This window comes from Sylvia atricapilla, chromosome 20 (genome assembly GCF_009819655.1).
Source record: "Sylvia atricapilla isolate bSylAtr1 chromosome 20, bSylAtr1.pri, whole genome shotgun sequence".
NCBI lineage: Eukaryota > Metazoa > Chordata > Aves > Passeriformes > Sylviidae > Sylvia > Sylvia atricapilla.
In genome coordinates this window covers 7,948,996-8,228,663 of record NC_089159.1, presented here as the reverse complement: position 1 = coordinate 8,228,663, position 279,668 = coordinate 7,948,996, and the positions used below count along the sequence as shown (strand labels likewise).

The following is a 279,668-nucleotide window of genomic DNA, read 5'->3' as shown; positions in this document are numbered from 1 at the left end:
TATTTGGGTAAGGCCAGGTGGGTTTGAAGGGTAAGAAACATGGATGGGTAAGAAACATTGCAGTTCTTTTTGAGCAGAGAGTTCCAAGTTGCAGCTGACGATGTCATTGCTGGATTTTGGTTGGTTTTTTTTTAGTGTTTGTGTGTTCTGCATCATCAGTGAGTCACAAGCCCCGGGAGGATGTATATCAGTGCAAGTATCACAAAGCAGTTTTAACTTCATCATCAGTTGTTTTTCACTCGGAATCCAGAGGCAAATGGAGTTTCTAAGAAACTGTAATCCAGATAATCTTCACATAATGTGATCTGAATTATAAAAATTCCTATTATTACAATGTCTTAGGGAAGTCACAGCTAATTCTACAAGATGCAAGATCAGCTTCATGTTTTATGGCAAACAGCAATTAAAACTATCTAAAAAGAGATTCAAAAGCATTTAGACAGCCTTTCCCCAAAATTTTTGGTAATCTTATATATATATATATTTTAGTTGTTTCAAGCAGCACAGAAGAGTATCTGGGAGTAATACCTACTCTGTTTCGTGTTGAAATGTTAAAGTTACCAGATGTCCTTGATTCATCTTGGCAGTCCCCATGTGCTTTTCATCATTTGTCTCGTGGCAGAAGACACTAATTAAAATGAAATAGAGTCGAACTCCACGCTCAGGACACTTTTTGTCAACTTTTTGGCACCGCAGTCAAGCCGGGATTGTTTCACCCTGATATTAAACAGAGAGCTGCTTGGCTCCAGGCCGTGCTGGCATTTGTTTTCTGAGAGGGAAAGGTGGGGAAACCATTTGGAATATCCACTCCCATGAAGCTGGAACACGGAGCATACGGTGCCTGTGGGCGGTGGGGCTGAGGCAGGTCAGGGGCTGGCTCTGCTCTCTGTGGGGTGACTGATTCCCCCAGAGAGGAGCCACCCTGCTCCTCTGGGTGCTGCCCAGAAAAGGAAGCTCTGAGCACCCACTGATCCCTCAGAGAGTGTGCTCGAGATGTTTGGAGCGTTCAGGAGCTCTGGGAGCTATATTTAGAGTGCCTGGCTGCACTCTGGATATCGTTGGGTGGATGGTTCCTGTGGGATGAGGGGAGGTGGATGGAATAAACTCAAAATTCCCAACGTTCTGAGCCTGAGACCATTGGAAATCATATGGAGAATAAGGCTTGCACCGGGTGGGAGAAGGAAATGCAGGTGCTTGTGTCGCTTTCATCTTAATCATGCTGCTTTTTGTTTTAAAAAAACAACATTTTATGGTTTTGTTTTGGAAGAAACCTGTTTTATTTTAGCCTTGAAATGATGCCTTTCTCTTTCTCATTTGCTGTTGAGAAATAAGCAGGGTTTGAACAGGCCTCGGGGAGGTGACCTGAATTGTATGGAGGGCAAAGAGAAGTGCTTTTTAATTCTTTGCAACCTTTGGAAGTGACTCCTGTGGGCGGACAAGCAGAAGACAGGTAGGGTCATGAAGAATGCTTTGACAATACTTAACATACCTGTGACACATGATCTGATAGCAGACAAATGAGTTTAATGGCAAAAATCCAATGGCAAATGCCTCCTCAAAGTAGGGCTTCTTTCTTTAAAAAGTAGGGCTTTTGCAGTAAACCTGAATTAATTTTAGCAGCTACGTCCAATTTTAATAATTCCAGTTGCTTAAGAGCAAAGACAGCAAGAATTTGTAAGGAATACAGCAAGAAGAATCTTGTTGACAGAGTCAACATCCATCAGACTGCAGTTCATTTTCTTGGGTTCACTCTGGTCAAGTGCAGCTTTAAAAAGCTAAGTAACTTTGTCACCACGGTTTTACTGGCTCCTTGACCATAATAAGGTTTTTTTGGGGTGTCTTCCTAAACACCAAAGTCATTCTCTCTTTTTCTTTCTCTTACTATTTTTTTTTTAAAGTTTTTGAGGTCAAGTCAGCTTTTCCAGATTAATAGTCAAAGATTATTCTGAAATATCCCCATCCATTGCAAAACACAGGATTTCAGGCCTGAATCCCACTTCCAGCTGTCATGGAAATTTCCAGTCCCATCCCAAAGGAAAATTCCATTTTCAGCCTTCCATTCAGACCCCTGTTTAGGAAAGGCTGTGCTTTGAATTAGTGTCCCCCTCCACTGCCTTTGATGCAGCTCATTCTAACTTCTTTCAACAGTCTCAAACCCTGTGATTTAGCCACAGAAACTTGTGTTCATTTCACAAACTAATGAATGAATGGCTTTTAAAGACATAGATTTATGTGATGGAACACATTTACTATCCAAAGTGTAGTAAGCAGTAAGTTTATCTAGTAAAAAAAAAAAGTGTTACAATCTTTTATTGACACTCTGCACTTCATAGACATTATTTTCTTGCTAAGGAGACAATTTGTTCTTTAGCCCAAAACATTTTAATATAGTAACATATATGATACAAAAAGAATTACTAAGTGACTGTAGTTGTAACTGTGTTGCTAAAATTGCAGGAGTTCACACTAAATAAATTAAAGACTATTAGAGGGATATGTGTCAGAAATTTAAATCTCCAAAATAATGGAAACTGAGCAAGTATTCAAATAGCATATTCGTGGCCTTTGAGAAAAACATCCAGACCCAATGAGAACCATTCCTTGAGGTCTGTAGAGTTTCTTTTTTACTTTCCCATATATGTAATAAAATATTTTAAACATTCCCACTCCTCATTGTTTGAAACAGAAAGGTGACTTTTTTTTTAATATCCCAATGCTTCTTTGACTCGCTTTAAATCAATGGCAAGTAATTCTTGTAATAAAACGAGCAGTATTAGCTATAATTCTTGAAGGACGACTTAGTAAAATACGGACTTGTTCTATGCATTCTTTTGGCACATAATCTAACATTTTTACTGCTTGTGTAATGATGGAACTATTGGTTTTAATGCCATTTATTAGTTCAACAGATCGAGTTCAAACCGTGCAGAGCTTAGGCTCTCCAATAGATAGATAGTGGAATATTGTAGGAATATTTCTTCCTTGTGGGAAGCGAGACAGGAGCTGACAGTTTAACAGTGGGTGCATTTGTGGGTGAAATTCAGTACTGGGAAAGGGGCCAGTTCCCGGTGATTTCATTCTTCAGGAGAGAACATTAATGCAGGCATCTTGCTGCAGCCAAGGGAAGGCAGCTCCCCTGACCCCAATCATCCCAAATGAGCGCATGGCCGGCAGCCACGAGACACCGAGTGCCCGGCCCGGGGAGCAGCAGAGGGAAGCCCGGAGCAGGGAGCAGCTGGCTCCGGTTCCTGGAGCCCAGGGGCTGCGGAGGAGGAGGAGGGTTTGGCCAGGCTGCTCCCGGCCACTGCCAGCGCCACGTTCCCCTGCAGCCAGGCTCCCTGCGGAGCTCTTAGCGCGGCCCTGCTGCTCTGGGAACACGGGCTGACCTCCCGCTTCCCAGCCTTTGAAAAGAACTGTTATTTCCCCTCTGTAAGAATTGTGTTACTGCCATGTCAGCGCTCTGTTTGTTCCATTTCTCTCAAGGATGAGAAAGGATCAAACCGCACTTCTAAACTTACCACAGGTATTTCATAGAGAATTAACATTGTTAGAAGAGTACAGCACAGCACATCTGAATGTGCCTTTCCAAAGAATTATTACTCTGAGCATGGTAAAGACAGTCTCTTTGGAGAAGCTGGAGCACAATGACTTGCCCTTCCAACTTTCCTCTCTTTTGTGCAGGACGAGGGTGGGGTTCAAAAGGCAGGCAGTGAGCATTTCACCTTCGTTGTTAATCCATGGAATACCTGAGAATAAATCTGATCCTAAATTTAATCTGCCTGTGAAATAACTAAAGGAACAGTAAATTAAATTGGACAGGAATATGGTTGTTTTATTTGAAATGTACTTTTCTCAGCTCTGTATTCAGCACTCAGGTTAGTGGCCAAATCTCCTTTCCACACAAATCAATCACTTTGTGTCTGACTTCAATAGGAGATTGATTTCCTACCTTGAACCTTGGTACACCTTTCTACCTCCAGTTAAGCTATTTCTTCTCCATGTTTTCTTAAATTTACTCTACTTAGAGGCTCGCTGGTTCCTATGTATTTCATAATGGAAAAGGTGCAGAACACATCAAACCAGGAACAAATAAATTGTTGTTTCCCCTGTCCAAACTCCAGAGTTTCAAAGCAGGACTCAGGGCTTGAGAATTCTCCTGTGACCGCAGTGTTTGCCTGTTGCCAAGGCCTGTGGTGGGATCTGGATTCTTCTTGTGGTGACAAAATAAGTTCCTCCACCACAAGTAAATGCCGTCCCCACAAAATGGAATAATTTCAAACTCAGCATGACAGTTAAAGCCCTTGGCTTTCAGTAAACTGGGACTTAAGCAGCAAATCAAACAACTCATTTTCTTTTTGATGCAGAGCCATGAGGTTGGCTACTTAGAATCTCACTTTTTTGTGCAGTAATAAAATTCTCTTCTGCCCCTCGCTGTTGGGCACTGATGCTGTGACATGCATGAGAATTCCAGGCACATATGGGAAAAGATCAACTTGCCATGGAAGATTTACTGGTGAGGCAACGGTCAATTTTTTTACTTCTCTGCAATTCTGAGCCTGGAACAGCTTCCTTGTCTCCAGCAGATGAGAACGAAATCTGGCTCATTTAATCTAATTTTGTCTCCGCCAACAGATCCTTCTCTCAGTTCTGGTCTGCAGAGCTGATTTTTATAATAGCTTCAATAGGGAAAAAAGAGAAGAAAAATCTTAAAATCTCAGCATAGAGAGCCTCCAATGTTTCCTCTGGACATTTTGTAACTCCCACTGTTAACCAGTAACTGTGCATCTTTTTTATTTGAATAATGATGCCCATAACACTGGAAGCTCTAACATTTACTCAGCCAAGACCATTTATCTTGTTATAACAGGATCAGCATCTCAGCTGGGGCTTCTGGATGCTACTCTACTACAAACAAAATTAAAACCACCAGTCAGCTGAAATTAATAGTATATGGGAACCACACTGTTACTCTGCTCACACACGGAAGGACGTGTGGAGGGTGTTAAATCCCGGCACAATGCACTGAGAGAAATGGATTTTTCCATAATTACCAAACCCCTTAGATAGCAGCTATCACCAGGAACCAGGAGAGCTCCTGAAAATACCGCTCCAGCATTCCTAATGGATGGTTTTCCTCGTGGCTACGTAGGCAAGAGCTCGGTGCCAGCTGCCCCCCTCCTCCTGCACTGCAATACGTAGGAAGCCTTTATTCCCAAACGGGAGCGTTTGCTTGCTGACATCACATGCGGTAGGATCCTTTTGTTTGCCTGTGTCTCCTGCATTGAAATGTTTGTCTGAGTCACAGATCCCGCTGCCTCCCTTCCCCTATGTCATGCTGCTTGCTTCAGAGCTTCTCCCTGACTCACAGGTTTTTAAATTTTGACACAGCCCGGTTTGCTGCATGGCAACTCGATACTTTTCCCTTTAATATTTTATTATGTAATTTTTATCTAAATCTTATAATGATGCAAAAACCATTGCCCTTTTTTTTTTTTTTTCAGCCTTTTTGAATAGAGAGATTTTATGACTCAGATTCAGCACTGAATTTCGTTTCAAGGCAGAGCCAGTTTAGTGTATACTAAATTAAAAATTTAGGATAGTGACTCCCACAACTTGAATTCTCCATTTAGCTGCTGGCTGAGTTTCCTCAGCTTTAACGTTACTGAGTGCTCTGCCAAAAGGGGTCATCTCTGTGCATGTGTACAAACACTTCTCATAATTGAAGTAATTACTATTTTGCAGTGCAGCACCTTTCTCCTCCTCTAATAATCTCCTTGATTTGTTTTCTCTTAATAAAAAGAGGACACAGCAGCTGCTGTGCTTTCAATGTACATTCATTTTCTGGGTTTAGGCTCTGGAGCTGCTGATATTGCTGGTGCCTAAGTCTGGGTTTCCTCTTTATTACAGCCACGAACAAAAGAGATCCTGATTACAGCAAGAAATGAAATGAAGGACGTGGACGTCAGGGCTGAGCAGCAGTTTGGTTCACGCCTGAGCCACGGTAAAATATTCTCACTTACTGAGACAGGAACATGAAATTATGGTGCTGGATTAAATCCTTTGTCCTTCAGATCCAGCCTTTCCTCCCTGTTGTTGCCACCACAGGATAAATGAGGAGTTCAGAGCAGAGCTTTGGGTGTCCTTGACCAAGGACTTTGCGGCAGGTGAGGGCTAAAGCCCCACTCTGGTGTAGCACTGAAAGCTGCATTTCTCTTCCAGCATCCACTGCCTGTGTCCTGCTCTGAGCCTGTGCTGAGCACAGTGCTGCATCCAACCTCCTTAAAATTCAGGTACACACAAAGCCAGATGACTGATCCACATGCCTGTCATTAAATGTGCCGTGCTAGAGGCTCTCATTTCATTGTCTTTTCACCCAGTGTGAAAAGATGGAGTTGTAACCCGCACACCTCCCTCCTCCTGAAAAAAACCCAAACAAAAAAAAAAGCCCCAACCCCAAAGCTGAAGCTGCTTGTTATAGAAAACATATATTTTTTATTATAAAAGTATAATTATTCCATACACAAAGGAATTTTGTGCCACAAAAATTTGCACGTTGCAGGTATGAAATAAAGTCCTGAGCAAGAACTGAAGTTGAGAGTGTCTCAGGCTGCCTTTGGCTGCAGGTTCACTCTGCCACTGCTCTCCTGCAGGTCTTTAACACTCCCCTTTGGAATCACTGTTGCTTCTCCTCCTCTGTCCGTGGCCGTTTCCGAGGGTTCAGCTCAGGCCCTTCTGTGCTGTGAGTGACAGCTGGAGGCTGCACATCTCGGAAGCCATGGGACTGCAAGATGGAAGGAAAATCATGTGCTAAGGCTTGTAGGGATAGACTGCATGAGTAACCAGTTCCCAGAAGATCAGAATGAGGGATCATGCTGCCATTTAGTTGGGATGAGCTGCCACAGAATGTTTATAGACCAGGTTAAGCTCAGCACTGCAAACTTTATAACACATGTGCCAACTAATGTCTGCTCATTTTGGTTTTTTTTAAAGATATTTTATTTTCACCAACCAGGCTATCACTTTCATTTTACTGTTTATCGCCCCTATGGCTATGAAAAACTGCTTCTCTGTAAATTAACTTATGTTGCCTATTTAAATAAATCAAAAGATAAATCCATCAGCTCCCACAGAAGCAAGGAGATGACTGGATTAATTGCCTCAGTCATTTTCAGAAACAAAACTGTGAATTTTCTACAACCTAGGATATTTTTGTTCCATGTACCTACTTAATGAACTGAAAACATCAATGAGACATTGTAAGAGAACAGCAGAGCTGAATCTGTCTCTAGACTGCAAAGACTGTTCCAGCATAGTAATTTATGGGACACAATGGGATGAAAACCTTTGACTGCCAAAAACTAAATGTAGAAGTGAAAACTACATGCTGCTGCTCAGGAGAGTGCTTGAAGTGATCTATCTGGCCTAGTACCACTCACATTTTCTGTTGCTGTAGCTCACAATTTAATTTTTAACCAATTTAAAATACGAAAGATCTCGAAGTCAGTTAGTTAAACATGTCATGGATGCAGATGGAGATGATAAGATGTTGTGTGAAGCCTGCAACTCTCTGAATTCCCATCTCCAGACAAATGCTGTGGCAGAGAGCACTGCTGACAGCTCAGTGAAGACTCTCAGTGCAGACTTAGCGAGGAAAAGGCATTAATCAGAACCCAGAATTGCTTTGCTGATCCAAAATGCTCAGGTAGAGACAATGTGGGGACAAGAGCGTTTCAGGAACACTGACATTTTGGGTCGGTGCAGTGTGAGGAAAGCAGGCAGAATTACCATCAGACGTGACTCTTCCCAAATGCCAGAGTGTCCCACACCAAGATCAATCCCAAACCCCAGCAAAACGTCTTGTTTAAATCTCCCATCCCTGTATTTCTATTTCTGAATGCCTCACCTCACCCAACCCGGGCTTTTTAAAGGAACAAACAGCAAGAGGTGCTACAAGGGCAGGATCTGTGCAGCCCCTCTGCTATTTATAAGCAACTCAAGTGTTATTCTAAAGAGCATAATGGGGAATCTTCAAGTTTAATGTTTCACTGCATCTAATCTCTGCCATTTCCCTGAGGCACAAAGGTGGAGCTGTAGCCAAGTATCCACTTAATCCAGAATGCTGACTCCCAGTGAAAGCATTCCAAGGGTTATAAAGGGCCAGAACATAAAGCAGGCTGCCCAGGATGGATGTCTTGCACTTGGTTACAGGCAGGCACCTTGAAAATACAAGAATTTTATGAATATTTGTGAGGTTTGGTAGTGGGTTTCAGATGGTGAGGATGTGGCTGCTTGGAACCAAGGACAAAGCTCAGTCTTCTGTCATTTTGAATTGTTCCTTAATGTCCTCTGGATTTACACCCTCTGCAGCAAGACTGGCAAGGGTAGATGTGTTTATTGCCTGAGCAGTGCTCCCATTGCTGGCCTGGCAGACCCTCCACAGCACAGGGAAACACAATTCCTACCCGGAATTTAGATCCTGAGTCTCTGTCTTTCACTATGAAATAATCAGGTCACATTCCTGGGAAATTCAGGTGAATCAGCCGAGCTACTTTACTCCCTTGTGCATAAATCAATTTCCATTTCTGTACTCTGCATTTAAGAATGAATCCTTACCAGTCTTTGGAAGAAAGGATTTCATGGGAGAGGAGTTCCACAGCCCCCTCAGAGTGGTGACTGACTCCAGTGTGCTGGAAAGGACAGGGATAAAAAAATCCCAGAGCTCACTCATGAATTTACACATTTCATCAGCTCATGGGTACTGAGCAGCCACTTTGCCAATGGCACCAATGCACCTCATCTGCACATTTCTGACTCCTAATGAATTCATTAACTTTTTAAAATATCTTTTTTTGTATGCTGGTTATACACAACTCTGACTTGGAAACACTGGACATGTATTGACATTTTTCAATTTAACTATGGAATGACAACAGCAGACTGTTCTCAGACCTGAATTTCATGAAAGAAATGGGGATAATACATGTTTTACTAAAAGAAATCATCTGCTGAAGCAATTCATCAGGATTAAGGGAAAAAACACAGAGATAATCTTAAATTTTAACTTATCTTAGATTCACTCTCAACTCTATTTCAAGATAGTGTGCACTCACACAGAAGAGAGCATAACTGTTTTATGGTGCTTATAAAACTGAAAGAAAAAGGCAATTAAACTGTCTGAGATAAAATCCATCTGTTTGTCAGCTGGAGAAAAAAAGGACTCACATCACATGATCCAGACAACCTTGGGATGTAGTCCCATTTACAGTCTTTGTAAAAGTATATATTTGCAGTATTTCTTCTGTCCAGGTAAATACAATCAGGAGTGGGGGGAAAAAAAATCTGATTTCTGTTTGAAAGTTTGAGGATCTCATCTGATGGCAGCATTAAAATCTGCAGAAAATACTATGGCAACGTGTTTCCATGAGGACACGTAGCAAATAGTTATGGAATTGTACCTATGGATGTGACATTTGAGGATGTAAGGGTTGAGTGGCGCTGTCTTTTTAAACCTAAATACAGCTTAGGCAGCATCTCTTCTCATTAATATGTATCTAAGCACTCCACAATAGGAAATAATCACAGGATTTAAGTAAGGATGAATAAGGACTCCAGCCATAAGCTGGAAGCTCCTTCTATGATAGGGACAGAAGAGAAAAATCTCTGTATATTGGCTGGGTGCAGGGTCAGTGTAGGATAAACCAACGTGGGTTATACCACACATAAAGCAGAGATGGGGAAATACCTATGGGAAAAAAGCACTGGTGAGGCCCCTGGAATACCAGGTTTAATTATGGTCATCCTCATCCTAAAAAGATGAACTCAGCTGGAACAGATGCAAACCTGAGAAATCACACCCTGCCTGAGCAGGGAGAAAATGGTTCAGGTCTCCCAAAATGAAGGCTCAGATCATTCTTGGTAACTGCACTTGGGCCAAAAGTTAACATCAGGGGCAGATAAAATGAGCAGCACCATCAGCAGAGCAGATGGGGACAGGCTGCCTGAAAGTTTGATCTGGAAATCAAAAGTATTTTAACTTTGAGTGGACAAAACGCTGCGTCATTTTTCTAAAAGGAAAAAGAGCAATTTATCCCCAAATCTAGAGATATCCCAGTATTATTGCTTCCCTTCAGAAGGCAGCTGAAAGAAACACTAAGAAAGCAAAGAGCATTCTCAGATTTGTCTGAAAATCCCTTTCCAGTGTGCCCCCACCTGTGAATCCCCATCCCCAAAGGAATACTCACTGTGATGTGATAGGCTATGGTGGACTCCTTCTGACTCGGTGATTTGTACAACGTGGCCAGCCTGGGGAAACAAACCCCAGGTAATTATGGTTAATTAACACAGTAATAACAATTCCTAACAGCCCAGTGACCAACCCCGAGTTTCCCTACAGCACCAGTGGAATTCTTAGGGATGTATTTTCATATAGGTCATTCAAACTGTGGATTCCCATCCTTACATGACCTGTCAGCTCAAACACAATCTAGACCTACTAAAAAGAGTGAATGATTAATTAGCCTTGTTTCATCACAGTGTTTGATGACATTTTTGGAACAATATTCATCATGAATTAATTCCAAATGTCACTTTCTTAAAATGCAAACAAAAAAGGTTTTGAGCACAACTCTTCCCTACTCCATTAATCACTTGTTCTTTGACCTCTCAAAGCTGGGAGAGACCTTCAAGAATTTCAGGACTTCTAGGGAGGCTTTTTCCAGAGATTTCACAAGCCTGTCAATATAACCCAGAGGCTGGAGATGTTCTATTTCTAAGCCTGCCCTTGCCACTGACACACAGCACAACCTTGAGAAAATAGTTTCCCTTTAATTTCTCCTCTGACACTTCCCTGATTTGCTTCATTTAGACTCTAAGCAATACACCTGGATTTGTGTTCTACAGTAGATGCTTGCATAACACAGAGAAAAAAAAAATGCAAAGCAGCTCATAAAGAAAGGGGTTTTCAACCCTTGTCAGGGCTGCACCATGCCCACCTCCCCAAAACTCACACTTACATAAGCCAATCTAAAAAGTGTTCTGCTCTCTCCAGCAAGACACCCTGCCAAAAAATCCTGTTAATTATTTTCGGGGGGTTTTTTCCTCCCTGAGGTGCCATTCTATTAGAGAGCACGTAATTACAGCCTGAGGAACGCTGCCACTTCATGTTAGCTACACAGGGAATTCCTCTGAACACTCCAATGCTGGGTTATACTTCACAAAATTGCCCAAATCTGGAGCTGCAGAAGCCAGGCTTTCACAAGAGCTCAGCTGGAGCCTCTGACTCAACAGTCTTTCCTCCCAGCAAAGAGAACCCTCAGAATTAAGCTCTGACATTTTCAGTAGTAGAGAGAAAGGAGGAGACAGGTATCAGAGTTGGACAGAGCATATTTTAAAAATATTTTTTTAAAAGTCAAATGGATCCTCAAACGATCTTTGTGCCTCAAAAACCTGATACAAAACCAACAAAAACCACAATGGATCATCAGCTATAGGCAGCCTGTGCGAAAATAAGACAGCACTGAGCTATTTCTGCTTTTACAGTTGTATCCAGAATGGCTCTTTCTGCAGGCCCCACTCCACATCAGCTGCAGATTTACATCAGCAGATAAGCCAGGTTTGTCTCTCCTTGACTTGTTTTCTGCAGCTTCTATCTGTAGCCTTCCTAGCTCTGTTGCAGAAGAAAAAAAAAAGTTCTTTTCATATATAAAATTAACTTTTGTTCACTCTGCAATCATTATGTTGATGCAACTTGTCCTAAAAAGACTGTTAACTAATCAGTGATGTTAATTTAATTCCAAATTAAACAGCCTGCTGTAATCATCCTGCATTGCCTTCAAATATAGGATTTAAAAACAAAACTCCCCAAGAAAGTGTCACTGCATTTTTCTTTCAAATTCAACAAGCACAACAACATTCCAGCAGCATTTTTGCTCACTGTTTGCACAAGATTAGGGAATTGCAGCACGGCTCCTTAATCTCAAACTGCTACATGGTGATATTATACATACAGGACAAATTTAACTGACCAGGAAAGAGAAGTGACCTTGCAATATAGAAAGGGGAAAAAAGAACCAGGAAACAGAGATTTCATTGCAACAAACAGAATTGTACACTGGTTTTAGAAGGTTCAACCCCTGAAGCTCAGGGTCAGCAGCCTGTCCTGAGGGTCACTGGCCAGGTGACTTTAAAGCCTTCTTTGGCATCTCTGCCTTTAGATTGACTGGGGATGAAAACATTGAAGCAAAAAAAATTCTTCTCAAAGACATTATAGTGGCTACAACTAACCATGGAAGAGTGGGAGGTTCTCTATAATGAAACTGTTGAAATTGCACCTCTTCAGACATAAAAATCACCTTGTTAACCCACCAGCTCAGTACTTGCACTGAGTCTCTGGCAAAAATTCACATTAAAATGAGAAGAAGAGTTTTGTTCAAAAAAAAAACCCAACCCTATCTTGCAAAATGCAGCTAGTAAAAGAAATTTTCTACTCAGGCACCACATCCTAAATCCCTGTGTGTGAACAGCTGCCATTAGGGTGTTACACTTTTATAAACCATGGCATCTTGTCAGGAAGAACCCACCACGGTGGGGAGGAGGAGCTGACAGCTCAGCCCACACTGTCCCAGCCTGGAGGAGACAATTCCTGAGCCTGGGATGTGGCAGAGCAAGGCCAGGAGCCAAATTCAACCCCCTGTTTGGCCCCCCATGGGCAGTTTGAAAGATCCTCCAGTGCCACAGTTGTATTTATATGGATTTTCCTCCCGTTTTCCCTCACCTCTGACTGTTGTCCCAGTGGAAGATTAAACGGACGGTGGCAGCGTGTCCCCAGCTTTCTCCTGAGGAACAGAAAGTGACAGATCATTATCTCTTACCACCGCCATCAGCAAGCTGAAATGAAATTAATCTTCAAAAAAAAACCCCATGATTTAAACAAAATATGCTTTTCTTGCAGAGATGCATCACACCTTTTTCATACTTGCAAGGATTTCACAACAAATACACCGAGATAAGGAATAACCTCTGAAGCCTGTGTATTTCATGGAAATCTTGATACTTCCATATTTGTAGAAAAAAAATTATGGATGCCTAATAAAGGACAAGTGTTAGCCAAGTCTTGGAAATAGAGGGAGTTTGAAGAGATTTGTCTAATTACTACTGAAGAAGTCTGGTGAGGAGGTCTAAATCCTACTTCAGAACTGCGATATTCTGTCTCTCAGGCATAATTATGAGCAAACATCAGTCCCTTTGGGATACCAGCTTTGGGAGAAAGTCAATGATTATTAAAGTATTAAGGGCCCCTGAAGCAGTTTTCTGCTTCTGACAGCAAAATGCAAAATAACACAACCAAAAGCAAGGAGCAGGGAGGTGCGGTGGCAAGAGAAAAGGAAGTTTGGGGTTTTATCCTGCTCCAGGGCCTCAGTCCCACTGTTTCAGCTCACACCTGACCACAAGTCAATGCACAGACATCTTTATTGGGTGCTTTTTCCTCTGTTTATCCCTGTCAGCAGGCCAAAGATGGATTGCATTTTAAACCAGTCAAGTCTCCCCTGTCCACCTGCCCTTTCCTGTCCACCCCTCCCTGGTCTCCCTCACATCCCCAGCCCCTCGTGCCCCCCGTGCTCTGGTATTTATTAGAGCACAGAGAAGGGAAAAAAGAAAATGATCCCACTGTAATGAAGACCTAGACCCTCTAGGCATCTTGCCAGACCTTGCTCCACTATATCTGAGTTGGGATTAAAGATTTTGGCTCTCAGAAATGGCTCAGAGGCAGAGATCAAAACACTTTTTACAATGGCTACAAATTCCACACCAGCACATTTCCAGCTGCATTGAATATGAGTGAAAAATGCTACTGTGAAATGAGATATTTCTGAGTTGAACTGTCTGTAGATTAATATTTGACCTCCTTTCTAAATATATTTAGTAGAAATGTCTAGGAACACCCAGCTTAGCTATCACTAGTGGGAAAGAAAGCTGTCTCTTTCATAAAGCTCCGGACTTAATACCTTGCAGCATCTGTGCTTTTTTCTTCCCTTTTTTTTTTTCTTTCCTCATAATTAAGATCTTCCCTTCTGCTCAGGAGCTGAATAAGAGTTTAGAGATTAATGCTTTCATGAAAAAGCTGTTTCTCAGGCTTATCAATCAATGGGGGGAAAAACCCAGTTCACTGATTTTACTTGGGGGTTTGCTGCTAACCCCTCTCTCAACAGCTCCTTTGGCTACAGCAAACCATGGAGGAATGGGAGGTTCTTTAGCCTTTATGATGAGACTTTTGAAGCACCATCTCTTCAGAGCATCAAAGCCACTTGGTTAAGTATTTTCCCCACTGGTACCAAGTTGCATTTTTGGAAGAGTTCACACTGCTCAGTTTAACAATGCTGCAGTCACACACACTGGGGAGAGTCACAGTCAGCTCCACAGGAGGTCATGTCAAATTAATTGTTTGTGAAAGAAAATATGCACAAGGCAAGGCAGGATATCTGGGAATTATAACCTCCCCTGAATGTCTTCACATTCTTTACTGTCCCCATGACTCAATAAACACAACAGCTCCCAAACAATGCTGGCCAGTGAAAAAAGACAGACTCTATTAGCTTTAATTGAGTTTGTAGCCAGAGAGGCTGCCAAAAATAATCCATCAGAGAGCAAGAGGCAAAACTGACAAAAAGGGTCAGATCCTGGGAGCTGGGTCTGCCTGCACAGCTCCAAATTCCACGTTCTTCACAATCCTGCAGGAGACGGGCTGTGTTTGCTCATTTTACCCCAAATCTCTGCCAAATGGTTTGGTGCCTGTACAGACTCTGGGAATGTCTTTGCCTTTGTACTGTCCCCTTCTCTCTCCTCTCCAGAGCAAGGGAATCATCACTTAGCTCACAGAAACTGAAGAATTTGTGCCCTCTAAGTGAATCATAAAATAATGCAAAGCTACAGCCTGAAATAAGATTTAAATGCTGAACTTTTCCTTAATTTGTAGAAATCTCCACTTCAGAACAGTTTTATTTTCCCCTGTGACTGCAGCAGAAAGGCATGGATGAGGTATCTGCTCATTACAGGGCAAAATTGAGCAGCCTGGAAAAAAAAAAAATCTTTAACCTGGCTCAGGGCAGGCTGTGCCTGAGGATCCCACACAGAACTTCCCTCTACATCATAAATGCAGAGAATTCCAATGATACAGCAAATATGAAATGCCTTTGCAAATAATTAATGGGACACGTTCAAGGGTAATGGGAAAATAAAGAATTTTAACTGTTTGGGAGAGGCAGTGAATGGGTCTCAGGGAATTTAGGAAATTGCAGTTTAGTTTGGGGTATGCAACCATTAAACTGGGTTCTTTTTTGAGTGATTTAACCTTCTCCTCACCACATCCCTGCTAGAGGTCTACTGCTCCCAGGTACATTTTTGGGATGATTTTTCTTTGTACATAAAGCCAAGGGAAAGGAACTCATATATTAATTTTCAGCTCAAAGCCAAACACTTACCTAAAGCAGGTACCAACGTGGACTGGCTTTGTCCAATCCTTGTTGTCATTTGGTTTGTCAGAACTACCTAAAAGAGGAAACAGAAGCAAAGAAATAAGAAAATCTCCTGGAAATCAGGTTACTGGTGGGAGGGAAGAGAGGGAATTTTCAAAAAAAGCTTTTACTGATGAAACAGTTACTCAGGCAAAACTCTTGGCAACTGTGATGGGGAAAAACTGTCAAGGTGCCTCATCTTTTCAAAACTAATTAAGAGAACCCTGCAAAATGTATTTTCAGTTTGAATGGGAGATTTCTTTCACTCAAGACTTTAAAGAAATCTCAATTTCTCCCTCCCCAAGAGAGGCAAGCTCCACACAACTTATTTATCCCACAGCATTTGTCCTAAATGCTGTTTAAATCTGTGTTTAGCTGCAGGTGACTTGCACTGGCCCTCCATGAGGAGCCAGCCCTCCCTGGAGTCAATGAACTTGGTGGTGGTGCTCACAATGGGCATTAGCCTGGTGATTAACTGAGTTTCTGTGCCTTGTAGTCTAAAAACGCCCAAGTGGGTACAACACAAAGCAGAATGGAAGTGAACAGACAGAGTGGGGGAGTGTTTTCGCAGCCCCAATCACTTGTGGGAGGCTCACAGACAGTCTAGGTTAGATCCCTGGTAGAAGTGGGGGTGGGTGAGACAGCGAAGAGCCAGGAATATTAATGACAAAGTTCATTAAAAATTAAAAATTGTACCCATCTAAGACCCTAGAGAGTTCCATTGTTTGACATGCCCAGAGGATTCTTGCTGAAGCAGTTCAGAGAAGTGTGTGAGAGCAAACTGTTCCAACTGAGCACACCCTGAAACATTCACACAGCTGAGAGTCCAGCACAGATATTGCACATTTTAGAGAAGTAACTCATCACAAGTGCATGGTAACAGCCCCAAATAGCCTCCTCACCTCCCTGCTGGAGAAGGGCTGGGCATCCTCACTCCCAGGCCAGCTTTAGGATCTGACTTCCTACCATATTAGAGCATCCAGAGCTGCCTGACAAGCAATCCCTGGCATGCAGGCTGGATTTAGCCTGCTCACAGCCTATGGAACTAACTCAGACACCACTAACAACAGGGCCAATCCAAGCAAAACCATTCCTGAAGCTCTGATTCCTTTAGCAAGAGTTTATGTAGCAACTTTGTACTAACTTGCTCCCTGGTTCAGGAGAAATGATTTGTATATTTTATCCTTGACCAAAGGAAAACGCTGTCCAATGACAGCAGCTGCTGCTCAAGGTCACAGGTACCAAGTTATGGGGGAAAGCACTCAGGAAACCTGAGGCTGTGCAGACCCTGGAACATCATCTCCCTGGTGCCCAGAGCAGCAGGAAGGAGCTCCACAGCTCGTGTCAGGACACTTTGGGAATGCTGGGCTCTTCCCACAGCTCCCACAGGAAGCACAAGAGTTGTTTTATTTTTAGCAGCTCGGAACAAAAAGCCAACCGCACCAAGAGAGTTGTGGGTGACAAGGTCACAAGTCACCTGGACACTGTTAGAGCCACGAGCACCATTTTGAGGGCTGGGGAAGCTCCAATTCCTGAACAATGCCTCTCTGAGCTGCCAGAGACTTCCAAAACAACTTCTGGAACAGCTGCAGCTTCCCAGTGCCATCTGCTGGCTGCGGGTCTGCTGCCTCCAGACCGCCAGTGACGTAGGAACAATGCCCAGGAAGGAGGCTCTGGGTTTCCATGGATGCCAGAAGAGGAGGCCAATCCAGCAGATAAAGTGGTTTTCCTCCCTAGGAAGGCGAAAACCATCGTTTATTTTTAAACAGAGAGTGGAAAGTTGTGTTGGAACTGCTGAACGCTCCGAGGTATTTTTGTAGGTACAGGCACCACAGGAGCGTTCCTTGTCCAACCAAATCACTGGAGATGATGGCAAACAACACCAGAAATGCCATGCTACCAATTTAATTAAGATCCATAGGATGCTGTTGATGTAAATTTTAGGAATTTCCCACCTTTTTAAGCGTTTTGCCTTTGTGATCCCTCTGTATTTACCAACTAGCAAGAGTGAATGCAGAGCGCATCACGGCAGTTTTATTCTGCTATTTAGAGATAATAGCGAATCACATCTCCTTAATCCTTAGTAAAAAAAACAACAAAAAACTAGCATTATTTTTTGGGATTTCAGCCTGGCCTGGACTCACAGCTGATCTGTGGTCGTTGGCAATGATGATGAGCTGCTGTGCCAGCCCGTTGAGCAGCCTCGTGCGCAGGGACAGGTCCTCGAAGTCGTGGCGGAAGGGAAAGGCAATCCCATCAATCACCACCAGCCGGACCTAAAGGCAGGAGAAAAGATAAAAAACTGCCATTACCAGCCTATAAAAACATGACAAAAAGCAGCAGGAGCTGGTTTTAAGTGCACTGGAATGTTTTATTTCGTCCTCAGGTGAACACGACTGGCAAAGCTGGGCTGAAAGCCTTGCAGAGCAGCAGCTGGAGAAAATAATCATTAAACAGCAGAACTGAACTTCAGTCAACTCTCCACAAACAGCAATTAATTCACCTTCTCCCTCAACAATTAAATCCAAATCAAAATCAGAATTCAGGCTCTCTGGAGCCACGGTAGAGATAACTCAGCTGTTATCAGTGATGTGACTTGGAAACATTGAGTTTAACAGATGCCTAAACATATTCCAGGCACACTGCACTGGGGCTGAGGATCTATCTTGCCTCAAGATGTTTGCTTTGCTGAATTATTCCTTTCGTAGCAATCATTAGCTGAAGTCAGAGCACGCTGCAGCTGCTGGCTCATCACCCTCAAGACACTGTATAAACATTAGTCTGGGAGTTTGATTTATTCTAACTTCATTTGTTGTGGCTGTTTTGATGACCCAAGTCTGAAATTCAGGAGGGAGATGGATGGTCTTACAGTGCCTGCATGTTTAGATGTTACTCAAATCTTTGGTGTCTACAAGTTCTTGCATTACTGCACAAGATAACAAAGTGGAAACAACAGAAAAAAAACTGATTTTTTTTGCATTACTGATTTAACTCCTTACTGGGAAGTGTCTTTCTGATTGGAACATAGAAATCTGCACAGACCTCACTGTGAAATGGTCCTGGGCCTCCAACTGAAAAAAAACACCCCAACCCTCATTTGCAAAAGAAGATTAAATAATTTGGATTAAAAGAAGACATTAATCATATTCTCATTTTCCCTCCATCCTACAAATTCTTTTCCACAAGTCTGGTACATCCTCCTCGTGTATCATTTCTTTAAGAACAATCAGTTTCACAGCATAAACATGACTCATGCTAAGAGTATACATGGTTATATAACTTGGCTATCACAAACATGTCCAGGTAGGATGCAATTTAGTTAAATTTCTCCCAGATAGCAGACAGGAAAACTTAAAGTATTTAAAGTGTAAAGGGAGCGTAGCAACACCTGCCTTGTCCCTGTCAGCTTGGGTCTAGCAGACCTTAAAGAATTAGGTTTTTTACAACAAGAATATTTTCTAACAGTCTTTCTCATATTATTAACAAGATCTCAAACTAATTCATGTTTCCAAATCTGGATCTCTAATTCTACATCTTTCTTATTTCTAAACCTCGACAACTTTTTCTCTCTCCTAAAAAACCCTACAATCTGGAGGCTTCCTGTGGTCCCAGACTCGGCTCCAGAGGGATCAGACTAATTTTAATGAGAGCTGGACTGCAATGAGCAATCTGTCAAGTCACTTCTAGCCTGTCCAAGGAAATCAGCAGAAGGTCTTGTGGTTCTCCTGCAACCTTCAGCACTTCAGGCTGCAGGCCAAGCCCAGATAATCAGCACAGATGGTTCCAGGGAGCTGCAGCCCAGTGGAACTGTGCTAATGAAGCCATGTACTTTCCACAAGAGCAGACACAACAGGGCACCGTTAGTACCTGGCAGGGAAAGGGGAATACCAGACTACACCCAGCAAAAGTGAGGCTCCCATCTGTGTTTTCAAGAACAAAACAGCTCCCATAAACGAAAAAAATTCTGGAATATATGCAAAAGACACTCTAATCCAACACTGATTTGTGCTCTGATAGAACGAGGCACAGTCATATTTCCCAGATCCTGACAGGGAGTGATCTGCAGTGCAGAACCCAGAAATCTGGAGGGGAGGTGGTGAAAATCTGCCTTACAATAGCATTTCTCTAAGACATTAGGTACTAAGAAACTTTCTGGCTGCAGTCCACCCAAGAGTCAAGCTGCAGGCTCTGGTTGCTTGTAGCAACAGAAGATGCACTGAAAAGAAGAAGAGTCACTTGGATGGTGCAGGGTATTTCTGGTCCTCAGTGATTTTTTAGGGCAAAAAAAAAGGGGCCCAAGCCTTTCTGATGCCACCCTCATGGTCACCACACACCCCCTGGCTCCGAGGCTCTTGTGTGGAGCAGTTCTGTCCTGACTCACACTCAGTGCTCACAGAAATGGAACATGTGGCAGCACAGCCCCAGTGTCCTCAGCTCAGAGTGGAAATTCAGGAGGACGGCAAAAGCAAATTACTCTTGAGAGTAATTGGGATGGGAAGGAAAAGGCAAACAAGCAGAAGGCTTTACATTTGTACTCTGCTATCAGCCAATATTTTACTGCCAAGCTGACGAGGTACCAAGGTGTTTACTCCTGTTACTACAGCAGACAAAAATCTTCAGCGTGAGGATGAGTGACACCTCCTGACAAGCCTGCAACAACCCTTACCTTGGAATGCTCTGCCAGGAATTCTGGCAGGAGGTAGACCTGGGCCAGCAGCTCTGTGTAGTCACGACAACGGAAGTAATAGATGTGAGAGAGGATATTTTCCAGAGAGAAAGTCTCCAAAGCTTTCCTGAGATCTGAGAACAAAACAAACAGATGAGTAAATGAGTCAGAAGTCTGTACGAGCATATTGTTACTTTCATCATCCCACCAAACCCTGCCCTCCACTCATAGCAACAGCAAAGCCCCCAGAAACAGAACAGGCAAGGTAAGGAGTGTGGAAACATATTTTCCATCTGGTTTGAAAGTCAGGAAGGTGGTGAGCAGATGCTATCCCAGCATTTGCACACAGACATACCAGAGCCTCCAAGGGAGGCCTCCAACAATGAAAAATTTATTTCTGAAGCAAGAACTTCTCCAGTAAATCATTTTCAAGCCAGAACACCACCAGAGGACATCAGGGACTATTAATCATCCTGTGTTTAAAATACAGGCAGTAACTCATTTAATACACTGTCTTTTTAGCTCAGTTCAAACAGAAGTTTGGTGCATAAATTCTCCATGAGTAACACAAAAGTTGTGTCCTTATCCCCAAGAGACTGATGACTTAGAGAATAAAACTCTTAGCAAAAGCAGCCTGCCTCTATTGACTTTATGGAGGAGCTGAATTCCAGCTATGGAATTTATTCCATGGGCCTTCAGCAGCAACATTGCCCCATAAAATTCTGCTGTTCCTTTTTTTTTCCCCTCACCTGTTCCTGTGTTTTGAAACAAAACACTCAGGTTTGCTCAACAGGTGCAAATATGACCAATAAGGTGCTGCAAATATGACCATTAAGGTGCTAAAAATTTGGAAGGAAGGAAAGGAAAGAGGAAAGGAGGAAGGACAAACACTCAAACCCCACATGCCACCCAAAACGCCCAAGATCAATGTTCACAAAATCACCATGTAGAAAAATAATTATTTTCGAAGTAGCCCAGCTCAGTCTGCTCCAGACACAGATGTAGTTCAGGGTTGCTACACACAGGTGGAAATAAAAAGCTGCCAGCAAACACTCCAAAAGTAACACTGCAGCCTACGAGACACTTGTTTCACTCCATCCTTGCCTCCTCCAGAAAGAAATGACTTAGCAACGTACCCTCTTCTTGCTGAGCCTCGGCAATGAGGTGGCAGTGCTGCACACAGGCAGCTGCAATGTCCACCACTCTGTCCACCATAAAGCTCCCCTCGGTGTCAATGAACACAGCTTCTCCAGCAACGCCCCCGAAGCACTCCGGGATCTGGACATCCACTGCCAGCTGCATGCTGCCACGGGAAACAGAAATACAGGTTAGTATCTACACCCCAGAGCTGGCCCAGCTCACTGCTGGAGTGATCTTCCTGCTGAGGAATACATGGGACAATAATACAACCATTACTATGTTTCTAATGTTGGAGAGGAACCAGGGATTGCAGTCAAGACAAGGTGAAAAAGCTGAGTTAAAGAAAAAGTGATTCTTGGTTGCACACAAGTCCGAGGACAATGAAATACCACAGCTGTGTTTTGCCAACGCCGGGGGCTCCGCAGATCTCGGTGATTTTTGTCAGCTGCACTCCACCTCCCAGGATGTTGTCCAGTGCTGAACAGAAGGTGATGATGAAGCCCTGGGTTTGCTCTTCTTCCAGAAGCTCCAGGGCTGTGCATTTCCTGGTGGCACCTGATCCCCCAGCCGTCCTTGCTGCATCCCCGTGACATTCCTGCCTCACCACCTGCAGTGCCTCCAGCGCCTCCTCCCTGGAGATTCCAATTTCTAGAGAAGCCAAAACCACAAAACATCACCTTTATTTGTTTATAAGCGGCGACTGATTCCGCAGCACGATGCAAAATAATCTATATTCATCTCTCACTACAACACGCACACAGCCCTGGCACTAATGATGTGATTTTATTGTCATAGGTAATTAAACTATCAATAATCAAAATCCCAGACTGGTTTGGGTTGGAAGGGCAGTAAAGACCACCCAGTTCCACTCCTGCCATGGGCAGGAACACCTTCCACTGTCCCAGGTTGCCCAAAGCTTCATCCAACCCGGCCTTGGACACTTCCAGGGATCCAGGAGCAGCCACAGCTTCTCCACACCCTCACAGGGAGGAATCACCACCAACTCCTTGAAAAAGGCCATTTTCTAACGTCAAACAGGCTTATTTTGTTTAAACCACACAGTAAAAAGAAGAAGGAAGCTGGGGGAAGAGGAGGCATGAGCCTAACAGAATCCTTTCGATTTCCTGCATCTCATTTACATCCATCGGTGTCAGCTGATCTTCTACCAGAATCGTCTTTTTAAAAAATTATTGACTGCGCCCATTTCCCGGAGGCCTCACCGGGGAGGCCGGCAGGGGGAAGGCCCGGGAGATCCCGGGGAGGCCCCGCGGGGCCGAACGCCGCCGGTACCTTTGCTCAGGCCGCAGGGGCCGGTGTCCAGCAGCTCCTGCGCCGTCTGGAAGCCGGCGGCGGCGAGGCGTGCGCGCAGGGCGGGGGCCAGCGGCAGCGTGCCCACCTCCCGCTGCATGGCGGCACCGCCGCCGGGATGTAGCGGCACCGGGCAGGGCCCGGATCGCTCCGGGATCGCTCGGGATCGCTCCGGTCACTCTGCGGTCACTCTGCGGTCACTCTCCGGACACATCCAGCGAGCGGCGATCGCTGCCGGCCCCGCCCACAGACCACGCCCCTCACATCATGGTCCCGCCCCTCCCGCCCTGGCGCGAAGCGGCGCGGCGCATGCGCGGAGCGGTTCCCGCGTGTCGGGGCCGTTCGGCGGCGGGTGAGCGGAGGGGCCGCGGGTGTCCGTGGGCTCTGGGAAAGGGCTGGAGCGGGAATTCCCCAGCCGGGAATGCCGCTGGATGTGTGCCCGCGGAGGGACCGCTGCTCCTGGCAGGTTCTGGCACCTCCCGCCTGTCCCCTCGCCCGTTCTCGCTGTGCTGCCGCACCTGCCGGGCCGAAGGGCGCTGTTAGGGAAGACAGCAGGTTTTCCACTTCCATAGCTGGATGTTTCTGCTGGAAGCAGACATAACTTTAGGCTACTGCAGGTTCTGAAGGCAAAAATAAGTTCTTTACACTCAGGTGCGTCACAGCTTGATGACATTTCCTACCTTTTCCCGGTTCTGTTCAGGAAAGAAGATGGCTCATCCCATCCCTCCCCCATTTCCATGCCCAGTCAAGCTTGGAAGTATAAAAGGAGACTCTCTGGAAGCTGACCTGCATGAGTTTGTCAGGGAAGGGAACTATGTGAAAGTGAAGAAGCTTCTGAAAAAAGGTAAAAGCTAAGTTTAGACAAGTGCTGGCAGAAAAGATTTAGTTTTCCCTGTATTGCTTTATTTCTGGTAAAAAATAGTAGACTGCTTGTAGAATCCAGCGTTCTTAGTGAAATATATGAACAAATTTTTTTTATAGGTGCCATTTTCTATTAAGTGGAAATAGTTCTTGGATCAAAAAATATATTAAAATAAGTTAATTGTAAGGAGAACTCATATTTTAGTAGTAAAGTACTCATAAGGACATGATAGAGGCATTATAAAACAAAAATTCTGCATGTCAGCTGTAGGAATATTCTCTTTAAATAAAGGTTTCGTTAGGATTGCCAAATGCTTAAGGTATGGTTTAGAGCTTAAGCAATTTGACAATCAGATTTGTGGCCACATAAGAACAGGGGATTTTGTTCATGGAACCAAATACTCGGTGCAGTTTTGTTTCAGTTTTAGGATCATGGATCTCAGTGGGTTGTGCTGATGAAGAGCTGCGGGTTCCCAGCGCCGGGCTGGGCGGGGGCGGCGCTTAGCGGCGGGCGCGCATCTGATTGGCCAGCCGGTGCGGAATATGCTAATCAGGGGGCGTGTCCCGCACGCCGCCACGCGCGGCCGTTCCGCGGGGCGCGGGCGCTCTCGGGGCGCGCTCCCGCGGCCGCGGGGGCTCGGCGGGGCCGCGCCGGCCCGTCCCGGGGTGTCCTGGGCGGGGGTGTGGGGATCGCCGTGTGCTGTGTGCCGGTGTCGGTGTGTGGGCCCCGCGCTGGCGGCGGTGTCGGGTTAAGACTATACTTTCAGGGATCATTTCTGTAGTTGGTCACTAGAGGAGAGTGATCGCTCCTGACCGGCGTCACAAACCACGAGGAGGAGCGGGGTGTTCTCTCCTGAGCGCGAAGCGGGCGGGCGGTGCTGCTTGTGCAGGGGCCGCTCGCCATTGATGACCGTTCCCGGCCTCTTTGGTGGGGCCCGGGAGGGGGAGAACACGGGCTGAGTGGTTTGTGGCCTCTTTTTTTTATAAAGTTTAAAGAAAGAGAAAGTAATACCCGAGATAGACAATCCCTGCGCAGGGATTTACTCTTCCCTGCTCCCGTTCACGCAGCCGGCCTGTCGCTGCAGTCACACGCAGTGGGCGATGGAGCAGCCGCACGGCTTTAGGCTTTATGAGGTTGTTCAGACCGATGATAGTCTCCACCCATCCGTTAGTGCAGGGCAAGGGGACTTGTGGGTGCAGCGTTGTCTCTGATGAACGGTGATGATCAGAGAGCAAAATGGGACTAAGGGGAGCCTGTTCCGGATTTCCCTTTCATCACTTGTGGAAGTCCCTGTCGGTCAGGCTACAAATTCTGCTGGGGTTTAGAGAGAAACTGCTGCGTGTTGGGCTCTTTGTACCGTGCATTCGGCTGTGGTGTGGGTCCGTGGTGCTCTGGCTGAGCCCGGAGATGGAAAGGCCCGAATTCATTAAGCAGTGCCCTGTGCGGTTGTTCTTTCTGGTCCATGACCGCCACCCTGGAAGCGTCAGGAGAGGCCGGGAGCCAGCGCCCGTCCCGGCGGCAACCGTGCCGTGCTGCCAGTGTTGGTACCGGGGCTCTGCTCTGTTCGCCAGAGCAGCGAGAACACAGGCGATGCCCGTCCCTTGTGTCGTGTCGCGACAGCTGCGACAGCCCGACTTGCGGCGGCAGCGTCACTTCTCTTGGCGGGGGGGGAGAGCGGGGGCGGGGCCGCGCGGCCGCCAGGCTTCAGGAACGCGTCTGATTGGCCAGCCAGTGCGGAATATGCTAATCAGGGGGCGTGTCCCGCACGCCGCCACGCGCGGCCGTTCCGCGGGGCGCGGGCGCTCTCGGGGCGCGCTCCCGCGGCCGCGGGGGCTCGGCGGGGCCGCGCCGGCCCGTCCCGGAGTGTCCTGGGCGGCGGTGTGGGGATCGCCGTGTGCTGTGTGCCGGTGTCGGTGTGTGGGGGCCGCGCTGGCGGCGGTGTCGGGTTAAGACTATACTTTCAGGGATCATTTCTGTAGTTGGTCACTAGAGGAGAGTGATCGCTCCTGACCGGCGTCACAAACCACGAGGAGGAGCGGCGTGTTCTCTCCTGAGCGCGAAGCGGGCGGGCGGTGCTGCTTGTGCAGGGGCCGCTCGCCATTGATGACCGTTCCCGGCCTCTTTGGTGGGGCCCGGGAGGGAGAGAACACGGGCTGAGTGGTTTGTGGCCTCTTTTTTTATCAAGTTTAAAAAACAGTATAATTTGGCGAGGGTTTAATTCCTGCGAGCCCAGATTAAACTGCCTCCTGAATCCTGACCCTATATTCCCTAAACACATGTTTCATAAATCTCTCCTCCAGGGATGGGGTCTCAGCCGCTGCCCTGGCTGACTGTGCATGTGCTTGATAACCTTTCTAGTGAATAAATTTTCCCCAGTATCAAATTGATACCTCCCCTAGTGCAACCTGTGGCTGTTTCGTCTCATCCTGTCACTTGTTCCGTGGAGGAGACAGACCCTCCCCGCCTGTGTCGTCCTTTAGGTAGTTGCAGGGAGGGTGAAAGTCTCCCCTGAGGCTCCTTTTCTCCAGGCTGAGGCCCCCCAGCTCCCTCAGCTCAGAGAGATCTCGCTTCCCATCCGATCCGTGACCCCTGTCGAAGTCTGTTCCCTTCCCTGGACACAGTCCAGCTCCTCAAAGTCCTTCTGTTTGTGCTGGGGCCAAAACTGGACACAGGATTCGAGCTGTGGCCTCACCAGTGCCAAGCACAGGGGACGGTCACTGCCCTGGTCCTGCTGATCGCACTATTGCCGATACCAGCCACGTTCCGCTGGCCTTCTGGGCCACCTGCGCACGCTGCCCGCTCTTGTGCACCCACTATCGAGCGGATCCCCAGCTCCTTTTCCTCCGTGCAGCTTTCGAGCGACTCTTCCCAAAGCCTGTAGCGTTGCGGGGGAATCTTGTGACCTAGTGCCCATGAGCGAGGGACAAGGGAGAACCCGCTGGCGATTCCGCCTCCCGGGACATGGCCCGGGCCCAGCGCCGGGCGCGGCGGCGGCGTTCCCGGTCGGGAAGGCGGGGCTGGGGCGGAGCCTCGCATGCGCGTCTGATTGGCCAGCCAGTGCGGAATATGCTAATCAGGGGGCGTGTCCCGCACGCCGCCACGCGCGGCCGTTCCGCGGGGCGCGGGCGCTCTCGGGGCGCGCTCCCGCGGCCGCGGGGGCTCGGCGGGGCCGCGCCGGCCCGTCCCGGGGTGTCCTGGGCGGGGGTGTGGGGATCGCCGTGCGCTGTGTGCCGGTGTCGGTGTGTGGGGCCCGCGCTGGCGGCGGTGTCGGGTTAAGACTATACTTTCAGGGATCATTTCTGTAGTTGGTCACTAGAGGAGAGTGATCGCTCCTGACCGGCGTCACAAACCACGAGGAGGAGCGGGGTGTTCTCTCCTGAGCGCGAAGCGGGCGGGCGGTGCTGCTTGTGCAGGGGCCGCTCGCCATTGATGACCGTTCCCGGCCTCTTTGGTGGGGCCCGGGAGGGAGAGAACACGGGCTGAGTGGTTTGTGGCCTCTTTTTTAATCAAAGTTAAAAAACAGACTTGGTATTAATTTCACAGCAGATACTTCAAAGCCTGCTACCTGGCTTGTTCCTGCTGTGGAGGGCTCGGACTGGTTGGCACAGCGGAGCCCACGCCGTGCTGCGGGAGCTGCTGCACCGAGCCCCTCCGGATCATAACAGACCCTTCCATTATTTAAATCGGTAATGGGCAGCTACAGCCAGAACAGTTTGTATTGTGACCTTGGGGGTTTCGCTCATGTTTTGTGTCAAGGAAAGCTCAGAGGGACTGGACAGGTGAGCGGGACTGAGCCGTACCTGAGGGAAGGTCATTCACGACCACTGACCCACTGACCACCTATTCCTAACAACCTCCGGCCCAAGCGGAGGGAAAAACAGCACAAGGGACTAATCAGGGAAACGAGAGTACGAGTAAATAGGGGGTTGAGTACTAATTAATAAAGCGATGCAATTTGTAAGCAATGAATGCTGACGCATTCCCAAAAATGTATAAATCAAGTCTTTATAACTGGAGAGCCGGCTTTTTGTGTGAACCGCCCAAACCCGGACAAACCAACAAACTAGAATGAAAGCAACAAAAATCCCTCGCCTCGGGGCGTGGATGCGCTTTGCAAACTGTGGGACGAGCTCGGGACGATGCTGCGAAGAGCGGGGTGGGGGAGAGGACGAGCGTGTTATGGCCAGCGAACCGCCCGGGGCCGGGTGTCCATAGAGCGGCCAGGGGCCCGGTGTCCGTGGAGCGGCCAGGGAACTCGTGTCCGTGGAGCGGCCCGGTGTCCATAGAGCGGCCAGGGGAACCGGTATCCATAGAGCTGCCGGGGGCCGGGTGTCCATAGAGCGGCCAGGAAACCCGTATCCGTGGAGCGGCCCGGTTTCTGTGGAGCCACCGAGGGCCCGGTGTCCGTGTCGGGCCGTGAGGGGACGGGGGCGGAGCCGCTCGCTGCCACCGCAGCGCGGGCTCGGTGCCTGGGGCGGGGCCGCAGCGCTTGGGTTTTATTGGCCAGCCAGTGCGGAATATGCTAATCAGGGGGCGTGTCCCACACGCCGCCACGCGCGGCCGTTCCGCGGGGCGCGGGCGCTCTCGGGGCGCGCTCCCGCGGCCGCGGGGGCTCGGCGGGGCCGCGCCGGCCCGTCCCGGAGTGTCCTGGGCGGCGGTGTGGGGATCGCCGTGCGCTGTGTGCCGGTGTCGGTGTGTGGGGGCCGCGCTGGCGGCGGTGTCGGGTTAAGACTATACTTTCAGGGATCATTTCTGTAGTTGGTCACTAGAGGAGAGTGATCGCTCCTGACCGGCGTCACAAACCACGAGGAGGAGCGGGGTGTTCTCTCCTGAGCGCGAAGCGGGCGGGCGGTGCTGCTTGTGCAGGGGCCGCTCGCCATTGATGACCGTTCCCGGCCTCTTTGGTGGGGCTCGGGAGGGAGAGAACACGGGCTGAGTGGTTTGTGGCCTCTTTTTTATGAAGTTTAAAAAAACAGACAAATATCCAGTACTATGCCCATCATTTAACCAGTGCACTTGTATTCTCTACCTTACTGGTAACCAGTTCCTGATCGGATTTAATTAATTGGAGTAAAATCAAAGCAACCAAATACTGGAAATCACGAAGGGTTCTGACTGGAACAGGCCCCACACACATCATCGAGTTCATCTCTCAAGCAGATGTCCCATGCAGGGTTCAAACCCGTGACCTTGGTGTTATCAGCACTGTGCCCTGACCAGTTACTACAGAATAATTTACTATTTTGTTAATTCTGTCTTCTTTCCTCGTGTGTGCTCATCCATCTCTACTTGTATATCCATCATTTGTACTTATACCGATGATGGATACATATATTTCCACATATATATATATTTCCACATATATATATATGTATTTCCTCATATATATGTATTTCCTCATATATATATTTCCACATATATATAAATATTTCCACATATATATACTTATACATCCATCTCTCTAATTTAGACGTGTAAGTACACATAGATATAAGTACATATGGATATAAGTACATATAAGTCCTTACTAATTCCTTACACAACCTTTCCAAGTAGCATTTGTTATTTACACTTACCTTTATTTAAAATCCTCGGGGACTAGCAGTGCTTTCAATCTTATAGAAAGTCACTAAAATAATAATTTGCTCTTTTTTTTTTTCCCCTTCCCCTCAATTTCTGCTGCTGAATTTTTAGCTCAGAGGTGACGAAGCACCAGGATTTATTAAAATTTTGGGTTTCCTCGCAGGAATTTTTGTGGATGCTGTGAATTCCATGGGCCAAACCTGTCTCTTCATTGCTGCACTGCTGGGGCTGGGTAAAATAGTGGATGTGCTGCTGGAATATGGCTCAGATGCCAATCAGTTAAGTATCAAACTTTTTTTTATTTTTTTTTCTTTTTTTAATGACAATTAATCTTCAAATGGGTTTAGTCACAACATTCCCTGGGCATAAATGCTGAAGTGCTTAAGATACAAAATGGTATTTTAGCCAAAGCTCCTCAGAGGTAAATAGAGAAATAATTTCCCTTTTTTTTCATGGTTTATCCCGTTATTTGAGAACAAAACATTTCAGCAATGCTGCTTTTTGCCCTGCTGAACATTTATTATTTTTATTTTTATTTTTATTTTTTTGCTGTTCCCCAGTCGCTGCTACGATGGGAGCACCCCAGTGCATGCAGCTGCTTTTTCAGGAAACCAGTGGGTCCTCAGCAAGTTACTGGATGAAGGAGGAGATCTCAGAGCCCACGACAAAGAGGGGAAAACTCCCCAGGTCTGGGCTTTGTCAGCCAGCAAGGAAAGCAGTGCTCAGGTATTTGTGTGATTCTCTAATGTAATATTGATTTAAAACTCCTCTTCCCAGTTATCACAACACTCCTCTCAAAAAAAAAAAAAAAAAAAAAAAAAAAAAAAAAAAAAAAAGAAACCTGAAGTTATAATTCTCTGGTGGGTGAAGTTTCAAATTTTGTCCTGTTTCAAATTTCAAACCTGTTTGAAGTCAGCTTTTCTTCCATTTTCATCTTTTTCTTCCCGTTCATGCATTTCTCAAAAAATGGCCATTTCGGTATAACAAGTAACCAGTTATTTTTTGCCCTGATTTATAAATTTGAGATGGTTTTTCTTCTTCTGAAGCCCTTAAATTATTGTTTTTTTTCCCTCCTCCTGCTGCTGCCCAGATGCTGGAATTTATCCAGCAGTGCACACTGCACATGCAAGCTGCCATTTGGAATCTTCCCTCTGACCTGCTCAGGAAAGTTTCCTCCTCAAAGGCCTTGATCTGCAGCCCCTCGAGGTTTGGTGGCCTTGTCCAAGGGTAACAAGAAATTTTTACTTCCATTTTTTGTTATTTTAAAATTAGTAAAATTTTTAAAAATAATTATTTTAATTATCTTTAAAAGCCTATTTTAAAATCAGCAGGTTCTGGGATCTTTTTGACTGTAGCAGATTGAAGTCCACTATGATTAATTTTATTTCTCTTGGGACAGTTCTCAATAGAAACTGGATCGTTGTAATTATCTGTATTTTATTAATTCAACTGCTTATTCATTTTATTTTAAAATTAATAAAGAGCTTAATAAACGTAATTGTTTAAGAAGCTTTATTAATTAAACTCTTGAAATCAGCGTTAAAAGCACTGGATTTTAGTAGCATTAAAGTGGTAGCATGAAGTAGTTTGGTTTTTTGACTTTCTAAGGTCTCTGCAGATCTTTTTGGGGAGTGTTCCCAACTGTTTCAGGAGGTTTTGTGTCAGATACATGTTGGGAAAAATCACAGATTTGTGAACCAAAAGGCATTGCAGGATATACACTTTGTGTATATGTATATTTATTTGCTATCTTGTTTTAAATAAATATTATCCAAGTTAATGAGCTGCACAATAATTTGAAATTTTAACATCCACATTATGTGTGTGAGGCCAGTCAAATGCAGGATGCTGGCAAAAATTCTGATTTTTTTTTTCTCTCTCTCTGTATCCAAGCCTTGGAGTAAATAATTTACTCTTATTGCTTTTGTTTTTGGTGTTTAGAAATGCTGAGAATCCTCTGGGTAAATTACTGAAAGGACAACCCAGTGTGGCCAAGAACATTTACAGCTTTGGTTTTGGGAAGGTAAGATGCTGTGGGTAAGGATTTTCTAATATTTATTGTCTTAAAAATAGATATTAGAACCTTTTTCTCCTGTTCCTCACAGTAATTATCCCACCCGTGCTATTTTTAACTTTCAGTGCATTCTTATTTCTGCTGAAAAGATGGAGAAAAACCCACAAAGAGCACAAATATCCAGGCCTTTGATGGCTGACAGGCCCTTTGGTTTGGAACAGCAGAAGTCCCTGTTAAATGTCACCTGTGGCACTTCCCAAGGACTGGTTCTGGCCAGTTAAATTCTGATTTTTCACTGATTTTTCAGGCCTCCTGGTGCTGTTTGAGCTGATGCTGCCCTGGCAGTGATCACACTCAGGTTGCCCATGAGCTTGCTGGAATTTGGGAACTGTGGGATTTTTCCTTTTTGCTGATGATTCCCTGTCTCAGTTCTGTCTCACAGGCAGTGGCCACCTGGGCTACCTGGCCTCCCTCCCCATTATTGGGGACAAAGATGTGGTTCAGGCTGATGATGAACCAGCATTTTCTTACCACGTGGGGCCCTACATGATCATGACCAAGTAAGTGCAATTAAAAGAGATTTTTAGCCCCCTTTTTTCTTACAATCACACAGCAAATTGCTGTTACCAGGGCTTTGTTTGGGTGATTTTTCCATGTCTGTTCTGTATTTATTCCTTCCTTCCTGCTTGGCACCTTGTTTTCTGCCTGTTCATTGATTAATATCTGAGTCAGACTGATATCTGAGAGGCCAACAACAACCCACAAGCAATATTTACCCAATTATGGCTAATCACTGGTGGCAGTGTTCCAGTATTGATCCCTTTGTGGTGGGAAATACGTTTTAGGGTTGCACAGATCGTGTTTGTACAGCTTTTAATCCTTGTAAATCTTAGCCCAGGGTATCCTCTGCCTGTGGTGAAATGGGAGTTGCAAGGGCAGGGCTGAGCATTTATTTGAGATGTCTGGTGTCATGTCATTGTTGTAATTATTGTTAATAATTCCATATTGGCCAGTAGCCAGATATTTTTCCAACAGCCTTTATTTATGATTTTTTAAAATGGTTTTTCTTCTTCTGAAGCCCTGAATTACTGTTATTGTCTAATTATTGTGTGTTAAGCAAGTGATTGTGTCTCAGAGGCAGCCAGAGAACTGACAAACTGGTGACTTAATTTTCCCAAAACTCAGATTTCTGTCACTGATGGCCTTTGGTGAAGGGAATTCCTTGTGGAAGGGGTAGGATTTTTGGCAGTGAGCCTTTCCTGCTCCATCAGCCTGCATCAGGATGAGTTTATTCTCACTTTAAAAGAGCAGAACCCTCAAATTTAAACCCCTGACAGCATGAAGGCAGCACCAGAACACCACAAAACTCTTGCTAAATAACCAAATAACTCAGAAAAAAGAAAAAAAAAAAAAAAAGGAGAAAAAGACACTGCTGGAAGCATCTGCCCCAAATTGCTCTTGTTGTTGTAGCTTGGTGTGGGGAGGCAGCAGAGTGACAGTGAAGGAGCTGAGCTTCCAACCCCAGCAGAGCAGCTGGAAGCTGCGCCTGGCTGATCTCCTCCTGGCAGAGCAGGAGCACAGCAGGTGGGACAGGGGCTGGAATTCGGGGTCTGCAGGGATGGGAGGAATGGGATTTACCCTGGGAGGAATGGAAAACTTACCTTGGGAGGAATGGGATTTATCTTGTGAGGAATAGGATTTACCCCGGGAGGAATGGGATTTACCCCGGGAGGAATGGGATTTACCCCAAGAGCAATGGGATTTACCTGGGGAGGAATGGGATTTGCCTGAAGAGGAATGGGATTTACCCTGGGAGCAATGGGAATTTTTACCCTAGGAGGAAGGGGATTTATCTTGGAAGGAATGGGATTTACCTTGGGAAAAATGGGATTTATCTTGGGAAAAATGGGATTTATCTTGAGAGGAATGGAAAACTTACCTTGGGAGGAATGGAATTTACCCCAAGAGCAGTGGGATTTACCTCAGGAGGAATGTGATTTACCTTGGGAAGAGTGGAAAACTTACCTTGAGAGGAATGGGATTTACCCTCAGCAGTGTTAGGCTGGGCTTCACTTCTTCCCCAAATAAGAAATACAGTTTTCTTCCCACTTCCGCTGAACTTTTAAAATCAAGTGTTTCAACAAAAAATACATTTATACCCTGAAATATATCCCAGTGAAAACCCAACATTCCTGTCATATTGATAAAAACACTGAGCAGGCCAGGAGTTTTCCTTCTTTCCATCTCAGATTTGCCTTGCAAATTTGCCTTTTTTTTTTTTTTTTTCCCCTCTGCTTTTGCAGCAAACTCCGGCACCCTCACTTACTGCAGTTGATGTCTGTCTGTCTGTCCAGTGACCTGGAGAAAACTCGTTTGGTCTATGAGAGAGTTCACTTTGGCTCTCTCTACAGCATCCTCCACGAAAGGGTAACTGCAAGGCTTGAATTTTAAATAATAATGAATCAGGAGTTCAGTGACTACCTCTAACATCCTTCCTCAAGAGGACAAAATCCTCAGTCTGTTTCTTTTTCTTATTTTTTAACTCAATTTATCCGTGATTTATTGTTGTCATTTGATATTTTTGTCTTCTCTTTAAGGTGCTGTTATTTGATTTGGCATTGAGAACAAAATAAGTTAATTTCCTCATTTTTCCTCCAATGAATTCCACATTTGCTGCCTTCCGCAGCCGATAATAACCATAATAAATAAAAACAACTTTCTGTCACATCAAGTTTCAAAGACCTGCCACGCAAATTTGATGCTTTTGGGATGGTTTATTTAATTTTTTTGTTTTGTTTTGCCTTTTTCCCCAGCGTGCAGAGTTCCCAGTGCTGCAGACAGAGACCATCCTGCACGTTTTGCTGCAGGTCATCGACGCCCTGCGCTTCCTGCACTCCCGGGGCTTTATCCACAGATCCCTCTCCTCCCACTCCATCCAAATCGTGTCCTCTGGGGAGGCCAAGCTCTGCAACCTGGAGTACATGATAGAGAGGTGAGAGACCCCCTCAGGTCTGCTCTGAAATGAGGGGGTTGAACACACAACACCTCGTTAGGCTGCTGGCAATTAAGTGCCACCAGTGAGCTGAGTATTTTTCTCATCTCAATAAATTGTTACTGAAATTATCCCCCAGGTACACTGTGGAATAATTTATTACTTTTTTTGACAGGCTTCCTGTGTTTTATCCAGAGCTAAAGGGTTGTTTGTAAAGCTCCTGTTGGGAAAAGTTCAGCTTTCTTTTTAGTTCTTTTTATTGTAAAGCAGTTAAAGGAGGTGTTGCTTTCCTCAGAAGATCTTTGCCAAAAGACATTTTACTGCACGTTTCCATTTGCTGGCATGCCCTGAACCTTTTATACATTAAAATAAAAGCTGTAGCACACTCAGATGTTTCATTCCTAAATACAAACCTTGTGTAGTTGAACGTGTTATATGTCCTAATGTAGAATTTTTTCCCCTTTTTGCAGCAAGGACAGTGGAGAGCACAGTGACCTGACCCGAATTCCTGTCCCAGTGCAGCTGTTCCGCTGGTGTTCCCCTGAAATAATCCTGGAGAAACCTGCCACAGTCAAATCAGATGTCTACAGCTTCTGTGCAGTGCTGCAGGAGGCCCTGACAGGTGAGTGCACAGATTTGGGCTGGGATGGTTGAATTTAAAAAACAAACCGGGCAAAAAACCACAAAAAAACCCAAAAAAACCCCACCCAAATATTGAAGACAATAACAAAGATTATTGAGAACTCCTGTAAAATGTGATCAGAAAGCTTAAAATTGTGTGGCTAAAGGATGAAATTAATGGTGGATGTTGGAGACATACAGTGGTTTTCTGCTGATTATTTTTCTTCTTCCTACCAACACAGCGAAACATTCAGCTAAATCTTTTCACTCTTGTGCAGCTTTCATGTTTTTGATCTCTGTGATAACTTAGAGATTAAGTTATTGTTACTCTATTATTATAATGTATTGCTGCTGTTATTACAGATGATGTGTGTTCTGTATTCACTTTGACTGTTCTGGCAGTGAAATGGGATAAACAATTACTCCAAAAATTAATCTCAATGAGGAATCCAGAGCAGGGTTGTTTGCAGTGTCACTCTCCTCTAAATATTTCTGTCATCTCCCTTAAAAGCATCCACTGTTGGAATAAGACAGGGAGGAGATGCCAGTGCTTGGTTTAGTTGTAAATTAGGGAATAGACAGGGAATAATGTGCTATTTTAATTTTTAAAAAATTTTTTCCATGAATATACAGCTGGTGATATAAATTCTGTGCTTGTGTCTTGCAGAGAGCCCTCCCTGGAAAGGAGTGGAAGACTCAGCTGTTCAGCAGCTCATCCTCTCAGGGCAGCAGCTGGAGGCAGATGTCAGACTCCCCCTGCTCTATTACGATGTTGTCAGGTCAGGGCTGGAGCCCAAGCAGAGGAACCGCTCCATGAAACTTCAGGATATTCAATATGTCCTGAAAAACGACTTAAAGGTGATTTCCAGCATGTGCTGTGTCCATTCAGCTCCAGGTTGTTCTGCTGGAATCTGGAGGAAGTGATCCAACACTCAGTGTTGTGCTCATGGAGCTGAGCCCCCTCAGGAGAGCAGGCAGAGACACAATTATATATATAAAATACAATTACATTTTATTCCTTTTGTTTTGTTTTACAGGACTTGGTTAAGTCTGAAGGTGGCCATGCTGGTGGGATACTCAAAGCACAGAGATCTGCTGTTCTGGCAGATGTGAACATCTGCTGGGCATCATCTTTTAGCTTCCAGAAGAGAACAGCAGTGGAATTCCAGGAAAAAGAGATCAGCAAGGCTGGTGAGTTTCTTGGAGCAGGATGTCACTGTGTCCTTTTTGTGTTACTCGGTCCACAACAGGCTGACATAAACCACTAAAATGTAAATCAGTAAATCAGTAAAATGGGAGCACTCACAGATTTTTCTCATGTAGGGTGAAAATACGAAGCAGTTGGCTTTGGATTTTAGCTACCATATTTAGCTATTATTATTAAAATTACATTTAAAAATTATATTTAAAATATTATTATTAAATGATAGCACTTAGCTATAATTGTTAATGTGGACTCAGGACTCTGAACCTGTTTTGTTCAGGAATAGTTTTCAGCAGAGGTGTCAAACGCTGCTCAGGGAGTTTCTTAATTCCCAAAATTAACCCCTCAACGTGCAACAGCGGCGTGGCTTGGGATTTCTGGAGGAATGATTTAATATTTCAAACTGAATTTTTTATTTCAGGTGGCTTTGCTGCCCCCAAGGACTGTGTTCCCCCCAAGGAGAGCAGTTCTGTGGTGGGGCAGGAGGCAGTGGGCAGTGCAGAGCCTGCACAGGACAGAAGTCTGGATGTCTCCTCTGACCTGCAGACAGCAGCTTCTCACTCCAGTGAGAGTGATGTGGATGGGAGCCTGTGCAGCTTCGAGAGGAATGAAATCCTGGCCAGTTATCCAGAGGATCCCCAAGACTTCCTGGAAGGAGGATCAGGGTTAGGCCAAGCTCTAAAGGAGGCAGAGAGGCAGCAGAAGGAAGATCAGAGCCAGTGGGAGGATGAGGAGGAAGAGGAATCCTCGAGGTCCACCACGGGGTTCACTGGAGAGGAGGAGGAGGAGGAAGAGGAAGAAGAGGAGGAGGAAGAAGAGCAGAGGGTGAGAGAAGGCCCTGCCCTGTGTCAGGTGAGGGGAGATGGTGGCAGGAGGCTGAGCAGCCCTTCCCAGAGCGAGCTGCTCATCAGCAAATGTGCCCTGAACCTCAAGATCATGCAGAGCATGCTGCAGCAGGCAGGAGATTCCCTGAGCAGGACCCAGGAGAAGCTGGACAGGGTGAAGGCCATGGGGGAGCAGAAGCTGCTCCAGGAAATCAGGATGAATCTCCATCCTAAGGAAAGTTCTCGAGGGAGACACTGGAGTGGGTCTGATGCTGCTTCCCAGAATACCAACAAGGCTTTTCCTGGAGCTGATATTTTTTTACACAAGGCTGTAGGTCCACCATCCAGGGACTACATTCCACCAACAATAAGGTGTCAGGCACCAGGCAGAGGCAACTCCCAGGCTGTTCCCAGGATGGCCAAGGAAAGAGAGACAATTCAGAATGACAGGTGGAAGAGCAAAATCAGATCCAACCATCGTGATGCAGGCCTGGATGATGAAGTGAGCCTAAACCAGGAGGTAAAGTGTTGAGCAGGGACCTGGTTCTCATTTCTGTGTTCCTTAGCAGGCAAAGAGGTGCAGGGATGGGTGGTGTCCAGGAGGAAGGATGAATCTGTCCTTTTAAATGCATCCATGTGCATTTTGGACAGGAATGAAAACAGCTCAGCACTGCAGTTGTGTTGTTTCCTCTTTTTTCTCCAGCCCTCCCTGCACAATACTGCTCCAGTGGCTCAGGGTTAAAATCCCAATCCTGCACTAAAATGGAGATGGAGCTGTCAGGGAAAAGGCCAGTGGAGAAATATTTTGGTTTGTGTTGAGGCCTAAGCTGTTACTGGGAAGGGTTTGTGGATCACTGTCATTATTAAACACATGGACCAAAGAGAAAGAGAAATTCAAGTACATATCTCCTGTGGGGATAATCTCGAGTCATTCAGGTCCGCTCATCCCCCTGGAAGCTGCATGTTTTGATTGCCTGCCTGCACCTGAAACCTGCTATAAATCCAGGGCAGAGTTTTGGCCAGGCTGAGGCCTGGAGTTGCCATCCCTTCTTCTTTAGGGCAGCTAAAATAAAACTTGAGGGGATAAAATTTGTCAGAGCTGTAATTAGCAGAATGCCCAGTGTGTGCTGAATCATGGCTCCTTGGACTCATTTCAGCATCTCCTCCCACACGTGTCTGCGAGGTGCCAAAAAAAGTTCAACTCGCAGTGTCAGAGAGGAGCTGATTCACATCCTGCAGCGAGAGGGGAAGAGGAGAAGTGGTGAGTTTTGATCTTATTCACAGAAGAGTTAATTCTGACAGATTCATGGGGAGGAGAGGATGTCAGAAGGAGGCAGGTCAGGATCAAGGCTGGCATTAAATGTTTCTCAGTAAGGCAGAAGCCATCTGTACAGAGAGGAGCCTGCTGTGAGTCACTGTCAGCTGCAGAGCTGCTGTGACAGGGCACTTGGTGTGAAGGAGTGGGGTCAAAAAAGATCCAACGTGCCTCTGGGATGGAGGTCAGTGCTCCAAAACTGTGCCAGTGCCTAAGGAGAGCAATCTGGGAAGGTAATACTAAAGGTTGTTCTCCTCTCTGGGTACAGCCTCCTTCAATTCCCAGTAGAAATAGTTTTAATGTCATCTCTTTGTGGTTTTTAAGCATGAGTGGAGAGCACACGTTGAAATTACCTGGCAAAACTTGTGCAGATTCACGTTGGAAAGAAGGGGACAAGGCAAAACTGAGTGTTTGCTCAAATCAGGAAAACTGTTGCACTTTCAAAATTAATCCATGAACCATTTGGATCAGAAAGAACCTGTTGGTAAAGGTTAAAACAGAAATATTCCAGGTGCTGACAAGGTCAGGGAGTGAACTCTGGTGGGAAAGTCTTCATTGTCCAGGTCTAAAATCGTGATCCCTTCAATAAAACAACGCCCACACCATCCGTGGTGTGTTTTTGGAGCTGCAGAGTGGAATGTACAGCTTGTCTGGTTAATCTAGAATAGACCTAAATAATTGTCTGTGCTTTCCAAAGCTCCTGGCAGCTCAATCTTCTGGTTCTGCTGGGTTGTTAAAAGGCTGAGAGCAGACGTGCTCTAATTAATGTTAAAACAACTTGGAGCCTTTTCCTGGCTGGGGAATACTTGACACGACGTGCTGGTGCCTCCAGAGGAGTTTGTGCATTTCATAATCGTTCATTGCAGGTGCCATTCAAAACCGAGGGCTGAGTTCTGCAGCAAAAAAAGCAGCGAGAAGAGGAGGGTGATGCAGTCAGGGTGGAGGAGTGAGTAAACCAGTGTTAAACCAGTGTAAACCAGTGTTAAACCAGTGTTAACTCAGTGTTAAATCAGCATTAATACCAGAAATCTTGCTGCAGTGCAGTGCATTGAACTCAGCACATGAGGAAAGGTCTCTGTGCCTAAATTACTAAAGTTCTGGGAGGTTGTTCTTGGGTGGAATCCAAGTGAGTGGGATCCCGTGTCTTGCACATTCTGGGCATAAAACAATCCCTGGCACGTTGAGGTGGTTTGGTTTATGGAGCTGGAGGGATTTCCAGCCTGGTTTTGGACAGTCTGTGCATTCAGGAAGGGCAGGGATGGCAGTGCCCAGTGGATGGCAGCACGGGCACGGATAATAGAGAACCAAACCAACAAAACCTGTTCCTGCAGAGGCTTGTCCATGTCAATTCGTGCAGGTTTGAAGCTTTATTTAAAATGGAAGGAAGCGTTCAGCTCTTGCCATGACAAAGGCTGTCCTAACCTTAGCATTCCCAAGTCTTGCAGGCACAATGAAACACAGGGGATGCTTGGAAGCTCCAGATTCCGTGGTGTAAAGTGGTAATCCTGTTCTTTTGGTGTAGCTGAAGTGAAGCAAATGGCCAGAAGAGCAGCCTCAGGACGGCTGGGGCTCAGCTGTCCATACCCTGGCAGTGAATGCACGTCTGAGAGTGAAGCAGAAAGTGCCAAGGAAACCCCCCGGCAGGTGCCTGCTGGAGCCCCAAAGAGGCAGGAGCAGCAGAGGTGTGGGTGGCAGCCAGGGGAGGATGCTGAGCCCTGGGACATGGGCACTGAGGACAGAACTGAGTCTGGGGACAGTGATCTGGAGCCTGCACTCAGGAGTCCCACAGGTGAGAAATGAAATGCTCTGCTCTCTTTTTTGTCTCCTCTCATTTTCCAGGCAGATCTCAGCTTCTGTGATTTTTTTTTTTTTTACAAGAATTGTGCGTTTTATCTTCCAGAGTTTTGCCCTCACAGCAGCTCCTCGATGGGCATTAATAGAGATAAGATGAGTATTAGGTGTTAATAGGTGGAGGGAATGAGCTTGGAGCCCTTCATCATCACTGATTATCGTTATCAGCAGGAGAAACCCAAAGCTTTTAGACCCTTGAGTGTGCTTTCACACTTTTATTTCTTCCAGTCTCACCACACAGCTGCTTTTTTTCTGGAGCAGCTCAGTGGGTAAAGCTTTTGAAAAAAGTTCTGGACAATGGAACAGGGCAAGGTTCCCCTACTTAGATTAATTAATGAGGTGAGCATTTAAATGTCATTATTTCCCTGTATTCCTGACAATTAGTGTCAGTGTCTGTTCTCATTGATATTCCAGCAGTTCCTCAGATCACTCACTTCGCATCCTATTTTATTTTTGTTGTTATATTTTTTCTTAATAATTTTGTTCCATTCTGACATCCTAGGGAGGAGCTGCCAGTCCCCAGCCCCAGATGAGGAAGCAGAGTCTGGAATGGCCATTCCTAAGAGTTCAGTCCTTCCTCAGCAAGCTGAGAGTCTCTCTAGAGTATGTACAGAAATCCAGGGGATTTAGAGGCAGCTGCTTTTCCCTGGAAAAGTTTAGCCTGGTGTTGCACCCTGAGCTGATCTGAGTAACAATTCCCCTCCTCCTTCCCCCGTGTTTTTGGGTTTTTTTTTGTTGTTATTTTGTTTTATAAACCACCAAAGTAATGCAAGGATTAGGATGTGGATTGAAAGCCAGTGAAGGAATTAAATGGAATTTCGGAATTTCAGTGGGTTTTATTGGCTGAAATCTGTATTTTTTTTTATTAATGGAGAGTGGGATCATCTCAGGTGGTGATGTCTTTCACAGGGACGTTCAAGGGAATTACATTGTTCCCTTAATTCACCTCCTGATGAGAATGAAGAATTCTTCACTCATGATTATTTCCTTCCTCCTGCTCTTAAGGGAAGGTCAGAACCAGAGGTAAAAATAACATTTTTTGGGCACAAGTTACACAACATGTGGTTTAATTGTGCTCCCATTTGATTTGAAGAGAGCTGTGGAAAAAGGGAGATTTCCTTTTTTTCATTATTATTCATTTCCTTTGAAATAATACCTGCAAATAAAGACTTAGCCAAGAGTAAGCAAATTAATCTTAATTAATCTCTGGAAGATTCAAAACTTTCCTGTTTTACTCTTAAATCCAATCTGGGCTGTTTGCTGCTGGGCTCCTGGAAAGTTTCTCTCTGCACTCTCATTATTGGGAGCATCATCCTGGGAGGGTTGTCCTGCCCTTTGCAGCCACTCTGTCAAACATTGAATTAATAATTCCTTTTTCTCCCCCCCCTCTTCTCAGACCTCAAACGCTGAGGGCAAAGCAGAAGATGTTTGTGCAGGGTTTTTACAGAAATTACCTCCTGATGCAGCATCAGGAATTCAGGCTCCAGGTAAATGTCCTTTTCCTTGAAGTACTTCTGAGCCAGGGACACGGAGTTGTTGCATTGATATTTTTGCCAGCAGCAGCTCTCCTGTCACAAGGCTGGACCTTCATCCTCCAGCCCCAATTGATCTCTTGTTCCTCATTATTTCTGGGAGAGTTCAGGACATTTAGGATTTTGGTTTGGGCACTGCAGTGCCTGAAAGAATTTCAGATGCAGTGTTTATGTACTTTACTGCTATTTCAGTTAAAAAGCCAAAACAAAAACTTGTTTGGAACCTTTTTATGTTTTTTTTTTTTTTTTTTTTTTTACCCTGGGGCTGAGCTTAATCTTTTTTTATGCAACTTGCTGTGGTGCTGGAAACTGAGTTAGAGTTGTATTTACACATTAATATTCTCATTGCTGGGAGGATCTTGGGCTTAAAAACCAGTGAGAGCTGACAGAGAGCGTGTGCAGAATAATGGAAGAATCATTGTTTCCTTACTCTGTTGTCTCTTTTAGCTCCAATTTGTAAATGTTGTGATATTCCCCAGTGCTTCAGTGCCTGTCTGGCAGCTGTGCCATGTTTATGAAAATGCATCTTTAAAACACATTTGTCTCTGGATAACAACAAAGGTCACAAGAACTCAGACAAAAGGAAAAAAAAAATTTAAAAAAAAAATGTAATAAAGTCACAATTTCCTGTTCAATGAGTTGGGTTGTTTTCTTTTGTACTTGCAAAAGCCAATAACAGGGAACATTTGTTATTTGTATTCAGGAGGAAAAATACAATTCTGCAGCACAACACCACAGAGCTGTGGCAGTAACAGGCTGGGAGTGAATCAGCTGAGCCAAATGCCTGGAGCCAGGTAGAGAAACTCATTTTCGCTCTTCCTTCAGGCATAAATTAGCTTTTAAAGTGTGCTCTCTTCATTAATTCTGCTTATATATCTAATATTCAAATAAGATGCCAGTGGTGGTTTTTAATGATTATCTACATAACTCAGCTCCTTGCTAGGAAAAGACAAAAAGGGTTTTTCACAGGTCTCAAGGGGGTTTTGTCTTTTGCAGAGTTTGGTGGGGTTTGGTTTTGGGGGTTTTTTTTTGGGTTTTTTTTTTGCCTTAATGAGGGTGATAAAATAGGGACAAAAAAAAAAAAAAAAAAAAAAAAAAGCCTTGTATATATCACAATTCCTTTTCCACTGATAAACCACAGCCTGAAACAGAGCAAAGATAATTCAAATTAAGGCTTCAGTCATCTGCTTTAATTTTGTTGTGCTTTGGTTGTGGAGCTGAAGTGCCATGAAGATCCTGCCTTTTCCCATCCCAGGGGATCACCCAGGGCAGGGATGTTCACTGGCTCTTGCCTGGGGGGATAACATCAGATCTGACAGTCTCTGAAATCCTGGAGATTTGGCTTTCTCCTCTAAAAAACCAGGAGAGTTTTGTCCTGTAAATTTTATATGATTTTATATTCTATAATATTTTATATTTTACCAATATTATATTTGCTCAGAGGACTGTGGCTACCAGGGCTGGGTTCCCTCCTCCCCACACAGGAGTTGAGTTCCCTGGGCCAAAGGCAGGAAAATCACTTGGCTTTAGGATAAAAAAAAAAAAAAAAGAAAGGTTTTGGTTGCTCCCTTGGCTTAGGACCTTTTGGCAGCAGGACAAGAGGGGATGTTGCTCTCTGAGCATCTGCCTAAATCCTCTTTGACCTTGAGTGGGTTTGTCACAACCTGGGACAGATCAAAGGGTGATGAAACACTGGAGTGGTGTGTATTCCTAGATTTGGGGTTATTTTATTTAATTTCAGCTTTGTTCTGAAGCTGCAAATGGCAATTAGAAGTTTTAACGACTCCTTAATCTGCTAAAAAATGACATTTTTCTCCTGCCACGTGCTGAGGTTTTAGGCAAAAAGTGTTAATGAGCTGCAGTCTACCTGAGAGAGAAAGTGATGCTTAAACTTCCTGAGAGAAAGGAAACCAAATCCTTGTTTCCATCATTTTGTGAGGGTGAATGTGACCTTTCCTCCCTCGTTTCAGTGTGGAGGCAGCACGAGAAGCGACACTGTGGGAGCCACAGGAAGAAAGCCCAGAAAAAGATGTGTAAGAGCCACATTTTATAGCAAAACTTCAACAAATTGGTCATTAACTACAAAATTATGTGTTGGTGCAAGTCAAGGGGGTGAGACAGACCAATAGAAAACTGCCCAGAGTAGTGAAGATTGATTTTCCTGTGAAAAGTTGGGAGATTGGTGTAAAAGAGTTGTCCTGAGTTGGAAATATTTTCATATTCAGAAGTAATTAACTTGGTGTTAATCTGGGTGTGCTCCTTCCCATGGAAGTGAGAGGATTCCTCGTTCCTTTCTCTCCATATGGCACAAGGGGAAAATGGGATCACTTTAAAGAGCAAATGGTTCGTGTGGAGCCAAATAAATTTTATTACAGAAATAGTCCTGAGATTTTCAGGGAGGGGAAAAAAAAATTTAGCAGGATATGTTTGTGACTCAACTAATGAAGTTAATTTATTTTTACAGCTAATGGAGATTTGCATAAAATTACTAATTTACAGGAGGTGTCTGGTCTTTTCATGGCCTTTGAGGACAGTGTAATCCAGGGTGCATCTCCCCAAAATTTGATCAATTTGGATCTTTTTTTTTCACTTAAGGGTATGTCAGTGCCTGTGCAGATCTTCAGCAGTCTCAGTTTATCAGAGCTGTTCTCTTAAGTGCTCCTAGGACGTTAATTTAGTCTTAATTAACGGCTCATTAATTTTTTTGTTAACCCTCGAGGTTTTCCTTTGGCTTTGGGGAATTTTTTCCTACCTTTTGGTTCCCTGCCCTTTGTGGAAGCAGCTTCCTGAGCTGCTTTTACAGGAGGATTATTTAAGAAGTCCTGGAAAGGAAGGAGAAACAAATAATTAACCTTTTTCTGCCTCTGAGGATGGTGATTTTTGGGCCTCCCAAGATTCCTGTGGGAAGTTTCAAAGGGAACATCTCCCTCCTTGCCACTGAACTAGATAACACTTCAGGAGATTAAAATTTCAAGACGCTGAAAATAGCAGGATCTGGTGATTCACAGGTGCAGGAAGAGTGGCTATTCTAACTGTCAGAACATCTCTCAATAATTCAGATCAGTGGCAGATATTCAGGATTTGTCCAGCATTCCCTGTGAGCAGAACTTCCAGAGGGGTGTGGAGTGTCAAACCCCTCGGCTGAGCCACGCTCCCACCAGTGTCAGCACCCCCCTGAGCTCAGGTAATGCAGGGAGAGGGGGAAAATAAAATAAAATAAAATATTCACAAGGAGTTATTTCTCCTCTCTGTGCCAGCCAGACCTTTCTGCCAGGCTGGGTTTTTTTTTTTTTTTTTATTTTGGTGTAAAAAAAAAGGTGAATCATGGAAGCTCCATGGACACGGTGCAGAAATGTCAGGCAGTGAGTAACCACAAGAAATGCTGTTGTTTGAACCCTCATTGTCCAAAATCATGGAATTAAAGGGGAATTTACAGGGACACACAGCTGCCTGAAAGGTCTCTGGAAGATATTGGCAGCTTCCATAAATCAGAAATTGAGTCCTTTAAATTTGAGTTGATACATGTGGGTTTTAGCGTTTTGAAAGCAATTGAATAAGCACTCTATGGTTTGAGTGTTGATGAGTTAAATAATGTGACAAATAAATGTTTGTTGAACTGGAGTGCTTAGGAGCAATGAATTAACAGTTGCTTTGTGCTTCATTAATTTGGTGTAACAGAGTGGCTGGAATTTCTCAGCTGGCAAAGTTTTGTCTGAGGTGGAACTTCTGGGTTATCAGTTTGCTCTTTTATGGGTTTCCTGAGGAGTTTCTTGTGCATGTGCCTGTTCCTTAAAACTTTTTTTTTTTTTCCCTGCTTCTATTGAAATGTGATAAAGATACAAAAATTCCAAAAATAATTCTCCAGCTTTGCTGTCTTTTTTTTTCTTCTTTTCCCTGTATTTTTTTTTTTTTTAATTCTAGAGGAAAAAATTCCATTAGCCTTTGAGAAATACAAACACTGCCGTGAATTTTCTTCAGATCCTTCCTTTTGTGGCTCTCAAGACACCTCCTCCACAGTGTTCAAGACTTTCACCACAGCCTGTGAGGAGGAGAGGAGCATGGAAATTCCAGTGGCAGCTCCAAGAATTTGCCCATTTGGACTGAAAGAACCTGTAAGTCAGAAAATAGCTTACACCAGGAGTTCCTTTAAATAATTCTTTTCGTGTTCCTTAAGGATATTTGGGACAATTTTTTTTTTCTAAAAATAAATGCAAGCAAGGAAATTCTCACAGGTCTTTGTGAGTATTTTGGAATCGTGGCTCTGTTGAAAAAGTGAGGAAAGTCCTGATGGGTTTCAAGGCAGATTATACAAAGATTTGGGTTCCTCTTGCTTGGGAACCTTGGCCATTCCCTGCCCTCCATCCCTTCTCTGGCTGAATTTCCATTTCCCAGCCTTTGGAATCTTGGAATTCCAAAGTGATAAAAACCTGTGAAAAGCTGGGGTTGAATCAGCTTTTTTCGATCAGGGCTTTGTGTTTTTCTTCACAATAAAATGTGCCCAATCTCATCAGCTTTGTCCTGCACAGCTCCTGAACCCACAGCGTTATCTCCAAATGGTCTTTGCACACTTTTTTTGTATAAAATAGTTGCCTTTTTCACCTTTCTCATGGTTCCCACTGCTGGGGTTGTCATTTAAAGATGAAATCAGAGTTTGCTGAGGCAGGGGTCATTGTGTGACTGTGTCGTGCTGCTCCTGGGCCAGAGCACTTGGAATTCATTAAATTCATTAAATTCATTAAATTCATTTACAGGGGAGAGTTGCCCTGAGTGCCTCTGCTGATGCTGTGTCTTCTTGTCCAAAATCTTATTCTAGGATTAAGTGCATATTTCCATTTTGAGGGCAATGGGGATTTGCCTCTGGTTACAAATTCTTAATTTTGGGGGGCTCTTTTGATGAACAGATGTGCCTGGCTTTATTAATAATGGAAGATTCCAAGCAGAGAGTGGGAATTGGAGAAATCTTGGAACTGTCCAGTCAGAAAATTCCCATCCAATTTTCCATTCAGAGTGTTGAAATAAAGATTATGTGGCTGATGGTATCTCACAGCTAAAATATGAATGCACTGCAGCCTAAGCAAATTTTTCACACATCAATCTCACTCTATTTTCATATTCTGAACTGATGGGAAAAGCTCAGTTTAAAATTTAATGGTCAGCTCAGGCTTTAATTGAAGGTTCTGCCTCATTTTGGATTTAGGATGTTGAAGGGGAGCAGTTTTTCAATTTGCCTTCTTGTGTTTTATTCTGTTTGATCTCACACAGGTTGGGTTGCCACCAGTTGCTTCATCCCTGAGAAGCACCAGGCAGGCACCTGGTAAGTCTTTCATCCCAGCCAAAATAAACTGTTCAATAAACAGAGAAACTGATTTTAAAGGAAATTTAGCAGTCTCTTAATTATTTTTTTCCTTTTTCCCCCTCCTTCTTTTTTGGCTCTCAGATGTCTCATTTTAGAGGGATAAATAGCTTTGCACTCAACCATGTGCTGCTGGTGCTAATTAGGTTATGGATTTTGTGTTTGCACCTGCAGACTGAGAACTCTGACCTCTAAATCAGCCTCTGTTTGAAGTGTAAATATTGCTGCCCTCAAATTCCTGATACAGCTTTGGGAGCTGAATGTGCAAGCCTGGCTCCAAATGATTTTCCATTATGGAATTATTTAGGGAAGTTTTGATAAAACGTGAATGAGCCGGGCTCGTGCAGGGTGTTAAATGAAATATGTAAGCAAGATGCTATCAGAGTGTAAGCCTATGTCACAGTTATTAAGGATTAATCACTGCTAATTAACTGGAATTTTTTTTTCCCTGTCTCAGCACTCTCAGAGGAATCTCTGCCCTCCATTGATGAGCTGCCTCCACCAGCCCAAGAGCTGCTGGATGGAATTGGTAAGAGGCACTTCACCCCAAACTTTGGGAAGTTTTCCAGCTGTGCTCAGTCAGGATTCCTCCCAAACCAGTCGCTGCCAAAATACACCAGAGCTTCCAAAAGAGTTGCAGTCCCTGATTAGGAAGCTGGGCATCAACAGCTTGAATAACTGTCAGAAGGTTCTGCATTTCACTGAGTGGTTCCTTGCTGCTGCTGGCAGCACACTGAAGTGCAGGTGGAGTTGAGCACAGAGAGGAATTTGGTGTACACTGAATTTTTCAAAGGTGTCCTGGAGCAATTCGTGTTCCCCATTAGAGGAGGCAGCTGCAAACCCCCCAGGTGTCTGTGCAGAGCTCAGTGATCTACATTTCTTTTTGTGTTCACACAATCTCCTGTCAGAAGGTGTAAAAGCTCTGCGTGGTTTTCACTGGGAGGGTGTTGGAGAAGAGTTTGCTTTGCTTACCCATCATTAAGCTCTTCCAAAATTACCACCAGACATCGGGATAATTAAAATGTCCCTCCTGACCTTACTTCCTCATTCACCAAAACAAGAACCTGTGGAGGCTGGCATCATTAATGATGGTCAGGGGCAGTTTGTAAGGTTAATATATAAAATAATTACAAATCAGCTTTTCCTCTAGGGTTGGATGGATGAAGTTATGTGGTACTTTAGTGTATGGTCACCCTAGATCAACATGGAAATAATGCTGTTTTTAACAGAACACTGAAAGCAGCAAAGATTCCCTCACTCCAGGATGGGAAGGGATGGGACTGCCAGACTCCAGAGTGCAAGTGAATGGTTGGTTGCTACCAGTCCCAATGTAGAGATTAAAAATAGCAAATTCCATTTGCCTTGCTGCACAATGCCTCTGAGACCTCGTCACTGTGTGTTCAGCTGTGACAATTAACTGCAGTTTTCACCAGTGTTTGCTGCCTTCCCCTCTGTGTTCCCTCCAGAGTCCACGTGGGAGGTTTGCAGGTCTAACCACGAGAATTAATTTCCTGCTTTTATCGTGCCACTGTGGCTTGTGCTGTGTTCAAACACAGGTGACAACACCCACAGGGGGAGAGGTGGTGGATTTGATGTCAAATCCATTGAAGTTTCCATTCTGGGTGGGTGATTCAGTTCAGAAAGTGGCCAGTGCACCCTACCTGTTAATGTTCCTAAATTCTCCAGCATGAAATAATTCCTCTGATTTCACAGAGTAAGAAAATAGCTTCCACTGGGGTAATGAATATTGTATTTCCTGCTCTGTTACAAAGACAGCAGCGTGGTGAATCTTTGTGCTGCTGCAAATGCAAATGGTGCTAAGTGGGAATCATTTTTAGATGTACAACAAGTCGTGTCAGAAGAGCAGAAAACCTAAATGTTTATGGGCTGTGCTTTTTCTTTCCTCCTGTGAGTCACAAAGTGAGCAGCAGTAAAAAAAAAAAAAAAAAAAAAAAAAAAAAAAAAGGCAGACAAAAAAAGACAAAAACAAAAAAAGGCAGAAGATGAGTTAAGTCTGTAAAAAGCTAAATAGCACAGTCACTTGAGAATGATGCTGGCACATGTTTGGTTATCCTACAGCTTTGTTAAATCTTTTCCTGAGGGATGGAAGTTGGAGCTGTGTGTTTTCAGGGGGAGAGGACTGCAGCAGGCTCTTGCTGGCTGCTCACTCACTGTGGTTGTCTTGGATTTGCATAAAGCACAGCTATTTCAGACTCCCATTTTCTTGTGGCAGCCTCGTGCTTCCTGCTTATCACAGCCCAGCAGAAGGGGCTGGAATATTCCCCGTTAGCCTAAACCTAAGTGTAAGCCCATCACCATGAATTTATTTCCCAGATCAGAAAATTCACCGTGGGATTCTCTTCCCACCCCCAGAGCTCCTGCAGCTGTAGGGTCTCTCACTCTGCCAACCCTTCCCCTGGTTTTTGTGGGGAACAGAACTTGCTGATGAGTCTTTGAGGAGAAATCCCTGGGTTTTGATCAAGAGGCAAACCAAGCTGACATCCTCAGCTTTCCCTCGGGTTTCTCTCCCATGGCTGGGGTTGGAAGGGGGAAGGTTAAAGGTTCATTTCCACGTGTGTTTTGCATTTCAGTGGGAAACAAAACGTTGAGTCCCGTGAAACTGGAGTTGTGTTGGAGTGAAATATTTGTCTGGGCCTTGCTGCTGGCCACCTCTGACTGCAGATAATGGGATTTTGTTTGTCTGGTAGAAAATCAGGCCACAGGAAAGAGTGATTTGAGAAGTGGGCAACTAGAAATTTCCCAAGTGCAGCAAAGAAAACAACATTTTAATGTGTTCATTATCTTCCTTTGATACTAAAATCTTGCTGTTTGTGTGAATAGCTGCTGATGAAGTTCAAATGGAAAACAGAGAGTCAGAAAAAGAACCTGAGAGAAATGAGGAGGCAAATCAGAGTTTATGGACTAAGGAGTCATTTAATCTAGCAGAGGAGACAGAAAGGTATGAAAAAGGACGGGAAGGCATGTTAAACAAAAATGTAGAATTTTAACAAGATTCCATGCTTACAGAAAGAACTTCTAATACCCTTATGACTTGTGTTAATTGAAAATGTGCAGCATGAACCTTGTCACCATCCCTTTGAAACCTTTTGTTGAACAGGGCTCACTCCAGTCTCGATGATATTTTGGAAAGAATGCTCCATGCAGGAGATGAGGAGATCCAAGAAGCACCTCGGGGACACGCTCTTGGGTGAGCTGATAATTTGTATTTGTGTTCAAGGGGTTATTTTGTGTGGTGTGCACAGACCTGTGCAGGACTTTTCAGCAGCTGGGCTGTGACTCCTTAGGGAGTGGAGTGTCAGGGAACTTGCCTGGAGACATCAGTGTGAGCACTCCTACAAAATTGAGAGGGAAAAGAATGTTTTGTTAATACAATTTCCTGTAGGTGGAAAGCAAATACTTCAACAGGCTTGGGAGGCAGTGCTTGGTCTTCACAGAAATCAGAGGTAATTTGACAGAATGGAGGAATTTTTTGACACAGAGAAAATGCGCATTAAGAGGAGAGAGTCATGAAAGGTTTTTATAAAAAGAAGAGTTTGTTGAAATGGTTGTGCTTTCGTGGCAGCGTGTTAGGAAATTTGAAGAGCATGGCAGAAGTCATTTAAACATCATTTCAAGGAAAAGATTCATATCCCAAATAACAATTTTTCCTCTTAGAACTAAAGATCAGAGCCCAGTAACTCTGAACAACTCCACAGTGAGTGCTCATAAGTCACCCCTAACTTCTGTCCCACTGAGGAACTTGAGACATTCCAGTGCTTGGCTTCAGAATTTTCTGTTTCACCCTGTTAAAGAAACAAAAATAAAAAAAGGAGGATGATAGACAAAACTCTATCATTCAAGGGCTGCCAGCCTGCAGGATCCAGAAGATGCTGGAAGGAAGAATGGAGTAGAGGAGAGCAGAGCCTGGGCTGGAGACAGAGCAGCAGGAAGCTTTGCAGGGACTTCAGCAGGTGCTCTTTGTCTGTAGAGCTGCTGGCTGCACCCAAAATTCACAATGTCCTCAAATCTCTGGTTACTTTTGGAAATATTGCTGGTAATTTTGAAATGTGGAAGCCTGGGGGTGACACCACTGTGCTTTTAATTGCACAGCATCGAGGAGCTGTGCCCCTGTTTTTTCTGTCAGAGCTCCACAGCTGAGCTGGGGTTGGGCTTCAGGGGTTGACATCAGGGTTGGTTTGTGGTCTCCACGAGGGTCCTGGGTGGTGCAGCAGGAGCAGCAGAGCTGGGGCTGGCCTCTGGCTTTATTCCTGGCTGAATGAATGAAGCAGAGGAAGCTGCAGCACTTGATTCATTTGCTGTCTCCAAGGTGTTGTGTGGCTTTCATAGCCTGAGCTGGATTTCCCTGTTTTTCAGAGGAGCACCCCAAGGATCAGAAATCTCACCCCCAGCAGCAGCTGGCTCCAGCTCCACCCTTCAGGTGAGACTCTCTGGGAGTTAAACTGGAATTGTGGTGGAAATTTATGTGTGGCATGAGCTACATTTCCTGTTTTCCATGAAAAAGAGGCACTAGGAAATCCCACACCCTTCATCTTGTGGTTTAGATAAGAAAAAAAACAACTGCATAACCATTTTTTCCTAATTTTTTTTTTTTTTTTTCTTTTGGTCCCCTGCAGGATAATTGTTTTGGATGAGAGCTCCCTCCATGATTAAAACACAGAGTGAATAAGTTCTACACATCAGCTGCTTGCTGCTGCCTGCACAGTGTTTAGTCTGTGAATTACAGCCCTTTCTGGCCACACAAACACCTGTACAGCTCAGACTTCTTGAACAGCAACAGCAAGTACAGAAAAAAAATCTGATGCTCTGTGTTCTGCTGTGGTTTGTGCTGGTTTGATGCCACTGTTGCATGCACAGGCAGTGTCAATGGTGCAGAAGTGAAGTGGTTTTTTTTTACTGTCACATCCTTATGAAACTGCTTTTTATTCTGCACGTGCACGTTTTTCACGAGCTAAAGAATTTGTTGCTCTGTTGCATTATGCAGTTTTCACATTAAAGACAAAATGATTGTAGTTCTGTGGGCTGCTGGTGCTGCTCAGGCACTGAAATGTTTCCATGCTGGAGTGTTACAGCCCATGTAGTGTCTGTTTTTTTCCTTGCTCATTAAATTTAACAAGGTAATTTCTTGTTTTCTCTTTACTTAGTGCTTTTGTGATCTAGTGTTGAACTGATTTGACTGATTAAAGGGATTAATTGCTGTGCAAAAAGCTAATGAGGAAAAGGCAGTGTTCTCCAGAGATTGCAAGTGCAGCAATATGTTCCCTGCCAGCCTCAGACAAGAACGTGAAAAAAATATGAGGTGGTTATGAAGATACCTGATGTTTAATTCAACCACATTTTTGGTAGGCCTCATCCAAAAAAAAAAAAAAAAAACCAAAAAATCCCTGGATATAATTTGAGTTTGGACTCGAATTTTGATAGGCACAGTAATTTCCTATTTGACACTTTTTTGTGATCAATGCTGTTCAAGGTGCAGAGTGAAGGTTCCCTGGCAGACACAGAGGTCTGGGTGTGTCAAGTTTGGTATCTTTATCCCTGTTTTTGCAAGGAAATGCTCCAGTTTTGTACCTGTTAGTTCAGTTTAACAACATCAATAAAAGTTCCCAAGGTTATCATGGTGCCATGTGGTTCTTTTTCTGGCTTTGGAGGTTCATTTTTTGGGGGTTATTTCGTTGGGTTTTTCACTTGTTTTTAGCTCTGCTAACCATCATCAGACCACCATCCAACCAGGTCCTGATAGAGCTGCTCCAGAAAGGATTGCTGCAGAGGTGAGGGAGTTTTCTAAAGAAAAACCAAGAGAAAACAAACAAAAAAATAATCTTCCCTGTGTTTGTGCTGTTGTGGCAGGGACAGAGCCACAGGAGTGCCTCAGCCAGGGGCTGTGTCACCTCATCCCGAGTGCAAAAGTTAAATTAATGCAAATTTGGTGTGAGCCTGTCCTCGGTGGCTCGTGATTCACAACTGAGGCTCATTCCCCCTCACTTTGGGGCAGCGTTTTTGTTGTGTTTCAGTCCTGTCCAGTGAAATAAAAAGTACCTGAAGGCCGTGGGACCTGCAGCAGTGTGGTGGAGAGCAGCACACGAGCGTTTCACCACGCACAGAATTAATCCATCACTTCTGGGCTGCAACGTGAGAAATCTCAGCTTCCTGCACTTCTTTAGGAATAGAATTCCTGTTCTATTTTATCTGTGGGACCAAATGGTGAGCAGACTGTGAACCGTTTCCCTATCTTCTTTTTTATATATTTTTTTAATCTTCATGTGGAGAATTTTTATTCCTGTTGGTGGAGGGCCTTTCAAGTAGCCCCACAGCCTGTCTGATCTCCTTATCAGGGCCAGAACACAACAGAGATTTCAGTTTCTCTGCTGTTTGTGCTTTCCCAGCTTTAAGTTCAGCGTGGACGTGAAATCATCCCGATAACACAAAGCAGGGGCACAAAAGCTGTAATTAACAGGAACAATTAAACGAGGACCAGTGCAAGACAGCAGAGGAGATCAGAGGGGCCCATCTAATGCTGCTTTTCAGTTTCCCAGAGAATGAAAGCCCAATTAATTAAATTAAAAGAGTGATACTGAGCTGTTCTAATTCCTCTCTGAGCTGTGGGAGCTGAGCTGCTGTGCACAGCAGGAGAGAGGGATGCTGAGGCACAGGGATGAGGATGAGGATGAGGATGAAGATGGGGATGGGTGTCCTGTCCCCCCACCCCATTTCATGGAACAGTTTAGGTTGGATTTAGGATTTAGGATTTAGTCCCACCCTTCTGCCAGCTTCCACTGGACCAGGTTGCTCCAACGTGTTTCATTCCTTTGTACTGGGCTGGTTTGGGGATTATTCTGTTTTGTTTTTAGTTTGAAGCAGAGACTCTCAGACCATGAAAAAAACAAAACCAAAAAAAACCCCAAACCCTCAATCTCCCAGATCTCATCATCCTCCACTGCAGTGCAAATTGCTGGGGTGCCTGGCTGTGGATCACCTCATTTTGAAAGCAATTCAAAAGTTCAGGATCAAAAAATCTGTAACAAGGCAACTCTGAAGGCAAGGCAGACTTTTTTAAAGATAGAGGAATTGGGTGAGACCCAGTTTCAGCGACTTGCTGTCTTCAATATCCCCTTTAGAAGCCTTTCCTGGGCTCCTGAATGACAGAATCTGCCTCCAAAAACAGACGTGTGATTGCAGCTGGGGTAGATAAACACTGAGATGGGAGATTTAAGATGAGGTGTGAAGCTGCCGAGCCTCGTGGAGGTTTTTTTTTTTATCTTTTTATTTCATCCTTACAGGCTTTGGCATCTTTTGTTTGCTGCTGGTGGGGAGTGGTGCCTCTGCCGTGCCTTGGGGCCTGTTATTACTCATGTTTTCACCCTTGCTGGGAAATCTGGGGATTCAGACCTTTCCTTATTGCATTAACTCTAAAAAAAAATAAAAAATTAACTTTGTGTCTGTTTATTTTTTTATTTTCTGGCTTTCTGTAGAGATGTTTGTGGCACTTGCCATCAGGGCTGTGCCAGCTCTGGTGGCAGGAGGGGATGTGTTTCCTGTCAAACCCTCCATCAGCCAATAAAACAGACGAACTGCTCGGTGTTTATTGGTGTTTATTAACACAGTTGGCTCTTAAACATTCCTGCTGGGTTTGTGCCAGGTTTCCAGCATCTCCCTGGAGTTCACAGCAGGACCAGGCGTTGCAGGCAGGGCTGGGTCTGTGTGGGGCTGGTCACAGACCGTGTTCCACCTGACTCTGGGGTGTTGTGCACTGAGGAGAAATGGCTGTTCATTTTTTATTTTGTGTTCTTGAAAGGCCCCAAGGTGAGGGGCTGGGAGGGAGGGGGTTCCTTAGGAGAGTGAAATAGTGAAAATCTGGTTTGTGCCAGGGTGGGATGAGTCCTCCCCTGCAAGAAGACACTGTCATGGCTTTTTTTTGGGGGGTTTGTTTTTGGGGGCAGAACTCTCCAGCCTTTGAGAGGCCCCATCAGCTCCACCTCGAGCCCCTCTGTGCTGCTGTGGGTGGCACAGGCAGGTCCTGGAGCTGTCACACGGGGTGGGATGGTGTCACCTTGTTCCTCAGCCCCTCCACAGCGACCTGAGGACTGGGGGCAGCTGGAGAGGTTTTCCCCATGCCCCGGGGGTGGTAACCACAGCACAGCATCCCCAGCAGGCAGCTCTGGAACTGGGCAGGGGAGGAAGGAAGGGACAAGTTATTTGTGGCAGCAGAAATCCGGCATCAGCCTCGAGACTCGGCGGGTTGGACGCTGGTTATATTTGGGGAAAAAAATCTCTGTCTATTCCCAGCCCAACTCTTGGCGGTTTATGGACAATAAAAGTTTCATTCTGTTTGCTTTGTGCCTTCAACGAGCAGCTTGTGATCCAACATTAAGTTGCCTGACCCCATAAAACCATGGAAGTGGAAAATGAGCTCTTGTTCGGGCTCGCAGGCTGCTCCCTCCCTTTCCATTTCATTCCCCAAATCCTTGCTGCTTACACAGCAGCCCTGGGCAGATCCAGCCTGTCACCACAGGCTCCTCCAGGACTTTGGGGCCTGTCAGGCTGTTCCCCAGCAGCCCCAGTGACGCTGTGGCTGGTTTGTTGGGAGCTCTCTCACCTGTTTGTTCATGAAGACGTAGATGATGGGGTTGTAAACCGTGGCCGTCTTGGAGAAGTAGGAGGGCAGGGATGCCAGGGCTGGCTGGATGACAATGTCCTTGGTGGTGGCCACCACCAGCGCAAAGGTGGTGTAGGGCAGCCAGCAGGTGAGGAAGGCCACCACCATGGCCACCACCATGCGTGTCACCTCCCTCTCCGCCTGCTGCGTGGTGTCCGACTCCTGCTGCTGCGCCGCCGCCTGCGGGGTTTGGGACACAGGGAGACTCCTGTCAGCAGCCTGGAACAGCCCCGCAGCCCCTGGGGAGCCCTGGTGGCAGTGCCAGCTGCTTTGGCTGTCCCCAAAACCCGCCCTGAGGAGGAGGAAGATGCTTCACCGCGATGGAGATGGGAGGGACAGAGCAGGGTCACCCGAGCCGGGCGCACTCACCGCCCGCAGGGTCAGCAGCAGGTTGGTGTAGGAGAAGAGGATGAGGCTCAGGGGCATCACGAAGCAGGTGACAAACAAGGCCAGGATGTAGCTGCTGTTGTTGCTGCCGCCCGTGTACCAGTTGGGCCCGCAGGAGGTTCTCAGCCCTGCGATAAAGGCTGGGGATGAGCCTCAGCTGGTTGGATCAGGGCTCGGGGATGGGCTCCAAAACAGCCCTGCCACCCCAGCACCTCCCACAGATCCATCCCCAGGGGCCTGGAGATCAGCCACGGACGGGTTTGGGATGGCCAGATGCCCTCTGTCATTTGTTGTGGGGTTTGTGCCAGGCCCCTACAAGAGCAGGTGTGTGCTGGGAGCTGCTCCAGCACCCAGAGCAGCTCCTGGCTCCACCAAGAACAGCTACAGAGCGTCCTGTGACGGGAAACTTCCAAACAACAGCCTCCAGGAGGGGATTATTGGCTGAGCAAGCAGGAGATATTAACAGGAGAGATTTACCCTTTAAACTCCAGCACAGAGCCTCTCCACCTAGCCCAGGCTTGACAACAAGATGCAAGTAGACAACACCAGTGGGGTGTGATGCACATCTCCCCTACCTTCAGGCACGTAGCTGCTCCAGCCCAGGAGTGGTGGGGTTGTCCAGAGCAGGGACCAGCCCCAGGTGAAGGCACAGCCACTGACAGCGTGCTGGTGCTGGAACCTGAAGTCTCCCAGGGGTCTGCAGACCACCAGGTACCTCTCCAGGGCCAGGATGGCCAGGGACCAGAGCCCCACGATGCCTGTGGGGACAGCGAGGGGCTGTGTCTCAGGGACAGGTCCTGCTGTCTCTGCTGGGACGTGGGAGATGATGATTAAGTCCAAGTAAATGAACAAGCAGTCAGATGTGGTTGTTTTACTCGCAGCCTGGGATATTTGGCTGTTAAAAACTGATTTTGGCACCGCTTCTCCCGCAGCAGGGACAACTGTGATATTTGGCCCTTAGGAGATGGAGCTGGCAATGGGTGGGCTGTGACTCCTCGTGGTTACAGCAGTGTCCTCAAGGAGAGGTTCTGTGCCATTTCCTGGAGCACAGGCAGCCCCAGGTGTGCTGGCACAGCACCCACACCATGCATCCCAAACAGGGATCCCCCACGCCCCCAAGGGACATTTCCCACTCTGTCAAGGCCAACACTGGACATGTGGTGACCAACCACGTCCCCAACCTTCCCCTGCTCCAACAAAGACCTGAAAGACACGAATTCCACAACGTGACAGCATCAACTTCAGCTGGTGAAACACCTCCAAAGCCCCTCTGCTAAACCCAAAAGCAGCATCTGCACTCACTCCCTTACCTGTCAGGGACACCATGAAGCCCTCCAGCTGGCAGAGGCGCTCCCCAAACACGAAGAAGCCGCTGATGTTGTTGGAGAGGCTGACGGAGCTGCCGCAGAGCGTCACCAGCAGGTTGGCCACGGCCAGGTTCACCAGGATGTAATTCAGGGGCGAGCGCAGCTTCTTGTGCCTGATGGACACCACGATGACCAGGCCGTTGAGCACCGAGGCTGAGGCCACCACGAGCCCCATGAGCACGGCCACCGCCAGGTACATGGCCCTGGGGGCCTGGTGGGGCCACTGGGGGCCATCAAAAGGCCCCGGGGTGCTGCTGTTTGGGGGCTCCTGGGTGCTGTCCATGCAGCAGCAGCAGCACCTGGGCCAGGTGAGCTGCCCCAAAAGCACAGCCTCTTTATAGGGCAGGAGGGGCTGACGTGCCCCCGGAGCAGCTTGGCGTTCAAATACCTTTAAGCTTTATTTTAATCTGAAAGGGTTTGTCCTCCCGCTTTTTTGTAATCAGCTCTTTATTCCCAAGGGGATAAAGAGTGACTTAGAACAAAAAATCTGATGGCTGAACAGAGCATCATTTAATTGAGTAAATATTTTTTTTTCCCTTGTGGTTTCCAGGTGGATTTTCCTCGGCACCTGGGGATAGACATCATTCCCTGAGCCCTGGGTTTGCTGGGCTTCAAGGCTACTAAATACAGATTAAACAGAAATAAATATAAATATACATGTAGTATATATACTTAATTGTGCCATATATATGCGTTTTCTCTCTCCATATATATCCCCATATATATATATTTTTATAAATACTTATAAGTACATATATAGTATTTATGCTGCATTGGGCCAAGCAGCCCCCAATGCTCTGGTTTAAAACCATTTCTCCCCAAATCCTTACAATCTCCCCCCTAAAATTCAAAAGCTGCACCACCAGCATCAACCTTTTTTTTTTTTTTTTTTTTTTTTTTTTTTTTTAAATTTTTATTTTTTTAACCTTTTTTATTTTCGGTTCTCATTATAAATATTAACAAATCTGACCAAAAGTACACAGAGAAGGTAATACTGAAATACAAAAAAAAGTCTCTCAGGATGCAGGTTAAGGACGGTTTCTGCAGCCTTCACATGGTAGCAAAACATTGGTATCAAACATTTCACGAGGCCTGGCATGACAACCACCAACTCTGCATGCAGCTGGGACGAGGGACGGAGTGTCCACTTAGAAAAGACCAGGGTACAGAGTGAAGGAACCCACACACACATGTCCTGCTCCACCCTCAGGCATCAACCAGTTTCATGGGCTGGAGAAAAAAAGGATGGATTGGAAGGGACTTTGCCAGAAAAGGGAGGCACAGCCATCCTGGTGCTCCTGGAGCTTCCCTGGAAGCCCAGACCCCAGCCAGGCTTTAAGGTGCTGGAGCAGAAAGGAGATTAGTGAGAACATCCCACTTGACAGGCTGCCAGCATTCAAATAAACCCCATGCATATCTGCAGGATGCATTACAAATATTGAGTTATTAAAAAAAAAAACCCTATGAATGTCGGGTTTGGTTTTTTTCTTTTATCTCCCCCCTCCCCAAATATCAAACAAGGTGTAACACAATCATCACTTGGAAAAGTAAACTGAGGTTTCTAGAGATTCCATTGCTTCCCAAGGGAAAAAAAAAAAAAGAACAAAAGAAGTTGGCAAAACACAGGGCTTGGAAGCTGAGGATAACTGAGACCCGTGGGGAAAGAGCAGCGCTTCCTAAGAAATCATTGTTTAAAGGCTTCAAAACATTTTGGGAATGGTGCAGCATTTCCTAGAAAGTTGTAGCTCATCCCACTGGTGGGATGGGGATGAAGAGACCCGCCAAGGTGGATCACAGAAGGTGATAGCTGGGATTATTATAATATTAATGTATCATTATTGTGCCATACACAGAAATTTATTTGGTTTGGACGCTGTTTGAGGCAGAAAATGAATCAACCTCACGGCCACGCTGAACTACAAACACAATTCCAGCTCAGCTCCGAGGCTCAGCATCTCCGTGATTTAATGGATGAATTGGAAAGGAATGAAAAAAAGGAAAAAAAAAAAAAAAGATAGAAGAATTCAGCCTGGAAGCTGGCTTTGCTGGACAAGCAGCCGTGCTGCTGCCTGGCATGGATTCATTAGGAGAGCGGCCTGGAAGCAGGAACAGCCAAGGGGAGCTTTTCTTTTTGCCTCCCAAACGTGAAGCTGCCTGAATCCCAGGAGGAAACCTGTGCTCTGCACAGCTCCTTCACGTGAGTTACTGGAGAGGACGAGCACAACACTCCCGCAGGAAAGCGAACACACTCTTCCCACGTTTACACAATCATTCCAACGGAGGAGCTTTAAATGCAAAAAAGACTGTTTAGGCCCAAACCACAGAAGACTGACAAACCACCAGAGATATGGCACAAGCTGCCTCGAGGAGACAGTCCTGTTTTTTTTTTGTGTGTGTGTGTGTTGTTTGTTTTTAGGGACGCCTTTTGCCGATGCCGGACACACGGACGCGGACGGACGCATTCATTTGTGGCCACTGACTTTGCAAAGGCAGCGAGCAGGTAACGGAGTAGAGGCAGGATTTGGGGAGAGGAGCCAGGCTGCAGTGCATGCAGGGGTGCACACCTGCGTGGGCGTGAGCGTGGGTGTGCACGTTGCACGCTCGAGAGCCGTGAGCGCGAAGGAGGCGTTTCGGAAAAAGCCTTGCCGAGAGACAACCGCCTTGTCGCCTTCTCCCCATGGGAAGGGCTTCCCCCGCAGCCAGGCCTTGCTCTGGGGTGTCCTGCCTGTCCTGGCTGATCCCCAGCCCGCATCCAGAGCTGGGAGGAGCCCCGGGGCTGTGGAGCTGTGGCCCCGCGGGGTTCAGTCGCTGAGGACGGCGCCCGGCAGCTCGTTGGTCAGCGTGTGCCAGCGCTCGATTTTCTTGTCCTTGTTTTTCAGGCAGTCGAACCAGTGCTTCAGCCGCTCCCCTTTGGCATTAATTCCTAACACGACTCCGCCTTGGGAGGGAGACAAGAGAGAGGGAGAGGTGTGGGGGGAGCCTGAGCTCTGCTGAGAGATGCCCAGGGACACCGGAGGATGCTGGAGGGAGCCGGGTGATTCAGCATCCAACCTGATGTGAAATCCAGCCCAAATTTCCCACCCCTTCACGGCTGTGACATGTCCCAGGCAGTGTCCCAGTCCCAGGCAGTGCCCCTGTCCCAGGCAGTGCCCCTGTCCCTTGTGCCAAGGGCTCACTGCAATCACAGAGGCTGTCGGAGGGCACTGGGCACTCGGCAGTGATAAATCACAATGACCAGCAACAAAACCACAACAAGGCCAGACTTCCAACAGAGATAAATGAAACCTCCCCGATAAACCTGGGTTTTTTTTTTTTCACTCAGAAGAAAACAGAAGGGGAGAGGCAGATGCATTTTCTCCCTGCTTGGATGCTCCTTGAGAGGCTCAGGTGCAGGAGAAGGATAAAAGCAGAACTGAAACCCAGCGAGAATGAATGTGGGCATGGAGAACAAACTGGGAGGCTGGGAGAGTGCAGGAGGAATAAGAAGCACAGACAGTGAAGATAAATAAAAAAGAGGCCAAGGAGATCTTCTGCAGTGTGCTACTCACCTATGAAATCGTTGGATTTCCCGATATCATAGTCCCACACGGTGACTTCTAAGGTCTTCTTTGCCAGGTCACCGTGCTTTATCTCATAGAAAAACTCCTGTGGAGGAGCAGAGGCAGAGTCAGGATGAAACAGGGGCTGGGGCTGCCCATCCTCCTCCTCAGGCTTTGCTGCCCACGGGGAGCCCAACCCCAACCCCTCACACCGTGACTAAGGTGGGGTTTTTTTACCTTTTAAGTCTGAGGTTGAGAAAAGCCCCTGGGTGAGAGCCAAACCCACCCCAAACCCACCTCATTGAACTCGGGGTTCAACGTTTTCTTCTTCACCGCTGTCTTGTGCTTGGATTTCTTGTCCTCATCTGGTTTCAAGTAACTGCAAGGAGACCAAAGCAGCCCAGTGGGTCCCAGTGGGGAGGGCACTGTGGGGTGGGGACATCTGTGGCTGCAGGACCAGCTCCTGAGCAGAGCCAGGCTGAGGTGGGTGGCTGAGCGCCCTGAACCTCCAGAACCTCCTCCCCTACCCAAATGCTGGGTCTGGCTGGGAGGAGGCAGCATTTCCCCACCTTAGAGCCAAGGCCAGCTGCTGGCTGCAATCGGAAAACACCGATTATCCCGTCTGCAGTCCCTAGGGGACACTGGCACTGCACACACGCTTTCCAAACCCAGCACTGCCAGCCCAGCACCAGCCCAGACTCGGGATTGTGTGACTGCTCAGTTCCAGGGGGCAGGAACCATCTGCAGTGTGGAAAAGGGAGAGGAGCGAGCAGCTTTGAGCTGTTCCCTGCAGTCGTTCTGCAGCACAGCACCAGAGCTGGACAGCAAACAAGCCTAAAGTGTCATCAGGCAGAGAGGGGACCTGAAATGTGGGCCAGGCCGAAGTCAATCCATCGTGGTTTTGTGCTGCTGCTCCTTTAAACATCAGTTCTGCTTCCTTGCTACACGCTCCAGATCTTGCTCATAATTAAAAAATTAGGGCTTGTACCGAGAAGCATCACTTTTCTATCTGCTCTGATCCCAGCCCTGTGGATGGCCCAGGGGACACCCCAAACTGGCTGGGTGCAATGGGAATTGAGTTGCTCAGGGACTGAGCCTCCCATGGGCACCTAAAAAAGCAAGAGGGGATTTTTATACAGATCCCTAAAAAACAAATAAGAAGGTAAAAATGTGCCGCTGATAAATTACTGGATCTCCCCCATGCGATCAGCTCTGCCTTAACAAACACCACCCCTAAAAACGCCCAAACCTGACTCAGCACAGTGGGGACGAGGAGGGAGGACAGGCACTGGGTTCCTCCCTCCCCATGGCCACCTCTCTTTTCCAGACACTCAATTTGAAAAATGCCACCCCCCCCCCCCCCCAAAAAAAAAGAAACAAAAACACCCAAAACCCCCCAGGAGCTGTGCTCAGCTCCCCACACAGCCGCAGCCCCTGCGCCCACCTCACCTGCCAACTCTGCCCATCGACTGCCGGCCAATAACGCCCCAGGCAGAGCCAAGCTGCTGCCTGACGGCCTCATTTGCATCTCCTAATGAGAGCAATTAATTCCCCGCTGCGGGGAGAGGCGCGGGAGGGGACAGCAGGTGACACTCACATTTTGACGTAGGGGTCGGAGTAGCCATTGGCGTCCATGGCAGCCAGGTGGGCACAGCGCAGGATGCCCACCTGCAGCCCCTGCTTCTGCGAGACGTACTTGAGGGAGATGAGGATCCTGCCACGCTCCTCCAGCGACTTGTCCTCTGTTTTATCTATCTGGGGAGGGAATACACCCAGTCCTGGCGGCTGCACCGGGACACAGCCGCCACCAGACACCTCCCCGGCCAAAGGGATGCTCCTCCCCACCTCTCTGATGGTGTTTGAGGGGTCCAACAGCTCCGTGCTCCCACCCGCCACGGGGAGAAGCTGCTGTATTTCTAGTCCAAGGCAGGATGAAGCTCTGAACCCCCTTCACTCACCGGCAGCTGCTTCTCCAGGCAGATGTTGAAGTTTTTGGTCTGGTTGGGCTTCAGTTTCTTCAGCGGGATGCGCGTCTCTCCGATGAACTCGTTGTGGCGGAACTTGTCCTCGTCACACACCGAGATCCTGCAAGGGCCAGGGGCTGAGGTCACCCTCCCCCAGGCCATGGACAGGGCACCTCCTCTGCAGGCAGCTGGAGAACAGCTGGAACGCAGCTGGAATGCCTCCAGCTGCTGGCACAGCCCGGCCAGGGCAGCTCACGGGGTGATTCCTGTGTCTAAACGCCCATCCTGGACCAGGCATTGCTGAAAACGCTGGAGCCTCAACCGTCCTAATGACCCTCCCATTAAAACATCGGAGTCATCAGTGACTAAAGGAAAATTATTCCGAGTTGCTGGAGGTGCGTTTTGCCCAGCCATGGAGCGCTTCCTCATCCCTGCCTTGGGCTGTGTGCCCGGGAGAAGCCAGCTTCCCACACAGCCCTTTCCCCTTTTCCCTTTTCCCTTTTCCCTTTTCCCTTTTCCCTTTTCCCTTTTCCCTTTTCCCCTTTCCCTTTCCCTTTCCCTTTCCCTTTCCCTTTCCCTTTTCCCTTTTCCCTTTTCCCTTTCCCTTTCCCTTTCCCTTTCCCTTTCCCTTTCCCTTTCCCTTTCCCTTTCCCTTTCCCTTTCCCTTTCCCTTTCCCTTTTCCCTTTTCCCTTTCCCTTTCCCTTTCCCTTTCCCTTTCCCTTTCCCTTTCCCTTCCCTTCCCAAGGAGCTGGGGCACTGCCGGGAGCCCCCAGGGTCACCCTGGACACAGAACGGGGCTGTCACCTCCTGTCCCACCAAGCAGCCAAAGGCAGGAGCGATTTCCCCAGGCAGACCGTGGCAAACATCACACCTTGGGCAGGTGGAAGCTCTCCCAGCCCTGCTGGGATCCTGGGATGCATCCCGGTGACGAGGGCAGTGACGTGCTGCTGAGCCAGGGCTGTTTTCCGTGGAAAAGCTCTAAATGCCTTTCCCTGAGCTGGCAGCTAATGAGTCATTCCTCTGCTGCTTCCCAGCTCTCTCCGGGAGTCGGGAGAGACGGCAGAGGAGCAAAGTTATGGTTTGCAGGGAGCCTCTGAGTGCAGCTCCCGAAATCCCGGAGAGCCACAAGGGTGCCTTGAGGGACCAGCTGTTCCCCAGCTGTGCTGGTGACGGGGAAAGCCACTCCAAAGGGAGCATCCTGCACCTCCACTGGAGTGGAGCCATGCAGGGACTGGCTGGGCCTCCTTTCCATCCTTTGTCCTTTTTTTTTTTTTTTTTTTTTTTTCAATGTTCTTAGAGTGTTTTCTCATCTTTTGGGTACCTCATTGTTTTATTTTTCACCCACCTCCTTTGGTGTCCATCTCCCCACTGGTGGCACTTCTGCCACCAGGCACCACAGGGGAAGGGGGAAAAGTATAATTAAAGGTAAATAACACCCTGTAATCCCTCCTGAGAGTAACTGATTGCACACCACACCTCTGGCCTGCTCAGCATCTGGATGGTTTTACCCATCGATGGGTTATCCATAGATGATTTATCTACACATGGTTTATCTGTGGATGCTTTAGTGCCTTATCCAAGGATGGTTTGACCATCCTCCTGCTCACAAAGAGGTTTCAATGAAGCCGTGGGGATGTCCCAGTGCCACAGCACAAGGACCATCAGGGCTGGGGAGCAGCAGGGAAAAGGGGTTTGGGGGAAAAAAAAAATAAAATAAATGACACGAGCTGGAAAAGAGGGAATGCTGCTCTCCAGAAAACTGTGGCTGGATGCAGCGTTACTATAGATACCCACGGAAAAAACCCACCCCACCACAACGGTGAAATCCTCAAAGAGAATCTCAAATGCAGGCACAAAATCCCCCAATTCCTCTCCTCTTTCTTGTAAGGAACAAAACCAACAAAGGAGCAGCAGCTCCAGAGCCAACATTGCACTTGCCAGGCCTGTGGGACCCTGTCCCTCTGGGGGGACAGGAGGGGACAGGACCCCGGGGACAGGAGGGGACACGGCCTCACACCCAGGATCTGTGTGTAAACCCAGCAACTGTGGAGTGGTGCCAGCTCCTGGGCACTCAGAGAGACAGGGTTTGGGATGGTTTACCTCTTAAAAATGGGATAATTCTCCTGGACAACACCCCAGAAGCACAGCAAGATCCCAAACACAACGTCCTGCTTGCTGAGAGGACTCAGGAGCCTCAGGATGGGTAAAAACCCAGCAAGGAAACGTGGAAAACGCCAGCGGTGGTGACAGGGAGAGCATCTCCAGTGTCACACTGGGAGAGACCCCACTGAGCCATGCTTCAGTGCCCTCAGGGACATGGGAATTCCCTTGGGGAGTTGTTTTTGGCACATCTGCAGGGTGTGGGACCTGCCACTGCCCTGAGCAGGAGACACCTGCAGGTCTCTCCCAGTCCTGTTTTCCTGTGGCCCCTCTGGCCACCTCCCCACATGTTGTGCCCCTCTGTGTGTGATGCCCAGAGGGGATTTTGTGTCAGCTTTCCCAGTCCCAATTCCTCTTCCCAGTTGCAATTCATCCCCCCTGGGATGGGATTCCCAGCCCAGCAGTGAAGGCAGTGAGCTCTGAGTGGGATGAGCAGGAAGCTCCAGCCCCGTCCCTCCCTTTGGAAAAAGGCATAATGCAATCACACCAGCCTGGATTTCATTACCAGAAATCGACACGGTGGAATTTTTATGCCTTGGGTTAGAAAATCAGCCCCAAACAGCACGAGGTGCCTCTGGCAGCCTCGTTCACCTTCCATCCCCAGCCTGTAACTGGAGCTTCAACCCTTTCTCGTCTCCCCTTATTAATCCCAATCCCTCCAGCCCCGTGTTTCATTTGATACCCTCACTGTGGGGTCCTGATCTTTACGTTAAGGGCTGTGAAAACCACCTTGGAAGGAAACTAAGCAGCAAATGAACAATCACTGCTCATTAAACTTCTCCTCCCTCCTACTCAGCCCGGGCTCCTGGGTTACAGTCCTGACTCACTGCACAGCTCCAGCAGCTGACTCACGGCTCCTGCTCCCTCACACGAGTTCCTCGGCCTCTTTTCCAGTGTGGAAAAGGGGGAATGGGGGGTCAGCAAGGAGCTTTTCCCACCAAAACACACAGGGCAGAGCCTGAGAGGCATCTCCTGTGTCTGAGGTCCCTTTTTGGCAACATGGGAGGCTCTCCATGAGGAGCAGGTGATGCTGGCTCTGTTTAAGGACCGCCAACACCAGGCGAGGGGACAAAATAACACCGTGGGCAAGTTATTTTTAATAAATAAAAATTATTAAATTCCAGCTCCTCAAAAAACAACAGGAGGATTCCATCAGGGGCTCCATCACAAAATGCCTCCAAATCTGGGCACAGCAACCACAGCAGAGGCGAGTTGTAATAACAAGTGCACCCGCCTCATTCACCCAGAGTGCAGCAATTTTGGGACCCCAAACCTTGAAGTGGCTGCACTCCGCCTATTAGTCCTGATCAAATACTATTTTCTGAATAATACATTTAATGAGTCATGATGTTTGTCAAACACATGATTAAACAAAGAATTCCTGGCATTCGTGGGCTAGCTGAGCACTCCATGAATAATGCATCACCTCGTCCAACATATCTGGATATGAATAATTGTATCCAATATCTGGCCAGCTCGGGTATTTATTATGAATGCAATTTATTTATTGCATATTACATGGATTACTTTAATGGAGGTGATTTTATTCTGCCTGTTGCAGTTTGCTCTGCAGCATTTCTCTGCCTCCCCCTGACATTGCACCCTGTGCTCAGAGTCCAGGTGGGAATGGGGGCTCCAGGGTGGGATTTTCCCCTGGTGCTGGCAGGGAATCTGTCCCCAATCCCATCCATCTGTGCTCTCCAGTGTGTTTTTGCACGGCTCTGAACCTGCCTTTTCCCAGGCTGGTGGGTGGTTTCATCCCTGCTAAGCCTTGGGCTACACTCAGGGATATTTAATTCAATGAATGGATGAGACCTTTCGAGATCCTCCCACCTGCTGCTCTCCACGAAATCCCAAATATCTGCTGCTTTTTGAGGGGGCTGGTTCATTAACAAAATCCTGCCTGCCAGTGCAATTAGCTGGGCTGCCTTCACCTCTCCTTCACCCCGGGGAGGTGAGCCCTGATGGCTGCTGGGCTCTGCGACACCAAAGTCACCCCACCAATTCGTACAAGGCCGTGCAGGGATGAGGGAGAACCCGTCTGGGATTGATTTGGGGGCTTGGGCAGGAGGGGATCCAACACCCAGCTCTCCAGGATGCTCTCACTGCTCTGACAAATGCCATTTATCCCCTCCAAAGAAGGCTGCAGGCCCTGGCAGAGCGCCCCACGCCAGCACCACCCCTCCAATCCACGCCGGACACGTCCCACCAGGTGGGCAGGGAAAATTCCTGGGTGCTTTTCCAGCTTCCCTGATGCATCTCCAGGCTGCAGGGAGGCTCAGGCTGGAGGCAGCTTTGATCTCTGCCTTTATTTTCACATTAAAGAGACTCTGGAATTGCGTTCCCTGCCCAGCTCAGCACGGGGGGATGCTCCCAGGGAATGGTCACTGCCAGACCCAGGGGAACATCACTGATGCTCTTTCAAGCTGCCTGCCATGAGCCTCTCCTGGTTGGCACAGGGAAAAGCAGCGTCCTCCTGGCTTTGAAGCTGGTTTTTCCTGGTGGGAAAGGAGGCAGTTGGAGGAGAGGATGGATGGGTGAAGCAGAGCACCCAAGGCAGGACAGGGCATGGAGGTTTTTCCTGCGGGAAGTGGCACTGGGAGAGTGAGGGGCCAGCTCACAGCAAACAGCTCCAGCCACACCAAAACACCGACAGATGGTCAGTTTAGGTGGGATATTGGGAAGAAATCCTTCCCTGTGAAGGTGGGGAGACCCCTCAGGGGGTGCCCAGAGAAGCTGTGGCTGCCCCTGGATCCCTGGAAGTGTCCAAGGCCAGGCTGAACGAGGCTTGGAGCAACCTGGGACAGTGGGAGGTGTCCCTGCCCAAATGAGATGATCTTTAAAGTCCATCCAGCCACATTCTCCTGCAGACTGAGGTGTCCCAGGTGGGCCACAGGGGTCCCTGCACAGTTCTGAGCTGTGGGGAGGGCACGAGGAGCTCCACAGCAGCCAGGCTGGCAGGAATGGGATGCGGCAGCACAGGAGTTCTGTGGGGAGAAAGGCAAATCCAGCCCCGCAGATTTTTTGGTGAATCCCCCATCCCACAGCTCCCTGCTGCCTGCAGGATAAACAGCCCTTCCCGAGGGAGCAGCAGCTCCCAGAGCCCTGAGAGAGTGAGAGGTTGAGCTCTCCTGCTCCCTGTCACCTTCCAGGGAACAACTCAGCCAGCCAACACCTCCTCACAAACCCATTTCCACGCTCCAGGAGGCTGCAAACTTCAAAGCCTGCAGTGGAAAAAATACCCACCAAGAACAACAACAAACTGGAGGCTTCCCAGCCCCACCAGCCTGCAGCACTTCCAGCATGACTAATGTTTGAAATAATAAACCCACGGTGCTGGATTTCCCACAACAGGTGGGACAACCTCCGAGCAGGACCTTTCCCAAGGCAGCTTTGTGCTCTTGGCGTGAGGAAAATCACCAGTTCCCAGGGCACCTGCAAATGAGGAGGGTGGGATTCCAGCCACGGAGCTGGCAAAGCCCTGAGCCCTTGGAGAAGGATGCAAAAATCCTTCCTTTGACAGTGGATCTCACAGCAAATCCTGCAGCACGGCCCTGGATCAGTGTGGTGATGCAGCAGCCCAGGCTGCCCAACATTCCTGCCCTCACCCAGGTGGGACAGAGGCCAAAACATGAAAAAATCTTCGCATTCACAGGTGTCTACTCCCTGCAGAGCATCATTCCAAACTCTGCCCCTGCCCACGTCCATCCTCACAAAACCTCTCCCAGCCCCTGGGAGATGCTGAATGCACAGGTTGAACCAACAAAATCCAAACATAAAAGAAAGACTCACACCCTTTGTTTAGCTGGACAACAATTCGCAGATGCCTCCTGCTTTCTCACAAAAAGCTCAGCCTTGGAAGGGGCCCAGAACTATCCTGAAGAGATTTTTTCTCAGCAAGACACGACCTCAAAGCCTCAGTGTGTGCCCGTGAGAGCTGGGCACGAAGAGGTTAAAGCCAAACCACACCACCTCTGCAGGCAGGAGCCAGCCAGAGAGTCCTGAAGTGAATGATGCAGCAGGAACAGGCTCCTCACTGGTTACCCCTGCCTGTGAACCAGGTGTCAGTGGCTCTGCAGGTGATGGATGCACAGCACAAACACTCTGCTGGGGGATAACTCTGCCCTGCTCTGCTGTGAGCAGCTCCTGTGGGGCTGAGCAAGGGGGGTCCCCGTGTCAAATGCTCCCTGGGGTGGGGAGGGACAGCTGGCACGGTGCTGAGGGAGGGGAAGGGCCCCGTGTCCCCCTGGAGCAGGGCCCTACCGCAGCGTCTTGCGGATCATGTCCTCGTCGGTGATGCCGTAGTAGGTGAGGGTCTCGTTCCAGGTGGGGTTCAGGGTGTTGCGCAGAGTTTTGGTTCTCAGCTTGTTTGCCTGTGAAAGAAAAGCAGCTGGGGCTCAGTGGGCTCAGCCCCAGGAGGTGTTTGGGCAGGGGAGGGAGCCCAGCTTGGAGATGAAGGGGTAATGAATGGGTGCTGTCACTCTTCTGCCCCAGAGCCATGGCCCAAATCCACCCCAAATCCAGCAAAACCCTCAGGGGCAGGGACACAGCAGCTCACTCATTTCCAAAGCAACCCCACGTCCTGCATCCTGGAAAGATCCAGTAAAATGGGAACCTTGGCAGAGCACGGACCAGGATTTCATTTATGCAGTAGAAGAGAGCAAGGGAGGGAAAAAAAAAAATCCTTTTTGGATTCAACAGAAAATGCTGATTTGCTGTTCTGGCTGTTTGTTTGCACTCCTGCTCCCAGCACAGCTCTTGATCCTGCCTGACTCCAAACAACTTCCTTGACAGGCGTTTTGTCAGCACCAGCAGCTCCTTCCAGCAGCTCTGCTGAGCGGGAGGATGGGGACAGCAGGGCTTGTGTCCCCTGCATGGATGGGACACCCTGGCACACAGCCACTCCCCAGCTCAGGGGACTTCTTCTTAATCCCTGAGCCCCACTCATTCCTGAGGAGAGCAGGAAAAAGAGGCTGAGGCTGCAGATTGGGCTTCTCCACCAGGCACAGCCTGGCACAGACTGGCAGAGCAGCAATTTTCCTTCTAATTAGGTGTCAGACAACTCAATCCCTGCCTCAGCTGCTGCTGGGCATAAGAAACTCTCAGCACATCAATACCTCCAAGTTGTGGATCTTTATGGGAAGCTGCTGCACTCCCCACCTTGGGTTCACGAGCCCTGAGGGACAAGGACAGCAAGGAAAGGGCCCCAATGGCACCCAGAGCCTGCTCAGGTCTGCAGGCACCAGCTCCTGATCCCTGGGGCTCCAAGGATTGGGAAGGAAAGTGGGTTTAGCCAAGGGAATGACATGATGAACATCACCCAGCTGCTAAAAGTGCCCAGGGAAGGGACACGAGTGAGATCAGAGGAGCTGAACTCCGGGAGTGCCTTTTCCTCCCATCTGGAATGACTCAGGAGTCAGCAACCAGCTCTGCATGGGGAATGAATCCAGCCCTGCTTCCCACACCCACAGGTGTCTGAGAGCCCAAACCTGGGACAGAAACGTCCCCCGAGGGACCCAGGGACTGTCCTGCTGCTGGGACAACCGTGCAGGAACATGCAGGACAAACGCAGAATTCCCCCAGATGTCCCAGGGCAGATCCGGGCGGTGCAGTTTGGAACAAAGCACGGCGATGGGGCAGAGGGGGCAAGGAGAGGGTCCCCCCACGGCAGCTCCTGTGTCCCCTCCCCTCCTGCCTCTCCAGGCTGCACCAGCTCCGGCAGAAATGCTAATCAATGGATTTGCAAGACATGGAAATGACTGATAATATCGCCGGTGAAAGCGCTCCCGGCTCCGTTCGCAGCGGAAACTCGGAATGTGGTTAAAAACTCCCTCTGCCTCCCTGAACATCAGGAATTAATCCAGCTGAACTGTAACAAGTAAATACACCTCCTCCCCCCCTCCAAAAAAGGTCTTTCCTTTCGTGTGGAATAAGAGGGCAATTAATATTCCTAACACACACATCGAGCATTTAAATTCCACATCCCCGTCACTTACACGGAGCTCTCACCACACATCAATATCTTTAATTACTCTTCTCTCCAGCAAGCCCTGAACCTAAGGAGATGGAAATATTTCCCTTATGATTTATACTCTGCTTTATTATGATCTGAGGGGTTTTAAATGCAAAAGAATAAGGGGCAAAAAAAAAAAAAGGAAAAAAGAAATTAAAAGGGTCTGATTTGTTTATAGCAGAGATTTTTTTTCACTCGGTGCTTCCCAGCCTGGGCTCCCAAGGTAAGGAATCAGGGCTGGCACCTGGCTGCCAGCCAGTGGTTTCCCAGAAAGGCATTTTCCATCTCTATAAGGAGGAATTCAACCCTAATTCTTACCTCCTGCTCTCTCTGAGCACCTTTTCCTCTGGAGATTCAAGGTGCGGGTGCAGCAGCCCACAGCCCCTGGGTGAGGAGCTCCTCCCAGGCCTCATTCCCAAGGAAAAGCTGCAGCCCCAGGAGAGTAAGAAAAAGGTTTTCTCACCTTACTGGCTCCGGGGAGCAAGTGCAACTTGACGTAAGGATCAGCCAAACCATTGTGGTCCATCGGCTTCAGGCCCTGGAGTAGGGAAGAGCAAAAAGCAGGAATCAGGATAACAGCGGGACGCCGGGCAGGCACTGAGCCCATCCTGGTTTTCTCCTGTTTCCCGGGGATATCTCTGGTCCATGGAGCAGCCGTGGTTTCCCCAGGTCCTGGGGGAGGAGGGGATTCTGCAGGATCCAAGCTCAGCATTCCAGGATTCCAGGAGGGGCTGTGGGAAGCTCCTCACCTGCACGTGGCACCATCCGCTCCTCCCACCCCGGCAGCCGACTCTGCCACCCTCAGCACGATTAATTTGGGGGTGAAGAGAATCAGCACAGTGATTTCCCAGGTCTGAAATTACAGGGTTCTGTCATTTAATAATTGCTTCTGAGCAAACACACACCTCTGCTGTTGTGGTGCCACTTCCAAGCGCTCCCAGAGGGTGTGATAGCACCTACCTACTCCTGGTTATCAAGGAAGAACAGCTCCAGGACAGTGGGAGGCTGGTGCCAGCCAAATGCTGGGGTGTTCACAGAGAAACGTTGGGGTTGCAGGAGCACCAGTCCAAGGAAACCCTCGCTGGGGCCATTCCTGATGGGTTTTCTACCCATCTTCAAGGATGGTGTGGATCAGGTTTGGGATGCTGATGCCCTGCAGCTGATCCTGCCTTGGGCAGAGGGAGGCCACAAGCTCTATTCCTCTTCTAAATCCCCTGAAAATGATCCAGGGGTGATGCACAAACCCAGCTCAAAGCCACACCTGCCCTGACTGCATGGAAAAGAACTCCACAGGGAAGAGAAGCAAGTGAGGAGCGTGAAAAATGGAGCCTAATTTTCACCAGTCCTAAGTAGAAATGAGAACAGCTCCATCGTGGAAAGCCTTTGGATTATTTCCAGCCTGGCTGTGGGATCCCTGCAGGAATTATTGCTGGGCTGGCTGAAGGCAATCCTGTGCCTGGATCAGAGCTGGGCTTCTCTGCAGAGGTACCCATCCAATCCTGGCTCCAGCCCGGGCACGGAGACAAGGCTGGGGGGTGCTGAAGAGTCCTCACACCCTTTTTTTGTGAGGAGCAGAGTGCCTGGGTAACGAGTGTTTGCAGCTGCCAGGGATCCAGCCAGGGAAGCATTTGTAGGGAGTGCTGGTGGAATGGCTGCGTGCAGAAGGGATGTAATCACCCAGGGTTTGGGCAAATCAGCCAGGGAAATGCTGGGGGAATCGCTGCCGTGCTTCACAGGGAGGGAATAACTCACCCAGCCTGACCCAAAGCACCACAGGAGCCTCTCTGAGCGGCACAGTTTTGTCCAGGATGCTCCTGACCTTGGGAGTGTCTCTGATTTGGAGCAAGGGCTCTGCTACAGAGACAACCGTGCTGCCCTGGGGCAAGGGAGGCCAAATGGTGCCCAGCAAAGAGGATTTTGCTTCTACAGCGGAGCCAAAAGGATAAAAATATCAGCAGTGAACGGAGGTAAACCAGCTCAGCTTTAAGTGCAGCCTCTGGGGTGATGTCTCTGGTCCAGGAGATGATGAGGATGGGGCAGACAGGGCAGGAAGGCGCTGGGCTGTCCCCAGGCTCTGGAGGGAATTGCCTGCACAATCCACTTGTGCTGTCCCCAACCTCCCTGGTCAGAGGTGCCCAACCTGCCCGGGCTGCACAGCAAATGAAATCAGAACCAAGCAGGCAGATTCCCAGGAAAATGGATGGAGAATGACAGGCAGCTCTGTAATTCACCCATCAATTCAGCTCAATTAAATTACCTTCTGAGGAGGCTATTAAAGGCTTTTTTAATAGATGTGCTATGGAAGATGGAGTGACAGGAGCCTGGAAAATGGCTCCTAATGTCACGTCTACCTCCCTGCCATGTCACTCGATACGTGTTTGGCACAAACAGCTGAATTTAACAGGGCCCTGCTTTGCAAGGCTGCTCCTCTGGGAGGTGATCCCTCCCACGGGGAGAACCCACACTGCTTCCCCTGAGTGGAGGGACCACCAACCTGGGGCTTCTCCAGGAGGGATGAGAGGGACAAGGCACAGAGTCTCCCCTCAGATCCAACCGGGGCATCTCCCTGGCCCCAGCTACTCCTGATTTATGGAGCTGAGATTAAGTTTCATCTTTTTCTCCTCCTCTTTTACCCAACCTCAACATCTCTGCTGCAATCCTACGGAGATCTCCAGCTCCCTGCATCCCAGGCTCTGCCAGCTGCTCCCCGTGCCAGTGACATTTAGCTAATCAATAGGATTTAATTACAACTTGGGCTAATCGGGCTGCCGATTAATGCCACGCCAGAGGCGTCCAGAAATCACAGGAGATGGATTCATTCCATCCTTCTTCACCCCACAACCAGCTGCCTGCCCAAAAAACCCAGCCTGGATGGTTCCCAGGCTGAGGCATCCCATTCTGAAAAGGGGGCAAACTGCGTTTCCACCCTGACAGCCCAGAGGAGCCAGACAGCTGGAGGAATTTCCCTGCAGTGATAAATATTTATGAGTCAATCCATAAGTAATGCTCAGTGCAGACCTCGGCTGGAAGGGAGGCAGCAGCCAAATGCTCAGTGGGGTGGAAACTCCTGGGTGTTTTCTGGCCAGAGGTGCAGGGAGAGCAGCACAAGGATGCTCCAACCCGGCATGGCCTTGCCTGGGGTCAGGAGCTCCTTCACCATTGCCCTACAGCCCCCTGAGGCTTCTCCCAGGCACCTTTCTCCCAAAATCAGGAGACCAGTGGAGCTACAGGATAGCACAGCCTGCTGTGTCTGTGCTGCTGCATGCCCCTATAAACCTCCTAGAGCAGGCTGGGCTCTGTAGGACTGAGCACAAAGTGAGACCCTCACAGGCAGGGCACAAAACCAGGCGCCTGCACATTGATCAAACCCTTTTCCATCCTATTTTCTAGGAGGGGGTGATGCCCAGCACATCCCAGCTCTGTCCCACACAGTTCAGCAGAGATCCACACAATCTGGTGCAGGGCAGCAGGGAAGAGGGAGAGCCCTCCTGCAGCCCTGGCTGTTCCTGCAGTCCAGGAATGAGCTTCCACAATGCCCTGATTTATTCTCCTATTGATCTGAGCTGAGCTACAACGCGTCTGAGTTCAGCCGTGCCTGAAGTGTGACAGGCGGGGCTGCTGCCAGCACCGAGAGCCATCAGTGAGAGGTGGCTGCTGCCAGCCTGGCTGCTCCTGCCTTTTCCTGCCTCTTCCTGGCTGTTCCTCCTCCTTTCTGTCTGCTTTTGCCTGTTCCTGCCTCTTCCTGCCTGCTACCACCTGTCTGGTGACACTCAGGATCTCAAAAATCCTGCTGTGAGCTTACACCCTTCCAGAAAAGCCTCAGAAACACCTCCTCGGATATTCCCAGGCACAGCACGAGGGTGAATTCCCACGTGGAGTGACTGTCCCAGCCTCCAGCAGCTGAGGGCTGCGGAGAAGGGAATTGTTGGGTTGGATTGAACCTGCTGCTGGCGCCTGCTCCCCAGGAACTGATAACGGGGCTCAGGAGGAACAGCAGCAGATAGAAAAGTGCTGGAGATTTAAAAAAAAAAAAATTAAAATATAGAGAGAATAAAGGGAGAGAGGGAGGTTGTTTGGGGTTACCAGAGAGAAAGGAAAACGTGTCTCACGTGGCTGAAATAGCCCAGGTTTGGCTGGCTGCTGGCAGCAACCCAGGCTCCAGGAGCTGCAGGACTTTGGGCACATCCTGAGGGCGTTTTCCCCGGAGGGTGACACAGGTGCCCAGGACCCGGTGCAAGGGTAAATAACATCCCAGCACTGCCGGGGCTTTTCCCCCACCTCCTCCTCCGCAGCTCTGCTGGTCACAGCCCCGGAGCCAGCGCCGCCGGCAGCGGGGGCCTGGCCCGCCCTTACCTTTCTGTAGTCAAGTTTTGGCAGCTTTCCGCAGGCGAGAGATGAAATGAGAGCGAGCAGATGGCAATGTAAATAAAAGAGAAAAATGGGAGAATGAGAGCAGAATGGAAATGAACAGGAACTGGAGAGTTTGAATGTCAGCGTGGCCGGCGGGGCTGTGCCCTTCCCCGCGGGCCGGGGCGATGCTGCGGGACCCCCACACCCCACGGGTGGGCACAGCAGGACCCAGGCCTCTCCTTTGCCAGCCCTGCCTGTGCTCTCGCTGGTTTGACATCCATCAGCGGCTGCCCAGAGCTCTCCTTCCTCCTCTCGTCTTCCACCCACTCCAAAGCCAATTAGAAATCTCCTCCTTGGCACGGCTCCCGCCTGCGCCGAGGGAAGCCTGACCCGGAGGCTGCCGGTGGAGCCACGGGAGGGGAGCCTCAGTCTGCCTCAGCCCTGCCCTGCCTGGAGCTGGGGGTGCTGCCCTCGCCCTGGAGCAGCTCCAGCAGCGCTGGGCCACATCCCATCCCCGAAATCCGGATCCCAGACAGAACGCTGCAGTGGGGGCTGCGAACAGGCCACGGAGGGCAGAGGAGCAGCCTGTGAGGGCAAACAGCGAGGTCTGACCCTCTGGGGCTCATTCACAGCCCCTCCTCCTGCCTTCTGTAAAAACCCTCCATCCGTTCCCAAAATCTGCAGGGATTGAGGTTTTTCCCTTTAACCCACCCGGAGCCCTCACCGGGTGATGCACAGAAGAACCCAGCAGCACCTTCCACAGCCCCCGAGGCAGGATCAGGACCTCAGCTCCCTCTTTCTGCTCCCAAATGTGCAAAAAAAAAAAAAAAAAAAAAAAAAAAAAAAAAAAAAAAAAAAAAAAAAAGCCCCTAATTGCCTCAATCGCGCGGGCGGCAAAGGCGCTGAGGCGCAGCACTTCGGGAGCCGTGATTAGCGGCATTTAAAAGAGCCATTTATAACCCGACAGCCGGTCACAGTAAATAACAACATCGGGACGGGCTGCTCTGAAAGGCATCAATCCGGCTCGTCACGGGGGATGAGCAGCCGGCTCCCGACTGCTGGGAAGGCCCTGAGAGGCTGGGCTGGAGGGGAAGGAGAGGGCCGAGGTGTTGGGATGGGAGCCGGAGTCTGGAGGAGCCCGGGGATGTTGGGCACCGGAGCCCGGGGATGGTGGGCAGTGGAGCCCAGGGATGTCGGGCACTGGAGCCCGGGGATGTTGGGCAGTGCAGAGTCCGGGGATGTCGGGCACTGGAGCCCGGGGATGTCGGGCACTGGAGCCCGGGGATGTCGGGCACTGGAGCCCGGGGATGTCGGGCAGAGGAGCCCGGGGATGTCGGGCACTGGAGCCCGGGGATGTCGGGCACTGGAGCCCAGGGATGTTGGGCAGTGGAGCTCAGGGATATTGGGCAGTGGAGCCCAGGGATGTTGGGCAGTGGAGCCCGGGGATGTCGGGCACAGGAGCCCGGGGATGTCGGGCACTGGAGCCCAGGGATGTTGGGCAGAGGAGCCCGGAGATGTTGGGCAGTGGAGCCCGGGGATGTCGGGCACTGGAGCCCGGGGATGCTCAGCACAGCCGTGGGTCGGCTTTCCCCAAGTCCTCGCCGTCCCCACAGCCGTACCTTGGCTTTGTTGATGGTGCAGTGGAGAGCGTTGTTCTCCTGGTCGTAGAGCAGGCTGAAATCCAGCGTCCCCAGCGTGGCTGCAAGGGAGGAGAGACGTGATTAACCCGCGGCGCCCGGCAAACGCGGGCTGCTCCCCCTCGGAGCACAAAAGGAGTGCGCGGAGGTGCTAAAGAACAGGCTGCAGACATTATAAAACACAACGCATCCTGCCGGGAGCCCTGTTATGAAACGTGGCTTCGTGCTGGGAGGCTGGTGGCCGCTCCCAGGTCGGCTGGCACAGCCCTGGGAGAGGAGTGAGAGGGATCAGGGGATGCAGCTCGCCCAGCACCGCAGCCACAGCCTTTTGCTTCCCTGAGCTTTCACCTGGGTTATCCCCATCGCTCGCTGCAGCCAGCAGCTCGCTGTCCCCCAGGAGGTGAAGGGTGTCCCCCGGGAAGGTTTGGGAATGGCTGGGACGCAGCTGAGAGCTGCTGTTGGCACATCCTCCCCTCGGGCGCCGCTGGCGTTCCCAGAACGCCTATTTGTATAGTGACACCTTCAAACAAATGAGCCACCAGTGGGATCCCTTCCCAGCTCCAATCTGGCTGCAAACTGTAAATTAAACCCAGGGAGGATGGAAAGACATTTCTGGTTAAAATGAAAAACACCGACAGAGCTTTTAATCAGCGCAGTGCTCCTTTCTGGCATCCTCAGGATGCAGGAACGACAGCCTCTCCTGGGATGGGACACAGGGATGGGGCAGGGGAGCAGAACAAAACCACAAGGGCCTCAGCAGCAAAAGTCCTTTTGATTTGAGAAATGCTTTCCCTTTGGATGATCTGAACGCGTCTCACTAACCCAAAGCAGAGGAAAAAGCCTTGAAAAGACAGGCTTCCCAAAAACACGGCTTAACCTTCTCCAAAACCCCCAGGCTTGATTTGCACACCAAAGCCTGGACATGGAGCAGCTTCTCTCCTGGCTCAGCTTTACCTGGAACTTCCAGGGTGGCTCTGGACCCAGCAAACCCCACTTTTCCATGCCCACCTTCCCAAAAGAGTTTTGCCTGGGTGCTGCCCTGCCACCAAAAAACATCCCATCTCTGTTTCCAAGGTAACTGCACCTTCCTGCCGCGTTCAGAATGTGAAAAAAAAAAAAAAGAAAAATCCAAAATAAAAACCAGAACGGTTTTGCTTAATATCAAAGCAGGGTTTGCTGCCTGGAGGGGAGTTGGACAAACTTTATGGCAGGAAATAAGGTGCTTTTTTTCCCATTCCATCACTGATAGCAGCAAGGCACCCACGGAGTTTAAGGATATTCAGGGGACCGAAACCTTCCTGCTGCAATTTCACAGTGATCTCCCAGCCCAAAGGCAAAGGAGCTACAGGTTTTCCTGCTGGCAAAAAACCAAAAAAACCCAACAAAAAAAAAACCCCAAGCAACAACCCATCATTTCTCCCAAGCAAATATATTGAGTTCAAAGCAGAGTAAACACCCAGGGAGAGTTCTGCCAGAATAATGTACCCCCCTCGTTGTGCAGCAATTTCATGGCACATTAGCTCCTGGTCTGGGTAAGTCACAGATCAGTGGGGTTTTACCTGCGGGGGAAGATGAGGGGTGAGGCCAAACTTGCTGTACCTTGTGCCTCATTTCTGGGTAGGACTCAAATTTCCAGGGCAATTCCCAGCTAAACCCCCTGCTCATCCTGCAGGGAGGAAGCACCAGCAGGGCTCTGGGTGCTCTCAGCGACGGGCAGCTCGAGGATGGCAGCGTGAAGCTCCACAAACCAAGTCAGCAAAACTTCCCAAATCTGCATTTTTATTTTTTTTTTAAATTTTTTTTTTTCACTCAAGAGCGGAAGATGAAACCTCCGGTTTGGTTTGGGAGCCTCATCATTTCCCACCTGCCCTTTAATCAGCGCTTCCTGCCAGCCCCACGGCTCGGCCCTCGCGAGTTCAAGCTGTTATTTTATTTTTTATCACAGGAGGGGGCCCCTTCGGTTCAGCCGGCTGGGTTTGGGCAATTTATAAAACAAATTAAAAAGCTTGGCAGGCCGACTGAGTTGGGCCAGAAAACACTGACAAAGCCCCAGCGTCTCCCCAGGGGAGAGGGCAGCGGGGAGCCCCGCTCCAGCAAGATAGAAAAAAACCCAAAAAAACCCCTAAAATCACCTTCACACAGCAGCAGGAGCTTGTTCTGCAGGTGGGGACTCGGGTCCTGCTCCCAGCTCTGGCAGTCCATGAGCAAACATCCAGCAGTTGCTGTTCCTGCTGGAGCTGCCAAGGCACGGACAGGGGTGCAGGGCTCCAGCCCTGGCTCTGCTCCAGCCCTGGAGGGGTTTTCCTCTAAGCAGAGAGGGGTTTTTTGGGTTTTTTTTTGTGGATGGTGAGGCTCAATTCCCAAGGAAGGGACTGCCCTTGCAGAACCATCAGCACAAGTTGTGCTAAGTGCTTTAAAATCTGACTGTTTGATAAACGGGGTGAGGAAAAGTTGGGGTTTTGGCAGCCAAAGTGCTGCTGTGGAGCTGCAGGTGAGCACTGCCACCAGAGCCAGGAGCCAGCAGCTGCCCAGGACTCTTGGGACACTTTAAGGACATGGTCACAGTCCCCCAGCCTCTGGGACATCCTGGGAATGCACAGCCAGGGATACATCCAGCACAGACAAGGCTGGAGCTCCAGCTCAGGGCTGAGGAGGTGGCAGGAGAACCTCCAGCCACACCAGGGCTGGGAGCCAGCCCCACACCCCACAACAGCCCCCTGTGACCCCCGGGAGCCCCATCCCAGCCCTGTGCTCCTGCAGTGGTCAGCACAACGAGCCAGGGGCTGGGCAAGGCTCCAGCAGCACCCCAGCACTGCCTCAGTGCTCCCACCCCTGCAAAGCCCAGCAGCACATCCAGCCCTGGCTGTGGGAATCCTGCATCCCCAGCTGGCAGCAACGGACCCAAAACCTCTGCAGAGCAGCCCAATCCACCTGCTTTAATTGCCTCCCCCCTCCCACTCGAGGTGCAGCTCGATTGTGATCTTAATTAGGGGAGCAAGTACCTAAAAAAGAAAAGGGCGGCAATTAGACTCGGAGCGATGTTAGCAGGATTATTTAACTCGACTGGGCTATTCTGAACACTGCCCTCTAATCACAGAGGCTGCAAATAAAAAATATAAATAAATGCCTTTGTCAGGCTTTACAAAGGCAGCTTGGCTCTGCCCAGACAGCAGGCAGGATGTATCATTATTATTACAATTATTCTGCTCCAATGATAAAACAACCATTAGGAAAACCGAACTCATTAGCAGGTTCTGACCCTCCTGCCTCCCCACGAGCTGGGACAGATTGATGGGAAGGCACCAACCAGGGCCTGGCTTTTAACACAGCTTCTAAAAGCAAAAAAATATAAATCCCACCTGCATGGGAAGGTGGCCTCTTCTCCCACTGACCTTTGGGCGTTTTGATTAATTCAGTGGGGCAGGAGAATTATGAGAGGGCAGCAGATGTGTCCGTGGGCTCGGCCAGCCCCGCGGGCAGCACCCGCTGGAGCCAGCAGGAATTTATTGTTCATTGCTGACATTTCCTGGCTGTGCCCAGGGCCAGGCGAGGCTGAAGGAGCTTCTATTTATACCTGTGGGATGAGAGGCAAAACGTGGTGATGGATCTGTGCTCTGCTGCCTGCCCCAGCCCCTGTCCTGGCAGGTTGCCTGGGCTGTGCTGGGGGGCAGAGCCGCCCTCTCCGCAGCCTGGGATGCTCCAAGGAAAAGAGTTTCTCATCCCAAGGCGTGGAAAAGCCACTGACACTCAAGAGAAAAAAGCTTCAGCAAAGGCTGGAAGTGGTGATGGAGCACACACTCCTCACTTTTCCCAAGGCAGGTGTGACCGCCATCAGAAAGCCCAGCAAAGCTCTACGCGGGGAGAAGTTGAGGTGTGCACACAAAAACCCCGCTGTAGAACTAATTAAAAAGAAGTCCAAAAGCCTTAAGTCCCTCTGCTTATCAGCATTGCTGCTCCCAAGATAATCTGCTCACGGATTTTGTGCCAGGGAGATCAGAGTGGAGCAGTAAAAAGACTGCTGGGGATTGTCTGGATTAGCTCTCCCTTACAGAAAGCACAGGTTCAGTAACCTTCAGGCTGGGTATTTTTTTTTAATGCACTATTAAAGATAGGTCCCTATTCTTCCATTGCTTTAATTTTTCCCTTGCAATGGAGATCATTTTAAAGGTCCTGAAAGGCAGCAGGTAATTCTGTGCACTTACAGCCCCATGTAAAATGTTGGTAAATGACTCCTCAGGAGGAACAGAAATTATCTCCTGCCATTTCCAAGCCGGGCTGCTGAAGAACACTTTGGTGGGTGGCTCTATGTGTGTGCTCCTGTCTCCCTGGCATCCTGACCACGTCCAGTGGCACCCAGTGGACTTGAGGAGTGGCAAACCCTCAGGGTTACCCCTGGAAAAGAGCACCATCAATTCCTGCAGCTGGGGCTGAGCTCACCCAGCACTCCCAGTCTGGACGCACTCAGGATGCTGCTGTGCATTCAGGGGCAGACCCCAAAGGTGCTGAGCCGAGGAGCTGCAGGCCCCTGAGGGCAGCAGAGCCCCTGATGGCAGCACTGACCTCTGGCATGAAGCTCCAGCCACGGCATCACCACAGGAAAGGTGGAGGAGGCAGCTGGAAATGGGATATGTCTGAAAGTTGGCATTCCCATCAGCTATTCCATGAAAGCAGATCCTCTGGGAGGATTTGGGTCACATCCCAGGGGCAGCACAGCAGGTTGGGGCAAGACCATTGCCATCAGCATCACAGGGCTCGGCTCTGTTGCTGCCAGCAGGGCAGGACATTCCCAACCCTACAAAAATCCCCAGCAGGGAGCAGATCCAGCACACGGGCAGGAGACCTTCTCTCCTCAGCAGATCCACGGATCTGCTGAGCTCAGTAGCATCAGGAGCAAGGGACAAACACAACTTTTCTCTCATGAAACTCTTCCCTGCTTGGCTCTGGGTTTTTCACTTAAAAACTGCAGCAATTCTTATTTCTTCATTTTGGAGACACGGAGCCAGCCCTTGGTAAGCTCTGGAGCAGGGAGCTGCTCCTTCATGAGGTTGGTTGATGGATGCTCATCAGCTCTTCTGTCTTCTCCAGGAGGAGTGTTCAGAGGAACACTTATCTGCTCAGAACAGTTCAGAGATGCAATTATGTTTTACAGCACTAAATGGTCCCTGATGTCAGCAGCAATTAGACTTTCAGCAATTTCAATTTAGAGATGGCCTTCAAATCTCTCCCGCTCTCCTCCTTTAATGAAATACGGTATTGCAATTAACAACCCCCCCCAAAAAAAAAACTGCCTTCAGTGTTAAATACAAAGAGGGGAGGCCTGGGAACCCCTTGAGCTTGGACTTGATGGAACAAGGGGTGTGTGTTTTGTGTCTCCTCCTGCAGCCGGGAGAGGTGAAGGGCTGGGCAGGCTGGGGAAGGAGGGAATCTCAGAATCCAGCAGCTGGGTGCCTCCTTCATTAGCAGAGGAGCCAGAGGCCAGGGCCCATATGCTGCTGCCGTGGATGTTGGAGGAGGGATGCCCAGGCAGACCGTGCTCATCCTTGTGTGTTTTCCTCTCCTGGTGCCCCGTGCTCACCTCCAGCACTTCAGGGTGGCCCTGGCCCTGGGCAATCCCTGCGAAGAGGAAGATCCTGCACCTGGGTCACTGCTGGGATAGTCAGCAGGATAGTGTGAGAGCTCACCCACATCAGCACGTCCCAAATATCCATCTATCCCACGGGATAATCCAGAGTCACCCCATGGGAAACCCCAAAGCTCCCCTGGGTGTGACACCTGGGTGTGACACTGCACACTTCAGCACAGACAGCTCAAGGCTGTGCTCTGCTTGGCAAAGCCCTGCTCTGCTGAAATCAGCCGTGGCTTGTTTAGTTTCCTGAGCAAGAAAAATACTTCTTTTGGCCTTATCTGGATTGAAAAGACGATTCAAAGCTTATAAATAGCAGTTGCAGCATATGCTAAGGAGCTGCGTTTCAGAAGTAAATACCCTGCTCGTTCCTCGCCGTCTCCTCTGCCTCCCCCTGTCTGGCCAAAAGCACTGCCAGGTGACTTGCAAACCCTGCACCCCTTCAGACCTTCCTTCTTCTGCTTCTTTACGTCTTCAAGCAGCCAGTAATTAATATCCCCATGATGGCTTTGCCTGCCTAATTATCTTCTTTGCTCAAAATAAGAGTCTTCCTAAATAACTTGTGTGGCGCTGCAGGCGTCACGAGCTGCCACGCACCAGGACTGGCCTCTCAGCTGCACTTTGGAGAAGTGGTTTTTGTGCTGCTGCAGCTCCAGAGCTCAGGAGGCTGCTCTTCCATCGATAAAACTGGGCATGAGGTGGAATTGGATGGGTTTGGGTGTGTAGGAACAGTCCCAGAATGCTGGCAGGAGCAGGATGGGGCAGCATTTCCAGGGATACTGGATCCCTCTGGAGCCCGGGGTTCTCAGGCTCTCTCCTTACCTGAGAGCCAAACACACATTTGGAGGAGGGAAGGAATCCCAGAGTGAGCAGAGCCTCTTTCCAAAGCCAAACTGCAGCTCGGGGAACGGGGCATTTCTCCAAGGGCTGGAAACTTGATTGCCTGGTAAAGGAGGATGGCTGCTCCTCCAGTGCTATCCCTGCCAGTGCTCCCTCACAGGGACTGTCTGCACCTCTCCTCGTGCAGAGGTCCCAGCGACCTTTAAAAATGCTTCAGGTACCAATTCCTGCTGGTGCTGTGGAGGGGAAGGTGCAGGCAGTGGAGGGGCAGCAGCACTGGGGTGAAATTGGTGGAGATGGGAGGCGAGAGCCAGCTCCTCACAGGTGGCACATTGCCATCTAGCTGGCATTTGCTTATTTTCCTTGCAAACCAAGTTTCCCTGGCATTGTGCTGCTCAGCTGGGTGGGAAGCATCCCCGGTGGCTGGGGACCTGCTGCTGTCACAGGGCACCAGGCAGGGGAGCCAAAGGTGAGGTGACAGCCATGTGTCTCGAGGTGGCAGGAGCCAATTCCCCCTCCCCAGCCTCCTGCCTGCTCCTCTCAGCTCCCAGCAGATGCTGGTCCAACAGCACCAAGCCATCCTTCTGCAGCAAATACACATTTCCCACTTCTCCTGCCTCATTCCTTCCACCTCCTCAGCACTCCTGTCGGGGACAAACCCGCTGCAGGAGGAGTCCTGCTCTGTCCAGCACAGGGCAGGGATGAGTCCCTCTGCCAGGGTCTCTCACCACAACGCTGCACATCCTCCCAGCAGCACTGCTGGCAGGTCTGAGGGGAAGAGCTGGCTCCATGCAATTCCCAGTGATCCCAGAGCCAGCCCAGATGTCTCCACACATTTTCTGCTGTGTTGGTTCCCCGGTCCTGCCTGCTCCCTGCATTCAACAGGCTGCTGGAGGGGTGTCCAGAACCACAAACCCGAGCCTCCCATGGCCCCACCTGTCCTCCCACCTCAACCAGGTCCCTGCCCATCTCTGGAAGGATTCCACCTGCTTCCCACAGCCTGGGAGTTCTCAGTTTTCCAAAGCACCAACTCCATGCACGCACTCACATCCCCCCTGCCACGTCCCTGCCCCCTGAAGATGCCAAACCTGGGTGAGGCCTCGCTGATGGATGGGAGCAGACTCTGCAGTGCCCACTGGCTCCACAGGCTTTGGTGGTGGGGTCTGGAGCACGACTCAGCAAAGGATTGAGGATCAGGATGCAGCCAGCCAGCCCAGGTGAGCTGCAGCAGGACCCACCATGCCCACCCCCCACAGCCCTGCTGGGCTTCTGGGATTCGGGCTGGGATGGCAGCTCAGATCCTGCTGGAAAAACCCCAGAGCCTCCAGGCTGGAGCAGTAACTCCGGGCAGGAAGGAGCTTGGGGAAACCCAGACAATTGCTGCATTTCTCCAGGCAGGGGCAGCTCTCCTCCTCCTCCCACCCAGCCCGGCCAGCAGCATCGCCTTGGAACCGGAGGAGGGAAACCCACAGGCAGGTGGGACAAACAGGAGGGAGCTGTTCAATCCTCCTCCTCCTCCCGATGGATCCTGCCACGGCAAAATCCCTCCCTGGGGTTGGGCTGGGAGCATCTCTGAGGAGCGAGGCAAACCCTCGATTTGTGGGTGCTGCACCCACAGCAGCATCCCCCGAACCCCGTGTGCCACCGCAGGGGACTGCCACCAGCGAAACCCCGGCGCTGTCCTGACGTGCAGGCACAGACAGGTTCTCCAGGGGGAATTTAGTGCAGGTGACTAATGCAGCAGCCCTGAATCACCCTCCAGAGGTGTGGGGGAGCTCGGAGACACTCCCCAGCGCTGCTGATGGCTCCAGGCAGGCTGCGCGGATCCCTGCTCCCGGGCTGGGGAACGGGGACAGGCAGCTCCTGCTGGATTTACAACTTGGCTGCTAAACATGGGGGAGTGACAGTCTCACATCCTGCACATTCATGCCAGCCAGTGTCCTCAGGGTGTCTGGGCCACCCCGTGCTGTCCCCAGAGATGTGACACGGCCGCTGCCGCCTCCCTGCTCCGCTCCTGGCACCGCTGTGCCTTCGCCAGCAGAAACCACACCGCACCTCTGGCAAAACAGCCTCAGCAGTTTTGTCTGACACCTGTTACGCTGCAAGAAACACTTCCTAACACCAGCCTGGGTGAGAGAAACACCCGCCGGCCCCGGCAGGGAGCCAAGCTGCTTCCAGCATCCAGCATCCAGCATCCAGCATCCAGCATTGCCGAGGGATAAACGCAGAATGCAGCGCCCTGGGCAATTTCCATGCGAGTCACCCAGAGAAAACGCAGCGCTCTGGGTGCTTTGGCTCCCACACACCGCCCTGGCCCTGCAGCCCGGGTTCTACCGCCACGGTGAGCGAAGGCGATGGGATGATTAGAGCAGCAAATGACCCAAAGCCGGTTAAAGTCCCCGTTGACTGCGCGGCTGGGACAAACACGGCTTAGCAGAGATGTTCTCCCCGGCAGTGGCAGAGCTGTCGCCTCTCCACCGGGAGCGTGACCCTGACACCGGCATGGGGAGGGAAGGTTGTGCCAGCTTGGGGCTGGCACCCAGCACCAGCCTCTGCCAGGGCTGTGCCCAGAGGGGGACACAGGGACAGCCGTGCCACCCTGCAGCCGCAGAGCCCTTCTTGGGGCGGGGGTGTGCTCCTTTGGGGTCACACCCTGGGCTGTGGGATAAACTGCAGCGATGGCGAGGGCAGGGCTGTGACATTCCGCAAAAGGGAAAGAAAGGCACCGCCTGCCCGGCGCTGGGCCGTAAACAGCTCAGCCTCCCCTTCCCCCAGGACCAGCACGCAGCACCGCCTCGGCAGCTTCACCCGCTCCCTTCTTCTCCTCCTCGCCATCTCCCGGCTCCAAACTTTGCGCTCAGCCCCCGGCAGGATCCGGCCCCCGGAGGCTGAATGGAGCCCTTGGGGTTTGTCTAACTCCGAGGGAAAAGCGGGTTATCCCGGCGGCCGGGGCCGGCAGAGCCGGGCAGCAGCTGGGGAAGGACGTTTTGGGTGGGGAGGGGTTAACCCTTGCTGCAAACACCTGCATCCAGCACAAACCGGAGCCTTCTGCTCCGAAGGCCCCCCCTGGTCTCCCGCAGGGCTCTGCCTGCAGCCGGAGGGTGAGGAATGGGAGGGGATGACACGCCAGAGTTCTGCCGAGGGAGAGGAGAGGGCAGAGCTCTCCCGGGAGGATGTCATTCCCGACAGATCCCCCTCGGTGCGGAGCCGGGCGATGCCGGAGCGTTATCGCCAGCTCATCGGCAGGGTGCCTGGAGCAGCCTGCACCACCGAGCCGGATTAAAAGGCTCCGAGCCCGGCTGGAGGCACGGGAGCCGAGGCAGAGAAGTGCACCAACCACGACAGCAACTGGTGGCTCTTGGGAGACTTGCCTACTTTGGGTTCAGCAGCCAGCCTGGCTGCGGCACGGACACTCCCAGGGCCGCCCTCCGCCCCAGCAGCGCCGGGAGACCCTCCCCGGCCGCACCTGGGGGCTCCTCACCGCTCCACCACCAGCAGCACTGCGAGGGTGCCCCGAGATGGGCAACCAGCCCTTAACACCCCACCCTCGCCCTGGGCACCCAGCAAACTCCCACGGAAACTTAAAAAAAAAAAAAACTCACTGCAATCGTCGGACTCGTAGCCTTCGGGGTCCACCACCTCCTCGGGCGCTTGGCTCTTGGTCGGCTGCTCGGCGGCCGTCGTTCCGTGGGCTCCGAAGAGCTGGTCCACATCCTCCTCATCCTCTCGGGGTGTCTCGGAGGGGCTCACCGAGGGCTGGCTGAGCGCGGGGCGCAGCGCGCTGCTGCGGCCGACGGCGGCGGGCAGCCCGCGGGGGAAGCGGGGGAAATAGTCGGAGATCTGCTTGATGGGTTTGATGGGCCCGGGGCAGACGTCAATGGCCATGTGCTCCTGGATACTTATGGTCATTTTCTCTCCTTTGCGGAGTGTCATGCATGCGGCTTGTCGTTGCCGAGCTCGGCCGGAGAAGCCCGGGCAGCGCGGGCGAGGGAAGTTTCTGCCGTGGGGAGATGAGGACGGAGGTGAGGAGGGGAGGCTCCGGCCGGTCCCTTACGTGCTTGTGGCGCCCTGAGGCTCGGTGGCCGCACGCATGCTGCTGCCGCCAGCCCCGGCGCTCGCACAGCCCCTGCTCCTGCCGAGCGCTGCCGGGGAATAAATGAGCGAGACGGAGAGACGGAGAAGAGGCAGGGGGTGGGCTCTCGGGTGATGTCACCAGCTAGCAACAAAGCGGTGCCCAGCGGCGGAGGAATGAGGGCTGGGGCCGGCCTGCTGCCCCGGCCGCACGGCCACCAGCCTGGGCAGCGCGGCCCCGCAGCGCCGGGGACAGCGACTGGGGTGTCGCCGTGTGCGGAGGTGGCCTCGGAGCCGTGTCCTTGTCAAAGCACGGCTGGGCCCTGCCGGACCCCTCCGGCGGGGCTGGGGTCAGCGGGCAGGGGCAGCAGCCGTCCTGGTGGGTGGCATCCCGGCGCGATGTGCAGAGGGACCGTGACAGTCCCCGTGGACAGTGACAGTCCCCCAGGGACCGTGACAGCCCCCATGGGCAGTGACAGACCCCCAGGGACAGTGACAGCCCCCCAGGGACCGTGACAGCCCCCATGGGCAGTGACAGACCCCCAGGGACAGTGACAGCCCCTATGGGCAGTGACAGACCCCCAGGGACCGTGACAGCCCCCATGGGCAGTGACAGACCCCCAGGGACAGTGACAGCCCCCCAAGGACCGTGAGAGCCCTCCCGGCTCACCGCAGGCTGTGCCACATCCTGAGCCCAGGTCATGGGTGGCACCGCTGCCCGCGGCTCGCAGGGACAGGGACAGGGACAGGGACAGGGACAGGGACAGGGACAGGGACAGGGACAGGGACAGGGACAGCCCCGACCCAAATCCCTGCTGCCCCAGCCCAAAGCAATGCCCCTGTCAGAGCTCAGCACCAGCTGGATGAGCTTCTGGAAGTGGGAACACACCAGAGAGTGAAGCAACACTTGTCCCCACTGGCGTGTGGCTGTGGTGTGGGGCTGGTACAGCATCGCTGAGGAGTGAGGGACAGGGTTCAGTGCCACTGTGGCCATGCTCAGCACCCCTCCTGCTCCTCCCTGGGCACAGCACCACGACAGCGGCAGGATCCTGCCACAGCCTCCCTGGAAAATGCTGAGCTGTGCTTTGCTCAGGGGGTTTTGTCTCAACCTGCTGTTTTTACTCATTTCCCCCCGTGTTCAAAAATCAATAAATGTGTGGCTTCAGAGCTGCTGGAAGTGGACTTTTCAGCACAGAGTACCAGAAGAGAAACCCCGTGAGAAAATGATGCAAAATCCTGCCCAAGTTGCTCACCCTGCCCAGGAAAATGTGTCTGAAATATTTCAGAGGAGCAGCTCCTCCAGTGCAGCCTCTGCTGACTGAGCTCTGGGGGGGTCTGGAGTGAGGCTGGGACATTTGGCACGCTCTGGTCACCCACCACCAAGTCCAGCTGCCCCCACCAGGTGACCTGACACATCCCTTAGCCGTGCACACAGAGCTGCAGCCTCCTGCAGCCTGGCACGCAGGTGACTGCTAAAAGCAAAGCTCTGTTCTTCAGAGGATTTCCCCTAAATCCCAAGAAAATGACACCCAACCTTTGTGTCTACAGCGGAGTTCAGTTCTCATTCAGATTTTGGTAAATGTTAATGCACGTCTTTGAGTCATAACAGACTGACACCAGGCAAACGAACCTAATTTGCTGCTCACAGGGAAGTGAATGTTTCTCTCCTGAAGCATCCAAACTTGTCACTGCTCTGCACCTAGACATGAAGCACAGCTAAGGATGATCTAATGACCTGGGAGAACAGGAGACAGCTCACTGCTCCTTTGCCTTATTTTCACTCCGGGCTGGCTCCTGCCTGTTGCAGGTCTAACAACAGATCCAGTCCCAGACAGTTTAACCCCCTTCCCATATCCGAGGGCTCCCAGGACATTATTTCAGGTGGAAATGCCACCTGCTGCGCACGTAGGGGCTGAAAATCTCGCAGGCGGGCTGATGCTGGGTGGAAACATCACGGCAGTACAAGGAGGTACCTCCAGCTCTGGGTGTGTTCATCCTCACAGGCTCCATCTCTGCGTGCAGCATCCAGGATGTGGTGTGGACTGAGACAGAACGAAGCAGAAATTGGGCCTGATGCCCAGAAAATAGCAGCAATTTCCTCTGAGAAAGGGCAAATGAATAAATAAATAAAATCAAGTTACGTGCGAGAGCCCGATGCTGTTCCTACCGTTACAAAAGCGTCGTCATTTCAAATGTTTCCTCCAAGAGCACAGGGCCCAGACAGGCAAAGGTTGTTGGATAGGACAGGAAATCAAGGCTCTGGGAATTAAGGCAAACCTCTGAGCTCTCCCTCCTCCTGCATCCACAGCCCAGAGCCGGGATCAGGGCCCAGCAGCACCAACTGGGAGATGCTCAGCTCACCCAGGGATTCAGAAGAGCAACAAGGGGACAGAAAAAAGGGCAGAACTGAAGCAAACTCTCTGAAGCAGGGCCCCAGAGGGAGACCCCATCACCAGCTTTATAGACAGAGAAAAACCAAATCCAAGACTCAGTGCTAATAGTCCACATGGGACTTTGTAGTCCCTGCCTGATCCCAAGCCTACAGAAAACGGCTGGAGCCTTTTCTTAGCTTTTAATGAGTCCCAAAGCAGCTTGGTTTTGATAACCCACACTTCTCCTGCCTTCCCAAACTCCCTGAGTGTTTCCTCCTGGGCTGCACAGCTCCTTATTTACCGAGGGCTCCCCAAACGTGCCACACACAACACAGAAGGTGAAAGGGACAAAAATAGAGAGTTGGGCTGGAAGACAAAAGCAGGGCTTGCAGATACAAAGCCAGTTTCCAGGTAAAGCTCTTAATTCCCACCGTCTGTCTAATGCCCTGGAATGTGCCTTGGTTTGATCCCCAGCTCTGCCCACGCACGTGGCCTCTGCTGCCCTGGAAGGGGGAATTTGACTTCCCCAGCAGCCCCCCAGGAGGGAGAACAGAGAGTTTGAATGTTAAAATGCCAGTTTGAACCCACAGCTCTGCCTGGCAGGAAGCAAAGCCGCTCTGTCAGGGAATCCTGGAGGAAGGGGGGACAGCCTTCAGGGATGGGGGAGGTGGCCATCACAGAGCCAGGGATGAGGGGAAGGAACAATTGTCCCTGTCATAATTCATATTTTCTCCCAAGAAAACAAGACCCTGAGCTCAGCGCCTGTGACATTGTACTTGGGGTGTGGGATGCAGGAAACGCCACTCTGACTCCAGCCCAGGCTCTGCAAACACCAAGGTTTTACTTTAAACGTTGTCCTGAGCAGGGGCACAAGCACAGGTTTAAGCACATCCAGAAAAAGCCTGTGGCACTCACTCTCCCTGTGCCACAGCCCAGATTCCTCCTCTGGAATGGGCAAAACCAGGAATATTCCTACAGCCCCCAAAACTGCAGCACACGGATTAAACCTGCACCCAAACCCCACAGGCTGTCCCCAGGACACACTTCAACCAATTTTCTTACAAAAGCTGAGCATTGAGTTCTGCTGCTCCGGGTTTAAATCAATGAGAGCAGATTCCAGTTTGATCCAAAGGGAAAGCACAGCAGCAGGATGGCACATCCCCTTGCTTGCCAGGGGTTCTGCCATTGACCCACTGGTTCTCTATTTATTTCTTGGCCAATTCAAAAGCTCTCTGAACCTCCCCTGCTCTGCTGGCGCTGCTGGAGAAAAGAGCACAAAGAGATGGTGCCGAATTAAAGCCTTCACTGCCTCTGGATCTCGTCTTTGAACTCGGGGAGGTGGGACGGGGAGGTTTGTCACTGTCCCCAGGGAGGTGACACCAACAGCATCAGCCTGCTAGAATTTGGCTTTTCCCAACCATTTCTAAGCCTGAAAGTACCCACAGCTGCAGGCAGGAGAGGCTGCCAGCAGATACCAGCAGCTCAATCTGGCTGCAGGGGCAGGGCTGCCAGGGGATGCCAACACTGCTGGAAGAGACCCCTCCATCCCTCTGGGGTCACTCAGGACTGACCCTGCTTCAGCTCCTCTGGCTGGGAGGTAGGAAACGTGGAGGTTTTTTTATTTCTTCCAATGAGCTTAGCTCCAGCAGGGCTGTGTGCATGGGAAGGGGGTTAATTGAAAAGCCACACGTGCCTGGCTCCTTGGCTGGCTCGGGGCACTGTCTCCTGGCTGACACACAGCTCCTGGCACCTTCCCCACAAAGATCCCTGCCCTGCTTTGCTGGGAAGGCTTGGCTGAGCCCAATCCAGTGGATTGCACCCTTTACCTGGTCAAACAGCCTTTGCATTTGCTAAGTAAAGGCATAATAATGATGATGATAACTGGGGAACTTGGCAAACAAAAAAAAAAATAATCCTAAGGAGCTTATTCCGGGCTGTGCCGATTACATCTCCCCAGCAGTGCTGATATCCCAGTGCACCCCGGCCCCCACTGCTCCTCTGCTTGGATAATACCTCAAGTTATCTGTGCTCCAACAGGCCCTGCTAACAACCATCATTTTGACCAGATTTAACCAGCAATTACTAGCTGTGAACAAAATCACCCTGGTGGAGTACAACCCACGTCCTATTACGAGGCAGACACAAACAAACCCTTGCAGAAAGCCAGGCGAGGGCCAAATGCCAGCAGGGAAGAACCCTCATCCTTCAAAATATTGCTCAAGGCTCCCAGAGGCTTTATGAAACACCCAAGCAGTGGCAAAGGTGGATGGAAATCTTCCCGGCAAGGAGCTCCCAGGAGGAGGGAGGGAGGGAGGCAGCAGCTCTGCCTGCATCTTCAGGGTGGGCCCAGAATAGCTCTGCTTTTGGTCGGGGCTGATGTTTAACGTTTAGCATATGTTGCCATTTCCATGTGAATCCCGAAATAGTTGGTGTTTTCTTTTGTGATTTTACTGCTCTCCGATTTTTTGGGGTCCTGAGGAAGGGCTGCTCGTCCTGTGCTCCCTGACACCTCACTGCCAACACTCCAGGCACCTGCAGACCCAGCACAGGGGAGAACCAGCTGCTGTAAACCTCAGCCCTGTGGATGGAGTAAATCCACCCAGGGATTCACCAGGGTGGGTCTGTGCAAAAATTCACACACAAAAGTCACCCAAACAAGGCCCAGGTGGAGAGTGACACCCAGTCTTGGGGCACAGAACTGCCAAGGGCTCAGCCCTCGGGGGGATTTCCTTAGGGATGAACCTTTTTTGGAGGTTTTTTTTCCTTCAGGTTTCTTCTCCTGATCTGAACCTCTTAGCAGGGGTTTGCCATCACCAGGCTGGGCAGAGCCACCCCTGGATCTGATTTTTTTTGAGGTAAATACAGACCCACTCCCTTGCAATGAAGGCAGGGGAGACTCCTGTGCAGCATCAACTCCTATTACACTAATTTTATCTGCTCTCGGTGCCTTTCCAAGCTGGAGTCAACGTCCTCTGAGATTATCCAGCTGACTTGTCTTGGGAGTTTCACTCTGCTTTTACCTCTTCCCGACTGTCTCCCTGCTGCAGGAGGATGACAACATTCCTCCTCAAGACTTTCCAGGCAGCCAGGAGCAAAGGCTGGTGTTGATTTTGCAGCAGCACCTCATCCCGTGGTGGCTGGGAGGTGAATCTGGCCCGCAGAGCTCTGCTGGGGCTGGGCACTGCTGCCTCCTGCACCCCCAGCTCTTCCCACTCCATAAATGTCCAGAAACGGAGTTCCCATCAGCATTTAGGGCCCGGCCCCGTTGCCATGGAAATGGAGAGACTTTCTGCTCACATTTTGGTGGGAAGAGGCATTTCAGGAGTCACACCAGCTCCCAGTGAACACAGGAGGAGCCAAGTGAGGGCAGAAAGCAGCTGAGCTCCCCAGAGGCACCGGGGAGGAAAAACTACTCCCACCCCACGCTCCAGGAATTCAGAGCTGGCTGCAAAGCAGAGGGGAAAATGCCACCAAAAACCGGCAGCAGAGTGAGCTCCAGGGATTCACGAAATAACATCTTGGGTTTGCGGCATTAAAGAGCAATTTGGCTGCATTAAGAGAGCTTCACGGCTGCTCCTCTTCTCCCACGCCCACGTCAGGCTAACCACATCCATCCTGTCAAAAACCATCTACCCCAACCCTGCTGTGCCACCCCTGTACCTGTCACAGCTCTGGGGCAGCTCTGTCCTGGCTGCTGCTCCTCCCAGGGCTGGGAGATGTTCCTCTGCATCCCTTGGATCATGAGGCTCACCCATGAGCTGGGAGGGAATGGTCCAGCGTGGTGCCAGGGCGTTTTCCTGGGCACATCCACAAATCCCAGCATCATGCCAACGTTTAAAAAGCAACAAAAGTGGGAAGGGCAAGAAGAGGAGCAAGAAGAGGAGCAAGAAGAGGAGCAAGAAGAGGAGCAAGAAGAGGAGCAAGAAGAGTTTAAAACCCCGCAGATTCTCTGAACCAGGCAGGGCTGCTCACACCACACAGACAAACCCAGGGCAGCTCGTGCAGGGAAGAAATTGAGGCCACAGCCCAGACAAGGTGATTCCTGCCTGGAGAGCAGCATTCCTGGCAGGGCTGAGGCAGGCAGGATGCTCTCAGCCCCACGGGCTGTTCAGCTGCCTGACCTTATGTCACCCGACGGAAGACAAAGTTCCTCTCCACCGTAGGGAAGCCCAAGCATTTTCCAGCTCTGTGGTGATCCAGGGAGAACAAAACTTTGGAGCAAAAAACTACCCAGGAGCTGAAAAAAAAAATAAAAATAAAGGGAGGCAGGAGGAGAGGTGACATTCCTCAAAATCCAAACTTTGGAATGCTCACGGTGGAGGAGAGGAGAGGGCACCTCCCAGGTCATTTAGCAGCCAGAGGAGTCACTAGATGGCCCTGCTAGTCCTGTTCATCTGATCTCAGCACGGATATCCAGCCAGAAATGCTGGTTTGGCTGCTCTGCAGGAACCGGGGGATCTGCTCCAGGTCTCCTCCTGCCAGGAAGGCCCTCCCCAGGAGACAGTGGCCACCTGGGGAGGCCACTCAGGACAGGTGACACCTGGTGCCACCTCCCTGGTGCCACCACGTCCTCTTCCCCGTGCCAGGGATGCTGCAAGCCCCGGCGTTAATCCTGTTGACAGTGATGGGTGTAAGAGCCAGGGAACCATATTAATGAACCCCGTGTTGCTGGATAATCATGACATTAGCGTTATTGGATTAGAACATTTGCATAATTTGGGCACGAGCTGCTACCTGCGCGGGGACATATGTTTACATGAATTTCCATCCATTTGCATCCCGATGAAGCCGCATCCTCGGCAGCTTTCCAGGCTGACCAGTCACGGGCCATTGGCAGCTCCATCCCGTGGGGACAATTCTTGCTCTCGGGGACAATCCCAAACCGCTCGGGTGACGATAAAAAGCAGAATTTTCACCTCCTCAAGGTGATCCTCGCGCAGGTCGCACCTCGTTATACCCCTTTGGACACCCCCAGACTCAACATTTGGGGTCACCCAGGTTAAAACTGTCCCTTTCCCAGATCCCATAAACTCTTGGTGCCTCCCGGGATAAGGGCAGGGAGTCGCAACAGTCACAAAAATGTCACCAGCGAGACACACGGGGCAGAAAGGGCTCCTTCAGGAGGGAGAAAAAAACCCTACTAAAAAAAAATCCAGAAAAAACCACAACAAAAACACAAAACGCCCCAAACCAATCAATTTCTGTGAAGTTTTTTTCCTCTCTGATGACTGGTGAGGAGTCAGGACTCTAAGGAGAATTTAGGAAGCTGAATATTGTCTCCAGTTTGCTCACCAGCACACAGGACTTGCCTGCATCATTTGCTAGGTGACTTCTGCTGATGCAAGAACAACCCCTGCTCCTGCCTTTAGCAGAAGCTCAGACAAACCCCAGCAGGTCCAAGCTGCCCTCAGAGGCTGCAGAAACACCCAGAGCACTCCCTTACAGCCTTAGAGCACAGCCTTTCTTCTGGGGAGTCCTAAATACCCCTGGGGACACCAGAGCAGCATCACCCTCAGCATTTGGGGTCACCCAGGTTAAAACTGTCCCTTTCCCAGACCCCACAAACTCTCGGTGTCCCCCGGGCCCCAGGATAAGGGGCAGTTTAGTCCATCCCACTCACAGTTGTGGAAAGGGATCGATAAAACCCTCCCAGCAGGCTGCAAAGCTCAGGATTTAAGAGGCCAATAAAGGGAGCCCAAAATGAACTCCTCTCCCTGTCTTTTCACATCACGTGCTCTTCGATTCAATTACTCGATTTTTATAGGAAGAGGGAGGGAGATTCAATTACTCGATCCTTGATTTCTTAGCCCAGAAAACACGGGCTCTGCAACCGCAAATCCCTTCCAAGGAGCATCGCAACCATTCGGTGGCAACATCAGGTTTTACAGGGCTGTGAGAAATCAGCAGCTTTCTCTCCTGGGCTCCAGGGCAGAACCTGCTCCAGCACTGAAGGAGTGCAGTAATATCTTGAGCACAAAATCACCCACAAAATCCCAGGGTGGGAGGTGGCAGCTGCCTGGCTGCGTGCCCCTGAGTGTTCAGCTAAAGCAGAGCTGCTCAGGGAGCCACCAAATCCCTTCCCAACCCCGGGGATCACCATTTGGGAAGGACCAGGAGCTGCACATTCGCTCTCAGGCATCTCCAGCCCCAAAATTTGCTTCGGGCTCTTTTCAAAAGCTGTGCAAACAGAAAGCAGGAGGAGCCCAGAGGTGTCCAAACCATCTCCATGCAGCTCCGGGTACCCACGAGCCCCAGTGCCACTGAAAGCTCTGCGAATTACAGGGATTGATCTCTGAGATGCAAAGAGCTAAAAAAAAAAAAAAACAAACCCGAAGTGCCCTCGGGATTAAACCTACCTGAACCCAGCAGCAGCAACCACAGCAGCAAATCCTGCAGGGAAGTTTTTGCTGGGATGCTGTGAGCTGGAGCAACCATCTCTCCCCTTTTTCTGGTGCAGACAATGATGCTGCCAAAAGCTCAAATGGTGTTTTCAGGGTCTGCTCACCCAAACCGACCCTTCCTCTGCTGGAGAAACTGGGAAGAAAAGGAGCATTAAGAAACTGCTGATTTGGGTGAATCCAAGCCTGGGAGATTGGATTCAGAGCCCAGCTCTGTTCTGAGCAAGGTGAGAAAGGTGAGGAAGGCAGCCTGGCGCCTTTTCCACTCCCTGCACAGCTTCAAAGCCTGGCATTTAGCACATCTCTGCTCCAGCCACTCGCGCTGCTAAATGAGCACGTCTTCACTCCTAAAAGCCATGTCAGAACCCTCTGGGAAACTTTTATCCTTATTTTAAACGGAGTGCTTTGTATTTCGCTCCGAAGCTGAATCTGGGAACTTCTGGACTCACAAAGCAGCTGAGGAACAGAATCAAACCCAGCAGAGTTTGGGGGGACCCTCACCTCGATAGGAGGGACACCCGAATTCAGAATTTCTGGCTGGAAAACTCCTGCTCTGCAGGAAAAGCAGAACTGCAGCTGATGCTGATGGGGATTCCCTGTCACAGGCAATGAGGGGAGAGCCCCAAACGATGGTAGCAGGAGGAGGGAACGTGCTGGAGCATCACTGCCAGGCTCTGGGCTGGGGCAGGGCACTGAAAATATCGATGGGAGGCTGAATGGAGGCCAGTGGAGTGTTTGATGGGTGGCTCACAGCTGGGCACCACAGATAAGAGGAGAAAATGAACCCCTTTCCTCTCCCTCTCTAGAGAGGCTGTCTCAGGGAGGAGAGCAAATCAGTGAGTTCTGCTGCCCCAGGCTGGACCTCAGCCAGGGCTGGCAGCTCCTGGGGGATGTGGAGGTGCAGGATCAGGGTTGGCAGAGAGCCCAAGGAGGAGGCAGGTGTGATTTCCAGCCGGGGAAAAACACCACCAGCCCCAGGCACAGACCTCGATCACAGTGGGGCTGAGCTCCCTGGGGCATCCCTGCCCCACTGTGGGGTGCCTCTTTCAGCAAAACCCCTTCCCTGCCTCTCCCACACCTCCAAAATTCATCAGGATTGAGCCTGAGCTGCAAAACCTTGACTCCTGCACGCCTCCCTCTCCACAGAGGTAATGTACCAAGCTGCATCTGATTTCTGCTCTCCCCCTGCAGCCCTTTCGCCCTCCCTCCCCTATCTGCGAGGAACAGATGCACCCATTCATAACCAGGCAGAAGAAAGTGTGGGTTTGCCTTCCCCACCGCCGTGCAGCTGGCAAAGCACGGGAGGGGAAAAATGATGTTTTGCACGAGTTCACAAATTATCTGCGCTGATCTTGTGAAGCTTGAATGGGGAAACCGCCAGGGAAAAAAAAAAAAAAAAAAAAAAAAAAAGGAAGGAGGGGAGTGAAAGGCATTGTTTGGGTGTAGCATCATTATTGTTTGTCCTCTCCAAGCACTCCATCATCCTAATCCCGCCATCTCCCGGGGTGACGGGTCAGGAACAGTGATCTGTGAGACAGCAGGAGCCTGTCCGAGGGATGCAAACGTGGCCAGGCAGCACCTCGGGGAAATCTCACCTGCAATTCCCACCCAACAACTCAAAGACATTGATCAGTATTGAAAATATTCGTGTGGTACCAATTAGCACCTGGGGTAGGCAAAGGTGAGGGAGAAAGAAAGGCTCAGGAACCCCCATATTCTGATTTATCACATGAATAAATTCGACATGGGACGCCCAGGACACAAGACCCGGCTCCTCATGCTCCAGGCAGCACAGCAACTCTGGCAAATACAGGAAAACAATCACAGGGTGGAAATTCAAGCAGAACACAAGTCACCTGCTGGCAAAACCGAGGAAATTTGGCAAGTTTTCTCCTTAGCACTTACCACATCAAGGCTGCTCAGTGATGCTAATTAAACAGGTACCTCCCAGACATAGCCTGGAAGATTTACATCCTTAATTTACATTCCTCCGCTTATTTTATTTTTTTTTCTTTCCTCCAAGGCACCATTTGAACGGCCACGGTGTGATTGCTTGGAGGGGTTTAATTTTAAACGAGTGCCATTTGAAGACGAAGGTCTGTCCCATCAGCAGCTCAGCGGCTGCTGCTCCTGCCCCTGCTCTCAGATGTTCTCTGAGATTTTCTTGGTCTCCTCTTGGGCTTGGCTCCTCCAGCTGAGAAATAAAGAATGCCGGGCTCACTGCTTTGGGCTGCCAGGGGCTGGGAATGGACCAGTCTGGGGGTCCTTTTGAGGGTGAGTGTCTGAAATACCCAGCAGCAGGGCAGGGTTGTCAGGACCAGCCTCAGAGGTGGGATGTCTCCACCCAGGTCACAAATCCAGTCCCAAATCCCAGGGCAGCTCCCACACCCCAGGGGCTGCTCCTAAGGGATGGGACAGCACAGCTGAAGTTTGTGTAATTGCAGATAACTAAATTAGCCACAGTCCTGTGGGGATCTGTCAGCTCTGAAGTCAGAAGCCCCACCCAGGGGGAGGTGTCTGCCAGCACCCCTCTCCTGACCGGGCTCTGATGAGCAGCGAGTCACCAACCTGATCATAAATGGGAGGAGGTGACATCTGGTATCGGGTTCCTGTCTGCTCTGCAGTGGAGAAAAGGCAAATTCATCATCTTGTGCAGTTCCAGCAGTGCCTGGACACGGTGCCAGCAGAGGAAATGGTCAGGGAGGACTCAGGATGAGCAGCTCAGGATGGAAGTTTCCCACAAGGTGCTGAGCCATCATCACCTTCCATCCCACCAGCTGCTGAAAGCCTCTTTGTGTGAGTGCAGCACCAGCCCTCCCAAAAACCCTCCCTGCACCCTCTGCCCCAAAACCCATCCCACTGACCTGCAGAGCAGGGTGGAGAGCAGTGCCCAAGGTGGAGAGGAACAAAGTGATGGGAGGAAGAAAAGGGAGAGGGGAGCTGGGGAGATGCCACTACCGCCAGGCCTCTCCCCTTGAAGGAAACAACTTGTGGGAGGAACTGCTGCCAAATTTCATCTCCCAGATGAACTCCAGGAGTGACTGGGCAGTTTGTGTCGCTGCCCAAGAGCTCCTGCTGGCCCTCCAGGCTCCGTGCTGGCCACAGCCACATTGTCCAAACACCAGCTGCTCGCCCGTTTGCTTTGGCCACGTTGGACGTGCAGGAAGCACTGCCCTCCCCTCCCCAAAAAAACAACCCTAAAAACCAAACAGGGGAACTTGGCAGCCCACAGGCAACGTTTGTGACTCGGAGAGATCCCACAGCTGCCTCTCCCATCTGGTGGCTGTTGTCATGGCAAGCGGAGAGGGGAAGCAGCAACACAAGAGCTGCTCAGTCCTTGACACGCTCCATCCTTGGACTAATGGCAGCTCCCCAGCAGAACAATCCCAACAGCAATTACTGAGGTGCTTTTAGAAAGGGGGAAAGAAAAAAAAATAAAAAAGGAAAAAAAAAAGGAACCCAACAGATTAAAAAGCTGTTTGAAACCTTGAGGCTGAATGCTGAGGGAACAGGAGCAGCCAGGAGCTCGGCAAACAATGAGGAGACACGGAGACACTTCTCTGTGGGCCAAGTTTGATGTCCCCTGGTTGTCACAGCGCCTCGGGAGGCTGTGGGGACAGCACTTGACAAAAGGACAATTGGTGCTGCCATGTGAGTCCTGGTTGCAGTGTGGAAAACCTTCACGGAGGGGCTGAGGAGCAAATCTGTGTCCCTGCCATGGCCAGCACGAGGCACACAGGAGAGGAGAAGACAAAAGGTGACTTTCAAGTGCAGGATTCAATTAATTTCAGCATGAATCACAATTCCATTGGCTGGGCTATTGTCTTGCCTTGCTGGAGGATTTGGAGAGTATCTACAAAAAAAAAACAACCCTTTTTTTACTGTTTCACAAATGGCGAGAAGTTGTTACTGAGTAAAAGCTTTATTGTTTCCAGTAGTAAAACACCACATAAAAGTTGTGAGGGGTATCGATGAGAACAAGAAAATGATAACCACAAATGACCAGAGCAAACTGAGCACATTCACTGAGCCCTTCTTGCCCACATGGAGCCAGCTCAAAAGACAGGTCCAGGTTTAGGATAACATTCCAACAAAAGCTGCAAAACACAACAACAACAACAACAACAATCACCACAAAGGGAAATGTGGTCTTCAAAATCACATAGTGCACAGAGCTGCAGATGTTCCTCATTCAGTTGTGCCTGGATCACATTGTCCAGGACCAGATCCTTCCCTCAATCCAAGAGGAGTCTTTCCACAGCTGATTGAACAACCCTGGTTCAAACACGGGTGGAATTCCCCCATGGAGTTAAAACACAGAGGTAAGAAAGAAAAGCTTCCAGTCTCACTGGAGCAATGTCAGATTTCTCTCTGAGAATGTTTTATGGAAGCTGGCCTCAGTTAAAAACCAAGCTGATGCCTCACAGTGGCACAGCCAGGACTGCCAGGCTCCTGGGCAGAGCTGGCACCGCAGAGTGTGGGAATGAGGCTGGGAATGGGGACACCTCTGACCTGCCTGCACTGCCCAGGAGTGAGGCACAAGGCACTCCAGGAGAGTTAGAAATGACACTCCCCATTTTAAAAGCTCCCTCCAACTCGCTGTAGAGCTGGTGACGAGAAAGTAACTGGTTTAAAGAAAATAGAGCCGATTCCTAAAAAGTCTTTTTCCTTCTCCTTCTGCTGCAGAATTAACTTTGGCTGGCAGGCCAGGCTGTCTGAGGACTGCAGTAATGAGCGAAGACAAGCCTCACTTGGACTGTCAAAAACTTCAAGGGAAAACAGAACTCCTTTTGGTGCCTCAACACTTTGGAAACTGAAGACCCTACAGCTCTCAGAAGAAACATCTCTGAAACCACTCCAGCATTTCGGCAGAAGCTGACAGCTGGAGTTACTTTTTCAGACAAAGCTGATGGTTTTGGCATTACCCCTTCCATAGCTGCAGCCTAATGGGCAGGTTAACACCACAGACCACGCCATGAAACATCCCTCAGTGCAGAACAACCTCATCCCTTGCCCTCTGCCACACTGATGGTGTGGACCCCACACAGCCAGTGGATTCTTTTCCTGCCATCTCAGGGAGCCCGGGAGGCACAAAGGTTTTGTTTTCATCGGTAAAAGGGCAGCAACAGATCAGAGAGGAAAGGCTGGAAGCATTTCACCAGCCACCTGCCACAGCACATTACGTGGGGCAGCAGTGAGGGAATGGTCCTCTGTTGGGCCGTGTTCATTTAAAGAGCAAGGCAGGGATTGATTTCCCATCTTCTGCTGGAGTGTTCCAGCCCCAATCTCATTTATCTTCATGCTGCAGCCATCTGTAAGAACACACACTACATGCACACAGAGTGCCCAGCGCAAAGGGAGACAGAACAAAAGAGTAATAACCGAGGGGAAAGGCTGACATTAATGGGCACAAATTGCCTTTAACTCCGTGATTTCAGAGGGAACTTTTTTGGAATCCTTTGTTTCTTCATAATAGACAGGTCAGCTCCAGAGCATTTAATAAAATCCACAGACTCCTACCAGCCCAGTGTGGGGTTTTTTTTTTCAGGTCTTCAAAGATCTAATTGCTCTAGAGATGTGAGGTAATTTGATTTTTCTCATCTGCCAGGCCTTAGAGGGAAATTGTCCATCCTGGAGGATAAGCAGGTCTGGAGCACGCAGTTTTCAACAGCCTGACTCATGATGACAGCACCACAGTCAGCCAAATGAACAAGTCTTCCAGGAAACAAAAAAAGGCAAAAGAAAGGCCCTTGCTCATGTAAGGTGTGCACGTGGGAGGGGAATCTGCAGAGCTTTAGGAGATAAAGTCATTTGAAAGCTTTTATCCAATTTGGGCACTCACAGGCAGCCAGCTGGGCTGGGGGCTGGGGGTGTGCAAACACACATCTCCCCTGAGCTCACACCCTCACAGCAGCCCCTGCACAGCCAACAGGGGGAAAAAACCCCCCAGAAAACTCCTTGGAGTGTTTCTTTACCCTGAGCAGAGAGAGAAGGAGGGAATGGGAGCACAAGGTCAGTGGCTGGTCCCTGATGCCCCCAGCAAACCCACTCCAACCAGGACAAGGACAGGAGACACAAGAACACCTTCCCCAGGTGCAAACCACACCCCAATCCCTCTGCTGGGGTTCACAGGGCACAGGCAGGTGCTGTCCCAGGTGTCACCATGTCACCAACCCCCCGTGGAAGAGCTGGAACCACAAAGTCACCGCTGGCAGCAGTTCCTGTCTGGAGTGAAATCTAAGTTATGGGAGTGCTGCATCCAGGGAAAAGCAGCTCCAGCTCCATCTTCAGCTCCATCTTCAGCTCCATCAGGGCCGCGTTCTGCTGTGGAGTCGTCGTTTGCCTGCAAAATAAAGAGAGGACCAAAGTTTTGTTTGGAAAGCAGCAAAGGGGAGAGACTCCGCGGAGTTATTTCATGTTGCTTTTTTGCGCTCGGTGCCATTTTAAGAGCTTCCTAAAAATAATAAAGAGAACATCCATGCATCATTAGTCCAGCAGTCAGGGCCCATTAGATTTGATTAAAGGAAGAAAAGAGAGGGGAAGGAAATGTGGAAAGAAGGAGAAATGAGGAGTTGTGCTGGTAGAACTGGACCTTCAGTGCCTGCGCCCGGGGCAGACAGAAAGGCAAACCTCAGCTCTGAGGGGTGACAGAGCACATCTGCCACCAAAGGAGATCCTGCTCTCCATGTGCCTGGACCATGCAGCAGCCACAGCAGGGCTGGGGATGGGCACAGATTTGCCCAGATTTGGCCTCCTGCTGACTGAACAAACCTGAGCTGATCCCTCCAGCCTCCCTGGCCAAACTCAGGACACGCTGCTCCTCCTTTTGGACAAAGGGCAGGGCAGTTCCAGTGTGAACTGTGCCAGGAGTCCCGGGGCAAATCCCTGCCAGCAGCTGCTCCTGACATCCCTGTCCACAGAAAACCTCTCCCTGTGTTTACAAAGGCTCCAAAATCCAGCCTTTTCACCTCCATCCGACTGACTCCCCCAGCTCTTTCCTTCCCGCTCTGTTTGCGGAGATGACACCAACTCCTGCCCTCGGCGCTTTGTGCCAAGTGCTGGATGGGGAGCTGGGAGTGAATGTATTACAGAGGGCAGAGGACAGGTCTGAGGAGGTGGGGACAGGAGGCCAGACAGGCTGTTTGATCAAAGCCCAAAGCACAGACCTCTGCAGTGGCAAAGAAGGCACAAAAATAGGAGTTTCATCCTCGGCAGCAGACTTGTTTCCTGATATATTGAGTGAAAGAGCCGAGAGAATGAATCTTTGTCATCCCTCTATTTTGAAGGAAGAAGCCTTCAATTTAAAACTCCGTAAAGAATTACAGGAAGAGCGAAAGTAATTTATTTTTTAGTTACTCGAGCCTTTATTCACTTAACTTCAAGGCGGGCTCGGAAGAGCTGAAAATGTTTTGCTTCTACCACTCGAGGATGAAAATATTTTAATTCCCTCAAACAGGGAAAGGGGGCACAGGCTTCTCCCGAGGTTCATATTTACAAATGCATTGTATCTGGAATGCAAACCTCGAATCATTTCCTAACACTGCCTCTACCCAAAGCCATGTTTTATTTATAAGTACAGCAGGACCACTCGGTGCTCTGTGGAGATGAGGAGGCACAGACAGCTCAAAGCTCCTCAGCCATGAAGGCACAATTCCATTTTTTTTTTTTTTTTCACTTTGGGGAAGACAGACAACTTCTCCTCCTCCTTGGCAGCAGGAAAACTCAAATCCCAGCGAGCTCCCAGCAAAAGGGGATAAAAGAGCAGCGCCCAAAATTTGATGAGGCAGCCAGTGAAGGAAGCAGAGGCTGGGTGTGAGTGAGGGTCTTTCCTTCATGTCTCATCCCTCTGTCCTTCCCACACTGTGTCCTAAACGCAGGGATTTCCCACCTCCTCCATCCTGCTGCAAAGCCAGCCCTGGAAATCCACACTGGCTCACACAAACAGTCTGAAAACATTTAAGCAACTTTTTCACCAAGCGCAGGAAAACAAAAGTCAACTCCCCAAAGACTGCCACGAAGCAAGTCATTAAAGAAATTACTACCCCATTTGGAGCCTAATTACTGTTAGGACAATTTATTTTTTTTTTTCCTTCCTACATAGAATGGAGTAGTCAGACCCACTGAAGCAAAATGTTACCTCCTCATGGTCCCTGAGGGAGCAAAGCAGACATCTGAGAAGCAGAATGGAAGAGAAAATAGAAGTTAATGCTGGAACTTCAAAGATGCCCAGAGAATTTCCTGCCACAAAAATAATGCTGAATGGCTCTGCCTGGCTCGTGTATTAACAGCTTGAATATTTATGAGCAAAAGTGGGTGCCCAGCCCAGCCAGGGAGGCACTGAGCCCACAGAGACACACCACCTCAATTCCAAATCCAGTCAATTCCTGAAAGACAGGGCATAAATCTCCCCAAATTAAGAGAGCTGCAAGCAGCATTCCCTGCACTCCCTCAGCTCTGCTCAGCCTCTCCCAGCACAAAGGAGCTGCCCAGGAGATGCAGGAGGAGGCTTCAGCTGGACCTGATGACATCTGGGGACCCTTTGCAGCAGGTCTCACCCTGTGACTGCAAGCCAGAACATTTCTTACCCCTTCCCCAGGCAGTGCCATCTCAGCTCCCTGGTTAACGTGGCTCTGTTGAAGTGCCAGCTGCTGCACCACTCTTCAACTATTAATGATTTAGACACCACGCTGGCAGGCAGGCAGAGATGGGGAGGCTGTGATTTGCGCTCACTCGTTAGCTTCTCTCAGTGGCTGCCTCTCAGCCCTGATTCCAGCAGGAATCTGAGTTTTCTCCAGCCCCCACAGCCCCTGCCAGGCTCCTCCACCATTCCCCAGCTGCTCATGGAAAAGCCAAAAAGATTCACTAATTTCTGGGACAGGGCCCTCAGAAGATGCTGAGAAGCCCATGAGTGCAGAACTTGCTGCTGATCTGAGAGGAGAAGACTTCTGCTTAATTCACCCCCTGCAGCAAGTCCCCAGCTCAGATTTGTTATCTCCATTAAAAGCTCTCCTCGGGTCAATGAAAAGCGCTGTAAGATATCGATTATTTCTTTGTTTCATTCTGTTTAATATTCCCTTTCCTTAATAAAAATGTCATAATCAACACAAGTGAGGATTTTGCTCTCTTTTAAGGCATCCCTCAGCATCAGCTGTGCAGCCAGAGCAAGGTGAGTCACCTGCCCTAGCTGGGAGCAAGCAGGAGGAAAAAGGAAGACTTGTGCTTCTTCCATATGTGCAAATATCATTTTCTTTAGGGTAAAACATTCTGCAGGAAAATGAGTGTGTGACCTTCCTCTTGAAAGCCATCATGTCAGAGCAGGCACCTCCAGGAACTTCTCCAGGAGCAGAAGAAGCACCAGCCCCACAGAAAATGGAGCTTTTGAAAGGCTTTGAGAGCAGGTGGTGAAAAAAAAAAAAAAAAAATTTAAAAAAACCCCCAAATTGGCAGCCTCTCAACTCACCACTCTTCTGAAACTTTGGCTCACGGGCTGAGGTTGCCTAAATCCCAATGCAGCTCTGACAATGAGTCATTTTCTGACAAACTCCAGGCTTCATTATCTGCCTCAGCAAACCCCAGCCGGAGCTGGAGCAGCGGCACTGGAAACCTCCAACCTCTCCTTAAGAGCTCCTTGTTTTCCCTTGGCCACCACCCTGCTGCTGGCTTGGCCTGCAGGCTGAAAGCTCTTTTGCAGCACCACTCCCCGGTTCCCTGTCCTGAAATCCTGGGATTTCAGGATGCTGGGAGTGCTCAGCAAAGTCACACTTGAGTTAAGAGCAGAGGTGAGAAAAAAGAAGCGCAGAGAAATTCACCGGTGGAACGACACCTGAGGTGATAACGTGAAGCAAAAATTGCTCCTGAAGGTGCAGAGGCTTTCAGAGGAACCACAGAAAAATCATCTTTTGACAGCCCCATCCTGCAGCAGTTTAAATGAGGAGTTTAAATGTCTTTCCCCCCCTTGCTCTGAGTTTGGGGCAGGGCACGGCTCGGGGGCTGAAGCATAGGCAGGGATTTGCTGGAAAGGGTTTTTCCCAAACCATCACCCTTCAAATCCATCGACAGCAAGAGCAGCCTCTGATTGCTGCCAAAGAGAGGCACCCAAAGTACCGAATTCTGGTTCTCTACCTCCTTCCCCCTGAATTTGGGAGGCCCTGACCCAGAGCTCTGGTCTGAACAAAGCAGCTCCTTCTGCAGGAACACTGGGAAATAAATGACCCCAGACATAATAAAGACCTTTAGAGAAACTCCCGAGGCAGCCAACCTGGCTTAACCTTTTCCTTAGCAGGATCCTCTCTACATCTCAGGGCCAACTCTAACTGGGCTCAGGAGATTGCTGCAATCTTCCTTTTTTAAATATTTGCCCGTGCTGCCTGTCATTTTACTCTACACGGGGAGATCCCTCTGGAAAGATCTGACCCCTTGTGCCAAGTTTTGCATATGGAGTTTTTAGCAGGAAAAAGGTTGGGTTTTTTCCTTTTTTTTTTTTTTTTGCTTTTGAAATAGTGTTTGCAGTGTCATGGCCAGACAGCAGTCAGGCTCAAAGGTGCAAGCAGAGAAACTACAAAATGCTGAGTATAAACACATTGTACCAGGAGTGGATCCATCCATCCATCTGAGGCAGCACCCAGAGGGTCACCAAGAGCCATTCCAACCCCACAGGACAACCTGCAGCTCTCCTCCACAGAGCAGGAACCTGCCCTCTCTAATTCCACACACAACAGGAGCTTAAAATAAACCACCCACTCCAGACTCTAATGCAGGGGGAGCAAGGACAGAGCAGCAGAATCACTTGTTTGGTTTGCCTGGTGAAAAACTAAAAGAAAACTGCAAATCCCAGGAAGCTGGGGAGGGAAGGAAGGGCAGAGAAGCAAATTTGTGCTGCCTGTTTCTCACAGGAAGCACAGGGAGAGGGACCACGGCTCCGTGCTGCTCTGAAGGATGAACCTGCTCTCTCTAATCCAATTTATGCCTCAATATGCCCAGCACCAAGCAGGCTCAGGGACGGGAGAGGCAGTTCAGAGGGCAGGAATGCTCGGGAGGGAGCGGTGCTGGGTGATAACTGGAGGGGTGAGTGACTGAATCAGTGGGAACTGCAGAGGGAACACATTTGCATCTCTTTCAGGTGTGATAGCAGCCTCTGCTTTCCCAGTCACTTAATTGTTCTGAGGTTTTTCAGGGGGGAAATGTGTCTTTCTTCTGCACTGCAGAGTTCTGGGAAGAGCCATGCTTGGCTTTAAGAGCCCCCTTTAGTTCAGGAAAAATGTTACTGAGTCTCATGAAGCTGCTGGGCTGCTTTGCTCCAGGAGAAGCTCGATCTGTTCTGCTGGTTCTGCAGGGCAGAGAGGAGCTCCAGGGCTCTGCAGGGCCACAGCCCCAGGCTCTGGGTGCTCCTGGCCGTGGGTGCAGGCAGATCCCACCCTGAGTGATTACTCATGTTGCAGAAGAGCTTTTGCATTCAGGGGAGAAGCTGTGACACGGTGACAACATCTGCCAATACCAAAAAAACCCCCCAAAAACTCCCCAACAAACCAGAAACAGAGAAAAGTGACCCCGAGGCCACAGCTTTGTGTGCCTCCAGGGAATTTAGCCCCAAAAAAACAGGGATGAGGAGAGGGAGTGCAGCTTACCAGGGGTGCTGCTGGTGGTGGTGGTGTCGCTGTCCCTCCTGTCCCAGGCTTGGTCACTCTGGCCACTCTCCGTGGGGCTGAGCTCGGCCCCCTGCTCACTGCCCAGGCTGCTGTGGCTCCCTGACAGCCAGGGGGACTGCGGGGTCCCCAGGGCTCTGCTCCTGCCTGGGCTGGGTCCCCTGGTGGGTGCTGTAAGGACAGAGATGGTGCTGAGGGAAGGGAGTGCAGACACTGAGCTGGATCCCAAAGGAGCAGGAACATCCCCAGCTCCAGCCACGAGCCCTCAGGAGCACAGTCACCCCCAGTGGTTGTGCTCTGCTCCCAGAAAACACCAGTGACTCCAGCTCTGGAGAGGCAGGAGTGAGGAGCTGGGCAGGGATGTGCTGGGATGAGCAGCCCCTGGAATGCTGCAGGCCACGGAACGAGCCAGGGAGAAACTCAAAACTGAGCCAAGAGCCCAACATTCACCACTTTACACCTCCCACCCTCCAGCCACGAGGATCTGCAGCTCCTCACCCATTCCTGCTGGGAGTTTTCTCCCTGGAGAGCCTTTGGGTGCCACAGGGACGGGTTTGTCCTCCAGGCTGGAGGAGCTGAGCTCCGAGTCGCTGTCGCTGTCGCTGGGATCCACTGCAGGAGAGAGGATCAGGGGGAGGAGAGGAGAGAGACAGTCATTCACAATGTTCATAACACTTCCCAAAGAGGTGCCAGATGGATCCAAACGAAACAGGAGCAAACACGGACTCGCTGCTCACGTTCTCCCCCTCCAAAGGAGGCCCTACCTGCGGCTCCCCCACAGCTGCTCCTCTCCAACACGATGTGCATTTACTTTTTGCATCATTTGATTTATAACTCTGCTGCTCACACTCCAGTGCTTCTCTCCTAAAGGTGACTGGGACAACAAGCTCCTGTGCCACTCTTTTTGCTGCTGCAGGCACGGGGCTCTGCTCCCACTGACCCATCCCAGTGCCACAGGGAGGTCACAGAGTGGCCCTCTGAGGGGTGGTTCAGGGCTGGGTTTTGCTCAGCAGCACCCTGAGGGCTCCTGGCTGCTCCTGCTCCATCCCTGGGTGATGTGGGGAGAGGGGTTCTTTCCCTCCAAGCTGCCTTTCAAGTGGGACAGGATCTAAGGGGAAAACACCAGATAAATCCTGAGCACATCAAAGCATCCCCATGAGCAAACTCCTGCATCCCAAAGCTCCAGAGGCAAGGGTCACTCCTTCTCCTTAAGGACACTCTTCTCCTGTTTCAAAGCTGCTTTTTTGTCCTCTGTGTCTTTCCTCCCCCTGAATCCTGGCTCTCTTCCTGCTCCTTTCCACTCCCCATATTTTCCAAAAGAGCTGAAGGAGCCTCATTTTGCCAGACGCAGCTCCCCAAGCTGGCAGGTTCTTTCCACTTTTCCATGCAATTATGCAAACACCTCTCCTGCTTACACTGGTGTAAAAGATAACTCGACTGCCAGCTGCTCTGGGTAAAATGAGAAAGGTGGGTTTTTTTCCCAGTTCCTGGGGTTTTGTGATGGTTTAATCTCAGAACAGAAATGGTGGGGCTGAGGAGGAAAGTAATGAAAAAAAAACACCACCCTTTTGTTTGAGGGATTGCACCTACAGCACTTCCCCATCTGACCAGGCAGATACCAGCTCTCCTGGCAGCTCAGCAGCCACTTCAAACAGCAGGTCACAACTCCTGGTAAAAAGTACAAAATCAGCCCATGAGGGATGTGAAACAGCTAACACTGCAACCCACAGCCTCTCCTGTAGGAAGAGGAAGCCCCAAGGGTTTCTTTTAGGTCCATCAGGACGTCTCTAGAAGCTCACACCCCTGTGAGAAGTGATTTTCTCTGTGCCTGAGCAAACCAGACTGTCCCTACACTGTCACTCTCAGTGCCCAGCCCCAGAGAGGGACGTGGGTGCAGCGGTACAAGGTGACACCCACAGAGCTGTCACTTCATCCCTCTGTGGCAGCCCAAAGCCTTCAGCACTCCCCAGGGCAGGAGCATGGGAACCCTTCCCCTTGCACAGAGCAGGATATTCCGAATATTCTGTCAGATATTCCTGCCCAGCACCTCTGCAGCCACTCCTGTATTCAAGGCAGCGATCTGTACTACACAAAATATTTCATTTAAAAAAAAAAGAGAGAGAGAGAGAGAGAAAAGTGAATACCCAAAGTAAAATGCTAACATCTCTGAGGATATTAAAGTTGGCTGCCAGTGTTATTGCAAAGCATTATTGAAGTTGCCCTGGCAGGCAGCTCCTCACACACACCCTGCACAGCTTTTCCCTGCAGGGAAAGGGGCTGTGGGAGGGAAAAAGGCCCCTTTGTAAACTGAGGGGCTGCAATGCTGCCTAAGAGTCCTCAAAGGAAAGGTTTTTCTGAAAAACATCTTCATCACTACCCCAGAAGTCCCTGGGAGAGGTGGGGAGTTCTATATAAACACTGTTCAAAATAATTCATACATACCAGAGTGAGGGGTTTTTTTTCCTATACAACCCAAATCTCAGCTGTAAGACTCATTCTGACCATCTTATTGCTCAATTCTCTCAGAAAATGAAGTCCTGTTCCGCTTGGTCATCATATTTTATTTTTTTTTTCTTTCTCTCCTGGATTCATAAAATCCATTGCTTTAGAACAGCTCCTTCCCCCATGAATCTTCTACAAATGCTGGGAGCCAGGATTTATTTGGAGGAGGCCCCAGTGAATCAGTGGAGGTGACTTTAGCTGCCTGTCCTGCTGCCATTCAGCACCTCAGAGAGAACCAGCACAAGAGGAAGGAAATATTAATGACTCGAAGGCACTCACACCACAGGACCAGCCCTGTCTGCTCTCATTTCCTCTGCTGCCAATAAGAGTGTGTTTTACTCACTGCACCAAAGCCTCCCTTTCAGGTAATCCTTCATCCAAAGCTCCCAGACCTTCTGCTGGCACTTTGCAGAGCCCAGAAGTCTGAAATCTGGTGTTCCAGCAGTTGCTGATATATCAATAAGAGTCGTTGGACAGCTGTTCTTCCAGAGAAAGGAACAGATTTATCCCTATCTCCAGCTGACTGGGAAAAAAAAAAGGCTCATAAAATAAAATCTGCCTAGATAAAACTCACTGGGAAAAAAAAAAAAAAAAGCAGCATTTCCACAGGGAATGGGTCACTCAGTGAGAACCTGGAGCCCTGCAGCTGCTCCACACGTGGCTCAACCCCCAAGCATCAGAGAGCCACAGGGAATGGTGAAGGACAACTGCTGCCTGCACTTCTCCCCAGAGGCAAACCAGGACGTGGGGAGGCTGTGCTGAGGCCAAGGGGAAGGAGCACTTGGCTGGGATCTGTTATTAAATGTGTGCTTTTGGCACGGGATGAGCCCTCCCAGCTCCCTCGTGCTCAGCCTGGCACACACACAGAGCCTGGCACGCACACAGAGCCTGGCACGCCCTGCAGCTGCCAAAACCACAGGGAAAGCACACACTTGGGATGGGAATCACAGCTCCAAGGCCACCCCAGCACAGGCAGCATGAGCACAGCCCCCGAGGCAGGGCTGCCCAGCAGCACCCAGAGTTTTGGGAAACACGGGGAGCAGGGAGGGCAGCAGCTCCTGGTCGCTGCAGGTGGGGAAGTGTGAAACCACTAGAGAAAGTGAGAGAAGGTGAGGATTATTACAGCCCAGGTCCCTCCAGGGCAGCTCCTGAGCCAGATCACATCCAGCGTTGCTCCAAGAAGGAAAAGCTGAGTGGACCCAACTCTTGTCCCTTTCGGGAGCAGCACAAGTTGCAGCTTTGTCACTGCAATGTTGGCAAATTTGGTGTCCCCTTTGGTGGCCTGCAGGGCTGTTGACACTCCCCAGCACATCCCTCTCTGCTCCTTCCCTCAGGGATTTGGCCTCCAGCTCCCGGGATGAACCCACTGCATCCCTCTGCTCCCGTGCCTCTGGCACATCCCACTGCTTGGCAACAGGGATGGAACAGGAAAATCCCCCCGAGAGCCAGGCAGCCCTCCTGCCAAACAGTGCAGCAGCCCCAGGATCATACTTTTCTGCCTTCCACCTAGCTGCTTTCCACGTTTTCCCTGCAGGACTCAGAGCCTGGGAGAAGGAAAATCCTGCTGCTCTTGCTCCCACCCCCTGACCCGGCGTGGATTCCCACCCACATTCCAGCACATGGAGCAGAGCTGCTGCCCAGCAAAAGAAATATTGCTGCTATTCTCCTCCTGACAATACATTTGTGCCTTAATTAATAGCAGGGTTCCCATGGCAACTGCTTGTTTATAACAGAAAAACTAAAGGCACCAGCAAATCCCAGCGTCAGCGAGCACAGGAGAAACGCCGGGCGTGCAAAAAACAAAACTTCTGCCTGGTGGGGTTGGCTTCTCCTCCTTGGGGAACATTCCTGCCCTCCCTTGGTCCTGCTGCCTTCCACCCTCCTGCAGCAGGAGCAAACAGCCAAGTTCTGACACTGATCCCTCGTTTTTTTTGATGGGGGGTAAAAAGGGACATTTGAAGTTTGTCCCATCTCTGCTGGATGGCAGAGCCCTGGCACGGAGGATGTGCAGGGTCCTGGCAGGACTGTGCTGGCCCCACCTGACTGGAAACGCTGAAAAGCTCAGAGATGGCTCCTCCAGCACATCAGAGGGGCTGGCCACGATAACGGGAACCCCACGGAGGGCAGGCTGTCAGAGGCAGGCATGTTAAATGCCACAGCTCATTCCGGAGAACATCCTGCCAAACGAGCACCGGGCCTTTGCTGGAGCAGCAAGGACGTGTCTGGGTGAGGGTGTACAAGGTGTGAGCTGACAGAAGCTATCAGGCTGCCTCGGAGAGCTGAGCCCAGCTCCAGCTGCAGATATTCCCTGTGGCAAATCTCGTGGATCCACATCTCCACGGGGGGAAGGATGCTGCCCTGTGGGATGACCAACAGCAGGAGTCCCAGCACTGGCAGCTTCAAAAGAAGCCAAAAAGAAGGGGGGAGATGCACAAGCTCCCAGCTCCAGAGATGGATTACAGCCTGCAGTGCTCACTGAAAGCTGTCCAGAGGACAGGCAGCCTCACAGAGAAGGGCAACAGGGAAAGAAAGCACCGGCAAATAAAGCCGTAAATTAATATTACCCAAGCCATAAAACAGCAGCCAGGCAAACATCAGAGGGCAGGGACAAAGGCAGCTCATCACCCACATCAAAGCTCACCAAAGGTCACTTTGCTGTCCTCCCCCTGCTCCTGCCTGTATTTATGGGGGAAGCCTTCTCCAAAAAACCAAAACTCAGCTGAAAAGCTGAACTAAGCAGCCGGCCAGGTCTGGCCTCAACAGCTTCGACTCTCAATGTTTGCTCTATCATGTGAACAAAAAAAAAACCCACCTCATCAATCAGCCCCTCCGCTAAGACAACTCCTTCCAAGCATCTCCTGGAGGGAAACACAACTGTCTATTGTTGATCTAATTTGTCTTTAATTACAAAAGTTACAGTAGGGCTGGGAGTGCTTTCTGAGCTGGGCCCTGAAGACAAGGTTTGTAAACCCACGTCTCCTGAGGTTTCTTTATTAAAAGGTTATTTCCCCCTGCACTCCTGAGAAGCAGAAGAGTGCGTGCAGCTGCTTCACTCGAGAGGTCTTCTCCAACAGAGAGGATCTAACAGCAAAAAACAGACGGGGAGAGGCCAGACAGCTCTGCTAATCCCCACAGAGAGAAAGGAAATCAAAGCAGACTGGCAGCAGCTCTGATTCCGCAGCTCTCGCACGCTGGCAGAGAGATTTCTAACTCAGCTCACAGCGACTTGAGGAATCTGCCCCAGCACAAGTGAGGAGGAAGTAGCCCCAGGAAGGGAGGGAATGAGACCAGCCTTGGGTCAGCACAGTGATGTCCACCAGTGGCACCAAGCCCTGGAGCTCAGCAGGAGCAGCTCTTCAGGCTGTCACTGCAGGCAGGTGTCTGTCCCACGGCTCATCCCAGAAAAACAGTGAGGTCACCTGAGACCCAGAGAGGGAGGAGTGTGTCTGAAACAGTCCCAGGACAGTCCAGGAGGCCCAGGTTGTGTGTGCTCAGTGATCCCCAGGCTCCTCATGGTGCTCCACTGCTCCTTCTGCAGCTGGGGATGCCACAGGAGGAAACCTCGGGAGGTGGGGGAAGAGGGTTTGGGGTGTCAGGAGCTGGGCAGGGATTGCCTGGAGGAGCCTTCAGGACCACATGAAGCAGGGTGAGAGCTTCCAGAAATAGAGGAAAGCAGGGCTGGGACTGATCTGGGCCACCAACGTGCACAAAAAACCACTGCGACGTAAAACTCCAACATCTGCGTGAAAAACACCCCCCACCTTATGGGATACCACCCCTAACACAGAACCCCCTGACTGCTGGCATCCTGCCAGCAACAGGAGAAGCCAGGTCCTTCTCCCACCTGCTTCCTGGGTGGGACAACCAACCTTTTCCCCTGGCCCAGGTGAAGGAGAAGCTGCTCCCGACGCTCTGGGGCTCCACCTCGCCCTGCCAGGGCTGGGGCTGCAGCTCCAGGGGTTTGCTGCTGCTGCTGCTCTTCAAAGGCCTGATGTACTTGGGCAGCCCTTTGTAGAACCACGCCCCAGACCTCTTCCAGACCTGCCAGAGACACAGACAGGACACCTTAAGATGGGTTTTTTACGGCAAGACAGCAGAGCCACTGCAAAATGAGCTCCCCACCAAGAGCTCCCTCTGATCCCAGATTCCTCCCCAGTTTTTATCAGCCCAGATCCATCTCTGTCCTCCTTCCACGACTAAATAAATCCCAGCTGTGCAGAAGCAGCAGGTGCAGACCGGAGGAGGAGCAGAGGGGGATGGCAGAAGTGCTGCCTGGTGCTGTACCCACAGCACAGCCTCATCTCACAGAGCAATATCCAGGCCAAGATCGTGTAACGAGCCTGAAAACCCCAGAACAAGAACAACGCTCAAATAACCTGAACCTGCGGCAGGAAATGGACCTCGAGCACTAAACTGTAATATCTGCTGTAAGAACAGCCTCTCCTCTCCAATTTAGCTTTAATGCAGCTTATGATGAAGGCACTCTATTAAGTATATTTAATATAAAGCCTGCTGTAAGCCAGGGGAAGGGAGAAGGGTGGCAGCTCAGACAAGGAGAAATGGCCTCTTACAAACCTAATTCTTGTGTGCCTTCCAGCAGCCTGATAATGGGCTAATGACACAGCCAGGGCAAAAAAAGAAGTTGACATAGTAAAAATATAATTTTTTTTTTTTTTTTTTTTATTTCTTGCACTTCTGCTCAGAGTGAAGGAGATCATCACTCTTTCTACTCCAAGTTCCCAAAACATTTTACACACAGTTGCATCGTGATGGCAGGGGGTGCAAATGCAGATATCCCTAATTGCAGCAAAACATTTGCAATGTAGAGCTTAATCAAAGCAGAGGGCAGTGACAACACCTGACATTCAGGAGCTGTTCTCAAAAAGCAGGGCACCAGCAGCACCATCACACTGATGGTTGCCTGGTTCCCAGTCCAGAGCCACCAACAGAGAGAGCTCAGATCTCTGTGTTTGGGGTCTTGAAAGAGCCAAGTGCAGCTGATCTGAATTCAGAGAGGGGCCTGGTAATGTGGGTTTTTTAAAAAGAGCACCCAGCAGAAGGAAGCAGAGCATTGCTGTGACCCAGCACACATCCATGGGGGAGGCTCGTGCCTGGCAGCAGGATCTGCATCCCACAGAGCTCCACCAACGTTTTTCACCACCCAGCAGGAGGGTGAGCCTGCCATCCAGGCAAAAAAAGCTGGGAAAGCCAAATTCCCAAGGCTGCGAGTTGTTCCTCTGCAGGGATGGGTTTGGCAGGCAGGAACACCTCAGCAGCTCCTGCCCTGCTGTGCCCACAGCCAGAGTGACCCAGGCAGGCAAGGCACAGGCTGACACAGCTCCTGCTGTCCCTTCTGCTGGCACGTGGGGACTGCACAGAGTGTCAACCAGCACACGGCAGTGCAGCACAGGGACCCTGCAGGATCTGCTTTCTGAGAACGGGGAAATGCAGCAGGGTTTTGAAGGGTGGGACAGGCATCTCTGCACTGAGCTGTACGTGCAGCTCAGGGACAAATGGCCCATGCAGGAGCTGCAGGCTGGGCAGGCCCAGCTCTCCCTGGAAGTTTTGGGAGCAGTTACACCCACAGGGCACAGCGGGAGAACAGGGATAGGGCTGGAAATTTTCCACCCCTGACAGACACTGGGAATCTGGTGCACACACACAACTTCCCTGGATAAACTGCTGGGGAGGAAACAGCCCTCTGGTACAGGCACTCTCTGAACAGACCTTGCAACATCTGTAATTTAATTTGAAGCACTGGAGAGACCTATTATCTTCAGGCGAGCTCCAATTTAGACACACCATAAAACCAATCAGACACAGCACGGATGGCTGGAGCAAAGGCTGGTCACCCCCAGGTTCCTCACTGCCCCAAAGCAAGTCGTTACAGAAAGAGTTAATGGCATAACACACCCAGCTCTGCTGTGGGAATACTACTATAAAATCGATTCTCTGCATACATATTCCCTTTAAATTGGTGCTCCTAATAGAGTTTGGTCCTATTATGGCAGCAGTGAAATTGTTTTGAAATCAGCTCTCAAATAGCTGCAGCAAGATGCTCTCCCCTGCACGGATTCAGTCCCTCTGCCCCTCCAGGTCTGCAGCACAGCCCGTCCCAAAGGACCAGGGATCACGTCCTGCTCTGCACATGGGGCAGCTGGAGCATCCTTGGATCATCCTTGGATCATCCTTGGACCATCCTTGGTCGATGCTGCTGACAGCTGATGATGGCCAGAGTGGCCTGACAGCAAAGTCCTTGCTTGATTTTAAATTAGTACATCTGTAACAGAGCCTTGAGAGTAAAAAATCCTGTTTATTAGCAGGAGTTTACTCTTGCCAAGGAAGGGAGGATGCTGCTCCCAGCAGTTCACATTAAGGTGAAATTTGTTCCCCACGGCAGCCTGAGCTTGGGTGGAGCTGGAATGTCACCGGGGAGAGGGACAGCTAAATGCCTTTTATAACCCTGATAATATTCCCATTAAAGCCGCACCAGGCCGTCACTGCAGCCGTGGAGTGACACATGCAGGAGCAGATGGGGATTTTATCGAGCAGTTTCAAGTGCAGCCTGGAAATGGGACCTGACAGGGAATCACTGGGCCCTGGCGAGACCCATGCTGCTGCTCCAACTTCCCTGAGCACACAAAGTGCTAAAACAAGCTCAAAACATTAGGACTTGCTGATAAAGAGGTGGATCACGGCTGAGGGAATCACAACGAGCCCTTGCAGCCTCCCCTGAGTCCTCCTCACCAAACCACATCCCCTAAACAGAGAAGCTTAAGGCAAGATCTTTGCTGAAAAGCCACATTTTGCTCCAGCACCTCCGGCTCGTGCCCTGCAGGAGCTGTTCCCATCCTGCAGAAATCCACAGAAATCTGGGCTGCTTGCTGAGAGGAAAACCACCACTTTTAGCTGACACCAGCAGCAACACCAAACACGACAACAACACCAAAAGGTGGGGGCAAGCAGCTTCCTGTGGGTTACAGCAAAGAAAAAGGCACCTGTAAGATGCAGGCCCCCTGGGAGAGGACCTTGGTGACATCCCCTGCCTGCAGCACGTCCCCACGCCCTGTCCCAGCTCTCCAGCACCGCTGGCAGCGGGGAGACAACCAGCCTCAGCCTCGTTATTTGCATTCATCTGCCTCTCCACAGAACAGAGAGATTTCCAATTACATTATTTACAGCAATCTGTTGTCGACTCCCACGTTCGGCACTCGAGGATGAAGGGAATTAAAAGGCAGTGAAATTACCATTGGGAGCTTTGTTTCCGGAATAGCAGAAATCCATCGCCCCCCTGACCCCGACGTTTCTCAAAGCTGCCAGCCTTCAAACCATTTATCATCCCCCTTTCAATCAGGCCTCTATTTTTATTATTATTATTTTTTTTTCTCCTATTCCACCCCGTGGCTCTATTCTAGAGGACACTATTTTGAGCCTAGCTACTCGCTGCCACCCCCCCCAAAAAAAAATCATACGGCAGAGGCCATTGATGAGCTTTTTCAATTGCAAACAGGTGCACGTGGCTCCCATCCCATCCAGAGTCACCCAAAAATAACCACCCCTCTCCATCCCTGCCGTGTTTTGGCAGGAAATCGTCGTGCCAGGCAAGGAATAACCCCAAGCTGTGCTGCTTTCCATGTGGTGGGAGTGGATGTGTGAAAAGGGAAGCCCCGGGGGCAAAAGAGGAGGAGATGACTCTGTTCCTCCCAGTGCAAAAATCCCCCACCAAAAAAACCCCCCAAAAAATCTTTGGGTGGTTTATTGTGATAAACTGAGAAATGCAATCAGCCTTGAAAATGCTGTGTAGCGGAGGAGAAGGGATGAAAAGGAAAGTGAAGCAGAGAGGGCACATTAAAACTTTTAACAGGTCCCTGGTAGCTGACACTCTCTTTCATATTTGAGGGAGTATTAAAAAAAAATAAAAAAGCTCTCTCCTCCCACCCCACTGAAACTGCTTTCATTATCCCCTACAATCCTGGATGTGTCAATTCAAATGTAAATGTGCACGAATGCTTCCAAGAGGATTTTAATTACAATGATAGCATCGCTAATTATGGCTATATATAAAATATATATATCTATAAAGGGGTAATTCGGGAAGGTGCTCGGCAGAATCTGGTGCTATCAGTCAAAATAAGGCTGTGCAGAGAGTCAAAGGGCTGGGCAGGGGTTTGACAAAAGCCAGCAGGTCCCTTTTCCCCTTCAGGCCAGGGGGTGACAGGCAGATTTGGGCTAATTCAGCTGTCCCCAAGCTCCCGTGCCCTGCCAGTGGCCTGGCAGCAGGGAATGGTTCCAGTGAGTATTTACCCACCAGTGCTGCTGCTCTGGCAGCTGCTGCAACCAGCCCTTTGCAGGGGCTGCAGGAGCCTCTCCCTTTTCTGCCCTGCAATCTCCTTCCCAGGGGGGTTTCACTGCAAACCCACGGCCAGGGATGGAGTTTGGGACAGGGATCAGCATCCCTGAGCTGCCCACGGGATTCTGACCCACGGGGGATCAGCTCTCCCTGCACACTCTGCCTGCACAAAGGTGAAGCAGCGAGATCAGAGCCAGGAAAGGCACAAGGAGGAGGGAAGGAGGAAGGAGGGGAGATTATTTCCCTCAAAAGTGAATGTGAGAGTGGCTGAATTTGCTTCTACCCTTGCTCTGCAGGAACACCAAACCACAAATCCACATCACCCTCAATTCCACTGCAAAGGGAAACACCCACAGAATCCTGGAAGAACAGAGGAGGGTTTCCCACAGCTCCCTCTGGGAAGAGCTGGGACAAGAGCCTCTGGAGCCGTGCAGGTGAGCTGTGTTTGATTTCAGGACAAATAAAAATATCGGGGCTTTGGGGGGTACCTGTGGGTCCTTGGGGCTGCTCCCTTTGCCAGCAGGGAACATCCAGACCCTGCAGGAACACAGAGCCTCGCCCTGCACGTGCCTTGCTGCTGTGTTTGGGATGCCTGGGATGCAGCCAGAATCCCGGGAAGCAGCAGGCAGAGCGCGCTGCTCGCCTCCACTCTCCAGAAATAAAACACAGTCAGAGAGAGAGAGAGAGAGAGAGAGAGACTCGTTCCTCATCAGCACAGCCTGCCCAGAGGGGGTTCTCAAGGAAACAGAGAGCAGCAGAGGGGCTGGGGCTGGGATTCCCAGAGGGATCTGTGGGCACCAAGGGCTGGAGAAGCTGTGGAAGCTCCAGCTCGTCGCTCTGGTGTTGGTTTTTCACTCAGCCAAGGGGATTATTTAATCACTGCTGAGGTCACCACTGGTGTTGTCCCAAGCAGCAAAAAGAGGGAGATGGGCACCACTTAAACTTATGCTGGCTTAATTCCAGCCTGCAGGGATAAAGGATAACGTGGGAATAAGGGATGGAAGCAGGTATGAGCAATGCCTGGTGCATGGGAATATCCATCCTCACCATCCTGGGATCCTGCTGGGCCACGTTTATTCTGATTTGCCTCAACTCCCTCGCCCTGGCTGACATGCCCCGAGGCTTCTGCCACTTCTCAGTTCCCAAATCCCCCCAAAACAAAGGCAGGGCACGTGGGAAGAGAGAGGGGATGTGTGATTTGATGTCTCTGTGCCCACACTGTGACCTTTCCATCCTTCTCCTGTTCAGGGCATAAATAAGAAAGGAGACAGACTTGAACCCACCTTAAAGGGAATTGAGAATTAAAGCAGGAGCTAAGGGTTGAGGGGCAAGTTGAGGCCACAGTTTAGTCTAAGAAGGAAAGGTCCATCCATTTTCATCAGGGGTGCACTTTGGCTGTATCTCAGGACTCACAGAGTGCTGAAGGTTATCAAACCCTCACACTCTGGCCACACATAACACTGGACACATTAATATTCTCTGCCCAGTGACCAGGTTACTTCTTATTTTTTAAGAAATAGGGGGAAAAAAAATCCCACAGTGATACTCTCAGAGAGATCAAAAAAAAAGACAACAGAATAAAAGAAATAAAGCAAATTTTAGTCCCTGCGTTTCCAAGCAGAGCACAGAGAATACCTGCACCTGCCTCGCTCTATTTTGGGATCTCTATCTGGAATTCAAAACATCCAGATGATTCAGTGTATCAAATTGTTATCAAAATCCAGGGAGCTGCAATGCTCTCTTTCCTGCCCTACCCACACTGCTGCTGATAATTGAAAGACCAGCAGCATCCACCCTCATTTCACCTGGACATGGACTTTGAGGGTTCTCCCAGACAAAAAATAAATTTAAAAAATCCCTCCAATGTCAAACCTAAGCAATGCAAAGTTTCCACAATTAATAAAAAAAAAATATAATAAAAGTTCAGCACCTCCAACACCTGCACAAACACTCTCACTACACTTCAAAAATTCATTTAGCAGAGCACCCCAGGCTGCACAGTTGGGTGCACTGGTCAGACAGAGCTGGACTGGATTGATGCTCAAGCACCACAAGCCAAAGCCCAAAATAAATTGATGGGAACAAGTGAAAATCCATCTGTAATCACAGAACAAATTCACAGATCTCAGCCCAGAGCAGCCCTGATGTTGGTGGATGCTGGCTGGCAGACAAGAATTGAGGCAGACCATTACCTTTTTTTTTTTTTTTTTTTTTTTTTTTTGCAGTTTAAAGTCAAGGATGAAGGATATAAAAATTTAGAGACCTGCATTAGAAGTCTCACACACTGGCAAGTTATGGGATTTTGCAGGCAGGGAGGAAAACAGATTTAAAGGCTGCAATCCTAGTTATTTTTAGTGGGACAAACATTGCAGTTATGCTGTACATCTCTCGAGCTGTATTTTTTAAAAAAAAAACCAGTTAGCCAAATTTATTTGCCACAGAGTGAGGAGGAGGGAAAGGGTGTAAGGGAACAATCTCTTTATGGCCAGAGCTAGAAAAAAAATCCCACAAAGCCAGGCTCCAGGTGTGGTTTATCCCCCTTCACCTCCTCATAAAACAAAGTTGTCACCACTGTGTGTGTTTGAGCCAAGCTGCCCAAATCCCATTTTCTGCCTTCCATGGCACAGGGAAAGAGCCCACACACGCTCTGCACGGATTTGGGGTGGGCAGGTGGCTGCTGCAGAGCCCCATCTCCCCACAGCTGTGTTTTACCTCTCTCTGCTCACTGCAGATCTTGCACAACCACAGAGGACGTTTCTGGGCTCCGACGGTTTCTATCCCACACTTGGTGCAAACTTTCTGAAAACAAGGAGAGAGAAAAAAAAAAAAAAAAGGAAAAAAAAAAAGAAGAAGAGGTGTTGTTAGCAGATACCCACAGCCCCTGGGGGAGAGGAGGTTGAGAGGAAAGAGCTCTGGTTTGCTTTCCTTAAAAAAACTTAAACCACGGCATGATTTTCCTGTTTTTCCTGGAGGACCACCGACTGCAGGAAGATGCTTCAGGTCTTTGCTGAAGGCAAATCCCGAGCACAGCCCTTGACTCCAGGGTGAGGAGAGAACTGGCCAGGCCAAATCAAACCCCACCACCCCCAGGGGCATTTCCAGAGTGCCTTTTCTCTTCTTCCAAACCACGAGCCCCAGTCTCTGCGGTGTGGAAAGCAGCTGTAACCAGGCACAAGTGGAAATGTTCTCCTGCCTCCTCTCCCACACGTGTTCAATCCCACATCTTCCCCTCCACCTCAGCACACTCTCCTGCACCTAGCAGGTGGCCATGGCCATGGTGACACACATTTCCTGAAGGTCTGAGGGCTCTGCACAGCCTTTTTTGCTGCAGCAGGGAACTCCCAAGCCTCTGCTGGCACCCCAAGCCATTCCCAACCCGAATCACACCATATTCCATAATGAAGCTGGTGTCTATCAGCCCTGGCGTGCAGCTTGAGTGAGAAATTGGATCCTTTGACCCTCCCAGAGGAAAAGCCACTCACTCACAAGAGGAGAGCAGAAGGTTGCTGAGGTCCACGTGAGGAGTGGATGTCCCCAGATTTATACACCCACCACATAAGGCTTCTCCTGTGCTTAGGGGTGAAGGTCTCATCCTCTCCACCCCGCTGTTCCTGCCCTCATCCTCATCCTCATCCTCCAGAGAAATCATGAACAACCTGTTGAGTCTGCTGCATCAACCCTCAGCACGGTGCTCCTGAAGCCGAGGAGGATTGACAGATTCAACTTCTGGCACCACCTAAAAGACCCCAAACTCTCCCTGCCCCGACCCCAAACCCGAGGGAGCAGCTCAGCCTGAGATGCCCTCCACGGTCCCCAGCCCCACACGGAGATTCATTCAAACATTCAAACGCTCCCTCTAGTGGGAGTTCCCAAACGAGTTCACTCCCAGCCATGAATCCTGAATTTAAAAAAAAAAAAAAAGAAAACAAATTAAAACGGTGTTTTCCTCCTCTCCTTCTCTGCCGAGTAGCTGGGAAATTAAGCATCACTCTCACAACCCCTGGGAAAGAGACGTAAAAATCAAGGGCATTAAAAGCAGCCCCATTTCTCATTAAACACAAGACAAAGCACTTCTCTCTCCCCCTCATCCTTCACCTTTTACACACGACATCAATCCCCTCTGCGTGGTAAATGGCACCTCGGGCTGTGCCTCACTCCTGCTATTGTTACCACATCTGCCTTTGCACACACCTTTGTCTCGCCACAATGCCTTCACTCCTGAGACAATAAAAACTACCACTCCTTATAAAGCAGGAAGTGGCACTTGGAAGATCCATCAGGGATGCAGAACCTCTGTTCAGCAGGCTGGAGGTAAATCCTTGGCTGCTTTTTCAGGTGCATCATTACAATTCCTGTCGGGGAATTAAACGCGCCGCAATGACACGGTAACAGGAGCAGAGGCTGCCGGAGAAAGATGAACTTTAAAAATCCATAATTCCCTGACAAATTGCTTGTTGCACACAGCACTCCGTGAGTGATGGATAGCCCTGGACAAGAGGGAACAAGCAGTTCACTCTGTGCTCTGCTGAAGGGTTGGTTGTTCTCTCCACAACATTAAAAAGCACAAGGGGAGAAGCCCAGGGCACCCAGGCTGAATTGCCTTGGGCTAGCACAGAGCTGAAAAGTGCAGCCAGTCTGAAAGCAGATGCAAAAATGCAGCCTGGAAAAGTAGGCTCTCACTTATATCAACCTGGATATGAACAGTGCTGAACTGCCCAACAGACTCCAGACAAAAAGGGAATAAATATTTTTTAAAAATAGAAAAAATAAAAAAAAAAAAAAAAAAAAAAAAAAAAAAAAAAAAAAAAAAACAGATTTTCTCTGGGGTTTTCTGGTCACAGCCCTCCCAGAGCCTCATGCTCACAGTGTCCCACCAGCTGAGGGTCACTCCTGCAGAGAGACAAGGCTGGGAAATGTCTGAAGGAGCTTTTGCCTCCTCAGCCGTGCACAGGGTTCTCAGGAAGCTGGTTCCAAAGCCCCGTGGCAACGTGACTTAGCTGGCTCCTGACAAGGTGAGAGCAGAACTGCCACGGGAAGGAGGCAGGAACAGAGCACACATCCTGTTATTCCACAGGCCTGAAACACAGGAAACAGCCCAGAAACTCCTGCCTGTCACCCAACCCTTTGTTCTCCACAGTGCACAGAGACCACGCTGCTCCCATTCAAAACCAGACCTTCCACTCCTCACTGCTGCTTCCTTCCACACCCCCTCCCTAAAAGCTGCTTTCCCCAATGACTTAGGGTTCTCCAAGATTTGTGTTTCCTTTCCTAGGCACTGCCTTAGAAGGAACCTCCTGCAAAACTCCAAGTGATTTCTGCGGCCGGGCTGCAGCGGAGGAACCAGTTCTGCAGCAGAGCTCACAGCAGCCAGCTCTGCACGAGGTCTGTGTCCCACAGAAGCCACCAGGGCCACAGAAAGTTGTGCAACCAGCAGCCCCTGGTAAAGCAGCAGGTTTTACTCAGTCAGAAACACTCCAGCTCTCAGCAAGGCGCTCCCACCTCAACATGCTGAGATGAAGGAAGCCCCAGAGGTGAGTCCCCAGGGGAAGGTGGGCTCCAAGTGCAGGAGAACCAACCTCCCAGCAGAGGCAGGATGAGGTGGTTGCCTTGGAGATCGTCATCTCCACAGCAATACAGATTAACCCCTCGGCTGTGGAGCCAGGAGCAGCAGGAACCATCCCTGGGGGCTGGCAGAGCAGGGCTCTCCCTGTCAACAGCACACACACGGCACAGGCAGCGCCTGAGGCTCAGGGCTGGGAAGCTTCCACTGGTTTGGAGCTGGAGGATGGACTTGAGCCCTCTTGGAAGGTCTCAGGGCTGCTGAGGGTAGCAGCAAAGCTCCTCCCAGACTCTGCTGTGAGTTGTCTCTGCTGGCTGCACATTTCCCCCTTGTCCCACGCTGCAGACCCCAGCTGGGAGATGCAGAGGGGGCTGGCACAGCCCACCCCAGCACTGAGTGCAGCTCAGGCACTTCAGGATCCTCAGGAACCTCTTTTCATCCCCAGGCTGCAACAGAAAACTCGATGATCTGACAGCACCAAGGAGAACAAAATAACTTCACCCTGCAGAGCTCTCCAGCTTCCAAGGGACGTGGTGGCATTTCCTAGAGAGTTCTGCTGCCAGGGACAGGCCCGTGTGACCCAACCCACCTTTTTGCAGTCCTGGCAGAAGACAGAGGAGCTGCCCAGCAGCCCCAGGGTCTCCCCACAGAGCAGGCACTGCGAGAGGCCGTTCCCCATGGCGTTCTTCCTCATGTTCTCCAGCCTCTCCACCAGGCGCCTGCGGGCAGGAGGCACAGCAGAGGTCACAGCACTGCAGGGACAGCTCGGAGTGCTCACACCAGGGCCAAAAACACTGGGAAAGGGCAAAGGAGATGAACCTGCCGAGCTTTCTCCGTTTTCCCACCCCCCTGAAAGCAGCAGGGACTTGCCCACATCCCATTGGGAGCAGGAAGGTCAGACTGAAGACCAAAGACCAGAACGAGCCAGGCTGAAGGCATCAGACCAAAATGAGCCTGGCTGTGGCACAGGAATGCCAGTGGCTGCTCCCTGCTCCATCCCACAGCCCGTTCGGAAGGCAGGGAGCACACAGGCACGCACAAAGCCTGCAACAGCAGGGCTGGGAGAGGGGAGGGAGGCAGGACGAGCAATTAGGATGCAGGGTGTGGAGAGCATGCAGAGCAAGGTTGCTGTGCCATGAGATCACTGCTTGGCAACCTTCAGGCCTCCATCTGCAGAGGGGGACAGCAGCAGCCAGGCCATTTATCAGCACCAGGAGGGAGCTGAGAAATCCATGAATCCCACTCTCATTAGTGCTAATGTCCCATCCACCAGGGCCCCTTCCAGGAGCGAGGCAAGGGCTGTTTGAAGGAGGTCCTGCCCGTGGTGGGGAGGTCAGGCTGCACAGCCAGACCGAGCCATCATTAGTGCATTTGTGATCGACTTGGACTCCTGCATGAAAGAGCTCCTGGGAGCTGACAAAAGGCATTTCAGAGAATGCTCCACCACAGGAGCTGCAAGGGTAGCACTTGCTGCAGCTCCACCGGCAGCCACACAGGAGCAGTCAGGCCCTCGGGGTCACTGGCTGCTGCTGGGGTCTCCCATTTATCACAAAAACATTGCTGTCACTTCTCGTTAGCCCTCGCTAACGAGCTCAGCACAGGGAGCAGAGAAGCAGGAGGCTGGACCTGCTGGACACGGGCTGGGAGTCCCTGGGGTTTGCTGTCTCCTGGACACAAACACTGCTGGGAAAGGCTGCAGGGCTGCCCAGCTCCCCAGCTTGAAAGGCAGCAGATCACAGACAGAGCTCAGGCCAGACCTCCAGCAGGACTGACAGCAAAAGGGAACCTGCAGCAGCAAAGGGATGCCTGTAAATTGAATAATTCAAGCTAGCAAAGCCCATCCAGAGGGCTCAGCCAACTAGAACATCAACTCGTTCTCTGCTCCAGGCAAAATCCCAGGGGCCTGGTGTGGACAAGGGAAAACCTGAGTGCACTGCCAGCAGCGATCCTGAGGCATCCTGCAGCAGCCCTGGGCACAGCCCAGCCTCTCCCCGAGCCTCAGCACCGCCTGCATTTTCCAGGGACTGTGTCAGGGCTGCAGCCTCAGCCGTCCCCAAGGCTCAGAAATCACGACATCCTCTCCAATGGTCATTATCCCCAGACAAACAGCATGGGAGGGGCAGATAACTGACCTAAGGGATGCTCTGAGCGCTGGAGGCTGAGCTCAGGCGGCTGGGGAGCCCCTCCTGCCCGGGCTGGCCTGTCCTGGGGAGGGAAGGGGACAAGGGACGTACCCGATGCGCTGCTGCTCCACCACGTCCAGCTTCTCTGCCTTGCGGATGACTCCCAGGATGATCTCAAGCTCCTTGGGGCTCAGAGCCTGCATCTTCCTCTGCTTCTCAGTCTGGAATGTGTGCACTGACCAGCCTGTCTGGAGCCTGGGGAGGAGGTGGAGGGCAGGGCTCAGCTGGGAAAGGCAAACACAAAACCCCTGCCCTGCCCCACGCTGAAACTGGCCCGGGGCACACGTCAGCCTCCCTTCAGGGAAATCTGTTCCATGAGCAAAGCAGGAGTCTCCTCTCTCTGACCACATTCCCACATCAACCTCCCAGCAGCACGAAGCGCTGTGCTGCCTCCCCGTGCCCCTCTCACCTCCCTTTGTGCTCCTGTTTGTGTTTCCCCACTCCAAGCCCCCATTCCTGTCTGTCCATAACCACCCCTGGGGTTTGTTCTCCTGGGGATTCCCTCCCAGAGACGGGTGCTGATGCCAGGCTCCACAAAAGCCAAGAGCAAACTCCCGAATGCAGGGATCACCTGCACCCTTCCAAGATCCCACATCCCTGATGCCCCCAGTTCAAACACACAGATTCTAGGGGAATGCCTGGAAATGTCAATTTGGCAGCGTCCTCCCTTGGTCTAGGCCAGGTTCACACGAGGACTTCAGCAAACCCTCTGTGCCTCACATGCAGCAGCTGATGTCTCTCCTTGGCTCACTTGGCGACAGGCAGGAGCTTTCACAGCTCAATTAATTAATTACCATTCAGGAGGGGTTTGGAGGTCACTGGATAAACTTATGGCTGCGAGGAGAATGCTCTCTTGGGCACCACTGTCTTGCTGAGGCTTTCTGCAGCCTGGGGAAGTGGCAGTGCTCCCAGCCAGGCAGTGCACCCTCAAAACATGGGCTGTTCCCCTATTTTCTAACCCTCTGCAGCAGCAGCTGAGCCCTGGGGTTCAGGCAGCACCAGAGGTGGCATGGTCCCAGCTGCCAGGGAATGAGAACATCCAAGAAAAACGCACTTCGAGTGCTTTGACTCATCCCCATCCTCTTACTCTTCAGGTTATGCAGTAATTTTAACTTCGGGGGAAAGAGAGGACTAAAGACAAGTCCCTAAAACAAAAGGGAGCTGGCAGCTGGGGGATGCCATCAATTACATTTGGGCTGCTGCAGAGACCTGAGGCTGCCTCCAAGCTTTCCCTTCAGCCAGGGGAGGGCAGTGGGATGGACTCCCGCGGGTGCAGGATGAGGCCAAGAGCCCAGAGCTCCATGGAAAGCTGTCAAGGCAGAGCTGAGGGAGGAAGGGGAGGAGGAGGAGGAGGAGGAGGGTGGGGAGCACTCACTTGGCTCTCAGGGCCAGCTGCCGGTCGTTGGGGCAAACCCAGGGGCCCGTCCCGCTGCCAAAAATCATGTCAGCCATGGCCTCAAGGCTGGGCAGGGCTGGGGTGGCAGGGCTCACACCTGGAAGAAGCAAACAGCAGCCACACTTGCAGCAAAGCAAACAGAGGTGACCTGCCAGCGTCACTGACGGTGGGAGCAGCCAGACTCTCACCCACAGTGATAAAAACATACCATCACCCTCATAAAATACAGGCAAATAAATACCTTCAGATACCTTGAAGGCAAGGCTGGAAGTTTAGATTTTATGGTGTACTCTTAAAAAAAAAAAAAAAATAAGCCAGACACTCTTTTGTCAGTCCTGATTTTTCACTTCAAACTAGAGAAAAGCGTTGTCTGTGAGAATAATCTCTGCCTCCCCACCTCCAGAGCCCCAGTGCTGCAGGTCTGACAGAGAAAGCCACTCTAAAGGACACAAAGAAGCTCCAGTTGCCTTTTTTTTTAACCTCTTAATGGGGTAACAAACAAAAACCCACGCAACAATCAGCATGAATAGTGGCAAGTCATTTCCTTCATTAAAACTGCCTCCATAAGAGCCTGATATTTATAACTCCAGCCTACAAAAGCAGCTTGTTTGCATTCTCTGATGTTTAAGACAGCACCTCTTGGAGCAGATCTCCTGCTGGGGCTCCTGTCCCCTGGCATGGTCACACCAGTGGCTCCTTGTGCTCAGTGAAAATCCCACGGAGGTGATCAGGAAAAGCAGCAAGAACCAACCTCCAGACGCTCATGGGAGACACATCCCCTGGAGAAACTCTGCAGCTGAGCAGCTCTGAGCCCACCAGCGGCTCAGGGGGATGGAAAAGTGGATGGAAAGCACCAAGAAACAGGCACAGCCAAAAGATTTCAGTGGATGCTAAACCAGACTTGACGTACGGAGCCTTTAACCAGCCGGATTTGCTCTCCAGCAGAGCGAGTGTCTCACAAGCCCTGACGCATAAATTCCCAGGTATTAATGCCTGTCCTCAGCACAGACACTTGCCAGATTTGAAGCCATACCTGCTGGGCAGAGATAACGTGTTTAATGCTGGTTGGCAAGCAGGAATCAGCTCCAGTGGCAGGGGAGGTGTATCACCTGCCAGCCGTGCTGGAGTTCCCAAGAAAACCCTTTTTCCAGCCTCAGTCCCCGGCGGTGCTGTACCTACCCCTGCTATCTGCTGCTGCCACACCGAGCTCTGTGCTGCTGGGCCAGGCACAGCCCTGATGGCCTTGGTTCCCTCACACAGAGCTTGTGCACATCACACTCTGCCTGCTGTGCTGAGCTCACACTGCCCCCGGCACAGAAACACCCACCTCTTTTTCTTCCCCGCGCAAATTTTTATACGCGCAGAAACGTGTTTAAGTCACTTCCATTTTTAAAAAAGAGCTGCGCTTTCATGGATGTATTTAGGGGAATATAGAGTGATGCTGATAAGGGATAATGACTTTAGTCTTAGTCAAAAGAAATAAAGGTATTTTATTGGCAGTTCCCTCCTGCCAAACTCCACCTCAGCCCTCAGAGCCAAACCAGTTACAAACAATGAACCAGTTCCCTCCTCTCCGGCCAGCCCAGTCATTGCTTACAACAGGCAGAAGGGGAGAGGGGAAATTCCATATGGAGTTCTTTCAGAGCAAGGGGAAATGTGTGTAAAAAAGGCTCAGCACAGTCTGACTTCAGCAAAGTGAGGCACGAAGGAGATGCAGGAAACAGGGCTGGGGCAGAAAGGACAGACAGAAATGACACACATGATTTTATTTTTTTTTTAAACCTTTTACCACTTTCAAAGCGGTGATATTTGAAAGAGATTGTCTCTAGAAGAAAGCCTTGAACCCTGCTCTCCCCACTCTGCTCAGTGCCACACGCTGGGCTTGCATTTCCATTGAGGCCCAGAACTCCTCCTGCTCCTTTAATCTTCCTCCCAATCCCAGGAGAGGAGAGAACATGAGGAACACCTTCCCCACACACATCCCACAGCGCTCACACACAGGGCAGCAATCACAAACAGCAAAAGAACACAGAGGCTCCCACCCTCAGGCCTGAGCTACAGGCAGAGAAAAGCTACAATTGGACACAGAATGCCCAAACCTGGGATTTTCCAGACATTTCCCGAGCCTGTGATGTGTGGTTACAGGATTATGTGCACACGTAGCCCCCCACACAAAGGCATATATTAAATGACTCTTCAGCTGCACGGTGAATTCCTCCCTCCCACTCAGGAGCACCTGAAGAACAGCACAGCCCACACTCTGTGTCCACGCAGGGCTCCAGGAAAACAGCCTGTGGTGGCTGGAAAATAAAAATCTGGAGCTGAACCCCACAGCACAGCCAGGCCAGAGGAGTTTGCTTGGCCAGCAGCTGTGCTTTCAGGGTGGAAAGCTGCGCTGGAAACATCTGCCCCTCCTCAGCATGGCTTTATCTGCTCTCCCAGAGCTGAAGGCGAGTCACAACAGAGCACATGAGCTGAGCATTTTTCTCAGGAGAGGCTTAAAGGCATTCTCCAGCCTCACAGCACAGCGAGCTTTGCTCAGCGTGACTGAACAAAAACAAGCAATGTCATGGTCTTTTGCCTCCTGTTACTCAGCACACGCTTTCTGTCCTCCACCGTTCCCTGAGCAGCATCTGCAAAGAGAGAAGGCAAACAAAACAAAAGCCTAAAGAGCCACCAGATCCCAGAAGAGTCTTCAGAGAGATTATTCCTTGAAATGCTTACAGGAGTGGGGTTTTTTTTCTCTCTTTCTGTCTCCTCTGCTGGGAGCTGCTGGCTTTGCACCTCTGGAAAAAGCCTGCTGGGGACACAGCTTGGAGGAGGAAACAGGAATGGGAGTGCAGGGCATGGAAAAGCAGGGCTGAAGGGGAAGGACCGTCCCTCATGGGCACGGGAATGATGCCAGAGGAGTGGAAGGCATGGAGCATCTCCCCTCTTATCTCAGTACAGGACAAGAAGTGCAGGGAAATCAGGAACACCCAGATAACAAAACCAACACCAGCCTGGGGAGTTGTTTCCATGGGCTATGGTGAAACATCCCCCTCAAAGTCTTGCATTTTCTCTCAAAATTACTCCAATTAGCACCAAGCCGTGCCCTCCCTGTCCTCCTGCCCTCTCAGCAAACTAATGGAGGGTTGAAGCAGCCAGTCTCCACCAGTGAGAGAGCAATAAAACCACCCACAGCTCCTGGCCCACCCTGCACACAGGGTGACAGCAAAGCACCAGCACTTTGTGGTGCAGAAAAACCTCCCACTCCAAGCTTCTGCTTTTTTTTTTTTTTAATCCAAATTCAGAATTAGAAGGGGAGCTCTTATCGATATTCTATGACCTGCTTTAATACCACTCCACCTGCTCATTCCTTTCCTGTGATGGAGGAAGTCATGTGAGACCAAAACCTCATTAAAGCTGAGTCCACCCGGCTGCCCTTGGCACAGGAGCACAGGGGAGGAGCAGTGCCCTGCAGGGCTGACCCTCCCTGTGGGCCAGGAGCCTCCTGGAGGATGCAGAACCCAGCACATCCCAGCTCTCCACGGTCAGAGTTGTACTCTGGCAACCCAAACTGAGACCGTGACTCCAGTCTGGGTGGGGAGAAACCTTCCAGTGGGGCCTGGGTGAAGGGAACAGTGGCACGGAGACACAGCCCAGGGACACGCTGCCCTACAAAGAATTTCTGAGAAAGAAGCCAGCTTTTCTCAGCAGAACATCAACCTGAATACCGTGTATTTTACCTCAATAGCTGAGCACACACACAGCAGGTCATACCTGCCACCTCCCCAGCTGCAAGAGCACATGCTTAAAGGAGAATATAACAGCAAAACAAAACACAGCAACATTTATCCAGAGCACCCTCCCAGCCCCCGGAGATCCCTGGATCCTGCACTGCCTGACCCAGCCTGCAGCTCTGTGTTTAACACTCTCAACATCTCCCTGTCCCGAATTTACCAGCTTGCTTTTTCACCCTCATCTCACTACACCAGATCCCCTCCCCGCTCCTCCACCTCAGACATTTTGACTTCGCCAAAGCTAAAACTGAAGGGTCTTACTGACACTGAGGCACTCCTGGCAGCAGGAAAAAACCTCCTCCTGCGGTGACAGCACAGCCTGCAGCTGGGCTCCTTACAGGTGCCCACAAAGCATCAATTCCTCGGAGCCTTGCAAAGACAAAATAAGTGCTACACAGCCCCAAGAGGAGGCCTCCAGCCAGCTTTCATTTGCCTGGTTATTTCAGCTGAGCAGCTCGTGTCTAGATTAATTTGTTTTCATAGGGAATTAATTAAGACTACCTCTTTTTTTTTTTTTAATACCTCATTTTACCCAAAAAAAAAATCAAAATGAAAATGAAACCAGCTTGGCTAGAGCCAAGCTCCCAATTCCCAAACCTTACTGTGCCGCTGTCATTACCTCAACCTGCTCCCAGGGCATCACCTCCCCCAGGATCCCCAGGTACCTGCTGGCCCGGTTTTTTTTCCCCCTTCTGGGCGGCTGCTCCCTCAAAGAGATCGCTGTAATCACTGCCTGCTCCGCACTGCCAGACCCCATTATCCCCGGGAAACCTTGGCAACTGAGGGAGTGTTTGCTGGTGTTGCCATGACAGAGGGTAAAGGAGCGGATGAGGGGATGGATGAGGTGAAGCCAGCCCACCAGCCGGTCCCTGCCCCTCGCAGGGATGCTTCTTTGCCGCACACACACCGCTCTTCCCTCGGTGCTTTAAAGCCTCGCAGCTCTGTTTCAAAGCTGTTCTGATGTGGCCTGGGGGTTGTAGGAGCGTGGCAGGGGATGCACGGTTGGTTTTTGAAGGTCTGGCCAAGCCAGAGCAAGGCTGGATCAGGGTTTTATAGAAGTTTTTTTGTGGGTTTTTTTTTTCCCCCCCTCACACACGAACCGCTTTGAAGTGCTCATTCACGCCCACATGCAGCAGTTGATCAGCCCCTTCGGCAGGAGCCTGCTGTGGGCACCGATAAAATGATGTAAATTGGTTTTATAAGGGCTAAGCATCAGGAGGCACAAGCCGAGCAGAGGCAGGAGATGTCTCAGGCAGAGAGACACCTGAGCACGGCTGCAGAACAGAAAATTTCAGTTTTCTGTTCTGAAAACAGCGTTTTGCCATTCCTCACAAAGCCCCAGCAGCAGATGGAGAGCCGAGACACAGGGAACCAAACGTGATCAGACCTGACCTGTGAGCTCTGCAGCCAGGCCAAAACAGTGTCCAAATAAACTGCACAAAGCCTTGGCAAGCTTGGGGACGAGCACTGAAGGATCCAACCCGACTTTCCTCAGTCTGTCTCCCCGTGAAAGCTCAATCTGAGCAGCATCAGTGCCAGGAAAATGGGGACAGCCTCATTCAGACCCTCGTTCTGGTTGGCCCAGCCCAAATGAAACACCCAGTTAAACCCTGACCGGGAGGTGTCCTTGTGGTGAAAGGCCAAACTGGTAAAGGAGTGGGTGAGGATGAGATTTTGGGGGGAAAACCAAGGAATTTCCTCTCGACCAGAGCTGCTTCCCAATCCCAGCAGCAGCAACAAGAAGCCAAACTGCTTTTAGGATGGAGCTTATAAAGAGATTATTTTCAAATACAATTCTCTGGAGGTCCATGCCAGTGCCGTGAGCGGGGAGATTAAATCAGCCCTGCAGGAAAACCGACATCAGCACCAACAATCCTTTATTAACGAGAGGCACTCGTTAACGTGGCTACTTGAGATATGGTGAGCTGTAAAAAAAAAAAAAAAATCCCAAAACAACCCAGGTTTTGCCAAAGCAAAGCAGCCTCCTGGTGCCCCACAGCCCTCGATGCCGGGGAGGAAAGCCAGCACTGTTCCACCTGCCAAGGTGTATCTTTATTTATCAGACTTTGGACCCATTTCCTCCTGATCCCCAGCCAGGCAGGTGCCTTATGCAAAGTGAATAATTCATGAAAGGCAGCAGGCTCTTTCTGACTCCAATTCCGGGGCAGGTTGATCTGGCGTAGGCCTGCGAGAAGCAAATTAGCATCTAAATGGCCAATTAGAGAAAACTCATTTCGCTATTCTGATATGCTAAAAAGCTCGGGAGGCTTGAGGCTGGAGGCTGGCGTGTGGCACCTCCCAGAGAAGCATCAGGTTTCTTCGAAAGAATTGGAAGAGGGAAGCGCTGAGCACAGGGCAGCGTTTGTCCAGGAATGCCGTGCAGGAGGAGAGGCACATGCCAGGCTGCTCCACGGGTAACCTCCAGTGAACCAGGAAAAGAACAGCTCGTGGCCACTGGAGAAACTGCTGAGCAGCCAGGCCTTGCCAAAAAACTCCCTCTACCTCTGAGCCACAGGCCTGCCAGCACATCTGGAGGATGGAGCAGCTTTTTGCGGCATCCTTAAGGCGTGATTCTGGTTTTAGGCACGCTTTGAAAAACACCACAGACTCCAAGGTTTTTATCACCCCGGACGCGGTTGCTACGAGCAGGAGGAAAGCCGTGGACTTTGACCAGGTGCTGGAGGGCACCTGAGCACAACCTGCGACACCCCAAACCCCCGAGGGTGGGCACGGCGTGCGGCTGTGACCTGCACATCCAACACCATCACCCCGGAGCGCCTAAAATCAGCCACAACCCCCCGTCCCACGGGCAGCCACGCGTGGCTTCTCCCCCCTCGCGACCTGCACAAGCAGGACATGGCTGGGAACTTCTGCACATCGCTGGCACCTCCCACCTCCGGCTCGTTTTGCAGCTTCCAGTTAATTCCCTGCGGGAGGCTGCAGCCCACCGAGGCTCACGGAAGGGCCGGGGCTGGGAGGGGAGCTGCGGAGCTCAGCCCAGCCCCTGTGCAGCCCCACAGCCCCCGGCAGCTCCCGGAGCCTTTCAGGGACCTCTCCGCACGTGAGAGCCCCGAACCGCTCCGAGCTTCTCCCCATCCCCCAAACCCACAAATCCCGGCCACGGCTCTTGTCCGACACGTGCCCGACAGCCTGGCTGTGCCCAAACTCAGCCCAAAGTCCGCCCGGAGCGGCCCGAAGCGAGCCGAGTCCGGCTGAGCTGAGCCGAGCCCAGCAAAGCTGCCCCAGAACCCACCTGAGCTCCGGCCTCGCTGGCGGCCGCTCCGCGGAGCCGCTGCCCCGGCGGGACGAGGCGGAAACCGAGCCGCACCTGCGCCCGCCCCGGCCCGCCCTCCGCTGCCGGCCAACACCGCCCGCCAGATGTGCGCTGGGAGCGGCTGCAGGGCATGGGGGTATGGCCAGATGTGCGCTGGGAGCGGCTGGAGGTTATGCGGGTAGAGCCAGATGTGCGCTGGGAGCGGCTGCAGGGCATGGGGGTATGGCCAGATGTGAACAGGGAGAGGCTGGAGGGGATGGGGTATAGGCAAATGTGTGCTGGGAATGGCTGCAGGGGATGTGGGCACAGCCAGATGTGCGCTGGGAGCGGCTGCAGGGGACAGGGGTATGGCCAGATGTGCGCTGGGAGCGGCTGGAGGCTATGTGGGTAGAGCCAGATGTGGACAGGGAGCACCGGAAGGGATGTGGGTACAGCCAGATGTGCACTAGGAGTGGCTGGAGATTGTGTGGGTATAGCCAGATGTGCGCTGGGAATGGCTGGAGGGATGTGGGTAGAGCCAGATGTGGACAGGGAGAGGCTGGAGGGATGGGGTAGAGCCAGATGTGCGCTGGGAGTGGCTGGAGGGATGTGGGTATAGCCAGATGTGCGCTGGGAGTGGCTAGAGGGATGTGGGTAGAGCCAGATGTGGACAGGGAGAGGCTGGAGGGATGTGGGTAGAGCCAGATGTGTGCTGGGAATGGCTGGAGGGATGGGGGTACAGCCAGATGTGTCCCAGGACCTGTGTGAGGCTCTGGGCACTGCCAGATGTTCACCAGGAGCAGCACAGGGCCAGATGTGCTCCAGGTGAGGCCAATGGGGATGTGGCCACAGCCAGATGTGCCTCAGGACTTTTTCCTGCGCTGTGGGCACGGCCAGATGTGCATCCCAAATGAGAGTAAGAACCCACGGGAAAAACACACCCAGCTGTAAACAAGGAAAGGTGGCACCAAAACAAACCCCCAAAAGACCAAACAAAAAGTTTCCCAAAACAATAGCGATAAAAACCTCCACCCAAACCAGAAACAAAACAAACAAAACAACCCAACCAAACAAACCACAAACCAAAAAAAAACCTCCTTCCAACAACTAAAAAAAACCCAAAGCAAAAAAAAAAAAAAACCCAACAAACCCAAAACCCAAACCAACCCAAAAATCCACACAAGAAACAAATAAAAAACCCGACTCCAACAAAAAACAAACTTCATTTGGCTTAAAAAAAATGTTCACACCAAGAACAGAACAAGAACAAGGCCACCTGACAAGTCTGGGACAACCATGAGGGGCTCAGATCTTTTAAAACTGAAGGACCCAAACCTCCTGAGCAATTCCAAGAGCAGATATTTGCTGGTAATAGCAGCGAAATTTGGGTTTGTGAAGGGACAGCCTGAGATCCTAGGCTGAGTCACAGGAACACAATTATTCCTTTGCACTAGAACACAGGAATTCGGGCTCATTGCTGTCTAAATGTCCAGTGGATGCTGTGAGTAAATTTGCCATGTGACAGGAAGGGACGGGGGGGAAATGAGGGACGGAAAAGAGAAAGGAAGAGAAAATAAATTGTGTTTGTGCCCGTTCAGAGCTGGCTCTTGAGGAATCTGGAGCTTCTGCAAACCCTTTCACCTCCACACATCCCCCAGCCTTCAGGATAAGCTGAGGGACCCTCAGCCACCTTTCCCCTGAATCAAGTTCAAGTCTAAGCACATATTTTTCTTTTTGATTCAGGCAACTGTTGAAAAATACATCAGATGAAGCATTTCTTTGCATGAACACAGAGCCTGCAGTTCTGTGGAGGAAAACACTTGATGATGACATTTCGCACCAGGGTAGTTCTTCCACACAGTCAATAATATAAATAAATTAAACACACGGTTCAGCCAACTTCAGGAGAAAGACAAATTGCCTAATTTAACCAGCTATGCTGGCAGGGAAATGACACAAACCTCAGAGCCTGCATCCATCCTGCTGTTGGATTTGCTTGTCAGGATCCCCACAGATGCCTTGGGGTCTGCCAGGCTGGGCCTGGGCTGCCAGGGGCCACAGGGAATAAATACAACCTGACATGAAAAATTTTTAAAGGCTAAATACAGGTTTTATCTTTGATAGCACCGAGTCAATTTTTAATAGGTTCGTTTCTCGGAAGCCAGGCGCTTCCAGTTCCCCACCCAAAGAACCCTTCAAAGTCTCTCTTTTATCGATGATGGGTTTCGCTGAATTATTCACCAGATTGCAGCTGCCGGAGATTTTAAATATCCCCGTGACAAGGACAATGAGGGATAACAACCTCCTCCTGCTGCCTTACCAGTGCTGCTGGCTGTGGATGCTCTGAGCTGATCCCTTCTCCTCCCAGGGGAACCTCTCCTGCGTCACCCCATTCCTCAAGGGCCGGAAAACAAAGAGCAGCTTTTTGGGGAGGTTGAACTGGTGGCTTGTGGTGTCCTGCAGAGGAACCACGGGTTTGTTGTACAGCCAAATGATCCAAGCTGGAACAACCCTGGAGTGCTGCAGGAGGTGATCCCCAGTTTGGGCGCTGGGCTGGTGAATCCCAGGAGGTGAAACTGGCTTATTTTGAATGACCATTGCCCAGGGAAGCAGGCGAGGAGCTGTCTGGTTCTGCCTCCCCACCCTCCTCACTGCCCCAGCTCAGTGAATTGCTGCTTCACAATTCACAGCAACAAGTCCAGGCCTTTTCTCCAAGCTGTTGCTCTGATTGCAATCCTCTGATTCAATCTGTGTTCGTCCCTCTAATTACCTCTCCTTAATAAAATGTCAATGATTCCCTCCCTAATCTGAACCAAAAAAGTCTGGTTTGCAGAGCACACCTGCTCAAGGGTGCACAAGACAAAGCAGACGCTGGAAGAATATTGATGCTTCATAGCAAAACCTGCCTCTTTTTAAACCTGTTTTAAAGAAAAATTCCCAATTCTGATCCACATTTTGCCTGCATGGGCAAGACTCAGGTCTGATTCTCCTTCCCTTGAGCCTGCAGCACCACCAACATCATTCACAAGGCTTCTTTATTAGCCCATGTGTAGATCCATACACAACCTCTGTGCCACAGGACTTGGGAATAAACTGAGAAAAATAGAGAAATTTCTCAAGGTAGCTGTATTCAAAGTCAAAAAGTGCACCAGGATTTGCCTGGGGCTGGGTTTCTATTTCAGGATAACCTAATTTGGTGCCAGGGGCAGCCCAGCCCCTTGCAGCAGCAGAAGGGGCAGCTCAGCCAGGAGAACACTGGTCCTAGCTGTGCTGGCATTCCAAGGAAAAGCTGTCAGAAGATGATTTTCTTTACAGGCAGCTCAGGCCAGCAGCTCCCACTGGGCTCTAATTCTGGCTGGCGAGTCAGGTTTTATCATAATAAAATTAACAACAACCACCACTTGTCATTAGCAACAAGTAATCCCCTTCCCTCAGCTGCTCTCCAAAAATACCACTCTCCCTTCCCAGTCTGGATGAATTATTTACACCCCATCACTGCTGCTGCCGTTTTCCTTGTCTTCTGTCCTGTGTCACTGTCCCTTTTATCCCCAGGCAGCCTTTGGGGACCTTCTGGCCGCTGTCCAGCATCAGCAATCACCATCACTGCCAGCCCTGCTGCTGCTGCCTGGCCATGGGGCCATGGGTGGGAGCAGGAGCCTGATGCCACCACCTGTCCCAGTGCCACCAGCTGTCCCAGTGCCACCACCATCTGAACGGATGAGGAGCAAAGAGGAAGGAAGGGAGGAGGAGACAGCACACAGAAAGGATTAAACCACGTTATTCCCAGGGAGAGGATGAGGAAGAGGAGCTCAGCAGCTGTTCCTGGAGTTTTGAGGAACGGGTTTTTTTCACCTCTGGAGAAGATGTGCTCACCTCTGTCACTGTGAGGGTCTTGCAGCTCTTCCCACCAACACCCAGCAGCAAGGGCAGGGCTGCCCCAGCCCCAAAATCCTCAGAGAGGTGTCACTGCCTCAGGAGCTGTGCTTTCACTGATGGGAGTAAAGATGGAGAGAGAGGAAAGGGAAAGGCAAACTGGACAAGAGGAAGGGAAACGGGAGAGAGGGAGGAAAGGAGAGACAAGTTTCCCTCAGCAGCTGGATTTAGGGGGCTGAGGTGTCGTGGAGCTGCTCTCCCTGCGAGGATTTGGGGTTTGGCGCTTCCCCTGCAAATCCTGCAGCGCCTCGGGGCTGCACCGCTGGGGACAAGGGACAAGGGAAGGGACAAGGGACACGGGACAAGCACAGGCCAGCACCTGCACACGCAGGGGACAAGGGCAGGGCAGCTTTTGGCAGTGAGCAGGAGGCGAGTCCAGGCTTGTGCCAGCGCTGCCCTGGAGACCTCGGCGAGGAGCAAGGAGCTGCCATGGAGGGGAAGAGGCTGCAGCGACCAGAGGAGAAGGGAGAAGGTGAGGAGGAGGGAAATGCAGAGGGGTGACAGACAGGACGGATAGCTGCTGAATTCCCTTTCCCTGCTCCCTGCCAGGCCATTCCAGGGCCATTCCCCTGGGGCGGCAGAGGCAGCAGCATCCCCCTGCAGCACCAGCGCCTGCCACGAAGCCACCACGGAGAAAGAAGCCACCAGCCCGGAGTGCCACCACTGCCACCACCACTGCCACCACCACTGCCGGCAAGAGGGCAGGTGAGAAAAAAATAAAAAACAAAACAGCTTTTCCCAGGAAAACACCGATGGCGCTTTAAAAACTTCCCCTGAGCCCTGTTTATACACGGATTTTCCTCTGTAGCTACAGATTTACCCGGAGATGGAGCACGTGTAACTACAGCGAATAAGCAGTAGGAGGCATAAGGCACCTGCCAGGGAGTAGAGAAATCCACCAACTGCCCGGGATTTGGGATGTTATTAATATTTAGTGGATATTTAAATATTCAGCCTTCCACTGGTGCGGGTTACAGCACTGATCTGTCAGAAGGGTGGGTAAAACTACAGAAAAGGAAAGAGCGATTTCCAAAAATTTTCTGTGTAAAAGAATAATTCCATTCATTTCCACTATCTCAGTACAAAAAGTGCCTGAAAGTTTCCAGAAGTTGTACTATTAAAAAAAAAAAAAAATAAAATCACATGGCTCAATGTATTAATGGATGACAGCTTAAAAAAAAAATCCCCAACAACTCAGAATCAATTTCCTGCTTAAATTGAGTCAGGCCAACCCAGTGAACTTGATTCCAGTGCAGAAGTGCTATTAATGCATTAACAGCTTCAATAAATACATTTTACAGGTGTGACAATCCTTATGTCGGCCAATCGGAAAAATATCTCTTTCCCACTCAAAAGTAAGATTTTTGGGTCATTACAATTTTTCCTGTAGACTTGGGGTTTTATTAAGGCACGGCAAGCACTTCCCTCATGTTACTTTTGTTTTATGAAAGAAGCAGGAAAGCCTCGGAGGCGACAGGTACCTTTTTTTGTGCTTACAGCATTTTATCATTTTAACAGAAAAGCAGCACCACAAAAGCAGAAAGCAGCGGCCTCACTCCCCTCCAGCACTTCAAATCCCAACTCCTGGGAGGAACCCTGACTCAGCCCAAAACGCTGCAGAGGGGAATCAGGAAGATGCAAAAAAAAACAAGGTTGCAGCAGCTTGCAGCGTTTTGGGTCGGAGTGGGGCAGAGGAAAATCTCTGCGCTCAGCTGAGTGAAAGCCTCCGCTGGGATGGGATTCTGGAGGATCCCCAGGCAGAGGAGGAAAGGCTGCGTGTTTATAGGGTGAACAGGAGGAAAAGGTATGAATTGTACATCCAGGAGCACTTCCCAGCTGCCAGGAATTCCCCACCCCTCCACGGCAGCAGCGGGTAAGGGAGATTCCTGCAGTCATTTTTTTTTTGGAAGAGCAAAGTGTGAACTGAATGCTGAAGGAGCCTCTGAGCTGCACCAGGAGTGTCACCCAAAAAAATAAACCCAACAATTTCTGTGTCTTAGCAGTGGTTATTCACTGTGTGGAGGAAAGGACATTTTGTATTTTAAAAAACAAACCAACCTGTTAAAATATGCATCAACAATTAGAATGCTCCTTTCCACTCTGTGTTTGTCCTGGAGTGTGGCTAATTATCGCTGTTGGTTTATTTCTGAATAATACTCCTCAACTTTCCAGGTATTCACGTTGTACCTGGCAGATTTGTGAGCAGATGGAGGACCAGACTCCTTGTTTAGAGGCTGAAATGATTTCCAGGCACATGAACTTACCTTCCTTGAAACTGAGCGAGCTGCAGAGTCAGGATGGGAATCCAACCCTCACCTCCTGGCTTTTGATCCAATTGTTAGGTTGAGTGTTTTATTTTGTGATAAAAATTCATTTCCTCAGGCCTTTGGATCTGACATTCTGGAGAAGCACACATGACAGGGAAACAGCACATCCAGAGCAACAGGGTTTCCTAGGAATGGCAGGTGCTAATTAGAAGCTCATTGGGCCAATATGAATTTAAAAATCACATGGAATAGCCCTGTACTCCCCTACTTCAAATTTTTATAGTAAAATAATGGTTTTCATACAGAGGAGAACAGCCCAACCCTCACTGCAGGAAGCATCTGAAAGTTGGGTGACATCTGAAAGTCTCCCTGAATTCCCCTGAAAGACACTGTGCTGACTTTTAAAGTATTTTCTTAATGGCTTTTTAAACAGACCCTTTTATACAGAACTGATGTTTACATGTGGCTTTTCTCCTGTTTCATACTTCAAAACTCCAGGATACCCAAAAGCTCTCAGAGCCTTTTGCTGGAAGCAGCTCCACGGCTCCCCAGACCCCAATAATGTCATTACATGCAACTCTAGAGCTTCCACCAGCACATAACCAGATGAACAATAAAAAGTGAGCAAAAAAAAAAAAAAATCCCATTAGGAATTAATTAACTGATGCTCAATTACACCCATTCCTGCTCTGCCAGAGTCACTAACAAAATCAGCACGCCTGCAAAATGTGGGAAGGTTAAAAGAACAGATTAAGCATCCAGAAAAAAACACCACGGCATTTCTCTCGACACAATTGCTTACAATCATCTCTTTTGGTTTTATAAAGCTGAAGGCATAACACACTCCAGTCTTGTGTTTATGCTGTGTTTACTAATGCAGCATTTGAGCAGCCACATTTAAAGAATAAATTCCTGCCTGGTTAAATACAGGTTGTATTTGAAAGGGATTAGTTCTTCACTTTGTAGGATATGCTGAAATTCATACCAGGAATTCTCTTTAAAAATAAAACTGTACCAGATGAACGACTCGAACGTATTAAGGAGAGGATTTTTCAGCTGTCTTGAAAGCACTTTTTCAATGTCTTACTAAATTGACAAATCCACAACATTTGGTGTTGGTTTGGTTTTTAATATAGACAGTTTTATATAGGAAACACCCTCCTAGAATATGTAAACAACAAAGAGAAGAGAAAGGAGGGGAGCTGGGATTGGCAGGAAACATTATGTATTTATTTCTAAGTAACTACCACAATAAACACTGAAAAGCCTTGAAAAAGAAATAAAGAGACTTCCCTGCAGGATGGTTTTCAGATCATTTATTACCAATAAAGTAAAAGACAAATTGAAAATCAGAAGGAGGGGGGTGGGGAGCATCACAGACACCAGAACACTTGCACAGAGCTAATCAGAGCTTTGCAAATGTTGGAACATAAATAATTTAAAAGGTATCTCTACCAATTAAAATATTCTTAAGAGGTACATATTAAGTTTGCTTGCTTTATAAAAACCAGGTGCTTTATCCTAAAACCGGAGCGTGAGGGGTATTTTCGTGGGTTATTTCGCTTCTAACTAGGAACAACTAAATGGCTACAACTTACAACAAACCTCCTCTTTGATCTGTCCCAAGTGGATTCATTGGGAGAGCATTTGTGGGAGCAATCCAAGGTCCACGTTCTCCCAGAATCCTGCGTCCAACAGAGACCAGCACCAGGAGCTGCTCCAGCAGCGAGGGATGGAGCAACCCCATCCCACAGAGGAGAGTGTGAAACCCCAGTGGGGTGAGCTGGGCCTTCTGTTACACCACAAGGACATCCTGGGGCAGCAGTCAGGGCAGGAATTGCATCATCTGTTTAAGACACATCTCCCCAGCCTTGCAGCCTGAGACCAAAATGTTTTAGGGTGACGTTTGTGCTGCTCTTAACTCCGGTGTGCTGCCCGCCCTCCCGTGTCCTCTCTCATCCTGGGATTGTTTTGGGAGCTGCCTTTCTGAGGCAAATACCAAAGGTGAAGGATGTTCTTTTCTGAGCTAATAAATAAGTAAAAAAAACCCCTAACAACAACAATAAACCACCCCCCCAAACCGTAAGAACGCAAAGTTTCCTTCCTGCTGCACTCTTCATGTCCCAAGTCCTTTCAGTTCCCTGGGATTCACTTCCACACCATCCATCACACTTGCACAAACACACGTTAAAAGCACAGCTCAAGAACAGGCTCCCGAGGCTGCCACTGACAAAACTCACCCCTGGGGCTGTGCATTGCCAAGTCCTCTTTCAGAGTTGCACACCCACACCTCAGAGGCGTTTTGGAATACATGGAAAAGCAGTGTCTGGCTAAGACAGCTCTGTCAGGTGTTTCTGAGAGACTACACCACCCAAAAACCAGCACAACCCACCCTCCCCAAAGCAGATGCTCTCCACACTGTGCTCCTGTCAACATGGGAAAAAAAATAATCTGGGAAAAGAAGGAAACCTCTCCGTCTTATTTTCATCAAGGCACACGATAAATGAACAGACAGACTTCCACAGGAGCTGAAGCTATTCCCTTTGGTCCCCAAACTCATCACCCCCTCAGGAGAGGTTTTCCAGCAGCCTGCAGACAGGCAGAGGCTGCCCCATCCCAGTGACATCCCCGAGCCCAAGGACATGGACTTGTGCCACGACAAGCTCAGTGGAGAAGCAGAGCTGCAGCTGTGGACTTTGCTCTGCACTATAAACCTGCCTGTCCCTTGCTCCTGTTCTCCTCCCAACCCCACCACAGCAATGTCTCACACCCAATCCAGCACCTCCTTTGCCATTCTGGGTCTCTCTGTCCAGCACTTTATCTGAACTTTGCTTTGGTTACAGCTCCTTTAGTGCACACAGCCAGTTGCGGGCAAAAAACAAGGCACTTGTGGTTTTCCACCTCCACATCACCAAGATCCAACACCACAGGGATAATTTCTGGCCTGCTATTCTCTGTTACAAGCCCTGCTGCAGGCAGAGGAACACTTGTGTGTCACACAGAGCACAGAGGGTTCCTCATCACCCAAAGAACTGGAATCACACCATGTCTCTGCTGCCTGCAGCTCAGAACCCCTCTTCCTCCTCTCCTCTTACACCTTCACACAAGAGGTGAACGCCAAATATACTAACATTTTTGTGTGTGTTAAATGCAGAATTCTGGGTTGTTTTTTTTCCTCTGTTAGCCTTTTCCATCTCCAGGGGATGGAGAAAACACGACCTAAACTGACACGGCCGTAACCACACAACCTGGTGGATTAAGACAGATAACCGCCCTTATTTTTTTTTTTTTTTTGCACATCCCCCACGAAGCATCGAATGGATCTCCACCTGCCAACTTTTCCCCCTGGGAAAAACACATCCAGGTCCTTTCCACCTGATCACCATGGAGGAAGAGGAGAGAGAACTCACAGGGGGAAGGAACTCACAGGGGGAAAAAACTCCCTCACGGCTTTCGGCGGCGGAGAGGCCAAATCCCTTTGCAAAGTTACATTCCCGCGGGGGAGGAAAAAAAAAAAAACAAACCAACACCCCCGTGGCGACGCTCGGAAAAAGCAGGAGCTAAAGAGGCTGAGAGAGAGGGGTCTGTGCCAGCTGTGGGTCGGCACAGCGCGTGAGGGGCGGACGGGAGCGGCCATGGAGCAGGCCGCGGTCAGCAGCCGTCCAGGCCGCAGTCGGGGCCCGGGCACTCGGAGGCCTCCAGCTCCACGCTGGAGAGGAACCTGCGGGCGGCCTTACGGCAGTTGTAGTCCAGCGTGGTGGTGTAGACAGTCTTGGCGTGCTTGGGGTAGATGATGGTGGTGCTGGTGAAGCGCCGCGGCCTGTGGCGGGGCTCCAGGAGCACCTCGGCCTTGTAGCTGCGCCACGAGCAGTCGGGCACGCAGACGACGGTCTGGCTGCACCGCGCCACGCTCAGCCCCACCGGCAGGTAAACGTCGGCGATGAAGTGCCTCTCCGAGTCGTACCTCACCGAGGAGGTGTACCTGCCAAGGGAAACATGGGGTTCACTCCGGAATGCGAGGGAGGAACTGTTCACAGAGTCACTTGGTTGGAAGAGGCCTTCAAGGTTTTATCGTTCTCTGTAAGTCCCTGGAGGGGGGTTGTAGATTTGGGGTTGGGCTCTTTCTCCAGGCAGCAACTGACGGAATGAGACACGCGGTCTCAGGCTGCGTCAGGTTGGGTGTTAGGAAGAAGTATTTCACGGAAAGAGTGATTAAGTACGGGAATGGTCTGCCCTGGGAGGTGGTGGAGTCACCGTCTCTGGATGTGTTTAAAACGAGACTGGATGTGGCACTCGGTGCCATGATCTAGTTGAGGTATTTGGGTTGGGTTGGATTCTATGATCTTGAAGGTCTCTTCCAACCCAATCATTCTGTGATTCTGTGATCATCGTGTCCAACCCGTGCCCGAACGCCTCCACTAAACCACAGCACCGAGTGCCACATCCAGGCTTTTTTTTAAACACATCCAGGGACGGTGACTCCACCACCTCCCCAGGCAGACCACTCCAGTATTTTATCACTCTTTCCATGAAAATCTTTTTACTAATATCTAACCTATATTTCCCTTGGTGCAACTTGACACTGTGTGTTCTGGTTCTGTCCATCGCTGCCTGGAGAATTCTGATCTAACTACAGGGCTTTTGTCACAGTAGAGATAGACAAGATCACCTGCTTCTTTATCTACCACAGCCAAATCTTTATTCTTCACACTTTCTTTATCTATCTCATTTTCTTTATGAAGAATCTTTATTCTTCATATTTATCAGAAGGCATTGTGTTTAATTCTGTTTGGTTAGTAGCTTATTGCAACTCAGTTCACTGCTTAGTAATGGCTGGTGCATGTGTCCATCAAAAAACTTTCCTCCCCTGATGTGTTTACATTCCCCTCTCCTGGGAAGAAGATGTTTCACACAGGTAGAATCTTTCTCCTCCCAAGGTGCAAATTGGTTCCCACAGGAATAGATTGATATGCAAGGTGATTCTCACTGTTACAATTCCTTTCTCATGGGAACTCCCCAGGCTGGCTGTTAGCTGTACCCAAAGCCTGAACCGTGATTTTACAAGGCCTTTCTTTTGTAGGGTTTCACCCATATGCCACAAGGTTTAACTACAGCAGCGCAGTTGTACCTTGTAACCAGGAGTGCATTTCTGTGGAGACAAGCTCCAGTCACAAAAACACGCTCTTAAAACACTGCTGACCTCACTCACAGAAATAACTCTGTGCAGTCTCAGGCCAATGATTCTTTACGTTTAGTAAATAACTTGAGTCAATAAAAGGACAAGTTTCATATTTGCACGAATGTGTTCTGGCATCAGCACAACTGATGTCCTGCAAAACATGGGACATCTGAGGTGGATGAAGCAGGGCTGAGGATGGGCTGCTATAGGAGATTTGTCAGCTCTGCTCACGGGGAAGAGGAGCTGTCAGGTTCCTCATCCCACCTCACGCAGAACCATCTGCTGGTGTCTTACACATTTACAGGATGAGAAAAGAGCCTTATGTTAGCAGCATTCCCAGGATTATCACTGCTTAGCCCAGCTGCCAGCACTACCAGAACTTCTTCTCAGCCCTGAGCTCTGCACAAACCTCCTGCAAACCCCTGAACCCAGGGGCTCTTGATCCACGTTTAGGCTGGGCACATAAACATCCCAACTCCTCCGAGCCCGTGGAAGCACATGTTATCTCCTCAGCTTTCCTCTGCCAGGAATCGCACAGGAGCGCTCTGCTATCACCCCTGGCATGGGGCACTCTCCAAATAAAAGCTCCTGAAGATTCAGCTGGCAGGAAAACATTCCAGTTTGCACAGGCAAATCCTCTGTGCCCGGGTTGCAAAGGGAAGTTTTCATCTCCTTCGTTCTGGGACAACCCTGTGGTGGCTTTTCCACCAACCAAGGAGTTAACTGCCTTCGATTCCAGCCACAGCACAGGCTTCTCTCCCCACACCAGGACATAATTCTCCCTACCCTCCCCTGCATTAGGCTTCCATTTGATTTTATCAGCCTCCCTCTAATTGCACAGTCATCACCCGGGAGCCTTCTTTTCTCATTACTGCAAATCATGGTGTTCAAAGGAATAATTCACAGGCTGTGAAGTGATGCAGTGCATTAAAAAAAAAGAATTATGCACTCCTCTGAATGTTACCATTTCTTTTAGTTCACACAACCAGCCACAGCTGTTAAGATAGAAAGGGCTTATTATAAAACCACGAGGTTGCAAGAGCAAAATTTCTTTCCCTTAATGAAACCATCCTAGAAAGATCTTTGAAGCTCTTCCCTCACAATTACCTCCCGGTTAATCAGCTGAAGGGCAACATTCTGGAGCAGTGCAAGGAAGCAAAAGCAGGAGAGTAAAATATAAGAAAGTCTTCCTGGAAAAATAACCAACAAAACAGCCATATGGGTGGGATTAAAAGAGGCTGAACACTCCTTTGGCCTGTACAAATGTCCAGGTCCAGGAATGTACAGCTGCAGTGAACAATGGCTCTGCAAATAAATTAACTTGACTCACAGGCACTGATAAGGCCTAACTGCTCCTTTACAGGCAAACTCCTCGAAGTCCCTCCAAACGAGATGACTGTAGCCCAGTATTTACCTTATTTCCTTTGGTGGTAAAGGGTCAAACTCAACTCCTTCGCCAAAGGATAAAGGACACAATCTCGGAGGGCAGCTGGAGAGAACAGGGCTGGGGGAGAACACGGAACTCTGCAAAAAAATTGCAAAATGCTTCACGTTACTGTATTGTTGAAACATTTTATGCTACAATGCAGTACATTCTCAGGAAAACAGATTTTTTTTTTTTATCCCTTGGTATGGAGCTGTTGAGGTTCACATTTATGTGAAGGATGGGTTACAGGTGCATCCTTTAGGCCTGACTCCACACTGGTCTAAAGCATCCTAGAGGTGACCAGGAGCATTTTTTGAAGATAAAGTTCTGACTTTGGGAGCTTAATTCAGAGACGAGAGGAATGCAGCGTAGTCTGTTCCCTGCATTAACCCATGCCCAAGTTGTAACCAACATTTTATGGGTGTGTGAGAGCTCCCTCCTTGCTGAATCCACCCCACACACCCACGGACAGACCACAGCAGGAAATTATCACGGGGCACCTCGCCGTGAGCCACCTCCTTGCTCCACAGCTACGCCCTGGCTCCAGTTTGAGGGCATTAAACCCAACCTAATTCACACACGAAGCGCTGGGAAGATTTAACTCGTTCCCGCTGAGCGGTGATTCATTGCCTGTGCTCCTCTCCTGACACCCAGCACCGTGAGCTGACACTGAATCCCACAGCCCGAGGAAACCAAAGCAGCCCTGAAGGGAAGGAACCCAACCCGTGTGTGGTTTTACAGCCACCTCTGCACGTGTGTGTACTATTGAGGGGCTCGGGGGCTGTGAGCATCCTTCCCTCCCTATGGCCTTTTCCAATTTCACAGCAGCACCCCTGCAGAAAAACGACTTTTTTTCCTCCAAATCTACAGTCTCCAAAGTATTTGTACCAGCAGCTCAACATCCAAAAGCTATTTGGTGAAAAACCAAAACTAACTGAAACTATAGTTTATGCGCAATAAAGTTACTGCTCCGGGTCACTCCGGAATAACGGGAGTTCACTTTCCATAGGGATTTCCAAAGCCGCGCTGCGATGCCGTCCCAGCCCCGACCTGGGGCAGGAGGGACAGGAGCTTCGTGAAAATCCGCGGCCAGCCCGGTTCCCGGCGCTGCAGACGCATTCCGGGACACGACCGAGGGCTCGGTTAGAACGGAGAGAAACGGCGGGCCGTCGTTCCAACCCATTCCCGCGGCGGCCAGAGCCGGCTTTCCACCCTCCTCTCCCCCCGGGATGCTCGGGGCCGCCGGTGCGGGGGCGCGGCGGGGTCCGAAGGGCAGCGGCTCCTCCGGGGCCCCGCACCTGCCGCGGCGGCACCGGCCCGGGAGCCCCGAGGGTCCGGAGGGTCCGGAGGCTGCCGGCGGTCCCGGGCAGAGCAGGGAAGGGCCGGTACTCACCGCGGAGGAGGGCGCGGGCGGCTCGGGCTCCGGGAGCCCGTTGGCGGCGGCGCGGTCGGGACTGCCCGAGGAGAGCAGCCAGGGCGGCGGGGCCGGGCCGGGGCTGGGCGGCAGCCCGGAGTCGGGGCTGTCGAGGCCGGAGTCACCCCGCTTCCTCATGTCCGGGAGGTCGGGCACCTCCCGCAGGCTGAGCCGCCCCACCATGGCCGAGCCGCCGCTGCCTGCCCCGGCCCGGCCCCTGCCCGCGCTGCGCTCCCTGCGCCGGCTGCGCCCGGGCGGCGGCGGGCGGGGCGGCCGCGGGGCCGGGGAGGGGCCACCACGGCGGCGGGGCGGGTCCCGGCCCGGCTCCCACCGCTGGCCCGCCGCTGTCCCCGCGTCCCGGCGGGGTCCCTGTATCCCGCCGGTGTCCCACTTCTGTCCCTGTATCCCGCCGGTGTCCCACTTCTGTCCCTGTATCCCACCGGTGTCCCACTTCTGTCCCTGTATCCCACCGGTGTCCCACTTCTCTCCCCGTGTTCCAGCGGTATCCCCATCCCACCTCTGTCTCCGTGTCCCACCGATGCCCCACTTCTGTCTCTGTATCCCACCGGTGTCCTGCTTCTGTCCCCGTGTCCCAGCGGTGTCCCTGTATCCCAGTCCCACTTCTGTCCCCGTGTCCCAGCGGTGTCCCCATGCCCCGGGCTCTCCCCGTCCTCCCAGTGCTCCCCCCTCCCGCCGTCCCTGTCCTCCTGGTGTCCCTATCCTCGTCCCCTCGCCCTGTATCCCAGCCCGAGCGCTGCCCGGGGCTCGCGGCCGCCCGGGATCAGACACTGGAGGGTGGCGGAGTGACCGTCCCCGGGTAAAGACAGGCGGGAGGCGGCACCCAGTGCTCTGGTGTGCTTGAACAAGGCTGGGGATGGGTGCCGGCTTGGACTCGATGATCTCGGAGGTCTTTTCCAACCGAAATGATTCTGGGGTTCTGTGAAACCATGCAGGATGAGCTGCCCTCCTCTGCATCCCGGTCCAACCCACAGGGCACCATCCCAGTGTGCTGCCAGCACGGATTTTGGGGAGCACTCACAGAGCTGCCAGATCCTCCAGCGGTGCTTTCCCCAATAGCAGGGATTTTGGCAGCCGGGTTAAGCCCCCGAAGTTCTCCCTCCAGGCTGCTCTTTCTCCCTCCCCACTCCCGAGCATTCGGGCAGCCGCCTGTAATTGCATTTTTCAGGCAAAGCTGCCGAAGCCGAAACAAGAGAACAGAAGGAAAAGGTCTTTCTAGCACTACAGGAGACCGGGGGGAACCTTTTTTGGAAAATCCTAATGAAATAATTGCGCCATGTCATCAGATTCGGTGGGGGAATACTCTGGTGGAGGGAGAGCAACTCTGCAGCCGGCCAAAGTCAACACTCCCCTGCGCGGAGAGCAGCAGTCTGGGCTGACGGGCCCAGCACAAGTGAACCCAAACCTCCGAAAAAAATAAAAATAAAAAAAATTTCCTTCCCTGCCCCAAAATTAAAAGCAGAGCAGAACTTTCAGCCGTAGGCGTCTGTGGTTTGCAGCTATGCGGTGCTGGGAACTCCGGAGACTTCCTCAAGGAATTTACATTCCTTTGAAGAAAAACTATGAGGCTGTTTGTCTTTGCTGAAAAATGCAGATGGAAAGAAAAAGGACATTAAGGATTTTGACTGAGATCTTTGGGGTCTGAGCAAATGTGCTGGACAGGTGTTTTCTTCCTTTTAATTTAAATGTCCCCCCCCCCCCCCCCCCCAAAAAAAAAAAAAAAAAAAGGAGGGGGGGGGATGCTGGTCTCTGCAAGCAATAGGAAAATTGGTCATTCCTCACTCCAAAATTTCCCATAAAAGCCCTTTATGAAATTAGATGCCTTGGAAGGCACTGGAGCAGTTTCCAGATGAACACAATCATCATTTCAGAGCTGCTGTGCAGCTCCTGGATGAAAACTCACACTGCCAACAACTCACTAAATGCAATTTAGGAGGGGGAACTTGTGGCACATCCCAGCAGTCACCTCTGAGAGCTGTGGGTGCTCCCACAGCCACTCCCACGGGGATCAGGGTCCAAGTGAGAGACATCTCAGTGCCTGGGATAACCAGAGCTCCGGGAAATCTTTCTGGTCTTTATTTCCAAGCAAAACCTCCCTCTCTTATTCTGGGGTGGTTTGACACAAAGGGTAACTTTTTGTGCCCTTCCAGGTTCTCATTTCTGGGCTTTGCAGCCCACCCGAGGGTCTCCTCATCCAGACCTACCAATCTGCCTGCTATGGTGAAAAGGAATTAAACAGAATTTTAACTGCTCAATAACTCAAATACTATTGAGTCACTGTGTACAGGGGCTCTGCTTTTCAGGACTCTGCCCTCTCGGAAAGTCTGACTGTTTTAAAGCGTCTCCAACTGTACCAATCTGTGCCATCCCTGATGGCATTGGAAATCTTTTCCCCTGCCTGTTTGCCCACGTTATTTACTCTTTAACTGCCCACACGCAGGCAGGACAGGGCAGACACAAATATCTTATCAAGATCCTCCTTCCATAATAAAGGACTTTCCACCAGGCCGGGCGTGCTCGGCTTAATCAGCAACCCAACCACAGGCGATGCCACGCTGGGAGAAGCAAACCAAAAGGATCCCGTGTCATTGGAAAACGATGGGAAGTTTTTTTCCAGAGGATAGGGAATGCCAGGCTGCGTCACAGAGGAGCTGCGACACCCAGCACTGGGATTAATGGCAGCGATGAGCGTTGACAGCGAGCGGCTGAAGCTGCTGAGGTTTCATCAGCTTTTACAGCCCTGCTGCCACCGCCCTCGTGGAGCCAAGCAAAAGGCTCGTGGAGGTTTGGACATCGTCACTCGGATGCTCAGAGTCCTGGCTGTAAATCCGGGGAAAGAAAGGAACACCCAGCGCCCGGCGCTGCCCAAGGGCGGAGGGGGCAGGACCGCCAGGAGAAAAGCAAATGAGTCATTAAAATCTCCCAGCGAAAAGGAGCTGCTCTGGCGTCATGCAGAGCGTGGAAAAAGGCACTACCCCTTAATTAATTTCAAAGGAAAAAACCCAGGATCTCTCAGACATCGCTGCCGCAGTGGCAGACGGCAGAAATGATGTGATTATTTGGGGGCATGAGGTCGGGAGCGTTGAGCCACCCACGCGGTGCGAGGAGCTGCTGCGAATTCGGATGTTGCCAGAGAAGGTGGGAAAGGCAGAGAGGAGCTGCAGGAGCAGAGGGACAGCAGGGAGTGCTGGGTCCAGCACATTTTGGGTGAGGTCCATCCCAGCCACTGGGATTTGCAGCCGTACAGAAAACACCCAGCAATGAGCATCAGTAAGCGTTTAATTCATTTTAGTGTCACACCCCACGTACAGCCAGAATTACAGCCCGGCCTGAAACCATAAAAAGTGGCATTTTGTACAGAAAACACATAATCATCCTTTATTCCCCAAAGCTGTAAACTCCAAAGAGCTAATGCACAAATAGAGACTTGCCAAATCTAATAAACACCCAAGAGCCAGGGGCACAAAACTCTTACAGCAGAAGTAGAAAACTGTGGATTTGCTCTCGGAAAGTGGAACTCCAAAAAACACCCAGCCCTGCAGTGTTCTTCAAAGGCTGAAAGGAAAATTCATTTCTCCTTTTATTTCCTCTTATCTACAGAATGAAATGCAGAGAATGAAATGGGGGAAGCCTTTGGGTAAGACACACAATGATAACTTCAACATCGTCTTCAGCTATTCATAATTTAGTGAGAGACTTAGCCTTAGACAAAGCAAAGAAAAATTCATCTAAAATAAATTATTCATCCCCTCAAGGGAATAATGAATCTCTGCAAACCCATGTTCCTCCTCTCCAGCTCTGCAGTGTGCTAACTCGTGAGCCATCCTGCACATGCACCTTGACATGATCTGTCCTTGGGGAACAGCTGCTCAGGGTCCCAATGTGCTTTCAACTGTTCCTTCTCTTGTCACCTAACAGGGAATCAGGAGAGGAAGTAAAGGAGGCAACAGCAGATTTGTAAAACTGGAGTGATGAGAAACTGCTGGTCCTCCCCACAGGTGTTGTCACTGCTGCTCTTCACTCCCCACCCCAGTGAAGCTCTGGGTTTGGGTGGATGGAGCTCCTGTTCCTGGAGCCTGATCCCCCCTCCCTGATGTGCAGCAGTGGTTTTACAATCCCTGTGAGTACAGCCCCTAAATAAATACAGTCCTAAGGCCCAAACTTGCCCTGGGGGGGAGCACAACCCTCCCAGGAAGGCATCTGACAGCATGGTTGTTCCTCACCTGCCTCACTGGTACAGGACTTCTCTTTCCTGCACATGCAAGTGAAGCTTGAGTTAAATAACACAGGCACGACTGGTTGGCCTGCCCTAAGCCCATGTGGGATTCACTCACGGTTGGGCAGATGCCTTCAAAGTCTCCCAGAAAGGGCACAGAGGAGTTTGGGAAGAAATCCAGCAGTGCTAATGATGAGGTGAGGCCTCCCTGCACGGAGACTCCTTGGGGAAGCATCCACTGATCCAACCCTGCTCCACACTGGCTGGGAGCCAGGAGCTGGGCCATGGGAAGAGGGGCCTGGATTATCCAAAATATTTCACTGCTGGTTCTCCTCCCCTCTGCACTGCTGCAAGCTGAAGCTCAGAGGAGCAGGAGGAGGAGGAGGGCTGTGAAGCCTGAGGCTGCTGAAAGCCTCCTGTCCCAGCAAGTGGCCCCGGCTCCCTGATAGAGCCAACATTTCCAGCACCTCTCCTTGCAGGGCAGCAGAGGTGCCAAGGTGACACATCCCTGCTCGGGACACGCCAGCTGGAGTGAGAATGAGGGGCTGGAGCAGTCTGACACTTGCTCCATGAAGGGCTCTTTGTGGAGAGAGGGAGAGATGCTGGCCAGGAAGGATGGGAACTCCCACTGGGGACAGCGGCTGAGCCCAGCACACGCCAGGGAAATACCAAGCAGCTGGAGAGGGCTCTACACATGTCCTGCTTGGCCTTTAAAAGCTCTAACAGCAGCCAAGGCTGCCAGCTGGTTGGCAGGAGCTTTGCCAAGGTGCAGAAGGGATTAATTCAGCCCTTTCCTCCTGTTCTGAAAAGGATTTGCCTTGCTGTTTCTCGGTGCTTTGTGCATGCCTGTCCTGGGAGCAGGGGAGAAGTCTGCCTCGGGGTTCCCTCCTGGGCATCTCCTTGATTCAGTGGAGCTGCAGAGGCCAGATCCCAGCTGTTAAAAGGGTTGGGGTTTTGGTGGTGGTGGGGATGGTTTGGGGCTGGTTCCCCCCATCCCACAATAAATAATGAATCAGAGGAACAGCTCTGCAGCAGGGAGTGAGCAGTGACACAGAACTGAGGCAAAACCCCTCAGTGCTGCAGCAGGAGCTCAGCCAGGGTAAAAGCTGCCACACCAAGTGTATCACAGTCCAAATTCACCTAAAGTGTTTCTGTAGCTGCTGGCTTCCAGATGCCTCTTGTTTTCTCCACCACGTGGACTTGGCAGCATCCTGGGTTTCACTCCTGCTAAGCTAAGGGCAAACACCTCGCTCAGATCCTTCCTTGGTGGCAGGACGAGCTGGTTAAGAGATCACAGGGATTGGGAGTGACAGCACACGGGTGCTTCGGCAGCACGCTGTAAATCACCAGCCTGAGGAGCTCTGCTGCCGCCAGCCCCGAGCAGCCACGGAACTTTGTTTCCCCTCTGCTCCTTTCAGAGTCTCTTTTTGATGAGTTTCTCCAGTTTGCGGATCCGAGAGGACTCCTGCTCGGGCGTGGGGGCGCCCAGCGAGAGGGAGCCGGCGCTGTCCCCGCCCGGAGGAGGAGCCGGGAGGCGCAGACGGAAAAGGTCCAACATGCTGCTCTGCTCGCTCCTCTTCAGGCCCTGAGGGAGCAAAGCACAGCACTCACTGAGCTGAGCAGAGCCCGCTTCAAACCTCCCCACCTCCTGTTCACCCACCTCTGGATGACCCCGAGCTCAGCCCCCAGGAGCAGGGCAGGTATGAAAATGTCAAAGGAACTGGAAACTTGTTCTTCGGTAGCAACTCTGCTTTCAGAGTTTCTTCCCACCTCCAAGCCCCTGAGAACTGACACTGAAATAAAGTCCCCAGCAATCCCAAAGCAGCACTAGAGGATGAGCAGGAGCCCTGCACAGGTTCTAACCTTCATGTCGAGGATCTTCTGGAATGTGTCAGTGCTGCAGTCAGCGAGGAGCTTGATGTAATTGTCCACAAACACAACTGGGGGCTCATGGGGAGCCATCACCACCTGCCAAGACCAGGAACAAGAGATCAGACAAATAAAAGGAGTGAAAAGCAGTGCTCAGTCAACTCTGGCACAGGAGTGACAGCAGGACTGCCTCCTAGAATAAAATGCTCAAGGAACAAGAAAGAGGCTGCTTATGAGAGAGGTAAAGGTGAGTGAGGAGAAGCAGAGTGAGGAGCAGGGAGGGAATTGGGTCTCTTTCAGCACACAGTGGTGTCCACGGGCTCTGAATCACATTTCAAAGAGCAGCAGGACTTTGTCTGTGGCCTGTGGGCTGGCAGGCAACGGGGTATTGTTAAAGCTCAAGATTTTATCATGTTGCACGGGGAAGACAATCTGGGGAGTCACTCAGGGGACAGCACTGGCAGTGGTGGTGACACTCACAAAGTCCCCAGAGATCAGGCAGCCTGGACACAGTCCAGATTCTCACTTTGGCTGCGTGTCCCTCCTCTCCCTCCTGCCTGGAGACAGGACACACGGTGTGTCACAGGGGAATATCACAACACTCTGGTCACTCCCTCAGTCCCCAGGACACTGTGGGCCAGAGCTCTCTGCTCTCAGTTCCCCTGACATGTCACCAGTGGGTGAGCAGTGCCACACAGAGCCACTCTGTCCTTGGGATGCAGCTCCTCTGGAGAGACTGGGATGAAGAATGGGAACCCCCCACCAACATCTGCTCAGGAGCAACAGGAAAAAAACAGGAAAAAAAAATCAAAATAGCCATAAAGCTGGTAAGATGACCCCTCACTGATGTGCTTTTCTTACATAAGCTCCACAGAGAACACATCTTTTGATAATGCTGGGCAGCCAAACCGTATTTTGGGGAAGAGTGTGTGTAAATGGGCAGAAACAGCACCAGACCAGACTCTTCCCTGTCTCCAAAAACATTTCCATATGTTTGCACTGACCCAGCTCACCCCACACTGTATTCTGTCACCAAAACATTTCTTTCTTTTCCCTGCACTTCAGACCACTGAAACATCACAGCCATGTATACACTTATAAATCCTTAATTTACAGCCCTTGTAAAAACCTTCTGCCAAGATGAAAAGCTGGAGCTTCAGACAGCGTGGCCAGAGGAGAAGGGGAAGAGCTCTGTGGGATGTGCATGGCCCAGCTCCCTCCTCCCCACTCCCATCTCAGCTCAATGGGTCTGTTTGTGCTGCCCGTGGGCCCAAAGTCTGTCTGCCTGAATTACCTGCCCAGAACAAGCCTGGGAACACACACACTGTGCCTCCCAGTGCTGTCAGCTCTTTGATTTGCAGTCACACTGACACAGAGCCCTCGCTCGGGGCAGAAGTGCTCTGTGCAGCAGCAGGGCCAGCACGGGCTGTGTGACACAGCAGTGCCACTGCTGCTGCACAGCCTGGGGACCTGCAGCATTCCACGTGCTGCTAAGGGTAGACAAATTAACTCCATTACTCTTCTGATTCACACAGAAGCTCCAAGGAAAGACCTGCTCTGTATGCAACAGGCACCAATCTTCCCTGCTCCCTGGTTAGCACAAGCCAGGATATTTTTATTCAGGTCATTTCTAAGAAAATTTAGACTACAATTCACTAACAGCTCAGTCACCTTACTCCAGAAGCGTGGAGCTGGAGAGCTGAATGCAGAGCACACACTCAGCTGTGACATTCCCCTGGGCTTGGGAGCAAAGCCACACTGAGCAGCAGGTGAGGAGGGACAGCTCAGGCTCCTCACCCCCCCTGGCCTTGGCTGTGCTTTACAGGAGGCTCTGCCTGGCAGCTGCCTGTCCTGCCTGACCCCAGGTCCCACTAATTCCCTCACAGGAATGCTTTCCCAGCATTGCTGGCCAGCAGGGGACAATCCCATCACCCAGGAGGGTACAACTGTCCAGCTCCCACGGCATCTCCTGGGCTCAAACCCGCCTTCTCACTCCAGCACCAACTGGGAAGGGCAGATTGCTTGGCTTGTTGCTTTTGACAAAGACAACACACTGCTTTTGGGTCATTTTCCAGGCAGCAGGTCTGGAAAATGAAAAAGGGCTCTGGTGAATACAGTAACCCAGACATGTTTGCACTGGCTGTTACACTAGACAGTAAACAGGTGACTCAAGCACGGCTTGGCTCCCCTGCGTGATGGAGTCTGCACAAAGGCCTGGAGTAACCTGAACCCTGGGGTTTGCCCCACAGCAGACACTCAGGGATGCAAACTCTGATTTCCACAACCTCCTCAGGGAACCTGGTGCCTCAACTCTCCTGCAGCAAGCAGAACTTGAGCCTTCGGTTGCCTCGGAAAGTGAGGGTGAGAACTCGAATGTGGTATTAGAAGAGAGTGGGGGCAAACCCGAGGGGAGTGAGGCAGTTCTGGAGAGCAGCTGGCAGAGGCCTTGGCCAGGCTCACAAACGTTCATGTGCAATTGCAGATTGCTGCATTCAAAGGAAGGGCCCCCTGGAATTCGCTCGCTGCGATTCCCAGTCCAGCAGTCTGGCTGGCAGGTTATCAACAGTCTTGAGTTACCTTCAGGATCATTTCAGCCCGAGTCATGCCTTTCACCACTATCTTTGTGTAGCTGGCAGGAGCCTTCCTCACCACTTGGGACCCAATGGAGGGCAGATCCAGCAGAACCATCTTCAGAGAGTGAGTGTCCAGCAGCAGCTGCAAGAGTTAACCACACTCTGTTACTCAGGCTTCTTCTACCAACATCCATCAGCTGCTGGAACCCAACATCCTTAAAAGTTTAACACTTCCCACACTGGAAGAATCCTGGGAACTGGACTGCAGGAACAGGAAGGACTGACCCATGGAATGACACTTCCAGGAGACATCATCACCCATGGCTACATATCAGCATCGTGGTTGATTTTAACAGAGCATTGCTCTGCTGACTGGACAGGACTTATGGCAACCCAACATCTGGCACATCAGGCACAGACTTCCAGTCCTTCCCCACAACAGTATGAAATGAAACAATCTTGATTACCTGGAGCTGTACCATGATTTAGACCCCGAGGTCAAATGAACGAACACCACGCTTCCTCCTGCACCCAGCCACCCACACTGTCAGGTTTTCTGCATTTACTCAACCCCTTGATTGGGGTTTCTCTCCTTAGAAACTGTCACACAATACAGCTACACTGAGAACTGCTCCCAGCCTGGATGTTGTTTGTTACTACCCCAGCAAATAAAAAAGCAGCAGTCATGAAATCGAGCCCAGACAGAGCAGCACTGTCTCGTGACAAAATGCTGTGGGTTAGGGCTCCTCAGAGCAAAATTAACCCGAATCCCACACTCCTCTGATTGCACAAAGGATGTCTGAAGAGACAAGACCAGTGAAGAACAGAAATCTGAAATCAAACTAGAGGAAGAGCAGCCCAGTTTATTTAGACAGCAGTGAGTGTGAAAGCCCGTGGGCTGTCGGCACACCCAGAGCATTTCCTCAAAAAGGGAGCTGGTGGAAGCTCCTCCTGGAGGGACACAAAACATTCTGGGCACTGCAGAACCCCCAGCAGTGACCACAACAATGTGAACACTGGCCTCAGCACATGTGGGAATTCAAAGGAACACGAAGGACTGGGTTGTGCAGGAGGAGGAGAGGCAGGTCAGGAATCTGGAGCCTGTTATCTGGGGTGCTGTGTCCCTGCTGGGTGCTGCCTCTCCATGGTTTGCATGAGGAGAAATGATGCCACCAATCTCCTCCTGGGAAGCCAGGGAGCCCACAGCTCAGGCTGCCATAGCTGGATTCCTCCTGTGTGTCCACCAGGGATCCCAGACAGTTGGGGAATTCACACCTTTCCCACATAAACTCTCTCATGGCTAACAGGAGTTCTGCACACTCTACAGCCTTTCCCACAGGCACAGCTCTGTCCCCTCACCCCATTTCCCTCTGTGACCCCACTCCAGGTCCCTGGCATTGCTAAATCACTGCCAAAGCTTGCTGGGATGCAGAGAGGAAAACAAAACCCCACAGGTCTTGTTCTCTGCACTGAACGCTGAATATCTCCCCAGTTTTCATATCCCAACTGTAATTATTAGCAAACAGCAGGAAAAGCTGTGTGTAGAACCAGAAAGGCCAGGAAAATGCATTCCCCAGCAACATTTGCACCAAGGAGGAGAAAGTGGCGTGGAAAGATGCTGGTGGGTGACCAGGAGGGCTCAAAAGATTTTAAGGGAACTGAGGTTCTACAAGCTGCAGAGACACAGATCAGCTACTGAGACCTCTGTACCTCTAGCCCCAGGGAGGTATGTCCCACTTCTAATGAGCTGTACTCACTGGGAATAAGGCTAATAAAAGCCTTCCCATCTGCTTTAAAGAAGCAAATTGGGCCTGTTATACCCATCCAGCAATATTGAAAGCTTTTAACATTAGACACAAGCCCACTGCTGGTTAATCACTTGAGAAGCTTATTTTAAAAAGACTCCCTTTAATCACTCTCAGGTTATTGCTCATCACACAAGATGAGCAGGAGCTTTACCCGTTTGCTTTCCATTAAGGACCAGGAAGGTTTTGATGTAAAGCTCCTGTTTCATTTTACAGACACTGCTCAGAACCATCTTTGATGCCTAAAACCCAAGCAGCTTTGAAGGCACCCATTTGAAGTTCACTGAGGTCCCATTAGGGATGCTTCTGCTTCTTTTTGCCTTTGCTTTTATTTTTTGGGGGTTTTTATTTTTTTTAACGAGCCCACAGGGCTAATAAGCTCTATGTGCACAGGACAGATGAAATCCTGCCTCTTCCAAATGCCATCCTCACAGCAGCAGGGTCCAGCCCACAGGCAGGGAGGGAGATGCCTCAATTTCTTAAACCCAAAAGCCATCAAATATGACAGCCAATGCACCCATTTCTTCTTACCTGCTCTGCACCCACCATGCTGATAGGTTTGCACTTGAAGAGATGGTTAATGAACTTGGGAATGAAGGAGCTGCAGGAGAGATACAAAATGACACAATTACATAAGAATATTTGCAGTCAGACAGTCTTCTGTGGTGACAAAGCATGCAGAACCAAACCAGGATGGCTTCCACAAAGACACTCTGAGTGCCAGCTTCCCAAGCTGATTCCAGACACATTAAATATACTCAATAATAAAAAAAAAAATATCCCAACCCTAGGCAAAGTACTTTTGCTTTAATCCCTCCTGATCTCAAAGTTTATTGAGAAGCTGCACACACACACTAGGTAAATAAATTGCTACAAATGAAATATGAAGTATTACAATAAAAGGTCAGCAAACAAACTATTGTGCATCATAAAAACAGCAACGCACCAGGATTAGTCTCACTGCTTGTGAGTGGATGTATCTTGACTGTATCCAGAACCTACATTTTCCTGCACACAATTAATTCCATAACATGCATATTACACACTGAACTTGAGGTCCAGCCAAGGCTGGAGGTCTGCTGGGCCCTGGACACTCACACAGAGGCACCCTTCCAGAAAGCTCCTGGCCAACACAATCAAGACAAGAAAAAGTTCTGTGAAAAGGAAAACACCATATTTTACTGTCATGGACTCCAGACTCAGAAAAATGACTGCCCCAACCAGAGAGAGCTTGGCGAGGATGGAAGCCCAATAGTCACCACTTAGAGCATCAGCTCTGGTTTTAGCTTTTTTGCCTCTTGATTTGAAGCTTTGAAGCAGTTTCATTCCTCAGTGGAGAAGCAGATGCTCCCTCCCAGCAAAAGCACTGGTTGGGCACCTGCAGGACAAGCTCCTGCCCAAATACTCCACCAAAGAGCAGCACCAGGAGAGCTCAGGAGCAACAAACTCAGTCAGGACCACACCACTTGAACAAGTCTCCCTCTTGCTGCCTTGTTTTTAATGTACTCTGCTTCTTTCACGTGTCCTCCTTTGGCTGAATGCCTGCAGGGCTCACATTTCCATGACCTGGTGGCAGCTCTTAGATTTTAATGGCTCTGTGCTAAGAGAGTATCAGTCTGGTTGCTGTGCTTTGGACCGAGGCTGCTCATGATGATCTAAATTCAGCGTGGTTTCCTCCTTGCATCTGTTAAGCTTTTTGTTTCCTCCGCACAAAGCAAGGAGCACGGACAGCATCTTGTTTGTCCTGCCACCTGTTTTCCAAGCCAGGACATCCATTTCTCATCCTTTCTCATGGAAGAGTGACAAAAAGTGTAGCTCAGGCACGGAGCGTGCCAAGCTGCTGAGCAAACCCAAAGGAATGGTTCAAGGAAGAGCCCTCACAAGCAAAGGTTCCTTCCCTTCCCTCAGACACAGTCACTACCTCTCTCAGTGAATCATTTTATCCTGGAGAGGTGTCAAGGAGAACAATTTCAAACTACTGTTGAGAACCAGCTACTGGGCTGCCCCAAGCAGCTTTGAATTTGGCCACCAGAGAAACAACCTTGGCAACAAAAAGGAAAGAGGAGGAGGAAAAGAAGCTCTGTCTCCTCTTGCACAAAAAAGCATTACAGTGGAGATTTAACCTATCTGTTTTAAAAGTCCATTTTTCAGGTCTACAACTAATTCCCAGAGGGCAATTAGAGAGTGATGAGCACAGCTGGAGCTTAGGTGATCCTAGAAGATATAAATTGGCAGCAACTCTGGATGCAGCAGCTCACTGCTGGCAAAACAGCACAAGAAATTGATTGTGCCTTTGAGAGTGTAGGTAGATCCAACTGTCCCTCCCTCTGCAAGGTCAGGCATGGGGCTAAAGCTCATCTGGTGAAACAGGGTGAGCATTTCCCTCTGCAGGGTGGCAGACTGGCAGCCCAAGGATCCTCTCCCCTGTTGGTTTTTATCTTCTTTTCTATATAACCACGCAGTCTCCCATGGACAGCATTCTGTCCTGCATGAAACAATTCCCAGGCCCCTTTGGATGGCCACCCACCATCAGTGCAGAGGGGTAAAGTGACCTTCCATCCCCACATGCCTCTTATTTCACGCTGCCTTATTGGAAACAGCTTCCCAACGCCAGCAGGACAGACAAGACAAACTGTAAGAGCCAAGGGCTGCTCTGGAATTTTTTTCTTCCCCCCCTTTTTTTTTTTTTTTTTTTTTTTTTTTTTTTATTGGACTAGCAGAGACCATCAAGAGCAGTTGCACATAACAGAAAAATGCACTGGAGCCTCTTGCCTAGGCTGGACTCGATGCCTGGTGCTCTCAGAGTACAGCAGGCAATCCTGATGTGAATAATACGTGCATGTTCAGGGGTAATGCTCTGCACGAGGCTCTGTGCTCTGAATGCCTTTACTCCCTGCACAATCACAGCTAGATTGGATGCCAGAACTCATTTACAGCTTCAGCTGTAAAACTGAGCCCAGCAAACCCTCCCTAGAAGCAGCTAAGTCCCCAGTGTAATAATAAAGCAGTGCAAGGCAGATGAGGAACCTAAAGCACAGAAACCACAGCATCTGAGAGGCTCCCATCCAACGGGAGGGGCTCTGCCAAAGCCTGAGTTTTCCTAATCCCCTGCACTGATGATGCATCAAACACAATGCCTTGCTGAGTGAGGCACAGACAGACATGCAACCACAGTCTGTCTGTCTGTCTGACAGCCTCAGCTACTGCAGGACATCCCTCAAAGGTTCTGGTGTCGCTGAGTCACTGCAGCTCAGGAGGGTTTTGCTCTATGCCATCCTCCAAGCTGGTGACTGGCCTGAGCTCAGCTCTGAAACCTCCAGGAGCCTCCACATCACCACCTTCTTCCTCCAAACTCCTCTCCTTTTTAGCTGGAGCACCTGGAAGGACCCAGCACCCACCAGGCTTGGCTGCTGCTCGTGGAGCAGCCGCTTCCCCGGCCAGGGGGAGAGAACTGTTTGTTTTTCCTGTCTCTCAGTTCTAATCTCTTCCTCACTGAGGTCAGGTCACACAGACTTCCCAAACACATCCCAGCATAGCAGGCACGGTGCTGTGTGGGGTTTGATTTCAAAGGATAAGGTGCAGGGAGAGCTGAGCCCCCCACCCTGCCTGCCAGTGCCTCCAGAAAGCCGACGGCTGCTCCGTGTCCCCAGGGAGCGCCGCTCACACTTCGGTCAAAACAAAGCAAAAATGACAAATTAGGTTAGAGGATTGATGCAATTTCTGATGGCCATTTTTCTTCTCTCCAGACTTGGCTCAGGTCCCGCTGTTTTAAATTTAGTGACTTTAGCTGCCTTCTCCCCTGTGGTCCTGTAACTCAACACTCGCGCTTTATACAATCCATTAGAGCTGAGAAGTGGCAGCTCACAAAGACACGGGCATGAACATGTGGAGAAGCACAAGGCTCCTGTTAAAAGGATTTTCAGCACTGTGGGGCACACAAAAAGGCCAGGTATATATATTGCCCCAGCCACCATATTCCATAAGAATACAGAGTTTCAAAAATACAAATATTTGTATGCCTTTAAAGGCATTTGGAGGAGATCGGTGCTCCCTTACCACTGGGGCTGGTTCTCCTTAGCATCAAGTTGCACAGATCCAGCAAAATCCATCTTCAGGAACCCATTTTACCCTTCTACATCTGATCCATGGCACAGTGAGTTCAGGACTGTGTCTTAAGTTTAATGTGCTGCAGACCAGAGCTGCAGTTGTCTAAAAAATAAAACGTTTTGGAGAGCAGTGGCCTCTGTGCTCACGGATGAGGACACTCAGATGGGAACTTCACTCAAATCTGAGAGCTGTTTCATCTGCAGTTTACTTGGTATGTGCCTAGCAATAAAGTTGAAAGGGAGGCAACTAAGCTGAGGTATTAAGAGTGTGCTGTGAACAGCTGAATAAATGGGGGGTTTTATTTATCACATAAAATTCAAGTGTAACCACACAGAAGGTTTTCATACGATAAATTCTCACTGAGGCAGCGTTTCAAACAGTGATTATGGGCAACATCATAACATGATTTATCAGTAACTGCTCCTTCATGCAAACTCCTGAGCACCCCGAGACAGAGAGGGAAATGAAACTCCCAGGAGAGCTGTGAAAGCTCCCAGGATAGCTGCTGCTGCATCCCACCCTGCTGAGGCAGGAGCTGCAGCTCAAATCTCCAACCCACACAGCCCCTGCCAGGCCACAGAGCTTATTTCAGGGTGATGACCTTATCAGAGATGAATGAAACGTTAAAGGTATTTTAGAGTGACACATGACACGCACGCCACTGCTCACAAGTCCACCAGCACGGTCACATGCAGCACCAAAAGCAGCAGCTACAACTGGCAGAGCCCTCCTGAGGGCTTTTTCTTGGGGCACTGCCATGTGCAGCTCAGCTTGGCCACAGGCAAGCAGGGAAGAGCTCAAAGTATCTTCCCAAAGAACTGAATTTCTGTTTCAGACACAGAGATGAAAGTTTGGATGTCCACTCTGAATCCAGGAAGGGGCATTTCTGTCCCATCTGCCACTTCTTTCATGCTGCTCAACTTTAAGTGACTTGCCAGGAAGATGCTTTAATACCTCCCTGACTTTTCAATGTGAATTTCCCCTTCTGACTGAGCTATTTTTGCACAGAAAAGCAGTTTTTAAACTGTGAAGGTAGAATGTACTCTCACACATGCCTTCCTTACAGGGCTTGTTGTAAATGTTATTTTGAGGCAAATTTCTCAGTACCTGGAAGCCCCATGGATGAAAAGTCGGTTCTCCCCACAGCATGAGTCATATCCAAAGTCAGATATTCAAAGTCTTTTAAAGATGCCCAACCCAAAACTTTCTGCACTTGGCAAACAACACACAGTGATCATCACTCTGTTTTATGGCATGACCTGAATAAACTGTGTATGTTGGTAACTTACTTTGCAAATTTTATGCAGAACTGAGTGAAATACTTCCTGGTGGAGGCCAGGTTGTCACGGATGATGGGGACATTCTGCTTGATGTGGAGGATCACTGAGGTGACATAAGGACTCTGGTCACCAACATGTTCCACATTCTGCCACTGCATCTGCACACAGGGGGAAAAAACACAACCCAAAATGAGTGTTTAATTCATTAAGATTCAAGTAATAGGTAAGGGAAACTGTACAAACTTCCTGCCAGGGGATCTCTAAGGTGTCATTTGGAGATTGCCTCTGCAATTCACCACCAAGGTCAAGTTCTTCATCATTAAAGTGATTGTGCAAAACCCTTCCACAAGAAGACACAAAGAAAAGCCAGAGCAGCCCCTTTGGCACCAGAGCAGAGACTGTGACCAGTAACCCACACAAATGGGGACCACTAGGATTAAAAAAGCCTTTGGAGCACACCAGGCTGCTTTAATATTTACCAGGTTCCAATTTGCTGGGATGAAGTGCCCATATAAATCCTGATTACAGGCATTTGAGAAAATATCTGCAAGCTTGCAAAGTCTGGATTCCTGTATGGCAGCCAAGACTTTAATACTGGTGAGACTGATGACAGATAGATGGAAGAGGTAAAAAGTCTTAAAGTCCAAAGCACTCTACACCAGTGTAGCTCAATGAAAACACTGCTGGTCTACAAGCCAGGATGCTCAAGCCCAGCTCTTCCAAATGCATGTAAAAAGTACAAAACAAGAAGAGTTACTCAACCTCTCATTTTGTTCTCATTTATTCTCAGCAGAACTGCAAGAGAACAGACCCTGTGAGCCAGATGTGTGGCTCCCTTGACTTTCTCTGAGCCTGGTTTGCAGTACACAGGGTCCTCCCAATTTAAGTCAAGTGGAAAAACCAAAAAGGAGGTGATTGTGTCTGGCCTGGCCTCGTGTATCTATCAGAGTCTCACTGAGGAACATCCAGAAAAGCACACTCAGTTCTGCTGCTGCTCAGAACTCTGCAATGTTCTCCAATAACTCCTTGGAGATCTGTTCCTCATGCTGGAGATGAGACAGGAGGAAAACTCATAGGAAATCAGGAGAGGAAACTGGGCACATATGGAAGACGAGCTTTTTCCTTTGAGGGGCTGTTTGTCCTCAAATTTGTTTTCCCATGCTCTGGATTTTGCATATAAAGTCTTTTGTTCCTGGTTTTAATTTTATTTAATATGGCTACTTTGCCCCCTGCAACTCAGCTGACTCAATTCCATCCAAACAATGCAGCCTAAGTGACTTAGTGGGAAAGAGAAGCCAAATTCTTTGCAAAACCACAGTGTCTGAGTCTACACATGTCCCACTAAAGCTGTCTTTATTTAAAGCAAACAAACCAACCCCCAGCCTGCTGGTCTCACATCAGCTGGGTGGCTGGAAGGGACATCTCTCTCATCACCTGCTCCACAGGTTTTTACAGAGTCACAGAGCATCCTGAATTGGAAGAGACACACAAAGAGCATCAACTTCAGCTCCTGGTCCTGCACAGACACCCCAACAATCCCACCCTGTGTCTGAGAGTGTTGGCCAAACACTCCTGGAGCAGCCCTGGGGCTGTGACCGTTCCCTGGGGAGCCTGGTCAGTGCCCCAGCACTCTCTGGGGAAAAACCTTTTTCCTAATATCCAACCTAAACCTCCCCAGACACAGCTCCAGCCATTCCCTCAAGTCCTGTCACTGCTCACACCTGCTTCTCTACTCCCCATGCTACTGATCACATCCAAACAAAACGCTCTGTGCCTTTATCCCTGATGGATTCACACATTTTCCTCTTGACAGAGCAATCCTCACCCAACACACCATCCCCACAGAGTGGGAATGGCCAGAAAGTGGGAAGGGACTGCTGAGCTGAATTATTGCAGCAAACAATGAAACAGTAGCTTTTTCATTTTGTTGGTCATCATTCCAAAAGCAATACTTTACAAGCAAATCTTTAAAGCATGAACAGTAAAAATAGCCCTTTTGTATGTGTGTGTGTGTGTGTGCATGTGGGTGTGTTTCACCCGAAAAAAAAGCACCCAGTAGCTGCAGAGAAAGGAATAGCACACATACTGAAAAGTCATCAAAAGAAATATGAGCCCAACTCTGCTGGTAAAGCTTTGTTCCTGTCCTTTTAAATTTATTCTCCTTTTTCCCTTGTCCTGTGTTTTTCTTGGGATATCCACATAGTTGACATACACAAGCTGGAAAGGAGTCCAAGGAACAGGATCTCACTGAGAGGGAGAAGCCCAAAGGCACCTGCAGGCTGGGAGGACACGGGGTCTCTGCAAGGCTTGGAAATGCTGCTGCTACCTCCTGCTTCTCACAACAAAACACAGGGTTTGGGTTAAAACAGGCAGCAGGAAAGAAAAACCCTGAGCAAAACTGGGCTGGCTGGGCACTTCACAAGAGCTGGGAACGGCAGGGACTCAAGAGTGGCATTGTCCTTTGTCCCCAAAGAGCCACCAGGTCCCTCCTGTGTGTCCAGCCCTCCAGCCAAGGGGCAGCTTTGTGAGTGAGCAGAGGATGAATGAATCTTCCATTCTCCTTGTTCCCAGCAGCATCCCACTGCCAGCTTCTCCCTGCAGGCTCCAGCCTGGGCAGCTGCTGCCTTGACCTGGGGCTGCTCCTGCAGGAAGGAGCTGGGCTCTGCACTGTCACACCCTGCTCAGTGTCCCCGGGTTTAAACACTCTCCTGAGGGCTTTTAATTAGCAGCTGGCAGCTCTGATTGCTCTCCTCTCAGGGGTTTTCTGTGCGTGGAGTGGAGGAATGATTAAAGCCCTGCTTTGTCCACTGGGCTGTGAGGACACCGGGAACTGCAGCTGTGCCAAAAGGTTTTAGGAAAATGTAAAAAGCCAGCAAGAGATCCATGTGAGGCTCTAAAATGTCCCCCAGCCCCACTTACAGGCACAGTTTTACATATAAATCGATGCTTAATTCAGCATGTAAATCAAGCCTTAGCCGGTGCAATCCATAAACTTTAATTGGGGCGAAAATATCCCGTGCAGATTAGCAGCTCCCTCATCCCAGAGATTAAAAAGGAAGCACACCAGGCAATGTGAGTGCCTGCTACAGATCACTACAAACACATTAACAGCTCTTTGTTATCCAGAATATCACAACAGGGGGTTTAGGGCAAATTCTCCTCCCACCCACATCCCAGCTCCCCTTCCTACAGCCATGTCTAAACATCCTACACCTGCTGTAAAGTCTGAGTAAGGATTAGCACCTACAAATTTTGTAATATGGGGCCTTCTCAGCATTTACCATCTCTTTCAGAACACACCAAGTAAAGACTCGTGGAAACCAAGCAGCGTTCCCAGCTGAAAGCAATATTCCTGATGCTGTTTTCTGTGTTAAATCTCTGGACGTGGCCTGCAGCCAAAGTGGATTGAGAGGTTTAAGCATTTCATAATTTACCTCTATAGTTCCTGAATATTTTTGCAAAGAAAAAAAAAAAAAAAAAAAAAAAAAACCAACAAAAAAAACCCCAAAGCCGGACTCCAACAAAGGACTGGGAATGTTCTATCCTGGAGGACACCAGAGTGAGGTAAATGAAAAGAAGCTAAACAAAGGAAGAGCCCTAATGGAGTATGGACCTTGAGAGAGCAAAATTGGAATGGATCAGCCACATAATCTTTATTTCTTTAATATAGGCTGAAATTTTACATTTCCAAATATTAACTCTGTGTTTAAATAATTACACGCATTTCTTATTCAAGGGTCAGAGTAATAATCCAGCCCTGAAGGAAAGGGAAGAGGAGGGCGAAAGAAAAAAAAACTTTCACACCAAATCCAGGTCTAATAAAAATCACATAAAAGCGACTCTGTCTGATGCAAACAGTGGAGTGTGTGCACAAGTGACAAGTATTTATTTAGCTAATTTCATAACACTTAAACTTGTTTATATATCATCAGTCCCATCACATGTGCTGCATTTTACCAGTGTTCCAAAGACAAAAATAAATGGCCTACCAGCTGCTGCTTTCTCAAGGTTGTGGTTTACTTGGGTATAAACAGTCAGAGCGAAGTGATTCAAATATTACTGCACTCTGTAGGTTCAGGAGATCTGAGGGGCTGCCACAGCACACAGGCAACACCTGAAGTGCTGAGCCCTTCCTAGTGGTGTTATTTGACTGGGCAAAAAAACCCTCTTTCCATTTGGAACCTGTACAAGCTCTATTACCAGCTGCATTCCACTTCAAATATTAGCTGGGGGTGGCGGGGCTGGTTACAGCTGGAATACATCATAAAGCAGAAAGCTATTAAAACTCATGGCAGCCAGACAGTGTGTTGATCCTACAAAAATGGAGCTCTATGTTTAATATTTCTAATTAAAAAAAAAAAAAAATAGTTCAATCCACTTTTGTTGTCTTCACCTCTGTCTAAAGCAAGTCTGGGTTTTCACAATACTTTGGCAAGGAAACCCAGCTCTGCATTTCAAACATATAAAAGCCAGCAGTGTAACTGCAACAAAATCCTTAAGCTCCAGTCCTAGGGGCCTCTCCAGGAATGGCTCCATATGTCCTTGAGAGGATCACAGAAGCAATAAGGCTCCATCTCAATTCCACATCACCTCCATTTGAGTAGCTCCATTTAAGAGCCCCAAACAAGCAGGCTGGTGAAACTCCCTGCCAAAGAAGACAAAGGGCAGTGAAAACGTGAAGGTGTATTTGAAATTTCACGCTGACAAAAGTTTTTCCAATTTTAAATGCTCTCACTGGCATTGGGAGTGGAAAGAGAAAGCCTGGAGTACTTATTGAATGCATTTCATTGTCTGTAAGTTTTAATGTGCTGCAAAAAGCCTGAAAGCTCTAATCTGTAATAAGAGGGTTTGGAGAGAGGGATGTATTTATAAATACAGCAATTGCTGTTCTAAAAAGTAAGAAAAAAATCAGTAAAAGAATATATCAGAAGTGAAATAATGCAATCAAAGCACACAAGAACTCCACATGGATCTTAAGATGATCTCTTCCTGAAAATCCACCCCCTACCTTGCTCATAGCAGTCAGGGCAGGGTCACAGGCTGCATCCAGGTCCTGCACTAACAGCTGGATGCTGTTGGAGATCACACTGCAAAAGAAGAAAAAAAAAATAAAAAGAAGGATCAAGCATGAGTTTTAGAATCACACACTGAGTAAGAGAGTGCCAGAGCTGGAGTGTTTGACTGTGAGAGGAGGAAAATCCTCTACTGGCTGACAGCAGCACTATGATGTGAATGCACACAGCTACAACTTGTACTGAGGAGGAGCTGGGAAATTCTGCAGGGAGCTGCACAACGGGCTCCAGTTGAGAAAGGATGTTTTTACAATTGACCTTTCTCTGTTTTAACACAAATAAGGGGCTGGGGATCAAAGGTGGCAGATGAAGAGAAGAAATCCCCAAGTATCAAGCCCAGACTGGGATTCAGCTTCAAATTTAATCCAGTCTGTGTAGCACCAACATTTTATCATCTCTCCATTTATTCACAGCCAACATTCTACTGCTCAGAGGAACTTGCAGAGAGGATTTAAAAAATGACATCTGCATGAGTTGTGTGTCTCCCATGTGTGAAGATGAAGGCAGATGTCTTATTTACACTATGTCTAGGACTGCCGCCATCCATTGTTTGAGTTCCTGAGACATACACCAGACTAAAGGACACATTAGTCAAACACATTTCCCTCCCCCTTTTCCTTTTTTTTATAACAGCATGATATTGCTTAGAGATATATTTAAGGCCACCATATTATGATGTGCATAAAGGTGCAGCTGATCCTAAAACAACAGCCAAGAAACTCTGGCTGCAGCAGCTCAGACCCCCCTCAGGGGCACAGACCCAGCACTCCCACCGCAGACAGCTTCTGCTAGAAGCAATCAGCAAAACTGATTCTGTTTCACTGAGCACAGTTTTTAAAAACAGTGTCAGCTTTAAATCTGCCACAGATGCCTGTTTACAACCTCGGGATTATATTTGTGAAGAAGCGGATTTTACTTTTGCTCTTTCTCATGATGGTAGCACAGATGAGAATCACAGGACTGGGGGATATCTGAGGAATGCTTCCTCAAACCATCTTTCCTTCCCCTCATTGTCTTTGTGGAGTTTTGGATACTACTCTGGGGTTCACTGTTCAAAAAAGTGAACCTTCTCACTAAGATATGGTGTCAGCCACACTTAATTCTGACCTGGGTTTTGCTCTTTACCATGACCCAGAAAGGTTGTCTGCTCCCCTTCCTACAGCTCCAGCACATGAATTCTGGAACAGGATGCAAAGGAAAATACTTCCTTCAAAGCAATTAATGAGTTTATAAAGGCAAACTCATCCAAATTAGTCAGAAAAAAAAATACTGTGGGAGATGAAGAGACTACAGGCTTCAAGTTACACGATCTAAAACTTGCATTGGGATAAAAAAAGCCCGTGACTGTTTCTGCTGGTGCCTCTGCTTCTGCTGGGCACTACAAAATCCACTCCCTGGGGGATTCCACCAGGCCAAGGGAGGCAGACTGAAATAACCACCCCGTGGGCACAGCTGACTCCTGCAGGGCACCTGCTGCCACTGGCTGCAGGGAATTGCTGTGGTTCAGCACCAAAGAGAAACACAAAGCTCTGGAGTGGATGAGAAGTGACCCCACCATTTGTGTGTCCACGCTCAGGAGTCTGTCAGAAGCTGGGTCACCAAGTGTAGGCTCTCCCACCTTGCAAACAGGGAGAGAAAACTCATTTGTCTGCATCTCAAAATAAACACCTGCTGTGGAGGGCTGCTGCTGCAGCAGGAAATGTGGTGGGAACACAAAGGATCATGACATGCTGAGAGGGAGCCTGGTTCTGCCAGGTTCTGCAGTGAATGACTCCTCTGACACAATCCCTGACAGGCACAGAAGGGATGGATCAGGAAGCTGAGGCCACAAAGGACCAGTACAGCAACTACAGTGAGCCCAACACTTGAGGGGTTCTCTGAATGCTGCCCGTAATCTCACAAAACAGATCAACAGGGAAAAGATGGATTTCTGGATTTACACCACAATAATTTTTCTTCTGTTGAACATCAACAAGAAGTTCCCATAATTTCTCCCACTTTCCCTAAAGAAAGTGCTTTGCCACCCCAGGGAGAAAATCCTCCTTTTCTACACATTTGGGGTGCTTCTGCACTTGCCTTTCTCTGAAACAAGAAACACTTTCCAGGGTGCATAAACAGCGTTTTATCACTTATTTTATGACTGTGCCTAACAAGACATCAAATCCCAGAAGAAACAACTTGTTTGATGTTGAATGAGCCAACACCAGCGAGGTTTATAGCTCTGACTTACATTGACAGAAGGCTGGACAAAGCCCTCAGCTGGAACAGAATGAAAGTCAATTAAAAGCCTTTGTTACAAGACATATCAGCCCTGTCAGCTGGACTTTAAACCTGTCCAAAGCAGCAAATGTGAGCTATACATTAAACAACTTCCAAAACACTTCCCACTGGCTGTCTGGGACCAACCACCTGGTGAGGCAGCCACTGTGGGAATCAAGCAGCCACTCGAGATTGCTGATTCCTGCTGGCAAAACTCACCCTCCACTCGTCCACGTTAAGAAAACCCCATCTTTATGGCACATTTTATTTCTTTTCCTTCCCTGCTACCCTGCTTGCTTTGGCTGAGTGGGCACAGCAACCCTGAATTTCAGGCAGGGATTCACTGTTAGAAAGTCTGAGAAGAGGCTGAAGGGAAGGGAACAGCCTGGAATGGAGCCTGAGACCATGTGAAAGAGCTGGATGGAAATTCAGTGGGATCCTGCCCACTGCAGCAGGAGAGGAGGAAGCACAGGAAGGAAGTCTTCTGAAAAAAAAAAAAAATCTTACTGCTATCTGGGCTGAATCTCAGTTTTAGGGAGATGGGGAGCTGGTGACAGGGATTATTTTCCCAATCTTGCCAAAATATTCTTTTGTCTGATAGGAGGCAAAACAACTTTTTGCCTCAATTTTCTTGTCTCAAAAAATACATTCAATCTGTCTGTCAGGGGTGGAGAGGAAAGGATGTTAGAGCAGAATATTTTTAGCACTGCTACATGAAAAGTTATTTTAATGAATGATAATCTTCTCTCAATTATAATCCCCAAATATAAGATTGGATCAGTCTTTTATGTCATCTGAAATGGGGTTTGATCATACTGACAAGGCTGCTGATTACCAGGGGGAAGTTAAAGCAGGAAGGAATGTACTGAAATAGCTTCCTTTCTTGAAATGTAACAGCCACCTCGCAGAGCTGCCAAGATGCAAATGATGTTTCAAATGGAAACTCACTATTTCCTTTCCCTTTTCCAGTGCTCTTGTTCCTTTGGCTTGGGCCATGAGGAGCAGCTAAAGCCTGTGCTAGTGCTGCTCTTGGAGCAGCCAGAGGATCCCACTCCCTGAGCAGGGAAATGCCTGTGCCCAGGCTGTGGACCCTGTGACACTGGGATTTCAGGATTGTTTTGACTCCAGCACCATCTGCCTGACAAAAGGAGATGTTTGGTACACTGTGGGAGGAGGAATGTGCTGGACATACACACTGAAGGTGTCCATCTCTCCTGTCAGGTTGATCCTCTCCATTAGGCTTGCATCCACTTTTTCTTTGAGCTTCTCTTCCAACTGTTGGGAAACAAAACAAGCAACAGGGAGATCAGGTTTCTAACTCGAAATAATCATTCTCAAAAATGGCCTGGAAAGGTCAGCTTCTTCAAACTTAATCTGTGACCAAACTATACCCAAAACTCATGCAGTGACACTGGGAATCTTTCCTTCTTGGCATCCCAGAGCCTGTTGATCTGCCAGGATGGGCCGTGGTGGCTCCACGTCCTCAAAGAATTAAAGCTCCAAGGTCAAATATGTAACTCTAGTACGACATGACACCGTACTAGCTTAACACTGTGGCATCTGTCCTGCTAATAAAGATGTTTCTCAACACTCTATCTGTGCCCAAACTGCAGAGGATTGCCAGACCTAGTGGTGGAGAGGTCTGGATACAGCCAAACATCACAGCTCATTCCTGACCCATGGCATTTTTGGAAGCACCTGAATGTAACGAGCGGCATGGCTGCAAATCACATCAGCATAAATTCCTCCTCTCTCCACTCCACGTTGCCCCAATATTTCATGCAAGTATTTTCCCAAGAGCATTTTGAATTATTGTTGTGCTTGTTTTTCTGAAGGGGAGATAATAAACCGAGGAGCTTTAAAAAAAAAAAAAAATGAATTTGCTCCCCAATCCAAAACAAATTATCCAACAAGTACAAAAGGACTGAACCCAAAACTGATGCTGCAAAGCAGGATTACAAGCAAATTACTTTTCTCAGGTAGAAATAACAAAATCAATACTTTTCTTTCTTTGAACTAGACTGAGTAATGCAGAGCTCAGTAATCAATGGATTTTTTTATTACTTTTGGCTGCCCCACTCTCCACAGGCAACACAGAAGAGGGGCTGGTGCCCCCTCAGAGGAAAACTCACCTGCTGGGTGGTGGCGAGGCAATACTCTGCAGTACTGAGGATGCTGCAAATGAGGCAGAGTTCTTCTAAAGTAAACTTTGCCACTTCAGAGCCTTCCTTTTCTTTCAGCAAACTTGTGATGGTGAGCCCACCACTGCTGCTGGTTGTCCTGGAAAAAAAAACAAAAAACAAAAAACAAAAAAAACCAAAAAAAACCCCAAAAAAACCAAAAAAACAAACCAACAAAACAAACCAACAAAACAAAAGATGAAATCTGTGAGGGTTTTGAGCGTACAGACACTCAAGGTGCAAAATTACTGCTGGATTTTAATGTCATGAAAAGGCTTTATGACCACAACCCAACACAGGACATCAAACCCACAACTGCTATTTTGGTGTTGGAATTCCTTTTCCAGAGAGCTTTGTACCAGGTCATCAAACAAAGAACAACTCCCTCATTGACAAGAAAATAGATTAGGATGCAAGTGGAACACAGCCTTCCCCAGGTAGCTTCACCTTCACTGCCAGTTATCCAAAATCTAATTAAAGATTACAGAAGAATCTCAGAACTATCAGGAAACTTGTCATATTTATCTCTGCTGCACTAAACAGCTTTCCACATGCATTTGAGACTTTGGCAACCTGTTTTAAAAGCTGATGGTATCAACAAAGTGAATTATAGAAGATGTGCCTTCCCCTCCACTGTCTTCCAGTGAGCACTGCTCATGTATCAACAAAGAAAGACTCAGAGCAGTTTAGAGGCAGGAAATTCCCTACCTCTCAACTCTTTATAATCCAAATCCATTAAAAAAAATAGGACAGTGATATTTATCTTGGACAGCAAAAATGGAGCACTCAAAAAAAAAAAAAAAAAAAAAAAAGTGGATAAAGAATGCAACTGAGGTCTGATGGAGAACACACATTAAATTTATCTTTCCACTTGTCTGGATGGAATCCTCTCCCCTTCCATCTGTGAAAGACTTTACTGGTTTCAGAAAGTCATTCTGCTGCTCCCAGGTTTACAAAGGAAACAAGCTGAAGATGTCACACAGCAAATAAAATTATCTGCAGTGGAGTTTTAGCAACATCTCAGGAGCACCTTTAGCCTGTACACTGATACATATTGGTGCAAACTCATTATGGTTTCCTTTCCTTTCGCTGCATTTACATCTACAGATCTTATTTATACAGAGATAAAATGTTCCAGAGCTGAGGGAGGTACAGGGAAGCACTTCAGCATCTCACAGATAAACCTCCTTCATTATAAATTACCATATAGATGATGCTGGGCTAAGGCAGCTGAGAATCCCAGTGTGAGCTGGTTACCCAAGTAGCAATTCTGAAAGGCAGGCCTCTCTGAAGACACTTGGGCTGCCATTTCAAAAGGAACTTCAAGAAACTGCAAATCTGGCTGCTAATCAAAGCCAAATATCAAGCTATTCTCCAGGGGCCCTTAAAAGAAAAACAATGTGTGACTGCCCATTTGCTCTCCTGCTTTTTTCCTCTGTGCAAGAAACCGAACTTTGGAGAAAACCATGAAGTAAATGGAGTGATCCCTCTGCTACCTGGGGTGTTTGACAGGGAAAGGAGTGTTCCCAAGGCTGAATTTATTAATTATCTTTACAAATCATCTGCTCCTCAGTGCAGTGGAACTCCTGCAGCACCGAGGGAAGCCAAACTCACTTGGGCAGGTTCCCAGAGAGAATTTTCCAGGCGTATTCCCGCAGGTACTTCTGGAAGATGGTGGTCAGGGCAATCATGGGCTCCCCAGTGCTGAGCTGGGAGCACTGCACCATGCACTTCTTGTAGTACACGAAGAGGTCAGCACAGCTGGGCAGGACAGCTCCTCCTTCGTCCACGTTGGGCTTGGGGGGACCCTGAGCCTTGAAGTCAGCCACAAACCTGTCAATCAGCTCGCCCAGATTCCTGATGTGGGAGGAACAGAAAGATGTTTTGAGCCTGTTGAGGGAGGAATTGGAGGGGAAAGGAAGGAATAATGCTTACAGTGAGATGCTGCTTGTGACACCAGCGAGTTCAGGTGTAGCAGCTGGGTATTCCCAGCCCTTTCTGATCTCCACGCTCCCGGCACAAAGCTCACACAATTCCACAGCCCCGAAGCTTTTTGTGCTCAGGAGTTTTTAGTGGCAGCTTCAAATCTGTTCTCCAGCCACACATAAAAGCTCCCAGGTCTGCCAGGACTCGCTTCAGCACATTTGATGCAAGTGCATTAAGCCTGTGCTCAAGTTTCATTCCTGGCACCAGGAAAAGGAATAGTCAGGCTTCCCATCCCAGAGGCCTCGGGAGAAGACCTCAGGGAACATGGATTTTGAAGGGGTGTGCTCAAAATGGTGTGTGCCATTTGCCATTTCTTGGTCCCATTTGGACACCACCTGGTTCTGCACAACTTCACACATCCTTTCAAGAAGTTTTATTTAGCATGAGCACAAAGTGCACTTCCTACTTAAGACTCTTTTTAAAAGCACAAAAAGCCCTCTTATTGTCTCCAGTGATGCATTACAGCCTGGTCCTTACTCAAATATTTCAGTCTTTAGGCAACAATAAACTTCACTCCATCCTTTCACCAGGACAAAAAGGCTTTTGAGCATGGCAGAGGGCCAGAGCCATCAACACAGAACCAGAGAATCTTCTGATCTTGGGGAGTTCCTCTGGTCCTACTCCTCCAGAGACAGCACATCCGTGTCAGAGACCAAGCCCAGCTCAGTTCCATGGAATAACCTTGGCCAGATGAACCGAGTTCCAGCAATAAACCTCCTCCCCCAGACACACTCACACACAGACACAGCTTTCCTCAAGGAAGCTTGGCTTTTGGGAAATAGATAAGCCTTTCAGATGAGACAGGTACTCTGCTGAGCAGAAGGAGTTCCTGTATTTGATATTCCTATTTTGAATGCAATGTTCCTGCAGCTCTGACCTTCCCAAGGCACAACCTGCACCCCTTTGAGGGTGTAGTGGCTGGGCTGTGCCACGACCCAGGGCTCCTAAGGGGAAAGCCAAACCCTCAGGAGAATGAGACTCTGCAGCATGTTCTCAAAGGGGAAAAACCTGCCAACAACAACAACTTCCCCCCAGTTTCTACCTCTTTTTTTTTTTTCTTCCCCAGTTTCCATCTCCTTTTTCTTTCCCTCTCATGAGTGAGAAAACCCCTCTGATTCCAGCTCATGAGAGAATCCACAAGTCTCTTTCCTGATAAACTTAGAGGTTGTTCCCTCAGAATGGATGAGGCTCCTACCATGGCTGACCTGCTGGGCCAAACTTATTTCCAGAAATATGCTTGAGCTATCAGGACTCTCAATCATGGACTCTCAAACCACTGGTTGGCTTTAGCAAAAACAAGTAGCCCCTTTTTTCCATGCCTGCTGCTTGAGCACTGCACACAGCTCTGACTCCACACTCACAGCTCCTCGGCTGTGTTACAAGCCCTGTAAAAACATCAGCCTGCTGCACTGATGTGATAAATCTCCACACTGGCAGCAGCAATTGAAGGCTGAAACGATGCATTGATTGTGTTGGGCCACAGAGAAGCAGAATTTACCTCCCTCTGTAGCTGTAGCAGAGCCAAACAGATGGCTGCTGCAGGAGGGCTCACACGTGCTGCAGGCTGCAGATTCCTGCAGCGTCTCAAGGAAAGAGGACGTGGCTCACTCCTTGTCAAATTCAACAGCTGCATCTCCACCTCTGCATCTGTGCTGGCCTCCAGCTGGGCAACAAAGTGGAGCTTTCTTAGCAGTCACCAGTCACTTGATTTTATTTTTTTTTTTTTTGCCTTCTCTCAGTCTCAAGACACGGTCAGGAATGTCAATGGCTTTTGTTTCTTTATGCTTAGCCCACATGGCCTCCTCTTCTCTGAGGCAAACTGAAATGGATCTGCATTTTCCTGGTCCCCCCAAGGTCCTGTCAACTGGGCTGCAGGAGAAAATGCAGCTGTTCAGAAGAGCTGGGAGAGCAGTGCTGGGGCTTCACGCTTGTTCTGATGCCAACCTGGATAAAACTGCCCATCAAACCAGGCTAAGGGACTGCTTCTATTTCAGAATGACACTGGGGCAAGCAAAACATCAGGAATTTGTGCACTAAAAGAGCTAATACATCATTAATGCCCACCTTGGTAGATGGCAAACTTTCACATGAGTCTCAGCTGGCCCAAATATGATACGAAGGCCACAAATCTTTGTGTGGTACAACGGGAGCACAGAGAGTCTGGCAGAAAAAGCTGCTGGGAGATGAAACATGAAGCAGGCAGGAGAGCTACAGAAAATGAATATTTTCTCCACAGACTCTGCGGAAAAGCTCCAAGAAAACTCTCTGGTAGAGCAGATGTGGTATTTCCTAACAGTAGCATATTTATTGGGAGCGAGAACTCGCCAAATCTAACCAAGAGAAAGAATGAAATGAAATCACATAAAGGGAATTCTATTCTGCTTCTTTTCATTCCTGCATCCCCCTTCCTTTTTTTCTTTTTTTTTTCCTTTCACTCAACCTACTCAGGGTTGTTCTGCACCTCTGGCAATGACGAGAGGAACCAGGAACTCGTTGAGCAGCACAAGGGAAGAACAGAGTGCTCAGGAAACTGGCTGTGCCCAGTGTTGTGAACAGAGCTGGGCACTGAGGAAGGGCACTGGCACTGAGACCCCTGGAGCACTGCAGAGCAGTTTCCATGCACTGGGGATTTTGGAAGCCCCTCTGCTGATGAGGCTGCAGAACACACAGCACAAAGTGCCAGTTTTCCGAGCACTCCGGACTCGGACGTGCCTTTGAGCAGATTTCAGGAGGGCTCTGCACACTCTCAGCCCTGCAGACCTGACAGAACTCTTCCTCCTCTCCAGCAGAACAGCTCAGCTCACGTCTGTGTGCTCCTGCTGCTCCAGCTGACCACAAAGGAGAGCTAAAGATGCACATCCCACAGGGGCAGGAATGAAATCTGCTTCTCTGGTCAGAAATCTGGTATTTACTCTGCAGCTGAAGGTGGAGAGCAGCATCTTTAAACTCCTTCTTTCAGGTGTCTCCTCTTAAACTGCTGCAGATTTTGGCATTGTGGTTCTTTAAAAGGGTATGGAAACAATTTTTTTTGGCAGAAAACGTCCAGGCTTTTTTTCTGGATTTCTTTTTTCTTTCAATGATGAACGCAACTATCACACTGCTCTCACTACTCAGAGCTCAAACATACAATTAATGATCTAAGCAACATCTCATCTCCAGACATCGGCAACAGATTCCTCCAAAGTTCAATCAAAGGAAGAAGAAGAAGAGAGAAAATCATGAAGGAAAGAGATTTTTGGCAGTCAGGGGCAGCATGGGGAATACTGTGGCAGTTTTTCTTTGAACTCCCTGCAGCCTGTGGCTATAAAGCTAATATAAAACATCTCATGATTGTAAAGGAAAAGGAGAAGAAAAAAAAATTTAAAAAAGGCAAGTGAAGGGGCTAGGAGCACAGTGGGGTAAAATTACCAAAATGGGGATTAAAATGGCCCCCAGTGAGAAGGGAAGAAATACTCCAACAAGTCTGTGCTCAGTTGGCTGAGGGCAGGGGGGAAATATCAGTTTCCCTTTGTTATACTGCAGAGAGGAACCTAAACCCAGCAGGACACAGCACTGTGCAAGGTTTCAGCTAGTTAATGGTATTTTTTTTTTTTAAGCATAAAAAGTTGATGGGACATGGAAAAGCTTTTTCAAGATGCTTATCATGGAGTGTGAATAAAATCAGGACACTACAAGCCTCGAGTTACACATTCTCTCATGTGTAAAGCCTTGGAAGATAGAAGAGCACATAGAGATGAGATACACGAAGTAGGCACCTCCTCCTTTCCAGCCTCTAATCTGTGCTAAAGGACTAAATTGAACCTTTTTCAACTATTTCCTCTCCCAGGTGGCACTGCAGCTGCTAGTGAGATGTTATTTAAACGTTGGTGTGAATCGAGGTGCACAAAAAAGAGTGGTGAGAGCCCTGAAAACTTCTCAGAGCTCGAAGCTGAAAGCTCCTTTCATTCCACTTGTTTTGCTGCAAGTCAAAGAGGAAGATGAAGAAGGGATTAAAGCCCCTTGACAAAGTCCCAATCTGTGAGCAATGATAATGTTATCTTACAGCCAGTTCCTCTACAGCAGCTTTCATCTGAGCATCTCAAATAACTTCTTTCTACAAAGCAAATCTTGCAACTCCTCTGCCACGAAGCCACATGTGTATTTTGCAGAAAACCCAACCCTGTTATTTGTGGAAGACACGAGATGAAAGAAAGACACATGTCAGCAGTGGGAATTGCAGAGGCAACAGAAGTCATTTCAGGAACTCTGAGCCTCTTCCACAGCAAGGCATCGGGCACAAAGTCAAACTCCACAGCCCTCTGAACACTCATTTTGTCCAAGCAAAGGCCCCACTCAAAGCTCCTTGAACCACAAACGCTGCTCTTGTTGAAATCAGGCAGCAGAGTTTCAACAAACTAATTTTCTGCAGCTTGAGTACAGAATCCAGCACACAACCCAACACATCCAAAAGCAAACAAAGCCTAAAACTCAGGCTGGTTACTCACTTGTCCTGGGACTCGATATACACATAAAGGTGAGGCTCAAAGCACTTGGAAACAATGCCATGGAAAGGATTGTCAGGGACCTTTGGCTTCTTTGGCTGCAAGAAAACAATCAGAATGTTTGGTTTAAACCTGCCCTGTAAGACCTTGAAGGAACAGCAATGCATCAGCACAGAAGGATATAAATCTTCAGAGATATTGTAACACAGAAATTTGCTGTCAAATAATCGAAGCATATAAATGTCATTTTATTTAAGTCTTCCCTCCTTCTTAGAGAGCTGTTAGCAATCCAAGGAATTATCTTTCCACTTGTAAAATATTCTTAGCCTTCAAGAGAAGGTTGCTCCATGCTAACAGATTTCAGCTGAAGAATCTTAATGCAGTTTGCAAATAAAATCTCCCTGAATCCTTCAAGCAGTAACAAGGCTCCACTGGTCCCCTCTGAAATCAAATGTAGCAGTTATTTGGAAGCAAGATTGAAGAATCCTTACATTTTAGAATATCAAGGGCAGTAACTCAAAGTTACAGGCTTCATCTGAATGAATTTTATTTAGATAAACAGCATGTAATTACTGGAGGAGCCAGAATTAGACAGGCAACACCACAGGCCTGCTTTCACTGTGAAACATGTTTCTGGGGATGCAAAGATTTCTATTTTTAAATCACATTTAGAGCATTAAGCACATGTGCCATTTGGGAGCCATCCTGTTTACCCTCATTTGAGTTTAGTGCTGCACTCTAACCATGGCCAAGCACAGCTCCCCAAAGCCACTGGGACCACTCACAAACTTAAATTTGTGCACGTTTAAGTTCCAGGCTGAGCAGGACCTTTAAACTCTTTTTTTTGCCTTACAGCTAGGTTGTTATTATTCTTTTTCACTAATAGGTATTTTCTCTTGCTGTTTTCCAGCAAACCAGCAACTTTTCATTGGCTGCACAGAGGGCTGCAGTGACTCTGGAATGGAATTCTTGCTTCTCTCTCCACAAAAAGCCAAGATCAGCTCCCAGCCAGTGAAGATATGAAATTTTTCCAGCTGATTTCTTTTTAGTGCAAGATAAGCTAAACAAAAGCAGCAAAATGAGAGAACATAAAGGACTTTCTCTCCTGAATGACAGAGGAGGTGGCACTAAAAATTTGGCAGAACTATCAGGGTGTGATATGGCAAACACTTCTCAGCAATAATTCAGACCCAAATGATGAGCCCCAACTTACGGCTGCAAACCTAAAGTGAGGAAATGATTTTATGGAGGCCAGATCACCTCTATCCATGAGCCTTGAATGAAGAATTTAAGTTTTAAGAGCCTTGGGACAGAACCATTACCAGGCTTCTTCCACCCAGATCCCTCTGCCAGTGCCCATTTGTGCTGGATGCACACACACACTCACTGGAGCTGGGAGGGGAAAAAAATATCTGGGAATCACAGAAACCTCCCAAGCTGCCAAATCCTTGGCATGGCAGTGCCAGCCCAAGGCTGCAGATTCACCATGTTTACCACTCACCAAGGCTGGAAGAGCCAACTGCTGAAGCAGGTCTGGCTCTCTGTGTGTCTCTGCATCACGCTGCTCCCAGCGTGTCTGGTGGAAGGAATACTAAATCTTTTAACAGTAGCAGTGAAGCTGTATTTCTGAGTGTGCAACCCTGTCCAAAAGCTGCAGATGTTTAAGCTATTTCCTCCTTGAGTTTGATGGAAATAATAAAAGGTTACTGTTGTCACAGTAAGGAGGTCTGCAGCTGGCCCAGTTTCCTTTCATTACTATCCAAAGTAAACAGATTAAATTGAACTGCTAGGATTACCAAAAGAGGTGCTTTTTTAGTGTGGATTTTCCCCCCCAAAAAATTCTTGTGCTCCCTCTTAGATTCCCAAGCATCTTGAATTTTCAGGACTGGTGTCTTGGAAGGGCTCTTTGACTGAAAACCCTTCAACTCTTTGTGTCCCTTCTGCTCTTCAGGCAGTGACAGCAGGAGATGAGACTGGCAGCACTTGCAGACTCTCAGCAGGAAGCAGCAGCTGCTGGCACTGTGACACTGAAATGCTGCAGCCCACCTGGCACCCAGGAGGCTGCAGGGCAGCAGAGCCCAGCACTGTGACACTGACACAGGACATTCCTACAGGGAAAGGGCAGCCTCAGCACAAACTGCAATTCCAGGGATGTCTCCATGCATGGCTTCACAAGGTACAGGCAGCACAGTGCCTCTCTCAGAAGCTCCTGAAATGCTGCATTCTGCTGTTCAGTAAATCCAGCCCTAATTGTTGCAATTATCTCTTCACCTGCCTCCAAACACCACTGACTTCTCCAAGGATGTCCTCTCATCTCAACACTGCACATCCGAGCCAACCTTCCAGTCATCAGCAAGCTCTTCCCAAAAAATGCATCAGAGATGTCTGCCCAGGTTCCCAGTCTCTGTCTCACTGATAAAGTGCACACAATACCAACTGTCCAAGCTGTATTTTAATGGAAAGAGCAAAACTTTGCTTAAATCATTCTGTTTCAGGACTTTGGCTGTGGGTGAAGGCAGAGGGGCTGCTCTGCTCATGTGACAATCTGGAGGGGATGCAGTGCACCAGACTGTGCTGGTGGAGAGCTCCCACCTCCTCATCTCCCCATGGATTTGAGCAGGTCCTGAGGCTCTGGTCACCCATCAGGACACACCTGTACATGGCCCATTTACAGGGCTGTAAATTCCCTGTATAAGAGCAGAGTACCAGCCTCAAATAACTCCAAATTGAACATTTAGAAAACATCCACCCGGGTGTATAAAAAAATACAGGCTTTGATATTGGTGCCAATTAAAACAATTGCATTTACCATTCATCCTTTAATGTTTGCAGAGGGCTTTGGAAGCCCTGTGTTTGGACAAGCAGTTAGGTGCTGCCTGCTTTGCAGAGGTAACGGATGAAAAGCACTGTAAAGATTAAAAAAAAAAAAAAATCCCAGAAGTGATTTATCTGGAGTGAAAATCTAAAGCTGACACTTGAAAGTTCAATGACTTGCCTGGTGGCTCCAGACAGTTTGCTTGGCTGACAGGGCAAAATATGAATTGCAACTGTTTGTAGAGGAGCTTCTTTGGGGATCTGAAAACCCAAATAGCTATTTCATCTCTCTTTGACAGAAATCCTGTAGTTACATTGGGGCTGTTGCTGTAGAGGCTGGAACAGAATCCAGCCCACTCTCACGTGGCAGGATTGTCTCTGCACTATTAACTGGAATAAAGATTGCTTTGGTTGCAGTGAAGTGAGCCAGAGCAAAGCATGGTCGTACTGGGAGCCTGAATGCTGCACAAAAGGATCAAAACTGCACTAAATTAATTGCTCTGAAAACAAACTTTTTCCAATCAGTGGGATGGGAAAAGCTGAGGCCCCACTGGAGATTCTGACAGCTGAGAACTTCAAAGACTTACTTTGTCCGTATCACTTTTCTCCATCACAATTTCATCTGTCTCTGCCCCAGTTTCATCCTCCAGAAAGGGGTTGGTGGAGGGAGGTGGCACTTCTGGCTTCTTCTGTTGGAAAAGAGGAAGCTCTTTAGGAGAACAGTCACTTTTGTGCCCTCTGGCACATAGCTGCATCCACATTTTGCTTTCCTAAGCCCTTCAAAGCACTGCCCAGCAATTTGCCTTCTCCCAGCAGAGGTGATCAGATCCTGGCTCTCTCTCCATCCCTCCATCCCCAGCCCCTGCTCTGTTTGCACCCACACTGCCAGAATCCTCCTTGAAAAGGCCATTTTGTCCACTGTGACATTTCCACTCTCCCAAACCCCACTCCAAAGTGTGTGGTCTCCACTGGGATAACCCACAAGAGCAGCTACAGAAACTCTGGCCTGCAATAAACCCCAAATTGCTGCTCCCACTGTTTGTCCCCTCCTCTGCACCCACCAGCCAGCTATTTATAAGGGTGGCCTTCATTTTGGGTATGAAACAGGGCAAATGATACACCTGAGTGACATGTCTCTAGGCATGTCAGAAAGGGAGAAACTGGATTTTCTGCCATTCGAAACCACACCTTCCCCTTCTGCTTTTCTCACTTTTAACAACCCAGTGAAGCCAATTTAATTAAAAGCTGCAAATTTTCTATGAAATTTGTCAGAATAAATAAAGTCATATTCTTGAGAGATTTAATTCAGCCAGGAGGAAAACCTTACAGGACTTTCTCTTTTAATTAGCAGCACCCACAGCAAATGACAAGTGGGTCCAGCAGGCTTTCCTTGGTGGCTGATTTATCACATCCAAGCAGCTTCAAGACACCAGCTGGACAGAGAAGCCAGCCTCAAACCAGTGGCTTCTGAGCCACACGTGCTCTGTGCTGCCAGGGCAGAGCTCTGAACTGAGATTCCAGGCAGGAAAAGCTCAGAGATGGCTCCAGAGACATTCCCTGAGGTTTTTCCTCTTGGTTCTGCCTTTACAATCTACTAAAAGAGACAAAGCAGAAGCTACCGATGTCCCTGCAAGGCAGAGTGACCCAACAATGTGGGACTGAAAGCTGATACCATGTGGTGAATGTGTGGTACCCAGAAATGAGGAGAAGAGAGGACTTTGAGTTATAATGTGTCACTGACACGTAGAGAACAAACATTACAAGGCAGTTACCACACCATAATCACTCTGTGGCTCCCCATAGCTATGTGGCTTCAAACAGCACAGGGCCCCAGGAGAACCAAAAAAGCACACAAAAAGCAGTGCATTTTTATTCTTGTGAGCCTTGTGCCATCTTCTCTAGAGCCTACACAACTAAAAATCACGTTTCCAACTACGGGCCACTGAGCAGAGTCACATCAAACACCCTGAGGCTGCAGGTGACACCTTTTGTAGTCTCCACCACCTGAGCTGTGTGTGAGAGGGTTCCTTTCTCCTGAGAAAGCTGCTGAGTAAAGGACAGCTCTTCAGAAATCCCCTTACCACTGTGCCATCAGCCAGAGTGCAGCCTGAGAAGCGCTTGGCCAGGAGCCCTTCGAAGTTGGTTGTTCTCTGAATTGCAAACAAAAGCAACTTCACCTCAATCTCCTTGGCCCTCGTGCGCATGATCTTAGAGAGCTCTGCCCTGCAAGAGAGAGGGGAGATAGAAAAAACAAATGTGGTTTTCTATAAAGATCTGAAACCTAACACTGCAGCTCAGTCCACTCCCCAGAGAGACTTTCATCACTAAATTCAGGCTAATTCCTAAGAGGCTCTCTAACATAAAACTGCTTTGCAGATCCCATTTCAACCACAACCACAGTTGTTCCCAGCTCTGTGGGTAACAGGACCCCATCTCCTAGCAGGCAGTTGGGAAATCCCTCAGGATCCAACCTTGGGAAGCACAGTGACTCCCACTGCGGTCCCAGAACAAAGGCAATGGTGCTACTGGGACTCCACCTGGCACCCTCCTCTGCTTCCCTCTCTCTGGCTGGCAAAGAGCCTGGTCTGAGGCACTCACACCACAGCCAGCTCATGTAATTCCACTTGGCCTGAAATATTGCTGATTTTTACCTCTGTTACGCCGAAAATCGATTTTCCCATCACTTCAATTTCTCATCGTTTTTAGCGACGCTTCTCAGGCTTTTCCCTCCTCGCTTCCTTTTAATCACAGGCAATCCCACAGAGAGCCATCTGCAGCCTGCCTTTAGACACTGACCATTGCAGCAGGAGCCAAGCCAGCCTTTTATCTCCAGGGGAGCTGGGTGGGAGCAGGAGCTCACCTGGTGACGTGGCAGAACTCCACGGCGATGCGCTCCGTCATGCACCACTCCGTGGGGAACATGCGCCCGTATTTCTCCTCGTAATCCACCAGCTGCCTCTTGATCCAAGCGTAGCGCCGGTCAATCTTATCCAGCCAGGCCACCTGAACCACAGGGACAAGGATTTTTTTAAGCATCTTCAGCAGCAGCAGCAAGTTGGAAATAGCAGAGCTGCGATGCTGCTGAAGCTCCGAGCAGGAGCTCGGGCGATCGATCGGTCAGAGCTGATTTGACATCAATTAAAATCCTCTGAAGGCTCCAAGGGGGAGGTTTAGGTTGGATGTAAAGAAAATTTTCTTCACTGAAAGGGTTATCAAGCACTGGAAGAGGCTGCTCAGGGAATTGGCTGAGTTACCAGCCCAGGAGGGGTTGAAAAGATGTGTGGATGTGGCACTTAGGGACAGGGTTTAGCAGTGAACTTGGACACGGTTGGAATTAAGGCATCTTAAAGGTCTTTTCCAACCTAAATGGTTCTGGGATTCCAAGTGCTTAAACATATGCCAGACTGAAAATCCTATCTTGTGCAAATTAGGAGAGCAAGTTCTGTTGAAAATGAGGATAACAGTACTCCTAAATCATGCAGAGATTATTGAAAACTCAATCCAATAATATTTCATTTGATCCCACCCTCTTTGTTTCACAGACAGAGGCTAAAGTCAACAGTGGGAAGAGAGTGCAGGAATTCCTGGATTCTTACATTCAACTCACATTTAAACTCCAACAAAAATTCTTACAACCTGAGCAGGAAGGGATTTTCAGGGATTTTCCCCCCTAGTTTTGGTGTTTTCTGGTCAAAAACCAGGAAGATTAATCCAAAAATCCTTGATGGAAAAATGCTATTTAAATTTAGGCATTTTATCCTTTCTCTATTCTAGGTCAAACATTTGAAATTCATAAACCACATTTTGATCTAAAGGTGATTTTGGTTTGTGCAGGGTTTTTCCCCAAATTCAAGAAGGTTACAATAAACTTTTAAGAAGCTGTTAGTATCAGGACAGGAAGTTTAAAAAATTAGCTACAAAGATAAATAACTTCCTAGAAATCCCTCCCCCTCAGCTTTCTAAGTATTTTGGGCTGTTTCTTCATTATTTGGGGGGTGGTGGTGTCGAGTTTGCAATTTTCAGAGTTTCACTTTTCAACCCTTTGCAGGGCAGGAAAATAAATCTAACACAAATCTATTTATTTTCTACACGAGGGCAGAAAACATTTCTCGTGATGAGCTGGGAAACTGAGGTCTAAGGTGAGAGAATCCTGCCAGAGATAACAGCAACTCCCAGCTCATCAGCCCCAATCCCTTTCCAAGCCCTTGGGATAAAAACTTTTCACCACAGGAACCTGTGGAAGCGTGAATTTTGGGAAGGCCAGCAGAGCACAATGTGAAATCCAAATGTAGCTTGCTAAGCTTCCCTTACATCTTGATTTTCCTGGAAAAGGACCAGATACTCTGAGAGGTGTTGTTTAATAAATTTCTTGATGATTTCCTGTTTGATCCTGGGATCCAGGACGTTGGCTACCAGGCAGGCATCACGTAGGACATTGCTGGGTCCACCAGTCCTCTGTCAAAATAAACAGGAAGAAAATTATTTCAGATTAGATAAGGTGAATGGGTTGATTGTAAATGCATCGAGGTTACCTTGGGTTTACCCTTTCCTATTATTCTCTTTTCTGTTGCTACCCTTTACTGATTGCTGCATCTTTCCTCTGTTGCATGAAAACTGAGCTGCTTCCATTTCACTGACCATGAAGTTGTTCCATAGTAAAGGAACAGAAAATTAAGAAGCATTTTTTTTAAAAAAAGGCAGAAAACTTAGAAGCATTTTTTTTCTAAAGGGCAGAAAATTTAGAAACATTTTTTTAAAAGGGCAGAAATTTTAGAAGCATTTTTTTTTTAAAAAAAAGGCTGTTTTGGTGCTGCTTCACACAGACACAGATCTGCCCTTCACCAACTGGTCCAAAGAGTCTCTTCATTCCTGCACTTGCCACTTGTATAAAAAACCAGCAGAGCTACTACTTGGAAAGACAGAAGTGGTGTTTTCTTGGGAGTAAATTCAAATTCACACCTACTCCCCTTTCCTGTTTGCAAATGTTTGGATGCACAATGCTGGGGAAGTTGGTGCCTTTAGCCCCAGCCCAGATCTTTATCTGTGCTGGGTAAACCACAAACTCGGTAGCACTTGTGTCAACAGCCAGCCTGAGCTTGGCTTCCCCTGGACAAAACACAAATTTCTGTGTCAAACAAATAACCAGGGACTGGGTGAGACCCCAAGGAAACCCCAGTGGGGTCCCACAGACAGATTATTGCCAGGCTGCAGCCCTCTGTGCAGAGTGAAGGGAACAGGGAGAAATCACCCTTTGCTTTCTAAAGAAACCCCTGAAACAGGCAGAGAGCAAACCTAGAGGAAAAATGAGACTAAATCCAACAACAATCATACTGAAAAGTTTTCAGTGACACTTTCCAATGGGAGGAAGAGGGAAAAGTGAGAACTTTACCTTTGTACCTTGAGAAGGAAAGGCTTCCTCGAAGTCAGCCAGGATCTGCTGCCCCAGCTCATTCTGTGCTGCCTTCACCCTGGGGGGACACAAAAATGGCTTTGGTGGTGGCTCAAAACCTCCCTGCAAACATCTCTTCGTGGTGGCTGAAGCACCATCAGCTGCATGAAGGTTTGGAAGGGATCAAAAGGATGCTGAAGAGAAAACATCCACATCAAGAAGGTCTGTGTGTGAAAACTGGGGAGTGTTTGCTCTCTGAGTGACAGCTCTGCACAGCACTGACCCCTGAGCTGCAGCAGAACATGCCCTGGATTCTCCTGCCCTGCTGCCAATTAGTATTTCAAAAAGGACCAATTAATCAGCTGAGAAATCAGCTCTTTGAAAATCCTTTAATGCCAGCGTGATCTACTTTTAAATTCATTTCTGCTGACCACATTTCAACAGAAATACGTTTTTAACACACAAAAAGCTTCACAGTGTCTCAATCTTCACCATGAACCTTTCACAGTTCCAGGTGTACAGATCCACTCTTAAGTGAATACTGCTGGCAGCAGTTTCATCCTATAAATTCTCCATGTCTTAGAGAAGCACAAAAGTGCAAAGGTATGAAATGGGAGAATAAACCACTTTGCTCTTTTTTTTTTTTTTGTCTGAGAGAATAAAGCTTCCAATTTCCAGAAATAAAAGTCAATACAGCTTAATTGATACTTCTAGGGAAATGGAAATGCCCACACACACTAGAAAGTGCCAAAGCAAACAGTGAGGCACTTGTATCCCTCTGCAGCCCTTGAATTCTTCCATCAGTTTTTATTATACTGGAAACACTTTCAGGTCTAAACTGATCACTCAAACAGTGGATTTTTCCACTGAGATTGATACTTTAGCAAGACTGGAGACATTTACCATGGTGAAAATGTTTGTTCAGACTGTGGGCAGAAGACTTGGGAATTTTTTTTCGTGCTTGTTTAAGAGTCCTCAACCTTATCAAGGAATGATCTGCTTCTTTAATCTTCTCATTTGAGTTCCATTGGTGGGATGGTTTGACAATGCTGGATTCTTTCATGGTGCCAAATGCAGAAAATTCTAGTCCTTTAAAAGTGAAGGCTGAAATATAACTTTATATCTGTGATTTAACTGGATGTACGACCTGCCTTCCCCAGGATTTATTTATGGGGCTTTTGTTGGAAAAGCTTCCTGCCTGCAATGTCAAAAATAATTCTCACTTAAGCTCTCTGCTTCACAGGAATGTTCAGAAACTCCTCTACTCTTCCAGGTAAAAAAAATCCCCAGTTAACAACTTCATAACTGGGAACCAAAAGGAATTCACTAATATGTCGAAATAGGAGTGGGAAATTTAATTAGTAAGGAGGAAGTCACAACCACAGGTTTACTCCTGCTGAAATTCTACAAGAAAGCACTTGTAGCTCATGAGAGAAAGCATGACAGAACCAAACCCTTTGATTCTCCAGGAAAAGAAGCGAGGAAAAAGAAAAATGAAAAGACACTGAACACAGATGGAAATTTTTTTTTTTTATCTTTCAAATAATCAAGAAACCAGAAGTGTGTAGAATTAGGAGTCACAGAAATTATTGAGGTTGTATGAACAACTGGAAGCTATTAGCAGTGATACTTCTTTCCTTAGGAGAGGCTGTGGGGACCTTTCTATTTGACAACAGCTGCAGTGCAGCACAGTGGAGGCACTGAAAAAGAGCAGCAGCCAGATTCCTAAAGACTCAACAAATTTAAAAGAGCCTCTGTCAGGCAGTTAAAAACCCTGTCCACAAGCTTTGTTGTTTTAGGCACTGATTCAGGAAAGTACTTAGGGATAGTCTTAATGGGGATTCTCATATCCTTAAATTAAGAAACTTGCAGGAATGCCTTGCTCAAGTGGGATGTTAAAAATATGTATTTTTTTTAAAAATAAGTCCTGAATAAAAATTTCTCAAAAGCAGGCAGGGAGAACAAGTTTGAATCTTTTTTTCTTTTTCCTTCATATTTTCTAAGAGAGGGACAGGGCAGAGCCATCCAAGTAGCCAAAAGTTTAGGTGTGTGTGAGCAAGGACAGGGAGCCCCAGTGCCCTCCCAGGAAATATCACTTTTTATATAACCACACACACTCTGACACACTCCATTTTCACAATTATGAACACACCCAGAAGCAAGAAAACCTTTCTGCCACCTCTTTAGAGCTCCACTGCCTTAGGCAGAGAACACAGGGAGGCACTTCCTTGAGCCACTGGAGATTATTGCCCCCGTGGAAAGCTGTCAGCTTTTCAATAATTCAGAATATTCTCCATGCAGTGCAGCATTAAAAGGTAAAAGCCTGGACATTCAGCACTGAATGACCTCCCTGCACATGCCTGAGGGTGTGTGTGGAACCACTTCAACAAGTGAATTGGTTCAGCAAGCCCAGATAAGAGATTTAGGATCTCTGAGAGCCTCAAGTGGGTTTGATAAGGGTCTCTTTCCTTGGGTAGGTTCCCTTAGAAACGTGCTGGGATATCCCCCTCAGCAGGGAATTGCCTTTTCCTGGGATTGCCAAACCCTCTGGTTATCCAACTACCAATGGTTTCTGCTTCTCTGACTTTTGTTTTATTATTAGTGGCTTTTCTTCTCCGTTTCCCTTGCTTTTAAAAGAATAAAAACAAGAAAACCCACTGCTATGTTTCAAATGACATTCAATTAATAGAAACCACAATTCCTTTAGCCAAAGCTACCAGAAATCTTAAACCACTCCTGGCAACTTGCTGAGATAAAAAGAGGCTGAGCCAGCCTGTTCTCCTGTGGCAAACTTATAATTATCTTTTTCCTAAATACTTTCCAGGCTTTTTTTCCACTATCTGCTGGGTCTGCAAGGCCACTCTTCTGGGTGGGTTTGGGACCACTAATTGTACCTCCCTCCACAGACAGAAAACAGCAGAGGATTGAGAGATAAGAAAATATTCCTGTTTACTACAACACAACAACCAATGCACTGCATTAAAAGTTGTTTTAGGAACACTCTTAGGAAAATATTTACATTTGGCTATGAGCTGTGACATTTTTACATCAATACTCAACAGGATCAGCACAAGAAGCCAACTAATTGAGAGTTCAGTCCAGGTTTCCAATGAATCCTGACAGTGGGACTCTTGCTTGGTTATTTTCAAAGGGACAGAACAGGTGGAAAACAACATTAAAAACACGTAATTACTTCTCACAGCATCCAGCAGCAGCAACCTAAATTGAATACCCCATGACAAAGAGCACATCCAACACCACTGAGCAGGCACTTCTCCTTCCCATGGTTTCCCATTCATACTTGGCTTCACTCCATTCACACCACGAAAAAAAAAAAAGAGGCTTTTTATTTCAGAAAGCAACAGAATCTGCTCGTTTAGCAGTGTATATAATGGGCTTATTGTACATAACAGACGTTGGTTACTGTCACAGGTCTGTGCCAACATCTACTAAAGCATTTCTTGCCTTCCCAAACATCCTAGAGGCTTCACTTGTACCATTAAAACAAATCCATGAGATATCAAACCCCAGCAATTTCACAGTCTAAAAATATCCCCCGCAAGAAGGCAGGCAAACTTCCTCTGATGTTTCATGAATCACAAAAGGATTTCTAAGCAAAAGAGAGGGAAAAGTCAACTCCAAACCAGGCCCTAACACAGAGCCATGGAGTCCAACTCCAAAAGCAGAATTTTGGTGCCATGGACCTCCCTGCAGGAATTTTCTGCCTGGATGTGGAGCAGTGAAGAGCTCCCAGCAGCACCCCAGAGCAGCTCCTTTCGCCCCACAAGCAGCCTCCTCTATCACAACCAGATGGTGCAGCTCTCCCTGTATAAACACTGGAAGGAAAACCCTGCTGAGGCAATTCTAAAAATAGGAGGAACAGGCTTTCTTGAGCTTTTCAGATCCTTATCTTGAAGGGAGAATAAAACAAAAGAAGTTTTCCTCCATGTCCTTGCCAGTCTCGCCGGTGTGACTCGAAACCACCGTGAAAGCCTGAATTGTTTTTTATAACAATCAGCAACTACAAAAGTATTAAATAATCATCCACCAGAAAGGGAAAACCAGCCAGAATTCTAGACCAAGGCTTAAATTATATTTGGCCTTAAAATGGCCAATGACAGCAGGTTTCTGCCCAAAGGGCATTACCACTCTGGAAGAAAATGAAGCAAGCAATCTTTCTGAGCACGGGACTGGAACAGACAACAGCCTCAACTCAGAAAAGCACTGACATATGTTTACATTTCCTTGATGTTCATGTTCATTTAAGCAAATGCTTATGGTCAAATGCTTTGTTAAACAAGGCCCCATCCCTGCTCTAGATTTCGAGTGGATTTTTCTTCTGCTCTGTTTCATGGATTCCATCTGTGTTTTCTGGAAGAGGTATCCAAACCATAAAGAAAGTCCAACAGATTTACATGAAAACATTACAAACAAATCATTCAAACTCTGTTTCCATCACTAAACAACACAGGGAGCCAGCTGCTGTCTTAGCAAAGAGAGCCACCAAAAAAAATTAATGACGGTGCCTGGAGGACTCCTTTGAGTACCTCTGTAATGAGAAAAGTCATCTCAGGCAGGGACAGCAATGTCCCCTGCAACAGGGAGGACCTTGTTCCCTCAACTCCCAGCTGTCACACCCCAAATGAAGCCAAGATTGAGGAGAAATGGTGGCTCAGTGACCACTGAGCCTTCACCTGCTCCTGGGTGGGTGGTGGGGACTTGCACCAAAACTCACCCAATCAGGGTAACTCCACTTCAGAAAATCAAAACTGTACAAGCCCAGCAGAAGATTGGCTAAAAGCCTCAAATCTCAGCAGAACCAGGTGACAGGAGCAGGTTTTGGCAGAAGGAACTTCAGGTGCTCAGAATAACCAAGTTTGGCCAAGGCACAAGGAGAAATCCTGCCTGCCCAAGCCCTGGGGCACTGCAGGCTGACAGCAGCTCAGCACCAGTGACGTCCATGGTGAGGCACAAAGGGGCCCAGACATCACCATGGGCATCAACAGATCAGCGTTTCAGTGCAGGAGAAAGCATCACCTCAGGGCTCACCACAAACACCAGCACATGGACATCACACAGAACAATCTGCACTTCCACAGGTTCCTCCAGGTGAGAAAATGAAAAGCCAGTCAGTAAAAGGCACAGAGCAAGAGCCATCCACAATAATTACTGCTGTTGAACAGAATGGGCTGCTCCAGATTTGAGCAAACTCTGTCCAGTTTTAACCTGTTTGTTTTGGCTGTAAAGAAGCTCTAAGGACCATGTGCAGGCTTCACATCCCTGAGACTCTGAATCTGCCTAAGACATTTCCTACCCTTCCTCCCCAGCAGGAAAGGAAGTGCTCAGGGTTTGAACCTTTTACCTTTCAGAGAGCTGTCGAATCTGAGGGATCCCCATGTATTTGTTGAAGTGTTCCAACACATTCACGACACCTTGGAGAAGGTTGGCAACTTCCCCATATTGTCTCCTCCTGGTCATAGCCCTGCAGAGGAAATTAAAGCTTTACAAAGGCAGATTCAATGAAAATCCTGGGTGGTAATTCCACAGGTTACTTCCTCCCCACTGGGTCACGCTGGTCCCTGTTGACATTTATTTTTCTAAAATACACAGCTCTTCATTAACATTCCAACGCAGCATCAAAATTTCACTTAAGCGACGCTAAAATAAACCAATCTGGCACACATCTAACAATGCCTCAAAAAGAAAAAAAAAAACCCATAAATGTCAAAAGCAACACTTGGCAAGGAACATGTAAACTACTGAATGCATCCTCTTCCCAGTATGGGTCCGGAGGCAGTAAATGTTATTTGACTGTAATGACCTGAGTGAAGCCATTCGTCATCACACACAAAGTGTGAGTTAAAGCTTCTCTGGAGGAGAACGATGCTGAAAAGCCATTAGCCTTGACTTCTCTGTTAATAACTTTCACAGGGAACTGACAGTGAAAAAGAAGAAAATCAAGTTAATTTATTTTTATATCATCCTTTAGGATCATTCCAGTGGAGACAGCAGGCTGAGTAAAATTTTATTCTCAGCACTTCACGACCCCGGTGTTCGTGTAGGATTTGCTACAAACCAAGAACAGGCTGTGCAACTTCACAGATGCAACATGTGAAAAAACTCTTATTTTCCCACTCTGTGTGTTCTTCAAGCATATTAAAAAACCCATAATGGATTATTAGAAATATTTAACCCCCAAATTCTCACACAGTACAAGCTCCAAGGTTTACTTAAACTCGTGGTAGAATGAAAACTAGAGCAGACCATTACCAAAACTCATTGCAGTTTGAGATACCACATTGACAAAAATCCTCCCCAATTCCCAAGAGCACATCCCTAATGAGGATTCCTAACAGGCTGTCCTACTCCTTAATGAAGCCAGACTCATTCCTCATCACCAAGGATCAACAGAGCAATTCAAGCAATCGATGCTGCAAACTATTAAACAACAACAACACAGCCTGGGGGTCCCTCAAAGCATCACAGAAAGGGTCAGCCAGCAGAAATCCAGATTGTGAAGCAAAATTCCCTCCAAAAAACTAGACAAACTGTGACACACTCATAGAGAACCCTGCAGAAACTTCACAACTCAGGTGTGGTGGCCAAGCTCCACTAGGAATTCCCACACTTACTCCAGAGAATCCACTCCCCCTGCCAGCATGTGGAGGTGGTTGAGGGTGGTGATGGAGGTGGTCAGGTGACGTTTGGCATGATCCAGCTGCTTGATATCCCGGGTGATTTCCTTCACCTAGGGAATGAAAAAGGATCCCAGTTAAGAATCAAGCCCCAGCAATGTAATTTTCAGGACATAAGAAGTCACCCTCTCCTCTGTGGGACTGGAGAGGTGTCAGCTCAGTGTGAACACTACAGGTTCAACACAGGCTCAGGAGGAAATTACCAACCACTTAAAACCGAGGACAAAAACGTTACTGACAGGAAAAGTTAGTGTCTCCTCCCTTTAAAAGGCCAGAAAGAAAGTGCTGCTCACCATTTGTTCAGATTTTTCAGCCTTGTCTTTAATATCCTTAATTTTACCGAAGAGCTGTTGAATGGCTTTCTGGGCTTCTTCCAGGGCCTGGAAAAGAAACAAGGTCAGAGTGGTAAGAAAATCTGCATTCAGTTTTCACCTTTCTAAGAAACACACAGTTGCTCTTAACAGTCTCTGGGGCAGTGGAGGAGAGCAGCTTTTTTACAAAAGAAATACCAGCAGCACAACAGAAGTCAATGTACCATGTTGGAATATTGAACCTGAGTGGGCCAGGGTTTCATTATCCATTTTACAATAATGCTTTGGCAAAATTTCTTTGAGATATTTTATGAAAGCAGCTCTTCAAGGTTCCTGGAATATATTTTTGACATACTAAGTGTGGAAAAATAGGTAGAACTTACTCCTGATCAACACATATTTAGAGCAGAAAAATGAAACCTCCACAAGACCTCTGTGCTCATTAATTATAAATAAAAAATACACATATAGAACACGGAGTGCTTGCCCAAAGCCCTTGCTGAATTAGCAGGACATTATCCTGGTGGAAAACATGATGCTGATTCCTTTGGAATGGGCAGCTCAGCCTCCCACACACCTGCAGGAGGAATGGCTCTTTCTAAGCACAGGTAAAGAGGTGGAGGCCAGGAAATGCCTCTCACCTGGGTTTTAGTGCTATTTCTTGGGGCACCTGGTCCCTTTTCTACTCCCATGGCACAGCCTGACCTCACCCAAGCAGTGTGAACCACACGTGGATTGAGTGAGCGAAGCCACATGTCCAAAATCACATGTCCAAAATCTGCTTTCTCAAGTAATTCAACACGTTTTGCCTTCCCAGCCTGATAACATTTCCAGCTCCAGCTCCACTTTGTTCCCTGCTGTTAAGTGGGCTTCTATCCCTCTGTTTTTATATCCAGTCCCATGACCAAGGTTACAGCACAAACTACAAGTTCCTTCAGCAAATAAATTTAACACATCTTCATTTGGAAATGGATGAGGAAACTATCTGCCAGGAGCTTTTGCTGGAATATAGCTGGGTTATAATAAAAATATAAAAGCTGGAGATGGTTTATAATTCATTTTCCAGAGGGGGTGGGGGTGGGGGGAGCAAGAAAAATCTCCTCTGAAAAAAATCTTCTGAATCATGTGAAAGTTAACACTTTATGGATTGGTGTCACAGAGCTGCCAGATGTTCACTGAGAGACATAAACACACAAAAATGTGCTGTAGCAGGGCTGAACACTCCTAGAAGCCTCTCCCTGGGGCTCCAGCCACCTTTGAGAATTAAATTTTCTCCTCCATTGAGATCTGGTGGATTAAGTGCAAAGCAAAGAAGTAAAGAATGCTCTTTTCAACACGTTTAGCTCTGTCCCTGTACTCAGGCCTGCAGGACATGACTCATGTGGCTATCAGGCAAGCAGCAACTGTCCTGAGCTTTGGATAGATCTGTATGAAACTAAAAAACCAGCCTGAAATTCTTTACAGATGCCAACTGCTGTTTCCCTTTGCTTCGGCACTAATGGGAAATGATAATTTTTCTGCACGATCCCAGGAATTCAGAGCTTCTTCAAAAGAACTTATTTCTCTAATGGTGACATTTAACAATTGTGATAAAAAACCAGCAGGAAAGTGGGTGAAGAACATGTTCCTGCTGCTCAGTGGAAAGCAGCACACTCAGGGTGGGCAAAATCTCCACCTAAAAACTGCCCCTGGAACACTGAGCAGAGAAAAACAGGATTGTGTCCCTGAGCACTTAAAACTACCAAAAATAAGGCAAAATGGTGTCATCACCTGGTCCTGACACTTCCACCTCCTTAAAAACTCTGGAAAAAACACAAATGTGCTCTGCCCATCTAATGAATTAAGGAGCTGTGGTCTCCTGCTGAGAAATGTGGCTGGGACAGGGGCAGAAACCAAACAGCAGCTGCTGTTCTCTTCCAGTCCTGCATCACATCCCTCAGAGAAGGGGAAATATTTCCATAAAAATTAAAACCAAAAAACACACAGGCAGCTCAACAGCAAACTTGAGTAAATCAGAATTGCTCATAAACGCTTGTTTCATTCCTGGAAACTTTCTTCCAAATTCTTGCTTAGCCATTAAGACATAAATCTTTATCTCTTCTCCTTAAAAAAGTGCTGCATATTCCTTATATGACTCAGAACACACTAATTCATTATATAATATATATATTTATACAACGACTACATCATTTGTATCATTTACATTTAGAGATGAAAACACTTCTTTGAACATTTGCTGAAAGTAACACTATGTGAAAATCTAGTTTTTTAAAAGTCAGGAGGGGCCCCTGTCAGACAGATCTGGTGGGAAGTTCAGAACTGAATAAAAAATGTTATCTCATGCACATGTACAGTTAAAAAGAATCAGAAGGCAGTTTAAAGAAATCAATGAAACTTTTTTTGCTGTACATTCTAACCATAGCATCTGAGAGTAAAACACTGTGTGCAGAGGAAACAAATAAAGAAAATTAACTAATAATGAAAGAAACCCACCACGTTCACAGTCAGTATAAAGACAGAGTAAAGCAAATAGAAAAACAAAGGAAAAGCACATTTCAAATATAAAAAACCACCTCATATTTAATAAACGGTGTCATTAAGGGATAAGAAACCAACATCTAGGGCATGAAAGTAGGTCTAATAGCTCAAGGTGTAATAGAGAAGTTTATTAATGACTAATACTAATGACTATTCTTTCAGCTGTAAAAAGAGAGGGGAAAACAGCCATGTTGAAGGCTACAGTGTATTGGAAAAAAAAAACACATTTCCTTTCACACTCTGCTCCTGCTACAACAGCGCATCGTGAATTTTAAAAGCATTTTTCTTACCGCTTTAGTTACTGTTTTATTAATAGGTTTCTTTCAGACAGAAATTCTAAGGAAAAAACAGAGTATCAAGAGGCTTGGAACTGCTTTTGTGGCAGTCTCTCTGGTTGCCATGATGGATGACAGGCAGTGATCTCCCAGCTGTGGCCCGGCGCTGGGTTCACCTTGCCTTACTAATTTATTGGTTTCCTCATCAGCGCAACTGGGAAACGTGTCAACGCACACACCCCAAACAGCAACCAGGAGTGAAGTTACTGCATTTCCTTCCCTCCACCAGCAGTTCACTCCGGGGGCAGAGGACCACGAACAAATAAAAGAGACTGGAGATATAATTTGTTGTGGTTATACGAAACAAGGATGTCGAAACGAAGGTTGCGACGTACTGGAAAAACACCATATGACTGTAATCAACAACTGAGCCTGCAAGCTACAATTAACCCATCAGCATTATTTATTCAACTCGGTGCAACCTCTGAGTCCCAGCACCAGCTGAGGAACACAGTGTGGAGAGGGCTGAGCTGCTGAGGCACAGCCAGGGGTCAGTGGTGTCCGAGCCTTTTTTCCTTTACGTTTGACCCCGGGCTTCCCAACTGCTCTGACAAGTGTAAATTTAGCAAAAGAGGGCAAGAGCAGCCACGGGGGGAGAGGTTCCAGACACAGAATGCTTGCTACAAGGCTGCAGCCAGGGATCACATTCCTCCTGCTGTGGTGTAGTGTGTCCGACACCGTCCTGGATGCAGAGGGGATGTGGGGTGTCCTGGTTCCAGGGCTGCCCTGAAGGCACTTTCCAGCAGAAGTAAGTCCCCAAAATAATTCATGGAGAGGGAGTCCCCCCCCAGTTTAAGGCCACTCTTGTGTTTTCAGCCATCCCTGGTTTTCACCCATTGTTTATGCAGTGGCAGCTCATGTGTTCACAGCAGAAAGCTGAGAGGTGGAAAACTCAGCTCCAGCTCACAGCCTGAGCTCAGGTAAGCTGGACAGGCAGTGAGCAGCTCTGCTGTTTGCCAAATTCTCCAAAGCTGGAGGGAAAAACACAGCCCATGAATCAGCCACGGCTCTGCAGCCTCCTTCACCTTGAGATGCGACAGGAAAAGACTCCAAAGGCACCGGTGTAAAACAATAGAGAGCAGAGGTAAATCATGAATCACTGAGAGACTGCCTAAAAAACAGCTTCCCTTGGCACTGGCCCAAGCAACTCTTAAGATCAGACCACACATCACACTCCTTGTGCCACCTTTTCACACAAGATCTTCCAAGCAGCAGAAGGAGGGGAAAAAAAAAACCCCAAGCGAGAGGTGGGACAAGAGTATGACTTGTTTGTGAAACGTGGAAGTGATGCATTCTTTAAAAGGTTACGTTCCAGTGACTTACAGCACCAGGCTGACATTCATACACACAAAAACAGTGTTAGCAACAATTATTCCAGCCAAAAAAAACCCACCCCAGCCCAGTGAATTCGAGTCAGTCTCTCCAAATCCCTGCAGTGCTGCAGATGGACACAGCCTCCTCCTCCCCTCCCAGCCCAGGTACAGAGCTGTCACATCACCCCATCAGCCAGCAGCTCATTAGTGGGTGTGTTAATTTCTAACTACCTCTTTGTGCATCCTATCAGGAATCTTGTGCAAGAAAATACTTCAGTACCAGGAAATATGCAAATAGGAATTAAGAGGCCTGTGTGTTACTAGAAAATGTCATTGAAGCGAGAGAAAAAGCAAATTTTCAGATGAAGTTTCCTTGCTTGGGGAATAACTGAACTAACACTGAGGGCTTTTTTTCCTCAGTAATGGTTAAAATACCTCCATGGTTTCTATTTGCTCGCTGGTGTTGTGCTAGAAACATGTTATTTTTATTTGATTCTACCCAATATATAGTCCAATTGAACGTTGTTATTCACATCAGAAAGCTGCCCTCTACCAAGTGTTTTATAGACACTTGACATCTGCCAAATTCACAGCATCCAAATGTATTTTTAATGTTACAAATAGGGCTGTGGTCATGATGCTGAGAATTTAATGCCCCTGGCCTGGTCCCTGCTCTTGAATACCGAGTGTTAATGCTTCTTTCATTTGCTGCCACACTTACAGCCCAGATCAATGAAAATCTAGACCACGACTAAAAATAAGTTCCCATCCCCAATTCTCTGAGGAGGCTCAGTTGTGGAGATTTCAAAGAAACCTTCTCACACTGGAACCAAGCCTCACATTTTCTGCTGCTGAAACCTCACACAAACGAGTCCCCCCAGATTGGGGAAGGGTGGAAATTTACTTTTGATTCTCAGACTGATTTCATTTCACAGAAAACCCTTAAGTTTTACAGCTTGGGATAAACCACTGCAGCTGAAGCCTGGGCTTGTCTCAGCACAGGACAGTTCCAGCTGATTTCCCTGAGCAGACAAACCTGAAGGGCTCATCACCCTGGGGTTTGATTTTAGCAGATTTCTACCCTGGGAGTTCAGCAAATAGTACATAACTACCACAATTGTCACTGAAGAAGAGAGTTTTGTGCCATCAGCTCCAATCCCAACCACTCAGGCTGCACAGGACACTTTATATCAGCAGATTACATCCAACACTGCACCAAGCTTAAAATTGCTGGAAGTGCCCCTTCACTTAACCCCAAATGGTGCTTAGAAATCAAACCCCACGTTCTCAACAGCTGCACAAACACTGACAGACACACGGGGTGAAGTGAGAGGTGATTTCCAGGTAGTTCTGGCCAAAACCTTGCAGCTTAACTCCTGAACTGCATCCCTTGGCTGGTCCAGCACCTCTCTGAGCTGACAGTTTATTGCATTTTTACACTGGGTGTCTGCAGCTCCTCAGTTTTTACTGCACCACCAGAAAGGTGCTGATGTTGCTGGGACAGAAGTTTGAGTGGCCTCACTGCAGTGAGTAATTCTACATGAGTTTTACACTCACCTGTGTGGCCACTGAAATGCCAACTGTGGGCGTTGCACAACCTAAAAATGTAAAGCCTCTGGAGCTCCATCAGGCTTGGGCCTCGTGGTGGGTTACTACAGCTTCACCATCACCTCATGGGTTACTACAGCTTCACCATCACCTCATGGGTTACTAGAGCTTCACCATCACCTCATGGCACATTACTACAGCTTCATCACACGGCAGGTGAGCAGCCACAGCCTTGCCCCACACCCAACACTAAACACTATTATCATGTAGCTAAAAACTCCCCGTGCAGACACTCATTATTCTCTTTATCTATTTCAGAACAGCCAAGCTGCGAGTCTCTGCCCTCCTGTTTTCTGTTGACACCCTGATTGCAGGTGTTTGCTGCACCTCCCTGTGCTCAGGACACACCTTGTCCTGCAGGGACCTGGATTAACCCAGTGCCCCTGGCAATGCTGCTCACCTTCCCTCCATCCTGGTCTGATCAGAGCGAAAGCACACTGAATTTATCTGGGAAGTCTGTAAAACGACTGAGGGGCTCCAGCTGATCTGTTTGCACACTGCAATCGGTGATATTTGCAATATCAGAGGCACATCTGCAATATCAGAGCTTGACTTCTGTGGGGGAATAAGTTTAGCAACCACTTGAGTTACATCACATTTTGCAAGATGGATCCACATCCATGCTCACATGCTGATTTGGGTTGGGGTAGAGTTAATTCTCATCACAAGTATGAGGCTCTTTCTCTGCCCCAGTCAAAATCAGCACAGGTTAAGAATTTAAAGGCAAATATGAAAGGGGGGAAAGGACAACCACACCAGGAACCCTGCAAGCAGGGATTTCCAAGTGGAATTCCTGTCAGTTCACCTGCTAGAAGCATGGAAGCAACACAGCTGGAATAAACATGACCACGCACCAAAAATGTGAGGCAACGCCAACAAAAAGACAAAAAAGGGGAAAGAGAAGAATTTTAAATATCCCACAGTAAGACACAACCTCCTGCCTGTTGGAATTCCATTTTCAGGCTGGGTTCCTTGCTTTGTTGGCATCAAAGGCACACAGGACTGGTCACAGTCTGCAGCTTGCAGTGCTTTTAACACCACCACCAGCAGCACCTGCCTCCTGCCAGCACAAAACCCCATTCCCAGCCTCAGGCTGCAGGACAGGAACATCCCCACTGGAGCACAAGGCAAGGTCAAGCTCAGACTTGCTCCTGCCTTGCAGCAGATGGCAAAAGTTATGCCAGCAAGAGAATAAACAGCACTAGGTCTTCCTGGCATGCCATTCACCTGAAACCCTGCTCACTGAACGTGTTCTGGGCTACAAAAAGCTCAGTGTCTCTACAAGGGAAGGACATTGTCCAACTGTCACAATTCACTAGGGAAATGACTCTGAATGAAACTCACTTTTGATTTATTCTGGCAGCTCAGCTCCTGCTTATTATTCATGGGTTACAGAAGAATATTATGGGACTTTAATCACTCAGCTGGAGCCTTACAGAATCTGTGGCACGACTTTTCATAAAATATATAAAGTCACACAGCTTAAAACGCCATATTTAACCCCAATCCATTCACCATCTTAAAAAGGTACTGAAATCAAACACTGGTCATATTTCATATGTTCACATTTCAGAATAATGACCCATTCATAAAAATCCAAGAGATAAAGCTTAGCCAGGCAGGAGAGAACGAATATAACTGAAAGCTGGTGCTTACAACATCAGGGATTGTGACACAAAATAGCCCCCAAATATTTCAGAGATATTAATTTTCATTCATACGGCATATTTCATTTTGAGTTTAATTAGTTATTAAGAGCTTATGACAGTCAGTGCTGTCCCAGCAGCAGGGGCACATCAACACCTTCCACATGAGCCAAACCTGGGCACTATGGCCAAGGAAGCAGCACTGGAATTTGATGGATGGAAGCAAGCATGTGTTTAAATAAACAAATAGATGGCAGCAAAGTGCCTGGGGTAGGAGATGAGCAGGCACTGAGTGCCTCAGTTCAGTGTGAAACACAACCTGCAGCCAGAAAAGCCACCTCCACACGAGGAGGTAAAGGAGGGAGGCTGAAGCAACAGTGCTGCTTCTCAAGAAGATTTTATGCACACAGAGCACAAAAGTATCTCCCTGCCTGCCAGGCTGACACTGCCTGTACCCAGCAAAGCTGGAGGGGACAAGCCACTGACTGTGGTGACCCTGGGGCTCAGGACACTGCTCAGAAAAACAGCAGAGGATCCCATTCTCACTGCCATGGGCAGCACCTACATCCCTCTCTTCTTCTGCTCACTCTCCATCCCTGTATTTATTCTGCAAAGTGCTTCCTGAGCTCTGTTTAAAGAAAAAAACCAAATAAAAAACCCCAAAAGAAAATCACTAAGGGAGTATTTCACATACTTCCAGCTATGACCTTGTCAAACCCACAACCTGTGGGCATTTTTCTCTGCCAGACACAGCCTCCTCCTTCCACAGGCACAAACACTGCCAGACACTGCTGCACACCCAGGGCAGGGCAGGCAGCTGGAGTCTCCCCACAGCTGCAGAGGCCAGATGTTCATTTTCACAGTGCCAGGAGAAAGGACAGTCCTGGCTGACCAAAAGGTGGGATGGCCAACTGAACTGTCTGGGCTCAGGCTGGGCAGCAAGGATATATTCCTATTATTCGACCACTGCAGCTGCCATCCCTTTTCTTGTGCTGCTGGAGTTATGAGAAAGAAAATATATATCACTGTTCTCATGGAGCAAAACAAAGAAGGAGCCAACCAAAGCAATCCAAGTTATCAGCCAGTATCTTCAGCCATGAGAAACATTCAAAGCTTCTCCCAGCCCAGGCACATCCATTTGCTCTTCTAGTTAACACTTAACTTTTTTCTAGCATTAATTGAGCCAGACCCTAATGGAGTCAGAGAATAAGCAACATTTTAAGCAATGAACCACATTTTTCTTTGAAACACAGTCCTTATTTCATGAAATTTCAGTCATTTACACATACGGTGTGCACAGGGCAGGAAGGGAAAGTTGGACCAGAGATAACAGAAAGTTATCTTCTAAGTAAAGTTTGTTGGGTTTTATTTAGATTCAAACTCTCAAGCTACAAATCCATTTGGGATCTTAGGACTCAAATGGGGCTCTTGATTGTTCCTAAAACGGATTTTTGTTGAATTCACCCCACCTTTACCTACCAAGGCACCTCATCCTGGTTGTACAGACCCTGTCAAGGGTTAAACCAGCAACAAATGCAGAGGCTACTTATTACAAGGACAAAAGCCTGATAGGTGAAGCAGCTTCAGCCAAACAAGCAGTAAAGGCATGTCAGCAACTGTCAGAAAAATTACAGCCAGTCCAGGCAGAAGCTTCAGCAATAAACACAAGTGAGGAGTGACACATCAAACCATACGGAGTGCGTTAAACGCTCCCTGGAAAAATCTATGGGAACTTTTTATACTGCACCCTGGGGCACAGAGGAAATTATGCCACAACTGGACTGCAGCTCTCAGCAAGGTCAGCCCATTCTCCAGTCCAGCAGCAGCAGCAGCTCTGAGAAAATAAAAAAACCAACAAAAAAAACCTTCCAGAGGAAAAATCGCGTAGCACTGGCTCCCTAGAAACTGTTACAACTGAACCACAGCAGCTCCTGCATTCCCAGCCTCTCCCAAGGCATCCAAAATTGTCCAAGTCTGGGACTCCCAAGGAAAATTTTGTTACGCCCTACAGAGGAATGTTCCACCCACGGCTGTTGTTTCCTCCCATAAAAGGATCATTAGTGAGATAATTTCTGAGGTTGGGGGCATTGTCTGCAGATTTTACTGAAATATCGCACCAGGAAGGGGAAGCCAAATGAGCCAGACTATTTTAAGGCTTTTTGCATTTGGAGGAAATTCTAGGGCAAAATTTCAAAAAGGCAGATGCTTTGAACTGGGAAACTGGTTATACTTGGTGGGGAAGGGAGCATTCCTGTCTTTAGAGCTGCTTAAATAACTCTTTTGGGGCCACATCTATTTGATGGCTTTTATTTTTAGACTCAGAATCTGGTTTTTCAGACACCTCGCTGCTAATTTACCCACACGCGTGTTCATGTGCAAGACTGTTTGGGGAACAGTTTAAAAGCTGATAGACAAAAAAACCCCAATTTTTACATGAAAATTTCTTACTGAAATGTCTTCTCATAGCTACTCAAAGCCCTGCTCCATTACCTCAGTAGGCAGAGGGGCACAGAAGTGTTATCCCAAACATCATCCCAAGCCAGACAGGACAGGAGATTCCATCACAGGGAACTCAGCAGCTGGATCTGCAATCAGGATTTTGGACTTCCTATCCCTAAGGTCTCCTTTTCCTCAAGGGGCATGGAGAGCACATTTCCATAGCTGCACACTCCATATTCCCCTCTGGAATATGGTCAGCCTGGGATTTAGATTCCTCTGACTGGGACAGTAACAAGAAGCAGCACTACCCAGATTTGTCTCTGCTGGCAGCGCTCCATCAATTATCAGCAAAACATCCTGTTCTCAAAACCAAGGCTGGGCTCCCCTCTCCTGGACAGCTGGGAAGGTGCAGCTCTCGACAAGGCTCCTCCACAAGACAGCTTTGGAAAGCTCTTTGCTGGGCTCAGTTGGTAAATAACCTCATCTCCTCAAAAAACAACAACAACAACAAAAAATCCCAGTCTGCCAAGGCTGATAACCTCAGATTGTCTTCTAGGAACTGGTATCTAAAAAAAAAAAAAAAAGATTATAAAAATCCAGTAATTTGAGCAGCACTTGAATCAAGCGCCTGCACAACATTCCCAACCATGTTTTGGGCAGCTCTGGCTGACAGGAGATGGGAAAGTCAAGGCTGAGCTCCCTCACCTGCCAGGGCAGCAGGGACAGCTGAGGGCAGGGACTCACCAAAGAACCTCCTCCTGGCTTGCTTTGACTTAAACAACTCCTTTTCTTTTCTTCTGCCACTGCATCCAAGGTTTGCATTTCCTTTGGAAGGAAGTCAGAGACTGAAAGGATGTTTATTCATACTATTATTTACCCCTCAGACAAGGACATCTCCAACACAACGTAGTCAGGCAATGCTGGCCACAGTATCAGGGGTTGTTAGGAGGAAATGTGCCTGAAGGGAAGAGGGTTTTGCAAAACACCTTTCAGGCCCAATCCTGCAGTTACAGGATCCTGAGCTCCCACTGAAATTCAAGCAGCCACAAAAGCAGAGTTCAGATGCACCTTTATTTAAGGCACATGCCTTCAGAGAGATTGCAGTGTTCCTCTTGGATCTCAGTGCGCCAAGGGATGGAAAATAAAAGACAAGAATTTTCCAAACATTTCTGATTTTCCAAAAGCCAGCTTGCTGCAAGTACTGTGCACTACAGATACCTCTTTATGATAAGAGTTACAAATGGAAGAAGATTAGAGATTAAACATACTGATGTGGCTGCTTTTAAGCTTTGTTTCAAACCTCTTGCAAAGGCTGGTTGCCAGTTGTTTCCTTACTAACCAAGGGTGGTTTACAGTTGTGGTTATGATGAAAAAAAGCAATAATGATCTTCATCCTGGGCTGCCTAAGGGTGAGGCTCACAGGATGACTCTATCCACGTGGATGTGTCAATCCAATTTTGCAGGGAAATATTGGTCTTGGGGAGAAATGTTTCCTACAAATATAGGAAGAATAGAAGATCAGTAGAAACAAGAACCTAATTTTACTGTGGGACCAAATTACCAGGAAAACTAAATAAGGAAAACAGCAACATCAACTCCCTTCCAAGCACAGAACTGAACTGCTTTAACAGCACCTCGTTTTCAGTGGTTTCAAAATAATTTCTTACCATGCATTGGAAAATAAAACCCTTCCTCTCCAAGTGGGAGAAGTCAGGCCTCTTGCTCTATAAAAACATTTCCAAGTGTCCTTGATTCCCCTGAGAATATGCTGGTAAAACAAAGGCACTTTTCAGCACAGGAACAGGCAGCTGAAGCTGGAAAACAAGGTTTTCACCCCCACAATGTGCTATCAACAGGGTGGTCATGTGAAAAGGGCTGCCTCACTCCCCCACACAGCACCCAGGATACTCAGGAGTGACAGTAAAAGTTTCTTCTAGGTTCCCTCTGATTTTGGGGTGACAAATATAAAAGTCTATCTCAAATTGAAATGCCATTCAGGAGTTCCCCAGCACTGTAAGGTGACCTCCTTTGCTGCAGGTCCAAAATCTGAGCTTCCTGATGCTCCTACACTGCTTTAAACTTCAAGACCCAGCCAAGTCCTGCCACTCCAACAGTCTGGTTCCAGCAATTCAAACAGAAAAAAGCGTATCCAGGTGTGAAATGATGGGCTTGGATTAGAAACATAGACAGAAAAAGGTCACAGCACTTCAGAATAAATCTAGTTTTCTTCCCAGAGAAGTAACACTTAAAATAATTGGATGGTTTTAGTAGTTATTAGGATCTCAAAGTAAGACACAACTGCTGTGGTGCTCCTGGGAGATTGTCTGGCCTCAGCCCATGCAACTGCAAGCTCTGGCATCTGTCTTAAAGCTTGCTCCTACTTTGCAAAGCAGAAAAATGAGGAAAAACAGGAAAATCCACAGCTAAAACCAGGAATATTTGGGATTAACTGCAGCTACAGGCCAGCTGAAATATGACCTGCATGGACACACAAGTGAACACCTGAAGGTTTTGACTTAAATCAGGATTTTAACTGGTTCCTTTACAACCAAACTGAAGGAAGGGCAGCATGGACAGCTCTGTCTTCCTGGTGCTTCAGAGCAGGACACTGGGCAGGTCCATCTGTCCATGCCTTGGAGAACTTCAAAGGGATGGAAGGGTGAGAAAGCAGAGACACAGGACAGAGCTCTGAACAAAGCTTGCCAATCTCCACAGCACAGAAATGCTCCTACTGTCCCAGAGGCACAGCTGAGCATGGCAATGCTTGTGTTCCTCCTTTTCTCCAAGTCCTGAGGCACTCCAGGCAATTCTCACCCCCAGCTCTTCTCAATCCCACTCCTTTGTGGTCTTCCCACAGAATTTATCCTCTCAAATGGGCCCACAAGGCTACAACAGCACCAGCTTTCCAATCACAGCCAAACTCTCCAAGCACTGCACCAGCTTCCACTCCCCCCTCAATTTCTATAATTGCCTCCTCACCTGATCCCTTGTCTCATCCCTGCACAGTAATTACAGGCAGCACCACTCCCAGGCAAAGCCACATCCCAAACACATCCCCAGTTTACAGCAGTACTTAAAGACATCCATGATCAAGCTATTTCTGCTGGGAGAAATGAGCATGTCTCATGTTTTTCTAAAGCAACACAAAAGCTTAGGCAGGCTAAATAATTCCCTCAAGGGCTCTGTGGCAGAGACAGGATTAGAAATAGATACCAATTGCTGTGACAGCAAGCAGTGGGAAACAGAGAGGGTAATGATCCCATGCCAGTTTTAAGGCTGGTATTAAGAAGTCACTGAGGAACCCTGACTGATGGTTCAAGGTTCAATGTCCCTGGTCTAAAACAAGACAGGAAATAGAACCAAACCAGGCTCTATTCAGCCTCAAAATCAGCTGACACAGGGGCCAAGCTGAGCACTCCCAAGCTTTGCAGCATTAATAGCAGTATTAATGAGGCTGTACTCATTAATAGTGAACTCCCAGCAAACATCTGTGTCAGGCAAAAAACCAAGTGAAAACCTGAGGGCTGAACAAGAGGAAGTGGCAGCCAGTGATCAGCAGCGACCAACAACTCAGTGAAAAGGACAAACAGCCGTGTATTGATCCCTGCCCAGGATCAAATGTACTTGTACCTGTTCAGTGCTGCTCGTTTCCTCATCAGCTTCAGAATGGCACACACAAGCCTCCTGCTTTTGATCTTTAAATCAATTCCTCATTCACTTCCCTTCAGAGGGTGAGGCAGGTCAGAACAGCTGCTGAGTGAGCAGTGTAAGAGGCACAGAAACACCTCAGTGACAACAATATCAGTGGAGTTTTGGCTGCCAGAGCCACTGCTGAGTGTGACATCCCAAGCTGGGAGCCCCCTGAGGCACACACCTGCCTGCCATCCTGTCCCACGTTGGTCTGTCCCCTCACCACAGTCCGAATGTTGTCATCCAACTTCCTGCAGGAAAAACCCCAGAGTGTCAAACACAGTCCCTATGAGTCCAACCAAACAACGAGGGGAATCCTTTTGGTTTAAAATTAAAAAAAAAAAAGCTGATGTTATCAATGCTAAACTCATTATTTCCCCCCTCCCTCTCTGTTCAACGGCGCTGCCTTGCACAATTTAAAAGTCCTGTTGCAAAAATAAAAATCCATTTCTTAATTTAACCAGAGCTTCTTGCATTCCTGTTCCCTTAAGCAATATTGTCAGCTCTCCCTTGTCTGTTTGTATTTCAACTTCCCACATATCAAAGTTCTGTCTCAATCATTTCATGCTGGCAATATCAGCCAGCCCAGAAAATTTAAGTATTTCATGGACACTTGTGTTTATTTTGTAGTTTTAGGACCAATAATGACAATTCAAAAATACAGAGTGAGAGTTTTTACAATTGATATTCTGACCCCAAAAACAATGAATTCTTAGTAACGACTTTTGGGTAGTTTGCTCACTCAGCCTTCAAACTCTACTAAAATTTGGTGCTTTTTGATTCTCAGTTGTTTTTCAAAGCTGCACTTCACAACCCATCAGCTTAAACAGCCTGAAGGGTACAGGACAGAAGTGAAATATAAAAAATTATATTTGTTTCTGTGCCACTATTAGACTCGAGGCTGGTTCTATCCATGTTTTTTAAACAAACTAAATCCTGTCAGCTGTAGCACAAAGGCTGCATTTATGAAGCCTTGGTGACAATCAGACCAGGCCACCTGAGATGCAATAAAATGGGAGAAACATTTACCTTATTTTCAATCTGATCTTGTTCACGACTTCATCGATGTTTGCCAAAGACTGGAACATAAACAAAAACCAGGGAGAAGTGAAATGGTGAATGTTTTACAGAGGAATAAGCCAGCTGTGATCCCAAACACTTCAACACCCAGGGGCCCTGAGGAAGAGAAGAGCAATGGCTTTGTTTTACAAGTGGAGGAACTGAGGCAACAATTCAGCTGCTTCTCTGCCACATCACAAAGAGCAGAAAAAGGTAAGTCAGGGCTCAGGGCTTCCCCCATCCCTCCACTCTGCCTCGTCCTTCCTCAGCAAAACTGTGTGACAGTGACCTCCAGTGGGCACTGGGGATGGGGACAGAGCCTTTGCCTTTGGGCTGAGACCCCTCTGCAGAGCCCAGACACGCAGAAAACAGTCTGGAAGGAGATGCAGTGAAGGCACTGCTGGCAAAGGGAAAAAAGCCAAGCCACACCACCAGAAAAAGCTGCAAACCAAAACCACGGGTGCTGCAGAGGGTCTCTGACAGGGGAAATGTTGGAGCAGCCTCACAACACCAACTCCACCTGTGGAAACATCTCTGTTTTGCAAGAGTTTAATCCAAAACTCCCCCTGGGGCTGAAGCTGGGAACACAAAGCACGGATGTGGGCCCACTGCAATCTCATTCTTCAAATCTCAAAAGAAACAATTGGGCTCAAACTCTGCTGTGACACTGTGCAGGCAACACCTGCCTGATTTGGGTGAAAACCCAAGGAACTCACCAATGATTGATATATCTGGAAAGTTATGAAATTTAATCCATCTACATAGAAAATGAATTTATTTCTACAGATCAAATCAGGGAATTTAACAGCAGCAAGCATTCCCGTTGGAGAGAGGCTCCCAGCAAGCCCTGAGAGCTGCAAATTTAAGAAGTGATTATTGTTAAAGCTCTATTTCCTGTGCTAGTGTTTAAAATAAAAGGTTTGGGTACAGGTTTAAACACTGCTTGGTCATTTGCTATCAGGTTACCCTGACACTAAAGGGTGGAAGTAAAACCTGATAGTACAAAGTGTGAAAGTAAAGCCTGAGAGTATTTGGAGCATTACTTACTTGCTCAGTGGGAAAGAGAGCATTAATATACTCCACAGCATTGAAATCTGCCCTGTCCAGTGGATCTTGACTGGGAAATACCTGGGAAGAGAGAGGAAAACAAAGACAATCAACCATCATCAGTAATTTCTGTAATTTTACACGGTTTCTACTACTTTTAATTCCTTCAGCACCCACTCCAGTTGTGTTTCACAGCATTTCTCTAACAAGCAGTCAGGAGTAGAGCAGCCATGTGCTCTGACCTCCCAAAATTCCTGTGGATACCAGCCTGGATAAACACAGATAATTCACACTCCTGATTCCACACACAGCCCTGGCACAACCCATCCAGGAACTCCCAAGACACACGAGCCACTGATCATGGAAACCCAAACCCTCCTGATGCTTTTGTTGCTGTCTGGGAACAAACTGAGGCTCTGCCCTGCCCTTGGCAAGAGCTTTGCCAGGCCTCATGGTGACAGACAGAGGGTTTGCTTTCCACAGCCGTGTAACAGGAAACCTGGTGAATTAAGGAGTGGTTGTACAAGTTCTCTGGAGACTTGGGTTTGCCACTTTCACGGAAGAGGGTGAGAAATACAACTTGCTGAAGGATTTGGGAAGGGGGAAAGAGCAGCTGTGGTGTAAACAGATCTCATCTCCCCTCAGAAGTTCAGACAACACAAACACAACTGCCAGGCTCTGCTTTTTGTCCCCACAGACTGAAGCGTGCTGCTTTCCCTTCTCTGCTACCACACTGAAATCATGGATATCCCATCACTGGAAGGGTTCAAGGTCACTCTGGATGAGGTTTGGAGCAACCTGGGATGGTGGAAGATGTAGAAAGAATGAGATGGTCCTTAAGGTCCCTTCCAACCCAAAGTATTCCACGATTCTGGTATTTATCCCATATTTACAGAGCCATCAGCTCTGCCTTCCATGGCCAACATCCTCCTGGCAAAAGCAAAACCAAGCCCACAGCATCCCCCTGCTCACTGGAAACCTTCACACCTGGGCACACGGAGCACTGATGCTGTTTTACACATTCTGCACTGTAAAATCGGTGATTTTGTGAGATAAAAGCAAATTCTGCCTGAACCAGCCCTCCTGGGAGGCTTCTCCCAGTCACTCCTGTGGCCGAGGAGAAGCAGGCAGCAGTTAAACACATGTGAGGTCACGGTGAGAGAGGAAAATGCTCTGACATCACCCCATGTAAGAGCACAACTGCAGCATCACACCCAGCCTGTCCTGCTCCCAACTCACACTCAATTCACCTCCACAACCCCCAAATCTCCACAAGTATTAAGAGCAGATGAAACAAAGAGGTGAGATGGGAGATAAAGGCTGCTCAGGAACTGCACTCCAACTGCAGATAGGCATCAGTGCTGCAGGCAGCTGGAGCAGCTGCAGGAGCTGTCACTCCCAGCAGTTTGTCACAACCTATTAATCAGAAATGCCAGCTCGGGTTTGGTGGGGCACCAGCCCTGCCTGTGCTCCCCACCCTGCTTCCTGCAGGGCAGCTGAGCCAGCTCTGCTCATTTAACCAGAGCTGGGCAGGTTTGGCCCAAAACTGGTTAAGGAGCACTGACAGGAACAACGGGATTATTGGGTTGAAAAGTGCCAGAGAGGAAGTTGGAAAGCAGCAAGTGGTGTCATCCTCAACATCTCCCAGTGCTCAGGATGTGAATATTTCCCTACAGCTTTAATGTTTGTTAAAATAATTCAGCCAGGCATGTGGTGGATGCTCCACTGCTCAAAAACTCGTGTGTACAAGTGCAGAGGATGCTTCCTCTCTCCAGGTCCTCATTAGAAGCTGCCATTTAATTTACCAGTTCCAAATTTACCAGTTCTCCCCTTGCTCTTCGAGGAGGGCCACCAAGAGTGACCCACAAGCCTCAACACTCAAAAAAGTGCAAAAACTTATTTGAGTGATGCTTTGTGAGACAGACCCTGCTGCTGCCCAGACTCCTGCTGGAGGGAAGAGCCAGACTCAGCCACAGAGACATGGTTCTACCCTTGGTTCTCACGGGATTCTGATGGGCTCCAAGTGCCACGGAGGGTTTCAGGGAACACTGAACACAGAATATCCTGTGTTGGGAGGTCTCAAAAGGATTTTCAAATCCAGTTCCTGGCCCTGCACAGACATGCCAACAATCCCACCCTGAGCATCCCTGGCACCTTCGGGGCCGTGCCCATTCCCTGGGGAGCCTGGGCAGCGCCCTCTGAGGGAAAAAACCCATGTGCATTCACCACAAACCAAACCAAGATTATCCTTATTTCGATTATCCTGATTTCAGCTGAGCCACAGGCACTGGGCTGCTCTCCACACCACGTTAACACGTCTGCAATTAGCGGCGGAGACGCCGCAGCCCCGCACGGCCGACAGGGACGGCCACACGAGCAGCCACGCTCGGGCCCCACCGCGGGCCCACCCGGGGCTGCCGGGGCGCTGCTCCGGGGCTCCCGGGGCCCAGCAGCGGAAGGCCCGGAGCCGGCGGGGAGCGGCTCAGAGCGGCCGCGGGCCCTCACCGAGCGGCCCCGAGCCGCGCCCGCACCTGTCCCCTGAGCGGGGGGACCCGCCCGGCGCACCTGCTCGATGGCGGCCTGCACGGCGGGCGCCAGCTCCAGCGCCGCCTCCAGCCCGGCCTCCAGCTCCGGCTCGTCCTCCTCCATGGCGGCGCCGCTTCCGCCGGCAGCGCGGGGCGGGGCGGGCCTCAGGGGCGGGGCCTCGGGAAGGGGCGGGGCCTGCATAATCAAGGGCGGGGCGTGGATGGGCGCGGCTTGCGGAGTGGGCGGGGTTTAACCGGACGGGGGCGGGGCCTCCGCCCGGCGGAGCGGGGCGCGTCCCGGCGGCGGCGGGAGCGGCGGGGCTGGTCCGGACCGAGCCGAGCCGAACCGAGCCCAGCCGAGCCGGGCCGAGCTGAGCCGAGCCGGGCTCTCCCGCCGCTGCTGACAAGAGGCGGCAGGAGACATCGCGCTCGTCCCCATGTGGCGGACACTGGCCCTCGCCTCCGCCTTCTTCCCGGGGCTCTTCATCCTCTGCATCCGGTTGCTGCGCTGGGCCGCCCCGGGATGGAGCCTCAAGGACCGCATCCTCCTCAGCGGCAGGTACGGGCGGGAGCGGCGGGAGGTGACGCGCGCGGCGGCGGGACCCGCCGGGACCGGGATGGGGACCGGGACCGGGACCGGGACCGGGAGCGATCCGGACGGGCCGAGAGCACCGAGCCCCGCCGGCCGTCAGCCCGGACTCGGGAGTGCCGCGACGCTCCGGGGGACGGTCTTTGGCGGTCTTAGCCCAGATCCCGCGAGGGGAGAAAGGATCGGCGGCAGAAGCAACACTCTGAGCACGGGCATCCCCCCGAACGAGAGCATCCCCTAAAACGAGAGCATCCCCCAAAACGAGAGCATCCCCCCGAGCACGGGCATCTCAAGCCGGCCCTGCCCGGCCGGAGCCCTGCCCGTGGTCCCGTTGTCGGGCCGGGGATGCTCCGGTGCAGCTCTACCGTCTGCCCACGGGGAACCGGCAGCGTTACCACCGACCCACGGGGGTGGAAGGGACGGGACCTGGCAAGATTCCCCCGGGAGGCAGCGCCTGGCACAGCCAGCCCTGGCCGTGACGAGGCGCTGGGGTGTGCACGGAGTGGGCGTTAAGTGCCGTCCCCGTGCCTCGGCCCCTGTTTGGGGTCACTCACGTTTGGAGTGACCCCTGTGCTCTCTCTCCGTTTCAGGCTGGTGTCAACGGTCCAAGCCACGATGGCAACGGTGTCGGGGCTCACGGTTGTCCTCAGCTGTAAGAATGTGGTGCATGACAGGTAACCCAGAGCACACCCAGTCCCACCGTCCCCTGGGGAGTGTGCCAAGGATGTGCTCAGCCAGTTCGGGGCTGGAGGGTTTTCTGTCAAAGGCTTGCACGCACAAAGGGGAGAGGAAAACTAGTTTTGTGTTCCTCTTTCCCCCACTTGGGCTGGAAGGGTTGGGCAATGTGCTGGCTGTACACCCCCTGAGCAGCAGCAGCTTGCTCACCCTGGGGGTGCTCTGCCAGCTCACCCTCCTCCAAAGGATGGGCTGTAACACGGGCTGTATATGAGAGAAAAATACAAACATCTTCAGCTCTGAAGGGCTAGGGAGTCTCCTTGCTGGAAGCTGAAATTGCTACAGAGTAAAGCAGACCTGGTGAGAACTGATTTTAGAGGTGCATCAAGGCATGCCAAAAGGATTCTGAAAGAGTCCAGAAATGGTAAAGCTAGAATAGAGTTTGCTCTGAAGGAAAATCCTGCTGCCTTGTCCTCAGTGCTCCGAGATAAACTGCCCAGAAGTGGCCCTCAGGAGGAGTGATAGAGTAATCTGGGTCAGAAGATTTAAAAACAGAGCTATTATCTAGACTAGCAGAGAAGATTGCAGGAGGGAAGAATATAATTATGCCGAGCTGGAATTCGACCGTCATACATCAATTTTAGGATGATTTTTAGGAAGTGCTTCCATCTTGGTCATAACAGACTTGTCCTCAATACACAGATATGAATTATCTTGCCTTGCTCTAGGTAGTGCTATCTATCTCAGACCTGCTTAACTCAGGCAATCTCTGAATTACCTTTCTGCTCTGAAATAAAATTTCTGCTGTATAGATAAGGCAGATGCTGAATCCCAAAGCCACACAGACGGAAGGTGCTGCCAGCGGCCCTCCTTCCCCCGGAGCTGTCTGCTTGCCTGGCTGTACTCAAGAGCCAAGGGCTCTGTGCAAACACTTTGTGGGCAGAGACCTAGATTTACTTCGAATCTGGAGGAAATTGAGCCCAGTGCTCAGCAGGGAAGGCCACGGAGAATGACAGCAAGTCAGCGAGCCAGGAAGCATCACAAAGGTTGCAGTAAAATTTGCCAATTTATTTACAGAGGCAGACAATCATTATATTGCCGGCGCTGTAATTGCCCTCCGAAGCCCCAGGCAAGTTTTGCAAACACAATCACTTGCCACCCGTGCTTCACACCACTTACATCTTTCCATCTGGAGCAGGAACTCCGGCAACAATATTTTTTCTTGGGATGACAAGAGAGCAAAAAGAGATTTGAGCCTGAAGCTACATTTCTCCAAGCGGTGGTTTTGTCCTTTTTATTTTTTTTTTATCAGGGTGATTTCACACAGGACTTATTAAGGAGGCTGGTGTCCCTGCAGAGCAGGGCTTGCTGCTGCCCAGATTGTGCAACCAGGATTCCAACATGCTTTGGGAACAGGCAGCTGCCTGCAATTATTTCCCAACTGACGAACGCCTCATGGGGGTTTATTGCCTATGTTGGATATTTTGTGCTTCACTCTCCAAACTCCAGGCCAGCCATCCCTGCTTAACTCAGTTCTCCATGTGCTTCCCAAACATTCCCTGGGTTAGGCAGCCAGCTGATCGTTGGTGCAGCGTGACAGGCAGGAGAGAGCCAGGATTAGGGGTTTCCACCACCAAGCACCAGCCCTGGGGATCTCATGGCTTAGGGGAGAAGATCGCCTGTGCAGAGGTGTCAGCTTGGGGATGGTTCCCAAAAAATGTTGTGCCTCTGGCCCGTGCAGCAATCACCTGGCTCTGGGGCTAATCAGGATCCTTCTTCAGCGCTGTGTTTGTGCTTGGCCAGGCTGAGCTCAGTGCCTGGCACAGCCCAGCAGGAGCGGGGTCAGCACTGAGATCCGTCCTCCACACGTACCAGGCACCTTTTCTCTGGGTCAGCCTGTACCTGCTGAGCCAAACAGAGTTCAAATCCATCCCCTCCCAACTTCAAACTCCAATGAAATGCTGCCATTTCAGTCCTAAAGATTCTTCCACCTCCTAGAGCACGGCGAGGTGCTCAGAGCCCTTGTGATGCCTGTGTGTGCTGCTCCTCCCCAGGCACTGGCTGGCCGTGGAGTACATCTGGGTCCTGGTCCCCTACATGACCTATGACATCTATGTCATGTACCTCTGCCACTGGCACAAGAGCCAGGAGAAGGGGATCCTGGAGAAGAAGCACTCCCTGGCCAGCGTGTGGAGCTTCCTGCTGCAGGAGCGGCTGATGGTGACCCACCACCTCTTCATCCTCATCGTGCTCACCCCCATCACCCAGGTAAGGGCTGCTGCAGGAGTCCAGGACCCCCTGGATATGCTGGGTGTTGGCTCCTCTCTGCAGAGCCCCGTGCTCAGTGCTGGCTTCCTTTACAGCACTTCAGGGGAGAGCTGGGGGACTTCTTCGTGGGCTGCATCTTCACAGCAGAGCTGAGCACGCCTTTTGTTTCACTGGGCAAAATCCTCATGCAGGTAGGTGAGGAGGGACAAGGCTCGGGGCTGGGAAGCCCACAGCAGTTCATCCCCTTTCCCTGGCTCCATCAGCCTCTCTCCAGGCAGTGGCTGAGCTGGGGGGGTGTCTCAGAGAGGGGCAGCCCCACAGCTGTATCCCAAATCTCCCCTGCAATGCTGCCTTCCTCCCGGTGTCCCAGTAACCAGCACGCCCAGTGGCATCCCAGACCTGGGGGCTGTGCCGTGGGCTGCTGCTGCCCTCTCCTGCCTGCTCCTCCCCTGCTCCACGTTCATTCCCAGCCCTGCCCTCTGCCCTCCTCCATCCCACCCCACCCTCCTACTCGCCTTCCTCCAGCCCTCCCGGGTGCTCACCTCGCTGCTCCCAGCACCGCAGTGTCCCGGAGCGCTGGCACGCTGCTCACCCCACATTCACCTCCTTCCTCCCGCAGCTCAAAATGCAGGACACGCTCCTGCACAAAGTGAACGGGATCCTCATCCTGGTGACCTTCTTCCTGTGCCGCATCCTCCTCTTCCCCTTCATGTACGCGGCCTACGGCCGCCAGGTGGGGATCCCGGTGTACCTGGTGCCGTTCCGCATCCCCCTGCACTGCAACATCGCCAACGCCTCCCTCATCGCCCCCCAGCTCTACTGGTTCCGCCTCATCTGCCGCAAGGCCGCCCGGCTCTACGGCGGCTCTCCCGCCCACCGGAGCAGAGAACGGAGCCGCTAAGGGAGCTGGCACAGGGGCAGCGCCCGCCCTTCCCTCGGGGAGCCGCTGGAGCTGGAAGCAGCCTGCCATCTGCAGGGCACCAGCCTGGGCTAGGACGGCTTTGCTGCCACGCCGCTCCAACGCCCCGTGTGCTCCCGCCGGGGTGGGAGCCGGCCTGGAAGCACGACATTCCCTCTGGGATTCGCCACCGCCGAGCCGAGGGTTACACGAGAGGGGTTGGTTTGTTCCAGCCCTCCCCCGGCGCGGCTCCCAGGGTGACACCGGACACCGGCGCGGAGGAGCCCGCGGCCGGCGCGGGGATGCTGCAGCGGGCCAGCCCCGGCTGCGGGCCTGGGGAGCCTGTGCCGGACCCGCCGCAGCCCCAGCCTGGCCTGGAGCCTCGGCACAGCTCTGCAGAGCCCTTCCTGACCTTTACTGACTTCAGCTCTACACTACAGCCCTGTTCGGCCTCTGACCTCCCACGAGCACCTCACCTCCTGCTGCTGCTACTGGGCTCAAGCTCCACTAAACCCGACGGTGCCTTTCACTACGACTGTCCGACAGCCCTGGAGGCTCCCCAGTGTTCCCAGCAGGGCTGGAGGGCAGGAGCTCAGCCACATCAGCTGGCTCAGGGCAGGATGGGGACAGGAGCCTGCCAAGTCCTTGTCTCACCAACACACAGGGCACTATGCAGAGCCTTGCCTTGGCAGGGGGTGCAATTTTCCCCTCCCCTAACCACAGCTGCTTTTATCTGGCCTGCATCCCCTCCGCAGGTATTTCAAACCATCTGGCACGCCCTGCTCTGCTCCGCAGCTGGCACCACCACGCCCTGGAAACACCTGTACAGTCGATCCCTCCAGCCCCATGCCAACCCCCATGAGGCTGCCAGGGACACAACTGGGGCTGCACAGAAGGAACCAGCGACCCCAGAGCAGGATGCTGAGCTGGTCCTTCACCAGTTCAGCCCATTTCCTCTTTTAGTCACAGCAAAATGGATACAGGCTCGCCAGCTCACCCTGCACCACAGGATTCAGGAGCTCTGCGGGTGTGTGCAATCAGACCACAGCCGAGTTCATTCCCTGCAGCCAGCACCAGCCAGGACAGCCACCTCCTCCTGCAGCTTCCTGTGCCTGCTCCAGGGCAGGGAACTGCACTGGCACAGCCCTGGCACAGCCCCCGTGCCTGGAGACCTGTGACCAGTCTGTGCCTTTCATTCTGTCTGAAACCAGCAGAAAACCTGGATCTTTTGGGTGTTGGATCTCATCCCAACCACGGCTGCTGTTCTGGATAGAGTGTAAAAAAACCAAAAAGGGCCTCTTCTGACCTGGGGTTGTTGTTGCAGAGACGCCACAGTCACAGTACCCACCGAGACCAGCCGATGTTACAAACCGCTTGCAACTGGTTACAGATGTATCTCACTGTTTTCATTGCGAATAACGTGCCTTATGTAAGGACAAAAAAAACCCCAGCCAATGAGGCACCTCAGTTTGCACTAACACTGCCCTATTTACTATCAGGAGACCAATAAAGATTTCCTCTCTGAGTCACACCACTGGCTGGCTCTTCCACGTGCCGTTCATTGCTGGGTGGGGGTGTTACATGTGGGCTAACTGCTGCACCCCCACCTCCGGGCAGGAGCAGCACACACGGATTTCCAAAGGTTCCTGCCTGCCCTGAACTCACCCAACTCGCTTCCCAGCCTCCAACTTGCTTTTCAGCCTCCGGCAGCATGTGGCAAAACCAGCAATTCTCCTGGGACTAGGAGAGGGCTGGTGGCAAAGCAGCCAGAGGGAAGCGATTTCTTCAGTGCTGGAGGCTGCTGTGTAAATCCTGAGAGCCAGCAGGAAAGGCTGCAACCACAGAACTGGCAGCTTGGCTCAGCAACAGCTGTGCCCACTTATTCCAGTGGAAAACCACAGTGGCTCCTCCTCTAAATACAGCCACTTCCACCGCTCAGTGGAAGACAACAGCAGGGAGGGAATAAACTCCAAAGAGAAACAAAACAAGGGTTTATTACAGCTCTTACAAGGTCCAGATCAGTGCTCTGAGCGTGCTCCCAGCTTGCTGAGCTTCTGCAGGAGGGTGCTGCGCAGCTCCTCGTGCCCCACGTTGTCCGTGATGGACTCCAGGAAATGCCCCTCGTTGGCTCTGCGCAGCGCAGAACAGGGGGACACGTCAGCCTTGCTGGCCACCTCGTACTGTGACAGCACCTCCAGGGCCAGCACCAGCAGGGGCTCCCCACAGCCCTCGGCTGGCAGCATTGCAGCCACGTGCAGCAGGTGGCAGAACACCTGGATGCAGACGAAGGACACCTCCTGGGCGCAGGGCTGCGGCGAGGCTCCCGCCGCCGCCTTGACGGAGGCCAGCAGGTCGGTGAGGCTGCTGCAGTAGAGCTGCACCACGTGCAGCCAGGCCTCTGGGGGCAGCCAGGCGGAGCAGCTGGAGCTGCAGAGGAGCTGGAAGCCCCGCAGGAAGAGCACAGAGAGCTGGAGGTGGCAGGCGAAGGGGCGGAGGTTGAGCAGGGGCATGTGCTGCACGTACTCCAGCGTGTAGGGCACGTGCAGCACCTGCCTCTGCAGCAGCTGCTCCAGCACTGCTGCCAGCCTCTTCCACTCCCCGTGGCTGCACCAAGGCAGCACCTGGATGAGGGCCACCAGGAAGCCTTTGCTGAAGAGATTCACCTCTTCTGGGTTGTCCACGTTGAGGGTGAGCAGCTCCAGCATGGTGTCCCTGAGGGCTGGGGACACGCAGCAGCACTCCATCCACGCCAGCAGCCCGCTGCCCGGCCCGTAGGCTGGCCACGACTGCGATGTCCACTCGTCCTCAGGGAGCCTGCAGATCTCAAACAGAGTGGCCGGGACCTCGTTCTTGAAGTGGTCCCCATAAAGCTTCTTCAGACGGAGCCCCACGGTCCAGTCCAGTGATGCCACCTTCCTGTGGAGCCAGGCCAGGGACTGCACCCACAGCTCCGAGGACGGGACGGTCTCTGGGCCCACGAGCTCACACAGCCGGCAGAGGATGTCCAGAATCAGGTCTTTGGTCTCCAGGGAAGGGAAGAGCTGCTCCTTAGGCTGATGCCAGTACTTGGTGTAACCATCCAGAAGTTTGCAAAGGCTGAGGAGAAGTGGGAATGGGTGGCAGGATTTGATCCAGTGCTCTTCTGAACAGGACGGTATTCCCAAAACCTTACTGAGGATCTGCAAGCTCAGCTCAATCTCAGGAGAGTCTGACTTCAGATAGGGAAGGACAAAGGTTTTGGTCACTTCTGCAGGTGACACAAGCGGGGTGGCTGAGCCTGGCTGCATGAGAAAGGCCAGGAACTGAAGGAACTGCTCCTCTTCCCTCGCTGTGGAAAGCTTCCCCCACGCTGCCTCCTCCAGACACCTCACCACCAGGCTGCGTGGCCTGTCTGCATCCTCATGGCTCTCCAGGAAGTTCAGTGCTGGGAAGGAGCAGAGGATTTGGGCGAGGAACTGGTGTGCTCCGAGGTTAGCCACAGCAAGATGACAAACCTGCTTCACTGTGGCCTCGGGGGACAGCAGTGTCAGCCTGGCCATGGAAGTCACAGCCCTGCTCAGGCCTTCATCAGACACACTCTTGGTGATCTGGTTGAAAGTCACGTTCAGGTCCTCCTGGAACCCCTCCCTGACAACCTGGGACAGACCTGGCCCACCCCAGGATGCCAGGACACCTGAGATCACTTTGTTTTTGTCACTTAATGAAAGCTCAGTGTAACAATCCACAACGGCTTCCATCACTTGTACCTGCAGCTCTTGGGCCTCCTTGTCGTGGTGAGACACAGCAAAGTTCACCAGCGTCTCCAGCAGTTCCAAAACTAGCTCAGGGGTCTGGAACAGAGCTTTGTTTTTCACCAGGCACTCGACCCAGGCTTTTGAAAAAGCCCAGGTCTTTTCAGATGCAAAAACAGAGCACGTGTCCACATGGCGGTCCAGCCTTTGAGCAATGATTGCCATGGCAACTGAAGACACAAGGCTGGTGTCCAAATCCTTCAGGACAGCACTGGTGTCCCTGAGAAAGTCCTTGGTGAGCTGTGTCAGCTCCAGCCCCACCCGTGTCTCGCCCTCCCCCAGGTCTCCGGTCTCCAGGAGGAAATCCAGGTTCTTCCCAAGGGTGGTCAGAGTATCCAGGAGCCGGTAGCTCTCGAAGCAGAGCTCCTCAGATCCCCTCAGAGCGTGCTGCAGCTCCTCTCCCCAGTCCTGCAACAAGCTGAAGAGCAAGTCCAAGCCACCAAAGAGTTCCTCACGAGAGGGTTTGGTCCCAGACAGGAGGCTCACGCTTCTCTCTGCCTCCTTCACCTTCTCTCCCAGCGCACAGGGGTGGTACTGGCAGTCAGTGTCACTGCCCCAGAGGCTAACTATGGCACTGAGCTTGGCCAGGTGCTCTGTGATGGGCAGGGGGCTGTGTCCCGGCCCCAGCCCAGCAGCCAGGCACAGCAGCTCAGCCAGGTTGGCCAGGGCGTAGCACCTCAGGCGGGGCTGGGCAATGCTGCCTCGGATCTGCTTTAAGCCCTCCAGCAGCACCATCGGCAGCCCGGGGGCAGCTGGGGCGTTCCCAGGGTCACCCTTGAACCTCTTTGGGGGCTGCAGACCATCCTCCGGGGAGGACTCGGCCCCGTGCTGATGGATGAGGGCGCCGAACGCAGACACCGTCGCATCCTCCTCTCCCTCCCTGTGCTTCATCACCTCCCACCACACGTCCAAGAAGAACCTGATGTCCGACGGGGACGTCTCGCTGGAGATGTACTCCACCAAGCTCTCCAGCTGTCCCCGGCACACATCTGGAGGCAGCGCCAGCAGCAGCTGCACGAAGAGCCGGGGCGCGCCCAGCGCCTTCACCAGCTCGAAGAGCGCCGTGTGGTTGACATCAGGGATCATCGCGCCCACGGAGAAGAACCCGTCATCCTTCCAGCCCCACTCCGGCGCCGCGGCGGGGGGAGCCGGCAGCAGGATCTTGGCCCACACGATGGCCACGGCCTCCTTCTTCCAGAGGCCCAGCGGCGAGGGGCAGCGCTCGCCGATCTCGCGCAGCGCGTCGGTGATGGGCAGCCCGGCGCGGGGCCAGTCGGCTTTGCGCAGCTCCCGCAGCGGCCGCGGCTGCAGCAGGCGGGCGGCCAGCAGGAAGCCGCCGTGCAGGATCGCCGTCTCCTCGCCCACGGCCCACGGCCCCCCGGGACATCCCGGTGCCATGGCGGCCCCGCGCTCCGCCGGCTCCATGGCGGCGCCGCGCTCTGACGTCACGCCGGCAGCGCGCTGACGTCACGCCGCAAGCCGCGCGGGCTCCTCCCCCGCTGTCCGCAGCGCCCCCTGGCGGCCTGGAGGTGCGCTGAATTAATTAATTAATTAATTAATTAATTAAATTGCCGTGCTCCGATACCAACATCGTTTAATTTGACGAATACGATTCAAAACCGTCATTAAAACGGAATTTAAAGCTCGGATAAGATCACAGCGAGGATTTTTTTCCTCTTTCAGTTCACTGCCTGATCTCCGTGAAACTCATTTCATTTTCATGATGAAAACCTGATTTAAGGTATTTTATTTAAGGTTTTCATCAAGAAAATGACAATTCAGGCAGCATACCTAACACAAACAATGCCAGGAATGACTGCCTGTATTCCCAGCTTTTATTCCACCAGCAAAAGCAGAGTGACTTCATTCCAACAGAATAAACCCTGAACTGGTATTTCCAAAAGCAGTTCCTCACCAAAAGCTAATCACAAAACTTATTTCAAGCTGCCTCCTGGCACTTCAGCAGACAGTGCAGCTCCAAACCCCAAAACACAGCCTGGAACGTGGAAATCTCCTGGAGAATCCCAGTGAGAAACACACCACAGGCTTCTCATCCTTCTTTGGAATGAAAACAAGGACTGGAGTATTCACACGGTCTGACAAGATCATTTCTTTGTTCCCAATAAAGGGATGGACTCCCTGCTCCAGCTCCCCACTGGAGAGGGGGAGTAGCCACAGCTACATCAAAATCCCCTCTCTGGCCTGCAAATAAAGGACAGCTAAAGCAAATTAAGCAGAAAATGAATTAATCAGAAAATGACGTAGCTATTCAACTTTCTTTCAAGTATAACGACACAGAAATGTGAGGTTTTCCTGTCTGATGATCCCTGTTTTTGAAGCCAAGGGCACAGCTGCTCCTTTGCTGCACAGCCTCATTTTTTGGAAGGAGGAGACGTGATCTGCTGGAAGGGAGAGAGCAGCAGGCCAGAGACATCAGCTTAAATCAACCCCAAAAAAGACCACAGGACATCCCAGAATCCTCTGATTGGGAAGGGAGCACTTTAACCAGGGTTGGCATCTTCTTGGAAGAACTCCAAGGCACAGAGGAGCAGCCCAGTCCATTCCTCCAGCTAAGCTGAAACCTTCTTCATGTTGTGGTCAGCAAACCACTTGTCACTCTTGTCTGCAGCCATGGCCTGCACAAAGACAAGTGTGGACATGGTCAGAACAGGAGGAAAGATCTCTGCAGGGATAAATTATTTTTAGCCACTAGAGTAGGGAGAACTGACACTGAAAAAACCAATGTTCTCTGCCACAGCAAATAATGTGACCATGCCCCAAGAGTGAGGCTGGAAAACTCCACCCAGGGCACTAAGTGAGCTTTAAAAATGGATTTATTTTCCTTACCAAGCCTGGGAAACTTGCATCTACAAAAAACTCATCATGGAATGAAAACTGGATTTTACAATTATCTCTAATCAGGAAGAAAATGAATGTGCAGCCACTTACATCATCCAGCAGCTTGTCACCATCAGGGTCCACCTTGGACAGCTCTCTGAAGGCTTCATCTCCCACAAAACAGATTTCATGGCCATCCTAAAGGGAGCAGCTCAGTTATAACCAGTGGCAAGGAGACATTTAAAGGCAGTTTAAGCACTGTGTCCAGTTTTACTCACAGGATCAGCCAGAATAACCACTTGCACCGTGGCTTTGCCAGGCGTGTCCAAACTGACCAGAGGCGTCAGAATTTTCTGATTCTCCTTTTTCATCAGGGCTTCAATGTTTGGCAGCTGAAAACAGAAAAAAAAATTCTGTTAGCACTAAAAGCTGCCTTCCCCAGCTGTGGGGTAGGGAAAGGGGTAAGAGAAGAGGGGCTGTCACCTCTTCCTTGGGACAGGAGAAGGCGATCCGTCCAAATGCTGTCCCGTGATCCACTGCCCCTCCAACAGCCTTCAGCTCCAGCTTGCACTGGAACAGGGAAAAACCCAGCCTGGCTTGCAAGGACACTGATCTCCAGGCTGCAGCTTTTTCTCAGGATGTGAGTGATTCCAAAATCCCCCATCCACACGTTTCCCAGCAAGCCGCAATCACCAGAACAAACCACAGGTTTGCTTTTTTTTAAAAAAAGCACAGCTGAGTGTATACAGCTTCAGTTAAAACATTCAAAATTGAGGGCACAGTTGCTTCAATTAAGAACTTTTTTCTTTTTCAGATTCTGTTCTCAGGAAATGAGAAGCTTTTATGGTGATTTTTTTCCAAGGACTGACCTGATTATCAGCATAGCCCAGCAAAGCCCTTTGTTTCTCCTCATCCTTCTCATATATTTTCATCCCAAGCAAACCAGACCAGTAGCTCACAGACTTGTGCAGGTCTGAGACACCCAGGGTTACCTTCCACACGGGATCTGGAGGATTGCAATAATTCCAAATTAGCTACAAATGTATTATAAGTTTAAACACACAGTTTTGCATTCTTGAGAAGTAACAGAGAAATGATAAAAAAGTGTTTTGCTTTATAAAATGCCATCAAAATAAACACACCCTGACACCCCAGCAGTAAATCTCTGCTGAACACCAGTAAGGGTAAATACTTCACCTTGCTTGAGCTGCTCCTTGTCTTCCAGGTAGAACTTGTATCCTCCTGGGGCTTCAGTTTCAAAGACACCAGAGGTGACTTCTTTGAGGGGCCACCCCATTTTCTTGGCATTGCTCACAGCCTGGCTGGACACCAGAGTGATGCCCTGGAGAGGGACACAACAAAATCCATGGGGTGGATGCAGAGACATCACCTGTTTTCACACAGGAAACACCAGATCTCCATCTGCTGCCAGCCACTAAACCTCAAAACAATGATTAATAACAAATATAAGGGTGTTTTCCTGCAGCAGGTCCTTCCTAGCTCAGCATTCCATGCTGGATCTGGCAGCAAATACCAACTGTCCTACACACAGAGCCCCAGAAATGTTTCCTGGACATTAAGTGAGCACAAATCTGCTCTGATTTCTGCTCTTTCCAACTTGGGGACAACCCCAAAAACAACACTGAGGTGTTCAAGGGAACAAACAGCACAAAAAAAAAAGCAGCTGGTACAACCCATGTGACAAACCAGCTTCTAATTATTAAAGTAAATCAGCTTATCACGAGAAGGTTTGGCTGCTGGGAGTGGAACTCACCAGGAAGTCGTTGCCCAGGCGATATTCCCCAATGCCATAATTGTAAGTCAGCTCTGCCACAAAGTGGTTGTCCTCTGGTCCATAGCCCACCATGGTCTTGCTCCATTTTCCATCATAAGGGCTGGAATATCCACGTTATCCATATTGTAATGTCATTACTATTAAAAGTAACCACCAGGAACTGCAAGTGTTTCAAGGAGGAATTGCACTTCTAGAGGGAAATCATGGCAGATTTGACCCCGGGCTGTCATTCATGGCCTTATGATAAAAGCAATTCTACCTCATTAAGAGCTCGTGCTTTAAGAGCACAGGCTGCTCATTAGCTGCAATTACACAATCACTTCCTTATTGCAAAGCAGGAAAGGGCACCAAACTGTAAAGTTCCTTCCTTTTCAGAAATAAATGTGTTCCCATTTCTCCTTTCTTTCATCCCTTTTTCTTTACAAAAGCCTTTGGGGATACCAGGAGGAGTTTTTAACTCAAGAACCTTGATACTTGTACAAACAATCAGTGAAACTGAAGGTAGACCCTGGTAAACTCAGAAATAATTCGATACAGTTAAGTGTCAATCTATAGGTACGGTATTTATGTTCAATGTGGTATTTATGTTTAACATAAGCACCACACCTACACAGAATGGGGGGCTGTAGGTTCCAAGGCAAACAAATTAATAAAGAAACAACACAACCCTCCCTTTACTGCCAACTATCAGCGGGCACCGGGCGCTCCCGGCAGGCGGGGCACTCACTCACCCGTTGCAGGTGGCTTTGCAGCCCTCCTCAAACTCCTCGTGCCGCAGCACCTGGAGAACCACACACGGCAAGATCACCTCGGGCCGAACCCGGAACGCCTTCCCCAGGCGCGGGGCTGCAGGCGGGGACGGGGCCAGCTCCCATCGTGAGCTCCATCCCCATTCCTCATTCCTCATCCCCATCCCCATTCCCCAATCCCCATTCCCCATTCCCCATCCCCATTCCCCAATCCCCATTCCCCATTCCCCAATCTCCAATCCCCATTCCCCAATCCCCATTCCCCAATCCCCATTCCCCAATCCCCATTCCCCAATCCCCGTTCCCAATCCCCATTCCCAATCCCCATTCCCCATACCCCATTCCCCAATCCCCAATCCCCAATCCCCGTTCCCAATCCCCATTCCCCAATCCCCATTCCCCAATCCCCAATCCCCAATCCCCGTTCCCAATCCCCAATCCCCAATGCCCGTTCCCAATCCCCATTCCCCAATCCCCATTCCCCAATCCCCATTCCCCAATCCCCATTCCCCAATCCCCATTCCCCAATCCCCAATCCCCGTTCCCCAATCCCCGTTCCCCGTTCCCCATTCCCCAATCCCCAATCCCCAATGCCCGTTCCCAATCCCCATTTCCCAATCCCATTCCCCAATCCCCGTTCCCCAATCCCATTCCCCATTCCCCATCCCCCGGGCCGCGCTCGGGGCGCTCGGAGGCCGCACACCCGCCCGTTCCCGGCCCCTGTCATGCCGCCCGCAGGTCCCCTCATGCCCTCACCCTCATGCCCAGCAGCTCCCGGTAGAACCGCGCGGTGCGGGCCCGGTCGCCCACTTTGAAGACGAAGTGCAGCGCCCTGCGGGCGGCCATGGCGGCGGCGGTGACGTCAGGCGGCGCGGCGGTGACGTCACGGGGCGGGGCGATGGCGGCGCTGGGCCCGGTGCGGCGGGCGCTGCTGAGGGCCCGCGGGGCGCGGGGAGATGCGGGCGGGCGGCGCGGGGTGCGGGCGCTGCGGCGGAGCCCCGTGCGGGTGCTGCAGCCGGAGAGGCCCCGGCAGAGCCCTCAGAGCCCCGCGGGGCGCCCGCAGCCGCCTCCGCCGGCCGCCGTGGAGCGCGGAGCGGCCGCGCCGGGGCTGTGCTACGAGAAAGCGGCGGCCGGGGACCGCAGGCTGGGGTGAGCGCGGGGAGCGCGGCACGGCCGTGCTGCCCCTCAGAAGCCTCGCTGGGACGGGAGGGAAATTCCGGCCCTTGGGAGGAAGGGGGGAGAGTGACACGCATTGCCGGGCTGAAGGTACCGGGAGGGCGTCATGGAACGGGGAATGGTTGGGGTGGAAGGGAGCTTAAAGCCCAGCCCGTTCCGCCCCTTACCGTGGGTAGGGACACCTTCCTCAAGACCAGGCTGCTCCAAGCATCGTCCAGCCTGGCCTTGGACACTTCCAGGGATGGAGCTGCTCTGGGTACCCTGTGTTAGAGCCTCACCACCCTCACAGGGAAGAACTCCTTCCCAGTATCCTATCTAATCCTGCCCTCTGGCAGTTAAAGCCATTCCCCATTGTCCTGGCGCTTTAGGCCCTTGTCGAAGTCCTTCACTAACTCTCTTTCAGGTACTGAAAGGTGCTCTAAGGTCACCCAGAGCCAGCTCTGCCCAGCCTTTCCTCCTAGGACAGGTGCTCCATCCCTCAGTTCATCTTTGTGAGCTCCCAGAGGAGCTCTCGGGGGCTGGTGAAGGTCAGACTGAAGGTGTTGTGAGCATCACAGCCACATTCTCTGAATAATTTCTCCACAGAAAAGTGGTGACTCTCGCCAAGTCGAAGAAGTTTCGGGATAATCACGGGAAGGTTCTGCTGGAGGGGCACAGGCTGATCAAGGATGCACTGGAGGCAGGAGCTGTGCCACAGACACTCTTCTTCAGCACCGTGGGGCACCTGAAGCTGCTGCCCGAGGCAGAGATAAAACGGGCCAGCTTGGTTAAGGTGAAGTTTGAAGACATTAAGACTTGGTCTGACCTCATAACTCCTCAGGGGCTTCTAGGTAAGTTGCCTCTGAAACAGTTGCAACACTGCCCAAAGGGAAACTTTTCTTATTTAGGGTAATGACTCTCTTAATGATCTTTCCTTAGACATAGCACTGCTGGAAAGTAAGTTTCCCTTGCCAAGTGACAAATTCTGCCCAAACTTCCTTTAGGTGGTGCTTTTCCTAACATTTCCTCCAGCACATCTTTAGAAAGACTTGGGCCAACTCTCTGAGAGCAGTCCTCTCCTTGAGGTGGCTCAGTCATAAACCTGTCACTCCTCATTTCCTCAGGCATCTTTTCCAAGCCTGACCCTGCCAAGATGTCCTACCCTGCAGCTCAGCTCGCCAGCTCCCTGCCACTGCTCCTCATCTGTGACAACATCCGAGATCCAGGAAACCTGGGCACTATTCTGAGATCTGCAGCAGGAGCAGGCTGTGTGAAAGTGCTGCTCACCAAGGGTAAGAGAAGAGTTTGAGTAGCCTGTGGGTAAGGCAGGGAACAAGGTGCTTGAAGATGCTCCCCAGAGTTTGTAAGGAGTGGCAGGCCTGGTTCTCTCTGGCTGCTGAATGCCACCTTTGTGGGAATCCCTGCACTGTCACAGTTTCTCTCCGTTCCTTCCCAGGCTGTGTGGACCCGTGGGAGCCCAAGGTGCTCCGTGCAGGCATGGGGGCTCATTTCCGTGTGCCCATCATCTCCAGCCTGGACTGGGAATCTGTTCCCACCCACCTCCCTGCCGGCACCCAGGTCTGCGTGGCCGACAACAACGACCCCGACACATCCCCGCCCAGAGGGGCTGGCTCTGCTCCTGCCAGCCCCAAAGCTCCCCTGAAATCCAGCCCCAAGGCTGCTCCTGAGCACGAGGATGAGGAGGGAGCAGCGGGAATCCCAGAGCTGGCTGCACAGCATTACTATGAGCACTGGGCACGGGCTCCAGCGGCCGTGGTGATCGGAGGGGAGACGCACGGGCTGAGCGCGGGCGCGCTTCGGCTGGCAGCCAGCACCGGGGGGAAGAGACTGCTCATTCCCGTGGTGCCAGGTGTGGACAGCCTGAACTCGGCCATTGCTGCTGGCATCGTGCTCTTCGAGGGCAAGAGGCAGCTGCTGGGGAGGCACAAGCAGGAGGATGACAGGCAGGAGCTGCCTGTGCCAGGCTGAACTGCTGTGGTTTGGGGTGCTGAAGGAGCGTTTCTTGCCTTTGGTTCCCTTGAGAGTCAATAAAAGAGCAGCTCGGGCTGTTTGGTTTGTAGTAAACGAGTATTTAAGGCTGGAGAGTGCTGGGATGGGTGTGTGGCTCCCAGTGGATGTGGTGGCCACACGGTGATGCTAGAGAGAAGGGAAGGCTGATCACAGCGAGAAGGGAAAGGCCTGGCCTCACCTCAGCCGGTTCCCCCTGCTCCAGCCCTTTCATCCAGCGGATCATGGAGACCTCAGATCCCTCATCTGTGCTGGCCCAGCCGGGCTGGCTGCTGGCTGCGGTTTTGGGTCAGAAAGGCCAGACTGCTGGCACCTGAATGGGTCCTGCCTGTGCTCACCCAAACCTTATCCTCCAACAATCACTCCAACCCCACCATGGGCCAGCCTGGCTGGCGGCTGTGGTGTGGGGTGTCCAAGCTCCAGCACTCCTGACCACACCTCTGGGCTGCTCCTGGAACGGCTCCCCACTCAGTTCATCACTGCTGAACACGGAACCTCTGAAACATGCAGAACACAGGCTGGGTTCATACAGGCTGAGCTGGAGGCCATCCCCAGCTCCTGGCAGGGTGGGAAGCTGCAGCAGGATAAAAGGGGAGGCCATAATCCTGCCATGGCTGACTAATGAGCTGAAAGGGAAAAGCAGTGGCTTGCACAACACGTGCTATTCAGGCTGGGAACGCCCCAGTGGCTGCCAAAGGGCTCCCTCTCTCCTGGGGAGCTCTGACCCACCCCAGCTAAGCAGGAACAGGCAGGGGCTGTGTGAGCCCATGGGGGAACACACAACCCCAGGAGCCACCTATCCATGGTGTCAGGCTGTGGGCTCCTTTTCCCCCACACAGGCTCTCCCTTCCTGACAGGACACAGCAATCGGGGAGGAGGTCATTGTAACAGTTTTATTACAAAGTTCCAATCACCATGTACAGTTTTTACAATGTCACTTTTCAAGGGCTTGGCTGTGCTGCTTGGGTTAGGGAGGGAGGGTTTTTTTTTTCTTAGGGTTTGGGGGGGATTTTTTTTTTTTTGGTTATTTTTTTTAAAGAACAGCACCATTAACGTTGAGTTTGGGACACACCTACAAAAAACAGCTCAATCAACTAACACAGAGGGGAGAGGACAATTCATACCAGAAAGAGAGAGACGAGAGGGAACAGGGAGAGCACAAGGAAGAGAGGAGAGGTGAGGGCAGCCCGGTGGTGATCCTCCTCCTGGCTCAGAGTGGGAGGGACAGAGGGAATACCCACCCATGGCAGGGGGATGGACCCTGACACGCACAGCCAGCGCTGCCTAAGGCTGTCGGTGCTTGGAGTGGGGGGTGGGAAACCCACAAGGGAAGGTCTCACCCCCAGGAGGAAGAGCTTGGCTGTGCCGTGGTCTTTTGGAGGTCGTCAGCAGTTAAGACTTTGTCTTGGCCTTGTCAGAGCACTTGTGTGGGAGACAAAGGACTGGCCAGGGGCGATGGGGACAGTTTCCTTATTGCTTCCTGGAAGTCATTTAGTCAGCAGCGGTGGTGAGAAGGGAAAGAGGGGGGAGGAGGAGAAAGAAAAGAGCCCCAAGAGCCCCACCCACTGCCTGATGCATATGTTGGGAAGAACACCATGCAAAAAGATTTGCCTGCTAGCTAGTGCCATGTATAAAATAACAATACGGTAACAGTTCTGGCCTGGTTATTAAAGAATATATCACCATGAAGCACAAGCGAAGTCTCCAAACGCCAACAACTCCCTGCTGAAAGTGCATCTCGAGGAGTTTGCTTAGGAGAAGGATTCACTGCGTAAAACAAGGCACCACAAGAAGGTTGGATACTGGGTCGGGCGTGAGGACACGCTGGAGAATCCACAAGCGGCGGAAGAGAGACCTAGTTTTAAATAACGTCTGTTGGCGCAGGGCCCCTTAGATGGGCTCGGGTTTTAGCTTGTCTGCTAGAAAGTCGCTGACAAAGGCTTCCACGATTTCGGGCGTGATCTCCTCCACATCCATCACGTACTTGGCCCGGGCAGACATGTCCAGGATGGTGAGCAGGGGGGCAGCCTCAGGCAGGTTGGTGTAATCCCGCAGGGAGTCGGTCATGTCGTCCTGGAGGCCAAAAGGAGAAAAACAGGGGAGTCATCGGCAGAGTCAGGACACCAGGAGAAGTTTGCTGCTGCCACAGTCCAGGCCACAGCGTATCCCAAGAGGCTGGGCCTTGCACCAGAACTGCAGTACCACGAGCACAGCAGGCAACATCCATCTTGGTGCCTGCTCTCCTCGTGGTTTGTGTCAGAACCAAACGGGGTTGGTTTATCCCAGGCTGGAATGGGACATACACTTCTCATACCCAGAGGCACTGCTTCCAGACTGACCTGCTGCCCCGGCCAGCCCAGAGCCTCTGGGACATCCACAGCTCAAGGAATTGGGGGCAAGTGCTGAATGTGGGGACTGCCAGCACAGCCAGGCCTCGCTGCTCACCAAGGGTGGATACCAAAGGGACCCAAGCCCAGAACAAAGCAAAGAACAGGAATGGGATGAAGATGAATGGGATGAAGACTTGTGCTTTGAGCCAACGATCAGACCCCACCAGCAGGTCCCAGGCACACACAGGAGCTGCAGGCTGGTTACAGGGGCAGAGGGCTGCCCTCCCTCACCCAGGCACAGCTCATCTCTGGCCAAAGGCAACGCTTTATCCCTCCCAAAGCTGGGGGATGCACAAAGCCCATTTCATCGATTCATCGCCGAGCCCACACCGCACCGGGAGCGGGGCGTTCCGAGGGGCAGGGATGGAATCCATGCACCTGGTTGGCGGCCGGGGCTCTGCAGCGCGTGGCGGCAGCGCTGGGGAGCTCCGCTCGCGCCTCCCCTTCCTTTGCAGAGGTTTCTGGCGCAGCTGGACCACGTGGCTGGAAGGGCGAGCACGGCCGGGGCTCGTCGCCCACCCAGAGGTGTCGGGACGCCTCGTGTCCCTGATTTACAAAGGCACCAAGGAGTATTTTTTTAATCAATGCGAAATCGGTCCAGACGGTGCTGGGAGAGCAATGGGAGGCGCCTGCTCCGGCCATGGCCGGGCTGCTTTGTGCGTGGGGGCCGGCGGAGCCCCGGGGCCAGCGCTCCCGGCTATTGAGGTGACGGATGAATGGGATGTGCCGGACGCTCCCCATTCTTCGGGCCGGCCCTGCGGCGGCCGTCGGGAGCTGCATGAATAGCAGCAATGTTTCAGCTACAGCCGGCGAGCGGGAGGAAAACGCTTCGCAGGCTCTGGGGGAGGGGGGGAAGGTCCCGGACCCTCCCAAAATAGCCCTTTCCAACAAGGGACTTATTCAAGGGTGCGGGGCTGAGCTGGGATGCTCAGGGACCCGTTACGGTGGTAGGAGCGGGAGAGGCCGCACGGAGGGGGCCAACGGGGCTGTGGGAGGTGGCAGTGGGGGCCTGGCTGGCTGGGGGGGCCCGGGTGTGGCAGTGGGGACCCTTTTGTCGCAGGGCGGCTCCGGAGGGCTCCGCGCATGGAACACTGCGGCTGTGACGTGGGCGTGCAGGGACGGAGCAGGCGCAGCGGCTGCCACCTGCCCAGGCCCTGAGAATGATGTGGGAGGGGAACTGCAGGCCTGGGGGTGCTGGCAGCTTTTTTGACCCGTACACAAAACCTTCGTTTGCCAAACTGCGGCAGGGCAAAGTGTGTGAGTAGGGGAAAGGGAGGCCAGAAGTCCTCCAGTCTTCCTGTTTCCCATTCTCTCCAGAAGATCTTTGACTCTGAGCACTGCAGCCTGCACATGCCTCAAATAACATCCAGCCAAGAAAAACATGGTCAGCTCAGAGAAACAGCCGAAATTTCACTGGCTGGGCCAGGCTGAAACTCAAACGCTGCTCCTCTTCCCCTGCCTAGCCACTTTCCTGCCTGCACAGCCTCAGGGTTGAGCAGGCAGCAGCCCCAGCATGGCAGTTCCACTCCCTCCCACCTTCCACTGCCCCACTCTCTGTCCCTCTCCCACCTTCAGGCTTTTCCACCTCTGAGCAAATCCTTTGCTAGAAGTAATACCCAGCAAGGAGAACACAGACTGAGCCAGGCCTCAAGTCTGGTTTTGCTCCATGCTGCCTGATAGCTGCAGTAGCTCTGTGCCTCAGTTTACCCCCTGAACAACAACTACAGTGGTACCCAACCCAGCTCAGTCCATATACCCAGCAGGACACAGTCCTGTGCTCTCCTCTCACTTACCTCACCCGCCACGAAGAAGAGCAACGGTGCCTCCTCCTCTTTGGCTTTGTACTTGGCTATGATTTTTTCAGCTATGGGCTGAATCAGTTGTTTCGCCGCCTCCGACTCCCCGTCATCCTCTGAATCTGCAGGGCACAGCGTTGTGGAGACAAAACAAAAAGAGGCAAGGCAAAAAAAGGAGGTTAGGATCAAAGGATGCAAACAGGCTGGGTGCTGGCAGCTCTGTCCCATGGCACCACAATGCAGGAAGCCAGAGTCTGGATGTGCCGCACGAATTTCAAAGCCATGCAGCTCTGGAGCAATCAGGGAGCAGCTGAAATGCACTACAGGGAAACACCTAACAGAAGAGCAACTCCTGCTCCCCAAATACTCCACTGCTCGCTTCCTGGTGCTGTTGGTGGTGTGCAGGGACAAACAGGCACAAAAAAAGCTGCTTTGTGGTTTGAGCATGTTTTGAAGACCAAACAAAGGCACTGATCTGAGGCTGCTGCCACCCCTGCCCGCCACCCACCATCCCTCTGCCTCAGGATGGCTGAGCTGCAGCTTTGCTGCTCCAGTCTCAGCGCTGTGAAGGCAGCTTTGATTTGACAGAGGTAGGGCAGAAAGAGATGGCAGCATCAATCAAACGCCAGCCACCACTGAAGTTCAAATAGTGAGCTGGAAAGAGGAGAGTCTGCGTCCTTGGGAAGCGTGGAGATTAAAAGATTCCAATTCGGGGACAACTTTTTAGGCATTAAAGGAAGAAGGCAGAAGAGAGCCCCTTGTCTCCCCTCGTGGTCCCTGATGTAACCCAGCTGGGACAAGCCACGCCCATGCCAGGAAAACTCTGCCCTTGCTTCACACATCCCTGTCCTCCTCTCTGGCTTCTCCAAGCAAAGCAGGAGATTGCAGAGATGCTGGACGCTGGATTTCAGGGTCTGTCCTGCATGCATGGCAGTGATAAACACGCCGAGTTGCGGGGTGTCTGCAGGGACTGATTTTCCCACAAACATCGGCGGCTGGCGGCGCCCCAGGCAGCCCTGCACACTCCGGCTAACCCAGCCCTAACCCCTCTGGGGAAGGAGGTAGATCAGTCAGGATTTACTCAGCACCAGCACTTGCTAAGCCTGCTTTCTCCTGGGGGTGCTGCTGCCTGTGCAGTGCAGGCACTGATCTGCTGGGGGGTCTCCCAGCAGGACAAAGCTGGCCAGGAGCCCCCATTCCCAGCGCCTGCCTTGCTGCAGCACCAGCTGCATCTCTGCCCCAGCACATCACTGGTGGATTTCATCAGGACCATCCACCCCCAAAAGCACCGAGCAAGAGCCCCAGCTGTTCTCCTGATGAGCTGTTTGCAGCAAGGTGATAGAAAAACTTTGCTCAGAGCAAGATAAAAATAACTCTTTCCAGAGGCCTGCAGCGCCAGCCCCAATCCATCAGGCTTGGCGTGGCCAGCCGGCCCTTCCCGTGTGAGGAGAGGATTTTTGGCTCTGTGCTCACATCCCCTGCTGGGCTCCACTGAATAAATAACCAGGGTCAAAAGGAAATCTGAAAGGGAAGAAGGAAAGGAGCGAGGGCTGTGTTATCAGCACTGCAGAGGAGTGTGTGCTGCTCACAAAGGGCACAAGAGGGAGCGGGACACGAGCACTGCCCTGGGCCAGGCACAACACCAGCAAGGCAAGGGGGGCTTCTTCAGCACACCCCCAAACTTCACACAGCACACAGGGGACAGCTGCACTCCCTCAAGAGCCCAGGACCCCTCAATTCCCACCCTGGGATGCTGTGTGCACCCCAGTGCTGCCCGCCCAGTGCTCAGCCTGCAGCACAGCTCATCCCAGCCATGCCCTTTCCTGAGTTATTGTGTCCATTGCTGGCAGGGAAGCAATGAGGAATGAGCCACCCTCATGCTCTTTGTGAACTCCAGGCCTGTTTCTAACTGCAGGGAAGCTTCATGTGTGGGTTAGCAGTGAAAGGACAGGAACTTTGGGGAAAAACTTGCCCTGTCCTGCAGCCAGGGGAATCAGAGGAAAAAATGGCCAGCAGAGCATGAAAGGCTGCTCTGACTGTTACAGCCCAGGGACTCAAGCCCTGAGCTGTAATTTCAAGCACAGATCTATAATCCCTCACAGAGACACTTCCTCTGGCTCCTCTGTAACATCACGTGTGCCTGAAGTCCCTGCTCCAGAAAGGCTTTTCCCATCTCCACCACCGCCAGCTGTGACAGTGTATTTCTCATACTCCCAGCACCTCATCAGCATTCCTATCCACAGCCACCACCACACCTTTGTTGTGACAGCTCCTCTGCGCTGCCAATCGCTGCTCCACCACATCCCAGGGAGCTGCAGGAGCCCTGTGGACACAGCAGGCTCTGGCAAAACCCTGTGAGCTGCTGTGGTACAGGAAAGGCTCCAAGCCTGTCCTAAGGCGCTTCCACAGGGAGCTCTCTCCTCCCACTGGCCTTTCTGTGAGCACACAGTGATGGAAACTGGAAATGGGAGGGATATCCCTTCCCAGGAACACTGTCATCACCAGAGGCAGGTTCCCAGCCCCAGGGCCAGCTCCAGCCAAGCTGGCAGGTCACCCAGCCCCCTTCCCCAGCACGGGCTCTGCTGTCACAGCAGGGATGCTCATCCCTACCTACAAAGAGAACGAGGCAGGGGCCCTCATTCAGCTGCACGGCGTTGGAGTCCGTCAGCTCCAGCACGGGCTTGGGGTGCCAGGGGAACTCGCGGCACTCGACGTCGTTGAGCACCTCCACCCGGCCCTGCCGCGTGATCACGTCTCCCTTGGAGTCCAGGACGATGAGAGTCGGGATGCCTGCAATGGAAAAACACAGGGAAAGGGATCAGCCAAAGCATGAACTGGCCAGAGACAGGGTGTGGGGAGAAAGGCCTTTTCCTACAGCCTCTGGCTCTGGCAGGAGCTCAGCGAGCCTCCTGCCTCTCCGCAGCTCGTGGAGTGGGGATCAGGCTCCCTGGATCCTGTTTCCTTCCTAGCAGAGCACTGCAATTCAGGAAACATTCAGCTCTGGCATTCTGCCTCTCCCTGCCCAGCTGCAGGCAGGGATTGCTGCTGTCTGGTGCCCACGGGTACAAATCCCACCATCCCACCCAGGACCCTCCCTCTTTGCACCTCCAACCCAGAGCCGAGATTCGTCTGTCTCTGGAAGAGTCCAATTCCCAGGAACTCACAAGACCTGCAGACAACAGTGGCCAGGAAGCAGGGTGTGTTCCTTCCCAGAACACCACGTATCTTTGCCCCCACAACCCTCCAGCACTCTGCACTAATGGCCAAGCCATTTCCACAGCACATCTCTCTGGGGACTAACAAATCTGTGCAGGAATGTCCAGGTCTACAGGAACCTGCCAGGATGTGGCTCGGGCATATCCAGTGATGGTTTGGCCCTTGGGAAAAAGCAGCATTTTGCCCTGAGCTATGGGGCTGAAAAGTTCTGTCATAAAGGAGAAGCTTTGTACAGGAGATGAACAGAGTTGCAGCAGAGACACAGCACAAGTCACCAACTCAGATGTCACTGGCAGCGGGGCAGGTTGGACACCAGCTGGTGACCATCCCATCTGATAAGGCACCGGCTTTCCGGCCACAACACAGCCACGGGTGGGTCAGCAGGAGTGGCTCACGCTGGTGACTTCATCTGGAAAGCACACCATTCCTCTGTCATCAGAGAGACAAAGAAACATCCCACAAGGAAGGAAGAGGGGACAGCAGGATCAGGCCCCAAAGGACAAATGAAGTGACCAGTGTTAGTGCCAAGTGCTGCTCTCATTGCTCATCACCTGGGCTTTGACCTGCTCCCTGTGCAGCATCTCCTTTACCCAGCAACATCCCTGGCAAGCTGAGGCAATTCCAACACTCCTGCCTTTCATCCCAAGGTTCATTTTAAAGCTCATTCCTCAGAAATTCCCTGCAGAGCCCTTCCCTGAGCAGGGGGCTGGCAGCGTGTTTGCCACTGCCAGGCTGCTGGCACTGCACTCCCGTGTTTGTCCAACAGTGGGTTCCTCACAAGCCCTGTGAATTCGAGGCATTTCTCTAGGAAATACACGGCCATCTGTGTGTCCCAGCCTGCCTGCAGGTCCAGGCCAGCGGCCGCATTCCCGTCATTCCAGCCCGGCGCATTCCTGCCTGCTCTGGGGCTGGTGCTAAGCAGCAGTGCAGGAACCCGCCCAATGGCTGAGCTTGCAGATCCTTAGGGTACGCCAAGAAAACCATTTTGTATCACAAAAAGGCTTATTCATTACCTGCTGGTAATTCAACGTAGCCCCAGGGCAGGGATGGGTTAAACAGACTGGAAGGAATTGGGAAATCTCACGCTGGCCCTGTCCTTACAGGCACAAAGTGCTACTGACACCAGGAGAAGCACTCTGGTGCTCAGCAGCACGCAGGATTTGGATCTCGATCCTTTTAGGACTGCCAACCCCACCCCAAACGCCTGCTTTTCCATCCATTATACATGAGGGACAGGCTTCTCAGGTCATCAGTCAGCCTGAGCAGCACTCCCAGGCAGAGGTTTCAGATGAGCTTTGCTGATCTGGGAAAATTAAGGGCTCAATTTAGACACAGATCGCTGTGATTCTACAGCTATCAAGGATTTCATCCACTATTCAAAGCATTCCTTTAGACGTCACCTGATTTGCATATGCAGATGACCTCCCTTCCCCCCTCCAACACCCAGCCACTAAACCTCCAAGTGCAAATACAAAACTGAATCAGAAAACAAAAATATTTTTAAAGATAATTAATATCCCTGGCTTCTCAGGTGACCTTTGTGACTACTTCCCTAAAAGACACACCCTGTTTTCAGGGGACACAGACCTGCAGGACCAGGGAAACCATCCTTAATGTTATTCACACCTGCTAACCCAAATAATTCCCCCTCCTGGCTCGTCCCAGCCACGATTTGTTATTTTAGTGCCTTTTGGGGGATTTGGTAATTGCCTTAAGTCATAACACCAGAATTTACTTATCAAGAAGAATCAGCGATCAGACACTGCAATGAATATTGTATAAGCTTGGATGAGAATTAGCATAGACAGCCTTGGTTGGATTTTACGCACTAGAAAATGGATTTGGCTCCCACGGGGCCAGCATTTTATGAAAACACAGGGGCCAAATGGTTTGTTACCGAACCTGGCAAGGCATTTACATATTTATATATTAAACCCCAGACCCGACACTGAAATCTCATCTGCATGAGGTCTGTTGGGTGACTAATCACAATCTACGTAAAGCAAACCCCACACCAACCACAGCACAGGTGGTGTATTTTATTGCTGCTTTTTCACTTTTTCAGAAGAAAGCTCCAGAAATCTCCTGTAGCAGTGACCTCCAGGCTGTGAGGGTGACCTGTGTCTGGGCTAAAGCACGGGGAAGGGGAGAAACAACAGTTTTTGGAAGGCATTGCAAATCCCAAAGAGATTATGGAATATGCCCCCACCACGGGGAATACTGGGGAACTCAGAAATCTTGTGAGATACACAACAAGGGGTGATTCCTACCAAAGCATCAAGTTTATCACCACTCCCCATCACTGGAAAGAGAGCTAAGGGGATTTCACCCAAGGCAGGACTGGGAGCTGTCTGCACAAAGGGGAATTATTTCCAAGCAGCCACAACACAAGACATGACTCTTTCTCAGAACAGCACTGCACCCAGAAGCAATTTACTCGAGGTGGTTTGGTAGAGCTCTGACTGCACATGAGTTATGAATAGAGGCATTCAAGTAAACCCAAATAAAGGCCTATAACTCAACTTGCATTTTATACTGAGTTTTTAGAAGTTGTAGAGGCCAACATGGGACTAAAATAACAAGAGATTTGACTCTCTTGCTGCTTTCCACCACTCAGGAACTTAAAGCAGACAGAGAAGACAAACTTTTCTGTTGTTTCAGTACCCAGCCTTCTAAAAACAGAGGGAAACCTCCTCATGTTGGGCTCACAACCCAAGCACCAGGATGGTAAGCTGGACACTCTCACTGATCATAGGTGCAGCTCCAAGGAGAGCTTTCAGAGAAGCAGCATCAGAACCATGAATGCGGGGAAATCCAGCTGTGGTTACACAGATCTAATTTTTCATTTAGATGGAATAATATCAAGTGGTGATGAGCAGAGCCCACAACATCCAGCTCTGTTTGCAGGAAGCTTTTGTCCCAGCTGGTGTGAAAAGCCTGAGTGCAAACAGTCAGCCCCAAAGTCTGCATGGAGCTGAGATTCAGGGATAACACGGGAGCTACCTGGGCAGAGGAGGGGATGCAGGGGAACAGCCAATATTGACATTTTCAGGTTGGCACACAACAAAGAGAGATACCTTAAAAAAAGCAGTGGCTGGAGTTGGAAGGAAAGCTGTTGTAAGTGTTTCCCTGGCTACAGCATGCCTGGTGCTCAAGTATCCATGTCTGGACACCTTATTTACACAAAGTCCTAGTGAAACTGGCAGCGGTCCTGCAGCGCTCAGCCGAAACCAGCACTGGAGAGGGTTGTGAGCAGGCTGGGAAAAAGACAGATGAATTTGGAAAGCTCTTGCCTCATGGGAAGGTCATTAAGCAGCAAACTGATGGCTATTTAAAGCAGGCAAATGGTTATTCTTGGGCTAAGGTCAGGGAACAGGGCTGAGAGGCAGCACCTGAGCTCACGCCAGAAGGGGTGTTCCGAGAGGACTCCAAGATTATTTCTCCTGTCACTCTTCCCAAGCCCTTGGCCACCTTTGGCAACACTCCTCCTTCCCTGCAGATCACATTAACATTCTGCCAGCCTACACCCACCTGGACAACATGAAGCTGAGTCAGGGGTGGTTTTGGTTGGGTATCAGGAAAAGTTTTTTCATGCAGAGGCTCCCCAGGGAAACGTTCACAGCACCAAACCTGTCTGAGTTCAAGAAGCATTTGGACAAAGCTCTCAGGCACAGGGTTGGATTGTTGTGTGTCCTACCTAGGGCCAGGAGTTGGATCTATGATCCTGATGGGTCCCTTTCAACTCAGCATATTCTCTATGACATCACACAGAAACAGATGAGGAACAGCCACATTGCAGCAAGACCCTTTAACCACAGGGAGAAATTATTTGTACACACACGACATCTCCTCAGCAGCCAGTCGCCTTGCACACCTCTGTGCTGCAGTTTGTCCCCTGCAGGAACAAGGTGCCAGCCCTCAGGAAGGCTGCTGTGAGCTTTTATCATCTTTGTGACTCTTTGAAGCCACAGAGACACACAGAGTCTCTCCCTGCCCCTATGAGCAGCCAGGGCTGCTGGAATTCTGGCACTGGCATGTACAGTAAAAGCAAAGCCATGGTTTACATCAAACACTCTCTCCTTTGTAATTCATGTCACTAACATAAACCAGATGCCATCTTCCTCAGCCCCTGCACAGAACGATGGCCTGCCTTTGCATTACATAAACCAGTAAGAAAATGAAATTTAAACCTTCAAAAAACAGCAAAAAAAAAAAAATCAGTAATTAGACAAAAAACATCCAAGCCAAAACAGCTTCCAAGTTTCCAGGAAGAATTAGGTTGTTTATGGAAGTGCTGTTTCAACTAACAGCCTGCCTGGCAGGTGGTAGGAATGTGAGTTTGTGGAGAGCAGAAACATGAAGCGGCTCTGCCTGGGGCACTGTTCTTTGCTTTGCTGTTTTCTTGGTTTAGTTAAACAAGAGGAGACATTACAAATACTCAACAAAAGGGGAGGGGGAAGGAGATCTGTGCCTCAGTGTGGCCTTTCCTACCTTGGATGCCGTAGAGTCGGTTCAGGCGTGACCGTCTGGCCTCATCAGCGTAGGGCACAGCCACCCAGGGCATCTCACTGAAGTACTGCTTGAAGGAGTCCTCTGACCTGTCCAGGGGGAACAGGGCATGGCATGCAGAGCCCTCCATTTGCCAGGCTCCTTCCTCATTAAAAACCTGACCTGCAAAGCCTTTTATCCCTCCCACCAAACCCCATCAGCTGGGAGAGAGTTAGATCAAATTTAAAGCCCACAGTCCTTCATGAAGAATCCACGGTGTATTTTTTTCCCAGTAGAATATTTCAAATTCTCCAGGGCATCTGAATGCCAACCCATGGTGACAGCAGCAGCTGGAGCATCCCTCAGAGCCCAGAGCCACAAGGCACAAAGTGAAACTCAGACCTGCTCTTGCTTTAGCACACTGCACTTCCCCACTAGACAGAGGGAAAGGACTCAGGAAGAGTGTCTGATGGCAGAGCCAACCTGCTCTGCCTGCACAGGGTGTCAGTGCTGCCTCACCTGTCTGCACTAACAAAGAGGATCTCAAACTTCTGGCCTGCCTCCTTGATTTTCCGGTAGGACTCCACCAGCACCCTCGTGAGGCTTCGGCACGGCGGGCACTGCAAGACACAAGTGTAAGGAGGACACAGTGAACACAAGAACAGAACACAAGCATAAGGAGGAAACTGTCTCCTCCTCAGGACCAGACCCACACCCAGCAGATGACCCAGTGACCATGAACTGGTGTGACCTCATCTTTGCTGAACGTAGCTGGGGTTTATAGTCTCTAAGTTACCAGCAAAACCTCTTCCATTTTTAACACCTGATCACTCTCCTCCTTACAGAGCCAGCTGAGGATGAAAGGCCACTGCAATGATGATGGGCAAAACATCTTAAATTCTTCAGCACCAACCAGCCCGGGGTCTTCACCCTCCTACTCACCCAGTGTGCAGAGAAATAAACCCCAACGTGAGAGCCCTCCAAGGCACTGCTGTCCAGTGTCTGCCCATTGTTCCTTAGCAGAGGCCCAGCAACAACTTCACTGAAGGGTTTTGGCCCCCAAGGGAACTCCAGACCTGGGGAGGGGTCGAGATAGGGGTGGGAAGAAGACACAAAATAGTAAGATGTGCATGCAGCTTTTACAGTTTCAGAAGGTTCCACTAGAAAAAACATCATCTTCAGGATCCAGAGGATCTGTCTGAGGAACCCTGCTGGGGTTTATTCCCATCCAAGGGGGATGCAGAACACCTCAGTGTCAGGCACCACCACATCCCTGCCCTGAGGTAAGGAAGCCAAGCTCTGCACTGCAGCCAGGGTCACCTCTTTCTCCCAGGCAGGCTGCCCCCAAGCCACAGCACCTTCAGCTTGACCAAGCCTGCTCTGCTTTTGTGCCTGATGAGGCACCTCTTCCTTATCAACAGTGTTTATTTTAGCAAGACAGGGCAAGGTGGTAAGTGCTCAGGAATGCAGTCAGATTCTGTGCCTTATGCTGATACTAACCATATATTCTTACACATATCCATACATGTCTTTATTTATAAACCTTAGCCATATATATGTACAAGATGGTGTGTTTATATCCATAGATCTCTCTATATATCTTACAGTAACCCTCTGCACCCCAAAGCAAGCTGTGTGTGTACACACAAACACGCTCTGAATCATCTGCTGCCAGCTCCCAGAGCAATCAATCCATGTGTTCAGCCAGAGAGGAGGAAACATCACAGATGGCTCAGGCCACAACATGTTCCTGCTCTACAGCTCCTGCCACTGAATTAAAGACTCTCAGTATTTACTGCACCAAGAAACAATGAGCCAGTAATAAAAGAAATGGATGGACAACTACAGCAGATGACTGATGAGTCTGCAGGGTCTGTGAGTAAGGGCACATATGGGTTTGGGTTTTTTCCTTCCAATTTGGCTCATTTGGGTTTTTTCCAAATTGGAGGAAGACAAATTTAACACCAACTCTCAGCACAGCAAACCTCAGCAAGGGAGAATAGTACCGTTTTTCTGTTTAATTTCTAAATAATGGGAAATGCATTAATCTGAGTGTGATGTCAGTCTCACTCAGTATTCTGGAAGGATTCTGCTCCCAAGGTACGGAAGGTCTGGGCCCTCATTCTGTCTGTCAATGTCCTTCCATTAGGGAAAAATCCAAACTTCATGTTTCAGTTAGCCTAACCTTTTCCTCATTAGCACTCCAGACAAAAATCCTGGAGGGAAATTCTTTGTTCTTTTCAGTAAGCAAAACCAAAACACAAGATCTGGCAGGAATGATGCAGAAAATTTTATGCTGAAAAAATCACAGTGCTTTGAATAGTTAAGTATGACAATAGTTCTTTGTTCCCTCCCCCTCAGGCCATTCAGAATGAACTGAGATGAAAAGGCAGCTGTGTGTCCACGTTCCTGTGGCACAGGAGACTCCAAGTCTTACCTTCAGGGTCATCTCTGATGACCAGGAGGCCGTTCCTGCAAACCACCTTCCCAGTGGAGGCATCGATAAATATTAGGGAAGGAATGTTGGAGACTCTGTACTTGTTCCACAGCTTCAGCTGTAAAAGAGATTGGAAGGGGAGATAAGGGAAGTAAACTTGGCTGCGTGAAGAAGATGATTTTGGAGCATTAGCATCTTGCAGAGCAGAGGTCAGAGGTGAGCAAAGAAACAGAGCTGGTGCTTCAGGGATGGTGTGAAGGAACATGAGGAGGAGCTGCTGGGCCAGTGCCCAGAGAGACCCTCACATCACCATCATCCCCTCAGGTGAGACCCCTGTGAGCCTCACACCTGCTGTGGGCAAAGCTTCTCCTCCTCCTGCTTTTACTCCTTTGCAAGTAAAATGTGGATAATACTTGCCGTGCTTTGAGCTCTTTGTTTAGAAGACATGGTAAGCGCAAATACTTTTAATGCCACTGCTCTGAAGCAATTTGTAACGCTTCCCTGGCTGTTTCCTCCCCTCCCACTTCCATGTTCATTAAACAAACCAGCAACCTCTGCCAAGACACAGCCAGGCTGAGCACAAGGCCAACATAAAAAAATTTATTCTCCTGCAACTGGGGCTTCCCGGGTTTGTTCCCAGGAGCTGATCAAGGGCTTTGACATCAGCCTGGAGGCCCAGGTCATCCGTCCTGCACTGCCAGCTTTGCAGGCTGATGGCCACATTTTGGGCATCCCAGTCTGGGTGTCTGCTGGTCACTACGTTTTGCAGCGAGCTCAGCTCTGCACAACATCAGTGACAGAGCCCTCTGCGTGTCACACACCCCTGGGCTCATATTCCCCAGGATATGCTTCTGGCACAGGACAATTTAGAGCTTAATTCATGCACAGCAGCTGGCTGGGATGAGGAGGAACAGGACCACGACAGCTGCTGGCACAGCCCAGCCTGCAGGTGTGGGCTGGCAGAGCTGCTCTCCCCACTGTGCATGGAGGAGCTGCTGCCATCACCTCATTTTCCTTACATTTCTCCAAGCGTTTCAACCCAAACAGCCCAGCGGTGAATTATCAAACTCTCCAACAAAAGCCAAATCATAACCAAGAGCCAAATGGGGATGGAAACTAATCTCCACCTTCCCCTAACATCAAGCTCTGCTCTGTGAAAAGCCTCTCAGGCTCCGTGTGTTTACAATGTGCTCCAGTTTGCAGAATAAAACCCAGGCCCCAGAGAAGCACAGAAGGGGCACACCAGTGTCAACTCTGCAGATCACTGTCCCCAATTTGCCAAGAGAGGCAATCTCATTTCCTGAGATGGGAATGAATCTGGGGATGTAGAGAGAGGCAAGTGTCTTACCCACCAGGCTTCCATTTCCAACAGACATATTAACAGATTCACAAACCAAATGGCCTTGGGCACGAAAAGAATAAAGAAACTGTACTCAGTGCAAACCAGCTCCCTCACAATGATGGTGTTCAAACCACAGAAGGCAAAATCCACTTCTGTGAAGTTTAAAGGTTGGGAGAAAGCTCTTTATAAGGATCACAGGCATTTAACAGGGTGCTGCAAACAATAAGGAAATTACAACTAGCAATTCGATCGTTCTCTTTAAATAGTTGCTTACATTACACTTCATTTTGCCAAGTCCTTTGTATACAGAAGCAGCTCCCCCGGGGCATCACGGTGGGTCCTGGCAGTTTGGCTTGGCTGGGGAAGCAGCAGGGTCTGCACTTCAGAGCCAAGAGGCTGCATGGACTCGCTGTGCTCAGAGGGACAGGGCTGGAACACCCCAGATAAGGGGATAACAGCAAACCAAACCTGCTCAAAGCACTGCAGCAAGCGTGGCATGGCTGGCTCCAGGCAGTCTGCGAGGTCCAGCACATGCGGCAACTCCTGCCAACAGCTGGTTCTGGGTGTTCTCAGGATGTGTAAACCATCAGGCCCCACTGGACTCAAACTGCAGGCACTGCTCCTGGCTCCCCAGACATCGATGGCACAGGCAATCTGCAATCCAAACACTCTGTCCCCTTGAAATCAGGAGTTGCCATTTCTCACTCATCAGTGAGGGTCCACAGGAGAATGCCTCAAGCAAACATGAAGGCAGGTATGTATCAAAAGGGTCAAGAAGCATCAAAAGAGGTCAAAGTGACATCTGTTGCTGCTGGGGGAGCATGTCCATCACTGAGCTCTGAGACTTGAACCTAAAGAACATCATGTCACACTCAGTCACACCTTGGGTGAATGAAGAAAAGCAATTCAAATGGAAAGGTTTCACCCTGCACCTGTGCAAAAGCTCCCAGACACAACCCACCAGTCCAAGTAACACCAAACCAAGCTTCAGAGCTTCATACAGCCTGAGCAGCACTTCCTGTTTTTAAGAGATTTGCTGCCTGGCTTACCACTGAAATGCATCACACAACACCAATGAACAAACACAACAACTGCATACAAAGCAACACAACTGGGCTGCCACTTGAAGCCTACTATAAAAGCCTTGAATTGGAAGTTAGTGGTCTCGATGCACTAACCATATTAATTCCATCCAGGAATGTGCTGTTTAAAGTGGGAGCAGTTTGGTTTGATGACTCCCCTGTGCGCCAGGAAAGCTGATGGGGAATGAGAAACGCACGCGCCGCAGGAGGAGTGCCAGGATCTACCACAATTCCCACCACCCTGGCCCTCATCAGCCAGACTCCAGCCCTTCCAGAGCCTGACAGACATTTGGGAAGGAAGCCTCATGGCTCCTTTTACTGCAGGTCTGACCTGAAAGAGCAGAACCTTGACAGGAAATGGGTTGGTTCATTTTAGCCAGGCTGAAGACAGCTCCCTATGGGATTCCCACGCTGTTCCACTATTTTGCACCTAAACTACAGCTTCCAGCAAGGACATCTGATCTCCACCTAAACCAACCTGTCCTGTGGCAAACCATTGTGCTAGTTAGCTTTTCTCAGGGTAAAATGCCAAGGATTTGCACATGTGAAGGTTCTGGAAAGGGAACAAACTCAGCTTACACCCACTGGTTGTGGTCCATGCAGAGAGGAAAATCTGGGAGGGAAAAAAGCATCCCTGGTATGGGTACCTGCAGAACCACACACCTCACAAAGGATTCTGTGTCAGGCTGGGTGTGGGATGCAGAAAGCAAATTACAACTTGCTGTGAGACTGCGGGCTGATGGGATGATAGCTCAGGCAGCAGGGCAGAGTGCTGCCTCAGCAACTCTGAAAAGCTGTTTTTCCTGCCGTGAAGAGGATGACATAGAAATAACATACTCCACACACTCGAAGGATTTGATCATCCATTTAAAGAGGGGATCTCTGCTCCGCTTCCCAACAGCTGTTGCAAATCTGTGGGATCAAGCCAAAGCTAACACAGATGTGGAAATAATCTACGGCCTATTCAGCCTGAAAGCAGCTGATCCTCTCGCAGCGCCCTTCGCTCCTGGTTCAGGCCTGCTACAGTCACTGCTCACCCCAGGACACCCACCAGAGAAGGAGTGTGGAAATACAGCCCCTTCCAAGACTCTGTGCAGGCTGAGCAGCCTTACAGAAACTTCCCTGGCTCCTGTGCAGGTGGTTTAGTGCAGCCATCCAGTGGAAAAACCAGAGTCACCAGATTCCTCTGGTAACTTTATCCGTGCACAAAAGCATCACCACGATGTCCTGGAAACCACAAACCCTGGGAGCTCCCTCCAGAACTCCATCCACAGCCAGCTGTGAGAGGCTTTCAGAGATCACTCATGATCTGAGGGCTGAGATGATCCCCAGAGACTGACTCTGCAGCAGCACAAGGCTGCTCTCCCCACCAGTACCGGCTCCATTATCCCCCTCACCCTGATGACTGGGAATTCCTGGCTGAGAGGCTGGGGAGACATTTGCAGACAGCCACAGTAATTTTTCCAGATAAAGGTGTCAGACGAGAGGTCTCCCCAGCAGCCCACGGCTGTTTCTGTGCAGGGCTGGCACCCGGCCGGGGCGGATGAAATCCCCTCCTGCTCCGCTCATTCTGCTGGGGAAGGGATCCCCCACTTCCAACAGCTGCTGGGTGCTATTTTTGGTTGTGCTGATTGATTTATCAGTCCTGGTCGCTCTCATAAATCCTGAGCTGCAGCGGTGAATGCTGGCAGAGATAAAGCACAACTGCCTGCAGCGCACTGAGCCCTGGCTGCTGGGAAAGTGGTCCTCCCACCCTCCTCGGGGGCTGCATTTCTCTGCTCTTGTGTGAAACTGGACCATAAAAGCTCTCACGCTTCCCTCTTCCACAGCATATGGAGCTGATTCTGCCCAGGCATGCAGAGGGCAGATATGGTCTCTACTCATCTTGCAACCCACATTTCGCCCTGACCAGCGACAGAAGACATAGCGACTTTAAATACTCAAAGCAGCAATAAATGAACATATTCCTGCTGTGGATGGCTGCTGCTTTGTACTAAAACAAATGTAAAGCCACTTTTCTAAAAATTCACTCTTAGAGGCAATACCCTCAAGGCTCTGGAAAATTCTGATGAGGCATTGGAAAGATCCCACCTTCCAACAGCCCCCTGAGTGACCATGAGAGAGCACAGAGAGATTTCCATTACAGTATGGGCTCAGCTCCTGCTGGTCTCTCATTCAAGAGCCACAGGCTGAAACATGAAGTCTGCCTGAGGAAAAATCTCTTTGGTCCAGGGCTGCAGGGACCAGCAGAGCCCACTGCCCAGCTCTGCCTCCAGCTCTGCCACACAGAGCAGCTCCAGGCTGAGATATCCATGGCCATTCCCAGTGCTCCAGCGCTGCGGGAACCCCTCTGTCCTCACTCACTGACAGTGTTAAACTGCAGATTTTACATCGTGCCTTAAAGGGTTTACAAGCACCAAGGGCCACCCAGGCTCTGCAGACAACAGGCTGCTCCCTCTCCCTGTTGATTTAAATCTAGTTCACGCCTGTCCCTACGATTCAAGCTCAGCTTGGGCAAAAGCTCCTCTCCCAGCCCTCCCTCGCTGCTCCTTTTCCTTCGTGCATCAGGGAACCCCCCGAGCAGAAGGGGAACAGGGTGAGGGAACAACACACCAAGCCAAGCGTGGGGGGAGACCAGATGGTGCACGCCAAGGTCTGACCCCGTGACACGGAGGAGATCGAGCGAGGCTTGGGATAAATTAATGTCCATTGTGCTGTTGCTTCTCTCTGAAAGTAAATCAAAATCTAATTACAAAATACAATGGTGAGAGAGATGTCTGCTCCGGGAACGTTAATGAGCTGAGGAGGGAGGATTTGGAATTGTAATAAACAAGATTGATGTGAACAGCTGAGACGGACAGCACAGGGCACTGGGGCTGCTGGTCCATACGGACCCCATCGCTCCTCTCCATGTGCACGCTGCCTGCAGTGGCTGAAAGCCCAGTTAAAACAAACCTTAGCACCAGTTTCTCCTGACACTCAGCCTGGCAGCACCTGCTGTGGACATTCCAGCAATATGACTCGCTGCAAGCAAAAAAAAAAAAAAAAAAAAAAAAAAAATCAAAAAATCAACCTGAAAGTTCTGCTTGTCACTTCCATCCTCTCCTTCCTGCAGCTCCACAGTAGGAGACTGGCACAGCACAGTCCAGCTTGTGGCTGCCCACATCGCCCCACAGCTGCTGGGGGGACAGGGGAGACCCTGGGTTTTTGTTTTTCCTGACCAGGGAACACAGCAGCAGAAGGTTTGGAGGTGAAGCAGAAGGAAATCCTCTCTGCGGGTTTCTGGCACAGCGGCCGAGGGCGGCTCTTTGTTCCCCTGAGGAGCTCCACAGCCAAAGGCCTGGGATGAGGGACCTGGGCCAGCCCAACCTCATGTCCTGACGTTTCCTCCCATCTTCTTCCCTCACCACGCTGTTTCCTCAGCGCTGGCTGCTGCTCTTTGCAATTCCCCAGGCTGTGCCATCCAAGGGCCTGCGAGCTGAGCGTTTTGTTTGAGGGCAAGGCAGCGTGTGGCTGCTCTGAGCACAGGCTGCCTCCTCTCCCCCTGACACACAGGCAGGCTGACAGGCTGGATCCTCCGCAGCCCACATCTGATAGGAAAACATTTAATTTGAGCAGAGCTGAAGAGCAGTTAACATGATGTATGGAGAGTAAAGCCCCAGGGCCTGCAGCAGACAAGGAGCTGGCCCAGTTGTTTTACATGTGCAGGTTTCAAAGAGGTGCTGGGATGGCAGCTTGATTTGATCTCAGGATCAGGAGGAAGCTGCCTTTGACTAAACATACAGATAACAACACAGGCAGGAAATCAAGCAGGGAGGATGCCACCAGACAGGCTGGTCTATCAACACTATGAGGATGTTCTTCATAAACATTTTCTTTTTTCAAGTATTTCTCAAATTGTATTCAATAGCCCAAATATGATGTAGAATTTAAGGATGCAGCATTGCACTCAGGACTACAAGATACACCTCCATGTATTTCCAGTAAATAGGGTCTTTTCCTCCATGTGCACACCTTGCTTTACCTTTTAAAAGGGGGCTTGCACATAAGCAAAGTATTTAATAAGCATTTTTTTCTTTTTGCAAACACACATAAAGCAGCGAGGGCAGCAGGAGTTAAAGCATTTGTGGGAAAAATTTAAGACGCATGTAGAAGTGCATCATCCATGGCCCCTATAAATTACGCCCCCAAATGACTAACGCTGAGTAAGAAATAGCTGTGTAAACACAAAGGCAATAAGAAAATAAAATAATTTCTGTCTCTCTGTAGGAAAGGCCTATTTTTCCATGTGTTTATAGGAAAGGCGAGGGGTGGGGTGGGAGTCTGGGATGTTGAATTGGCGTTCAGGGCCTCCCTTGGTCCCATGTCTCATCTGTCACTGGAAGTGGGACAGTTGCCAGGACATGGGTTTCCTACCCACTGCCTGTGCCTTTGCTGCTACTGTTCACTCGAGTGCTGGCAGTAATCTCAAGGTCAAACACCTTGCAATCCTGGATCATTAAGAAACAAACACTCCTGAAAAGCCTTGAGTTTAGATAGAGTTCCCACCAAACACAAAAGCCTTTTAAATCAGCAGGGAAATCGGGATTTGTTTTTTTGTTTTGTTTTGTTTAATGCACACAATGAGGTATTAGTGGGGTTTCTGTTTTGTTTTCAGCGGTTAATCCGAGAGGGAACCTTACACAATCAGACCAACAAAATCCTGGAAAACAATGGAGTATTTGTTAGCACTGTAACACACCCTGGGGAGTGAAGGCTCCAGGATGCCGCAGCCAGGAGCCTCCCAAGCAGTGACAAGCCAGCACCAGGACATCCCCCAGACCAGCTACACAAAAGATTCCTGTAAAACTATCAAGACATCTCAGATACCCTCTTGTGCCCACTGCTGCTGAGATACCCACTGGGCAGATGGGAAATTTGCTTTTCCACAGCACTTTTTGAAATGCAATAGCTCATCCATCACATCACTGTGATGCTTCCTTACAAAAACCTCCACTCAACACAGCTCTGGCATCACTGCAAACACTCAGACTGCTTAAAAGCAGCCACTTTTCTCCAGCTGATCTCGGGAGAGGCTGCACTGTGTTGGTCTGGTCCTCCCTACAGCTGCATCCATCTCGGTGTCTCGGAGCCGACAGCATCGAATCTCATCTGGCAGCACTCCTGGTTTGCAGCCCAAGGAGGATTTTCATGCAAAGGTTACACAGCTGCAGAGCTACAAAGGCCACAACCACAGCCCAGGCTGCGGGGGCAGCTCTGGGCTTTGCATGCAACAGGCTCCGCTCACAGCTCGGGAGGGCGGCACAGCTCAAGGGATTCACTCTGTAACCACACATCAAAATATGCCAGGAACTAACCAGAGCCAGGTGTTCTCAAGCTCCAGCTGGAAAGAGCAAGCCCTGCCAGTGACAGCTCCGAGTTAGCCCACTCCTCCTCTGCTCATGGGATGGAAGGGATCCCACAGCCTGTGCCCACCCAGAGCAGCTACAGCACTCATGGGGACTTCTCTGGAGCCCCAAGTCCATCCTGAGCAAACACCAACCCACCAAAACTGCTCTGGGCTAAACCACTGATGATGATGATGATGATGATGTGTTTTCAGGGCCTCTGTGCCCTCCTATCACACTTCACCAGCACAGCTGAGCCCCAGAGCCGTGCTGCCCTGAGCCAGCACTGGGTGCCCTGCGGGGAAGAGCATCTGAGTGAGGCATGACAGGGGCAGATGTAACACAGGCTGCTGGAAAATGCTCTCCTGCTGAGCACTTCTCTCCCTCCTGCTCCCCAAACTGACACTCAGCCCCTGGGCAGAAAGGCTGGAAATGTAAACCTGCCCCAGCCAATGATCTCTAAATGGGAAAACGCCACTGAGAGTCCCATGTTTGCAATTAATCACCTGCACACATTAATTACCAGTGCAGAACAAAGCTGCCCAGAGCTCAGATGCACCAACACCTCAACTGCAGCACAAACCAGCAGGTGAGAAGTTGGAGAAGCCATTTCTTCATCCACTCCTTTCGCAGAGCAGCTTTTCCATCACACTGTGCTCCAGCAAAGCTGGGGAACAGGGACGGAAGGGACAGGGAAAGGAGCAGAGTCGTGGTATGGGCTGGGCACAGAGAAAGGGGAGGAACAACCAGTATGGGGCCAGCAGACAGGGCTGGGGGCTTTCTGACACACACACATGGTGGGCCAGGTGCAGGGCAAGCGAGGGAACCTGATCCATCCCGAAACCCAGCACCGAGCCACAGGAGGCCCCAGCTCCAGAGCCATCGACCGGGGAGGAATGGGACAGCAGCCTGCAACTCTCTTCTGCAGTTTAAGGCACTGTGCAACAGCCAAAGCAGTTTAGGAGATGAGCACAGATAGTGAAAAATCAGTAGCAAGGTGAAAAGCTCCATGGATGAATGTCAGAAAACGGAGTTTTCCAAAGAGCCAAGAGCCTGTAGTCAGCATATGGATGAAGGCAGGACACTGGTGAGAGCCTTGGCCACCGTGTGCCTCCTGCCACCCCGAGCATGGCACAGACAGACGTGGAGAAACAAGGAGCTGCTGCCAGGAACTGATGAAACATGAATCCCACGGGGGTGTTCAAAATGTCAGATAAGATGCATCAGATTAATTCCCTCTGCTGACAGCCAGCCCCAGCTGGAGGGGGAGGCTCGGAGACTGCAGGATTCAGAGAGCCAGCACCAGCTCTGCCACTGAGTCTCTGAGTCAAGAGCAAAGCAGGAGGTGACACACAGGGCTATGTGGCAGGAGGGCTACCTCATGTTTTTTGTGAGAATAAGGGAGATTCTGTGCAAAGAAAAAGCAAATTGTATGTTCTTTTATAGGATGCCGAAAACTTCTGTGCGCTGGCAGCGACCCTCCTCAGATGGGGCTGTATTTCAGCTGTTACTGTATTGAGTTTGTAAAATGCTCTGGGATGATAAAAATCACTCCAGAAACAGTTACTAAAACTGTTTCCAGGAAATAGATTCACGGAGTTGGAGAAAGCCTGGTGTTTTTACAAGAGCTTCAACTAGAGAAAGACCAAAGTTAAGCAGGAAGTTTTGCTTCCTTGTCTTTTCAGCAATAAAAAGGAGCTGTACTGGGGTTTATTTGATTCTGCAACATACAAAACCACCATCAGTTGTCTCCTCAAGTAGCCTGACTTGAGACGGACAGATAACACCCCTCAAGTCAGCTGGAGTTAAAGGTTTTCTGCCTTAGTCAAGCTCTGGATTTGTCTGCTTGCATTCTTGTTTCATCCTGCTGCTTTCCATGATTATTGAATTGTCCAGAAGATGATCCCGGGGTAACTAAATCCATGCTGCAAAAACAGAGATTTTATCCAAGAAAAGCAGTGTGGGAGCATGGTCTATCTTCCCATCCCCACTCCAGCCTCAGTGCTAGGAAGCAAAGTGTTTGGAGTTGGATGAGCCACAGGAAACGCAAACAAATCATCCACTTGTGTCCAAGCGACTTTTTTCCAAGGATCTGCCACGAAGTTTCAGGCTCAGTCACCCCTTCCCCAGCCCTGGGTCAGAACTGATTGAATGCAGCCACCGAGTCAAACTCCAACACGCTCATCTCGTTTGGCAGCCCTTCGGTTCCGCTGCGAGCTCCAAGCTTTTCCCCTCCTCTCCCTCTCTCCCTCCTCTTGTTCAATTATCTTGCTTCATCTTTATTCTGTTTCCAGGAACACTTAGCAACAGGCTCTTACAATCAGCCACCGGCAGGCAGGATCTGAGGAGGAGACTGCAGTTGCGATGACCTTTTGCTACACTCATGCAAATTTTAAAGAAAGTATGTGAACAATTTGCCTTTTAAGTATCCTCTGCTTACATACACCGGGAGTTAATTCTCCTTCTCTCCTTAGAGGCATCAGAGACACCAGATTTTCTGATTTTACACTAATGAGAACAAAACCTGCGGCTTAATTCCGGCTTACTTTGTGGGAATTTTTTTTCTGTATCTCACGCCGTGACCAGAACCTGAACGGGTGAAAATTAACATGTGACACCTGGCCTAGACCTCAGATCTGCTCAGACACCATGTGCTCCTGACAGCAAAAGCCAAGAGTGGATTCAGGGTCCATCCCAGCAGCCAAATTTGTCCTGAGATGAACAAGATGCTGTTGCTCCTCTTGGTGAGCAGCTTTCACTGATCACCATCAGAGACTTTCATCCCAGGACAGCCCCGGGGTTTGCCAGGAGCCAAACACTGCCTCAGCTTCCCAAGGAGCCACAGCTTTTGTCATCTCCATAATTAAAGCTCATCTGCCAAGGCAGCAGATAAAGGCTGGGACAGTGGTTCAGGACGCTCATTCCCACGGGACTCCTGGAGCACTCCTGCCAAATCCAGGGACTTTGGCAAGTGACATCTTCCAGAGCAACACACACCGACCACCACAGGGCTCTGAGAGGGCAACACTGATGCTGGGTGGATGGAAATGGGGAAATCACAAGCCTGGGTTTGGAAAACCACAGCAACAAACTCACAGCAGCCATTTTTACAGCCACCCCAATGGGTGCTGGCAAAGGAGAACAGGCAGCAGCCTTGACTTTCATCAGATTTAAATCAAATCCCCAAAGCTTTCCAGCACTTTCCCTGTCACTCAGTGATTTTCCCACATACACAAACAAGTTTGGAGACAACCCAAAGCACACATCAGGACAGCCAGTGCAGCTTGCAGGGCACAGGGGCATTGCAACATTTAAGTACTTTCTTCTTGAAACAAATACTCTGTGTTTGGAATAAAAAAATCCTGTATTTCTTGCAGTGACTAGAAGCTGAAGGGAGGGTGAATACCAGGTACCAAGGCAGGCAGCTCACCTCCTGCTTTCTGAGTGGTGTTCATAACTAGGGAAAGAATTTGCAGGGCCCTGATCTGGGAAACAAACAGAACAAAAACCCCTCACAGATCTTTGATACTTCAGATGATCTTAAAAAGTATAATCCGCTTTTTTATTTTCCCCTTTAAAAAATGAAAAGTCTAAATAAGCCCATCATTGATCTGATTGCTGAGAACAGCATCTGGAACATCAATCTCTGCCTGAGACTGCAGAAGCTGCAGGAGAGCTCAAAGCAGCCAAGGCTGCCCTTGAACCAGATGCCGCTCGCTCTCACAGAAACGCCTCTGGATCTGTGTGAAAATGATTAAACAAAATTGCTCCCTCTTTTTTCAACTTCAGAACTCAAATCTGTTTTCTCTTAGAGGGCAGATGCTCATTACATATCCCACAGCACATCAAAGGGCAGGAAAAGAAGGAAGGCAGCCACCTTGCCATGCACCAGTGCCCAGGGTCCTGCCTGACCAGCACCCACCACCTCCCCTCCCCAAAACCCTTGGCTTGGGGTACAGAGGGGAAAAATGCCTCTTCAAGTTTCAGTCCCCACTTAGTGACAGCTTGAAAGATGCCAGCCAGAGGCTGGCTGTTCCAACAGCAGCAAACAGCAGCCATGTGTTTTGTAGGGAATTCTCTTGGGGCTTCAAAAACTCCAGCTACTACAGCACCTCAGGGAGCCCCAAAACTTGGGTATTTCTCCAATATTCCTTCACCATCAGAAAAGATTCTCATTCCATGAGAGCCTCAGCAGGATGTGACCTTAGGGGCTCCAAACCACGTGCATTTAATGCCTCACCTGATTCAAACCCCTGTGCTCAGAGGTGAAAGGCAAGTGACCGATGGGAGGTCACTTCATTTATTTTAGTTCAAAGACCTCAGAAAACTCAAGGCAATCACTCAGCAGCTCGGATATTTAAGGAGGAGTGTGGAGAAGTGTGCCTGGGAAGCAGGAAGCACAAAGTCAGCTTCATCCAAGATCCAAGAGAGAGGAGTCACAGCCAGGCTCTTACTTAACAGCTTCTTCCAGGCAACCCACTGCCTCATCTGTCTTAATCTTTGACTGCTGAGAGATGAAAACAATTTATCCTCATTCCCTGCTCTTACTGAGAGGTTACAAGAAATAAAACTAAACCAAAGATCAATGTTATACCCCTTCTCAGACAAACTCTGCCTGACCTGGACTTTCCAGGCATCCTTTTATCTAGAGAAGTGTTTTGGCTAAGGCTTTGCAGAGGAAAGCCGTGTGAGCAAGCCAGTTAAAAACCTGGTACTTTCATGTTTATACAGCCAGCTAAGCAGCACACTACAAAGGCTTTTATTCCAAGTCTCTCCTGACAAGCCAGCACTGATAAATTACATAATCTCCCAGGAATTATGATGCACAGGAGGAAAAACTCCAATTCCCTAGGTAAGAACCAAGGGCTCAGAAACTGAGAACTGAAGGGAAAGTCTGTACAAAAATCATCCCAAGATTAGGAGGCAACTTTTTTGTACTAAAAGGAGAAAGCAAAACCAGCTGTAGATGCAGACACACTCCTTCCCCATGGCTACCAAGAACTCACCAGATCCACAGCTGAAGACAGAAACAGCTCAAAGGTCTCTCTTCTCCCAAATATCCCTATTTCCAGAAAAGCCAATCTGAAACAAGCCCCTGTGTTTGACAAGCAGTGCAAGTGGCTACAAGCACTAGAAGAGATGAGCTTCCCAGTGTGAGAGGTGCAACTGAGCAATGAATCATAGAACAGAATCATGGAATATCCTGAGCTGGAAGGGACCTACTAGGATCATCAAAGCTGCTGTCAATGGGGTGCATCCAAGTACAGCCTGAGCTCCCAGGTCACATCAGGCTTCACACACTGACCGTGTACTGGGCTGTGTTGGTTTTACATGCTGTGTGTGCAAGAGCCAGGAAAAATCCATCTTCAATGTCATCACAAACCCTAAGGTAAACACAAAGGCAAAGCCACACATATTATTCAGTTAAACAGGCACATAAAGAAGAAGGCAGCCCTGGCCATGTGTTTGCTCCTGATTTGTGTTGTTTCTCAGTGAGCACACAAGAATGGGCCATGTTAAGCCCTGCATGAAGCAGATGCTCCCTTCTCCAAGAACAAATCTGCTGCTCCTAACAGAAACCAAGAGTTTTGCAAAAGAAATCTGCACTTCACTGTCTTTGCACTGCTCTCCCCCACCACTGAGTGAGAAAGGAGCACACCCTGGCCCCCTTGCAGACACAATGCCCCAGGGGTTGCCTGGGGTTAGGCAGCTGGGATAAACACCCAAACCCAGGGAATTCCCAAACTCTGAGAAACCAAACCAGAGCCAGCTGGTCTGTAAGGTTGCAACCTTACAGAGAAGTTTTGTCTGCAAGTTATGAAGCTTATGGAGTTTGCTCTGCACGTTATAAACTACACATGTTTTTTAAAGTGCTGGGTAAAGGAAGGAGTGTCTGAGGGTCCAGGTGCCCAGCCAGGCCAGGAAGCAGCCAAAGGAAGAGGTTCACCTGCACAGAACCTTCTACAATAGCTCTAACACAGCTGGACTGGGTTTTCTGTGCTTTCTCCAGGCAGGCTGAGCAGCTCCTCCATCCACTGGGCAGAGCTGGAGCCTGCCGTATTAAATTCTGGGCACAGAACTGGCGGCACTTTGGATTACTGACAACTTCAAAAGGACGAGAAAAGCCCTTCTCGGGTAAGTTCTTGCTGCTCAGTTTGCTGAAGGGCATCAGGACAGCCTGAGCCAGCAGCTTTGCTGAACATTTCCAGACTCCAGACTCCATCTGGCAGCCTGGCACCCAGCCTGCTCCTCCTTTCCTGTGCCAACAGGGACACCCAAATACGCAGGACCTGCGCTGGTTACGGCAGTTCAGAAACCGAGGGGAATGGATGAGCAACTTCTACAGGAAAGAAGACTTTCTTCCACAGACTGTACAAAATGAATGCTTTTCAACTCTGTGCTTGCTCAGGAAAGGAGAGGTTTAAAGCTCCAAAGCCAGCCTGTTTGTAAAAATTAACAAATAAATAAAAATTAATAAATAAGCACGAATCCCAGATTCTGCTCCGAATCCCAGGGAGTCAGCAGGTGGCAGATGGTTAAAGCCAGAACAAGGTTATTTCAGATCTGCAAGCTGAAATATCCCCCTCCTTCCCCCCTGCAGATCTACAGGAGGGCCACAGGGAAGATTTAGCACCTGCAGCTTTGGGTTGTTGTGGTTACCTTTTAGCCCATTCAAAAGAATATTACAAAGTATTCCCCAAGGGAGTCCACAAATAGCAAAGGATTCTGCTCTAATCCTCTATCTACTCCTTTTTGGATAATATGGCATTTGGACAAGCACTGCCAAAACACAGATTTATGGCAGAGCTGAGAGTTTGCATGGCCAACACATGCTCTAAAAACTCAGGATTCCAAGGAATAAATAAAGCCTCTCCAAGAATACAGACAGCTCTTCAGTTATGGAAGCTTCATGCAGATACAAACCTGTTTGCAGGATTTCAGCTTCCCTCTCCTCCCATACCAGGCAAAAGACACATTTATACTGATTTTCCCCAACACCAAAATCAACTGTTCTCACTGGGTGTTCTTGCTGATACCACCAGCACACAGTCACTTCCCATTTCTTTACTAGTCCTTTATAACATCTATCAGCTATTACCTCTCCAACCAGCTTCAAACTTCTCTTCTGACAGTGACCAACATCAAAGGGAAAAGAACTAAGAAAACTGCAGACTAAAGGAACTATAAAAAGTACAGTTGATGAGTGCTACAGTTTTACTGCTTCCCTGTAGACACCAGGGAGCTGTGTGTTCTTAGAAGTTCCTCAGTGAACGGTGTATTAAAAAAAATAAAACAAAAAATCCAAATAACAGCAACTTTGCAGACAACTCAGTGCTACTGCAACTAGATTTTGTAATGGAAATGCTGCAAAGCACCTGGACAAGGGAGCCAGTGTAACACACACATGTGGCTGTGAAGGGCTGACCACAGCAGAACCCATGGAGGCAGAAAATTCAGCACCAAGTGCAAGCAAATATATTTTGCCCACCTGAAAAGTGAAGCCAGTGAAGACACATCCACTCCCAGAGGCACCAGGCAGGATTATTTCCCACTCCACGCTCTCCAGGTGTGATTTTAAATGACTCACTGCTGGGGCTGTCACACACATCCCTTGGGTGCCTGCACCACAGCCCTATACAAAGGCACAGATGAACAGCCAGGCACAGCAGCAGGGTCAGGGTACAAAAAAACAAGAAAAAAGAGAAAAATGCAGTTGTTTTTGACAAAGTGGAAGTGCTGCATCCCTGCCTGAATCTCTGTGGTTGCCTACACACCCTTTGGATCCTGGCTACTTGCAAGCCAAACATAAAACCAAGGATATTTGTTCAAAACCCACAGGCGGACACTGTGATTCTACTGAAGAAAAAAATACAACTGGCATTCATTCTAAAAACTTCCCACCACTGGGACTGGGATTTAAAACCAGCACTGGGCAGCGAGGCCAAAACACACTGAGAGCAGACGCCTGCAAAAGATTCCAAGGGAAATTAGTTATGTGGGTTTTAACAAAAATAAAATTAAATCCAATGTTTACAAAGGGAAAAAAAAAAAGAAAAAAAAAGGCAGCTTCCCTAGGAGACAGTGCTGCAAACAGCCTTTGCAGATAAGTCAAGACCTGTCTGAGGCTTCCTTGAGTTCCTCTACCAGTGAGGTTTCCTGTGCCAGTGTGGGGAAAGGCAAAAGCTGAGCAGGCAGCAGGCAGCTCCTCCCATCCTCGGGGCTGGCAGGGAAGGGGCTGCCCTGCCCTCCTTCCCAAGGCAGAGCCACGCCAGCTGAGCACTGCCTCTGAGGAGCAGGGGAAAGGGAACTCTCCATCCATCCCTCCTCTCCTGTCAGCCTCAGGGAGCTGTGGCCAGGGGAGGACGAGCTCCTGGGCTTTCACTGCTCTGCTTGTCCCGTCTCATCTCTCTCCAGGAAAAGACATGGTGGGCTAAAGCTGGACGAGCAAGCGGATTTACAGAAAGCTCCAGCTTCCTTGCTTGTGTGCTAAAGTCAGCCTAATTCCGTAAACTTTTCTTTTTTCCCTTAAGTAATTTTTCTGCAGCTGAGTCACACGCAGCTCCTGCCAGGAATTTTTATAATTACTGAATTAGAGCAAGGTTTTGCCTGTGCATGCCTGACAACATCTGCTGATGGAAGCGAGCTCTGCTCAAAGCCTTGCACAGTCCTGGAGGAGCAGGCTGAGCACTGCCCTTCCTCCCAACAGCACCTCTCATGGGGCTCTTCTCACTGCTCCTCCTGCACAGAGCTTTGCAGCTTCTAATCCACGTTTTGGGAAGAGGCAAAGAAGCTGCAACAAAGTCCAAAGGGTACTGAAGCAGGGAGAGGAACCCTGGCTGCCTCTTGGCTCTCCAAGCCTCTTGCTGGAGCATCCCTGAGGCAGCATCCACAGTTATGTGCCTCTCCATCAGCTGCATAGCTGCAAAGCCATCGTGCGTCACATCTTCCTTGGAGACAGACAACGGTGGAGAGTTCCACAAAACCACGGAAGAAAATAAACTCCCTCCATCTCCTTCTTCAATGGACACTAGGAGTTATTCTGCAAGCGAGGCTCCAACACACAACACTGCTCCACACTAAAGATCAAACACAAACCCACGTTCAGATAAGCCAAAAGCAGACATCTGGCTCTAGCAGCCTAAACTGCACACTTCCTGGATGATCCAAAAACCTCCCACTTTATGCTACAGGTCAGAAATGTAAAGGAATTGCCATCTTCAGGACTTAGCTGCTCAGCCTCCTCCTTGTTTGCTGCAGAGTGATGCCTGTACCCTCCTGCTTGGCCCAGTCCTGTAATTTATCCCATACTGCACCCGAAGGGCTGCATTAAGAAAACAGGACAGTTGCCAAGCCCTGAAAAGCGAGGATGTGCTAGAAATATGCTTTCTCTGTAGCTTTAATCCAGTCCACTTGCAGGGGTCTTTACAGCATGGCCACATACCATGTGTGCACACAGCCCTGACGCAGTCAGAACCAAGAATAGATGCACAACAAGAGAGGAATTACTCAGTTCTGGGTTTCGGCTGGTTGTGCAGGCACAGCACTCAGCTCTCTTCACTTCACACTTTTCATGCGCTGCTCCAAGGCAAAAATGAAGGCGTCTTGCCACTGCAGACTGGGATTCTGAATTTATTTTCATAAAATCCTAGAGAACTACATTCACAACACCTCGGGTTTAGAGATGAAGAAAAGAGTTACAGAGAAGCTCTGGGCATCCAGTTCCAGCATCAGCCTCCAGCTCCCTTTTAAAAAAATAAATAGCACGGAGCGGCATTTTGAATGTTTGACGTGCAACTTCCCATGAGATCATCTGCAGCAGGAGCACTCGGCACTTCTGCAACTCAACCCTCACCCTGGGGACCTGGGAAATCAAGTCTCTCGTTGTGCATGAAAAGCAATTTACCCAGCACCATCCTCGAGCCCTGCAGCAGCAGCAGAGCAGGAATTCCAGTCTCCTTAACCAGCACTTCACTTCTTTTTTCCATCACATGCCTCACTCCCTTGCCTCCAAACCCGTGAAGGGCTGAGGTCCTACACATAGAACCCCATCTGGGCTGCCTCAGTTGCCCTCCAGGAGCAGCAAGGGCAGGGATGCCATTGGAAAAAACCCATATGTGATCCTGTAATTAGAGACAGCACAGTAATATATACAGGGGGATGAATTAAGGTTGCAGAGGAATACTGTAAATTGGATGCACATTTCTTGTTCCATTTTACTGCCTTTTTTTTTTTTTTTTCCCTTATTGGGCTTTGGCTGCGCTTCAGAATAAGCTCCTAATAAGGGCTGGAGTTGGATGAGATTTTTTTTCGTCCCATCAGATTGCAGCCTTCCAAGCCATTGAAATGAGACTCGAGCTGAAGTTGAATTTTCAATAGTTTGGCCTAAAGGCGAGGGTGTTAACAACAGACCTGCCAACACCTTCTCCATTGGAAATGTCTGAAAACATGTCTACACATCAAATGCTGCTCAGGCTCTGCTAGACAAAAGCCACAAAGCCAACATCTCAAATCCACTGCTGACTTGCTCAGCTGGTTCTCTTGCCAGTGAAGCTCTAATGTACTGAAAATCTACTGAACCTCTGTATTCTCTCTAGGAAAAGGGGTTTTTCCCCAACAACCCAGCTGTTGGAGTCTTATTATGGTAAGTCAAGCTAAGGAGACATCAAGTAAATCAGGTGGACACATAGGAGGCAGACACATTGCAGTTCACTCAATACAGTCTACTTAAATGATACATCCCCAAAATTAAAGATATTCCAACGACATGCACAGGCTTTAATCAAGACCTCTACCATTATTGTGAACATCTTTTTAAATGCTCAAGTCTATTTTCTTGAGGACATGAATGCTTCAGCTTCCTTGCCAACAAAATGATTTCCATTTCACATTTCCAGTCTGGTTGCATGGATAAACAGCCATGGCTACTTTGGCCAGTGCTGCAGGGAGCAGAGCAGTGAAGGGAAGGTGCTCCTCTCCTTTGATGAGAAACAATGAGAGAAAAGAAATGATGATTTCTTGAACTGCATCCAAGGGAAAGTATGCCCTGCTGGAGTGCCTGGCAGGGCATCAACAGCAATGGAAATTTCAGCTTTCAAAGAAATAGTACTAAAGAAGGGGGTGGGAATATCGTGTAGGAGCTGAGGTGACACTAATCCCGTGGACTGTTTTACAAACTGCTGCTTCTCTCCAATGAAATTAAATCCTCTGCAGAAAAATCATCTGGCTCCAACATCTTTTGGTAAGTAGAGCATAAACAGAATGAAGAAGAGCTCCTAACTGAGCAGAAAATGGCCTCAGATGGGCTGCTAGAGGCAGGGGAGCGGAGGGACAGCAATCTGACCACTGGGAGCTTGCATTTTTCTTTGGATGGTCACTGCAGGATCTTTGAACCCCACCAAGCCAACAAAGCCCTTCCAACACAGCAGGGCCCCTCTGCTCACTGCCAGGGGAAGGAGAGCAGGGTGGGGGAAGAGCACAGCACCTCTTGCAAAAAGGTCTGGACTTGATTATCAACTTATTTTCTTTAGTAACATTTAGCTAAGCAAGTGGGGAAGAACCCTGTGGTGTCCTTTAGTGGCTCTTACCAGGGAAGCTGGAATGAGGCTGTTCATTCACCCCAGGAGCTGAACAGGCTCGCTGTGGCAGCAGGAGCTGCTCACACCAATATCCATTTCTCTGTCAGGAGCTGCTTTTACCAGCACAAACAAGAAACACTGAAAATGTGTGAGTAAATGGCACTTTGAAATCAGAAGGTGTCTGGCAGCTCTGTGTCAGTGTGATGTTTTTTACCCTCCAGGGCAATTACACACCGGTTCACACAGCTTGAAGCTCTGAACAAAGCAAATGCTGTGAGTAATGGCAGAGGAAAAAAAAAAAACAAAAAAACACAAAATGGCACAAAAAGTGTTTGCCCAAGCTCATATCAGGCAGGACTTTTTTATCTCTGTGACACAATGTCCAGTTTAATTTCTTTTTACAATGTTCATGTTCTCAGCATCGCTCTGGCCATGAACCCACAGCACCAACACTGATGCATCTTCAGCTACCACAAGGATGATTGGAATAATTTAACAGCTAAAAACACAGGTACAGCGTGTTTGCCCTTCATTTTTATGTCACTAAGCAGCTGTAGGTGGGCACAGGCAAAGCAATGACTTGTGCAGGAGCAGCTCAGGGCCAGGCACGGTCTCATTGACTGCAGAGGGTCAGAGCCAACATCCACATGGATCCTGATTGCCCTAAATTCACCAAAGCCTCTCCAGGGCCAGCCTGTGCTTCTGCTCAAGGCAGGTTTATCCTCGGGGCCAGCAAATGCTGGGCAAGCAGCACACACAGAGCAGCAGAGAGAAGACAAAGTCTGTAGCTGTGCTAATTGCTGGAGTAATTACAAAGTAAAATACCAAACTAAATACCACAAGCCTGAGAATGAGCAACCCTTTTCCTTTCTGGGAGCTGCCTCTCACAAATGACTTTCCCCACCAAGAATCACCTCCATAGACCCAGACAGACGTTTGAGCAGATGACCAAAAAATGTCAGGTATTTTTCTTTTCAATAGATTTCTATCCAGACAGGATGAAAAGCTCTTTCTCTTGGGCAATTGAGTTTTCCCCACAACAGACACGAGCTGGCATGTCCTGAGCATTTGGTATTTCAATCCCAATTAAGTAAAATAGTAATTGCTGCACCTAAGGGGTTCTCAGCTCCCTAAGAGGAAACACCTTTTACATACAAAGATTTTCCTAAGCTTTACCACTACATACTTAAGACATAGATTGATGGATGAATCACTACTTCAAATTCTTCACTACTAAACCTGGCAATCAACACTGCCACTTTCTGGCAAAGAAACCCTAAAAGCCTTCACCTGTGATGTCATTTGCTAACAGATTTATGTTCCATGGGGCGCTCCCGTCCTGTGACTCCTTCACTGAGGAGGTAACAGGATTTGTTCTGGATAATCCCTGCTCCAGCTCTCAGGAAGGGAGGAAATAGATGAAGATGCACTCGGCCAGAAATGGCAGCTACCACTTTTAGGGAACTTATTATGCCTCAGCCACCTGCCGGGTGTAAATCCCAGTTCTAGTTTCAAGCCTGGAGAAGGCAGACCCATGAAGACAGAAGGGAGGTGAGGGAAGTGTGCACTTCCCCTTCCAGATCCCAACCCGGTGTGTCCACAAGGCAGGAGGCATCAAGGCTGTCACTGTGGGGGAGACACACCTCTCATGGGGGGGAAGTAACACACAGCCCTACACAACCAGCTGTAGGGTAAGGACCATCTCCTTCAAACGCAGTTCTCTGAACAGAGCAAAGCACAACAGACCCTGAGCCGCCAGCAGGGCCGTAAGATCTGCCTGGGGTTATTATTTTCATAATTAAAGGGATGGCCACAGACAGAGGTGGTATTTGGTGGCCTCTTAACCTAGAGATTTACTGGGGTTTATGCAGATGACTCCACTTTTTCAGCGGCAAAGCCTGCAGCAAATCCTCGTGGGGACAAACATCAAACCAGGATCTGGATGTGGCTCAACAAAAGGCCACTGCTCGGTCAGCCCGAGCCAAAGAACAACACAAACATGCAGGGCTCAGAGGGAGTTTAATTTTTAAAATTGAGTAAACCCTGCAATTCAAATCTGGGCTGTCTGAAGCTAAGTGACTCTTCAGGTGAGGCATTACCCCTTGCTCCAGCCTGGTCTTCATGCCTCTCTCCCTCCATCGACCTGCTTCTCCCACACTCCCCATCCCTCTCCAAATAACATCTCTTCCCAACCTGGGAGGCTCCTCCCAGCCTGCCACATCCCCGTCTTCCCACCTGAAGAGCCACTGGTCCCACACAGCTGCAGGGACATGCCTGCAGGGAAAGGCAGGGACAGCCACCTCCTCTTCTGCTTCACAGCACAGCTATTAACTGGTTTGAAAACTGCCTCTCTAGGCAAAAAACTCATCCTGGGAGCCACCAAGGTGACAAACAACTATTTTATGCACCACCTAAGACATAACCACCAATCGAGAACCTAGATGCTCTTGTCACACACAATGATTAAACCATCAATCGGGACACAGTGAATTAATGCAGACAGAGGGGGACAAAGGAATGAAATAGCTTCACTTGAATCTTCACAGCTTAACAAAAGCAAAACCGGGTCAGACCTATTGAGAAAAAAAGCAAAAGATAGAAGAAATCTCATTTAACAGTTGCTTTTCCCAGAGAGAAAAGCAGAAAGCCAAGCATGCAGCAAGCCAGGATCAGGCTGGGATGAGAACAGGCACCAAGATATTGCTGTGGCACAGGCAGGGGCACACACAGGACTCTCCTTCCTTGATCATCAAGAAAACACTCTGACAGAGGTGGTCTGCTGGTCTCTGAAGACGAGGAGGAGGCCAAATCCCTGGAAGAGCAGCCCATAGCATTTTCCATTCCTTTAAGAAAGAAAGGAGTGGAAGCCGTGCCATACGTTAGCACTTAAGTAGTCCCTACCCTCAGTTTCCCACCATCTGTACTACTCTCTGAAACTCCCCAGCTCATTTAATTTATTGCTGTGTGTCTCCGCCAAAATCAAAGACCTAAATATCAGCAATCTTGGTGGGAGGCATTCAGCTGCTCCAGCTCATTGTAGGAACAAACCCTATTTGTGCAAAGTCGCATTGAAGAAAGCCGGGCAGCAAATCTCCCCTAGGAACAACTTGCCATGCTTTCAGATTAGCAGATCAAGCTGCAGGCATTAAGACCTTTCCCCTTCTCTATCTGTGAAATCCAGCACTTCAGGACACAAAAATGGGTCTTTTCTAACCCTGGAACGAAGCGATTTTGGAAGCACACGGCACAGCAGCAGCAGGGGGCAATGGCTGAGGGAAGCAGAGCACAATCTCGGGGTCATGTCCATGAGCTGTGTGAGATGGGGCTTTCCCTGCGAGTGCTGGGACCTGGGAATCACAGCCCCATATCCAGCCCCCTCTCACCTCTGCCTCCGTGTCCATGGGGTGAAGCCATTTCCCTAAGCATGCAGCTATTTGCAAATTTCCAAGCAGAGATTACAGGGAAGAGCTCATTAGAAGCAGCCTGCAATGTAACACACACAGGGACCTCTGTTCTGTGGCCACAAACCTCAATCAAAAAGGGAGCATCCTAAAAAATCAGCTCGTAGAGTCATCAGCCTCTCAGAAGCAAATCAGCACAGCTCCCTGCCCTCTTAAAAACACCAGATATCAGCTGATAAAAGAGGAGCAATCCTGCAAGCCAAACACCCAGGCAGTACTTGCAAGGCAGGATTTATAGCCTGGTGCCCTTTGATTTGCTCTGAGAGCGACAGAACAGTAGTCAGAAAAAACATGAAGGGGAAGAACATTTCTAATGTTCTAGTGACCCATCTGATGCTGAAAATCCCACCAGACACAAGACTGTGCACAAGGACCAGGGTGCTGCTGCTGCTGCTCAGACCCTGAGCTGCACTTGGAAGGGCAGACAGAGGGACAGCAGTCCCTCAGTGGGGCTGGGGACACCACAGACCCCAACAGCTCTTGGACACACTTGGTTCTCAGGGGCTGAAACAGTCACACAAAGGAGGTTTCATCTACTTCACAGATCTGACAGCAGATCTGGAAATTGTCATCTCCTTCCCACGCCATCACACAGCTTGGTTCATTTGAACCCTGTTTTATCCTGGCTCAGTTCAGCTTGTCTTATTTCTGCACACAACAGCAGCAGCCAAGCAAAGAGTGGACCAACTGGGACCCCCAGTGAGGGCCAGGCAAGTGGATGCTGAACTGCAAACACAACCAAAACACTCCACACACATCACCAGCCCAGCGTGCAACCTTTCGACCAGCAGCGAGCACGAGATGGAGCCGAGATCCCTGGCAACACTAGTGCAATCCCTGTGTGTCTCCTTTATTTTGGGAGGGGTGGAATAATCCTTTTGAACTACCCAAGTGGGGGAGAACCAACATCTGTTCAGATTCAGCAGCTCGGGTCTCGCTGCCTCAGCTCCAGCTCTTTGGCGGCGGCTGGGGAAGGTCTCCAGCTTTTATTCAAAGGCACTGCCCTCACGCAGGGCCTTTCAGCAGAGGCTCGCAGAGCACCTCACAGACATTTAATTAAATCCTACAGCCTGCCCCAGTGAGGAAGGGATTATAAACAGGCCCCCGGCTCAAGCAGCAGCTCAGCAGCACAAGCAGCTCTTTCTCTGGTATGGCTCAGTTGCAGGAGTGCAGCAGTCCCAGCTCCACCGAGCTGCTAAACACACATCAAACAGTCCAGAGACTTTGAAGAGCCAGCAGAGCAGAGCAGAGCAACCAGGAGCATCCTCTGATGGGATGGGTAGGAGCCCCTCTCCACTGACAGAGCCACAGCAAGGAGATGGGTTTAGAGACAACAAATCCGTGTTTTGTTACCCCTCTGCAAATTAATTTATACATTCTCAAAGTATGGCATTCCTGGTGACCAATTCATCTACCCAATAGTCCTGGGAGCTTCATAAAATGGAAAAACACGTATTTTCTTTTCTTTTTTTTTTTTTTTTTTTCCCCACCATGCTCACCTATGGAGTGAGACTTTTGCTGGCTGAATTACATCTATTTAAACAAAACTAAGTTCAGCCATCTGCCTTTGCACAGTGTCAGCTGCGAGAAATGAGCTAACATCCAGATGCAGTGGCATGTCAGGATTAGCCCAGGCTGGAGCAGGAATGCTTCCATGTATGGAAAAATATTGGAGCAGTGAAACCATAAGCTTGGAGCTGAGTGAAGTGAGAGGCCCTGTCAATGAAGTTGCAGGCTCAGGTTTAGAGGATTTAGCAGCTCAGATCTGCCACAAGATCCTCAGTGTGTATTACAATAAATTTCACACTTTTTCCAGAAGGGACTCCTACAGTTATGCTGAGAGTCATGAGAGTGAGATCCGACATCCCTCTGTTTGCTCTGGAAGCCAGGCTGGAACTGCTGGGTACCATTAATGCTCCCCACGCCAGGCACAGGCCCGGGCATTGATGGAGACATTTGGCTACTACAAGGCTGCTGCTTGCCCATCCTTGGGCTGCTGCCTTCTGCCCAGCAGGATTTATCAAAGCCAGATTGGAGCTGGAACAAAGGATGAGGCAGTGGCAGCTCAAAAGCAAATGCTGAGCTGGATCAGTTTGGCTGGGGAAGCAATGCCCAGCTCTGCCACTGTCACGGCAAGGGCAGTGACTGCCAGGGAGAGCCTGAACAGTGTCCCCGTCAGCTTGACACAAATCAAACGGGCTCATTTGTCAGCATCCTGAGCTAACACTAATGAAGTCATAGCTATGACTTCATCTCTCCAGTGGGATTCTCTTGGGAACCACGAAGAACTAGAATTTCTCTCTCCAGCTCGCTCATGCAGTTGCAATTTGTTTCAGTCGCCTTACAGTCTATTCTGCAAACATGACTTAATTCTCATCCAAATTTTTTAATCCTTGCCCTGAAACGTAAAATAGTGTTCCCTTCTCAGCTGTCAAAGCCCAGCCCTGCTGAGATCCCTCCTGGTGGGATGTGACTCCTTGTGCCAGCTGCCACCCACCCCCTGAGGTCTCAGCCCACAGCTGAGAGTGCCACCAGCTATTTTTTATACCTCAAGCATGTAACTTAAATCCGGCTACTCTTTTAAATGGGGACTTTTGCACCTTTTCTCCATGCAAATATTTTCAAGTCAGGCTGGATTTAGCCACAGTTGCAATGTTACTGGAGGGCCCTGGAGCTTCTCTCCTTGGCTGGACAGGACAGATTCCAGTGCTGCAGAAACCACTCAGCAATGAATGTGTCACACTACCCTGCTGCTACAGTGCCTTGTCTGCCTGGAGATGCATCCAAGAATTGTCCCAGGGTATCCCTGCTGCCTTCCTCATCACAAGCCTTCGGCTGTGGTGAGGGTTTGCTCCTTTCCCATGCACCATTCCTGGTCTCCACAGCTGGAACAGCACCTGTCACTAGGAGCACACCCTTTAGGAACCAGATCCTCTGTGGTGTTTTGGGCTCTCCCCACACAGGCAGGGACCCTGAACCCCCATATTGCCCTGTGCCTCGCTGAGGGCTCCCATTCCTTTGTTTTTAGGTCAGAGGGGCTTTGCTGAGCCCCAGCATGGGTTTGATCAGATTGCAGATGCTCAGCTACTGCCCTGATGCAACTGAGCACTCACTCACACTAAACAAAGACTGGAAATTCTTAACATATTAATTGTTGGTTGCAATTGTTCACAGTGCTGAAAGACAGACGTGAGAATATGCAGACAACATTCCTGCATCTTTCTAATTCCACCCTTCCATTAGTTGTGTGTACTCTCTGCCAAATCAATAAGACACTGCATTTTCCTTGGAAAACTCAGATGATGAAAATGTGATCAGCTATGAGACAAGGCATACAATTCACTCTCCCACAAGAGAATTTATCAGGTTTATCTGCTTGTCAACTCATCCCACTCCCAGTTTCTCCATTGACCCTGTCTTTAATTTACTATCTACAGATTTAACTCTGATTGTGGGGGTTTTTTTTGCCTGCAGAGCACCAGCTCTGCAGAGAGACATCAAGGCAGTGCTGGAGAAAGCCCCCCTCTACCCCAGAACTCCCCCATGTCCCCCATCTGGGCTCCCACCTCAAGAACAGAGAGGAATTAACGTGCTCAAAGCCCAAGCTGTAACAAATCCAAGCACCCTCCCCAGGCTGGCAGTACTCCCTCCTTTCCCAGCTGTTATTATCTGGAGATGGCACAAAGTGATCTGTCTACAAAAACATTTCAAACCTATCGTGCATTACGCTGTGATGTGCCATGGAACCAGTTTAGAGAGCACACGCAGCTATAAAGTCGTGATTATTCAGTATTCAACCCAGCCTGAAAGCTCAGGAGTCAGCTTGTTATTTGCTGAAAGCGGGGGGCCTGAAATTATCCGTGAATAGTTCAAAGCTGCAGTTAATTCAACATCTCGACTTTCAAAAGCACAAAAATCACAGATTCCTGGAGCGTGTAAGCTTTTCAAAAATTACAAACTACTAACTGTCAAATCAAAGCAGCAAATAGAAATCCACATGGCTGATAAGACAAATAGTTGCATTTTAAAGAGTAATTAAATATCACTTTGGAATATTTTGCTTGGAACTTGTTTCCCTGATAAAAAAACGGGGAGGGGAAGGAGGAGGAAGCAATCCACACACACCAATGAGCTTCTCATCAAACAAATGCTCAGGCAAGCGCTGCTCAAATTTGCTTTGTTGAATTCAGAGTTCAGCCTGCTGGACCACAGCCTCCCATGCCCTCTCAGCTTCCCTTGATCCCTACATTTCACATCAAACACCAGCAATAAGGAGGAGGCAATCACTATGTTGAATCTGGATTGTTGGGAAGGAGGGTTGGGACAAGAATCCCCGTGGTGCGGTCACCAAAAACTGCAATATTTTCTGATTTGACTTAGATTAAAACCATGCCCCAAGTTCCATGCTGGGAGCATGACTAAAAAAAACAGGAATGCAAAACAGAGAGCTCTACCCAGATGTAATTCAGAAGTGAAACCTTAACCCAGTCTCACACACTCACCCCACCGAGTGCTGCTTTGAAACACTAAAAGTTTGTCCGTGAGAAAGGATCAAAAAACTCCAAACCATCCTGAGCTCTTCCAAAACCTGAACCTGCCAGCAGTGAACTCACCACGAATTTCACCCAAATTTTCTAGTACTAAGCAATACCTGTGGGCAACAATACAAAAGGACTGAGTACTGAAACTGCATTTCAAACTAAAATGTCATTGAACCACTTGAAGAAGCCACCATCCAAAGGCCACGCAAACCTGAGGTCAGTTTTTGGGATGGATGTGTACAGAACCCTGTTCAAGAACCAACCCTGTGATCAGCACACTGCTTGTCCCCACTCCGGAGCCAGGAGGATTTGATAATGGAAAGATGCCCAAGGACTTTCAGAGCAGGTCCTAAAACGTGGGTAATTACCCACTGAAGGATGTAATAAACACCACAGCAGACTACACGTCAGCAAGACTTTTAAACTACTAATTCTCCCCCAGGGAAAGTGCTCAGGCAGGCAACAGTTTGGATATGGGGGGAAATCCAACCTCCACAGACGTCAGGGGTGTTTTTGCAACTCTTGCAGGACCAGGACACAGTCCCCAGACTTGCAGCTTACTGACTGTTATGGGGATTTCACAGAAGGATTAGGGTCTTGGCATGAGAGAACTACTAATTGTATGGAGGGTGACTGCAGAGCTGTGTAAAACACACACAGAAATAATTTGGAAAAAAGGCATCAACAACAACAACAAGAAGTCAAAATGTTTTGGCTTCAATGTCATCTGCACAATGTGGAAATACTGAATAGCTTATTCCTCACTCATAATTGGAGCTCACTGTTGAATGTCTCAAAAATCGCAGGGAAAAACACTCCATTGTTCTGCGCTTTCTTTTGTAAAGCTGTTACGTGTTCAGCCTCTAAAGAATGCATTTTTGGAGAAGAGCTATGCACTGATTGTTTTACAAAGTAAAGTTCCTTTGCTCAGTCCTGCAACCTGAGAGTAACGAATGAAATTGTCAACCGTGCATTTTTAAATGAACGTTTTCATTTCAACATCTGGATTAAGATGCCACAATGAAAAACAGCACACATACTTCCCTCTGCTCCCTTCATGCATCTCCCATTCTTACATTTCAGAACCAGCAAAGTTTCAAAGCAAACAAAGAATCAGTTGGTGCTGCTAATGCCTTGCTTCTTACTCAATAGCCTGATGTCATGAAAAGACCATATTTTTCAAATCTACAGCTCCGTAAGCCAAAGATTTCATATACATTCTCATCCCAGAAATATAAAGTCAGGAATACAGCTGAAAGTGATTACTTAGATATTTTTATATGATGAAATTCAAAAGCTGCTTCAAGTGATTTACAAAATCTTCTGTAAGACAAATCCCACATCTGTGCTGACCACTTGCCTCCCAGATCTCAGCAGATGGCAGTTTCAAACAGAAAAGTTCAGAGTCTCTGCAGATCAGGGTGTACCTTAAACTGTAATCAAGGGTTTGAGGTTTTTTCCTACACAAAAAGTGGACAGTCTGATTTAATGACATTTCTATCTTCTTCCCACCACTTCTTGTACAAAGTCTACCTACCAAAGTAGTACCTGGTGCCTTATTATGAGAGGCTCCCACGGCAGATGATCTTTTCAGATAAAGGGAAAACACTCTGTCCCAACCAAAGTGAATTTACCATTGTGAGCAAAGGGAGATCCTCAAATTGTTTTCAGATACTCGACTGAATAATCACAGAAAAGCAATCAACATGTTCTGCATTTATTTAAATCCAGAACAGAAGCATCTCGGCCTTCCCAAGAAGAATCTGTACAACACTCAACCAGATGCATAAATACAGCAGAAAAACACAAAGCACAAGAGAGGCAAAGCACAGCCCCAACGCCAGTGCGGCACTCTGTGGATGCACCAAGGAAGTGACAGGAGAAATTTCAAGATTAAAAAGAACGAGGAATGAGGAAGACGACTGGGCCAAGAAACTAACAAGTAAAAACAAAACCAAAGGCAAATAAACAACAGCAAAAGACAAACTGCTGCCCTCTCACTGTAGAGCTTTTTCTCCTCCAGCAGCCCAACTCTCCCTGCTCCCACTCCTGTGTGGAACCACGTGAGAGGATCTGCTCAATGGAGAATGTGGATGGTTTACCATTTTTAGCAGAGATGACCAAGGTGTCCTACATCAGGACAGCACTCCTCCAACAGCCTGTGTGCCATAAGGCCTTGAAAAGCCCCCAAATTCACCCCCAGTGTGGGCAGACCCTGCAGCAGGGATGGTGTGGAGCTCACCAGCAGAAGTCCGGGATCTTTCCGGCAGCAGGAAGGGAGACATCTCGTTGTGGGTGCTGAGGGACATCAGGGCACGTAGGCAGATGGGGGCTGATTACACTACTGAGGTTCTCAGCAGCAATCAGGAATTAAAGCTGTTATTAAATCAACCCTCCAGAACTCGAGCAGATGTCCATGCAAACAGATAACAACGGGGTGATGTTAAACCAAAACCATGACAGAGACAAAGACACAGAGCAACATCTTCTCCCCATTGCTCTGCTCAGCCACACCAGGCATTATCAGAAGACAAATTAATTACCAAAAGCTTCCTGTGGCTGCCCAAATCCGGGACTGAACAACTTAACTGAGGGAGGTGCACCACGAGTTAAAGGCCTCCAATCTCATTTGGTGCGTTCTGGTTTTGTCCTTGAAAAAAAAAACCCACCCAATAATAGGTCTGGCTGCGGCTCAGACAGAGGCATAATGCCATCCTCCTCATTAATCAAAGGCTTTCCCCACGGCCAGATGTTTGCTGACTTGCACTGCTTTCTTTTATTACTGGTTTGGAGGCAAAAATTGCTGTGTGCTGAAGTTACTCCAATTGAACTGGTTGTCCCTGGTAACTGCACCCCAGCATTATTGAGTTACCGAGGCATTCAAGGAAGAGTGGCTGTTTGCTTTGACAATTCCATCTACTTTCCCCAATAACCATCAGAGTAAGATGCTAATTTACTTTTAGGACTTGTGGGAATCGTACTGCAAACCCAGAAAGGAGCCTGGGTTTTAAGATCTGTCAGTGTCTGGTGCCCACGGTTTGGAAGAAGGAGAGACGCAGAAAAATGCAGAATACACCAGAGAAGGACAATGACAGATGAAACTTAAACGTTGTATTTTTCAATAACACTGAGCAACAAAAATGATGCTTTTACATAGGATAGGAAGACATCATCTCTCCACAAAGTTTTCATGGCCTCAGTAGATAAAGCAACCAACCCACAACGGGAAGAGTTGGCTAAAAAGGACTTCTGGAAGTCTTTGAGCCTGGGTATCACCCACACACGACCCTGCTGGGCAGAGCTTCTCCCAGACAAACCCTGTAACCTGCAAAGAAGGGGAGCTGAGAGCTCAGGGACACAGCTCTCAGTGCTCCCATCTCTCTTGCTGTGTCTACCCTGCATCCATAACATCCCTTTCTTCCCATAAATCTATATAATTCGCTGGGGTTTAGGAGTATCCCTCAGTGCAAAGGAACCATAACTCAAAAGCACTGCCTACATTCCTCTAATGCTTTTGTTTTAAAACAAATTAAGCCCGTGGGGTACTGAACATATGCTCGACATCCCCAGCTCTCGCTGGCATGTTTTTGAAAAATAGAAAGTTTGTGCTTTTCTGGGGAGTCAGGTCATTAACCCAACTATTTAAAAAAATCAGCCTATTATACAAGGAAACTTCTAACTGCCTGAGCTACAGGTTATAAATCTCCTGTTTAGAAATCTGATATCCTGACATAATTGCCCTTACAACTTACAAATAGGTTCTCTGTTATCCGTAGATTAAGCTTCCTCCAAAGCCACATCACATCTGCTTAGTTTTGAAAATATACAGCGTGAGCTTCAATTACTTTACACTCCACACAAAAATAATCCTGAATTTAACTCAGGGCTTCTTGGAATAAGAGTTTAAGACCCCATAATCTTTTTATTTCATGTTTTCGTGCAATCTAATAGATGGAAGCATTGGCCAGCATGTAAAATTAATGCTAGCTTCCACTTCTGTGATTTCCCAACCATTTAACTACATTGCAGTGGAATTTTTAAAGCAAATATGGCAAGCAGAAGTCCCACCATCTAAATAATCTGAAATGTTCTGTAGGGAAATGGTCAGCTACTAATTGGAACCACAGTGTTTTCACATCCCCCTAGGAAGAGGGTTTGGTTTAAAAGAAACCTGAGTTAAACTCTAGTTTCTCTGAAGGATGAAGCTTCTGTCGCGGCTCCTCAGAGTATCTGATCACTTGGGTGAGCTCCCAGTTAGAAGTGTCCGGACTTCAAAGAGGCAAACTGGGAGCCTTGGGCAGCATTATCACCCAGGTGCACAGCATTAAATACACGAGAGTTTTTGCAGAACCGGGACAAAAACCAGCAGCAAACAAGGAAAAATAAAAAAAGGCAAATCCGTTTTTCAAAGCTACATCCCTTCTCAGCAGCAGGGACATCACACGGCGCTGCCAGACAACAGCCAACTTCTCCTTAAACAATCCCTTTACCTAAGGAACAGAGCAGGGCTCAGAGACCCATCCTGGAGGATGTTATCCCTCTCATCCCTCGGGGTGCCCAGACACAGGGGATGCCCGAGGGGGTTCAGCCAGCCCCGGCCCTGCGTTATCCCAATAACCAGCGTTATCCCAACGCCAGCCAAAGCTGAGCCACAGCGTGCCCGCTGCTTCCACACCCGCTGCCTCAACCATCAGCCAGAAAGATGGTTAGAAAAATAGCACTGTGGGGCACCATCTTTTCAATTCTTACCCAATTGCTTCCAGAGATTAGATTTGTAAAGAGAGATTTTTATTTTTTTTTTTCCTTTTAAGCGTTGCAAGCTCGTTGGGAAGTGGAAGCTCAGCCTGTCCCTTTTCCTCACAGCCTGCCCCGTCTGCGTGCTTTCTGTCCATTATCTTTCAGATTAAACTCTACGGATGAGAGGCTCTAACTTGTAGAGAGCATCGAACACACCAAAGGAGAGGAACAAACCCCATCGCACAGACTGGCAGGGCAGCTTCGCCAGCAGCTCCCAGCCGAGTCGGGCTCACTGGCTGCTCCACCACCGCGTGTCCTCCCACGGCCGGCGGCGGCCACGGCTCCTTCCTGCGCCCAAACCCGCGCCGGAGCCCACGGGCGCCGTGTCCGCTGCCCACGCCGAGCTCCGGTTTCCTCGGGCGCCCACCTGAGCGACGCCGTGTCCGGGGCTCGGAGGAGCTGCTCCCCTCACGGCTCACCTGCAGCCCCGCTCCTCCGCGGGGCGCGGCGAGGCCAAGCGGCTCCGGCCGCCCGCGGTGCCCGGCCCGGGGCTCCCCTCCCGCGGGGCTCCCAGGCTCCGCAGGAACCGGGCGAGACGGCGTCGCCCCGCGGGACGGCAGCCGCCACCTCCCCGCCGCTTCCCCGGCTCCCCCGGGAACTTTCTGGAAGGCGCCGGGCCCCGGCCGAGCCCCGCGGCCCCCAGACAAAGCCCGGGGCGCGCCCCGCCGCCCCCCGCCCGGCCGCGGGTCTCACCTTGCGGTGCTTGTCGGCGAAGGGCAGCGCCAGCCAGGGCATGGCCCGCACCGCCTCCTGCCACTGCTGCTGCTCCTGCTCCGCCGACACGAAGACGATCTCGAGGCGCTGCCCGCCGGCCGCCGCCGCCTCCCCCCTGAAGCGCCCGTAGAAGGCGGCCAGGCTGGCGCCGAGCTGCGCGCAGGGGCCGCCGAGGCTGCAGCCGAAGTAGAGCCCCACCAAGGAGACCCCGCGGGCGGCCAGCGCCGACACGGCCACCTCCTCGCCGTCGGCGGCCACCAGCACCTCTCCCAGCACGTCGGTGAGCGCGCCCGCCATCCCGCTCCGCTCCCGCTGCGCGCCCGCTCCGCTCCCGCTCCGCGCCCGCCGCCGGCCGCGCGCGCCCCGCCCCGCCCCGCCAGGGGGCGCTGCCGCGCCGCGCGGCCCCGCGCCCGCCCCCGCCTCGGGCAGCGCCGCCCCGGCCCCGGCCACACAGCCCCTCAGAGTAACCCCGGCCCCCACAGCCCCTCAGAGCCACCGGGCCCCACAGCCCCTCAGAGTAACCCCGGCCCCCACAGCCCCTCAGAGTCACCGGCCCCCACAGCCCCTCAGAGCCACCGGCCCCCACAGCCCCTCAGAGTAACCCCGGCCCCCACAGCCTCTCAGAGCCACCGGCCCCCACAGCCCCTCAGAGTAACCCCGGCCCCCACAGCCCCTCAGAGCCACCGGCCCCGGCCACACAGCCCCTCAGAGTAACCCCGGCCCCCACAGCCCCTCAGAGCCACTGGGCACCCACAGCCCCTCAGAGCCACCGGGCCCCACAGCCCCTCAGGGCCACCGGGCACCGGCCCCCACAGCCCCTCAGAGTAACCCCGGCCCCCACAGCCCCTCAGAGCCACTGGGCACCCACAGCCCCTCAGAGTAACCCCGGCCCCCACAGCCCCTCAGAGCCACCGGCCCCGGCCCCGGCCCCCCACAGCCCCTCAGAGTCACCGGGCACCGGCCCCTACAGCCCCTCAGAGCCACCGGGCACCGGCCCCCACAGCCCCTCAGAGTAACCCCGGCCCCCACAGCCCCTCAGAGTAACCCCGGCCCCACAGCCCCTCAGAGTAACCCCGGCCCCCACAGCCCCTCAGAGTCACCGGCCCCTCACAGCCCCTCAGAGTAACCCCGGCCCCTACAGCCCCTCAGAGCCACTGGGCACCCACAGCCCCTCAGAGCCACCGGCCCCCACAGCCCCTCAGAGCCACCGGGCACCGGCCCCCACAGCCCCTCAGAGCCACACCGGCCCCCACAGCCCCTCAGAGCCACTGGGCACCGGCCCTGGCCCTCACAGCCCCTCAGAGTCACCGGCCCTCACAGCCCCTCAGAGCCACCGGGCCCCCACA

At 49.7% G+C, this 279,668-nt stretch overlaps 12 protein-coding genes and 4 non-coding genes across 16 annotated transcripts; 7 read left to right on the top strand and 9 right to left on the bottom strand.

Annotated features, from left to right (window-relative positions):
• Nucleotides 1-6,466: 6,466 nt before the first annotated feature.
• RAD51C (RAD51 paralog C) lies at nt 6,467-22,773 on the bottom strand. Its single transcript, XM_066333482.1, has 9 exons — nt 22,606-22,773; nt 21,705-21,963; nt 21,312-21,478; nt 20,176-20,309; nt 17,654-17,785; nt 15,477-15,543; nt 12,773-12,833; nt 10,242-10,302; nt 6,467-6,781 (listed from the first exon to the last, which is right to left on the bottom strand). Exons 1-9 carry the CDS (start codon nt 22,721-22,723, stop codon nt 6,674-6,676), a joined length of 1,107 nt encoding a protein of 368 aa, XP_066189579.1. The 5' UTR covers nt 22,724-22,773; the 3' UTR covers nt 6,467-6,673.
• A 1,462-nt stretch (nt 22,774-24,235) lies between these two features.
• Nucleotides 24,236-24,449, top strand: LOC136370351 (small nucleolar RNA U3). The gene has a single exon (XR_010745161.1). It is a non-coding gene; the product is annotated as a small nucleolar RNA U3 (small nucleolar RNA).
• Nucleotides 24,450-25,433: 984 nt separating this feature from the next.
• On the top strand, nt 25,434-25,647 carry LOC136370339 (small nucleolar RNA U3). Its single transcript, XR_010745149.1, has one exon. It is a non-coding gene; the product is annotated as a small nucleolar RNA U3 (small nucleolar RNA).
• A 750-nt stretch (nt 25,648-26,397) lies between these two features.
• Nucleotides 26,398-52,343, top strand: TEX14 (testis expressed 14, intercellular bridge forming factor). Its single transcript, XM_066333711.1, has 29 exons — nt 26,398-26,724; nt 28,016-28,177; nt 29,180-29,346; nt 29,629-29,794; nt 30,159-30,295; nt 31,010-31,091; nt 31,512-31,642; nt 32,553-32,666; nt 33,386-33,509; nt 33,896-34,074; nt 34,545-34,696; nt 35,363-35,553; nt 35,733-35,886; nt 36,321-37,243; nt 37,881-37,984; nt 38,905-38,984; nt 39,561-39,827; nt 40,392-40,492; nt 40,799-40,912; nt 41,286-41,376; nt 42,125-42,215; nt 43,392-43,454; nt 44,481-44,605; nt 45,343-45,533; nt 46,684-46,735; nt 47,232-47,303; nt 49,893-49,982; nt 51,149-51,212; nt 51,409-52,343. The coding sequence occupies exons 1-29, from the start codon at nt 26,398-26,400 to the stop codon at nt 51,443-51,445; spliced, it is 4,551 nt and encodes a 1,516-aa protein (XP_066189808.1). The 3' UTR covers nt 51,446-52,343.
• Nucleotides 26,760-26,973, top strand: LOC136370349 (small nucleolar RNA U3). Its single transcript, XR_010745159.1, has one exon. It is a non-coding gene; the product is annotated as a small nucleolar RNA U3 (small nucleolar RNA).
• LOC136370350 (small nucleolar RNA U3) lies at nt 28,213-28,426 on the top strand. The gene has a single exon (XR_010745160.1). It is a non-coding gene; the product is annotated as a small nucleolar RNA U3 (small nucleolar RNA).
• A 2,472-nt stretch (nt 52,344-54,815) lies between the features above and the next one.
• Nucleotides 54,816-57,482, bottom strand: LOC136370334 (pinopsin). Its single transcript, XM_066333710.1, has 5 exons — nt 57,143-57,482; nt 56,408-56,590; nt 55,815-55,960; nt 55,386-55,625; nt 54,816-54,953 (listed from the first exon to the last, which is right to left on the bottom strand). The coding sequence occupies exons 1-5, from the start codon at nt 57,480-57,482 to the stop codon at nt 54,816-54,818; spliced, it is 1,047 nt and encodes a 348-aa protein (XP_066189807.1).
• A 2,410-nt stretch (nt 57,483-59,892) lies between these two features.
• DOC2B (double C2 domain beta) lies at nt 59,893-87,457 on the bottom strand. Its single transcript, XM_066333486.1, has 9 exons — nt 86,929-87,457; nt 76,846-76,925; nt 71,340-71,414; nt 69,127-69,236; nt 62,697-62,823; nt 62,336-62,493; nt 61,036-61,117; nt 60,748-60,844; nt 59,893-60,137 (listed from the first exon to the last, which is right to left on the bottom strand). The coding sequence occupies exons 1-9, from the start codon at nt 87,257-87,259 to the stop codon at nt 60,001-60,003; spliced, it is 1,197 nt and encodes a 398-aa protein (XP_066189583.1). The 5' UTR covers nt 87,260-87,457; the 3' UTR covers nt 59,893-60,000.
• Nucleotides 87,458-107,437: 19,980 nt separating this feature from the next.
• Nucleotides 107,438-132,265, bottom strand: RPH3AL (rabphilin 3A like (without C2 domains)). The gene is made up of 9 exons (XM_066333709.1): nt 132,202-132,265; nt 127,780-127,897; nt 126,456-126,599; nt 124,811-124,940; nt 121,374-121,460; nt 114,177-114,352; nt 108,308-108,411; nt 107,792-107,980; nt 107,438-107,493 (listed from the first exon to the last, which is right to left on the bottom strand). Exons 2-9 carry the CDS (start codon nt 127,854-127,856, stop codon nt 107,438-107,440), a joined length of 963 nt encoding a protein of 320 aa, XP_066189806.1. The 5' UTR covers nt 127,857-127,897; nt 132,202-132,265.
• A 10,071-nt stretch (nt 132,266-142,336) lies between these two features.
• RFLNB (refilin B) lies at nt 142,337-149,286 on the bottom strand. Its single transcript, XM_066333481.1, has 3 exons — nt 149,034-149,286; nt 147,629-147,738; nt 142,337-145,017 (listed from the first exon to the last, which is right to left on the bottom strand). Exons 1-3 carry the CDS (start codon nt 149,235-149,237, stop codon nt 144,687-144,689), a joined length of 645 nt encoding a protein of 214 aa, XP_066189578.1. The 5' UTR covers nt 149,238-149,286; the 3' UTR covers nt 142,337-144,686.
• A 3,047-nt stretch (nt 149,287-152,333) lies between these two features.
• Nucleotides 152,334-214,859, bottom strand: VPS53 (VPS53 subunit of GARP complex). Its single transcript, XM_066333484.1, is given in 24 exon segments — nt 152,334-154,873; nt 155,152-155,256; nt 157,735-157,872; nt 160,067-160,136; nt 164,932-165,080; nt 169,931-170,009; nt 173,446-173,528; nt 174,386-174,533; nt 176,048-176,290; nt 180,904-180,998; nt 184,302-184,403; nt 185,796-185,937; nt 186,575-186,717; nt 188,026-188,169; nt 189,104-189,182; nt 194,466-194,585; nt 195,736-195,851; nt 196,092-196,178; nt 209,863-209,929; nt 210,708-210,757; nt 211,785-211,865; nt 214,350-214,546; nt 214,549-214,691; nt 214,693-214,859. Coding segments are annotated over 24 exon segments (2,913 nt in total). The 5' UTR covers nt 214,854-214,859; the 3' UTR covers nt 152,334-154,702.
• A 2,757-nt stretch (nt 214,860-217,616) lies between these two features.
• TLCD3A (TLC domain containing 3A) lies at nt 217,617-220,263 on the top strand. Its single transcript, XM_066333487.1, has 3 exons — nt 217,617-217,841; nt 217,937-218,032; nt 218,461-220,263. The coding sequence occupies exons 1-3, from the start codon at nt 217,671-217,673 to the stop codon at nt 218,740-218,742; spliced, it is 549 nt and encodes a 182-aa protein (XP_066189584.1). The 5' UTR covers nt 217,617-217,670; the 3' UTR covers nt 218,743-220,263.
• A 444-nt stretch (nt 220,264-220,707) lies between these two features.
• On the bottom strand, nt 220,708-223,974 carry GEMIN4 (gem nuclear organelle associated protein 4). Its single transcript, XM_066333483.1, has one exon. The coding sequence runs from the start codon at nt 223,953-223,955 to the stop codon at nt 220,758-220,760; it is 3,198 nt and encodes a 1,065-aa protein (XP_066189580.1). The 5' UTR covers nt 223,956-223,974; the 3' UTR covers nt 220,708-220,757.
• A 286-nt stretch (nt 223,975-224,260) lies between these two features.
• GLOD4 (glyoxalase domain containing 4) lies at nt 224,261-228,784 on the bottom strand. Its single transcript, XM_066333480.1, has 9 exons — nt 228,669-228,784; nt 227,895-227,944; nt 227,143-227,263; nt 226,566-226,710; nt 226,238-226,374; nt 225,852-225,938; nt 225,647-225,760; nt 225,480-225,566; nt 224,261-225,166 (listed from the first exon to the last, which is right to left on the bottom strand). The coding sequence occupies exons 1-9, from the start codon at nt 228,756-228,758 to the stop codon at nt 225,101-225,103; spliced, it is 897 nt and encodes a 298-aa protein (XP_066189577.1). The 5' UTR covers nt 228,759-228,784; the 3' UTR covers nt 224,261-225,100.
• Nucleotides 228,785-228,810: 26 nt separating this feature from the next.
• Nucleotides 228,811-231,152, top strand: MRM3 (mitochondrial rRNA methyltransferase 3). The gene is made up of 4 exons (XM_066333479.1): nt 228,811-229,061; nt 229,674-229,918; nt 230,192-230,359; nt 230,524-231,152. The coding sequence occupies exons 1-4, from the start codon at nt 228,811-228,813 to the stop codon at nt 231,054-231,056; spliced, it is 1,197 nt and encodes a 398-aa protein (XP_066189576.1). The 3' UTR covers nt 231,057-231,152.
• An 817-nt stretch (nt 231,153-231,969) lies between these two features.
• Nucleotides 231,970-278,659, bottom strand: NXN (nucleoredoxin). The gene is made up of 8 exons (XM_066333477.1): nt 278,302-278,659; nt 245,423-245,540; nt 243,928-244,061; nt 243,505-243,605; nt 242,989-243,095; nt 237,892-238,071; nt 235,279-235,403; nt 231,970-233,168 (listed from the first exon to the last, which is right to left on the bottom strand). The coding sequence occupies exons 1-8, from the start codon at nt 278,617-278,619 to the stop codon at nt 232,986-232,988; spliced, it is 1,266 nt and encodes a 421-aa protein (XP_066189574.1). The 5' UTR covers nt 278,620-278,659; the 3' UTR covers nt 231,970-232,985.
• Nucleotides 278,660-279,668: the final 1,009 nt, after the last annotated feature.

Excerpts from the sequence above, each read along its gene's own strand:
- GLOD4 (XM_066333480.1), bottom strand. The coding sequence starts at position 228,758 with ATGGCCGCCCGCAGGGCGCTGCACTTCGTCTTCAAAGTGGGCGACCGG. Across the intron at positions 227,945-228,668 it reads GGGAGCTGCTGGGCATGAGG|GTGCTGCGGCACGAGGAGTT; the intron begins GTGAGGGCATGA and ends GTGGTTCTCCAG. Across the intron at positions 226,375-226,565 it reads CAAGGAGCAGCTCAAGCAAG|ATCCCGTGTGGAAGGTAACC; the intron begins GTGAAGTATTTA and ends GCAATCCTCCAG.
- DOC2B (XM_066333486.1), bottom strand. The coding sequence starts at position 87,259 with ATGACACTCCGCAAAGGAGAGAAAATGACCATAAGTATCCAGGAGCAC. Across the intron at positions 71,415-76,845 it reads GCACCATCAACAAAGCCAAG|GGCCTGAAGCCGATGGACCA; the intron begins GTACGGCTGTGG and ends TCCCTACTCCAG. Across the intron at positions 61,118-62,335 it reads TCCGACCCCTACGTCAAAAT|TTACTTGAAACCAGATGAGG; the intron begins GTGAGTGTCACC and ends GTCTCCTTGCAG.
- RFLNB (XM_066333481.1), bottom strand. The coding sequence starts at position 149,237 with ATGGTGGGGCGGCTCAGCCTGCGGGAGGTGCCCGACCTCCCGGACATG. Across the intron at positions 147,739-149,033 it reads CGCCCGCGCCCTCCTCCGCG|AGTTCCGTGTTCTCCCCCAG; the intron begins GTGAGTACCGGC and ends ATTTTTTTGCAG. Across the intron at positions 145,018-147,628 it reads TTACCACCAAAGGAAATAAG|GTACACCTCCTCGGTGAGGT; the intron begins GTAAATACTGGG and ends TTCCCTTGGCAG.
- TEX14 (XM_066333711.1), top strand. The coding sequence starts at position 26,398 with ATGAGCGAGGGACAAGGGAGAACCCGCTGGCGATTCCGCCTCCCGGGA. Across the intron at positions 29,347-29,628 it reads TATGGCTCAGATGCCAATCA|TCGCTGCTACGATGGGAGCA; the intron begins GTTAAGTATCAA and ends GCTGTTCCCCAG. Across the intron at positions 45,534-46,683 it reads CATTTGGACTGAAAGAACCT|GTTGGGTTGCCACCAGTTGC; the intron begins GTAAGTCAGAAA and ends GATCTCACACAG.
- RAD51C (XM_066333482.1), bottom strand. The coding sequence starts at position 22,723 with ATGCAGCGGGAGGTGGGCACGCTGCCGCTGGCCCCCGCCCTGCGCGCA. Across the intron at positions 21,964-22,605 it reads CCCCTGCGGCCTGAGCAAAG|AAATTGGAATCTCCAGGGAG; the intron begins GTACCGGCGGCG and ends TGGCTTCTCTAG. Across the intron at positions 6,782-10,241 it reads CCATAGCCTATCACATCACA|TCCCATGGCTTCCGAGATGT; the intron begins GTGAGTATTCCT and ends TCCATCTTGCAG.
- GEMIN4 (XM_066333483.1), bottom strand. The coding sequence starts at position 223,955 with ATGGAGCCGGCGGAGCGCGGGGCCGCCATGGCACCGGGATGTCCCGGG.
- RPH3AL (XM_066333709.1), bottom strand. The coding sequence starts at position 127,856 with ATGGCTGACATGATTTTTGGCAGCGGGACGGGCCCCTGGGTTTGCCCC. Across the intron at positions 124,941-126,455 it reads GTGGAGCAGCAGCGCATCGG|GCGCCTGGTGGAGAGGCTGG; the intron begins GTACGTCCCTTG and ends TCCTGCCCGCAG. Across the intron at positions 114,353-121,373 it reads TCTGCAGTGAGCAGAGAGAG|GTCTGGAAGAGGTCTGGGGC; the intron begins GTAAAACACAGC and ends TGTCTCTGGCAG.
- LOC136370334 (XM_066333710.1), bottom strand. The coding sequence starts at position 57,482 with ATGGACAGCACCCAGGAGCCCCCAAACAGCAGCACCCCGGGGCCTTTT. Across the intron at positions 56,591-57,142 it reads CTTCATGGTGTCCCTGACAG|GCATCGTGGGGCTCTGGTCC; the intron begins GTAAGGGAGTGA and ends CTGTCCCCACAG. Across the intron at positions 55,961-56,407 it reads GAGCAGCTACGTGCCTGAAG|GGCTGAGAACCTCCTGCGGG; the intron begins GTAGGGGAGATG and ends CCTTTATCGCAG.
- MRM3 (XM_066333479.1), top strand. The coding sequence starts at position 228,811 with ATGGCGGCGCTGGGCCCGGTGCGGCGGGCGCTGCTGAGGGCCCGCGGG. Across the intron at positions 229,062-229,673 it reads GCCGGGGACCGCAGGCTGGG|AAAAGTGGTGACTCTCGCCA; the intron begins GTGAGCGCGGGG and ends ATTTCTCCACAG. Across the intron at positions 230,360-230,523 it reads GAAAGTGCTGCTCACCAAGG|GCTGTGTGGACCCGTGGGAG; the intron begins GTAAGAGAAGAG and ends GTTCCTTCCCAG.
- TLCD3A (XM_066333487.1), top strand. The coding sequence starts at position 217,671 with ATGACCTATGACATCTATGTCATGTACCTCTGCCACTGGCACAAGAGC. Across the intron at positions 217,842-217,936 it reads TGCTCACCCCCATCACCCAG|CACTTCAGGGGAGAGCTGGG; the intron begins GTAAGGGCTGCT and ends CTTCCTTTACAG. Across the intron at positions 218,033-218,460 it reads TGGGCAAAATCCTCATGCAG|CTCAAAATGCAGGACACGCT; the intron begins GTAGGTGAGGAG and ends TTCCTCCCGCAG.
- NXN (XM_066333477.1), bottom strand. The coding sequence starts at position 278,619 with ATGGCGGGCGCGCTCACCGACGTGCTGGGAGAGGTGCTGGTGGCCGCC. Across the intron at positions 243,606-243,927 it reads TTTATTTCTCTGCACACTGG|TGCCCGCCGTGCCGAAGCCT; the intron begins GTGAGTAGGAGG and ends TGTGTCTTGCAG. Across the intron at positions 243,096-243,504 it reads CTCTTTGTTAGTGCAGACAG|GTCAGAGGACTCCTTCAAGC; the intron begins GTGAGGCAGCAC and ends CCCCCTGGACAG.